The 262,992-nt window shown below is 32.8% G+C and overlaps 5 protein-coding genes and 2 pseudogenes across 5 annotated transcripts; 4 read left to right on the top strand and 3 right to left on the bottom strand.

Moving 5' to 3' along the window:
- Positions 1-57,856: 57,856 nt before the first annotated feature.
- Rilpl (Rab interacting lysosomal protein like) lies at positions 57,857-72,583 on the top strand. Its single transcript, XM_088239856.1, has 7 exons — positions 57,857-58,251; positions 60,622-60,894; positions 64,186-64,260; positions 65,239-65,337; positions 65,933-66,021; positions 71,526-71,693; positions 72,214-72,583. The coding sequence occupies exons 1-7, from the start codon at positions 57,946-57,948 to the stop codon at positions 72,317-72,319; spliced, it is 1,116 nt and encodes a 371-aa protein (XP_088095982.1). The 5' UTR covers positions 57,857-57,945; the 3' UTR covers positions 72,320-72,583.
- Positions 72,584-114,917: 42,334 nt separating this feature from the next.
- Positions 114,918-115,713, bottom strand: LOC148272579 (peptidyl-prolyl cis-trans isomerase pseudogene; annotated as a pseudogene).
- A 1,723-nt stretch (positions 115,714-117,436) lies between these two features.
- LOC148272577 (uncharacterized) lies at positions 117,437-236,321 on the top strand. The gene is made up of 4 exons (XM_088239859.1): positions 117,437-117,764; positions 179,794-180,179; positions 184,169-184,974; positions 234,940-236,321. Exons 2-4 carry the CDS (start codon positions 179,854-179,856, stop codon positions 236,310-236,312), a joined length of 2,505 nt encoding a protein of 834 aa, XP_088095985.1. The 5' UTR covers positions 117,437-117,764; positions 179,794-179,853; the 3' UTR covers positions 236,313-236,321.
- Positions 135,196-136,011, bottom strand: LOC148272578 (peptidyl-prolyl cis-trans isomerase pseudogene; annotated as a pseudogene).
- Positions 236,322-240,286: 3,965 nt separating the features above from the next.
- Positions 240,287-247,305, top strand: LOC148272576 (mitochondrial import inner membrane translocase subunit Tim22). Its single transcript, XM_088239858.1, has 3 exons — positions 240,287-240,719; positions 242,607-242,870; positions 246,743-247,305. The coding sequence occupies exons 1-3, from the start codon at positions 240,485-240,487 to the stop codon at positions 246,823-246,825; spliced, it is 582 nt and encodes a 193-aa protein (XP_088095984.1). The 5' UTR covers positions 240,287-240,484; the 3' UTR covers positions 246,826-247,305.
- Positions 247,306-249,613: 2,308 nt separating this feature from the next.
- On the bottom strand, positions 249,614-261,473 carry LOC148272575 (uncharacterized). The gene is made up of 5 exons (XM_088239855.1): positions 261,454-261,473; positions 259,684-260,499; positions 255,841-256,212; positions 254,321-254,499; positions 249,614-252,710 (listed from the first exon to the last, which is right to left on the bottom strand). Exons 1-5 carry the CDS (start codon positions 261,471-261,473, stop codon positions 252,559-252,561), a joined length of 1,539 nt encoding a protein of 512 aa, XP_088095981.1. The 3' UTR covers positions 249,614-252,558.
- Positions 261,474-261,728: 255 nt separating this feature from the next.
- Positions 261,729-262,436, top strand: LOC148272574 (SOSS complex subunit B homolog). The gene is given in 2 exon segments (XM_088239857.1): positions 261,729-262,008; positions 262,011-262,436. Coding segments are annotated over 2 exon segments (603 nt in total). The 3' UTR covers positions 262,334-262,436.
- The last annotated feature ends 556 nt before the right edge of the window (positions 262,437-262,992 follow it).

Raw genomic sequence — 262,992 nt, 5'->3', positions numbered from 1 at the left:
TCCTTGTTACAGCTTGCATACCACATATCGCGCACCGCGTCTGAGGACATAAGTCTCCGTGGCGGAGTCCACATACACGGAAAAGTTACTCGTTTCTAAATAAGAGAAGCTGCCCTAAGAAGCTCTGCATAATCTGTGCCTCGATTATGAACGCTATCTTCATCTGTATATATCGAGACGGTATACTTAACTTCTGTACTATCTGTATCTTACCTCGGTATGTTCTACCTACTTGTCATATCGACATCGTATGATCGAAACAATCCAATAGAAGTACCGCAAACAATTAGTCCGCGTTCCTTACGTAATTAACATTTAAAATAGTTCTCACTTTTATTTTAAATAGGCTTCTGTAATAAAAAGGCGTAGATAAACGTATCGAGGGGTTCTAGACCCGTCGGTATAAACCGATGTACTTACATCAAAACTTGATGGTGGGAGTATCGGTACTATACATTTGTAGTCGGTCAGGAGACTTTTATCTTCAACAATGACGTCATACTGAAGCTATGTCATTTTAGAGCGCAGATATGTGAATCTTGACGTACGCTTCCCCTTGATTCATATCGATGTATCTACCCAAAACTTGAAGGTGCGGGGTCGGTAGTATATCTTTATAATCGCAAGAGGGAATTTATCTTCAACTATACCGTTAAGGTGAAGGGATGGCGTCTTTATCTTCCCATCATAATCGAGGCCCTGATCTGTTATCCGACAGGACCTACAACAGGGCCACTGTCATTCCCCTTATTACAGATCGATGTACCAAAACAAAACAAAGGTGGGGGGTCGGTAGTGTATGTTCGAAATCACCCGGGAGAAGGTATGACGTCCTTGACTTATTAGTGTAATCGCGGCCCTGGTTTAACTATTACCGTGTGAAAATAGTGGTGAAAAAAACTAAAATATTATTACGTTACTTTTTAAGGCAATTGGCCCTTAAAATCAAAGTTGCTCATGGCTCAAAGTTGCATCATTTAACATAGATAAATGAAGTAACGTCAATATTACGATAAATATTATTAAATTAAGAGGAGAATGTAATTTGAGATGAAGGGAGTATTAAATAATTTTATGCTCTTCTTGAAGTTAGTATATTATATATGGAATAATGCTTTCTCTGAGTTTAGGCCGTTTCCTGTTACCCCCGAGATGCCTTTATTAAAGTTATATGAAATTCTTCTGAAATTTAATAAGCGCAAACTCTTCGTCGCATTCTGGGTACAAAAAAAATTGAAGATTCACGTCCAGTAAACAAGAGAACTCAAATATATTGCTTACTTACCAAATTTAAAATTAAAAATATGCTGTCGTGGTTTTTCATTCTTTTTTTATATATTTTCAAATTTATTAATTCAAAATTACACTCGTGTGAATATTAATGAACTATAGTCTTTGAAATAAAGCTTGATTAGAATGACAGTTGACATAACTTTGTAGTAACGTCTAAGGGATGATTTATATTGACACACAAAAAATCATTCGTATCTGGCATGTTAATTTTTTTTTTTATACAATGCTTGACATATAAATCAACATAAATATATAAAACTAGCTTTAAAACTAAAATAAACCTAATTATTAACATATTACAATAGAGATGAAGAACATTTTAAAGAAGGTTATATAGAAGTATAGGCATCTACAGGGCATAAGACCTATCATTGGCTGGTTAAACTGGCCACTATAAACACTGTGCACCATTCACCATTCTGCCCATATTTGAACATCTATTATCTTTCAACTGTTAATGTTTGTGAAGTTAAAGGGCTGAAACTTTTATTTATGCGGGTGAGATTCGTCTAATTGAATTATTTCACCTACATACTAGGCAACGCATTAAAATTTATTTTTTTTAATTTCTATACTTCTTCATGGACCAGGTGGATTTATCAACAATATTTTGAGTTTGTCCAAATTTTTGTAGACAAGGATTGGATACCCCAAACGATTTTATATTCATCATCATCATCATTCCCTATCCGCACCTAATGGTGCATAAGGCACTGCATTGGTAAACCAATCGCAGCGTATCTTGATCACTTTTTTTTGTTACATGAAGGTAAGATGATCAGTCTTACGCTTCAGGTGCCAGTCCACCAGCTATGAAACATTCTAGTGTGAAAACGCACTTTTAAATGAATATTTCAAATTAACCATGTCGAGAATTAAACTAGTATGGAAATATACAAACATAAAACAGCAATTATTTTTAGTATATAATGAAACTTTGTAAATATTTAAGTTAGTTTGTTTGAAAATGTCCTAACAAGACGAAACGCGTCACAATATACCCTTTGTATCTTTATGTATATAATTTATCTGTACGTGTGATGTCACCGAACTCGGCCGCACGTAAACGGCTAAACCGATTTACGTGCGGTTTTCAGAGAAATATAGATCTTTGCGCTGTGCGTGTTCGTAGATATTAAAATCTTCAATCTAATTTGTAAAAGAGAAGTAAGGAGCATAAATATGTTATTCATAGATCTACCAGGGTTGCATTCGAGGAGAATGCATTTACAAAAAAAATGGAAAGATGTTGTTATTTTGTCTATAAAAAAGTTTGTTTTTGAATGTTTACAAACAGCATTTGTTTTTTGTGGATCTCAATCAGATTGTTTCCTTAAATTCGTTAAAATTTCTACCCATTTATTGATTTTTACTGGATTTTTGGTAACAATAAAATAATATAAAATTCGATACATTTTTAAAAATCCTTTTCCTAGATAAGTACATCCCTCTGTTGGTGAGAAGACCGGAGTTTGACGTTTGCAAAAAGAATGCCATATTTAAAAAAATATTTATTTTATGTTTTGGAATTCAACCATAAACAAGTACCTACTTAAATTCAATATTAACAATTTTTAGTTTTGGAATTTAATCATAAACAAGTACCTAGGTACCTACGTGATAATAAAAAATCTTTTTCCAAGATAATAGCAGGCAAGCCAACGCGCAACGTTTGGACAGGACAACGTCTGACGGGTCCGCTAGTATTTTATGAAAAATAAAGTAGAATTATAATCCAATAAACTTGTTTTATTTTGGATACATTACCAAATTTGATATTTTATTTCTTTAATTTCCTAGTGTTTGTACTGTATGAAATGTGTTAACTGAATCAATAAATATATTTGAAATATAACCAGACGTGGTATAAATATAAATTAACATCCCAAGTATCAAAACACATAATTTTATATTTATAGAGTTGTGACATAAAGTGTCAAAAATAGTTTTAAACCGCTTTAATTTAAAAAAAACTTATATTTAAAAAAAATAATGATGTTGTATTATTCTTTTAATTATTATCATCTAGTGATTATAAACTTTACTGTGTTATATTTATATTTAGAACATTAGATTCTCTCATGGTTATTGTTATATTTTATTTATAGATATTGTGTTTCTTTTTTACTTTTTGTTTTTTGTATTATATCTTCACTAAATTTTTTAGTTTTAATTATCCTATTATTTCATACTATGTACTACATGTTGATTGTGCACTGCTGTGATTATATCTGTAAATTATATTTTTTTGTAAAAGGTTCTTTGAACCGTTGATGTATAAATAAATGAATAAATAAAATTACACGCGTCGTTGTTCTATGATTATGACGATTTTTAAAGTGTCGTTCTTCTTTTCTGCCTACCCCTACAGAAAACGACGTGATAGTTTATTGGTCTATATATAAATAGATTTTTTTTAAAGCGGATAATTCTTAAGTGAGCAAAAAATACAATTTATATACCTATCATTAAAAATATAAGAAAAACGTATCACGTGAAAACATGACATCATTATTTCGGTACAATATTATTATAATGTCATCCCCTTTAGATCACTGTCATATTACTGTCAGAGTTTATTTGGACATTATGAAAAATACATAAGATAAAAAAGCTTTTCATTTATTTAAGATCTTCCTAAGCCAAAGTGCTGGGAAGGGAGGTTAAATGGAGGCAGAAATATAATAATATCTGGGTGTGTTTATTTTATCTCAGGGGTTGAAAGACTTTCATGGCTCGATACTCTTTTGAATTTCAGAAATATATGCATACGTTTATTTGATTAAAATGAACTCGCATAGATAATTTATTTTAATATTTGATTTATTTATTCATTTTTTTTCCACATAATGAAAAATGATTTTTAAAAAAATGTGACCTCACTGGGGTTACCCCTTGCTGAGGACACCTATAATACAATATAATATACTTTTTTTTTTACAAGTGTGAATATACAAAGCTTAACAAAACGTTTAGACAGTTTTATACACTACGTATTTAAGTTAATATTTAATTTATTTTACCCATATAATTTTAATATATTTTATTATTAGAAAACAAAATGGTTTTATAAACACACGACAAATTAATTTTAATTTATCGCAACAAAAAGGGAAAACATATTTGAGATTAATATATGGAAGTCTTGCCAATAATTGGGCATATAACGGGTCATTGGTTGGCTTATGTGGCCGCTTAAACACTGTAAGATTTACCAATCTGCCTATGTTTGAACATCTGCATATTCTCAGCTTTTCTATCTGTTGAATTTTGTGCCAGTATTTTGTGCCGTTCTTTCCCATCAATGGGAAGTAGTGTTGCTAACCCCCGGCGTTGAAATTGTCAAACGTAGTAAGTGCCTATTAACAATACTTTCACCGTGACTTGATTAAATTTAAATATAATGATACTAATAATCTAATCGAAAGTTATTAAATTTATAAAATGACTATATTGGACATAGGCTATTGTGTTCCTAGTAATTACAGTTTTTGCTAACGTTCGTGTTTGCAATATGGTCATTAGAATGTGTGACAGTATCCGACAAAGGTTCTCCATTTTATTTACCAAACTCACAGTAAAGAGGGGATCGAAAATAAAAGAGTTCAATTCAATTGAAATCACGATACATGAAATTGAAAATTCAAATCGTTATACTGCGATTCTTCCAAATTTTCAACAGCCAACTCAAAGCGCTTTTGGCAAAACCAACACGTCGCCGTATTTCACCTTCACACTCTGATGAGATAACCTAAATAAATGAAATTGTTGACTCTTTCTAAGTTATTTATTTATTTTAAAGAAACAAACAGTCGACAATGATGTAGTAACATAAAAAAAAACAGTTTAAAGACATACCAACAAAGTTTTTAAATAAGAATCATACAATATTTGAGTTTGTCCAAATGTTCGTAGACAAAAAACTAGATTTCACCCCCAAAGGAGCCATTTGTCTACGAACATTTGGACAAACTCAAATATTGTAATGAAAGCAACTGGTCCAAGAAGAAGTTTAAAAATTGAAAAATTGTTTTTAGGCGTTGCCTAGTATGTAAAAAAATTCAGTCCGAGGAATCTCTTCACAACAAACAAGGTTTCAGCTCTTTAACTTCACTTAAATCAACAAATGGAAGAACTGAAGAAATATGGATGTTCAAACACAGGCAAAATGGTGAATGTTACTCAGTGTGTAAAGTGGCCACTTAAACCAGCCAACGACAGGTCATAAGCCCTGTAAATGCCTAGACTTCCATATTTCCTTATTTAAGGTATTCTCCATCCCTGTTGTAATTTGTAAATTTAATAAGAATCATACATATTATTCAATTGTGTTACAACAGAAGGATATGTTTATGTGTATTTGTATGAGAGTAAGTATAGATGTGTGTTTATGAGTGTTTGTGTAGGACTAAGTGTTCAGGTTTGTGTAAGTGTGAGCATCATTAAATAGTAAGTGGGATCGTATCGCAGCCAGAAATAAGGAGTCCTTATTTATTTTTAAATAAATAAATTAAAGGGCATGTATAATATATCAATAGATAAAAAAGCATTATAGTTAGAGCAAGAACGATAGAGGAGCATAGTTAGTGCTACAGACTAGCAGATGGAACAAATACTAATTTCTTGTGACGCGAAAGGGGACATTGAGATCAATTTTGGAGAGTAGGTTAACGGAGTCTACTTTATTATTTAATAATTTATGTAAATAGCGTAATTTAGATACAGTGCGTCTATTTTCAAGGGTAAAAAATCCATTTTGTTCGGCAGATTGGCTGTAAGTACAAAGCGTTCTATTGTTTTTATAATCTAGGTATTTTAAAAAATTTCGTTGAACATTTTCAATCCTTTCTATGTTTGTTACGTATTGTGGGCTCCACACAACGGACGCAAACTCCAAATTACTGCGTACAAAAGTGTTGTATAAAGTTTTCAATGTATTTGGTTTTTTAAAACGATACTTTTTTTATACAACAAGGATACTAGTGCTACTAAATAAGATCGATTAATGATTATTAGTTCAGTTTTGCTCATATTCACTGAGAGTCCCAGGCTTGAAATAGCAGCATCTATTCGGTTAATTAGTTTTTTCAATTCAATTTCTGACGATGCAACAAGTGTGGTGTCATCGGCATATCTCCGGTTGGATAACTTCCTTCCTCCAATTATACATAACTTAACATAAAAATAATGTTTGTCTGTTTTACTCTTCGAATAGAACTACAGGTTAAGAACCACTGAACTGGTTATACCGATGATATTGTGAAATAAATAAGAAATATGAAGAACCTTTAAATACAAAAATTATCAACCCGAAAAATCTGTGTGGGAAACATCAAAGGGATTTACTTTAAGTGTTAGGTAAACCTTTACATTTACATTAAAATGTTAGCAAAGATATAAATCTGTACAGTGGGTGGCCAAAACTTTATTTTTATTTTTTTATTATTTTTGCACAATAACAGGCCAGGACGCCCAATTACAGTTGTGAATTACATCACAGAACACCCAGGCTTAAGACAAATCACATTTATTTTTTTGTGTTCTCACCGGGAATCGAACCCGAAACCTTCCGTATGTGAGTCAAGCGTCTTGACCACTTCTCCACTACGGGGGACCTCTTTTGAAATTTTCGGAGGCGGTCTACTAACACTGAAAGTAGTAATTTTAAGCCAAAAATAAGTTTAAATTGATAATAAACAAAGATACCGATAGTTTATTTCGATGTATTTTGGCCAGAAGAATCATATGTAAGTAGATACTGGCTAATTTTGATTTTGTGAGGTTGCTACGCCTGACGGGACATTTTTGGTTTGGCTACACTGTTTAGCCCGCGCGCTCTTCTCTTCGCTTTTTCAACTGGTCGTGTTCGCACGCTTTTTGAATTGATAAAAATATTGTCCGCCATTTGCCGTGTAAGTTGTTAAACCTTCGCCTTAACTCACACAACCAACGCCGCAAATTTATCATCAATACCACCATCGTTCATCATCAGACGAAATTGTGTACCTCCAGTGTTTCTGATCACCGATTTCCATGACAGCGTGAGCTGATCGCCGACAAGGAAGAGGACTCAACACCAGGTTAGTCAGTGTTATTACATGTAGATTTTCTCTGGTCTCAGTACATTTTCAACAGGTTGTTGGCTGCACCCACTAGCTCATACTGTCAGTTTGGAGAATTAACTTATTATTCCGCTATCATAAATATTTTTTTTAAATGCAAAGGTGAATCTATTAACACGATTCGCCAATACCAATATTAATACCGTTTGTCCTCATAATGGTATTGTCGTATCAAGTAATTGTGAAAAAATTGGTGTAGTTAATGAATATATGTATGTGGGCATTATTATTGATATTATTTTTTTTATGGGATAAACATATTACAAAATTGTGTAAAATATTGAGAGCAGTTATAGGCAGCAAGTTAAGAATAAAATATTTTGAACCAATAAAAACATTAAGACTTATTTATCAATCATTAGCGGAATCAATTACTAGGTACGGTATTACCAGTTGGGGCCTTTCTTGTAAAACCAACATTAAAAAAAGTCAATCTTTACAAAACTTGGCTCTTAAATTAATTAACAGATCAGCTAGAATTGATAAGGAAGAGGAACCCGAACTTTTTAAAAAGCAAGGGTGCCTGTCCGTTAATGCTATTCTATGGCTTAAATTTGTTTCTAGATATCGATTTGATAGTAACTACCAGAAAAGGTATTTACATACACATAATACAAGGTTAGCACAACGTGAAAGCTTGTCAGTACCGAGGTATGTTAACAAGTATGGCTAAAAAACACTTCATTATACAATGACTAAAATTTTCAATAAGGTTCCTAAGCTGATCTTAAAAGAAAATGTTGACAAAACTTTTAAGAAAAAAATAATTGAATGGCCAATATGTAACAAAGCTTTATATTGATTATTATTTTATCTTAACAGTCATCTATTTAAATTTTTGTAAATAAATTTTGTGTAGTAATACGTATGCATTTAGTTCTCAATAATGTTTATATTACTTTTAAAATTTATAAAATTTCTTTAACGTTTTTCTTTGTAAAAGAAAAATAAGAAACCTGCTGACAAGCTGGTTTCGCAGTTAAGTGGGTTTCATTATTTTTCCTTTTATATTTTCTGTTCATGTTAACCTTCTTTAATACAAAAAAAAATACCAATTCAATATTAAGTTATTTTAATAACGGCAATTAAAAATGATTTCACACAAACATAAAACTAGTGTGTAAATAAAATAAGATGTTCTTTTAATTTAGTTTTACTACCGCAAGCGATATGCATATTATTAGCGTTATAATTCGTAGATTTTAACTATTTATGTAGCATAGAGGGCGCGCTGAAAAGATTTAAATTGCATATTTTCAGCAAGCACATTATGATGATTTGGTTCATAGCTGTTCGTAAACATGCTGCCAAATGGTCACCTGTCAAACTTGAGCAATGCTTTTCTCATGGGAAATAGACAAAACTATAACGAAGTAATTTAAAAGGGTGAAATGGATACATTTTTATAAATTGACAACAAAAATATTTTTCATTGTATCTTCTGAAACCGAACAAATTGATTCTTGTATCGACGCATCAGACAGGCGGGCGACTAGGATGGAATACGCTGTCGACCGCGATCGACGTTTTGGCCAACAATGGTCTATACTCCATACCCTATAATATTAGGGCTTATATGAAGAACTCGTCAACAAAATATTTTTGTCATTCCATAAACAACATAAAAAAATAAATATTTTAAAAACCGCTGAACTTCCTCATTGAATATCAGATGGAAAATGCATTTATCGAATGCATTATTTAAAAACGAATCTGTGTCAGCGAGATAACTCAATTATGTATTTCGAAACAAACTCATGTGTTAAAATATAATTAAATTGGCAAAAGCGTTTCGCAAACGACGTTAAATAATGCATCCGGCCTTTAGTTTCAAAAAGATGATAAGAGATTTATCGATGTTTGTCGATGCCAACACAAACTTTTCGAAATTAGTAAAACTGCCATCGCTAGTTGTAAAATTTATTTATTTGATTTAAATGACTTTTTGACAATTTATTATCGATGGAGTATTGATATTTCGTGACCGTCTGAGCCCTCTCTAGGGGGTAGATACCCCGTTTTCTTCTTCCTCTTCAGCCTTGTTATCTCCACTGCTGGATAAAGCCCTCTTCAAACGTCTCCATTCCTTTATATAACCTGCTTTTATTATTCATGTTTTACCGGCTATCGAGGCAATGTCATCGACCCATCTTTCCTGTGGTCTTCCAATACTTGTTTTGTTTGCCCATGGTCTCCATTTTATTATTCTGGGTGTCCACCTGCCGCCATTTTGCCACGCCGCGTGTCCTGCCAACAGCCATTTTAATTTTGCTGCGCGGTCCATGATATCTACGACTCCGGTTCGGCGCCGCATGTCTTCTTTTCTTATTCTGTCTCTTAGACATACACCGAACATCTGTCTTTATTTATTTGTATTAACACTTTATGTACATATAACGGCGGGCACATTGCCATAAGGCAATTTCTTTCTACCTACCCGAACCGTTCAGTTTGAGAAAAAGTACATGCACAATAAGGACGTATTCTAAGGAATTATACTAAATCTTATAGTTTTACACAAAATTAAAAACAAGAATTAACTAAAAAATATATAGATTAACAATATACTATGAAGACAGGTGAGGAGATGGGAAGGAAAGAAGAAGGAGAAAGAAATAACTCAAATATTTAGACAGTGACATTTAAATCTTAATTAAATGTAAATAAAGAAGGGGCGTCTCTAAAATTAGTAGGTAGATTATTCCATAGTCTTCAGCTACTAATTCGAAAAAGTAGGCAAGAAAATTAAAGTGATGAAAGGGTATTAAAAGGGTTCTCTCGTTACTAGAACGAAGAGATAGTCCATGTTGTGATAGAGGTTGGAAGAGTTCTCTCAGATAAACAGGCGAAGTGGGATTATTTAAAATTATTGTGAAGAAGTAATAGAATGTGAATGTTTCTTCTATGCCTGATATTGAGCCAGTGTAGTTGCGTGCGATATTTGGTTATTTGGTCGCATTAGCAAGGAGTGGAAGAAGTAAGCCCTGGACTAATGTTTGGCTCAGGACTAATTGGCAAGAAATTCTGCAATCTTTTGTTTTTCAATACCTCATTACGAGCATTTTAGTTTCTGGCTACTTTTCTGTGTCGCAGACAAGGTTTCTAGTAGTGAGACGGTATACTTAACTTCTGTACTATCTGTATTTTACCTCGGTATGTTCTACCTACTTGTCATATCGACATCATATGATCGAAACAAGCCAATGGAATGACCGCAAACAATTAGTCGGCGTTCCTTACGTCATTAACATTTCAAATAGTTCTCAATTATATTTTAAATAGGCTTCTGTAATAAAAAGTGTTCTCCTCAAAGCGATTATAATTTCCAATAAAACCCAATTCAAGCAAAAAATGCTCGCTTGAACATGAATTATGTATGATCTTCGGAAATCACCTAGATGGTACGCTTAACGATCGTCTATGTATCTATCGATTGACTACAAAGCCGTTTCTTTTAACGTCTCGATACATACACTTGGAAAAATAGTAAAACAGATGGAAAAAATACTCTTATACTCTTATTTGTCAATGGGACAGAATCTAGCAACATTATTTTCACATCTAGACGTTCGTTTTATGAAAGTGACAGTTAATTCGGAATTAAATTCGATTTCAAAATTTACTTATTTCTCTCTCATATTTTTGATAGGCTTTTAAGAAAAAAAGTGCCAACGTCAAAACGATAATTAAAAAAAAAAAAAAAAAATAATAATTAATGGAAAAATTGCTCGGTGGAACAAAATTTTTGACACTTATAAGGCGTAGATAAACGTATCGAGGGGTTCTAGACCCGTCGGTATAAACCGATGTATTTACATCAGAACTTGATAGTGGGAGTATCCGTAGTGTACCTTTTTAGTCGGTCGGGAGTCTTTTATCTTCAACTATGACGTCATACTGAAGCTATGTTATTTTAGAGCGTAGATATGTGTACCGCGACGTACGTTTCCCCTTGATTCATATCGATGTATCTACCCAAAACTTATATCTTTGTAATCACTAGAGGAAATTTATCTTCAACTATACCGTCAAGGTGAAGGTATTTTATTTATTTTATTTTTATTTTCTTTTATTTGGTAAATCAACAGTTCTACATACATATTTATAGTATGACGCATTATTATTTTTTCATGTATACGTAAATACAAACCGCAATAATACTCACGACTCTAAAAATTGATGTGGTCTCAATTGGATCAGATTAATTGATTTTATTAGTGAGAAGCAGTGTTGTCATAGTAACCGCTACAGGGTGGTACGTAACTACTTCCATCCCCTAAATAATTATTTAACGAGATCATCCCGGAACACACGCCTGGTTGATTACATTACACCCCTGCATGTCTTCACCAAAAAGATTTTTTTACGAAAAATTTAGAGAAATTTAAAAGGGTTGTTTTTAATATGATGCGAAATAATTATAAGGGATCTGTATTTGCAAAACTCTCGTCTTATAGAGATTGATCAACAATATTTCATCAAGTTTATTATATAAAGACAAGTGATACTTTAATCCGCAAATTTGAAATATCAAGTTACCGGTTTCATCGCTTTTCGACATCTTCGAGAATGGTTTATTAAGAAATTCAATGTATTTATACAAAACAGACGTAAGGATAGAAAATTTAAAATTATTATTATTATATTAAATAGAATTATTTTTGTGTTAAGGATTATTAACAAAGTTATGAATTCGGTCACTGGATATTCCAAATTTGTCTATTCTTTAATATTGATACTTTTATCACTCGTCTTTTAATTTCTATAATAAATTACAATGATCTTCCATCAATAATTTTTACGTACAAACTTAAATATTTTTAGATTGTCTACATCTTTGTAAACAAGGGCCTCGATTATGATGGGAAGATAAATACGTCATACCTTCACCTTGACGGTAAAGTTGAAGGTAAATTATCTCTTTCGATTACAAAGATATACTACCGACCCGCCCCCTTCAAGTTTTGGATAGGTAAATCGATATGAAACAAGGGGAAGCGTACGTCACGGTACACATATATACGCTCTTAAATGACATCATCGGTTTATACCGACGGGTCTAAAACCCCTCGATACGTTTATCTACGCATTAAAAGTGACGAAAATGTTGTTCCACCGAGCAATTTTTTTTCAAAATGTTTAATTGTTTTGTGGTTGGTAGTTTTTTTCTTAAAAGCTTAGTAAAAATATGAAAGAGAAATAAGTAAATAAATGTTAAAGTCGAATTAAATTCCGACATAAGTGTCAGTTTAATAAAACAAACACCTAGATGCAAAAATAATGTCGCCAGGTTCTGTCCTATTAACATATAAGAGTATCTAGGCGTTAGAAAGTTACCATTGTAAAAAATCAATTTAGTTATTATCTGTTTTACTATCGGGTATGTAGTAGATACTCTTAATGTTGATCTTTGTGAGGATAAAAGAGCTGAAACGATTTTTGATGCTAGTGAGATTTATCAGACTGAATTAATTTTACGCTTTTTAAAGATAGATGTTAATTTTTTAATGTAGCCCAGTTGCATTTTAAAAAATGCAGCTACGACTTTTAGATCGATACTTATTATTTACTTGTGTTTCCACGGCATATTTGAATCGAGGAGTGTTTTTTTAAAAGTAAGAACGAAATCAATACCGTCAATCTGGCATACATTAAAATATTGCATTAAAAGCACTCCCTTCACATAGCCAAAACTCGTAAAAGACCGAGGTCTTTCTATCGGTTTTTCTCATACTTTTTTTTAAAGTAATTAAATTTCGATGTCAAACATAAACCGCAAAGTCTTCCCTGTTACGAGTACGAAGGAAAATTAATAATGAAATGGTTGGAAATAATTATTAAAACACTCACGCTTTGAATACATTATTTTTAATTTCTCTCTTATTTTAGTTCGCGGTAATAAAACGTGATCTAAATCAGATCAAATTTTATTCATATTTATTTGATGCACAAAATACACAATTTCATCATAGCACGATTATAATTTTTTATGTTCCGACTTGTTGGAAAATTCTGTGTTAAGTCGGGACTCTTCTATATATAAATAAAAAACATTTATATACATATTAAACAATATGCAAGATAATAAAAAATATATTTTTAAAAAATAAAAAAATATTCATGTCGAGAAAATGAATGCTGAAAAGTTATTTAATAATACATGGCAATATGTTAATTATAACTTATAGTCATTTTATAAATTTATATTGAAAATTTAAATCTCAAGCCTGTCATTGGTCGAATAAAATGGCTGATGGATATTGCTATGTTTGCTTCCAAACACTATTTTCAAACCATCAGAAGTATGATTCTAAACTACATTTGCAACTCTTTTTGATGATTTTTATTTTTTTTATAAAGTTGATAAAGTACAGAATGAAATCATAATTAAAAAAATATATTTTTGTGGAGGTTGCTATCTTTGCTTCCAATGCCCACAATTATACGTTTATTTTTATAAATACCACGATTTAATTAAATTTAATTCTACTCTTTTACTGTGAATTCAGCAAATTATTTGGAGGGCTGAAGAAGGATTATTTTTAACTGTATTTATTCAAGATATTGCTTCGAATATTAAAGACATGTAATAATATTTCCCGTTTTCATTAAAATGAGCCGCTTTAAAAAATACAAGAAAATATTTTTTTAATGGTATTTTTTCGTAATCCAAATCAATTAAATAAAAAATCCAAACCCATACGCCCATAGTAAATTACTTTTTGAAAATCGTTACAAATTTTGCGGTCAGAAATTGCGCGATACTCTCAATTTTAACATGATTAACATGCGACTTAGTTTTAAAAATATGCCAATTATTTATATAATATTTTCAATTCGTTGGACATATTGGAAAAAAACGTATTTCAGAACACGTCCATGGCCCCCGGACTGGTACGTTAAGCATACTTATTTAAACATGTAGAAGTGTTGATGGATGCAGAATACGAGGAAGATCGAGAAAGATATGGCATGACCAAATCCAACAAACTCTTGAAGATGGACATGTCAAAAGTCGGAATAATCGGCGTAAATGGAGACATACTGTTTTATAATTCCTTTTCCACAATTTATAAAAATAAACGTATAGTTTATCCTTTTTACATGGCAAAATAAATTAAAAATCATAAACACGCCGCTCATATTACATGCGTGCGTCTCTCATCACTGTCAATAACCGACTGAATTTGTTTCATACAACACCGCCTACAGAAAAGCGTCTCTGTCTTCCTTGTTATGAGTCATATCCTCGTGCTCGTGCAAGATTAAATATTTTTTGTATTAAACCCAGCGTAGTTATACAAATTTTACTTTCCAAAATGCGGTATGAAAATGTCCATTTGAAGATTTCAAAAAGTTCAAATTCATCATTTTAAAAAAATAGCGAAATATATTAAGTACAAGCGGACCCGACAGACGTTGTCCTGCTTGAACGTTAGCTTGCCTGCTTTTAGCTGGTTGAACAAAAATTTTTTTCGTAATTAATTACACACGTTATTTATTTTGGACTTTTTGAAGCTATTTATATATTCGTAATAAGGGTTTGTTTTTCCGTTTTATCTCCACGTGTGATTGGCTAAGAGGCCTCATCGTGCTCAAATCAAAATCGTGCAAAAATCACTACTCTAGTGTCACAATCTATGGAGAAAATACGTAAATGCGTGTTGATGAAGAAAAGTCAGACAGCGTTTTACCCTGAGCCTTCTAAAATTATGACAGTCAAATCATGCCCAACGCGTATTTAGTCATTCTTTAATCGCCAGCCGTGTTTTGATGTAAGCTTGACATTTAATTCGAAACCAAAATAAATTACGGAAATGACAAAATACATCGTTGCAACTTTACATATTTCATTACATTTGACATATCAAAAGTCGATAATTTAATATATATTAAGTCTCATATCTTATGTAAACTACTGTGACATCACAGCCACGAGAGAGTTAAATACCCAAGGGAAGAAAAAAATGATCTGATTTAGATCACGTTTCATCATCGTGAACTAAACTAAAAGAGATAAATTAAAAGTAATGTATTCAAAACGTGAGTGTTTTCATAATTATTATCCACCATTTTTTATTAATTTTCCTTCGTTCTCGTAACAGGGAAGACTTTGTGGTTAGCATAAACAATTCGACACATAAAAACACACGACACGTTAAAATTAGGGACTAAGCTATTTATTTTATTATTTTGTTTTTTTTAGGACTTTTATCTGAGAGCAGCCCTCAAATATAAATCCTGCACACGGAAATATAGTAGAGACTAATCTTCACCTGCGTACTAGGCAACGCCTGAAAATTTGATTTGTTCAATTTCTATACTTCTTCGTGGACCAGGTGTATTTATCAACAATATTTTGAGTTTGTCAAAATTTTTGTAGACAAGATCTGGATTAAACTCCCCGGGGAGCTGTTAATATTAACATATTACAACAGAGATGAAGAACATTTAAGATAAGGTAATATAGAAGTCTAGGCATCTACAGGGCTTATGACCTGTCATTGGCTGGTTTCCCCAAGGATATTAATCCAGACCTTGTCTACAAAAATTAGGATAAACTCAAAATATTGTTGGGTATTATCAATTGATAAATACATACATATAAATGCGGATTTAATTTATCTCATCATATTTCGTCATTAAGAAGGGTTAATCAGGACCTACACCGACGATATATTGGATATTTTGATATTTATGTGAATATCATGATAACCCTGTCAAAAACACTCGTCCAGAGTCCTGGTTCTATTTCCAGAACTGTATTGTTTATCCGCCAGGACACAATATATCCAATACAATATGAATTGCGGTTTGGGTGGGTGAGAATAATTTGCCTTAAGGCAATATGCCCGCCCTTTTATGTATATAAATTATAAATGTACCTATGCAAAGTATTAAATAAATAAATAACTTCGTTGTATTTTTACTTAAAGTGTGTTCATTATTACAAGAATTTCCAAATAAACAAACCGGCCGCATGATACTCGACGGAGAATGACCTATTGCACATAAAATATAATCTTAATCTGAACGGAACGGTAAAATTATAGTGGACTGACGTTTATTAGATTCGTTAGTACCTATTTGAATTTGATAATAATAAATTTATTTATTTTTAATTAAAACTCCATAGTTAATGACTTTGTCCAAATTTTTGTACCCAGAGACTGGATTTAACTCCTTGGGGAGCTGTTAATATAACATATTTTTTTTTATTTTTTTTAATATATATTTGGACCCCTGTATTTAGTAGCCTTACGTGTCATGTACAAGGCTTAGGTACTCGGAAAAAATCATTTTTGTTTGTCTTGGAAATGGGATGTTCGATCACTGATTTTGGTTTATTACCTTTATGAGTCCAATCACCATTGTTGCAAAGTTCAAGAACAATGGCGCGTGATAACTACTTTTAACTACAGTGTGGATATCTGTTAAGGATATTCCATCTTTCCTGCATTCTCCTTCAAGATAATGGCGTTGCAAACTAAAAATGGCCACTGAAATAACAGATGTTCGATACTCTGTGAAGAAATATCATCGCATGGACAATAGTCATCATTCCTTATTTGAACCCACATAGATAACTTCTCATGGCTCCGTAATATTAACACATAACAACACAGGTTAATACATTATTTTAAAAAAAAGAAACATTAGCGTTCTTATAATTTTTAAAAAATTTTTGATTTTTTTATTAATGAATTTCATAAAAGGTACATGTTTTTTAAAAAATTATATGCATATCTACTTTTACACATCTCACATCTTGTAAATGTTATCACTGTAACTCTTCAAAAAAGAGACTAACTCTTGTGCTTGGAGAGTGACTTACACTGATGTAGTTGTTTATTGTTTATTATAAGAGTTTATATAATTTTAAATACGAGTACATGGGAAAAAAAATTAAAACATAGGATATATAAAGATAAAACATTCAAAATTTACCCAAATATTTAAATTTTGGTGACCATTTTCAACGAATTGTAAATAACTCACTATTAGAAAATGGATACCAAGTTGAGGTAGAGTGGGGTTCAAGCCTCGGACCTCCGATCCGTGAGTCCGCAACACTAGCCACGGGACCACAACCCAATTCAAATAATAAAATAAAACTAACAAAAGAGATTTTAATGATAATTTTATCAAAATCATTGTTTAAATTTAGCGACTACTCTCAGGTAAAAATCCTGCAAAAGAAAATCGACCGGAGATTAGTCGATCTCATGGTGTACTGGTTATCGCGTTTCCCAACCATTAGATAAATAAATAATTGAAAAACAATAAATATCGATCCACCGTGTCATATTTTATCATGCCGTGGTGTGAAATAGGCCAATCATGCGATATCACGCAGTGGGCTCATGGTTTGCACGTGCACAGTGGCCCAGTCTCCGTGAATGAACGTCAGACAGATTTACTGTAAATGTGAAAAAACTTTGATATATAATAATAGTGACACCTCATTAAGGCTATGAAGTATATTAGAAACCCCAGTGTAGGTAGTTATTGTAAAATATCCCATAGAAAATATCATGTTTCTTGTTATTTTCCTGGCAAAGCCTTCACAAAATTACAGTTCGTCGATCCCTGAAGGTTTCATGTTCGAATCCCGGAAATGAGCGATATTTTTCAGATTTATCATCAACAGGCGCCGCCGCCGTGGCGCAGTTGGTTACATGGCGAACTGTAAAATTGGCGTCGCATTATGACTTCCGCCAGTTGCAAAGAAAAAACCTCCGAGAAAGCTTTTTTTCCCAATGAGGAAGTTTAGTGCTAGGGGAAATCAGATATTAAAAGTGTTTTCGTACACGCGGTAAAAATTGTAACATTTAATTATTCGGCGAAGATTCTCGAAAATGCATGAAAACATAATAGAAATGGTTTTAATAAAAACCTACTGTGGGGACCAGAGGTGAGAGACGAGGATGTTGTTATTTTCGATGGCCGCAGTGCCCAATGGACCTATATAAAGGCGCGTAACACGTCACTCACCCTTCTTTGTCTTCACCGGTATTCAAATTCACTTAAAAGTATTTTTGTTTCATCTCTGTATTTTGATTATCATCGTTAGATTGTAAGTAACATAAATTATTTTATTTATTTATTCCTCGAAGATAAATCCATTTAATCATACGTTTTTACATGAACTAACAAAGAGCTACTATCTATAAGCAATTACACAGAAATCTTTAATCCGAGTAATTAAAAAAAAAACATTTCGTTTTCCAAGTGACTTGGTCTTCAAAGAATTCAAAGTACTGAATATTATTCAACAGTATATATTGAGAACGGTAGTGGTTACACACATAAATAGAGACATTTACCCAAGCGTCAACCACAACCATAATACAAGATACTCTAATAGGGATCTGATACTAAGTGAAGGGGTCAACACTGTTCTGGCATCGAGACAACACTATTACGTAGGCAAAAAGGTCCATAGCCTTTTGCCAGAATCGTGGAAAGACGGGAGTGTTGTCAAGTTGCGGAAGGTGTTGACCTCGCTCTTATATAACATTGGTCGTAGGGAGTCAGAAAAGTTGATGCATGCCACGGATTGGAGATTCTTACTGGATGTCGAATAATTTAAAAAAATATATTTATAGATGGCAACCAAGAAGTTTCGCATAAAAAAATTGTCTATGTTTTTATGAATGTATGTATGTGTATGCGCATGGGTGTATGTATGTCTGTGTGTATATATGTGTATATATATATATATATATATATATATATATATATATATCTGCCAAATAAAATATAAACTTATTCGTATACGCATTTTGATACATATACATACAACCGGTCGTCTTTAAGTTTTTTGTCTCCCACAAGAAAAAAAAAAAAAAAAAAAACGATAGAGACTCGTCAATGGTAAATATCTACAGTGGTGAAAATATCGCTGCTCTGTTGCGAAAAACCAGGGATGAAATACGGGAATACGTCGGTACGAAGAAAAGTAAGACCTCGTTTCCTCTTAACATTAACCAAAAAATGAAGGAATCGAAGATATATGAATGTTTCAACTGACAAAATTGTGAATGTAACACAGTGTGTAAAGTGGCCAGTTTAACCAGCCAATGACAGGACATTAACCATGTAAATGCCCAGATTTCCATATTTCCTTCTCTAAGATGTTTTACATATCTGATGTAATATTTTAACCTTAATAACTCCCCAAGGAACAAAATACAGTATTTTGTCTGCAAACATTTACAAAAACTCAAAATACTGCTTATTTAACCATATGGTCCAAGAAGAAGTATAAAAATTGAAAAATTGTTTTCAGGTGCTGACTAGAAGGTGAAATAAATCAATCGAATCTCACCTACATCAATAAAGGCTTCATTCGGTTATTTTCTTCACAAAAATAAACAAAGAAAAAAATCGACGAAATATGAATGCTTACAGGCAAAATGGTGAATGTTAACATGGTGTGTAAAGTGGCCACATAAGCCCTGTAAGTGCCTAGACTTATACATTTGCTTTCGGAAATTTTCGTCATCTCTGTTGTAATATACTAAAGTTTTTTTATTTTAGGAAATAATAATTTAAAGAATAATATTCTTATAATTAATATTAGTAAATACTTAATGTTTGACCACAAAGTTAATGCTTTGAACATAAAAAACGTTCTTGTAAATAGGAAAATTATATTTTAAAGAAATATTTTATTTATTTATGCTTTACTAAGTTATTCATAACATCTTAAGAACTAATATAAACTTTTAATAACATTGCAATTTTTCGTCGATCTTGAGATTCCCGTATTTGATATTTGTATAATGTCGCTATCTTTTTCTATTTATAATCGGCTTGGAGGGTGAATTAAGCTTTAGGAGGCCGGGTAATAAATATGCATAGGTCGTAGTGACGTCAACAGTCTGTTAAACATAACCTCAGTCTCTATAATGTTCAAATAAAGTTTATCGACGCCGACGTGAAAAAAAGAAGTGAATAAATTAATTGCTTTTAATATTTCCCAACGTTCCCAGACATCACTAAGTTTGAACCCTTTTAGATTTTTTATTTTAATTAACAGATTTGATATTATTTTTAATTGCCACTCATTCATACACCTACATGTTTTTAAAACAAATGAAATGTCTAAAAAATATTAAATTCAAGTTGATCCCGGCAAAGCTTTGCTATTGTCCATTGTCAAAATTCATCATTGTCAAAATTGTAACAATAACATTACGTTCGACTGTTTCTCGTTGAGGGATATAACTAGAGTAAACATGAGCGTTCGGAATATGTTTCCTCAACCTGCGGCCAATTAGCATATGTTTGATAGAACGGGCTTAAGTCTGTTGCGTGCAGTCTCCGGCTACTTGTCTCCTTGCAATTACTAAAATGCCTATATGTACGCTAAGATGCTGCACAAATCGATCAGAAAAAGACAGAAAAAGCGAAGGTATAACCTTTCACCGGTAAGTAATGTTTTTATCTTAATCAATACTTGTTTAAAATAGCTCTTTTAATGTTAAAAAACATTTTATTAATACGTTACCAGTGATAATTATACGTACAGCAAAATTATAAGCTATCTCCTGTCTCCACCCTGCTCAGTTGGTCGGGCGTATAGTGAAACGACAAGCAAAGTTGACGCGTATGTGGAAGGGAGCGACATACGGAATAGAACTTACAGTAGACCGATGTAAATAGTCCGTGCTTTTTACAGTACTACTTGTTTTGCTTGTCAAAGTCGACGTGATATGACGTGATGATACTTGCTCCCTCCGCTGGTCATTCCTTTCTTTTAAGGGCGACTTTTAAGCTCAGATTTGTATGGAGTGTAATCTCAATGGGTTTTCTTTTCATTTTGACCATATCAAAATGATATCTTTGAAAATGATTAAATGAAATGGCTTTATACGTAGAACAACCAAATCATTTAAAAATCCAGCATCCCTTTATCTGTTTATATAATTTGTTGGTTTGAAGCATCTTAGAATATTTGGAAGTGTAATCTGGTCACGTTGTGATATTCTTCTTCTTCACGTGTCATGTCGGGTCCCCCGACGTTGACGATAACTTGGAAGAAACTGAGCAGTGCGAAACAGCTCTTTCACAGTTCTAATTTTGGTCCATGCGCGGATGTTTCGAAGCCAGGGAAGCTGTTTTCTTCCGACGCCTCTTCGTGACAAGCTGAAGTTTGGCATATTTATCACCTCTCAACGCCTGGCCAAAATATGAAATCTTACGTAGCATGACAGGGGTGAATAGTTCTCTTTTAGTATTGGTTCTACGTAATACTTCATTGTTGGTTATCATATCGGCCCAAAATATTCTTAACATTGTACGGAGGATCCACATTTCAAATGCTTCAAGCCGTTTTTTAATATTAACTTTTATAGTCCACGCCTCTTCACCGTACAGTAAGACAGACCACATATAACATTTGACCATTCGTTGTCTCAGCTTAAGGTTTATATTATCGTCACAAAGAAGACTTTTCATTTTGTTAAATCCTGTTCGGGCTGCTTCTATTCTGCATTTCATCTCAATGTCGGGGTCTAGATGTTCAGTGATGATACTGCCTGAGTACCTGAACTGTTTCCTTCTCTCAATATTGACACCTTGAAGTTGGAGATTTACATTGAGATGACTCTCTCGGCTAAAAACCACATGTTTAGTTTTGCTTCCATTAATATATTACTCATAATAAATCTTAAATTTATTTCAACAGAGGGAAAACATTGTTGAGAAGAGAATATGGAAGTCTAGGCATTTACAGGGCTTATGACCAGTCATTTTTTTATTTTTTATTTTATTTTATTTAAGTATTTCACAGTTTTAAAATGTACAGAGTTTCTTTGTTTCAGGTCCCGACTAGCTAGGAAATTCCTGTGTTTAGAAAGGACCTTATTTTTAAATGTGCTTTTTTTTATCTATTATTTCATTAAATAATGCTTAATAAATTAAAAGAATAATAATAACACATGACAAAATCAATATAAATATAAATTAGAAAACATGCAAGTAATAATTATAAAAATTGAATCATAAAAATAAATTAGAAAATATGGCATTAATAGTAAAGAAATGAGACATAATTATTATAAAATAGAAAACCTACCGATAATAATAAAAATTGAAGCATAAGTACACATTATAAAATATAACATAAGTAATAAAGAAATTAAACAAAAATATAAATTGGAAAACATACCGATAATAATAAAAATTGAAGCATAAATATAAATTTGAAAATATATCGTTAGTAATTAAAAATTGAAGAACAAAAATAAATTACAGAATATACCACCTATAATTAAAAAATTAAAGAAACGTGTAAATACTAGTATTATTAATAAAAATAAAATATATGTAAATAAATAAACATAAAAAGTTAAAATAAAATAACATTGGCTGGTTTAATTGTTGAATTAACTACCTGGTAAAAGAAAAAGTATAAAAATGGGAAAATTGATTTCAGGCGTTGCCTAGTAGGTGATTTGGTTCAGCCGGACGAATCTCACCCGCATAATAAATGTTTCAGCTCCTTTACTTCACAAAAGTTAACAGATGGAAGAGTTGAGGAAATATGGATGTTTAAACATGGGCAGAATGGTGAATGTTACACAGTGTGTAAAGTGGCCACTTAAACCAGCCAATGACAGGTCATAAGCCCTGTAAATGCCTAGACGTCCATATTCCCTTCTCAACAATGTTTTTGCTCTGTTGAAATAAATTTAAATATGAATAACTCCCTAGGGAGGAAATCCAGTCAGTCTGCAAGCATTTGGACATACTCAATCATTGTTGCATAATAAATCTGTCGAGTCAGTGCGAAGTCTTGCCTTGCTGGTTGGACGTAAGGAGGCAAATTGCCGACTTAATTTGCCCGTACAATATAATTCATTACAATCTTGATTCATCGTTTTGCACAGAAAACGTAAGATAAAATGTTCCCACTTATCCCAATACGTTATCCCTTCCAGTGTTTAATAACAATATTGCGTACTGCTACTCCTTATCTCGAATCATGATGTTGTTAATCGTGCGGAACAGGATATTGACATTGACGTATTTAGTGATGATCCACACAAATATAAAAATTACTACTACTACTACCATCCCGCCATTTCCCCGTAGGGTCAGGGAGAGAGAATGGACCGCCAGTCACGTCTATCCTGGCATACATTTCTAGCTTCTTCCACATTCATACATCTTGTCATACATGCCCTTTGGTTCTGCAGTTTTTCTTGTGTGTTTTGTATGAAAACTGTTTTCTCGTGTCACGAGAGTGGTTCAGAATACCACCCTAGGGTACGTATTCTGACGGAAAGTTAAAATTTATCTTCCATTTTATCTACAAAGTAAAATTATGTTTTCTGTATGAAAAATATAATATGTTTACATTTTTATTGCTACCGACAAAGATACTTTAAATTTTCACACAAATATACACACTTTCGTACATAAATATCGATATTAGTTTAGTCCGTCTCAGTATATACCGATGAAGATAGCCGTTCATAATCGCGGCCCAGACTTAAGATTTTGGTTTATCTGTGCCTCGATTATGAACGCTATCTACATATGTAAATATTGAGAAAAAAAGTGCCAACCTCAAAACGATAAAAAATTTTAATAAATCATTATTAGAAGAAAAATTGCTCGCCGGATCAAAATTTTTGACACTTTTAATGCGTAGATAAACGTATCGAAGGGTTCTAGACTCGTCGGTATAAAATGATGTAGTTACATCAAAACTTGATGGTGGGGGGTTTGGTCAGACTATAAAAAATTGCTAGTGGCAATAAGTCCGCCGTTTAACTGTGTATACCATTGTTTTATTTAAGAAGGAATATTTATTTATTTTTGTATTTATCACATTTTTTACTAAATTTAAAAATATTTTTATTTAAGAAGGTTTTATTCAGAATACATGCATAAGGTACATTTTTGGCCTTAGGAAACATGACAACATTTCTGATTATCGTAGGCAACTGAAATGGCTCAAAATTAGACAGTGGACAGAGTATCACTTCCTCTCACTTCTGTTCAATGTACTTCATAGTCCTAACGCTCCTATATACCTGCGTGAAAAATTTCAACGCTTATCAGTTCATGGTTTACCTCTTCGTTCTAATTATCAAGACACTTTCTTAATACCCATCCACAATTCCTCTTTTTTCTCTAACTCATATAATGTCAACGCGGCTCAACTGTAGAATCATCTCCCATCCACCATCAAAGATGTTACTACATTATCTCTGTTCAAATCACGTCTGAAGAAACATCTCCTTTCTCTTCCTTAATCTCTCCTCCTTTCCTCTTTCCTCTTTTTTCCAATTGACAAATAGTTTTGATTTAAGGTAATTTATTACCAAATATGTTTATTTCTATTTTTAAATATCTTTAGCTTTTTAATCTTTTTTTTTCTATTGAATATGTTCTGTAACTTAAATTATAAAAATAAAACTTTTATTTTATTGGTTGGTTGAAAGAAATTGCCATTTGGCAATAAGCCCGCCAATGTACAAATAACATTATGTACAAAAAGTCAAATAAATAAATCAAGATGAAAAGAAAATGTAAAAGGAAAAATAATGAAACCCACCGCGAAACCGGCTTGTCAGCAATTAGAAGTTTTGAATAATTTGCGTAAGAGTTTTTTATAGTTTAAGAAATCAGACATATTACAAAAGTAATCACAGAACTACAATAAGTTGTGTATTTTTCCCGTTTAATGTTATAAAGCTGTAGAATACTCTAGTTTTATCTAGTACATAAATGAGTAAAGCGGTCTTATCACCACGTAAACGATAATAACATTGAAATTACATATTATAATATCTTCATTCCCCTATTCGCTTTGTCCGTAGGTAGTACTTCTAGCATATTGTCACAAAATAAACAAGCCTTTTAAGCAACAGGTCCTAGCGAGCGCAACAGTGTGCAATGTGTGCATATTCAGAATTCTAATAAAAACAAAATGGTGACTTACTTTGCTCGCAGTGACAGCTGCCTGTCATTCGGGCACACGTATTTGTTGGGAGATCCGTTGTATCCCATCATTATTTAAGAGTTTGCGAAGTATTTTCGCGAGCGAACTGCGGGCGTCGTATCCCGACGAGCGACCGACCGAAACTGGTTACTTGTGGCATGAAGTCTATTTTCCTACAGTATAGAGCGTGGCTACAGTTTCCGCCTCCCCACTCAATTTCCCTGACGTGACGCTGCGGATCTTTGATCGATATCCTCTCGCCTGTTCACAAATTTTCTCACATAAATAAACAGAGGGAGATGTCAATGTATCGTGTTTTGTGCTCGCGTTTCAGACAGAAAAGGACGCCTATTCTTTGACATTATCGAAGTTTTCTCGCGTTTTTATATTCCGTCACCAAAAAAGGACTCCATTTTATTTGTCAACATTTTCTTGTTGATAACAATGAATATTAGGTATTTATCTTACTTTAAGATTTTAAATGAGAAATCCCTGCAAAAAACTGTGTTTGCAGTTAGCAGGAATGAAAAAGTTCAGCACTACGGGAAATTGGACATAAAAAATGTTTCTTTTACACGCGGTCATAGAATTAAGAATAGTCAAGAAACCGCATCAAACAGAAGGCGACTAAACTGCTCCTTTTGGAGGAGTTTTTTGTTTTGACCATAACTTTCTTTGTAGACGTCGCTCAGTACGCAACTCCCGATTTGAATTCTACTATGCCGTGTTGTGTCGTTTTAAGGTGTCGAAATAATGCTGGGATCAAAAAGAAACAGGATGGGATCACATTTAATGTGTACGTAGCAAATGCATGTGTAAGTACTAAATGCATTACTCAAAAAAATAATCTTTTCCATCTTCTCTTCAAGACCGTCGAAATAAATCCGACCTTATAGCCCTATTTAAATTTCTCAACCCTCACTTTGATGCGCCTGAACTACTGAGCTCAATAAAATTCAATATCCCAACTAGAAACCTCAGACAAAACTTACTCTTTCATACCGATAACCATAGAACTAACTATGGTTTTTATTCCCCTATGCCCAGAATTCTTAGGTCTGCCAACAAACATACCAGTCTTGATTTCTTTGATAACAAGTTGTCTTCTTTCAAACGATCACTGAATCAAATTCACTTATAAACACCTCTCTCCCGCTTCCACTCCCACAAAGTCTACTATTGAGTCTTTCTACTTTTTTAATAATAATTTTCCATGTATGAGTCCATAAAAATTCCCATTAGGCGTATATATAAATAAATGTGTTATATGTCAGATTGTCAAAGAAAACAAAATGGATATTTTTTTAGTGTTGTCAAGGTAGTATTTTTTTTACCCTATTTTGCTCATCTAATGAGAAAACTAACGAAAATTGGACCTCTCGGATTAAACAACGCTGTGGTGGACATTTGACCGACATTATCTTTAAAACATCAAATATTATTGAATATGACATAAAAATATCAATTTTATGTCAAATAAAGTTTTATTTTTTAAATTCAAAATTTATTAATTAAATTACTTTTATTAAATGACCCTTTACTTATCTTCTCTGTTGTGTCAATCAATGTTTCCGCGTGAACTATACAGTTTTAGAGAAATTAATAAATTGATTTTTTTAAAATATAATTAATTATCTTACTTTTGTGTTATGATTATATTTTTCGCGATCTAGCAACATTACGCGGTGACTTCACGCATGCGCACCGCGAAAGTGAGACAAAGTGGGGGTTTTTGGACACAGTCCGATGTATTTAAATATAATTCTACATTCCTTCTGGACTATTCTTAAATCTAAGCACTCGGTAAAAATTAGAATATTAAATTGTAATTCAAATTTTCTTAAAAATGAATAAAAAATTATATAAACGAACTACTCTGAACGATGTCCCTAGTTCATATAAATCACCAATGATAAAAGGGTCTTGAAAGATCATCGGTTGGCGGTAAGTCAACGGACCAATCGGCAAAACTGACTGAGAAGAAGCGGAAGAGAACTTGAGACGTCACACGCGGAGTAATATAAGAAAAAATATTTGGAGATTCTCAAATTTTTTGTAGACAAGGACTGGATTCAACTCCCTTGGGAGCTGTTAATATTAACATATTACAACAGAGATGAATATCATTTTAGAGAAAGTAATATAGAAGTCTAGGCATCCACAGGACTTATGACCTGTTGTTGGCTGGTTTAAGTGGCCACTTTACATACTGTGTAACATTTACCATTCCACCCATATTTGAACATCTATATTCCTTCAATTCTTTCATCTGTTGATGTTTGTGAAGTTAAAGAGATAAAACCTTTATTTATACGGGTGAGATTCATCTAATTGAAATTTTTCACCTACATACTAGGCAGCGCCAGAATTTTTTTCAATTTTAATACTTCTTCGTAAGCCCTGTAGATGCCTAGACTTCTATATTACCTTCTCTAAAATGTTCTTCATCTCTGTTGTAATATGTTAATTATATAAGAAAAACAAACTTAAAAAAAATCGTAGCGCTGATAATACTATACATAAACATTAAAATAAAAAAATAACAAATAATATAACTCTGAACTTCCTCATAAAAAAAAGTGAAGGTGTACATCTTTCCAATCAAAAGAAAAATAAATAAATACATAACCCACCACCCCCTACCATTCCCCGTCCACACCTAATGGGGCATGAGACACTGCATTAGTACACCAATCGCATCGTATCTTGTTATTTTTTTGTTTACATGAAGGTAAAATGATCAGTCGTACGCTTCAGGTGCCAATATTGAAATTGACATTTTGCAGTTTAAACAACCTTTGAACTCAACTCACTGACATTTTGTATTTTACTTACCTATGTACACTTTAATGTTATCTTTTGTTTACTTATTTTTTTGCCTAAAACTGTTATAATTTTTTTAAGTAATTAATTATGTGACTATGTACTTTTAAGTGACATTTTATCTTCAATTTATGTATATCTATAAAGCATAATGTAAATCTAAAATATTTTTTTCAATCTGTTTATTAGATTCATATTTATTAGACCAGCATATTAACTTTTGTAATGAATCACTTAATTTTGTAAATTTGTAACCGTCATGTAAAAACTTCCTGGGCGTGTTATGAATAAATAAATAATAATTATTTACGTCCACGCTGCCAGGAATCAAACCGAGGACCTAGAGAATAACAGGTGAACGCGCCAATCACTTTAAAACGAGGCGGAATAATATCAACTCAATTTCCTTATTCAGGATTTCTACCTGGGAACAGCCATCGAGCAAGAAACACTCGTCCAGGATTCTGGTTATAAAGATACACATATATAAAGAGGCGGCCTCCGCGGGGTAGTGGTCAAGACGCTTGACTAACGCCCGGAAGGTTCCGGGTTCGATTCCCAGCGTGAACACAAAAAAAAGTGTTTTTTCTGTTCAAGTCTGGGTGTTCTGTATTGTAATTTACTACTAGAGCTCAATCACAAATAACAATCGACGTGCTTAAAAACATGCTAAACATTTGAGCGACCACAATGAACAATAATGAACAATGAACATGCTTAAGTAATCGCCGTCATAAGTCAACGCGTGTGTCGGTTTGTTTCAGCGTTTACTATCAAAATAATAAAATCTATTGCATTTGAAAATAGTAAGCAGTATCTAAAACAAAAAAATTAAAATTAAATTGAAATTACTATGGCGACTTCTTTTTTTGACATTTGTCTTGCCAACCGCAGGCTAGATGCAATGAATAGCATGATAAATAATAAATAAATATAAAAATAAAAATAGCAGTTTTTGAATATTTTCCATATTTACACCAGTAGAATTCAAATATGTGATTGCGCAGCAGGATTATACGTCGCGAAATGTAAATATTTTGACATTTAATATAAGGTGTTTACGGATGTTCCATTGTGATCGCGAATACGATAAAAAAACCATGGTTAGACATTGTTATCACGTCGCTTATTAGCACGTCGATAGTTATTTGTGATTGAGCTACTGGCCTGTTGTGGTGCAAAAAAAGGTATTGGAAGTATTGTTAGTATAAAATAGGGTCAAAGCACCAGTAAATGACCATTGGTTAATAAAACACAATATAATAAGAATTACTACATGTGTCCAGTTAAAAAACTTTTAACACTAGAAGCTATGACAAAAGCAGTAGGCGAACACATCTTTTGGTAAAAAAAACAAATCTATCATAACTGTGAGTTGTCGAAAGGTAATAGTGCGTCTTCCCGTTATTGTTCTGAGATTGATAGTGTTTTTATAAGGAAAGGTGTGGTAAGTGTTTGGTAATTTGATGCTATTTCTTATGCAATTCTTTGAATATATCCATATTCTAATGTGTTAGGATGTTTTATAATGTTATGATGTAACTAAATCTTAGTATTATTTTTACTGGCTTAGAAGTGGTCATTCACTGGTGATTCTGCTATTTTTTTAGAGTAATATTAATTATAATTGTAATACTCGTATTTCAATAAAAAAGTAAAAGTACTTAGAAAAATTAATATGTTTTTTATTGTTTTCTTTTATTTTGTACGCTTAAATAATGAAATTTATACCTTTAACGTGGATTTCACTACAAGCTGAACCTTAAACGGTCGTTCATTGGTGCTTTGACCCTACAACACCGTATAAAATGTATCTTAGTTATTCAAAGAATAGCACTCTCTACAGGTAGTTTCGACCGGTACTTTAGACTGTACTAATGCAATCTGAGAGCATGTAAATACAGATACATTTGCGTCACGGTTTGGTTTATTCTGGAAATCGGGATAACGTCACCCTAACTTGTAAAACTCGTAAATCCACAAATGGTAAAAAACGATATTTTGGTATCTTCTCTTCGGACTTCAAATCCATCCATTCTTATCCATACTTCCATACTTACATTATAAATGCGTGTTTGTTTGTGTTTCCTGCACGTCCCAACGGAGCAACCAATTGACATAAGTGTTTGCATAGGGATAGCAAGATAGGTGAGAAGTAAAATAGGATACTTTTCATCCCAAATAAAAAAAAGCACAATTGAAAAAAATATACATCAACAATAAGCAACAAGCAACAAAAGGGGAGACTACACTTACGGAGAAATTGAGTCAATGTTAAAAATATCAAGTCTACAAAAACGTAGAAATAACATTGACTCTATATTTATGTTTAATTTACTGAATGGCTTAATTGATGTACCATCGTTACTGGAACAAGTGGCATTCAATGTTACAATCCGCCGGTTGCGAAATAATAATGCGCTGATCCTTGATCAGCACAGCACAAACTATAGCTTGCATGCACCATTGTCTCGTATTGTAAACTCGAGACAAGATCTGGACTTTATTGGTGATAGTCTTTATAGATTTATAAAATCACTAAGATAGACCGGATCTTGTCTTGAGGTGGTAATTTTAATTTTTTTTTGTCCTAGCTTTAATTTTATTTAGTTGTATTTTATTTTATTAGTGCCTGTATTTGTTATAAGAAATTGTATTTACCATCATTAGAATGGACTGCATAAGTCCGTCAAATAAATAAATAAATTAACATTATTTGGAAATGAGTGGGTCAAAAACAATAGATTTGAAATTAATTCTTTAAATTTTTATAATTTACTTGCTTTATCCATGGTAAATTTGATTTACTTTGTGTTTTGGTTTTGCAGTAGGAAAATTTATTGTAAAATATAATCCATCAAATAATTATTGTTGTATGTGAATATTTTAAACTCTTAATACTTAAATAGAAATAAGTTCTCATTAATTATCTTTATCTTTAGAACAGTATACTAATGTCAAATAAATTTCCATTTTATATTTTCGTTGTAAAATATGTATCATCAAGGTAAGGTTTTTTTATATTCAACGAATTTTTTCAAAGATGGCGAATGGTAATTAAGCCTTTAAAATTTTTATTATTTAATTTGATTTTTACATTTATTTAAATTGTTATAAACTTCTACTTAATGTGTTATATAATTTTTAGGTTTAATTTTTGTTTCCAAATCTTAGAAATTAATGTTTTTTTAAAATAATTCAACCAAATATGACAATGTTTGATTATGTCCAAATGCTTGCAGACTGGCTGGATTTCCTCCTTAGGGAGTTGTTCATATTTAAATTTATTTCAACAGAGAGGGAAAAATTTTTGAGAAGGGAATATGGAAGTCTAGGCATTTACAGGGCTTATGATCTGTCATTGGCTGGTTTAAGTGGCCACTTTACACACTGTGTAACATTCACCATTCTGCCCATGTTTAAACATCCTCAACTCTTCCATCTGTTAACTTTTGTGAATTAAAGGAGCTGAAACATTTATTATGCGGGTTAGATTCATCCGGCTGAACCAAATCACCTACTAGGCAACGCTTGAAAACAATTTTTCAATTTTTATACTTCTTCTTTTATCAGGTAGTAATTCAACAATGTTTGATTATGTCCATATTCCATATTCCCTTCTCAAAAATTTTTCCCTCTCTGTTGAAATAAATTTAAATACAACCAAATATGTTTTATATTATAAGTTTTGTAAAAGGCAATTTTGCAGTATATGTTAATACAAAAGAAAAACATATAATTATGGCGATTTTTGTATAATTTTCAATTTTTGTTATTTTAATTTTAAGATCAATTATGTTCTATGTATTTTAAAGTTGTTTAAGGTTGATCTGATTTTACTGCCTTGTTTTCTGTAATATTGTTTTGCTCCCGTTTAACATATGTATGTATATATTGTATGTTTCTGATTAAAACTACCAAGAATGGTAAAAGCCTTATTTAATTTAATTAAAAAAGGATTTTGGATTTGTCAACAGAATAACGATCTAACATTATCATAGAATAGTAGATTGTCATTTTTTTTTCATAGTGATAGTTGGAGGACCGGCAATCGATACAAGCCACGTTCTATCTCGAAAAATTGTAGGATTCTATCAGAAAAACTATCATGAAAATACGACAAAACTAATTAATTACCTAACAAATTTATAAATACATAATACCCCGCCAGCAAAGCCGCGGGTAAAAGCTAGTAATCTTTAATTATTCATTTATTCTTTCATAATTTTTGCATATTTTTTTGCATTTTAATGTCTTCAAATAATGTTTCCTCGCTGGGGTGTTCCGTGTCGAGGTAAACATTTTACGTGATTCAAAAACATGCCTTAAATTCACATTAAACACAATCTCATTAAGACTACAAATACTACTTCCTACGAATCGCATTCGACTTTACAGATAGCTTGTGAAACAATTAAGTTTTATTACTAATTCGTACGGTTAGTATTGTAGTATTTTTTCAAACTGTATTAATTTATTTGGTAAGTAACTCATAGACATACATCGAGCATCTGTCTTTCCATGGATCGTTGCGTGCATTTTAGTATCTGGCTACTTTTCTGTGTAATACATCTTCTGTTATAATGTAAATCTTTACTAACCATAATATACAATGTCAAATATACAAAAATAACAACAAAGGTATGCATAGTTAAATGGCGGACTTATTGCCACTAGCAATTTCTCACAGTCTAACCAAAACTAAATAAAAAATATTATAATAAAAATTGATTTAAAAAAATTAAATAAATATTTTTTTAAAAATAAAAATAAATAAAAAAGTTTAGAAAACATATACAGTGAACACATTTTACAAGATTATGGTGTCTATTTTTTACATTATTTATATTCAATATATTATAATTTATTCTATTGCATCTTGCGAATATTCATTTTTAGTATAAAAACATTTATTTATTATAAATAATTTTAATACTCCAGAAGGAGCAATTTTTTAAATGTATTTTTTGACTTGTTTAAGTGGTCACTTTACACGCGTTTTAAAATTTACCATTCTGCCTATGTTTTAACATTCGTATGTCCTCATATCTTCAATCCTTCATTGATGTGGCTGAAATTTATATGGCTGAATTATTTCACCTACTAGGCAACGCCTGAAAACAGTTTTCTAATTTTTATACTCCTTCTTAAAACAGTTTAATCAAAAATGTTTTGAGTAAGTCCTAATGTTTGTAGACAGGCTGGATTTCTTCCCTAGAAAGTTATTTAGATAAAAAAAATCGCAACAGAGATGGTAAAAACTAACTCCTCATAAGCCCTGTAAATGTCTAGACTTCCATAATCCCTTCTCAAAAATGTTTTCCGTATCTGTTGCAACAAATTATATTTCAATAACTGCCTTGGAGGAAATCAAACCTGTCTGCAAACATTAAGACATGATTAAATCATTGTTAAATTTATTTAAAGTACAGAGCGCGCTATTGTCAGAAAGATGAGGCGTTGTTTGATAAAAAAAGTTTCCATTTTATAAAAATACAATGAACACGGCACCCATTTAGCAAGAAAAGGTAATTCACCAATATAAAAACAAACTTGTCTTTCAATCGTTGCCTTAAAAAAGCAACTCACTTTTAGAAAAGTTCGAATTAATTAAGCAAAAAGCCAAGTAAAATATTTTTTTATCAGGCGTGCAACCTCCACAAAGAAAAAATACATCTGTACATTGAACATAAAACTTTTGTTCCTAATCTTTTATTAGATCCCAACCGTTAAGAAATATGTATGGTAAATCTACGATTAATCTAGATCTTTTCTGTGTTCGAAATTCAAAATATTGAGAAAATTGGATATACAAAACGTTTTCAGGTTCGCGGTAAAAATTAAGGCATATGTACGGTGAAGTATCTCGAAAATGTATTAAACAATAATTAAAGAACCGACGTTACAGATTTTTGTAAATCAACCAATCAATTGAACATAGAACCTACCCAAAACTTGTTGGTGGGGGGTCAGTAGTGTATCTTTCGAAAAGCTAGAGAGAATTTATCTTCAAAGCAATTGTAAGAAAACTAACTGCGATCTTACATGTTCAGTACTTGATACAACATATAAAATTAAATATCTTGGTGTTTACATGGACCAAAACATAAAATGGAAAGACCATATTAGTGAACTAGTTTAACGAATTAGAAAATGTATGTACATATTTTTTAGATTAATTAATATTTAAAATATAAATTAATCTAAAAAATATTTTAAAAATCAATAATTTAAAAATAGTTTATTATTCAATTGTACAATCTTTGTTACAATATGGTATTGCAGGATGGGGTGGTGCGTATGCCAATTTATTAAACCCTCTTAATATAGTACAAAGATTAATTATTAAAGTAATTTGAAAGAAACCCTTAACATCATCATCATAAACCATCCTGATAATTACCTAAGACAGCGTCAGCATATATTGTTTCATACTCCGATATACAGGACCAATCTGCCGATGGTTAATGCTTGTTGGAAGGGCTACCGCTATGCTGAACAACATCGCTCTGGATATTGATCTGTTCCATGTATCCAAAGGGGTTTTCCGGAGCAGGATTCTCCTACTACTTTGACACGAGTCTCTTTCATGTATTTTTTTTATTTTTTATAATATGTTCGCATTGAATGTATGTTTGTAATGTAAATGTTATATTTAAATAAATGAAATGAATTGAACTGAACTGAAATTTAAAAAAAATTCAGGCGTTACCTAGTATGTAGGTGAAATAATTCAATTAAATGAATCTCACCTGCATAAATAAAAGTTTGGTTCTGTTTGAAACAATCTATGCTGACGCTGTCTTATGTTATTATCAGGAACATACAAACCAATGCTCATCATAATCTCAGGATTATCGACAATACCGCGCAACAATCGATAAAAATGTGTAGTCAAATACACAATCCAGAGCCGAGGATAATACCCGCACTCTCTCATGTGGAGATATCTCAGAAACTTCTTTTGGATTTTCTCTATCAGTAGTACTTGTGATAGAGGGAATCCAAAAGAAGAATTTCTATACTTCTACATGGACCAGGTGGATTTATCAACAATAATTTGTGCTTGTTAAATTTTTTGTAGACAAGGACTGGATTCAACTCCCTGTGGAGCTTTTGACATAAACGTATTACAACAGAGACATCAACGGATGAAAGAACTGAAGGAATATAGATGTTCGAATATGGGCAGAATCGTGAATGTTACACAGTGTGTAGAGTGGCCACTTAAAGCAACCAATGACAGGTCATAAGCACAGTAAATGCCTAGACTTCTACATTACCTTCTCTAAAATGATCTTCATCTCTGCTGTAATATGTTAATAGTTCACAATGATTTTTACATCTCGCGTGCTGCAATAAAGGATACCGGCCCAATTTTATTTTGTTTTGTATATGTCTATGTAACCGTTGCTAGTAATATTTTTTTGTTTCAGAAATAAATAATAAAAAGCTGTTTGTAAAATTCGAGAAATAAATTAATACCCAGTATGAAAGACAGTGTTCAGCGAAAAGCTTCTGCTAATCTTTTACTCGGGAACTTATAAACAATAAAAACCTTTCAGGTAGTCTTATATCCTTTGAAATACATTTTGAAAGGATACTGCGACGACATGATATTAAAAAGATGTAATAAATTAATCATATACCGAAATAATCTATAAAGGTACTGAATAAAAGCTTTTTAAATTAAGGTATTAGAAAAATCAAGGCAATGCCAATGGTGGAATGTTATACGCGGTTTCTCTGGGCCAGACCGCAAAACTTCAGAGGAAAGCTTTAAAGAAAATCCTAATTAAAAATTTCCAAAAAGTAATTAAAAAAATAAAAAATGTTGTCTCAAAATAGGAAAAATCTTTAATTTTTCGGACTAGCAGTCCCTCCACAAACCCCTACACCTGTCCTACCCAGCCGCTTCTCTAGACCGCGTCTGGTGCGTATCGCTTCGGTGGTCAAATACGTTTTCATGGCATTTTTTTTTTGTTGGGGAGGGGCAAGGGTTTGCGGAAGGGATGCTTGTCCAAAAAAATAAGGATATACTCCATTTTGAAATCATTATTTAAAAAAAAAAAAAAAAAAATTCTTTTTGCAAAAATTTCTTTCGGATTTTTTTTAAAGCTTACTATGAGGAATGTTCCTCTAAAGTTTTGCGGTCTGGCCCTGAAAAACCGTGTATGTAAACAGGTTGCGAATATTGAAGTTAGGGCTTTAGACCTTATGTTCCATCATCGGTTGGATTTGATCAAGCTAACGGCAGAGACATTGATGAATCTCTCGCAAACGCCTTTTCGATGTTGGACGAAAATGACAACTGCACATCGGACTGATTATGCCTGACTAAAATCGTTTAAAAAATAAAATTTCAGCTATTTTACCTTACAAAAAGTCAACAGATGGAAGAGTTGATTAAATGTTAATGTTTAATCATAGGCAGAATGGTGAATGTTACACACTGTGTGAAGTGGCCACTTAAACCAGCCAATGACAGGTCATAAGCCCTGAAAATGCCTAGACTTCCATATTTCCTTCTCAAAAATATTTTTCCTCTCCGTTGCTACAAATTTAAAAAATGACTGGTCTTGTGCCATAATCCAGCGAGAATATAAGAAAATACGTTTGTATCAAGAAAGATCAATCGTTTCCTCTTAAATATTGTATAAAGATAAACCCATCATCATTATTTCTCTATTCGCACCCTGGATTCTGAACCCTTGATCTCCTAATCTGGACTCTGCGACAGTACCCGCGGGACCGCAATGCGTCTCTAATAGTTTTGTTAGTAATATTTTTGATTTACAATAAATAAAATATGATGCTTAAATTCACTCGGAATGAAATGAAATTTGGTTAATTTCGTGACCCCGATTAACAATTGCGGATTATTTCAGTTTATAATTCTGCTGGAGAATAATTGATTTAAATATAAATTTACGTCTTACATTGTAATTAATTCCACAGTGAGAATATTCACAAACAAAACGGTATTTTAATTGGAGGGAAAGATAATCGTAGAGAATTTTGAATTTAATTAATGTACTCACAACCAACGTTTATAATAATTGCTTCACAGTTAATATTTTATGTGTATACTTAACGATTTATTTATTTACTAACGTTTGCGCTCAACGATTTGACAAATTACGTTTAATGCCCGTTTTCTGTGTTCGGGCTGATTAAGAACACGGCTCTGTTTGTGAAATAGAGCCAAAACCCTGGACAAGTGTTTTCGGCTACCGCCGATTGTTACATGCTTAGAAGGTCGGGCCTTCGGGCCATACTCAATCGGCCCCACGGGTCTCAATTTATCGGCCCTTCGTGCCTCATTTGACAGACCACTTACAGTTTTTTTCTTTGTCGTTTTTGTAAATATTGCACATTAAAATAATCTAAGATATCTATAAAAAGCTGGTTAAATGGATTTAATGGATTTAGCGAACCAACACGAAAATCTTCAATTATTTTTTCTTACATTGGATGCTTAGAATTGTGAATAGTCCATAAGGAGCGTAGAATCATATTTGAATACACCGGACTGTGTTCAAAAACCCCCCACTTTGCCCCACTTTCGCCGCGCGCATGCGCGAAGTCTCCGCGTAATGTTGCCAGATCATGAAAAATATTATCATAACACAAATATAAGATAATTTGTAAAAAAAAAGCAATCCGTCTATTTCTCTAAACTTTTATTGTACACGCAGAAACATCGATTGAAAAAACAGAGTATATACGAAGTAAAGAGTCATAAATTGATTGAATTAACATTGAACTTTAAAAATATATTTTTTTTTTCTCCATATAACGGATATTTTTATGTCATGTTAAATCATATTTGATGTTTTAAAGATAATGTCGGTCAAATGTCCACCACGGCGTTGTTTAATCCGAGAGGTCCTATTTTAATTAGTTCTCTCATTAGATGAGCAAAGTAATGTAGAAAATTTGACTACCCTGGCTACACTAACAAAATGTCAATTTCGTTTTCTTTGACAATCTGACAGATGAAAAAACAATCCAATTTTCAAATTATGAATTTGTTACTTACACATACATTTGCTACTTAAACGTGAAATGTGATCGCATCTTGTTTTTTTATCCCAAGCAGTATTTCTACACTTTAAAACGACACAGCACGGCATAGTTGAATTTAAATCGGGAGTTGCGTATTGAGAGTCGTCTACAAAGAAATTAAACGGCTAAAAATATGTACGATGCGAATGTTGATGGATGTTAAAAAGAGGAAGACCGAGAAAGACATGGCATGACCAAATCTAAAGAATACTTGAAGATGGACATGTCAAAAGTCGGAATAATCGGCGCGCTTGCATGAGAAGATGTATGAATGTAGAGGAAGATATGCAAATGTATGCAAAGATAGAGAGAGATGTGGCGTTCTTTCCTCTCTGCCCACCCTTACGGGGAAACGGAGTAATGGTTTGTTTGTTTATAACTAAATTGTTTTTTTTTTTTTAATACTTAGAAACTCATAAACATCGCGCTTAACACTTTGAGTACCGGCCGAATACACATAGAATTTACTCTGTGCCCGGCCCATTTTTGTGAAATTTCATGCTTTGTGAAGAGTTTCTTAAAAGTGTCATAATTATAAAAAAATACTGGGTTAAATCAATTAAAACTTCTCATATTTATTTGAAACAATTTAATAAGTCATTTTTGTATGATAGTTTTGCCAACATTGGCCTTTATGGAGAGCCACATTGCAATGTTCGCACATAAACAGGGTCTCAATTCTTTTATTGTGCTTTGTATCCCGGAGCCGTGTAAACACGTGATTATAATAACCATGCATTTTGTCCCGGTATCGTGTTTTTACGTGGTTTACCAGCAGCGAAAACGTACTAATAAAAGTCACTAGATGTCAATAAAATGCACTTTTTTAGACAGCTGGTAAACCACGTGAAAGCACGGGACCGGGCATAACGCGTGGTTATACTGGGTGTTCTTTAAACCCTGTCATATACGAAACCACGATGATCAGTATGAGCAAGAAGACATATTGGCACATTAAAAAAATATTTTTAAAACTAATAAAATTTAAAAAAATAAAATATCAAAAAAAGCAAATGGTTGCTTACTTCTGCAGGGGAGAAGCGAGGAGAGGGAGGAGGGAATCTGATAATGCGCCGCGCTTTCCTCACTTCTCCCCTGCAAAAGTAAGCAACCATTTGTTTTTTTTTATTTTTTATTTTTTAAAATTTTATTCGTTCTAAAAAATTTTTTTATGTGCCAATATGTCTTCTTGCTCATACTGATCATCGTGGTTTAGGATGTGACAGGGTTTAAAGAACACCCTGTATAATCACGTGTTTACACGGCTCCGGGATACAAAGTGTTGAAAACGTGAGGATATTCTAAAGAAAATGGCAGGTATCCTTTATGTTTAGTTCAGTATGCCTACAGTAAACAGAAAATTCGTATTGTTGTTGAATTTCTAAGTATTCAATAATATTTTATTTTATTATGTAAGAATTTCTCCCCCTTTAAAAATCTCTCAACCAAACGCTTGCTCGTAAACAACCGTTAATATAATGTATTTATTTATTTATTTTATTTTATTTTATTCAGAAAACATACAGTCATACAAAATAAGTATTAAAAACAACAATTTTTTAACATAAAAAGACCAATTAAGTTTTCATAAATAAAAAAAATATAAACAAATGTGACAAAAAAATAAAAAGTACTAACTGCGTTTCAAAGGAGCTACGAGTTTTCAAAAGGTCCTTGAGGCATTTTCGTAGAATTCACGCACATTTTAAAAATCAAAGCATTGAATTTTGTTATATAAATTTGTAAATTGGAATTGCGATCGAAAAAGTCTGAGATATTACGTATTGGATGTAAATACATGTTGTGCATGGTTTTAGTTTAGAAAATCTTTAAATTTGTTGCAACAGAGAGGGAAAACATTTTTGAGAAGGGAATACGGTGGTCTTTTCATGTACAGGCCTATGACCTGTCATTGGCTGGTTAAGTGGCCACTTTACACACTGTAGCATTCACCTGTTGACTTTTGTGAAGTAAAAGAGCTGAAAACTTTATCATGTGGGCGAGATTCATCCGGCTGAAATGAAATGAAAATGAATAAATCAATTATAACGTTGTTATGTGTTTTAATAGACTTGCAGTTTCCGGGTAGCCATTTTTTTCAACGTTTATTCTATTCTGACAACTGAGAGATACACATTTAAATGTCAGCGCAACTCACCGACGACAACTCGTGACGTCACGGGCGGAGTAATTTGAAAATAAAAGAACTACAAATCATAACAATGATAATACGATAAATATATATATTTTTTAATTTTGACACAGTTTGATAGTCTATCAACAAACATTAAGCAATAAAAAGCCGAATTTCCTCGAAACTCATATGGATAAAAGAATGTACTGTCCATGTGGCTCCACTTTGGAATGACCTCCCCCACAAACTAAAATATTTCTTAAGAAACTTAATTATGAAGAAAAATTTCCAACCTTAATTTCAACATTTATTCATTTCTTATATTTAATAACTAAAAAAGTATGAAATGAATTTAAAGCTCTTCGTACTACATGTATATAGATAAACAGGTATTGATATATATTTTTCATGAAGTTGTGAAAATTCCGTGGCGAGATTTTTTAAAGATTATTACAAATTTAAATTGAGACATTTTAAAATTCAAGTCAGTTTTTTCAAATGATGACTACGCTTTTAAATTTTTAATGGGGAAGTTCAGTGTTTTTTTTTAAATAACTACAACAAACTAAATCAAACATATATTTTTAAAATTTGTATTAATCGTATTATCAGCGTTACGATTTCTTAAAGTTTCGTATTTCTGAAATTACTCTGCGTGTGACGTTTCAAGATCTCTTCCGCTTCTTCTCGGTCAGTTCTGCCGATTGGTCCGTCGACTACTAATAATAAATTGACCGGAAGTTTTTCGCAACTCTCTTATCATTGGTTGTGTTCGGACCAATTCTTAACCAAATTCATATCTACCTACCCGTCCTCCCCATTTCCCAGCGCAATCCATGTAATAGTAATTCTACTTGCGAGTGCCGGAAAAAACATTATATCATCAGTACTAAAGCTAGGGTTTCCTAGGACAGCGGTGCCCGTATTTTAACGGCCGTAGTGAACGGTGATGCGGTGGACAGCCGTCGTAACGATGACTAGAGTGTGGTTTCCTAGGAAAACGGTGTTATCAACACCATTTAACACCGTTTCCCTAGGAAACCACTCTCTAGACGACGTTACGACGGCTTCCCACCGCATCACCGTTCACTACGGCCGTTAAGATACGGGCACCGCTGTCCCACCGAAACTCTATCTTTATCTAACATCAAACGAGTGAAGTGCTCAACTAATCTTTCTTCAAGCGAGCTGTGCCTGCGTCCTTTAGACCGCCAGCTCCATATAAGCTGTGCCAGCTCCTCACGATTGCCAGCTTCACCAGTCAGGTTCCAGAACACGTCACCCCTCATCATCAACAGGTGAGTAGAGTTGCGCAACCTTCCTTCCCCAACAATACAGTCCACTCTAAATTTTCCCCTTAGGAGGGATGAGGTATTTTAAACACCAACAGGTTGATTCATATGATATATTTCACATATTTAAAATAGTTAAAATTACAGTTAAATACATATCTGTATCTTAGAGGATAAAACACGTCCACTTTTCACAAAAGTCTGATATCCAATTTCCTGTAGGGCTGAACTTCATCTCTGCTGTTTAAAAAAAATTACTGCGCATACTGGCGTACAATTTTGGCTACGATGTATCAGGTGCGATTAACGATAAAGTTGAATTAAAACATTGATTTTAACCTGCAAAATTAATATGACATACATGAATACAAAAATGTTTTATTGCACGCGGTAAAAATCAAAGCATTTAATTGTTCGGCAAAGTTTCTTGAAAATGTATGCGAAAAATCGTAAAAATGGTTTCAATAAAAATTAACTTCTTTGAATGACGTCACAAGTTCTTGTGAATCAACGAATGATAAAGTGTTGTGATAGATTTCCGGTTTATGGGAAGCCAATCCACCAATCAGCATTCTCACCGTAAAGAACTTGTTACGTTTCAGGTGGAGTAGTTTCAAAACCTTAAAAATTTAAAGCGCTGATAATTCGATACATAAAAAAATATATATATTTTAAATTGGATTTATTTGATAGTCTTTTAACAAAAAAAATAAAGCTACTGTACATCCAAATTCTGTTAATATTTTTTTACGTTATTTTCATGGTTATAAATTATACATATTTTACATTTTATGTTTTCAAACAAATAAAAAAAAAATATAAGATTATTTTTTAATGCATTATTCTACGATTATAATGAATGTATCGTTTAATACTTTCAAACTGCATTATTCGGTATGGAAAAAAAGGATTTCCCTTCATGGCACCAAAATTATCGAGGAGCAGTAATTAATTGTAATGTAAAAAAAAACTGATAAAAACAATAAACTTCAATTGATTTACCGTGCCATGTTTCGATTGAATGTGGCAGCATTGAAAATTTGATTATATTTACGTTTTCTCATCAAAAATCCGCCAGGTTTGGTTAGGCGAGTACTGTATCTGTGTGTTTCGCTTAGGGAATTCGATTAAATATTTCTTTTAAATGTAAATTTTAACAAATGAATTACGGAAAATTTCCAATCACAAATTCAAACTGCGTACCGTAAGATGGGGGCTATTTGTACAATTTTTAGATTATCTAAAAAAAAATATGTCATAAAAAAATATGCCGATAAAATAAAACTAAGAGAATGATATCGTCTTGAGTCTTGCCTATTGGGCGCTTTTTGGAATTAGGTTTTTGTTAGACAGTTTTTTTTATTTGAAATTTATTTATTAACCCTTATGGATTATTAAATTCATTTTACAAAAAAAAATAAAAATATTCATACTCGGTTGTTGATTATAATATTTTTTACCCCTTTTATTTATTTATTTAAATTTATTTAAATTTTTATTCCAGTAAAATGGCTATAAAGTGCAGAGCCAATTCTACCATATAAACATATAAACATGAACATAAATATAAATATAAACAAAAATATAACAATAAACATAAATATAACAATAAACAAAAATATAACAATAAACATAAAATAAAATTTTATATGTTGTTGTTAATAGTGCTGCACACTTATGGTGGTCTTAATATATCGCGCCATCGCTTGAACAACGGTGATTGGATCCACTCTGCAGTGGCTTGGAGAATTTCGTTATTAGACTTTTTTAGGCGTTCCCATAGGCTCCAGGCTCTTTGGCGAAGCAGGGCAGCGAAGGTGTTTATTCGTCCAGCTGTAAACATTTCAGAGGCACTGCAGTACCTAGGCAATCCGAATAATTGTCGGTATGAGTTGTTATACGTGATCCTTAATTTATTCCACGCTCCTTGCGTATAGTTGTTCCAAAGTTCCGCTGTATACATGGACGTCAAATACGAAGTAAATATGATTTTCTTCACTTCGTTACTGCATTGAAAGAAGCGTCTCGTTAGCATAGAGGCATTCCTTTTGAAAAGTTTGTCTGAGTTCTTTCTTTAGTTCTCCGGTAGTTTATTGTATGATTTCAGTCCCTGATTTATTAGTCTTGATTGTCCTTGTCTTGTTTTAAAATATTGTATGTGATATTGTTCTGATATTCTTGTAATGTCCATATTTATTACAATTAATTTCAAGTTTTAGATTTTTGTCTACAATGATATCACTGGCTAACTTATGAATAATTTAAAGCTTCTAGTTGAAAAAAATCATTTACATTGATTTGTTTAGTTTTTTTAGTTGGTGTTAGATAAGTGAGATCATATAATAGCTTCAATCTTTTATTTTGCTGTCGTTGTGGTATGTTTATGTCATTTTGGTTTCCTGTTCCCCATAGTTGTTGCATATAACATATTTTAGATTTGATGTAGGCTTCATACATAAGATTTTTTTCCGTTTTTGGAACAAAGTTTTTAATTTTTTTTTTAAGACTCGATAATGTTGTTATTTTGCTAATTAAATTATTGATTTAAGTTGTCCACGTCAATTGTCTGTCTATTGTTGGTCCTAAACATTTAACATGTTTAATTTCAATTAATCGTTCTTCGTTTATGTAAGCATCTATTTGATGTATTTTTTTTCTAGATTCAAAATTTATAATATTACATTTTTTTCGTTAAGTGTAAGTAAGTTTGTATTTGTCCATTTAGTCAACATAGTGATAGGTCATCGTTTATGTCTTTGTTAGTAAATGCGTCAGTTTAATTTTTGTAAAATAGTCCTATGTCGTCGGGATACATAAATTAACGCTTATCAGTTCATGGTGTACCTCTTCGTTCTCATTCTCAAGGCACTCTCTTAATACCCATACACAATTCCTCTTTCTTCTCTAACTCATATAGTGTCCATGCGGCTCGACTGTGGAATCATCTCCCATCCACCATCAAAGATGTTACTACATTATCTCTGTTTAAATCACGTCTGAAGAAACATCTCCTTTCTCTTCCTTAATCTCTCCTCCTTTCCTTTTTCCTCTTTCCTCTTTCCTCTTTTTTCCTTTTTCCCATTGAGTAATAGTTTCGATTTAAGGTAATTTATAAACAAATACGTTTATTTCAATTTATAAACAAATACTTTAAATTTTTAATCTTTTTTTCTATTGAATATGTTCTGTAACTTGAATTATAAAAATAAAACTTTTATTTTATTGGTTGGTTGGAAGAAATTGCCATTTGGCAATAAGCCCGCCAATGTACAAATAACATTATGTACAAAAAGTTAAATAAATAAATAAATAAAATTATGAATGTCAATTCAGTCATTTCAATCTTCCTAAAAATAAACACCGTGCTAAAACAAAAACGTTTTTAAACCATTCCCGATATTGGAGGGCCACGACAGACCAGCTGAAGGCCCTTCCGAAAAAAACATTCCAGAAATGCTTCCAATCATGGAATCATCGTTTGGATAAGTGCATCGCTAGCCAAGGAAAATACATTGAATGAGATTTATTTATATTGTTGATTGTTTAATATACTTCTTAATACCTTAAATCACAAACGTTAATTAGATGTTATAAAACAAATTTCCAAATATAATGAATATAATAAAGTTTTTTTTTTTTAAATAAATTGTTAGATATAATATACTTATATTCAGCACGTAATAATGGTAGAGTTGATATATCTTGGCGAAAAAAAATGTATACTGGCCTTGTAACTAAAAAAAAACTCAACTAATACCTTCACATATTCAACCGCCGTGTTTTTTTTTTGTATTTATTTTATTTAAGAAGGTACACATAAATAAATAAATATATAAAAGGAAACATAATGAAACCCACTAATCCGCGAAACCGGCTGGTCAGTAGGCTTCTTATTTTTCCTTTACAAAGAAAAACGTTTGAGAAATTTTATAATTTTAAAAAGTAATATAAACATTATTTAGAACTAAAAGTATACGTATTTGTACACAAAATTAATGTACAAAAAAATAAGTAGATGATTGTTAACATAAAATAATAATCAATATAAAGGCTTGTGACATATGAGCCATTTAATATTTTTTTCCTTAAAAGTTTTGTTAACATTTTATTTTAAGATCTGCCAAGGAATTGTATTAAAAAGTTTAGTAATTGTATTATGAAGTGTTATTTGGCCATACTCGTTAAAATACCTCGTATTATAAAAATAATAATTTAGGAAAAAAAAAATAAAATCAAAAGCAGACATTTTTAATTTAAGTTGCATATACCAGATCCAATGTGGAAATTTTAACCATATGTACATAGGCCAACCTGCGTGAAATTTTAGTTATATAATGAAAGAATATCGTCAAGCCCTTACATCAAATACCTTCTCAGAATTCGCCAATCACATAATGTAATCGAACAATTTTTTTGATTCATATGAAATCAAACTCCTTCATTCTATAACAAGTAAAGGCCAAATAATGAATAACTTAGGAAATCTAGAAATATAAAAAACAATAAAAACGCAAGAAACATTAGTTAAAACAAAAAAAAAAAATTTTATAAAAAAGTTTAAAATCCCTCACATTATTTACAACATTTCCATTATTTAAACCTCCCCTCCTTTAAAAGCTCCTCCCACTTCTAGAAACATCTAGATTTTTAATTTCTTTATGTTTAGTTTTAAATAACACCTGTAGATGGAAGAAACTGTTCCTTCCGAAACTAGTAGTGCTTTGAAAAAAACTCAAGTGGTCTAAAAACAAAGCGTTTTATTGATTATGTATTTGAGATTTATTCCAATTTGATGTAAGCTTATCACTTTGTTTGTCGTAAAATGATTCGCCGTATTTTTTTATCAGCCTGTCGAAACAAAAATATTTTCCCTTCCGGACATTTGAGTATATCCTTTGGCCTTTGATAATACCGTACCATTTTATATTCAAATTTACTGAAACAATCACAAAACATAATTATTTTATTTGAAATACTACCAATCAATATTCAAACAAAACAAAATTACGCATGGTTGGAACATGTTCCAAATAACCTCAAAGATTGTTTCCAATCACCCCACTGGAGATTACACGACTTTTAAACGTAAACTCAAATGTTGTCGTCATTTGACAAACTTATCGATTACAACATAATATATAACATAATAAAAAATAAGATTTGTAATGATTTGATAAATATTTCGGGCATATTTATTTATTTATTTAACTTTTTGTACATAATATTATTTGTACATTGGCGGGCTTATTGCCAAATCGCAATTTCTTCCAACCAACCAAAAAAATAATAGTTTTATTTTTATAATTCAAGTAAAAGAACATATTCAATAGAAAATAAAGATTAAAAAGCCAAAGATATATAAAAATGTAAATAAACGTATTTGTTTATAAATTACCTTAAATCAAAACTATTTACTCAATGAGAAAAAGGAAAAAAGAGGAAAGAGGAAAGAGGAAAGGAGGAGAGATTAAGGAAGAGAAAGGAGATGTTTCTTCAGACGTGATTTAATGAATAACAGAGATAATGTATTAACATCTTTGATGGTGGATGAGAGATGATTCCACAGTCGAGCCGCATGGACACTATGAGTTGAAGAGAGTGCCTTGATAATTAGAACAAAGAGGTAAACCATGAACTGATAAGCGTTGAAATGTTTCACGCAGGTATATAGGAGCGTTAGGACCATGAAGTACATTGAACAGAAGTGAGAGGGAGTGATAGTCTCTCCGCTGTCTAATTTTGAGCCATTTCAGTTGCCTACGATAATCAGAAATGGGGTCATATTTCCTAAGACCAAAAATGTACCTTATGCATGTATTCTGAAGTCGTTCAAGTTTATCGAGTTGCTCACAGCTTAAATCAGTCATGGAAACATTAGCGTAATCTAGAATGGGTGCATTTAGTATACCAGAAAGTTAAACGGTCAATATCAGAGAATTGAAATAGTCCAGAAACATAACATAAATGAGTAGATTTAAATTTTAGCTAGTAGGTAATCTGTAGACGTTGCTTAGTACGCAACTGCCGATTTAAATTCAAGTGTGTGGGATTAAAAGGCAATAGGTTAGGATCAGATTGCATGTGTAAATAGTGAATTGACAAATAATATTATTTAAGAATTCGATTATTTTACCTGTCGGATTGTTAAATAAAACAGGGTAGACGTTTTGTTAGTATTACCAGGGTAGTCGATTTTTTAACCCGGCTTTCTATTTTAAACGGTATTAATTTACTGAATTACCAAATTATTATTTGATGTTTTTAATTCGCCTAATAAAAGTGCCTATTTTTTTTGATACTTAGTCTAGTAAGTAAAACATTTTTCATGGTAAAACATAACGTAACATTTCACAAAATTATCTACTATTTGTTTTATGATAAAATATTGTTCGCGGTCTGGTAACATTACACGGCCACTTCGCGCATACGCGCAAGCGGGATGTCAGACTTTTGTATACAGTGCGATGTATGCAAACAAGATTATACGTGCCTTCTCGTATATTATAATTCTATGGTGAAGATATTGTCAGGAATTTTAGAGATTTTTAAAAAAACGAAGAAAAAAAATAGATGGCGGTTTGACAGTGACGACCAATGACAAAACGTTAGAGGTGATGGAAAAATAGCTTTAATCATTGGCATATTAATGCACATAGACATGCCCTGAGCCCTCGAAAATGATAACACGTAACTCATGCCCAAATGCTCAATCATGCCCAACGCGTATTTATAGTCCTTAAAATTTAACATGATTAGAATGACAGTTGTCAGAAAAAGTGACGACATAACTTTGTAGTAACGTCAAAGGAGTTATTTATATTGCCACACGAAAAATCATTTGTATCTGGCGTGTTAATATATTTTTTTATTACAATGCTTGAAACATAAATCAACATTAATAAATAAAATCAGCTTAAAAACAAAAAAAAAACAACACTAACAACAACAAACCATCACGCCGTTTTCCCGTAGGGGTAGGCAGAGAGGATAGAACGCCATAACACTCTATCTTGGCATACAGACCTCGCTCCCTCTACATTCATACATCTTCTCATGCACGCACGCCGATTATTCCTACTTTTGACATGTCCAACTTCAAGTATTTGATGGACTTGATCGTGCCATGTCTTTCTCGGTCTTCCTCGTTTTCTGCATCCATCAACATTTGCATCGTAGATCCTTTTAGCCGTTCTTTCGCTGTCAAACGAACGCAGCACCCCTTTCTTGATTCTGTCAATAATGCATGTCTCAGCCTTACACACTTCACGGATCTCGACATTTGTGTACCTATCATACATCGTTTTACCACACATTCGCCTGAGGGATCGTATTTAGACAGCATTCAACCTACTTTCATAATTAAAAACCTAATTATTATTGACGTTCTCACAAGGTTACATCATTTTGCAAAAACGTTAGAGATGGGACAAATTGATCAATGTTAGTTGATCCAATAAAAAAAATATTCGTTTAATGTTGTTCATGAAAAAAGTATAAATGTCTCATTTTTTGGTGAACAATTGTGTTAAACACACTATAATGGGCTTGTTTTTTCGTTTTTTATATCAATTTTAGGAAACAGAGTTTCATGATCGCATGAAATAACTGATAAAATCGATTTGATCAGTGATCAGTAATTCGGTCAAAGAGGATTTCCCATCATTAATGAAATTAGCTTGACAGCTGTCATTCTAATCAAGCTATATTTTAAGTACTATAGTTATTCTTCGACCACCAGCCAGGCTTGACGTTTAGAATCGAAGCCAGAATGCCTACTTTTGTCGTAAAAACCTTTCGGAAAAACATAGTAAAAAGGATTGCATAACTTATCATCTGTAAATATTTGTTCATGAGTGATTAAGAAAGCTTTAAACAATTCATATTCATATATGACTTTTATTTTTTATAGATGTCAAACTGTGCCTAGCGACGCAATTGCGAAGCTTCCTTAGTTACAGGGGTGCACTAATAGGAATACGTTTTAAAAGTATAATAAACCAGGGTTAATATTATTTTTACATTCCCCAAAATCTAGTGAAAGGAAATAAATGGGTCAAAATTATAAGGAATTTGAGGAAAGAACCTGATTGGGTTAATTGTTAACGTTGAAATACAAACTTTTTATGTTCCAAAAATGAGTATCGTGTAATTTTTGGTAGCATATGCAAGATAGTTGAATGCAGCCCTGGCGTAAATAAACAAACTTGGGTTAATCTGAGTGACACTACTTTTAAAATTATTTTTCACTATGGGGCGTGTCAATGTATTATGCGTCAATGGCTTTAATAAATTATAAGTTCTGGTGATGAGAAATAAAATATTTTTTCATTCCAAATAGCCCCGCGATTCCAAATGGTCCCATCTTCAGTACTCTAATAGTGACGAGTATTAACTTAAATTGATTTCATAATCGATAAAAGTGTGTTTTTGAACGAGTTTCTTTCGGTTTTCAAGTCTCAAGATCTCACGATTCACAATAGGTAGACAGCAGTCTGTCACAATTTCGTTTCGTAATTTTGTTCGTTTTTTTTTTATTTGTTTATTTTTCCATACATATATGGATATATATATTCATATATTTATGTAAAAGCTCTGTTACTATACGTACATAAACATTATTCTCTACCTTCCATAACTTCTTTCACAAATACAAGAGTTACTAGATACTCCACCCTGAAGCTGCAAAAAAAATGAATACAACCTTCGGTCAAAGAGGATTGGCCTACTACTCGGTTAAAGTGTCTAACTTCCATTATCTACTTCCATTATCCATAAGGACAATTAGTAAGTACTCACAGTATAAAATTGCTATTAATAAATGGATGGTTGAGGTGGGTTGCACACGGATCGATGAGTGGATCAAGCCAAATAGGTAAAATGTGTGTACTCTTTGTGAAATTTCGTCTATTGGTCTATATAATTTGGTTAAGTTTTTTAATAATTATTTTAGTTTATATTGTTTATTGTGTTAATGATAATTAGGTTAATTAGATTAATTCCTTTTTAAAAATCATTACTATTATGTTAACTTTGTTAAATAGCTAATCTTAGACATATTTCACATTTTGTAAAATGTTTCCCTCGGCACGGGACACCCTACCCCAGTAAGGAAACATTATTCTGTATAAAAAAAGAATACAAACAATGTAAAAGTATAAATAAATAAATATGTTTGTCATATATCCACCCTACTCAATATCGTATTTTGCCTCGTTCCCTCTCATACGATTAGTCACTGAATAATGCCACAGTTTTCTAAAATAAAATATCATCAAGTAACATTTTGAGTTTTTCCAATTTTTTGTAGACAAGAACTGGATTCGATCCTCTTGGGAGCCATCAATACCGATATATTACAACAGATATGAATAACATTTTATAGAAGGGAATATATAAGCCTAAGCATTTACTATCATTGGCTGGTTTAAGGGGGCACTTTACTTTTTTTTGCACCATAACATGTCAGAAAGCCTAATTACAGAATTTATTTTATTTTGTTTTGACACTTTATATACATATACAATATATATACATACTATAAGGGCGGGCATATTGCCTTAAGGCAATTTCTTCCTACCTACCCAAACCGTTCAGTTGGAGAAAATTACAAGTACATGGACATATTGAATCTTAGAGTTTTATACAAAAATTAAAAAATAAAATACATTAAAAATTAACACTATACTATGAAGAGAGGAGAGGGGATGGGAAGGAAAGAAGAAGGATAAAGGGACAACTTAAATATTTTGATAGTGACATTTCAATCTCGAGTTAAATGTAAATACCTAAAGAAAAGGCGTTTCTAACATTAGTGAGTAGATTATTCCTTAATCGAGCAGCTACTACTGTGAAATTGTGTAGTACCTATCCACCATTCTGCCTTTATTTGCAGATCCTTATTTCATCAATTCTTCCATGAGTTGATTTTTCGTACACAAAATATTGGGTATAATTTTTCCGCCCTAGACACAGAATCATTGCAGATAATATCATTTTTGCTTTAGAGTGATAATATCTAGGCCAATGGCCAATAGAGTCGCCCATATGGACAAATACCGTTCTATGATATCAACCACGAAGTTAGCTACAGTTTACAGCGATACAACGGGCCGTAGATACTCAGGTCGAAAATTGCAAGCGCAAACCGAATCCACCCGCTACACGTTTGCTATTAAACTAAAAACCAAACTAAAATTTGGAACGCTTTGTTTTATGCAATAGAGCTGAAAGACTTTTCTTACGAATTATTACTCGTAGATTTTTGCACATTCTTAGGAACGAAACATCTGACCGACAGAATATCGGGGATTCAACCGGAAGAAGTGATTGATTAGTATACCGAAACACCTGTCCTCTCAAGCCACTAGGTAAGCACCGGAACCAGGCATTGAACCTGTTGCCTTGCGGGTACGTAATCAAATAATGGATTCTATGGGGGCAATGGAACCGCAGAATGCAAACGAACTCACGACCTTCGTAACAGTAATCCTTGGGGCAGTCGTTTAAATGATAAGATTAAACTACATTTTCCGGCGGAACTATTTATTTGTTTATGTTACAATATGTTTTTTCACTTGTTGTTATTATTATTTTTCTTCTAATGCTTCGCCGGATCCCCCGACGCACGGTGGACTAAATTCAGAAAAAACACGAATTACTTATTTTTTGATCAAGTATAAAAAGCAAAAAAAAAATCGGTCATTTGTAAATATTTAATATTGCGTAATAAGTAGTTTTAGGCTTAAATTACTAATCTACTCTTACTTAAGAATTGACAAAAAAAAATAGTACGTTTTTAAAATACGCAAATTTCCTGGAATTCATGAAAGTCATATTATTTTTAATTTACATATTATAATTTACGTCTATGAACACAAAAACATGAGCAACAAGTAGGATAGTTCATGTTTTAAAAGAAAAATGGAAGAAAATTTAAGTGTTAAAAGCATCTTTGTTGTCACCAGAGTCTAAAGCTCGGGTTTCCTAGGACAGCGGTGCCCGTATTTTAACGGCCGTGGTGAACATTAATGCGGTTGACAGCCGTCGTAACGGTGACTAGAGAGTGGTTTCCTATAAAAATGGTGTTGATAACACCGTTAAAAAATAAAACCACTCTCTAGTCACCACTACGACGGCTGTCCACCGCATCACCGTTCACTACGGCCGTTAAGATACGGGCACCGCTGTCCAAGGAAACCCTGACAGAATTCTTAGTAGACTTAAAACATCAGCAGGTAATAAAGAACTTTTTTTTAGGAAGTGGTTAAATAGAGGAAATTACTGGGTCTGACTAACAAATTGTTTAATATATCTTGATTGGTGCTTGTTCTGGAAACTTTTTGGCTATGGCGTTCTCAGTAGTATTTTGTTTATTTGTGTCTCGATTCTTGCACATTAATTGTAGTGCTTTCACACTTAAAGATTGCGCAGGCAGGGTATAGTCTAAGCTTATAACCGAGTTGCACAGTTGCACCCGCGCTGTGCCAGCGGGTGCCCTGCAAGACATCAGACCTACATCTTCATTTAATTGTCGTATTAGAAAAAAATGCATCACTTTATCCTGGAAATGAAATATCCTGGGGGCCCTGGGCCTCGATTACAATGGGAAGTTATCATTTATCTTCAATTTTATCTACAAAGTAAAATTAAGTTTTCTGTATGAAAATCATAAGATGCATACAATTTTTTCTTCCGTTTCAACAAACCGTCACACCGTTTCCCCCTAGGGGTAGGCAGAGAGGATATAACGCTATATCACTCTGTCTCTACATACAGACCTCACTTCCTCTACATTCATACATCTTCTCATGCACGCACGCCGATTATCCCTACTCTTGACATATCCATCTTCAAGTATTAGATGGATTTGATCGTGCCATGTCTTTCTCGGTCTTCCTCGTTGTCTGCATCCATCAGCATTCGCATCGTAGATCCTTTTAGCCGTTCTTTCGCTGTTCATTAGCTCTACATGTCCAAACCAACGCAGCACCCCTTTCTTGATTCTGTCGATATTGCAAGTCTCAGCCGTACACAGTTCACGGATCTCGACATTTGTGCACCTATTATACATCGTTTTACCACACATTCGCCTGAGGGATCGCATTTCGACAGCATTTAACCTACTTTCATCATTATTTTTACAATTCCATACTTCGCTCGCATACATTTTCTTCTAAACATGTTCAATTACAGCTTGCTGACGAAGATACTTTAAATGTTCATGCTAATATACCCATTTTCGTACACAATGAGGAAGTTCAGTGGTTTTTTCATTTTTTTTATTTGTTAATAGACTATTAAACTAAGTCAATTTAAAAAAATATAAAAAAAAATATATCGTATTATCAGCGCTACGACTTTTAAAGTTTTGAATTTCTGAAATAACTCCGCGTGTAACGTCAGAGGTTAATTTCCGCTTATTCTCATTCAGTTCTTCCCATTGGTCCAGAAGCGACAATCAGACCGGAAATCTTCCATAGCTCTTAGATCATAGGCTGATTCACATGAACCAGTAACGTCATTCAAAGTAGTGCGTTTTTATCAAAATATTTTTTATTATTTTTTTCCGTACATTTTCAAGAAACTTTGCCGTACAATTTAATGCTCTAATTTTTACCCCACGCAAGAAATCAATTTTTGTATCCAATTTCCCGTAGGACTGAAGTTCCCTGCTATCAGTTTTTCTTTATAGACAGTCAAAAATAACTCTGTTAACTTCCCATTGTAATCGGGGCCCTGGAATATTGAGGCTTTGTATAACTTTTTCAATATCAAATATAAAAGATAGTCAACGTCGCATTTTTCGCACACCCGACATTGTTCTACGATCAAAATATGCGTAATTTGAATAACATAAAAACGAGACAATTAAGAAGTTTGGTGTTTTTTTTTATCATTTCATTTCTTATAAGCCCATCAAACCAAAAGATATTAAAAAGAAAATTCCATGTATCGTATTATCACCGCTATGATTTATTAAAGTTTTGTGATTTTGAAATTAATCCGCTTGTGACGTCTCAAATTGGACGTATATATGCAGAAAACTGTCAAATTACAGTTTTGAGATATTTGAGGAAATATAAGATCACCCTAATATAAAATTACAGATAACTACTTGATTTGAAAAATTATTGCAAATGATGGAAATGATGGAAATAGTATTTTTCTTGCCAATGGTGTTTCATTTGTTTAAAATGAACATATCATTTATAATCTATATGCCTATTTATGAAGCTGGATTTTTAAATGCAAAAAAAGTTCAAACTACATTTTGTAAAATTTGGTTACTGGGTTTGTACAGAGAAAAATTCGAAAATTTACTCAAAAACCCTCTAAAATAATAAATGGTATAAATCAATATTGTATAACTCTATAGTAAATTAACTAGTTGGTCGTAGTGGTAGTCATCTTAAAACAGGTTGTACCCAGTTAGGCAGACTAGACCAAATCTATTACCTAAGTATGTATGTAGAAATTGTATTTTTTTGTAAATTAACCACGATTTTCACTATTTTTATTATTATATTGGATTTATTATGAATAATTAGTTAATAGACACGTCAATATATCCATGAAATATGCATTTTTTTATTTGTCTGCCTATGCAGACATACAAATGTATTTGTAATTTATTATCTTATTTCATCATCATTCAATTTACATACCTAATTGGGCATAGGGCACTGCATTGGTACACCTATCGTAGCGTATCCAGGGATAATTTATAATTATGAGCAAATCTTGATCACTTTTGTTACATGAAGGTAAGATGATCAGTTTTATGTAATTATATGAAGTAGACGGAATACTTGCATTTGCACTATTCCTGATGCTAAAGTTTCTTTTACATAAATTATATGAAAACATTTTTCAACTACATTAAGACCAAATATCATTGGACTCTTTGTGCAAAACGTGAAATTTTAGTATAGCATTATGGACCTTTTTTTTAATTGAATTACTACGTAAGTGTTTGTCTAACCGGGTGGATCTTTTTTGTTTAAATATAAATGAGATATTTTCCATCGATTTTTATAACAAATTTTAAAAAGATCTAAAGTCAGTTGGATCTTTTCTGCATATATACGTCCAATTATCTACGGTGAGTTCTGCTGATTTATGTTTTTTTTCTAATTTCTTCTCGTTTTTTGAAAATACACTATTGTACCAAAGCATTAACCGTTTTCGCACCTTAGCAAAAATCCACCCCGCCCGATAAAATAACATAAGACTTTAATCGTAACATAGTTTTAATTCATTTGTTGATTGGCAGGTAAACGCACGAACCAGTACCTACAGCATGAGGCCGACTTATCTTCACTTGATTTCCTTTAACAAAATGTTCATCCGCGTGTAGAAACTAAAAAAATAAAACGAAAAAGAAAATAAAGAATACGTATCCACCCACGTGGATCGATTCAATATAATATGTGAAATGGGCCTTACTACACGGAGATAGACTTTTAAAGGCCATTTACATATGGAAAATACAATATTGTTCTGTCCCAGGACTCGACCATTGTCCACGTGTAAAAAGCAATTAGTAGGACAGAAAATTGTACTGAGACATTGCCACGGTGATAGGCAGGCAGGATATCTACAAACAATTACTACCCTCACCACCGCGTGCGCCTGCATTGTCTTCGTGTGTACGCGTACGGACAGAACTGGACAGGGGGGAGGGTTAGTGCCATAAAAGCTCCAGACGTCACTGAGATCTGTGAAGATCTTTTGTGACGGGTCTCCTTGAATAGTTTTCGCCCTCCAAGCCCAGGTTTTTAAAAAGCCTGGTTACTGTGTGGAAAGCGAGTGTTCTAATTTTGCTAAATCTCCCCCTCCAAGCCCAGATCCGCAAAGTATCGGGCTATTAGGTAAGGGGCGAACTCTATAACATCCTCAGGACAGGACCTTATGACGATTGCAATTTGCTACATGTGTACGTGTACGTGTCGTTTTTTTCTGCATTTGCTTTACCTCGCATTTTTTTCTGCCGTAAATAGAGGCAGATTTTTTTTATTGTTATTATTTAGTTCATCTTTTAACAATTCTAATACATCTTGGTATATAAAAAAACATACTTTTTGTGAACTCGCTCTTAATAAACGCCGTCGTGTATTCATTTTCGCAACGCTCACGTGTGAACTGCGGCCAAATCTTAATATTGTCCTAACGTTCTGTCCTGCGCAGTCGAGGCTGTTCACGGAGCTGAAACAAGACATAAATAGAGTTTTATATATTGTATTGTCCATTGTCCAAATGTAAATTTTACTTTTAATACTACTTACAAATGTATCTTATTACACGTACAAATATGCAGACATAAATTATATATGTAAAGAGAGCAATTTGCTGATAAATGTTGACAATTTGAATGTGATGGTTTTTGGATGAAACGATGGGATGACTTAATGTAAAATCGCTGGGAACGGGTTGTCCTGAAACAGCTAGAAGAATTGGTGCACCCATCTGCGTACTATCCCTAATAAAAATGGTATTACGGAAAAATGAATAGTAAAAAAAAAGCGGTCGCAGAGAAATAATGAGATAAATGAGAATTTGAACATCGTTTTTCTAATACTCTTTTGCAGATGCCTCTTCAATATTAGGCGAAAAAGATAACAGAACGTCAGACTGATTTGGACTGACGTTTCATTTTACCGTTTTCCGCAACTCAAAACTGAACCTATTTGTTTTTTTTGAGGGAGAGTATCAGAAAAAATAAAATGTCATCTTTTCTGTACTTCAAAATTATTTATTATATTAGGAAAATTAGTTTCTGTTATGTACAATGCCTTAGTAAAGTAAAAAAATTAATAAATAAAGCATGTACATAAACAAGTATATTTTTTTTGTTGGTACGTGTGACAAAATATTTTTTTATATGTACAGATATAATAATTATGTCAAAGCAGGAGCGACTCTATTACAATATACTATAAGCATTATTTAATTTCATTGAATTCATATTTTCAGGTTAACATGAATATTAAAATAATTTTTCTACATTATTATATAGAAATGTAGGTAGTATTGCGAGAATCTAAACAAAATAATTGTTAAAAAGCTATACTTTTAACCCCGTATTTGTGTTGACAATATTTATATGTAGATACCGTAATTGATTACAAAAATAACATTATAAATTCAATAGCCACAAACATTCTCCAGAAAAAAAACAGTTATGGCGCCTGAGTGACATCTGCTACGGTCTGTCGAGATAAAATCGTAAATAGAAAATAAGAAATCGAATATATGCCACTTCATAGGCGATTCGCATCGAAAATGTCGGATGCGGAGAATGGCGATGATGTGACGGTGGTGGATGTCTATGACATCGCTTCGGACATCGGGAAAGAATGTGAAATTATCATTGACAAGTATGGGGCGGAGGCAATCACTTCTCTTCTCCCCAAAGTAATCAATGCCTTGGAATTACTGGAAAATTTGGCCACACGAAATGAGAGGGAAAACTCTACCCTGCAAGATTTACATGATAAAATTTCGCAATTGGAAAATGACAAGCTGGAAAAGGCCGAGTATAGACAGCGTTTTGAAAAGGTACGTACTCCCGGCATACTTACATATTTTTATATCTCTTCAGTTTTAAAAATACTTTGGTGACATTTAAACTATGCCTTTACCTCGTTTCAAAGGTCAGCCGTTAGAAACTTATATTAGCGTTTCATTCTGTGTAGATTCAATCCTTGATATTACTAATCAATAATATAATATTTGCTTTTTGAACTTTCTTGTTTCTCATGCGCGTAGCAAAACCTGTTTTGAATACCGAAATGTTGACCAATGTTTTGGTATAATGGAACAGACAATTACCTTAAATCTTATATAAGTAATACACAACTTGTTGTGTTAGAAGTTTAATCATTTGTAAACTTAATACTTTTAATCAAATTTCTTTTTCAGTAACTTTTTAAATCGGCGTTTTATTTCCACTATCAAATAATGTTTCTTTCCGCAACGTTTTATGTATTTAGTTTAGCTAATAATTTATTCATGTAGAGATGTAGAGTTCCTCATCTCGGCGGAAAGCTTGTTGAACAATCTTGGTAAAATATATTCTGTTGTTCCGCCTTCATAGAAGCATAGATAGAACAAAAACGTTGCAATTTTTTTGTTTGATTTTGGTTGAATAACAGACACGTAACGGACGGTTTCATCGCTGCGCTTGCAATTTTCGACCCGAGTACCTACGGCCCATTGTTTTGCTGCAAACTGTAGCTGACTTCGTGATTGATAATCCTAGAATGGTTTTTGTCCGTATCAACGGCTCTGTAAGCAGTAGAGCGTTATTACTCTGAGGTTACATTAGACAACCTCTAATCCAAAGTATAACTATTTAGAAATGCAGTTCTATAGAATGTTTGATATCATTTTAGTATTCATTTTATTTCATTTATTCTATATTTGGGTAATTCATTATAATATTATAAAATATCAAAGTTAGAGCTGAGAATATTATATCAATGAATCAAATTGTTCTGAGTATTTAAAAACTTGTATGGTTTGAAATTTGAACATGTTTCCTTTGACAATCAATGTTCAAAGTCTCTTATTCGAATCTACTTGTGACATCATCGGCAAATTTTAGTTTTTAAAACGCTTAATCCTTTGTGCAATGTATGGTATCTCACATATTTTTTATAAAATACAAAGTCAATTTATTACATTCTCAGGGCCCGTAATACAACGGGAAGTTAATGTTTATCTTCAATTTTATCTATAAAGTTTTCTGTTTGAAAAATAAAATATGTGTACAATTTTTTTTAAACATTTTATTTATTACAAGTTACTGATGGAAATTCATTGAAATATACACATTTTTGTACACAAATATCGATTTTACTTAATATTGTCTCAAGATGGACCAATGAAGATAGCGTTCATAATCGCGGCCCAGGAGTTACTACAGCTCAATGAGGGACTCAAAACATACTATCATTTTTTAAACAAGTGTCCAATAGTGATAAATAATGTTCGAATAAGTATAGATGTAAATATTGTATTAGAATCGTATGTTAATCTTAGAACTAATGAAAATCAAACAAACATAACTATTCATTGATACCAAGACTGCATAGGTTAGGTAAAACTTATAGAACGGCTGTAGACATTCTGTCCAATACTTTATTATCTTATAAGTCCACAATATCAAGTTTATTTGTAGCTGCTCGTTAAACTATTATTTACAATTCAATTCCATAAATGAAAAGATTACTTGTTTTTTTTTTTTACCCTATATTCTTTTTGCTATAATATCCAACTATATGTGTACAGAAATACAAAGGAAATTGAAATAACTAAATTAAGCAATCTGGCGCTCCCTGAAAACGACAGCAGTCGGCTAATCTTTTTGCTACCGGACAGCCACTTAGAGTTTATGTATTTATTTATTAACGGACATTGTCCATTTATATAATTGATAGGGTTTAAATATTACAATAAAAGAGTAGTTAAAACATTTTTAAAGATGAAAAGAAGCATTTACAAACATAAGCGACATCGAGACAAGATCTGGATTATTTATTTAGTGCTCGTTTAAATCCTTGTAAACTCAAACCAAAAAAGTCCAGATCTTGTCTTGAGTTAACAATGCGACAAAGACGAGTCATTGGAAGATTAAGGCCATAGTCTGTTCTATGCTGATCGATGAACAGTATTTCATTGTTTCTCAACCTACGAGTCGGAACCTTGAATTTTACTTGTCCCTGTAATGATGGAACATCGATTACCATTTATTATGCCGAACATATTATATATTAGTTATACATTTTTGTAGAGAGTTACAATATAACATAAATTAATAGGTTAAATAATTGAAATGATAACAATAATAATAAAAAATTTACACAAATCGAGTACTAAAAAAAATATTTAAAATAACCAATATGTAAAATATGGATTAATTTACAGGAATTAGAGATTATTGAAGAGCAATGGCGCTCAGAGACGGCGGAGCTGGTCTCTGCAGTGACGAGGCTCCAGGACGAGAACCGTCGTCTCCACAGGGAGAAGGATGGAGGGCCGGCAGCGGCAGCCAAAGTTCCAACGACAGCCTCCTCGTCAGAGAGCAACATGGGAGATGACAATCTCTGGAAGCGGATGGGAGACATGCAGGAGCAACATAGAAACACACTGAGAGAAAAGGACTCTGTTTTGCAAGAAAAACAGAAGATTATCGAAGGGGTAAGAAATATATTGAAAATTAACATTAATGACATATCATCTACGCAACCGTAATAAGTTTTTTAATTTTATCAATTATATTTGTTTCAGTTTTTATAATTATTAGTATATGTATTTATGTTACAATTTTTTGTTATTTTTGGTATATTTTTTCATTTATATTTATGCTTCATTTTTTATTGGCATGTTTTCTAATTTGTATTTATTTTTCATTTTTTGATATTATTATTATTGATTTGAATTGTTTAAGCATAATTCAATGAAAACACATGTAACAAAGAAGGTTCTGCCCAAACACGGGAAATTCCTAGCTAGTCGGGACCTAAGACAAAGAACCTCTGTAAATTACGGATCTGAAATTAATATATATGTCATAAGCCACAAATTCCAAAAGATATGAAAAAAAAAATGGTTCAACTTCATAAATAATTATATATTTAATGTCGATTTAAAAAACATTAAAATGCCCCATAATCTCAGTTAGCGAATTAAAATAGAATGTATAATAATATTTTATTTTAGATATACATCAAATGTTGGCATCGTGGTGTAATGGTCAGCGCGTTTGCCTACCATGCCAGAGGTCTCGGGTTCGATTCCCGACATGGTTGATATGAAATATTCATTTATTCGTGTTTTTACACTAAAAATATTAATAGTCCCTGGACTGATACCTGAAGTGTCAGACTGATCATCTTACCTTTATGTAACAAAAATTATTAGGATACGCTGCGATTGGTCTGCCAATCCAGTGCCCTATGCACGATTAGGTTCGGAAAGGGAATGATGATGATACATCAAATCATTTTGTGGCTTATGACATTCCGCCTCATTAACCCATACTGCTCCTATGTTGAGTTTGGCTCGTATTTTCTACACCGACTTTTACGTCGATCTTAACTCGCGATTATACGATGCGATTTTTAAAATTGTTTTAAATTATATGTTTTTTTTATTAAAATACTAAATATGTCGTATTCCGAATACTCAAATTTGTAAAACCGGACTGAATTTGTCATATTCTGACTTTATATGCAATTTTTAAAAAATACGTCACGTGAACTCACTGTCCAGAAATTTATTTCCACGCAAATGTTCCTTCAGTTTTGGGAATAGCCGGTAAGTACTGGAAGCTAGATCAGGTCAATATGGGGGTTGTTCAACCAATTCAAACCCAGCTTCGTGAATAGCAGCCATCGACACTACCGTGTTGTGTGCTGGAGCATGATTGGTGGTGTGTAGATGAGTGGTTGGCAAGGGTCAGACAAACGTTCTACTAGTATGCCATAGAAATGATGGAACATCGTTGGATGAAATGCATATCAGTCTAGGGGGACTATGTTGAAAAATATTTTTCTTAATTACTTCGAAATAGATCAGGGGTGGGGCATATCAATTCTCCGTCATAGTTTTTGGATTTTGGTTCAACATAAAAATTAGATCCATCATGTAAAAATTAAAGTGCACTTCAAACTTTATTTGACTGATCAATCTTATTGTTTACCATGTAAAAGCAAAAATCAAAGTTGTTTTAAATCAGAAGAAAGTTTGATTATTTTGTTTATCTTTGCAAACATCAATCAATCTTTGAATTGAACCATCCATTATCTGTACCTTTCTTGTCGTAGTAAAAAAAAATATTACATTCAATTTTACTTAATTTTTTTTTATACTCTAATATTTTACCATGTATAAGACCATAATACGGCATATTGATGTCAAGATATCTTAATTTTCTGTGTCCGTGCGGATAAAGAATACAGTATGAGTGTGAAATAGAACCAGAACCCTGGACGACTGGTATCGACTCGATAGTTACTCTAAGGTAAAAATCCTGAAAAAAAAAATCGAGAGATTAGTTGGTCTTGTTTTGTAGTGGTTGGCGTATTCGCTTACCCGTCTTCAGATCCTGGGTTGGATTCCTGGCAGGGTGAATGTAAAATATCGATTTTTAAAATGATTGGTTCTGCACAATGTAATTCAATATTCCTGGACTGGCGTCTAAATCAAATCTTTCGATGTAACAAAAATGATCTAAATGCACTGCACCGGCACTCCAAAACATACAAAAATATTGATTATTCGTTTTTAAATAGTTATGTCACATCATAAAAGATAAATGTGCTGATTAAGATTGAAAATTAAGATTCTTAAAATAATATTTAATTAAACACCAATGACATAGCAATCTTTTGTTTGACGCGGAAGATAAGTGCTGCGGTAATTTGGATATTAAAAGTGTCTTCTGCGGTAAAAATGAGTAAATTTAATTGTACGTACAGCGAATTTTCTTAAAATGTATGAAAAAATTAATATTTTTATTTAAGAAGGTAAACATGAACAGATAATATAAAAGAAAAAATAATAAAACCCACTAAACCGCGAAACCGGCTTGTCAGCAGGTTTCTTATAAATCCTTTACAAAGAGAAACATTAGAGAAATTGTATAAATTTAAAAAGTAATATAAACATTATTATGAACTAAAAGCATACGTATTTCTTACACAAAATTTATTTACAAAAATTTAAATAGATGAATGTTAACATAAAATAATAATCAATATAAAGCCTTGTTACATATTAGTCGTTTATTTTATTTTTTCTTAAAAGTTTTGTCAACATTTTCTTTCAAGATCTGCTGGGTTAAGATGGTTGTAATAAAAATGAACAACTTTGAAAAGTCACAGGTCAGGTGATCCTATCAATTAAAGCATTGCTATGTGTTGTGATAGATTTCCAGTTTGGTGGTCATGTTTTTCAACGTTTGATGTGTTTTGCCAGGTACAGGGTTCTCCTTTTAAATGTCAGAAAAACTCACATCTTTGAACTCGTGACGTCGCAGGCGGTGAAATTTCAAAATTACTAAACCTTATGAAATCATAGCGATGATGATACGAAACATATTTTTTTTTTTTTTTTTTCCACTTTAGTTTGATAGTCATTTCAAAGAGATGTTATGTCAGTATGCTCTTATTTAAACATCAATGAACACTGTTGGCAAAAGTTGCTAGTTTATCTGAACGAATATTGTTTGATTTTTTAAACATTTTTTCTTGTAAATAATATGTATGTTTAATTTAATAAGGAACCTTTGTATTTAAAAGGAAATTATGAAATGACAATTTAACGAGTATTTTAGTAAAGACTCAGGCATTACTTTTGATACAAAGCTAACTTTCACATCACCATGAAACCATCTTCAATAAGGTGTTTTACTATTCTTCCCGATAAAATTGACACAGTGTTATGATGTAAGTGACAATATACTTAAATATTTCGTTTTATTTTTAGCTCACATCTCAAGTCAAGAGGTTGGCAGCAACGAGTCGAGAAGTAAGACGCAAACAAAAGTATCTACTTCAGCAGGTTAGTAAAATATTTAATCAAGCTTTTGCATAATCTCTTTCACTCTGCTTTTGACCCTGTATCACTGTTCACCCAGGGTTGGGCCTCCTTTTACGAAAGCGCCATGATCTTCCGTCCCGGGTCTTCATAACGGGAACATCTTGTGCTGCCAAATCCCCAATATTAGAACACCATGTTGCTGGGGGTTTGCCTTTATGTCTATTCTGCAGGCAACTTAGGAAGAGACTTTTGACGTTTGCACTATAGGATGGGTGCGCGTGAGTTGATCTGAGGTTAAATGAGAAAAATGGATTACAATTTAAGTTATTTATTAAGTAGTTACACACGAGTTACATCCTATTATTTTGTACCGAAGGAATTTACAATAGCGGACACTGGCGAAGAGCTGGTGAAATGCCAAGATGAAATGTAATGAGTTCTTCTGATGCACGGCGTTAATTATTTTGTCCGAGCTGATGTTGCAGCGGACTACGCGTTGCGGGCCAAAGCGGAGTTCGGACCTGTCAACCTCACGGCTGTTGGTGTTGCCCTCCACAGTACACATGCCGTACTTTATTGTTGAGTCGCCGCAATAGTAACCTACCACCAGAAAACTTCACCATTGATCGACAATATCAACGTTATATTGAATATTGAGTTATATTCTGCATGTTCATTTTAAGGAGTTCACAATACGATTAATTAAAATGAATCGTCCATAATTTTCACGTTGAATTATTACGTATTAAGCTATTTAGTCATGGAAATCCGTTTCTATTTATCCCATTTGACGGAAAATTATTCAAAATCGATATCAAAAATCGAAAGAAATAAAACTTTCTTGAGTGCTCGTCTTACATAGTCCTCATATCTACGCACGATGTGACCATACCAACTCGTCCTGCTATCTTTCCGCTTTTTAGTTATCATTCCTGCTATGCTACCCGGCTTATTATTTATTAATGTCCCCACTAACCAAACTTACATTGATATTTATAGATGCGTGTTGTGTGTAATCAACGAGCCGAGTTAGAGGCATCGGCGCAGGCCAGACAGAGAGAACTGGTTTCCTTGCGACAAGCTTTGACCACAGATAAAGTAAGATCCGCGAATATAAGCACATTACTTTTTTAATATGTAAATATTTCATTGTAAATTTTTTATTTGTTCTTTAGATAACATACAGTTGTTTAACAAAAATAACAATAAATAGAACAATTTTGTGTGCGAAAGGAATAACAGAATGAGTAAAAAAATGCAGATTTTCAGGAGAGCCAAAACAAAATTGAAGAATTTTGGTTTTTTATGAAATATCCCACAAATCGTAAACGGCTTTAATGAAATTTTGCACCAGTAGGTTTGAGAATGTATATTAATTTTTTATGTAACCTAAAATAGTGTAACTTAGTAATTTATTACTTTTTTCTGACTTATGCCATTGTAACCGCTCTCCGCTCCCTCTGTGTGGGTGTAATGTTGGGTTTTTGAGTTGCGGCACTGTTATTCACAGGGTGCGCTCTAGAGATTTCTAGACATTAGTGTATCCAAAACTCAATTTTTTGTTGATTAAGCAACCTTTTGATGTGATGGCATAATTTAATTTATTTAATTCTCAGTGACGTCTCATTTAGTTTAATTTCTGCTTGGAGTTCATTAGGTATACAGAATTGTTGAATATGCCTTTGATTTGCAGAGCGGGGGAGGAGCCTCTCAGCTGGCGGAGCTCCTGAAGGAGAGAGACCAGCTGAGGGAGCAGTTGGAGGCATTCCAGAAGAGTGTCAGGTACCCCAAACTGCATGGTAATGTCTGCACTCTTCCTCATCTCATCGCACTGTCCTTTTCTCTGTGTATGAAATTGTGTTGTTAGAGTCCACGTTGAACGAGAATGTTAGTATTGGTAACAATTCGAGGGCTTTTTGTCAAAGATATCATCTCCAAAAAATGTATTACATATTTGATTAATGCACTTTTTAAAAACGTGTAAAATATTTGCTCTAGTTCATAATTTCTCAAAATAGGGGTCGCGATCAGGTATGGAGGGTATCACAATTAAAATGTGAGTTTATTCAATAATGAGTTTGCATTTGTCAAAGTAGCTGAGTTAGTAACAGGAATATTTTTCAGAAGTTAACACTGATTTCTTGAAAATATGAGTTCTTAATAAAAATGTTGTTGCAACAACTGTCAAATTCAAGTACAGTAAAACCCCTTTTTACGTCTTTCAAGGGAGCAACTAAAAAAAGTGTAAAACTAAGGAAAACTTTTAAGTGAGGAAATGAAAAACGTATGGAAAAAATGAAATTTCATTAAAATATAATTATTGTACAAGACTATACTAAATATACTGCAGAAAAATGGTAAGAACTGTCATGATTGGGGATTATTCATATTTACCAAGATATAATAAAAAATATTTTGTATTTATTCAAATAATACGGCAATGTGTTATTTTTATTGAATTAAAAAAAATACATGCATGAATAATTTTATCTAGGTACTTAACTTTAAAAACACGAAAATAAAATTTTGAATTTGCATAAAATGCATACAACGATTTTTTCCCTATATATTGGGAAATTTTATTTATAATGTATCACTTTTTTTAGTATGGCACCACAAAATTTCAACTGTCATTTACATCGTGGACTGTTTCACACTTTTATGACAACTGTTTAAACTATATCCTTTTCACGTTATGTGTGTATAATATTTATATTGCCAATTTTTTTTTACTTTCTGCATCGTAATTTATTGATGTAAATCAACTGCATGTCTCTATTTCGTAAAATGTCAAAATTAGACACATAAACAAAATGGTCAATTTCACTGCACCTACTTTGAATTTAGTTTGAGACAATAATCTATACATTTTTTTATTTACCTCGATTTTATACTCCATTCACGCGGCGGCGCGCGGCTCGTCTTTTGACAGATCGAATGAGTTATGAAAAAAATTTCGACGTAAAACCAACGGGTTATGAAAAACGTAAAAAACATTTATTGGGGGGAAAATTGAATGAGAATGTATAGGAAAAAATTGGACCTAAATATTTCGGTGTAAAAAGCGGGAAAACATAAAATTGTGGAACGTAAAAACGTTTTACTGTATTTAAATACTAACGCGCTAGCGGAACGAGTGCTAACTACAGATTGACGCACTGGCGCGGATGTCCCGGCTCACAAGTGAGTGCGAATGTGCTCGGTAAGGGTTTCACAATCTGTTTGCTCGTTATGCGAATTAGTAGTTAAGAATGGTGCTCGTTACGAGTGGTTCCACTGTATCATCGTTGAACCAAAAAAAAATTTAAATCAGGTTGTGTGTCTCCTACAAAATGAACTATTTTGTAGATAATATTGTTTGACTTTAAGCCCACTAATTGAAGACATGAGTGGATAAAGTTGTTACATGACAAAAACAAACAGCAATGATATCTGGGTTTTCTGGGTACTTTAAGTTTTGAATACCAGTGCAGTTTGGTAATGTATCCAAAATAAAACAAGTTTATTGGATTATAATTCTACTTTATTTTTTATAAAATATACAAAGGGTATATTGTGACGCGTTTCGTCTTGTTAGGACATTTTCAAACAAACCCGAACAATAGAGTATATTGTGTATACTGGGTATATTGTGACGCTTTTCGTCTTGTTGGGACCTTTTTAAACAAACTAAGTTAAATATTACAAAGTTTCCTTATATACTAAAAATAATTGCTATTTTATGTTTGTGGATTTCTATACAAGCCAAAATAAGTAGAGTAATTAAATTAAAGTAATTAAATTAAAAATTAATTAACCTGTGTAAAACACCAATGTAGAGTTTCAACAATAATTTTCAAAACAAACCCGTATAAATGAAATCAATATTTTTATAATTATTATATTAATTTTAAAGTCATACTTACAAATGTTTTTAAATAATGGAAGGTTTTTCCCCTAATTGAATTTTAATTACTCTACTTATTTTGGCTTGTAAAGAAATCCACAAACATAAAATTGCAATTATTTTTAGTATATTAGGAAACTTTGTAAATATTTAAGTTAGTTTGTTATTATTTATTATTATTATTGACAGAATCAAGAAAGGGGTGCTGCGTTGGTTTGGACATGTAGAGCGAATGGACAACGAAAGAACGGCTAAAAGGATCTACGATGCAAATGTTGATGGATGCAGAAAACGAGGAAGACCGAGAAAGACATGGCACGATCAAGTCCATCAAATACTTGAAGATGGACATGTCAAAAGTAGGAATAATCGGCGTGCGTGCATGAGAAGATGTATGAATGTAGAGGAAGCGAGGTCTGTATGCCAAGATAGAGTGTTATGGCGTTCTATCCTCTCTGCCTACCCCTACGGGGAAACGGCGTGATGGTTTGTTGTTGTTGTTGTTGTTTGAAAATGTCCTAACAAGATGAAACGCGTCACAATATACCCTTTGTATATTTTATAAAAAATAAAGTAGAATTATAATCCAATAAACTAGTTTTATTTTGGATACATTACCAAATTAAATATGGAATTCTACCAATTGTCTGCATACACAATAAATAAACCAGTGCAGTTATTAGTAAAATAACACCTTCATTTGCTCTTGAAATCGTTGTTCTGCTACTTTTTGAAGGTGTCGTTGGCTTTATGTGGAAGGGTTGTTCGTAAAATCTTCATTTATGTAAAAAAGTTAATTAAAAAAAATTGTGACAACACCTTCATCCAATCATGTCTTCAATTCTGTATTGTATTTACATGTGTGACAATATGTTTATTACACGCCTTCATTACAATTTCTTGTTTCTGTTCACTGCTTATTCTGTTTCTTTGCAAAATATAAAAGTCATATGCCTCGAATGAAATAATATTAATTAATTTATTTTGAAGTTTTTATACAAGTATAGATTTCTCGGTTCTAATGAATATCTGTGTAGTGGTAAAATTATTAAAGCTATTTATCAATTTGCATTTGCTCCATTTTACTAACTCATTCATATAAGGTCTTATTTTATTTACTATTTTAATTATAACACTTAATTATTTTATTTTTGTTCGCTCTTGTTCAATGTTTTTTTATGTGCAATTGACAATTGTTCATCTTTAAAGCTTGGAAAATACACAAAATGTATATTATTTAGTAAATTTATGTTTTTTTTTATATAATGCTTATACACCGGAATCTCTTTTTACACAGTGGATACATTCCGCAGAGTACCATGTAAAAAACATGTACAAAAAAAATAGTTGACATTTGTTTGAAAATGCCCTAACAAGGCGAAACAATTGTCACGAAGTTTTTGTTTTTATATTGTTATATTTGTAAAAATAAAATAAAGTGTTCAGTAGACTCAAATCAGTGTTTGATTTCTAATATTATATGTTTAAATATGGAGTTCTACAAAATAAACACCAAATCAATGATTTACTTTTTATATTAATTTTTAAAGTTCTCGTATACTTTTTATTTCAAACTTTTGTTTTATTTAAACTTTTTTTTTTTTTTTAAATAATATGTTATATAATTTTTAGGCTTGATTATTGTTCCTTAGTTTTGAGTGCAAATATGTAGTTTAAAAAAAATCAAACCTTATATGTTTATATTATAAATTTGTAAAAGGCAATTATGCCGTGTATGTTAATAAAAAAAAAAAAAAAAAAAAAAAAAAATAGTTGTCCCTACGGTTTTCAAAATAATAAAATTGTTTAATATTTATTGTACATTAACTATATTAAAAAATATAACATGACAACAAAATGCTTTAACAAAATCACAACAAAGATTATTCACTATCGTATTATGGTGTATGCCTAGTAAATAATAGAGTGATCTAGGGAATGCCAAAAACAAAAACGTAATAACAAAGTGCTTCAGGCCCAGATTGCGAAACTTCAAAAGAACATTCCTTATGGCAAATTTTTAAAATTATTTTTTTATGAAAAAAAATTATTATAAATTGAAAATGGAGTAAATCCTTTATGTCTTAGACTAGTATCCCTTCCACAAACCCCTATCCCTCCCCTACCCAACCGCTTCTCTAGTCTGCGTCCGATGCGTATCATTTTGTTTGTCAAATACGTTTTTAATCTCAAATTAAAAAAAAAGACCAAAAATGTGATTTTCCAAAAATATCATTAGGATGATATGTACCTCGTAAAAAATGTTCCTCTGAAGTTTCGCGGTATGGCCCTGAAAAATATAAAATATGTCCTTTAAAATATAAAGCTTTGTTAAATTAACGCTCCAAAATTTTTTTTCAATTAAATTTTTCTGCTGTGGTTTTTTAAACCATGTAAAAAGAGGTATGGGTTTATTTATATTATTTATGTTCTTTGTTGATATTGCTTGATCAAGCTTTATTAATTTTAAGGTTAATAAATTAAATTTATTATATAAATAAAAGACGAGTGATACTTTAATCCACAAATTCGGAATATCCAGTGACCGCTTTCGCGACATCTTCGAAACTGGTCGCGAACTCGCAAGACTGTCACGAAGACTCGCGAGACTGTAGCGAAAGTGATGAAACCGGTCACTGGATATTCTAAATTTGTGGATTAAAGTATCACTCGTCTTTTATTAATATAATAAATTACAATGAACTTCCATCAAGAATTTTCACTTACAAACTTAAATATTTTTTAATATAAAATATCAAACAAACTTCTTGGTTTAGTTTAACTACTGTATCGATTGACCAACAAGCGCTTTTGCCTTAATAGGCATCTTTAAGATATTTACACCAGATATTTTGTTTGCTGTGTCAATTTCATTGTTAAATAAAGAAATTCAGTGGTTTTGAAAAAAATAAAATATTACATTATCAAGCTAAAACAAAAAATATATATTAAAAAATTAAGTATTATATTATCAGCCCTACAATTTTTTGTGACGTCACAAGTTTTCTTCTGTGAATTCTGCTGATTAATGGGTTAGCTTCCTATAAACTGTAAATCTATCACAACACTATAATTGGTTGAATTGGAAGAACTAGTGATGTCGTTTAAAGCGTTCATTTTAATGAATTTTTTTGTACATTTTCAAGAAACTTCACTGTGCAATTAAATGTTCTAATTTTTACCGCATGTAAGAAAACAGTTTTTATATCCAATTTCCCATAGCACTGAACTTTCTCATTCATTATTTTTTTATGTTATTAAAACAGCATGTTAATTTGGGAACAACCTTCTCAAAATTTTCCTAGCATTTTTTTTTTCTTTGGTATATCTCAGGCACAAGCTTTGAAGGTTTCCAAAGACTCTTTTCCTCGTCCTGATTTGTAACGGTTTGATCCTCCAGAACTGAGGGCGAAGGTGAGGTGTCTCCGGAGCATACGGCCTGCAGTAACTCGGAGTCTACTTCTGTCACCACTCATGAGGAGGAGCTGGAGCCAGCGGTGCAGGGCCCCCTGCCCTGCGAGCCTGACGATGCTCCGTGGAAGAGACAACCCTCGGGCATCCGGAAGTTGTAAGTCCGATTAACACAACTCACTATGTAGATAAGACTTTACACATTGTAGTAGTCATAGAAATTGCACCACCCAATATTTTTAGGATTTTCAGAAATTGCTTCAAGTGTAAATTTTTTCAGTCCTGTCTAATAAGATTAAATAATATTTGCTTGCCTTTCCTCTTGTTAAGAGTTTTGATTTAAAATGATTAAATATTTGATAAATCGTATATTTTATTTAATAAAAAACAGAAAAAGACAGTTTTGAAAATAATAATAAGCCAATAAATATTGTCATAAAATACCAGACGGCTACCTGTGAAACTAGCATCACAGGTTCGATTCTCTTCAGTTGCAAGAAAGATTTTTTTCTTAATTCGTCTGGGTGTTGTGTATTTTTCATATCTTCCTTCCACATCCGCTCTTTGCCACCTTCTGACAAGCATCTAAAATGGAGGCTTAGTGGGTTATTCTTTAAAAAAAGTGATTGTCAATTTAGTAATGTGATACAACTTTATAAATTGTTATTATTTTCCAGTTTTCGGAAGTTATTTTCTGAATATGATGTCGCTGTTGGGTCGTTTCCCGGACGATCCTTGTCTTCCCTCACCACCAAGATGGCCGGCATCACCGCAGACAAGTGAGGACGATTCCGCCACCGACAACCTTAGACTCTATTCTTCTTCTTCTTCAGTATTATCAGAGGAGGAGTGCTCTTGCGACAGGGACTATGATATTAAATTTAAGAGGCCAAAACTAGACATTCCCACACTCTGTCAGGAACAGAGCGTTAAAACAGGTACTTTAGAAAATAGCGGTGTAGAAAATGTATTTTTTTCCAACACGGAACCTCCCGATGACGACACATCCTGGGAGTACATGGATGAAATATCCGACAGCGAAACAAACGAAATAATTTCAAATCATTCCTTCTCGCAATCTTTTGACTCTGATCTAGAATCTGAATTCTTTTCACTGGAAAATGCAGTGAGCGATCAAACAGAAGACAATCGCACAATCCACGTAAAAATTGTTTTGAATGACAGTAGAATATTTAAAAGCCCCAGCTTACTGAGTTTGCCAACGTCTCGGCAGTATTTTCGTTTGAATTCAGCGTCTTCGGCTGTTACCTCAAACCGAAGTGTTTCCCTACTTCCGGACTATGGCGCGGTTTGCCGATTTTGCTTGAAGAGGAAGCCGAATTGCGATGCTATTGACCCGGGTTCGGCGCTCGACTTGGCCACGGAGATGGAAGGCATCTCCGTCAAAGCAAGTCCGAGTGGTTTGGGAGAACTTTCAAGCAGAGACGTAATTGTAAAAAGTGCCATCTTGGTTAAAAGCCACAGTCAAACGGAATTCCTAGTCTGCGTAGCCGCCGCTATAGAATGTTTGATCGCCCTGTGGCTAAGACATGTTGACCATGTCACATAATGTGCAATTATTCTTTTTTACCTGTAGTTTCTGTTCGCTTAATCTCTTTTAGTGATATTTTTTATATTTGTGTGTTATTTATTAAGTATATTAACAAAATATATTATTGTGTATGTTGTTATTTAGATAACTGTATGAATCTAGATATACATGCTTTTGAAATAATTAATTTAAGCATTAAATGCTATTTATCTGTGCCACAGAGGTTGGGTATCAGTTATGAACATCACAATACATAATATATATTTTCTTGCTATTTGCTTTGTAAGACTTTTGATTAGGGCGTATTTACGAGGGTTGATTATGCTCACTACTGACTTATTTAAAATGAAATGAGAAATAGTTTTTGTACCTTATTGATGTTCCGTTTCTACAGCTTCCTGGCAGAACATTTGTCCGACCCTTCCCAACAATCCATCTACACAGCACATGACCTCATTGTCGTCCAAAATTTTCTTCCCTGCAAATGCTCCTTGAGTTTTGGGAATAACCAGTAGTCACTGGAGTGGGGGTCTGGATGAGGTAAATATAGGGGGTGTTCTACCAATTCAATCCCAGCTTTGGTAAACAGGCCTTATGTGCTGGAGCACGGTCCTGGTGAAACTGCACTGAACAGCATTTTGCCGTGGTCAGCGGTCTGTTATAACTAAACAGTTGTAGATTTCAACTTGTCGCTCGGTACTTTATTACATTAGGCTACATAATGCATACACATTAGAGGTAACTGTTTTTAAAAATAGCAGTTTAGAGCAGCGTAGCCCGTTACAAGTAACAGTTTAATTTATCTTTGTGAATCGGATCCAGCAGTTGCTGGTACTAGATTCTTTGCAACTGGCAACTGTTACTCTTTTTAAATAACCGAAACTTCCATCTCTAATACACATCATTTCAAATGGTCAACTGGAAGCAGGTCAGGGATGGAGCATATCGGTCAACCCTCGTATTTCATCATCTGAATTTGTATACATACATTCCATGTTGACTCCGTAGTTGGAGAATACAGTGCCCACAAATAGTCTCCAGACTTTTTTGTCTGCTGCCAACTCTTTACCATCGTCCTGTGTCAGGTCTGGATCCCATAATTCAGATATTAAAAAAATGACAGCCGTGGACGTCCAGGACTTGAGGTCTTGATGCCTTGATGCCTGATTTTAAAACAATAAAAATATTAACTGAATCATAAATGAAATAAGAAAATATTTAAATATTTTTTCTCCTTACCTCACATGTACAGTTTTAATTATTATATAACATTATCTTGGTAGTGAACAAAACTGAGCGATAACATCATAATTTTTAGAAAAATATGTACATCTTCAGTTTGGTTAAGTAAACCTTTAGGAATTTATTGATTAACAAAAGATTCGGTATTATTCACTTGTGTTTTTCTTTATTTATTACCAAGATGATGTCAAGTCTTTTTTAAGTTAATAACTTCTTCTTATTACTGGCCATTCTATTGCCATATGCAACGAGTTAAATGTATGTCGTTTTATATGGCCAGCTCTTAAAATATTGCATAATGTATGAATTATGATCAAAATCAATAAAAGAATCTTACATGTTAAGTTCTTTGTCAATACTGTGATAGTTAACGAACCACTTTTAACAATAAAATTATCAAGCATAAAAGTTTTTGAAAAATTAATAATAATGTACCTACTACATAAATCATATAATTTTTTCTATATTATTGTGTATATTTTGTCCTTTATTTAACAATAAATAGTATTATAAATATCAGGTGTTTCTCTTTGAATGCATTATATTGGATCAAGTCATTACAGTTCACTGATGTATTATTGATACACACATTTTTCCATTTCTAACTGCATTAAATAATGTGTTGCCCTCAATAATAAATAATAAGAGATCTGTGTGATCTGTGCAGGTGGGATTTGTTCCAACGTATCGGCTACCTTTACAGGAGCCATCTTCAGGGTAAATTGTGCATTAGTAGTTTGTACCATGTCACAGTCGGCGGTTGATACATTCGATGTCATTTATTTAACCATGTTGAGTTTAATTTAAGCCCGTCGTCTCGTTTTAGGTTATTTGTAGGTTTGTGTATTTCAAATGCCTCTTTTATTATTCGCGCACTGTAGTTTCTGGGTTTATGCAGAATTTTTCGTTCAAAGGTTAAAATTTACCTGTTTTGATTAAGTATATATCGGATGCAGGGCGTACAGAACGGAAATGAATTTACTAACACAAAATAACATGTTAACTTGGGCACCCTGAAAAATCCATAGTGTGTGTCCTGTGTTCCGCTATATTATTCTGAAGATGGCTCTTGCAACAGTAGCTAGAACGCTTCGACAAATTCAACCTATACGGAATCACCTAAAAAAGACGATACATTACGTTGGTGAAAATCTACGCACATATTTAAGAAATGAGCAAGATGACTAAGAAAGGGACGAGTAATAATTATTTCATAATGCTAAAGAAAACTGGTAAATAACTTCAATAGATTTTCCGGGGCACATTTAAAATAAATGTTAGCACCATTAAAAAAAAATATTATTGATTTACATTTTCTTGTAAAAAATCTGCCAGGTTTGGTTAGGTATGGACAATTTCTCTGCGTTTGGCTTGGAGAATCCAATTCTTCCAAATGTAAATTTTAACAAATTACTTACGGCGATTTTTTTATCACAAATTCAAATTGCATTCTTACTATTTTTGTTGTAACGATTTTTAATCCAAATGTTTTTACTATCAATAAAAGCATATTAGGTTTTTTTCTCGCCGTTTTAAAGTTTTTTTAAACCAAAATATCATCAAGCCCATTGAAAAAAAAATTAGCAAATCTCTATTTACATGTAATCATTTGCGTGAGATTTAGATATGCATATTTCTGTGTAACTTGTTACCAGAGCTACAAAGTTATTCGTGCACACTGATACAGAACACAGAAATACCCAACCACCTTTTTGATTGAAAAAATATATAATTGGCATTTTTATTGTTTATGATCTCCAACTCGCCCATTGAATTATAATGCATTCAAACAAACATACCTTTTATTTACTTTCCGTACTTATTATTTTATTTATATATTGTATGTAAATATCGTGTACCTACTTCCACAATTTGATGGAAAATTATTGTAAGTTTTGTGAGTGATTAAGCAAAGACACGGGCTGTATCAAAAGCAATTTATATGTATCGGGTCAGTTGCACCACAAATAAGATTTTTAAAATGTTTCAAGTCGTTATTGTGTTTTAAAATTTACATAACACGATCAGCTTTTCTGAAGAAGGTAACCAAAATTTTGTATTATGTTCCAATGTGCGATAATTCTATCTCCCCTTTCTTTGTAGTTAAATTTAAAGAGTAAGTTAGACATCAAGGTTTGTTTAGTTATTTATACTAATCGCACTGAAGACACGTAACTGCAACTCTGTTCCCAGAATGCGGATGAACGCCTGCGCTTCTACTACGTACTTACGTAGTACATATTTGTAGTGGTAAGGTTTTATGTCACCTATTTGATCAATTTAGTTGAAAACGCAACAATATATTATTGAATCATTTTTTGGTGCAACTGGCTCTGGGGTCACAAAAACATAAATTTGAAACTAATTCAATTTACTTCATTCAGTGAAGTTTATCTTCAATTAACTTCAATTGCCTATTTTACTATTTATTTTGAAATCATATTTAAATATGACTATTTTAACATACATGTATCGTCTACGTAAGTTCAACACCGCGTATGTGTCAAAAAAATCTAAATGTTTTTTTGACGTTTTCAAGTAAATAGGATAAGCTGTATTGATAGGTATATTTGAATTACAAAATGCTTGCATTGGGTTGTATTCAGTACCGCGAATGATTTCTCAAAGCAATACCACATATGAGGGCATTGGAAGCAAAGAACCTTAAAAAAAATTATTTTGTTTGGTTATGATGTCATTCTGTAGTTTATCAACTTTATTTTTATAAAAATCATGAGTTGAGTTGCAAATTTAGTTGAAAATCATACTTCTGATGGTTTGAAAATAGTGTTTGGAAGCAAACAGCAATATCCGTCAGCCATTTCATTCGACCAATGACAGTCTTGAGATTTAAATTTTCAAAATGGCCGTGCCATACAAATATTGAGAAAGTTTTTTGAATTTGTGTTTCTATTAAAGCTAATTTATTAACATCTTAAAGTTTAAGTTCAGTGAAAATAATGTTTCTAACATAAAGCCTCTCTTATTATTAGTGTAGCAGTTTTTGTTATTTTTCTCGAAAACACCAAAACGGGAGTTTGCCATGACAAATGGTTCACCCACAGTATTGAATTTACATAGACGATATTTTATATTTATTGAATGTTATTTTATATTGTTATTACAAATATAATTTGTATGTGTAACATGCATATGGACTCCTCCTACGTTATAAATATTTTTTCTGCATTACAATTTACTAGAATTAAATTTCTCCAACACATAATACACTATTCTCGCTCGGGCCAAAGTTTCACTGCATTTTTTGTACAAACTTAGAGCCAAAGCTCGTGCAAAACAAAATACACAAAGTGATAATAAATTATTGACCCACGCATGAGTTGACAAAATAAAAGTATTGTCTGCTAGAGACAATCCCGCTAGATCTTTTGACTCTAATATTGAATAAAATGTACATGTATTGTTGCTATGAACCCAGTTTATTTGTATTACTTATTTTCACTATCAATTATTTATTTTTATTCTACAGTTCACAGCACTTCTTAGAAATCAACTTTGATGTTAATATTAGACGTAGGACGAGTCAATATATATTTAAACTTTGTTCAATTCCCCTATATTAAAACATAACATTCCCTTAATATTGGACCACTTTACGACCCATTCTAAAATAATCTTTAAAAATACATTATTATTATATATATATATATATATTATATATTACATATATATTACATTTTCGATACATGTTGAAATTTAAAAAAAATAAAATAATTATTGATTATTTATGTAAATTAGTAATTTAAATCTTTGACAACTAAGCAAAACTTTTACAAAACTCCATACAACGTACAATAAAGGTGTTGCTCTTTAATTTTGCAAAAAAAAAAACATGCAAGTTTAAATTTTAAGTTTGGAAAGGCCTGTCCCCAATTTGGTAACACGCTTTGACGGCAAATGCGCTTTGTTTACGCAACCAAGCATCTATGATAACTAACTTCTCGCTCTATAGAATCATAACGTTGATGGTCCAAGCTGCCTCCCCTCTACTTTTTCCGCGGTGATGTTCCCAAATCATCCCGTTTCATTAGCTCATTCCGTATAAAACCTATTAATGCCTAGAGCTTCCATATTCTCATTTCTAAAAACAGGAATACAAAAAATATGTACGCTATATAATTGAAGCATTTTTTAAAAATAGACAAAAATACATTTAGTGTTGAATCTAGTTTTTGTCTTTGTTTTCGAGTATTTTACTTCTCATAATTTAACACCCAATAAAAAATACAATAACTGTCGTTAATTAAAAAGTAAGAATATCAAATATAGCTAGTGAAATTAGAGGATAGAGTTAGAGAAATTAGAGAAACAGTAAATGAGACTTCTGCAACAATACTGTATATCGATTTTGTACGGATCTAAGTTTTTAATGCCATTGTAGAATTTCGTTAGTTATTGTTAGGGGAGCTTCTACACCAGTTGGAGATGACAGTATTTAATACATGGTGAATAAACAGGACAGCAAGAACTGAATTCAACTGGATGATGTGACTAGGTGAACACTGAACTGTGTTACCACGCCCTGTGATCTCTATAGGTTCTTTTGTTCTGAACATCTATATCGACCCTGTATCTTCGAGTTTTGATAGTCGGAGATAGCTATCTACGCTTTGGAAACGATAAAAATAATGTTCAAGCGAGCACTTTTTGCCTTTATTGCGATTTATTAACATTTGAAAATGGCTACTTTTTGTCACAGAAGTAAGTTTGTATTTAAAATACCAAATAGAAAAACGTCATTTTTTATTTGACATTAAACGCAGAGTAAAATTTGACAGTTAAGACAGCACAATCTAGTGGTTAAGATTTGAAAATTCAAGATAGTTACAGGGCATGTCAAGCTAAGATCGCCAGAACATCAACACCGACAAAAAGTTTATTTTACGGTAGAATGTTTTGTCATCTTAATCATGAAGGTATACTTGCGAACCAGATTTTGTTTAGAATAGATTTTTTTTAAAAATTGATGTGTCAGATCATTTGACATTTGAGATGACAATGTGCGCACGTGCTGTAAGGTGCAATGGCAACACATATATTATATTTCTGCTGTAAAAAATAAATATTATCATTTTTTTTTTCATCGATAGCCAATTTTCCCGAAATCATGTATTGCCATGTCGGTAGAGCCGGCTTTGAATACTTTGGTAGATAGATAGTAGAAAAGTTAAGTTTGCCGTCTCGATATGTACCGTGTGATAGTGTTTGTTATCGCCCCCCAGGAATCAAACATGGTTGGCAAACACGTCAACCACGTGGATCTATCTCCCATCGATTAGTTTTTGCCTGCGTGGAAAACACTACCAGTATATCTGTATTTTTCATTTACCCAGTCATGGAGAGATTGTCTTAAAACTTTTCAAGGCTTCTTTTTTGTTTAAGAAAATAAAATAAAAATTGTCAAAATTGATGTACCGTGTTATTGCAGGGGATTTCTCGTATAATATGTTGAATTGTAATATTTTATGTATAATAACCATTTGAAAATTGTTGACTGTAAAATAGACTTAAGAAATTTTGTAGAATTTCTACTGTTTCATATCCTTGTTCTAATGTAAACATTTAAAATCAATGTCTCTTCTATAATTTGAATTTATAAATCGACTCTGTTCAGAACAACGGCTTAAAACCATAATTGCGTTGATCTTTTCATATTCTAGCAAGTAGTATTTAAACTGCAAGCATCTATTGGTGCAATCCTTTTGCTAGAATGTGTTTAAGACCCACATAATTGGTTAAAAACGGTCAAGAAATAATTCTCGCCATTTATTTTTTTAAAATTTTGACACTCCTGAAATATTAAAAGTAAGTTTGTTAGTGCCAACTTTGTTCTGTTTATTTCCAGTGGCAGGAGCCTAAAATCTTAACACTTCGTTCTTCCAATAAGGTCACGTTACATGATAGGAATACTTTGAGAATCCTACATGACCTACCTCGGATTTCAAGCCGCGACATGCAGTCCAGGGCGCACCCTGGACGAGTTAGAACAAGTAACATTTGCTTTACGGCGGTGTTAAAAGCATTGGGCAGTATTCTAGTGGGTTCGAACCAGAAAATTTGCTATATGGGGCTCGATTATCGAAGGGTTCATTGGGCATTAAAAGGGCAAGTTTGAACTGGAGACAATTGTTGTACCGAGTTTATTTTTCAGACAGTTCATAGGGAACTGGACAGGTTCAAACAAGTAACAGTTGCTTTACAACGATGGATTTTAAAAGGTACATTAAGTACTGCGAACTGGTTTGAACAAGAAACAGCTGCTTTATGGTGCTCGACTATCCATTCACCATAACACTAGTCCCTTACAAAACCCTAATTAAGGACCGTATTTTTAAAACTCAACAGTCATTTGAAACGTGATTTTTCAAGAAAGGGGTTTTTGTGATTCACATAAAATCAGTTGAAATAATTAGACCTTACAACTAAGCCTGAAGGTAATTTAATTTATAATTTATGTATTTCATTTATAAATACACAATAAAATATTGTGTTTTAAATACACAATAAAATATTGTGTTTTAAATAAACAATAAGACTTTGATATTTTTAATCCGGTTTTTAGCATGTTTTGGTGGGTTTTTTTCAAGTAATCGATGCGTCTCAATACTGGCATTAAATTTAAAAAAAAACCCAGATCGTCATGTGAGGTGAGTATCGTATTTTGAAAATACAATCCTCATTTTTTTTATTTGTTAACATATATATCGTATTATCAGCGCTATGATTTTTTAAAGTTTTGTATTTCTGAAATTACTCCACATGTGACATCTGAGGTTCTCTTCCGCTTATTCTCGGTCATTTCTGCCAATTGTTCCATTGACGGTCACTAAACTGGATATCTTTCATAGCTGTCTTATCATCGGTTGATTCATATGAACTAGTGACGTCGTTCAAAGTAGTTTGTTTTTATTCAAATATTGAAGAAACCTTGCCGTACAATTTAATGCTCTAATTTTTACCCTGCGCATGAAAACATTTTTGTATCCAATTTTCCGTAGGGCTGAAGTTCCTCATTGTCCTAATATGAACATTAGATACAATCTTGTGCAAAGACCCTGATTGTCCTAACAACCTCTTCAGACCTTAGAGCAGGTGAACCGGGCTCTAGAGCGCAGTCAGCGCGTGGTCCTCTTGAATTAGTCTACTATTTAGTTTGTGAGTTTTCACCTCCCTTCGATGGGACAACAATAACACACAGACAAGAGTTCAGTTTAGACTGTGTTATTAGTGTGAGTGAGTGTTACTCGTTGCCTTCTCCGGTGGATTTTTCTGTTGGGGTTACCTACATTGCCCAGGGTTCGCGACGTGGAGGCAGACAAGTTGGACTAGCCAGTAGTGTAGCGGGTGGAATGCAACTGGGCGTTCGCAGCATTTAAAAGAATCACACCCTCCAGCAAGATGTGACTCATGCGACCCTACTGACAGTTTGCACCCCCCTTAAACAGCCGGTACTTGACAACATTCTTAAATGTCTTTGTTGATAAGGCCTGAATTTCAAAAGGTAATTTATTTTAAAATAGTACGCAATTTGAGGCAAACAAATTACTTATTTTTTGCAGTCTAGTAGTGGGCACAGCTAGCTTATCTTTATTTCTCGTGTTGAACCTATAGAAATCTCTTTTACTTTTAAAATCATTAATATTTTTGTCTGTAGATCAAGTTTTCATAAATATATTGGCATGTGACTCAATATATTGATTTCTTTGAACTCTTTAAGTGATTTTCTGGGATTCATATTATAAATTGCTCAAACAGCTCTCTTCTGCAGCACAAAAACAGAACCAATGTCTGCAGCATTTCCCCACAGCAGTATACCATGAGACAATGCTGTGGAAGTAACTGAGATAGACCAACCTAGCTGTTTTCACATCAGTAAGATGTCGAATCTTTTTAACAGCGTAGGCTGCAGAACTAAGTCTGTTCGAACAAAAATGCTGATTTTGAAGTTACTAGTTGTACTAATTACCCTGGCCTCATGGTGTAATGGTCAGCGCATTTGCCTACCATGCAAGAGGTCTCGGGTTCAATTCCGACATGGATGCCATGAAATATTAATTTGAAAAGGTGTTTTTACACTAGAATATTTCATAGTCCCCTGACTGGCTCCTGAAATGTAAGATTGGTCATCTTACCTTCATGTAACAAAAATGATCAAAATACGCTGCGATTTGTGTACCAATGCAGTGCCCGGTGCACCATTAGGTGCGGAAAGGGAATGCTGAGTAATTACTCCACAATATTATGCATATATTGTTTTGCTTACTCGCAAAACTGCAAGTTTATTTTTATTTAATCTATCTATGTTACTAAATTGTATCGAAATACCACATATCGCATTGATCAGCAAATAATATTTAATACAAATTCACAAATATTTTTTGATTGTGTACACAATTGCACATTCAGTATTCTTCAAAAGTGCATTTGTTTTTAAAAAGGTGGATTCCAAATTGTTTGTATTATTCTAAAGACAATTATTATAATAATCTAAGCAGTGTATTGAATAAAATTGTTCATTTTTTTATGAATAAAACATATGATTATTATTTTGTGTTTTTACTTGATTCTGGTTTTGCATTTTCATCATATTGGTTTGGACAGCAAAAAGATTTGCATACAAATGTTGATGGATGACTGAGAAAGACATGGCATGGCAAATCCAACAAATACTTGATGGACATGTCTAAAGTAAAGCAAATAAAATAACAGTATTTATGCATGAGAAGATATTTATTTTATTAGTGTACCAGGCACAACTTCTCAAAGCCCTCCACTCAAGTAGCGAATGCCGAATCAGAATCAACGAGTTATCACATGTTGATTTGAGGTCACCACCGGAGTTTGTCAGGGTTGCGTCCTAGGACCGTTCCTTTTTATAATTCTCATGAACTTCATCCTAAGGAAGTCAATTCCACTAGATTGAAGAATATCCATCTTCGCCTTACGAAAACCGCGACCTAGAGTATGCTGATGATGCGGTTATAATTGACGATTCAGTCACAGGTCTTCAGGCCACTGTAGATAGCCCAAATAGGTACTCCGCATGCATGGGTTTAAAAATCAATATTGCAAAAACCCATGTACTGTGTACACTTCATGTCTCAATGCCCAAAATCCCCTGACTGTCAAACCAAGTCATCGAAAGGGTCAAGAGTTTCAAATACCTGGGAGTATATGTTACAGAAAATGGAAGCTTTCAAAAAGAACTGGGAGTGCGGCTAGGGATAGCAGGCCCCTCATTCAGCAGTATGAAGGCTGTTTGGAGATCGGATATTTACTCAGTGAAAACCAAATGCCGCCTATATAACGCCTGCATAACACCTTTTCTGCTCTATGGATGCGAATCGTGGCACTTCTCTAGGGCCTCAAACAGCAAAATACTGAGCTTCGAGAATAGGTGTTTCAAAAGAATCTTGGGTGTGCCACGCTTGCCTACTTTACAAGGCATCAGGTTCTCGACGTCTTGGACCTCCACTGCTGATTGTTCGTCGGCAGTTCATGTCAGAACCACGGGATGAGAACCTGACTAGGGAGGATGCACAGGAACTGGCAGCCGACAGAGGTGCGTGGAGGATCTTTGTGGACACAATATGCTCTAACTAGGGAGCGGACATGAAATGATTATGATGTACCTGGCACAAATGCCTTTTATGAACATAAACAAAATATACACCTACATCAAACATAACAATGTTTTATTACAAAACAACAAAGATCGTATTACACAGTTTTGGAAATAAATATTGAATAAATAAATTAATATGATAAATAATTAATTAATAAATTGTAATGCTGGAGCAGCTGGCAACACCAACCCATTGTCTTCACGAGCCCCGGGCTCTAGTGCAGGGGTTTCGTACTCAAACGTGAAATAAAATACATTGAAATATTATTAAACAAACGAGTTTTGATGGTGTACTTATATTAAGAATACCAGTAGCTCAATCATAAATTACTATCGACGTGATAGCAATTTCTCGCCATGGTTGTTTATCGTATTCGCGATCACAATGGAACATCTGTGAACACCTAATCTTAAATGTCAAAATATTTACGTTTCGCGACGCAAAATCCCGCTGCGCAATCACCTATTTGAATGTCACCGGTGTAAATATGAAAAATATTCCAAAACTGCAATTTTTATTTAAATATATATTATTCATCGTGCTATTTATTGCATTTAGCTGGCTGTTGGCAAGCCAAATGTCAAGAAAAGCAGTCGCCATAGTAATTGTAATTTCATTTTCACCTTTTTGTATCAGATATTTTTTTTTTCTTAGTCTTTATTTAACAAAATACACACATTATTACAATATTAATACACTACAAAGGAAACGAAGTATTAAAACATAATATGTCCCGATTAACTATTCATTAATAGTTTGTATCGGGTCACTCATTACTATTTTGCAAATGCAATATATTGTATTATTTTTTATAGTAAACGCCGATTTTTCGCCAATGAACTGTATTTATTTACGAGGAAAACAAAAAATAAACCGACACGAGGGTTGACTTAAAGATTACACTTGCGTTGACTCGATAACTTAAGCGTGTTCATTATTGTTCATTGTGATAGCTCAAATGCTTAGCATGTTTTTAAGCACGTCGATAGTTATTTGTGATTGAGCCCCGATTACAATAGGAAGTAAACAGGGTTATCTTCGACCGTCTGTAAAAAAAAAACAATATTTGTGTACGAAAATAAGTATATTTGCATGAACATTTAAAATATCTTTGTCGGTAACCTATAATTGAACATGTTTAGAAGAAAAAATTGTATGCATATTCTGCTTTTCATAGAGGAAACTTAATTTTACTTTGTAGATCAAATTGAAGGTAAATGTTAACTTCCCATTGTAATCGGGGCCCAGGGTACGTATTCTGATGGGAAGTCAAAATTTATCTACAAAGTAAAGTGATGTTCTGTATGAAAAATAAAATATGTTTACAATATTCTTCAAAGAATTCAGAGTACTGAATATTATTCAACAGTATATATTGAGAACGGTAGTGGTTACACACATAAAGAGAGACATTTACCCAAGCGTCAACCACAACCATAATACAAGATACTCTAATAGGGATCTGATACTAAGTGAAGGGGTCAACACTGTTCTGGCATCGAGACAACACTATAACGTAGGCAAAAAGGTCCATAACCTTTTGCCAGAATCGTGGAAAGACGGGAGTGTTGTCAAGTTACGGAAGGTGTTGACCTCGCTCTTTCATGACATTGGTCGTAGGGAGTCAGAAAAGTTGATGCATGCCACGGATTGGAGAACCTTACTGGATGTCAAAAATAAAATATAAAAAATAAAGAATAATTTAAAAAATATATATTTATAGATGACAACCATGAAGTTTCGCATAAATAAATTGTCTATGTTTTTATGAATGTATGTATGTGTATGCGCATGGGTGTATGTACGTGTGTGTGTATGTACATGTGTATATTTATACATACATGTGTGTATATATATATGTCTGTATGTATATGAATCAAAATGTGTATCCGAATAAGTTTTTATTTTGTTTGTCTGTGCTCTATATTAATTTGTTAAGTATTATAATATATTAAAATGTAATTGCCTAGCTTGGAACGGGGTATGTACCCTTGTTAGCTGGGCAAAGTGAATATGGAATTGTATTTTGATAAAGAGTGTGAATAAATAAATAAAATAAAAATATTTCTTTCTAAACATGTTCAATTGATTACCGACGAAGATACTTTGAATTTTCATACAAATATACACACTTTCGAACATAAATATTGGTTGCGAATTATGTGGGTATGCATTTGTCAATTATTGTTACACTTCAATATCCTTTACCCACAACAACTGTTCACTTCCCACCTCCAGAATCCCTTGATAACCCGCCACAGCAAGACCTCGTGTTGTATATTTTTTCGCCAAACGTGTGCCCCATCACCATTTGTTTCCACCAACCACCAGTGTTCATCTCCAGATCGGGGGCCTATCCTAGCGTTGGTGCCGCTCGCAATTGACCAGTCAGACCGCAATTCCATCAAGAACGAACCAGGTTAGTGGCTTCCATTCCTGATCCACTTCATTTGTTGGAGTTGTGACTGATTGACATTGCATACCGCATATCAAAGATATTCACCAATATATTAAAATTTAAAAAATACAGTCCACTATATCGTAGAAGCCCTGGGGCTTCGCCCCCGCTATTTCTCGCCCCGCACCCGCGTGGGAATTCGTTTTCCCGCCAAATATCGATATTATTTTATATCATCTCAGTATATACCGATGAAGATAGACGTTCATAATCGCGGCACTGCACACATAATTTACTTCGCTTTGCTTTCTTGAATAGTGAAATAAATCGTTTACAACTTTAACGAGGAAGTTCAGCCCTACGAGAAATTGGATATAAAAATTGATTTCTTATGCGCGGTAAAAATTATAGCATTAAATTATACGGCAAAGTTTCTTGAAAATGAACGAAAAAAATATTTTGATAAAGGAATTACTTTGAGCGACGTCACTGGTTCATATTATTCAACAGCAGATCATCACTGTTAACAATAAAAACCTCGAAATGGTAGATGAATATTTATATCTTAGACATAAGATAAAACTGGGGAAAGAAAATCAAACGGCGGAACTGCCAAGACGAATAGAAATGAGTTGGGCAGCTTTTGGAAAACTTAGGCACATACTTGAAAATAAAGAGATTACGATTTGTCTGAAAAGGAAAACTTACGAATCACATATGCATTACAGACCAAGACCCTCTCACAAAAAAATGTAGAAAAGCTCAAATGCACACAGCGATCCATGGAAAGATCCATGCTTGGTATAAGCCCAAGAGACAAAATAAGAAATGAAGAAATTAGGAACAGAACCAGAATAACGGATATTATGAATCGCGGAGCAGGACTGAAGTGGCAATGAGCAGCACACGTTGCGAGACAAGACCCCACAAGATGGACCCCTAAAATTTTAAGATGGAGACCTTGGGAGAATAAGCGAGGCGTCGGAAGACCTCAAAATAGATGGTCCGACGACATAACTGCCGTAGGGGGTAAAAATTGGCTGCAAGTAGCAACCGACCGAGAAAAATGGAAGAGGCCTATATCCAGCAGTGGAGGACAGTAGGCTGAAGAAGAAACAGCAGCTTGTAGGGTAGCACAATTTTCCGAGACATTGTCACTGAGATAGACGGGCAGGCTTTCTCCGCGGGACAATGATAACCCCCTTGATTGATTAATTGAACGCGCGCGGACAGGGCCTTAGGACAATAGCAAGTTGCTCGATGCGTTCGTGTCGCCCCACGCATTTTTATTATTCCGTTCGTCTTTTAACAATTCCAATACGTCTTGGTGTAAAATAATTAACACTTTTTGTGAAATCGATCGTAATAAAAGCCGTCGTGTATTCATCAGCGCTCACTTGTGAACTGCGGGCTAAATTTTGTATTGTCCCATCGACCTTTCCTGCGCGGTCAAGGCTACTGACGGAAATGCGACGAGACAGTATTGTCGTGTTGTATTGTCCTCGTGTAAACGGTGCTTTAGGGAGTTTGCAGTCACGAGTAATGCAAATATGAAATAAAATGAAGGTCCTGAGGAGGGATAGCGTCAGCTTTCTTAAGATCTGGCGCTACCCGCCCCCCAGAATGCCAGCAAGGCCTCGAGACCCACAGGTTGAAAAACACTGCGCTAGACTGTTAATGTTAAGGCGTCGGAATGCGAATGGCGAAATTCTCATCCTAGAAGATGACTTGACAGTTTTGAAACACGCCCATTATCGAATGTGAAGGCTGCTCTATGACACGGAACTTAAAGTAACATTGTTACTCGTTTTCCACTTCAAACTAAATCTTTAATATATATATTTAATTTATTGCAACAGAGCGACTTAAACAATGACAGGTCATAAGCCCTGTAAATGCCTAGACTTCCATGCTCCCTTCTCAATAATGTTTTTCCTCTCTGTTGCAATAAATTTAAATATGAATAACTCCCTAGGGAGGAAATCCAGCCAGTCTGCAAGCATTTGGACATACTCAAAACTTTCCCTCCTGGCCGATTTGCTCTAAAAATGAGTAATGCTAAAAACGGCCGTGTCGAGCGCATGTGTTGCGAGTCATATGTCAAAAGTATCATCTCGAAGAAAAATAATCCTTTAGAAATAATGTTTGAAATACTGTTTTCCAAATCGGGAATCTTCAAAGAATTTGTGTAATCTGCAAGTTTACTCTAGAAGAAAAATCTCGCCACTGGGTTTAAGGTGTTCAAAATAGAGTACACTTATTTGTACGAAGAAATAAGTTGGAATAATCGGTAAGTTCCTTGGCTCATCACTGGCGCTGGGCGCGCTTTATCATATTTTTATTTATATTTGCAGAAAAATACAAACATTGGTAATGATTTTAATTAATATTAATAAGAAATAGTAATTACTTGTTTATTTTTCTGTACATCAAGTTACCGCAAAACATTATTATGGATAGTCAAATATAATGGTAAGCTGGAAGTGAAATATTTGGGATATTTGACTGTTCATTGTCCTGGATGAACATTTTAAGTTTTCCAAAACTAAGGTTTAGTTTAACAGTCTAATAACAAATAAAAAAGAAAAAAAACCACTGAGCTTCCTCATTCAAATACAGTTTTTTCTAATTTTTCCAAAATATCCTCCCTTTTCACAATCTGTTTGTTACGTTTTCAATTTGAGGCTTAAAGGTTTGTCTATTATCGGTAGTTATTTGTGATGGTCCCGTTCATCTATCTATGATACAATAGCTGAAGGCTGTATCTAGCCATACCTAAAAGCCTTCTGGTCTCAAATAATGAAATGCAACCTTCATAATTGTATGTTCTCATACATGCTGTACCTCGTCGTGTGTTCCTATGTAGGTTCTGTACTTTGCCTCCGTAGAGCGTATTGACGGATAATACTATAAGCGAGTTATTGTTTCACGAAAAGTACAGCGTATCTCACACGCTCGCGGAGAATGATATTTTACTGGGAGAAATCGCCAACATTTTAGTTCAAGAAATTTATTTATTTATAATATATACGGTCTAAGCCAATTTCAACAGTTACACGAAGAAACATAAATGCAAGAAACTGAACAAAAAGAACATAAAACTATTTAGCAAAGACAAACAAGGGCAAAACAATAATAGTATACAATATATTCATAAAAACGAAAGACCTAAGACTTCGAGCTAAACCACGCCAATCCAACTTCATCCCACACTGTTTAGTCGCGAAGAGATCTACGAAAAGCTGGAAGATCTATCCCAAAGAATTCCAAGTCGTGTGATGAATTGACTAATCTACACATTCTGGATATTGGGGCATAAAAACCAAAGTTGCTCTTAGAAGATTTAATAAATAGCAGATTTTGTTTTCTGGTGACACGGTTGGGAACATGAAAAGAAATTGATTGCAACAGAGATGGGACATCACTTAAAGCACTAAGTATTTTGAAAATGCATATAAGGGCTAATGCTAATACACGGGCTACCCAAAAGAAACCGAACTAATGTGATGGACGGTGTTTTTGTGGTACCGGGTACATTCGCACACATTATATTCCTTCTTGAGAAATCAGGAAGTTCAATGCAACGGGAAATTGAAAATGTTTTCTTAGCCGCTGTAAAAATTAGAGCATGCGCGGCGAAGTTTCTCTAAAATGTTGAAAAAAAGGATCAAAAATGGTTATAAAATGGACTACAGTAGAACTCCAATTATCCGAATCAATTGGGACCGGACCTCATTTGGATAGTCGAAAATCCAAATAATTTGTTTTTTTCCGAAAAAAGGGTCTATTTTAATAAATTACTGTATGTATGTTGAAAATTAAAATGAACGAAGCTTCTAATTGATTAAATGAAAAGGCAACACTTTTACATGTTAAGCGTAGTTACAAGTGCCGTACATTAGTACAGTACGCACGTACCGTACTGTGAATAAAAGTCATTGTTGCTGAACATCTCGGTAAAAATAAGCTTTGTGACTGTCATCATCCGTTTTCGGGCAGCCAAGTCGTTATTTTGTGAATCGCAAATTTCTCTGAAATTCTGAAAGAAAATTGGATAATCAGCGATTCGGATAGTCGGAGTTCGGATAATTGGAGTTCTACTTTAGTTTAAAATGTCAAAGATTCACGAGATACGTTTTAATAATAACCAACCAATCATAGCGTTGTGGTAGATTTCCGGTTTCCGGGTAGCCATGTTTCTCGACGTTTAGCGTTTTTCGACGTGTAAAGGGTTCTACTTTTAAATGTTTGGAAAACTCACCAACTTGAATTTTATACAGGCGTGTATAATATGGTAAAAATAAAAAAACAAAAGAATTATCTTATTGGTCCAAATAATCGATTATACGCAGCTTACCGTTATATTTGACTTTCGATAATAATATTTTAAAGAAACTATGTTTATGGGAAAAAAAAAATTGTTATCAAAAGTCGCCACCACTTTTTATATCTTTCTACCAAAAAAATATCTCTAATTTGCGCCCAGCGGCCAGCCCGTTCTCAGTGAACGATGAAACTAGCTGATTACCCCAGCTTATTCCTCCATACAACAAAAGTACACTTTATTTTTAATCTGGGATCATTCTTTAAAAAAAATATTTAAAAAAAAAAACGTTCCTCAGTTTTTAGTATACAGTCTAAAAAAGAATTTGACCCGCAAAAATGTGTTTGCGTGAAAAAAATACAATGGGCCGGATATCCGGCTTAGGGATTCGCCGAATCGCCAATGTGCCAGTATCCGGCCAAACCACTATCCGTTTCATCACCAGTTTGAATTTAATTTCCTTCTTTGCAGTCTCAATCCTGGGGATTGGTTTGCAGCAAAGTCCTGCATCTCGTCCTCTTATTGGTCTCTATTTTCTCCAGCCCTCTTCAGCTCGACATATAAGGCGCATTTTAAATCTTCGCACACTTGCTCCAAATATTCTCGTCGGGGGCGCCCTCTTTAATTTGTCCCCTCAGAATTCCTTCTATGATGTCGTGCAGGAGACCCTCATGGCGTATAATGTGGCCGATCCATCGGGCTCGTCTCTCTGAGATGGTTTTGATTAGGTGCCTACCTTCTTCGATTCTGTCGAGAACCTCGTCATTAGTGATGTGGTCTCTCCAGCAAATTCCTAATATTTTTCTGTAGCACCATATCTCGAAGGCCTCTAGTCTTTTTTTTATATCTTTCTGTAAGACATGTCTCACAACCGTACATCAATATGCTCCATACACATGTCTTAGAAAGTTGCTTGCGGAGTTTTAGATTGATATTATTCGACTCTCTCTTAGAATTTTTGTTAAACGCAAGCCTTGCTTGGTGAAATTTTAAATTTTGTTTATTAAAAGAAAACAACAGCCATTACAACAAAAAAAATATTTACAAATAAACCAAAATTATAGGCCAATTATAGTTTTCTATACAATGTCAAAAAAAGAAGAAAAAAGGCGTATCTTTAAATTGCCACTCCGCATCATTCCACACGTAAAAAATAAATAAAATATTACAACAATAATGGACAAGTAAAAAAATTAAAGATTTTTTTTTGTTTACTCGGATTTAAAAATCCTTTCGCCGGCGGATTTATACAAAGTAAAATGGAGCTATCAGTCTTCCCTTCTTTCTTCTTTCAAACAAGAGAAAATAATTACAATATTAAAGTGTACATAAAAATAAAATATTATGTAGGTACAGTTAGATTAAAGTATAATTCTTATTATTAATTAAGGTTCTAGCATTTTCTTTAAATTAGTTTAAAGTGAGAAAATGTACACCGATTTCAGCAAAAAAACGTGTTATAATTATTTTAAATTCTAGTAAAAGATGCATTTTTATTATTATTCCTGCTTGAAATACCAACATGAAATAATTGTTGCAGCCGAGTTGTACGTTGAGGGATACGAATTTTAATTTTCTTAAGCAGTTGAGGGCAATCTAAGTTGTTATTGCATATTTTGTAAAAGAAGACGGTATCATTGATGATTCTTCTAGATTGTAAAGTATCGATTTTGTAATGTACTGCAGCTTCTTCATAGTTATTGAAATGTAAATAATGACGATAGTTTAGGTGATAATTTTTTTTTGAATTCTTTCAATTCTTGAAATATATTTGGAATATTGAGAAGACCTTTAATTAATTAATTTGTAAATTATTTACTTCTCTGTTGAAGATAGAAGAGTGAAGTGAATTATGCGTGTAGGTGTTCTTAATTATGTGTGTTAGGTTCGCCACTAAAAAATGTTTGCCAAATATTAAAAATATATTTTATTTTACGTTTGAGTGCGAGACCCCTGCTTTAGAGCCCCGGGCTTGTGGAAACAATGGGTAAGTGTTACCAACTGCTCCAGCATCACAATGCATCATACTGGTTCTAACTAACTACATAGTTCCGCATCACTGGAACTCCCAAGTCAAGTAACCAGCTAACAATTCTATTATTTATTGTTTACTTACCACAGAACATGCTATAAAAACTGTATTGATTTCAAAACGGAAAAGCTTTATTATTTATTTATTCATTTAAAATTAATTAACGGTTTACATATTTACGAACTTATTATAAGTCTTTTTAGGCTGTACCCGTGTTAAACCATCTAATAAATTAAAAGAGATAATTACATGCATGGTTTGGACATGTAGAACGAATGGACAGCGAAAGAACGGCTAAGAATATTTACGATGCGAATGTTAATGGATGCAGAAAACCAGGAAGACGGAGAAAGACATGGCATGATCAAATCTAACAAATACTTGAAGATAGACATGTCAAAAGTAGGAATAAGCGGCGCGCGTGCATGATAAGAATTTATGAATGAAGAGGAAGCGAGATCTGTATGCAAAGATAGAGTGATGTGGCGTTCTATCCTCTCTGCCTACCCTTAGGTTAGTGGTAATTACATGCTATTAAAAAAAATTTTTTTTTTTGGTTTATCACATCTTTTACTATGTTTTTTTAGGGTTTTTCTTTTTACTATGTTTGAAATACATTTTTTACAATGTTTTTTAACTGGTTTTTAATATGTTTCATATAATTTTTAAAAAAAAATATTATTTTAATATAATGTATATTTATATATTTTTCTAATTTTTAATTTTTTTATTACAGGACTCATTGGGCTAATTTATATGGCTTGTCGGTAAAAATCCTTTATATTAAAACATATGATCACACTACATAATTGTAAAATAATTACTACTTACTTAAATATAAGGAGCGAAAAAAAGTATATTCTTATGTAATAAAGAAAATAATAAATTTAAAAACTTTAAATACATTAAAAATATATACATTTATTATTATGTAAAATATAACTAAATGTGAAATAAGTGTGAACGGAGATATTCTGAATCAGGTAGAAGAATTTGTGTATCTGGGAAGTACGTTTACTAGGGATGGAAAGACTTAGAAAGATATTGAAAGGAGGGTGAGTGCCGGGAACAGGGTGAACGGTGCACTGAAATCTACCTTGGCAAACAAACGTTTGTCGCAGGAGGCAAAACTAGCAGTTCAAAATCGAGTTCTTGTGCCAACCCTAATGTATGGGAGCGAAGTATGGAATTGGAAAAATGATGATGAAAGTAGGTTGAATGCTGTCGAAATACGACCCCTCAGGCGAATGTGTGGTAAAACGATGTATGATAGGTGCACTAATATCGAGATCCGTGAAGTGTGTAAGGCTGAGACATGCATTATCGACAGAATCAAGAAAGGGGTGCTGCGTTGGTTTGGACATGTAGAGCGAATGGACAGCGAAAGAATGGCTAAAAGGGTCTACGATGCGAATGTTGATGGATGCAGAAAACGAGAAAGACCGAGAACGACATGGCACGATCAAGTCCATCAAATACTTGAAGATGGACTTGTCAAAAGTACGAATAATCGGCGTGCGTGCATGAGAAGATGTATGAATGTAGAGGAAGCGAGGTATGTACGCCAAGATAGAGTGAAATGGCGTTCTATCCTCTCTGCCTACCCCTACGGAGAAACGGCGTGATGGTTTGTTTGTTTGTCAATTTCTCCGGGAGTTGAACCCGGATCTTTGGTACATAAAGCAAGCGTCTTAGTCATTACACCGCAAAATATTCACTTCTACCTTGTGTCATTAACATTATTTAGTAGTTACGATATGTTTTTTGGAGCGAGTTTGTTCATATTTTATTTCTGAAATGGTTCTTGAAAATGATTGATATGAGAAGTAAAATAATGGCCAAACTTTAATGTCTGAGAACTGTATTGCGTTTTAATTACGTTTTATAAGGAAGTAGGTTTAAATGCTTAATTTAATTCATAATTATGTTATAAATGTCTTCAGTGCACGAATTATTTTGCCATGAATAACGAGGTGCTTAGAATATTTCAGCATCAGATTTGCGGTCAAATATTTCAATTAATGTAAGTAAATATTTTTCCTGTACTAGCGGACCCGACAGACGTTGTCCTGCCCAAAGGTTGACAAAAGACTTTTCATTGATAAGTAAATTTCAAAACTTCAAATATTTAATTTAAGTAGGTACCTAGGTACTTGTTTATGGTTGAATTCCAAAACATAAAATAAATATTTTTAAAAATGTGGCATTCTTTTCGCAAACGTCAAACTCCGGTCTTCCCACCAACAAAGGGGTGTACTTAAGTAGGAATACGATATTTAAAAATTTAGGAATTTAATATTATTTTAGTGTTTTCAAAAATCCAGTCAAAAGAAATAAATGGGTAGAAATTATAAGGAATTTAAGGAAAGAATCTGATTGAGATCCACAAAAAATTAATGCTGTTTGTATTAAAAAACAAACTTTTTTTATACACAAAAAAAACAACATCTTTCCATTTTTTTGTAAATGCATTCTCCTCGAATGTAACCCTGGTAGATCGTTGAATAAAACATTTATGCTCCTAACTTCTTTTTTCCATATAAGATTGAAGGTTTTAATATCTACGAACATGCACAGCGCAAAGATCTATATTTCTCCGAAAACCGCACGTAAATCGGTTAAGCTGTTTAGAAGGAGTTCGGTGACATCACACGTACAGAGGAATTATATATATTAAGATAACCGCTTACCATGGATTTGGTAAAAAAAAACAACGTGTTATCATGAAAATGCGAAAGGAATTTGAAAAAAAATATTCACTAAAACATCGCCAAGAGCCGAAGAAAACTTGTGAAAAATAACATTTATGCTAACACATCAACGGCCTTCGTGCTTTAGTGGTTAAGACGCTTGAATCCTGCACGGAAAGTTCTGGGTTCGATTCTAGATGAGAACGCAAAAAAATTAATGTGATAGTTCTTTGCATATAATTCACCGCTGTAATTGGTACAAAAAAATTCAGGAATAAAAATAAACCGGATTAAGTTAATTGTCCCCTCGCGGAGTAGTGGTCAACGCGTTTGCCTATCATGCAAGAGATGCCGGGTTCGATTCCCGACATGGTTGACATGAAATATTTATTTTAATATGTGTTTTTATACTAGAATATTTAAAGATAAATGTTCTTATCACTAGGAATTGCCACTGCCACTATGAGTGCATCGTCTGCGTAGAGTGTGATGTTAACGACCTTATTTCCCTTAGTACTAGATTTATCACTTCCTCCATTCTTTGAAGCGTTTTAAGTAAAGTTCTTTGTTTTAATATTATTGCGATATATTTAGTCATAAACGTGTTAAATTATCTTTGTTTCTTTTTTGTTCATAATATGCGCTTTTTTAAAAAAACCTTAATAATATTTAAGTCCCGAATAGAGTTGCAGAACCTCCTGGGAATGTATTTCATGTGTATTATACTTTGTATAATATGATTTATAAATAAAAAATAAAACACATTATTTCTATAAAAATAAACTATTTTGAACGAAGCCACTAGTTCTTCGAAATCAACCAATGAGTGTTGTAATATTTTTATTGATTTATTTATACATTTTATGAAATATACAATTTAACGTTCACTTTGCCCAGCTAACAAGGGTACACACCCCGTTCCAAGCTAGGCAATTACATTTGAATACATGAAAATATTTTTGTCATGATTAATTTGTCTGTCTTTATATAAATATAGGTTAAGTATTCAAAAGGTTATAAATTAATTTGTGTAAAATTTCTAAATATTTTTCTTTATTTACTTTTTTTTTCTCATGTATCTCTATAATAATGTATGAACTTATATGTATGTATATGTATGCGTGTATGTTTTCATATGTAATTTTTTTAATTTTTTTTGTATTATTGTATCTTTTAGCTTTTCTTATGTTATCTTTAATTTTAACTAAATTTACATATTCATGTTTCACTGCTGCACTTAAATGTAATTTCTAAAATATGTAAAAGCCCATAGGGCGTGTAAATAAATAAATAAATAAATAATAGTTTCCAATTTAATATAAAGCACAGACTAATATAATATAAACTTACTCGTATACACATTTCGATACATATACACATATATACACATATACATACACACACATGTAGGTACATACACCCATGCGTATACACATACATACATTCATAAAACATAGACAATTTATTTATAATGCGAAACTGATTGATTGCCATTTGTTTATGTATTTTTTAAAAATATTATTTATTTTCATATTTTCTTTTCGACATCCAGTAAGCATCTCCAATCCGCGGCATGCATCGACCTTTCTGACTCCCTACGACCAATGTCATGAAAGAGCGAGGTCAACACCTTCCGCAACTTGACAACATTTCTTGACAACGATTCTGGCGAAAAGTTATAGACCTTCTTGCCAACGCGAGAGTGTTGTCTCGGTGCCAGAACAGTGTTGACCCCTTCACTTAGTATCGGGTCTCTATTGGAGTATCTTGTATTATGGTGTATATGTATATACATATACGGCCAATCAGGAAAACTCACCGTAGAGAACTTGAGACGTCGCATGCGGAGTAATTTCAAAATCATAAAACTTTTTAAAAAGATTTTGGCTTAGTTCGTTTCCCCCTCCTAACCCAAATCTGTAAAGTGTAGGGCTATTATGTAGAAGGCGAGCTCTTTAACATCCTCTGGGGTGGTATTCCAAACGCTCTCGCTACCGTATTATCTCGTGCATTTACATACAAAATACACGAGGAAAATTGTTTTCTTGTGCCACGAGAGCGGTTCAGAATAGCATCCCAGGTTTAACCAGAAGTCCCCTGAGGACGAGGCTCCTTTTATGATGTAAAGAGTCAAAAAAAATAAAAAAAATTAAGGTACATAAATTTTTAACTTAGAATCAGTCATAAATGTTTAAATTACGATTTTTTACTAAAAACATTAAATTTGTTAAAACTAAACGATAGAAGAAAAATTATAGACCTTTTAAATTTATTCAAAATTGTAAATTCAATATGGGATTGCCCTGAACTATTATCTCTCATCAACTTCAGGGTGCCTGGAAGAATGACTAGACAGGTGCCACCGTTGTGTAGCAACAATTCACGGACAGTGTATACTTGTAATGCCGTATTAAATAGACTTTATGAACTCGGCAATAGTTATTCTCACGTATCTGATATATTTAGTGTAGGGTATTGTCCCTATAGAACAAACCTTTCAAACTTTTTCTAAGATGGTGAATGGTAATTATATTTATTTATTCATGTATTTCATAATATATAAAATATATATATATATACAGTTTTTTGTTCACTTTGCCTAGCTGTGTGAAACAGTACTTATGATTTTCTTGTTGTTTTACTGTAGAATGTTTTATTATTTAAACTTTCTACTGAATATGCTGCATATTTTTTAGGTTAATTTTTTAATCATAAATCTTGTATAATTTTTTGGTTTAATTTGTTTTTATAAATCTTGGGTATAAGGAAATACATGTTTTTTTAAAAAAAAATGTTATGCCAAATATGTTAATATTATAAATGTTTCTTAAAGGCAGATTTGCCGTTTATGTTAATAAAATAAAATAAATAAATAAAATAAAGCAGCACACTCACATAGAATGCGTATAGGTGTTTCCTCATCTGCACTGCAGAACCTACATCTAGAAGTTTTGGAAAGGTTCATTCTAGCAAGGTGTTTGTTCAATCTGTAGTGCCCTGTAAGGGCTCCAGTGACAACCCTCCGTCCAATCAGGACTCACCGAAGAGAACTTGAGACGCCCCAGGAGAAGTAATTTCAAAATCACAAAACATCAAAAAAAGGCTGATAATACGATACATAAAAATATCTTTTTTTGATTTGGCTTTCGTTGAGTCAATTAAAGAATAAACCGCTAAATGTCCTCATTTCTCTATGCAAACATTTATTTGGACTACCTAAATGTGATTTACCGAGATGAAGTGATTGAAATAATTATCGAACTCGGTTTTATCTCTCATAACAATAGTTTATTTAAACCAGGTGTGTAAACAAGCCGGAATAAATAAAAACTGTGGATAAATACGCAATTTCTTGAATACACATTTTATTGCATATAAATCAATAGATGTTTTGTTTTGAGAGAAAAAATACATGGTCACACTAGGCGAGGACCGGCATTGTCGACAAAATCAAGAGAGGAGTTCTGTGTTTTTGGACATCTGGAGCAAATGGACAGCAAAAGTGCGGCTTTGAATAATTACGATGCAAATTTTGATAGATATAAAAAAAAGGAAGAACGAGAAAGACATATTTAATGTAAATTTTAATTCAATTCATTTATTTAAATATAACATATACATAACAAACATAATTGTCTTCAAAGTGCTCATTGGATTGCCCAATACTGGATAGGACAGACAACGTCAAATACTTAGGAGTTATTATTGATATAAATTTAAAGTGGAAACAGCAGATTGAAAATATTACTAATAAACTTAAGAGACTAACGTATATATTCAAAACAATTCGAAATATCATTAATGTTCAGGAACTTTTAAAGATTTATTTTGCATTGTGCCAATCAATTTTGGAGTACGGTATAATCGGTTGGGGTGGTGCGAGTGACACAGTTTTAAATAGTGTATTTGTTGCACAAAAGTCCATAATTAAAATAATACTCAGAGTCCTGATACAGACATCTACTGAAGAAATATTCCATAAATCACAACTCATGACACCAAAACAATTATATGCTAAAAGACATAACCCCCACAATACATCACATACAAATAATATAATCACTAGATCCTCAACACATAGACAACTTAAACAAATACAAACTAATACCACTTTCGGACAAAGGGATTTTGAGTATTATTCAATTAAAATCTATAACCTACTTCCACTATCTATTAAAATAATAAGTAACGAGAAAATGTTTAAAAAGGCTATAAAAAAATGGATAGTAGAGCTAGGTAGAAGTAAAATGGATTGTCTCATTCGCCCATACCAATATTGAATCAACTGCTCCACAAGTGTATAGCTTATGTTAGGTTTTTGTTATTTTCATTGTGTGTTTTGTATTATAAATAATATAGATGTACATAAATACCTTGTTTTTAAAACTGTCTGAATATTTGTTAATTATCTCTGTTTTTTAAGTTAGTCTTCTTTGTTTATTCTCAAATGTAATTTCAAAAAAGTATATTGTTAAGTGTCCTCGGCACTGGAGGTGAGGTCACATTATTTTTATTATTAATTATAATTTTTAAGCGAAAAATATGAATAAATAAATTCAATATGTATGTATTATAAAAACGAAAAAAATACAGAAAGAGACTCATGTCAAAGTAGTAGGAGAATCCTGCTCCGGAAAACCCCTTCGGATACATGGAACAGATCAATATCCAGAGCGATGTTGTTCAGCAAAGCGGTAGCCCTTCCAACAGGCATTACCATCAGCAGGTTGGTCTTATATTTCGGAATATGAAACAATCTATGCTGACGCTGTCTTAGGCAATTATCGGGAACATACAAACCAATGCATACAAACCAATGCAATCGATAAAAATGTGTAGTCAAATACACATTCCTTCTAGTCTCTAAACTGTTGTCGCCGAGCATACCCTGAAGAAACTCGGTCGGGTAGAGCCAAGGATAATACCCGCACTCTCCCATGTAGAGATATCTCAGAAACTTCCTTTGGACTTTTCTATCATAAGAGAGTACTTCAGTTCATGTGGCCCCCAAATCGTCGAGCCACTCTCGAGTCTACTTCGCACCAAGGAGTTGTAAAGAGTTCTCAGTCCGCGGGTATTTTCAAAAACCCGGGCAGTATTCAATGCATTATCACTGATTGTCTCTATGTGTTCATGTAATGCCAGGGTGCTCACAAATCTAACGCCCAGATCCTTAACATTTGATGTTCGTATCAGATTCTGGTCATTCATTTTGTAGCGAAAAAATAGATTAATGTGCGTAGATAGGGTATATTGAAAGCGTCGTATTATCAGCGTTAAATTTTTTTAAAGTTTTGTGTTTCTGAAATAACTCCGCGTATGACGTCAGAGGTTCTCTTCAGCTTATTCTTGATCAGTTCTGCCATTGGTCTATTTACGGCAAGCAAATCGGAAATCATCCATAACTCTCTAATCTTTGGTTGATTCACATGAACCAGTGACGTCGTTCAAAGTAAATCGTTTTTATTAAAATATATTTTAATTTTTTTGGTACATATTCTTTTATGTAAATTTTTTGCTCTAATTTTTTGCTCGCAAGAAAACATTTATTGTACCCAATTCCCCGTAGGGCGAAGTTCTTCATTTATTGATATTTAAATTGCATAAATTATATATTATACTTTGGTCTATTAAACATTTTGAATTTTTGTTTCCTCATTATTGATGTTCACCAAGATCGAGCCGCGTTTAGAAGCGATTATGCACAGCTTTCCATTATATTTGACTATCCATAATAATGTTTTACGGTAACTTTATTTACAGAAAAACAAACAAATAAATAATAAAGTTTAAAGTTCATTAATTCAATCACTCTTATTAAATGACCCTTTACTTATCTACTCTGTTGTGTCAATCGATATTTCCGGGTGCACTATAAAATTTTAGACAAATTAATAGATTGCTTTTTTTACCTTACATTTGTGTTATAATTATATAAAAAACTAAAAATAAAATAAAATATTAAAACTCATTAAATTTTTTTGATAATGATCCTTAAGATAAAAATAAATTCATTTAATTTACTTTCACATAACTTTGAATTATCTATCCTTACCTCTGTTTTGTATAAATACATTGAACCCCTTAATAAAGATACCAGTCTCGAAGATGTAACGAAAGCGATGAAACCAGTCACTGGATATTCCAAATTTGTGGATTAAAGTATCACTCGTCTTTTATTTATATAATAAATTATAATAATATGTTTTCCTATCGTGCAACATTACGCGACGGCATCACGAATGCGCGCGGCGAAAGTGAGGCATAATGGGGGAATTATTGGACCCAGTCCGCTGTATTCAAATATGATTCTACGCTCCTTCTGGACTATTCTTAATTGGATGGATGCAATATTTTTTTTATTTTTTTATTTTTTATTTATTAATAAAACATATAAGACATGAATATCATGATATTATATTCCCAGGAGTTGTACGAGAAAACTCATTTGGGACGGTACATAGAAAAAATAGTACATATCTTGTAACAATACATAGTATACATTTAAACAATAAAAATTTCAACAAATTTTAACAATCTATGAACTTAATATTAAAAAAGGAAAGAAAACATTTGAACAATCTGTGAACTTAATATTAAAGAAGAAAATAAAAACATTCAAACAATCTGTGAACTTAATATTAAAAAAGAAAAGAAAAAACATTTAAACATTCTGTGAAATTAATATTAAAAAAGAAAATAAAAACATTTAAACATTCTGTGAACTTAATATTAAAAAAAGAAAAGAAAAACATTTAAACCTAAAACACAATATACAGACTATTCACAGAAACTGAGCTAAAAACTATCACTTTCAAAAAGATTCAAGAAATAGGTCTTCATTTCTGGTCTTTGAGATTTACCACTCGACATTTCATTTTTAAGGTCATCAAGCAGTTTATTAAATTGTATACGACCAATGTATTCCAGAGACCTTTTGCCGAACTTCGTGGAACAAAATTTAGAAATGTGAAGATTTTTTGCATGTCGTGTATTATAGTTGTGAATTTCATGATTAAATGTATTAATGTGCTTTGTAATTTGATGGAGTTATTCCGTAAATTAGTAAACGCATACACGAAACTTCGTCGAGTTCGATCTTGAGTGATCACCGGACGTTAGTCAGTCTTTACGAACTTTAGACGATCGACGCTGAGATGAAGAGGTGAGTTTAGGTTTATGGGTTACTTAACTGGCTTCCACGGAAACTGCGCTCCACTAACTTGCAGTTGTGAGAGTGCAGAAAGTACCATAATATATGTAAGTCATAATTGCACTCATTTCTTGCCGATTTCAGATTAATGCATCAGTGAAGTTGATCCCCACTACAAATAGGATATAAAAATGAATTCTTACGCGCGGTAAAAATTTGGTAGTCTGATGGCGGAAGGGAAAATGTGTATTTTTTCTGTTTTTTAGTTTTCAAAAGTTTTAATCAATATTTCAGTAAATACACATAGAAAAAAAAAAAACACCATAATTTAGAATGATAATTTATTATTGAATAGCAATACTAAAATATTTTAGTTTGGGGATTGAAGTCTTGAAATTGAGTCGTATTTCAGCTCTCCTGAACATTTTTGAAAATTACAGATGGTCCTTCTGCCATCTGACTACCGAATTATTGCACGGCGAAGTTTATTATAAATGTAAAAAAATAAATAAAAATTATTGTACTAAATGTTATTAAATGTTTGTATAAAACCACTTCCCGACTTTTCTACCGGTGTCTACCGGTTTCGAGGCGTGCCCGTCTCTTCGCCAGGACACCAATTAAACCAACACGCAAATGCCACTATACTCAAATTTAAATTTATTTAAACAGAGAGGGAAAACGTTTTTGAGAAGGGAACATGGAAGTCTAGGCATTTACAGGGCTTATGACCTGTCATTGGCTGGTTTAAGTGGCCACTTTACACGCCGTGTAACATTCACCATTCTGCCCATGTTTGAACATCCACATTTCCTCAACTCTCCCATCCGTTGACTTTTGTGAAGTAAAACAGCTGAAACCTTTATCATGCGGGTGAGATTCATCCGGCTGAACCAAATCACCTACTAGGCAACGCCTGAAAACAATTTTCCAATTATTATACTTCTTCTTTTACCAGGTAGTAATTCAACAATTTTTGAGTATGTCCAAATGCTTGCAGACTGGCTGGATTTTCTCCCTAGGGAGTTGTTCATATTTACATTTATTTCAACAGTTCACAAAAGTCAACAGATGGAAGAGTTAGGGAAATGTGGATGTTCAAACATGGGCAGAATGGTGAATTTTACACAGTGTTTAAAGTGGCCACTTAATCCAGCCAATGACAGGTCATAAGCCCTGTAAATGCCTAGACTTCCATATTATCTTCTCAAAAACGTTTTCTCTCTCTGTCGAAATAAATTTAAATATGAACAACTCCCTAGGGAGAAAATCCAGCCAGTCGGCAAGCATTTGGACTTACTCAAAATTGTTGAGCCACTATACTCCTTTACCATAGTTGCATATAAACATGCATTTTAATAAGCACATGCTCACCCCCTGCCTCCATCCCCTCTACCTATTTTCAACTTTTTCTCAAACAACATATGATATTTTAATAATTTAATCAGTGCATGTTTGTCCTAATCAGGGCATGTGATGTGCTTATTAAAATGCATGTCGTGTTGGTTTTATATTTTTGTGCAACAACTATGGTGAAGGTGTATAGTGGGCTTTGCATGTTGGTTTAATTGGTGTCCTGACGAAGAGACGGGTACGTCTAGAAACCGATAGACATAGAAAAGTCGGTAAGTGGATATTTACAAATATTTAATAACATTTAGTAAAATTAACAAATTACAACAGGGATGGAGAATACCTTAAATAAGGGAATATGGAAGTCTAGGCATTTACAGGGCTTATGACCTTTCATTGGCTGGTTTAAGTGGCCATTTTACACACTGTGTAAAATTCACCATTTGCCCATGTTCGAACATTCATATTTCTTCAATTCTTCCATTTGTTGATTTTAGTGAAGTTAAAGAGCAGAAACCTTTATTGTTGTTGTTGTTGTTGTTGAAGAGATTCATCTGACTGAATTATTTCACCTACTAGGCAACGCCTGAAAACAATTTTTCAATATTTAAACTTCTTCTTGGACCCGTTGGTTTCATTACAATATTTGAGTTTGTCTATTTAGTAAAATATTTGACCACAAAGTTAATGCTTTAAATATCAATAATAAAAATAATTTTGATGAAAATGAACTACTTTGAACGACGTTGGTAGTTTTTCCGAATCAACCGGTAATAAGAGAGTTGTGATAGATTTCCGGCTTACGGAAAGCCAATTCCTCAGTCAGCAGAACTCACCGAAAATAACTTGTGACGTCGCACGGAGTAATTTCAAAATTACAAAACATTAAATAATCATAGCGCTGATTATAAATACCATGCATAAAAATATTTTAATAAAAATTATGGCTTAGTTTGAGTCTATTAAAAAATATTTTAAAAACCAAGCAACTTCCTCATTGTAATAATAAACTAAGATAATAATGATCTTCTTCTTCATCTTGCGGTGCCTTGTCAGGTCCCCCCGACGTTGGCGATCTCTACAGCGACATCATCTCGGTAATGCGTTACTCTCATTTTTTTTATTTATTAGGCATATCAACAGTAATACATGTAAAAAAATATAATAAATAAAATATACAGAGAATAAAACCAATGGCAGATATCCACAGAAATACCTTAAATACTCGTACAATACACGCTAGTGTGTTTGTGTTAGTGTAAGTGTGTGAGAGGGTGGGTGAGGGGGTATTATTATGGAATGAGGGTGGAAATGTGTGTAAATATTATTGCACAAGTGTCAAAATACAAAAATATATAAAATTTTAAGAATTAGAGATAAAATAAGATTGAATTCTAGAAACTAAGTACAAGAAAAAAAAACAAAGTTTGTTTTAAAACGCGCTTTTTAAATGTTAATTTGTGACAGTCAAACGGATCAATGACGGAAAAGTTTAAATTATATTCACGAGCTAAACGTATAAGATGTTACTACATTATCTCTGTTTAAATCACGTCTGAAGAGACATCTCCTTTCTCTTCCTTAATCTCTCCTCCTTTCCTTTTTCCTCTTTTTTCCTTTTTCCCATTGAGTTATAGTTTTGATTTAAGGTAATTTATAAACAAATACGTTTATTTCTATTTTTATATATCTTTAGCTTTTTAATCTTTATTTTCTATTGAATATGTTCTGTAACTTAAATAAAAAAATAAAACTTTTATTTTATTGTTTGGTTGGAAGAAACTGCCATTTGACAATATGCCCGCCAATGTACAAATAACATTAAAAAGTTTAATAAATAAATAAGTGGAGAGTTCTGGGCATAGTTATTGGATGTACTCGCCATAGAGATTCCTGGGAAAAGATGACCAGAGTGGTTTTCTCGTTGTCTGTAATAATGATCTATGTAGTATTTTTTTATAATGATTTTCAAATGTCTATAATTCAATATCAGAATACAAGCAGAATGTTATTCAGTTAAGTCAACTGACCAATCAGCAGAACTCATCGAGACGGGGAAGAGAACTTGAGACGTCACACGTTGGGTAATTTTTAAAAATACAAAACTTTAAAAAATCATAGCGCTGATAAAACAATACATATATTTTTTCAAAAGAGTCAAATGAAAAATAAAATAAACTACTCTTATAATAAATAAAAACAAAGCAATATTTCATAGCCACCTTGCTAGAAGTCAAACTTAGGAACTCGAGCGTGACAGGCGAACGCGTCTACCACCACACTCCGAGGCGTACCTTCTTAAATTGAGAAACAACGTTCTTTTATGAAATCACATAGGTACTACTAAATACAATTTGTAATAAGTAAACAAAATTAAAGAAACGAAATAATGAAGTCTTTCTCAGCCGTTCACTAATAAAATTTGATTAACTCATTAGATCAAATGGCTTCGAAGAATACATATGTATAATTATAACGTATGGCGTTTTGCAATTTTATAAAGTAGCAAAAACTATGATGAACTTTTTTTGAACAAACCACAGCGAAATTTGATAAAATAATTCGCCGTAAAATCACATTCACATTTCTAATTAAATTAAAAAAGACCACAAAAATAATTCAATTAAAATAAACATGACTTTCAAAATATAACTAAAGCAATATTATTTGGTAGATTAATATAAAAAAAAAAAAATAGGGACGAGGTAATACTTTAATCCACTTAGTTTTCTTTTCATTTTTTTTTAATTTATTTATTTGCACTGCAACAGGCCGGAAGCACGCGTTAATTACAAAAGGATCTAGCCTGTACACCATTAAGGCCGTTTTTATATTGTGTGCTTCAATCTATTTGTGAAAGGTTTTACTACTACTACCATCACGCCATTTCTCCGTAGGAGTAGGCAGAGATAATGGACCGCCACACGTATATCCTGGCATACATTCCTAGCTTCTTCCACATTCATACATCTTGTCATACATGCCTTTCGGTTCTGTTTATCTGATCATGCCACGTCTTCCTTGGTCGTCCTCGTCTCACGTTACCGTTCATTTTCGCCATATATACTTGTTTTACCATTCCTTCGTCGTCCATTCGTTCTACGTGACCAAACCATCTCAGAGACCCTTTCTTAATCTTATCAATTATACTTGACCCAGATTTACACTCTCGCCTGATTTCATCTAAAACTCCGTTGTGCACTGCTAGTTTAGCTTCGATTGACATATTCTTATTAGCAATTACTGTCCTTAGTGCTCCGTTCATTTTGTTGCCGCATTCACTCTCCTTTCAACATCTTTTTCTACTCTTCCATCTCTTGAAAACATACTTCTCAGATACACAAATTCTTCTACTTGTTCGAGACATTCGTTGTTTACATTTATTGTGCAGTCAGTAACCTCACTATCCCTTTCAAATACCATCACTTTTGACTTACTTTCGTTCATCGCCAATTCACTCTCCAGGCATACATTTTAGAGACTATCTGTTGCAAATCATCCTTGCTACTTGCTAACAGAACTGCATCATCAGCATACAACAAGCAGCTTACTGAAATATTATCCATGAAATTAAAAGGTTTTAAATAATATTATATTTAGAAAACAAAAAACAGCACAGCAATTTTATAAATATGTTTGTTTTTGGTTTATTAAGTTAGCTCTTTACGTCTTAAGAATTTAAATTCTTTTCATCACGTTTCATTTTATATTAAAATTTAACTAGAACGTATTAATTCCAAGGCCTTATATTTCGTCAGGAATCACTGTACAGTTTTAAACACCTATACAACTAATTTTGAGACAATTTTTCTCCTCATTTGTAAACTTTTTTTATCTGTAGTTTCGTATATTATATGGCATTGTTGGTAAGACATTATTATCTGTAATTTAATTTTTTTTTCGGAAAACGTATAGTACAATTTTATTGACATAATTTTAGAGTATTCAAAATTAACTGAAATCTAACGGATCAGTAAAGTCTCCATAATTTGATTACATGCTTAGGTTATCGATTAAATATATTTATTTATTATGTCAAGTTATTTGAGGAATTTGACATCTTAGATATAAGGCAATTATATATATTTTTAGAATAATTGTGTTTGTGATAGCAAATTATTCTACCAAATCCCAAAAAGAACACTCCCACACTACCAGAAGTCAAACTAGAGGATGGGTCATGGGGTCTACCACAAACTCTGAATTCGGGCAAAGAAATTTCAGGTTTCTGGGCCCCAAAATATTCAACATGTTACCCAAACATTGCAAAACTTTTTCGTTGATAAATTACCTGGTCCATGAAGAAGTATAGAAATTGAAAAAAATAATATTTTCAGGCGTTGCCTAGTATGTACGTGTAATAATTTAATTTGATGAATCTCACCCGCATAAATAAAGGTTTCAGCTCTTTAACTTCACAAACATCAACAGATGAAAGAATTGAAGGAATATAGATGTTCAAATATAGGCAGAATGGTGAATGATACACAGTGTGTAAAGTGGCCACTTAAACCAGCCATTGACAGGTCATAAGCCCTGTAGATGCCTGGACTTCTATATTACCTTCTCTTAAATGTTCTTCATCTCTGTTGTAATATGTTAGTATAAACAGCTCCCCAGGGAGTTGAATCCAGTCCTGGTCTACAAAAATTTGGACAAACTCAAAATATTGTTAGTATTGTTATTGTTTATTTTGCATAAACATGTCTGCCTTAAAACAGGTTGTACCTAGTTAGGAAGACTGGACACGATCCAGATAAATTTATTACCTTAGTGTGTATGCAGTTAAATGAAAATGAAATGCAAAGAAATTTTTATTTTTGTTAATGAACCACAATTACAAAAATAATGCGGAAATAACTGAAAAAAATAAACACAAAAAAACAGTGCAAAAAGTAAAATAGAAAATATAAATTAAAACATGCCCAAGTTTTTACAAGAAAAACATAATATTTAAAGCAACTCAAAAATAACAGCTGAAAAGCTAAATTTTGAGTAGTAAAAAAACATTAGTATATATATATTATATATTAAAAAAGGAAAGAAGAAATTACTATTAGTAATTTAAAAATAAGAATTATGATTATAACAGACATAATAAAAAAATGCTGAAATGCGCAAAAAAATAACGTATTCTATAAAATTAAAAATATAACAGTCAAAAAGCAATAATAAGGAAATAAAAGTTTGTTTTTGAAAACAACAATATAAAAAAGAATAACAAATTCAGCAATAAAATTTTATTTTAAAAAGTAACACTGTCAGAAGCTCCTTCAAAATATATTAAAACTAATTTTAAAAAAAAAAGTTCAAAGCAATCTTTGTTTATTAAAAAAATAATATAAGGCAATATTAGAAGAAGTCAAAAGAATTTAAATAAATAAATAAAAATTGTAGTAAAAGAGATTATAATTTTAAAAAAAACAATGTCAGAAAATAAAATGCGACTTAAAAAATGGTAAATACTATAAATAAGATGCAAATATGAAGAAATTGATGTTCGGACCAACGTTCAACCTAATATCTACCTACCCGTCCTTCCCATTTCCTAGCGTACTCCATGTAACAATAATTCTACATGTGAGTGCCAGAAAAGACATTATGTTATCAGTACACAAATAACTTTCTACGAGTGAAGTGCGTTTTGCTTCAACAAAATCTTTCATCAAGCGAGATGTACCAGCGTCCATTTAGACCACCAGCTCCATACAAGCTGTGCCAGCGTCTCACGACCGCCAGCTTCACCAGGGTTCGAGCACTCGTCACGCCTCATCATCAGCAGGTTAGTGGAGTTGCGCAACCTGCCTTTCCTCCTCCTAGGAAGAGGTTTTCTTCACACTTCGTCCACTCCTCAACAATTAGTATGTCGAAATAGAATTTTTATCCTCTATTACAAGGCAAATAGCATTAATTTTTTTTATAACATAGATAATTTTTTTCTAATATTCTAACTTCACACCACAGTCAAAACACCTACAGTATTAAGAAAAGTTCAAAATTAAAAAAAAAAATTGTTGTACAGAAAAGAAATATAGAACTTCTTATAAATACGAACTTATTTTTTACTCAAAATCATACAATGGAGTTTGGTATTATCTGGAAAATTACATTACTGTTGATTTATAAAAAAATAAATATGATTTTTTATTTATTAAAATTTTTGTGTTATTTTACAATATACATAAGAGGTAAAAGAGAGTATTTAAAAATAAAGGATAATTACATCGCAATGATAATATATAAATATAAATCTTAACTAATAATTATTGAACAAGAAGTTTAGGCATAAACAGATGTTATGCCCCTCATTGGCTGGTTTAAGTGGCCACTTTACACACTGTGTAACATTCACCATTATGCCCATGTTTAAAAATTCACATTTCCTCAACTCTTCCATCTGTTGACTTTTGTGAAGTAAAAGAGGTGAAACCTTTATTATGTCGGTGAGATTCATTCGGCTGAACCGATTCACCTACTAGGCCAGAAAATAATTTTTATATTTCTCATACCAGTTAGGTAAATAAACAATGTTTTGAGCATGACCAAATTTTTGTAGACCGGCTGGATTTTCTCACTAAATAATATTTCCCTTTCTAAAACATGTTTTCCCTCTCTGTTGCAACAAATTAAAATCTAAATAACTCCCTGGGGAGGAAATATAGCATTTCTAAAAACATTCGGAAATGCTTCAAACATTGTTAATGTTTTACTCACTGGGAAAATCCATGCCTAGGAAGACATTTTACAATCTTGTTGAATTATTTTTTTTTTAACAAATCATAATTTCGAACAAATTTTTTACATAAATACAGGGTGTTCTTTAAACCCTGTCACATCCGAAACCACAATGATCAGTATGGACAAGAAGACATATTAGCATATATTAAAAAAAATATATTTAGAAGCAAACATTTTTTAAAAATAAAATATTTATTTATCTGCAGGGGAGAAGTGAGGGGAGCGAGGTGGAGTTTAAGACTCCCCCCTCCTCGTTTCTCCCTTGCATAAGTAAGCAACCATTTGCTTATTTGATATTTTATTTTTATAATTTTATTCGTTCTAAAAAAAAAATAATGTGCCGATATGTCTTCTTGTTCATACTGATCATCGTGGTTTCGGATGTGTCAGGGTTTGACAGAACCCTGTATACCAGTACAATTAGCTCGCTTTAGTACGTAAATACGCGTTAAAAATGCGTTTTCGACGCGCGCTTTTGCGTTCAGAATACCACCCCAGGGGGTGAAATCCACTGAATTAAAATGTTGACATATGCAATATATTGGTGATTAATCCACTTAGTTTAATAGACCAATAACCGATTTCACTTAAGCAAGTTCATTTTATTTATAATTATTATGTTAACTTTTAGCTGTGTATTACGTTTAATTATTATTAATATTATCATTATCATCATTCCTAATGGTGCATAGGGCACTGTCTTGGTATACAAATCGCAGCGTATCTTGATAATGTTTGTTACATAAAGTAACGTTTTAGGTGGCAGTCTAGAGACTATGGAATATTCAAGCGTAAAAACACCCTTTTAAATAATTATTTCATGTCTACCATGTCGCGAATCTAACCCGAGACCTCTTGCATGGTAGGTAAATATTCTGACCACTACGCCACGAGGCCGACAAGATTTGTGTGTTGGGTAATTATATGTATATATGTGTATATGTGTGTATGTATGTATATATGTATTTGTGTGTATATGTATATGTGCGTATGTATATGTATCAAAATGTAAATACGAGTAAGTTTATATTTTATTAGTCTGTGCTTTCTATTAACTTGTAAACTATTATCATGTATTAAAATATAATTGCCTAGCTTGAAACGGGGTATGTACCCTTGAAGCTGGGCATAGTTATCATAAAATTGCATTCATGATAAAATGTATTAATTAAAAAATAACAGGTCATAAGCCCTGTAAATGTGTTTAAACAATTATTGAAAATATTTTGCCTCTCGGTTGCCATAAATGTCAGAACCGTACGCATAAAAAAAAGTTTTGTTTGAATCGTTATTACTTTGTGTACCGGCGCAGTGGCCTATGCACAAAAATGTGAGAACGAAAGATGGTGGTGATTTTTACCTGTTCTTTTTAATACATCTCAGATATCTTATTTTGGTGTGCGGCTGAAGTGGTGTTGGTGACGGCAAGACAGTAACATTACACGCGAGTAGTTACCTGATGGTGTGCGTAAATGTGAATTGATTGTTCCCTGGTATGGGTGCTCCACAGGTGTATCGTCCGTGTGTTGGTGGCCGCTCGTGACAGGTAACTCTGGCTGTGTGCGCGCGTGTGTGAGTGTGTGCGGAGCCGGTAGGAGTGCCCGGGCTGATGTTATGCTGGAACAAAAGATGCTCAAATAGTTTTCTGCCGGAACCTTACGCTGCTTTCACTGTCTGAATTGCACGTAGCGTAAACGTTATGTTCCTTCTAACTATGGTGTGAGGATCTGGCAGGATAGCCAGCTGTGGCCTTGTGAAGGAACTTCTCCGTTTTTGCTATTGAAGAAGTAACCACAGAAAAATTATTCAAGAGAAGCCGGACTATTGAAATACATCAACAAACCTTCCGTTCCATCTAGACAGTGTTTCGCATTTTTTGTCCTTTGGTTTACTTCAACAATTTTATTATTGTTGTCTTTACTAGTTTTACCTTGTATAATATTACCTAACGTCTTGACTTAAAAAAAGAGTTGATTGTTAAATACCGCAGCAAACTAAGAACATTTAATAATAGTAATAATCTTGATTAGGCATTTTAAGAAAAATAATCACATTTACATGTCAAAAATAATATTAATACAATGTGTAAATTAAAATAATATTTTTACATATAATCCAAAACATCAAAGTACAATATGCTTTGTATATTTCACCATGTTAGTTTTTTGTTGCATCTATCTATGTAGGTAAACCCGTACCCGTAACATAGATGCAAGTTGTATCTGTATGGTGTGGTATCGGTAGGGTATCGCACCCGCAGGCAGCACTGCAAGAAGCGACAGCAAAGCAATCCACGGCCATTCGCTCAAATATTTTTATATTCACCCGAACGACAGCGGATCACCCCGCTATCACCGTTCACCATTCATATGTAGTTTATTACATCCAGATTCGAAAAAAAAATCACAGTTTATAGGGAAATTTCACTTTTTTCAAAACATTTTTGGAGTAAAAAAGGTCATTGAAGTACTGTCCAGTAAAATAAAAAAATATTAGTAGCATAAACATACTTTTAAATTTGTAATTTTGAATTCCCGCAAAAACAGCCATTCCATTGGCCACGCCCCTAATACGTCACGATTCATGATTGTTTGTTCCTTCATATCTGTGTCTAACTCACAATTAAAAAATGGGAATCAAGTTTGGGTAGAGTGAGGTTCGAAGCTCGGACCTCTGATTCGCGAGTCAGCAATACTAGCCACGGGACCACAACCCGATTCAACCACAATCCAATAAGAGGTTTTTGATTTATTATATAAATAAATGACAAGTGATTCTTTAATCCACAAATTTGGAATATCCAGTCACCGGTTTCATCGTTTTCGTGACATTTTCGTGACACCGGTCACTGGATATTCCAAATTTGTGGATTAAAGTATCACTCATCTTTAATTTCTATAATAAATTGAAATGAACTTCTATCAAGAATTTTCACTTACAAACATAAATGTTTTAGAGATTTTTGAGATTTCAATCACTGTATTATTTAGATATTAACCTAACAATCGGGTCCTAAAATAAAACCTCTGTTTTTTTTTGTTTTTTTATTTGAAAATTTATTTATAAACCCTTACGGATTATTACATTCATTTGACATAAAATAATATATACATTTTTCATTTATACTCTGTTGTTCAAAATAATATTTTTTACATCTTTTGAAAAGTTTGTCTGGGTCTTTTGTTTAGTTTTGTCTGGTAGTTTATTGTATAATTTCAGTCCCTGGTTCATTAGTCTTGATTGTCCTTGTCTTGTTTTAGAAAGTTGTATATGGTATTTGTCTGATATTCTCGTATTATGTCCATGTTGACTACAATTTTTTACTAGTTTTAGTTCTTCGTCTACAGTTACATTAGTGGCTAATTTATGGATAAATTTTAATGATTCTAGTTGAAAGAGTTCAGTTATATTTAACTGCTTAGTTTGTTTAAAAAGTTCTCTAGTTGCAGTTAAATGAATAAATGAATATGAATATGAATAAATGTGTGTATATGAAATATGAATAAATGTGTGTATAAATCAAGACTCCGCGTTTTTATTGAATCTACGCCCTCTCCGCCTTCGATGTCGCCGCCTGCCCCTTTGAAGAATATCGCCGCAGACTCAGCCTGAAGAAAGTTATCTCACCCGAGATAGCCGGTCAAATAGCAGCTGCAGAATCACCCCTATCTACAGTTCAACTGTATGCTCGGCGAGGTGTCGTGTATAATACATTTTTGGTAAATTGTACTGTAGTGTTCTTTTCCCGTATTTATTGTTGAATTTAGGGAGAGCTAGTCCATCATCACTAGAGAACCGAGTTTTATATACATGCTCTAATTTATTTCTATATTCAGATAGAGGCGCATGCTGAGAAACCAGCTTGGACCATAATAAAGCTCTAACGGATAAAATATTTATAGATTTATACAATAATGATATTGGAATATCATGTCGCTGACAGTACAATTTCTGTTGGAATGATGCGAAGTGATCTCATATTTTACTCTTAAAAAAAGGAAGTTGATAAACAATAAACGAATTTTTACTTCCCATAAATATTTACATAAAATGAAATATTTTAAATTGTTATATATTCGTCAACATTCATACGATGGCGTATAATTAAATAAGACACTTACAAGCATGTAAAAGAAGGCATTAAAATTCATGTATTCTTTGCATCTTTTTTTCACATAAATATTTCACGTGATGTTCGATTGATTTTTTTTAAACTGTCGAGGGAGTTGCGGAATTAAAAAAAAGATGAGCATTTTGAAAGGAAGTAAAACGATTATTTATTATACGTCAATACATGGATACAGTATAATTTATATAACAAAAAGTACATTTTACAATAAAAAGAAATGCTAATAATACGCTCTGTAAGAAAAAAAACATGGAAAAGTTTATTTCACTTTGATTTTAAGTTTAAAAATTACAACTGTCCTGACTCTGCCACCTGTATTTCTTTAGTCGTTGTACCAGGCGTAGTTCCAAAAGACTCAATCTTCTTCAAGACGTCCATGCCTTCGACAACTTCTCCGAAAACAACGTGCTTATTGTCCAACCAGTTCGTAGTTGTAGTCGTGATGAAGAACTGCGATCCGTTGCTGTTGGGTCCAGCGTTCGCCATGGCGACCGTACCCGGTCCAGTATGTCCGAGAGTGAAATTTTCATCTTCGAATCTATCCCCGTAGATGGACCTTCCTCCTGTGCCGTCGTAGTGAGTGAAGTCTCCTCCTTGGCACATAAAGTTGGGTATCACTCGATGGAAAGGTGATCCTTTGTACCCGAAGCCCTTTTCTCCCGTGCAAAGGGCTCGGAAATTCTCCGCAGTTCTTGGCACTACGTCAGCTCGCAACTCCATCACGATTCTTCCAATCGCTTCACCATCAGCTGTCATGTCGAAAAATACCCGCGGCAAGGTCTTGTTGGCACATCGTCGAATTAAATTTAATCCAAACATAATATTATACCTATCAAAAGTTGGCTGGCAGCAATAACGGCTCCAAGCTCTTAAATAATAAAAAAACAGACCGTGAATGAATTTGTTTTGATTGCGTTGTCATTTTTCATAAAATTGAAATAGAATAGATCCAAGGCACCTACTTAAACACACAGTTTAGTAAAGTTCTTACTTGTGCTTCTTAATATCACATACTACGAATACCGATAAAAATATATGAAATGGATTTAGAATAATTGTAATTTAAAAATCAATACGGATATTGTAGAAATATGTTTTCATGCATAAATGTAAAAAAGATATTTAATAAAAATACGTTGCTAGAAAAATGCGTCATGTTTGGCCTTGGCTGTTGTGACGTCAGGTTTCGTGATATTGTTCTAAACAAATTTCAATGACCAGGAACAAATAAACATGCATCGTGGCGTATTAGAGGCGTGGCCAATAGAATGACTGTTTTTGCGGGAATTCAAAATTACAAATTTAAAAGTATGTTTATGCTACTAATAATTGGCAAATATTTTTTATTTTACTGGACGGTACTTCAATGACCTTTATTACTCTAAAAATGTTTTTTTTTAATCCCTATTAACTGTGTTTTTTTTTTTCGAATCTGGATGTTATAAACTACATATGTATGGTGAACGGTGATAGCGGGGTGGTCCGCTGTCGTTCGAGTGAATATAAAAATATTTGAGCGAGTGGCCGTGGATCGCCTTGCTGTCGCTTCTTGCAGTGCTGATTGCGGGTGCGATACCCTACCGATACCACACCATACAAATACAACTTGCATCTATGTTACGGGTACGGGTTTACCTACATAGATAGATGCAACAAAAAGCTAACATGGTGAAATATACAAAGTATATTGTACTCTGATATTTGGGATTATAAATAAAAATATTTTTTTAGTTTACATATTGTATTTATATTATTTTTGACATGTAAATGTGATTATTATTATTATTAAATGTTCTTAGTTTGCTGCGGTATTTAACAATCAACTATATTTATAAGTCGAGACGTGAGGTAATATCATACAAGGTAAAAATAGTAAAGACAACTATGTTAAAATTGATGAAGTAAACAAACGGACACAAAATGTCAAACACTGTCTAGATGGAACGGAAGGTTTGTTGATGTATTTCAATAGTCCGGCTTCTCTTGAATACTTTTTATGTGGTTACTTCTTCAATAGCAAAAACGGAGAAGTTCCTTCACAAGGCCACAGCTGACTATCCTGCCAGATCCTCACACCATAGTTAAAAGAAACATAAAGTTTTCAGTTAATATAAGCCTTGTGCATAATAAGCAAGGCAAAAAATAAGCAACTCCTGTTTTAAAAAAAACATATTTATATAATAAAGTTCGTGTTTACAGCTAGGTATATTTTTGAATGACTGTCATAAAGCACGAAACAATTATTTGTTTGTCGATCCAAAAAACCCAACATTATTTCTTATGTAACACCATTTATTCTCAACTGTGTGTTTACTTTTTTTAGAAATTAAATGAATGGCTATGTGCGTTCTTATGATTTTCTAAAATATTTAAATTTTATTAACATTTTTAACAGGTTACAAATTACTCACTATTAAAAGATGCAAATCAAGTTGGGGTAGAGTGGAGTTCGAACCTCGGGCCTCTGATCCGCGAGTCCGCAACGCTAGCCACTGGACGACACAGCCAGAATAATCAACATACTTCTCGCGCCCCGCAGTTTCAGATTCTCAGGCCAGAAGTAATTCTTAATACTATCGAGGCCATCGCTTCATGGGGCTTGAGACTTGTCCTGCAGCACCGACCTGAAATGAGCAGCTATTAGTGCGGCGTTCTCCGTCCGCCATTGCGCACGTCTTTTGTCTTGAGACGCAGTCGAGCGTCGGCCATTTCGCTGGAATTCCAAATAATTCAAACGGACCGTTTCCCATTGGTCGAAGAGTACAACAATTACATTTTGACAGGAGCGCAGCGTTCGGTAACGCTCGTTCTGTGATCGGTTCTGACATTTTCGTGACCTTTTCGTTAGCCGAAATTGTTTGGTCGGCGTAACAGTGACTCGTTTCAATTACGGTTAAATAATTTGGTGTTTCTTGACGTTTTTGTGATAAAGTTGGCGATTGCGAAACCATTTGGAATAACTTTGTCACGGTGAGTTTTGTTTGAGTCCTTTAACTTTTGTTTTGTTTATGTCTTCAAGGACTAAAACTTGTTTTTGCTCTAAGGACGTATTTATATATGTATTCGCTGTGTATCCACGTAGAGATTAGCAAATATTTGCTCAAATCAAGAGAGTCTTTTCCCCCACGTCTCGTTTTCAAGTATAATTAATTTGATTGACTTAGTTTAACTACATTTTTTAATCGTCATAATCATCAAATCCTTCTCCACACTTGATGGTGCATAGGGCGCTGCATTAGTAAACTAAATGCAGAAGATCTCGAGCATATGTAAAAGAAAGGTACGGTGATCTGTGTCCAGGCAGATGGAGAATACAGATCAGTCCCCGAATCGTATTTTCGACTCGATGTCTGCTCTTACGTAAAAATCCTGAATAAGAAAACTAAGAGGAGATAAATCCGCTTCATTGTGTAGTGGTTGTTGCATTCGCCTACCATTATTGAGGTCTTGGATTCGATTCTTAGCAGAATGGACGTAAAATATTGATTTTCAACCCTGTTAAAACTAAGGTGTTTAGGACTTTACCTCACCTTACCCCCATGTAACAGATTACCAATGCAGTGTCCTATACACCGCTCAATGAAAGGGGAATGATGATGATATTGGTCAGTCTTACGCTTCAGGTGCCAGTCCAGAGACTATGAAATATTCAAGTGTAATTTTTTTTTTACCATTTTTTTTTAATAAAAACCGAGTTACTATAACATTATTATAATATCTAATTTGGTAACAAGAATGATAAGAAAAATTAAATGACAATTAAAATACGGTCAATCCAACAAGCAAGCAAATTTTAGCTCTGGAATATTATAATGTAGGTATATAATATTTGTTATATTCTTTATAATTTTAAAAAATAACCAAAACATTAACATAATTATTTTGGAAAAGAAGACAAGATTTGACTGCCACAAAATTATCCGTCCACAGTTTGTTGGAGTAATACTACCAAAAAGTTTTACAAATTATTAGGAATGGTATTACAACATTAAAAAACTCAATCTTTACAAAACTCAGCTCTTAAATTAATTAACAAATCAGCTAGAATTGATAAGGAAGAGGTACCCGAACTCTTTAAGAAGCAAGGGTGCCTGTCCGTAAAGGCTATTCTATGGCTCAAATTTGTTACTAGATATCGATTCGATAGTAACTACCGAAAAGGCATATATATACATACACATAATACAAGGCTAGCACAACGTGAAGGCTTGTCAGTACCGAGGTTTGTAAACAAGTATGGCCAAAGAACATTTCATTGTACAATTACTAAAATTTTTAATAAGATTCTTAAGCAGATCTTAAAAGAAAATGTTGACAAAACTTTTTTAGAAAAATTATTAAAATTACTAACATGTAACAAGGCTTTCTATTGATTATTATTTTATGTTAACAGTCATCTATTTATTTTTTTATTGATAAATTTAGTTTTAAAAATACGTATGCTCTTAGTACTTAGTAATGTTTATATTACTTTTTTAGTTTATATAATTGCTCTAACGTTTTTCTTTGTAAAGGAAAAATAAGAAACCTGCTGACAAGCCGGTTTCGCGGTTTAGTGGGCTTCATTATTTTTCCTTATGTATTTTCTGTTCGTGTTAACCTTCTTAAATAAAAATAAATACGAAAAAAAAATGTTTTCGTTTTTTGACAGTAAGTAAAATACAAAAATCACGTTATTGTAACTCGGTTTTTAATATACTAAATTGTCAAATTTTGTTATTTTTATAAGATTCTGTTTCTGTGTTGGTTTACCGATATTATTTTGCAGTGTATCCTCGTGTAAAAAATATGATATTACATTTTTGAGCTTTGGAATTTAAAAACCAGTGGTTGCATTTTACTAAAGTAAAAACGCGGATGAAACAACGCACTCATCGTAGAACGATAGTAAAACCGAAATTGTTGGTAAATCAAACTATAGTAAAACTCAATCATAGTTTTTCGGCTATCATAGAGATCAAAAACCCGCATGTCAAAATCACTTCGATGGGTCACTCCCTTGCGACGTAAAAAAAAACCACGAACAAATTTACAAACACACTTTCGCATTGATATTACACTTAGACTTATTTTTAGAAAGCCGGGTAAAAACAAAATGTCCGCCTTGTTTTATTTAACAATCTTACAGACGGTAAAATAATTTAATTCTTAATAATACCATACGTGAATTCACTACATATACATAATATGTTGTTCCACCCTATTTCCTTTTAATTCCAGTAGTATTTTGACACTTAAAAACGACACAACTCGGCGTAATTGAATTTAAATAGGCAGTTGCGTACTTAACTACGTCTACAGAGTAACTAATGGCCAAAACGTAAAATTATTAATTTATTAGTAGTTTTGTCGGCTTCATTTTGATGTGCATCGGCGGTTTCTAGACTATTGTAATTCTATGCAAAAACTCTTAAAACACTAATGCCCGTATGCAGAGACAAAACTTAAGGTGAGGAAAGTACATTCTAATCTCAAATGCAAAGAATAACCCGAAGGTGAAGACAATAGAACGTACTTTCCTCACCTTAAGGTTTGTCTCTGCATATGGGTATAAGTTTTATCTGCTGCCTTCGGACGAACGGCATACAAATATGTTTTTTTTTAAAAAAAAATCAAAACGAGCTGGATATAAAAAAATATACTTTTTTTTATTTATTTAATCAATTCATTTTTGGGGTGCGGAAAACGGGGCTACGATACCTCGATTTTGCCAGCAAGCATAATCATCCTAACGCGACGTGCCGTTGAAATTTTGGCACAGTATTCGAGGATGCATCTGCAAGAAAATGTCAGAAAAACTATACAATTAAATACGTATTCATCATTCCGCTTAGCTGTCGCATATCCTCATAATGTATTGCATGTATTTAAGATGGCCATTGGCCCCCGTGAGCACTCTTTCGCCTTATTAGAATGTACAATAAACTAATATTTACATAACCATTTGAAGCCGAAATGTAATCACAATTTTAAAAAATTGGGTCATACATTTTTTACGGTCCAATCCTGTTATGGTAAACGTAATTTATATATTAATACTTCAAACTTTAAACGTGTTTTAATTTTATTAGCACGCAAAGAAACGTTAAAAATATTTCCGATACATTAACGGTATTTTATTTGTAACTATTTTTGTCGACATTATAACACATTCATGAAGTGAACGATGTACCGCTAAATAAATAAATTTTAACTCGTATGTCTGCAGGAGTACCACAAGGTTCAATTTTTGGTCCCACATTATCTTTATATATATATATATATATATATAATTCCTCTGTACGTGTGATATCACCGTACTCCTCCTCAACGGCTTAACCGATTTGTTGCACAAAAACTTAAAACCATCACGACATGCTTTTGTATGTTGGTTTGATAAGTGTCCTAGAAAAGAGGCGGGTACGTCTCGAAACCGGTAGACAAAGAAAAGTCGGTAAGGGGCTATATACAAATATTTAATAACATTTAGTAAAACCGTATTAGTTTTTTTCTGTTTTTTAAACAGCTTTATCATTTACATTACCGTCAGTCAGTTTTATACACCATTTGACGTTAAATCATCAATGTGGCCTTTGCATGAAGCAAAATGTCTGCGCATTTAGAAAATTAAAATCCTTAATTAAACACTCTTTAGGGGGTAGGGGAGATTTAGAATACCACTCCAGGAATACTTGGGACCTCAGTGTCCCGATTTTAATGGAAAGTTAACAGAGTTATTTTTGACTGTCCAGAATGAAAAACCGATATTTGTGTACGAAAATGAGTATATTTGCATGAAAATTTAAAGTATCTTCGTCGGTAATATATAATCTTAAACATGTTTAGAAGAAAAAATGTATGCATATTCTGCTTTTCATACAGAAAACTTAACTTTACTTTGTAGATAAAATTGAAGATAAATTTATTTATTTTTATATAAGCCCAGTGGGTAATTTTAAAGACATATTTTTACATAGAAAATTATTATAAAGGAAAGTAGAAAGACACAATTTTATATAGTAAACTTAGTGGAAGTGGAAGCGGGAGAAAGGTGTTTATAATTGAATTAGATTCAGTGATCGTTTGAAAGAAGACAACTTTATTTATTTATTGTGGATAACTTATATAGCGCCATTTTCGTAATAAAATACCTCAAGGGCGCTTTACATGGTGATTCTATTGTTAAGTTAATTTAATTGAAGCTTTAAATTTGTAATTTAATTAAAATAATTTATTTTGTTGTCACGTGCTACGGATTTATTCAAATGATTTAGAGAACAAGTGGGTTTTAAGTTTTTTCCGAAACATCACTTCACTTTCACAGCCTCGCACCTCTGCTGGGAGAGCATTCCATGCCATAGGGCCTGCGACCGCAAATGCGCGCTCACCAAATTTAGTGCGCTGTTTGCGTAGAGGTATAATAACTTTTCCTCTCGCCGTAGACGTAGCTGATCTAAGCGTGAGACGCCTGTCAGCTAGTTCATCTGGAATGCATAGTTCCCTTAGATATTCCGGAGCCGAGTTGTGCAGTGACTTATACATAAGCCAACAGAGTTTGTATTCGACCCTCTGTGGAAAACGTAGCCAGTGTAGTTCCCGAAGTAGTGGAGTGATATGACTGAACTTAGAGATTCCGAAAATAAGTCTCGCTGCGGCATTCAATACAGATTGTAGGCGAGTCATTTTGTTCATTGGTAGACCTGCATAGATACCATTACAATAATCGACTCTAGACACTACAAACGCATTTATTAATTGACGGGCGGCATCAACCGGCAAATTTTTGCGTATGCATTTAATTTGTCTCAGCTGGTAGAAGCATGAACTTATCGTTCTACTAATTTGAGCGTCAAGAGATAGGTCAGAATTGAGTAAAACTCCCAGTAGTTTAACGGTGGGTAAAACGGCACTCCCTACATTGGGTAGAGCCGTATCCTGGATCAAATTCTGTCGTCTGGCTGAAGCCACCCACAGTTGTTCAGTTTTTGATGGGTTTAATGTTAGTCTGTTTTCAGCCATCCAGTTTCCTATTTTCTTGATGCATCCATCAATTAAATTGACAAGCACACTTCTCTCGCCTGGTTTGCAATAAAAATAAATCTGCGTATCATCTGCATAGCAGTGCGACCACAATCCACATTCTTTGATAATGTTCTCTATATCTTTAGTGTAAAGGAGATAGAGAAGTGGTCCGAGTACTGACCCTTGAGGCACTCCTGTAGACACCCGAAAGTTGATTGAGCTTTTACCCTGGAACACGACTGCATATTCTCTTTTATTAAGATATGAACTGAACCACAAATGTGCCTGATCACGGATACCATAAGTTTTCTCCAGACGTTCAAGCAAAATATTATGGTCTACAGTATCAAATGCAGCACTCATGTCCAGAAGAGCCATCAACACCAGATTACCAGAGTCCACCGACGTTATAATGTCAGACAGTACTCTTATCACTCCCGTCTCCGTGGAATGAAAACGTCGGTATGCCGATTGCCTTACCGAAAATAAAGAATTCCGCTCGATATAGTTAACGAGCCTGTGAGAAACTATTTTTTCTAGTATTTTTGATACGATGGGAAGATTTGAAATAGGGCGAAAACTGGAAAGATCTTCCACATCTAGTTGGGATTTTTTTAAAAGTGGAGTTACATTTGCTTTTTTTATGGCTCTCGGAACAATGCTGCGCTCCATGGATGTATTAAATAAATCTGTTAAAAATGGAGCTAATACGTTAATGCATTTTTTCAAAAGCCATGTTGGCATCGGATCTAATATACATTGTTTGTTGGGTAATGCCGCAACAATTTTTTTAACCTCATTTATAGACGTTGGTTCAAATTATGCCCTGTGGTTATCGGTATGAAAGAGTAAGTTTTGTCTGAGGTTTCTAGTTGGGATATTTAATTTTATTGAGCATATCAAAGAGTGAGTTGAGAATTTTAAATAGGACTAGAATGTCGGATTTATTTCGACGGAAGACCGTCGAAATAAATCCGACATTCATCCGACTTCAAGAGAAGAATAGATATATTTAAGCTAGTTTCTAACTTATTGTACGTATACTGGTCTCTGGATAAGCCCAATCTCCAGGCTATCTTTTTTTTAAATCGACGTTGAAATGTTAACTTCCCATTGTAATCGGGGCCCTGGTTAAGAACCACCGCGGTGATTTCTATCTCACTGCATTTATTTACTCTATTACGTAGGAACGGGATGCATCTACATAGGCATCTAGTTATTTTCTTAAATATTACATCATCTTCATACATGACTAAATAACTAAGCATAAAACGTCTCATCTGGGGGCTTCCTGGTTAAGACAAGTTTTACCATAGAACCAAACGGGTCAGGCTATTACGTACTTCTTGCGATTACGTTATTTATATCTACATTAAATTAATTATCCAACCAGCTATTGAGAAATAATCGTTTTGTCATTAGCCGACTTCTCCACTTAGTCAAAAATAACGATTACCCCCAAAAATTAAATCCGAGATGAATTTAATTTGATTTCATTTTTTTTCTATTTTACTCTCACTAGACAAGCCTGTATTGAAATTAAAGTAATATTTACATTTGAAAATTAACTTCTAACATACGGTCACTGTGTGGTAACCTGATGTTACTTTTATTTTATTTATTTATTTATTTATTTTTTTATTTATTTTGTTTATTAAGAAAAACAACAGCAATACAAAAAAATATACACAACATTATAAAAAAAAACATAGAATAAAGCCAAATCAGTTTTCCACATAAATACAATTATAAAAATCCAGTTCAGTTAAATATAATTCATAGAAGTGCATGTGTGCGAGTTTTTTTTTGTGTGTGAGGATGCGTGTGTAAAAAAGTGGAGTGTGGTTTTGGTAGGTATGTGAAAATGTGTGTGATTGTATATGGGTGTGAGGGTAGGTTTAAGAACAGGGTAAGTGTGTATTTGATATGAGTGAATAGAAACAATTTAAAATTATAATGTAAAAATATATATATATTTTTTTATAACGAAACATAATTTTTTTCAAATAATAGTTTAGTAGTTAAGCTAACCTCAGGTAACCTGATATAATAACTTGTATATATTTTTTTTCTTTATCAATAAAACATTTACATGAACAAGATATTATACTTAAGTTTGTTACAACAGAGAGGGAAAACATTTTTGAGAAGAGACCATGGAAGTCTAGGCATTTACGGGGCTTTTGACCTGTCGTTGGCTGGTTTAAGTGGCCACATTACGCACTGTGTAACAATTACCATTCGGCCTATGTTTGAATATCCACATTTCCTCAACTCTTCCATCTGTTGACGTATGTGAAATAAAAGAGCTGAAACCTTTATAATGTGGGTGAGATTCATCCGGCTGAACCAATTCACCACTAGGCAACGCCTGAAAACAATTTTCCAATTTTTATACTTCTTTTACCAGTTAGTCAATTCGACATTGTTTTGAGTATGTCCAAATGCTTGATGAAAGAAAACCCACAGCTTTCTTATCATTGGTTGACTCATATATTTTTATTATAGTTTTCTCATTTTTCGTTGTCTAATATTAGCACATGTTTTTAATTTTTTGACTCCTCTTCTTCATTGAATTTTTAAATAAAATGTATACTCACACACAGGCCATGATTTTGTGGGTTTTTAAAAAATGTAATAGCATAGAATTAAGAATAGTCCAGGAGGAACGTAGAATCATATTTGAATACATCGGACTGTGTCCGAAAATCCCCCCACTTTACCCCATTTTCGCCGCGCGCATTTATGAAGTAGCCGCGTAATATTGCCAGATGGGAAAACATATAATCATAACACAAATGTGAGGTAAAAAAAAGTAAAATTTTATTGTGCACCCGGAAACATTGATTGACACTACAGAGTAGATAAGTAAAGGGTCATTTAATTAAAGTAATTGAATTAATAAACTTTGAACCTAAGATATAAAACAAATTTTATTTGACATAAAACGAATATTTTTATATAATGTCTGAAGATAATTTCGGTCGAACGTCCACTAATGTGTTGTTTTATCCGAGATCCAATTTTTCATGAGTTCTCTCATTAGATGAGCAAAGTACGGTAAAAAAATTTACCACCCTGGCAACACTAACGAAATGTCTATTTTGTTTTCTTTGACAATCTGACAGACGGAAAAATAATTCAATTTTTAAGTAATGCATTTGTTACTTACATATGCATTTGCTAATTACACATGAATTTTTTTCCCATCCTGTTTCTTAAAGGTCGTAGCAGTATTTCTACACTTTAAAACGACACAACATGGCATAGTTGAATTCAAATCGGGAGTTGCGTACTGAGCGACGTCTACAAAGAAACTAATGGGTCAAAACGTAAAACTACTATTTTAAGAGTAGTTTAGTCGCCTTCTGTTTGATGCGCGTATGCGGTTTCTGGCTATTCTTAATTCAATGTGTAATAGTATATTTGTAATGCAAATTTTGTAACTTGCGTATACGTTTTGTAAAATGCAAAGAAAAAGTTTAATAAAAATTATAATATGAACTTGTGACGTCGTTCAAAGAATGCTCAAATTTTCACCGCGCGCAAGTAAACATTTTTTGTATCCAATTTCCTGTAGGGTCGAAGTTCTTCATTCATAGTTTGAAAAAAACCGATTTGTTATGATTAAATCAAAACATTATGTAATAAAATAAAAAAACATTTATATACAAGTCATGGTTAAAATAGCTTAGTCTTCAAAGGTGTAAAAAATTATAATAATCTTCCTTATGAACTAAAATCTGTTAAAAATAATATATCAATAAATAAATTTAAAGTTAATCTAAAGAAATTTATTGAACTCGTGTAAAAACAACATTAAATTTTAATTAGTATAAATGTATTATTGTTTCATGTTTTTTCTTTTTATATTATATGTTTTTATTTTTCATTTTCATGTAATCGTATTTGAAATTATATAAACTCTTATAAATAAACAACTACAACAGTGTAAGTCACTCTCCAAGCACAATAGTTAGTCTCTTTTTTTGGAAAGTTACAGTGATAACATTTACTAAATGTGTAAAGGTAGATATGTTTAGAATTTTACAAAAACATGCACTTTTATGAAATTTATGAATAAAAAAATAATATAAAAAAATCGATTTATTTGTCGAAGTAAAATACATAGTTGATTTTTTTAAGACATTAGAAACTAGAACTTGTAATAAAAGTAAACAATGGCATGAAATGTCATGGGACATTTCCCCTTTCCTCTCTTTGTATTATTTGTTACTTGCCAACACGTACGCTTTTATTTTTTTGCTACTCATTCACAGAACTAGTTCGGTTCTTAGCTTTCTAACGTTATCTTCTATTTTCTTTCTGCAACCAATAATTATTTGAAAAAAAAAACGTGTTTTTTATAAAAAGTCGAAGTGGTAACTGAACAAAAACATTATTCTTTCTCTGAATTTTTTTTTTTTAATCTACCATTATATTTATAGCCTGTAAAAAGTAAACACACTTTCGTAAACAATAAATCGTGGTTATACAAGTAAAAGTGACCATTTGCAAAAATGACGAAATTGAGATTATTGACTTTTTGACATCGTATTAGCATAACGCTTGACTGGTAAAAATGCCAAGTCGATCCGACACTCCAAAAAAAAAAATAATTTGTAAAATATGTGACCATTTGATAAAAGGTCACAGATTTTTGACAAGTAAAACTGACCAACACATTTATTAGTAAATTTAAGATTAAAAAAATTGACCAAGTAACAGTTAGTCTATTTTACTTGTAGGTGATGTCACCAGTAAAGAGTTAATTAGAGTTAGTAGTTAGTAAGTTATTATACGTTTTGTATTTGACAGATACGGTTTTTTTTAATAAAAGTTCATTAATAAAATTTATTCTTTAGATTATTACGTAACACTTCTTAATTATTTGTTTATTTTGTATTCCTGTGTCTATTTAACCTTCATAAATATGAAAAAATGTATTATTGAAATAAAAAATTTCAAAAACATAATTTACAGTTATAAAATAAAATACTACCCCCCTCAATGAACGAAACAAAAATGATTATCTGCATAATTTCATGTCAAATTTTAGGGTTAAAATGACTTAGTTTTTTAATTTTTTTTTTATATAAATGTAATAATGTTTTTTGAAATACGTTTATACTTCACATTACAGTTAAAAGTACCGTACATATAACTTAAAATTACCAACCACCTACTTGAAAAATCTGATCTTTGAGAAGCAATTGAACTCTAGAAAAACACTAATATGGCTCCCCTGAACATTATTGATTTTGTCGCTTGATCAATTTCTTCTGTATGCCCACGATATGAGGGTACTATTTGCAAACCCGGCAAAATCAATTTTTCTTTATTTTTGCAAATCACAAAAAACTGATACAATATTTTTTTATTAAAATCAGTAAATATTTTATACGTTAGCAGTAATGACATAAGCACGATTATGTCAAAAAACAGTAGTGAATTTAAAAAATTAATTTTATATATTCCAACTTTACAATACTCAAGTATTTAAGAGGTTGCCATGTTTGCAACAAACCCGCTAATTTAGAAGTCAATTTCTTACAAATAAAGCCGTATTTTTAACTGACAATGTTATAATTATTGTAAAAAATGGATTTTAAATAAGTTTCAATTTATATCTAACTTTTTTTAGATTTTCGATTTTGCCGGGTTTGCAAGTGGTACGCTTATATATAAACTAGAAACTGAACATATTACAATTAGAAAAGTCAAAAAAAGACAATAAATTACCAGTAGGTATAGTGTACACCATATTTTTCACGTTTATTCAAACGATTTTAAGACGTTTCCATGACACTATTAGACATTTTGGTTTCGAATTAAATATCAAGCTCACGTCGAAACCCGGCTGGCGGTTAAAAAACTACTAAATATGCATCGCGCATGATTGAGCGTTTGAACATGAGTTGAGTGTTATAGTTTTAGAGTTCTCAGGGTGCTTCAGTGTGTATAAATAGGTTAATTCTTTTATTAAAGAACACCGAACCTATTTCTATAGTTACATAAAAGTAAAGTTAAACTTTAATTTGACAAATTTAACTTTAATTCCATAAATTTTCGATTCCGTTCATTTAATCTATTTACGAGTATCTACTCAGATCTAGGAGTAGAAAAGCTATGGCGGGTTCAGCTCGTATATTATAAAGGAAAGTACGTTTATTATGCTGACTGATTATGATAACAATAAACGATTTATAAAATTATTCGCGATTTTCCCGATTCCAAAAGTTTCAAAAGCAAAGAGATCAACGCGTGGTCAGAAATTAAACTTACAAACATATTTACGGAGTGTATGTATGTGCAACTTGTTCGTAATATACTATGTAATCACTCCCTCAATTATATGTAGCATGCGCGGGCCCTCCATATATTGGATGTACCCAATGCTTCCCTAATAATTTAACCTCTTAACAATTAGTTTCTATTTTTTATTTAATAAAATCAGCTATAAGTTAACTAATCCTTTAAATAACTACAAAAAATATTTTATTCTTGGTTTGTTGTTTTAATCGAAGCCATCGAAGGTTCGATGCTCATTAATAACGTCCAAAAACAAGAATTTATAACAGGGAAGTTATTAAAGAAAAAAACTTATTTTATTAATATTTGATGCATTAACTTTTTGGTCAAACATTTTATTGAATGTTTTTAAATATTTGTATGTAAACACTTGCCGACTTTTTTATGTCTACCGGTTTTTAGACGTACCCGTCTCTTCGTCAAGACACCAATTAAACCATAATGCAAAACTCACCATACACCTTCTCATGCCTTTCACACACATTTGTATGTAGGTTTAATTGGTGTCATGACGAAGAGACGGGTACGTCTCGAAACCGGTAGACATAGAAAAGTCGGTGAGTGGTTATATATAAATATTTTATAACTATTCTCATTCTGATATAGAGTCAATGCAAAATATTTCTAGTCTACAAAAACGTAAAACTAATATTTACTCAATATATATGGTCGGCATACTAAATAGTATAATCGAAGTGCCATCATTACTGGAATCAAGTAAAATTCCTTATTCAGAATCGCAGGTTGAGAAACAATGAAGTACTATTCATCGATCAGCATAGAACAAACTATGGCCTTAATTCTTCAACGATCCGTCTTTGTCGTATTGTTAACTCAAGAAAAGATGTGGACTTTTTTGGTTTAAGTTTACAACGGTTTAAACGAGCACTAAATAAATAGTCCAGATCTTGTCTCGATGTCTCTCATGTTTGTCAATGCTTCTTTTCTTCTTTTAAAATGTTTAAATGAATTGTATAAATGGACAATGTCCGTTAATAAATAAATAAATAATAACATTTAGAAAAATTAATATAATACAGACAATTAAAATGGACAAAACACATAGACGGACTCACTAAAGTAATGGCATCACTACATAGCCTCTTCTACAAAATTAAAGATTTTATATCAAGAAAGGAAAAAAATATGATGTACGAAGCCTATGTCAAAAGTAAATTGAGTTACATGATCGCCTTCTGGGGAACTGGTAACAAGACAGACATAACAAGAATACAAAGACAACAAAATAAAATTCTTAAACTAACATACAACCTACCCTACCTGACCTCTACGACTGAACTGTACAAAAAAACACACCAGTTTGACATAAACTACTTGACTAAAATTGAGACCTTAAAAATTGTGCACAAAATAACACTGGGAAACATACAAGACGACGACATAATATTAGTCAAAAATGCTGACATACATAAATATAACACCAGACAACAAAAACACTATCTTATTGAAAAAGCAAAGACAAACACAGGACAGTCAAAAATACTACATAATGGACTTAAACACTACAACGACCTACCTTACTACTTGAAAACTTTTAATGGAGACAAATTTAAAATCAATCTGAAAAAGCACATGATGACTGAACTAACTAGACTAGACGAGACATAAAATGACTAGACAATATTAAATTTCTAATGTAACCCTAACGGGTTTTTTAAAATTGTAAATAAATAAAAAAAAAAAAAGTTTTTAAGAAGAAATACAAGCATTTTCAATCACAAAAAAATTGTGGTAATATTCTTTAATTGTGCCTTCAATAATTGTTTAACAAAATTTCAGTATTTAAAATGTTTTCGTTCAAATCATTTTTTTGGAATTATGTGTTTTTTAAAAGAACAGTATGGTTGTAAATATTTCATTTCTGCAGTATGTTTTAAGCAAAATTTTAGTAATTCATATCGGCCAGTCACTGGCTAGAACACCGGCACCTGATGCGTAAGACTAATCCTTGCCTTTTATTTAACAAAAATGTCGAGATGTCCTGCAATTGGAATACAAATGCAGAGCCCTATGCATCATAATAAACTAGGTACAACATTTCCTGAAATATATTTTTTTTCTGATTTCCGACTACTTTCTTGTTTATTTTTCTGACCCAATAATACGAGCCTTACAGCCTCAAGAATTATAATGTTTAGTCAAACATTATAATTCTTGAGGCTGTTTCATTCTTAATGCCAAGGTTAAAGTTACTACTTTTATCTTTACTCATATTGATCGAAGTATTTTATTATGAATTAACATTTATCATATTATGTATGTATAATTATTATCATATATTAGTCTACCTCACGCGATTTTATGTCAAAAAAAAAGGAAAATGTAGATATACAATTTAATTTTAAAATAAACTCGTTTAATTAACTTGCGAAAACCCAAGTACCGTGTAACCCAAGTTCTACCTTGTTGCCCAAAATCCCTTAACTCTGTCAAACAAAGTCATCGAAGGTGTCGAGATTTTAATACCTAGTATTATATTATGTTACGGAAAATGGCACCTTTCAAAAAAACTGGGAGTGCGGCTAGGTATAGCAGGCGCCACATTCAGCAGTATGAAGGCTGTGTAGAGATCGGATATTTGCTCAGTGAAAACCAAATGCCACCTATATAACGCTTTCGTAACACCTCTTTGGATGTGAATCGTGGCACCTCACTAGGGCCCAAAACAGCAAAATACCAAGTTTTGAGAATAGGTGTCTCGGAAGAGTCTTGGATGTGCGGTGGTTTGACTTTGTGAGGAATGAGGTGATAAGAGAACGGACACAGCAATCTCCGGTGACCGCTGTTCTCAAGCGGAGGCGATGCGGTTGGCTTGGCCATGTACTGCGGATGCCTCCTGAGAGTTTTAACCGCGCTTGCCTACTTTACAAGGCATCAGGTTCTCGGCGTCCTGTACGTCCACCGCTGACAATTCGTCGGCAGTTTATGTCAAAACTTCGTGGATACCATATGCTCCAATTTGCCACCATATGCTCCAGTTATCTTTTTCGCACAATATCGGGGAGGCATTTGCAAGAGGGTGACAGAAAAATAATATTCAAATACATATTTGTAGGGTTCATAGTCCATAGTCGATGACACACACACGTGTTAAATTAGTTCACCTGAAGTAGAGTATTGACCGACGCGACGATGCAATGTCATCATTTTCTATCGAATCCAATACGTACGTATAATGCAACTCTTACAGTATTACACGTTAAACCAGGATCATTGTTCTGTAGTACATTCACATCGTCCCTACCATGAAGAAATGAACCACAAAGGAACGTAGTGTATAAAGAGACCACAGGACGCAGCCAAGTCAGTCATTCAGACCAGCTCGACGACGTCATTCAGTTCCAGCATGTAGTTCAATTGCAGTTACTTCAACTCCTAATCGCAGCAACTCTCGTGCAACATAATTCATTATTTATTCGCCATGTAATGAATAAACATCAAACAGCAACCTCGTGTCTTCTCTGTCAATCTCTAACTGGGGTAGGAACTCCGACATTTCAACAACCTAATCCTACATATTCGTCAAATTTCTCTGACCCGCATATCCTCAAAAGCAAAAATGACAAGTCATACTATATTTTTCATTTAAATTTGAGAAATAATAGTGGCGCAATAACCGCCGTATTGGGCGAACGATACCAATAAACGCCGTCTTTCCGCACTGAAGCGGAATAATCTGAATAATCAGTCTGAATGCACAAGAAGATGCTTGAATATGAAAGATGCAAGTTTGTATGAATAAAAAAGTACCCAGTAAGTACCGACGGCATAATTTGGTATTCGATTATACATCGCATAATTTGATTAATAAGATTTACTTTTCTTATAGTACCTACTTGCAAATTCGAATATTTTTTGTTTTGTTTAGAAATTTGACATAATTTAATAATGTTTTCTTGGTATACTGCCTTCGTAAGCAAAATGCCAGTTATTTGCAAAATTCATATTTTGAGATATGACACTTTTTAGTTTTTTGTCAACACTATGAAAATTAAAAAATAACTGCAAATAATTATAAGCAAAAACACAATATATTAATTCTTATAAAACATAAAACCTGTATGTTTCATATCCGCACTGAGTTTTTGCTTATGGATCTCTAGATACTGTGTTATTCAATACAAATTTATTTTGTTTATTAATTAACTCCTTGGTGATTTTCCAAATGCTTTAGTTTACCGTTAACCATATTGATGTGCCATATATATTTCTTTTTTTCATATTTTTTATGTTTCTAATCCTATATTTGTGGTGATATACTCACGTGTCTGTGTCATATAATTGCTCGTCCCATCTCAACACAGGACCATATTGTCTCAAATAATGTACAATAAACTTATGAATGAAAATATATAAATAAAATAAATTTATTCATACAAACTCGTATTAGGTACACATAATAATAATCACGTATCCCAAAATCTATGAGATCAATGGACCTGTGTTGAATTGGGATACAACACAATGGAAAATGGAAGCATATACATGATTAAATAATAGCAAAAATAAAAAAATTAATATAATAACATTAACCTATGAAGTAAATGGGGTCTAGAATTCCAACCGTTCATGCGCTCAGTAGCTGCAAGACTTGTAATCTAACTTCTATTTTTGTAAATAAGTTTTTTTTTCGTTTTATAATATTACTTAAACTCTAAACTTCTTAAAAAAAAAAAAAAAGTAAATAGGAGCTAGATTTTTTGATGTCCATGCGCTCTATAACTGCAGACCGTGCTGTAATCTAGCTCCTATATATCATAATTGAAGACGAGGAACTAGAATCCCAACCGTCCATGCGCTCTGTAGCTGCAAGACGTGCTGGGATTTTTATTTATTGTACAGCGCCCTTTAAGGTAATTTTGCACAAAAACGGCGCTAGATAAATTATCCAAATATATATATGACCATATGTACATATATTTCAATTAACATCTGGACAACACGTTTAATAGTACATAAATCTATGCAATATCTCGCAGCAGTCTCCTGCAATGGTCTCTTCCCTTAGACAAAATCCGGACTTGTACACACAAAATGGCGTTCGTTTTGGAAAACTTAATATGTTCATCCAGGACATTGAGCACTCTTGGGGCCACAAAAGAGAAATTCCCCTGAGAAAACGTCGTACGTGTTTTTGATTGACATATTAATACATAGACACGCCTTATAGAGTAAAATATTTTAAAAAGTAGTGACACGAAAACGTACATAGTTGCCGAGTTTGTTTATTAATAACGGCGGCCTCCGTGGTGTAGTGGTCAAGACGCTTGACTCACGCACGGGAGGTTCCGGGTTCGATTCCCGGTGAGAACACAAAAATTAAAATGTGATTTTTCTCAAGCCTGGGTGCTCTGTGATGTAATTCACCACTGTAATTAGGCCTCCTGGCCTGTTGTGGTGCAAAAAAAAAAAGTAATACCGGGGCTGCATTTAGCGATCATGCAGATGCTACCAAAAGTTTTAGGATGATCATTTTTGGCACATTAAGAAGTTTGTATTTTAATGTTAACAATCAAAATCAGTTTTTGGTGTATCCCAATCAGATTTTTTCCTCAAATTCCTTAAAATTTCGACACATGTATTTCTTTTCACTGGATTTTGAGGAATCCAAAAATAATATAAACTCATATTTGTTATATATTACAAAGTGCTGTTTTGCTTCCAACGGCAGCATTATTATGATTATTATAGATAACTTAAATAGCGCCATTTTTGCAATAAAATAACTTTAGGGCGATTTACAAAGTAATTATATGAAGAAATAAATTTAATTTCAACTTTTTGAATTAGTAATTTAATCAAAATAACTTACTTTGTCAGCATAGCGATCTAATACTTTAAGAAAGTTAGATATTGTTAATAAGTGGAACAGTAAGGTCTTTTTAACTGAAATAGGATACAGGGTTTTTATAATGCTAGTTGCTTTTTGAACTGACTGTCAACTAATAGTCTAATAAGAAAAGAGTAACTTTACTAAATGTTTGACTACAAAGTTAATGTTTTAAATATTAATGAAAGAGTAATTTTAGTTTAATAAATATTTATTTCATTTGCAAAAGCAAAATAAAAAACAATACATTTTTATAAAACGGCGTAGGTACAAATAATCCGAAGATTCTAAAAACTTAATACGAGTAAGTATAGTTTTTTACTTTATTAAAATCACTTGTGATTTGAGAATGTCTTTTTGATATATTTGCCGAAAAATAAAATAATAATTAAGAGAAATTGCATATGTAATTTTATATTTAAAAAAGGCGTAAGGTGCGATTAAACTACTGTAGATCAGATCTCGCCAGAGTCTGCTATACTGATTTCTTTAGTCGTATTCCCAGGCTGGGTGCCGAAGGAATCAATCTTCTTCAGCACGTCCATGCCTTCGACAACTTCTCCGAAGACGACGTGCTTATTGTCCAGCCAGTTCGTCTTCGTGGTGGTGATGAAGAACTGCGACCCGTTGCTGTTGGGCCCGGCGCTGGACATGGCGAGCATGCCCGCCGCGGTGTGGCCGAGCTGGAAGTTCTCATCGTCGAATTTGTCTCCGTAGATTGATTTTCCTCCTGTCCCATTGTTGTGGGTAAAATCTCCCCCTTGGACAATGAAGTTGGGGAAAACTCGGTAGAACGAGGACCCCTTATACCCGAAGCCCTTTTCCCCGGTGCACAGCGCCCGGAAGTTCTCGGATGTCTTCGGAACTACGTCTGATCTCAGTTCCATGACCAGCCTCCCGATCGGCTGTCCGTCTGCTGTCATGTCAAAATACACCCGCGGTAACCCCGATTTCTTGGCACATCGTCGTATAAAATTTAAACTGAACATTTGATTTGATAAAAATTGCCTGCTACAAACGCGGCCAGCTGTCGTAATTAACAAAACCCGAATAATTTTGTTTCAAGAGTGTTCTGTCATTATTTGAAATCGAAATGGAACGCATAAATTAAATTTGAAAATATATTTATCATAATTCAGTTCCTACACAATATAATAAATCGTTGGCCGCGTGGTATGGTGGTCAGCGCGTTTGCCTACAATGAAAGAGGTCTCGAGTTGGATTCCCGACATGATTGACATGAAATATTTTTTTTTTTAAAGTTGTTTTTACACTTGAATATTTGAACGTTGTTGAGCAGAAAACAATTTTGTAAAAATGAGAAATTTGTGTTATCGAGTGCAGTAAGGTCAATTCTTTGCTATAAACAGCCAGACCGTTTTTATGCAAAATAACTGTAATCGCCTTCTGAAAATAGTGTCGATCGGCATTTCTCAATTTGCAGAAAACACCCACAGCATTAGAAAAAACTTACAGTACTTTAAAAATCGTTAAAACTGGCGAAATACATAAAAAGGTTCTTATTTGTGATATAAAAAAAGCTAATGTATTCATTGTTTATTATTTGTCAAAGTCAAAAACATTCCAATTGTTGTGTAGATTTGATTATTCACTATTTCACAAATGTGTTATTATTTCAGTTTAACTTTTCTATGACTAGCTGCTTTCTGCATAACTAGGTTTATTTCATAGTTCCTGGACTGGCACCTGAAGCCTAAGACTGATCGTCTTACCTTCATGTAAAAATGTTCAATAAACGCTGCGATTGGTGTACCAATGCAGTGTCCTTTGCACCATTAGGAGAAGAGATCGGAATGAGGCAAGATACACGATATTTTAGGGCTAGACCGCAGAACATCAGCAGAACATTCTCGTAGTATATTTAAATAAAAAATTTGCTATTTTTTTTTTGATAATTATTATATTTTGAAAATGGAGAAACTCATTTCCGCGTGTCCGCGTCCTGTGCGGATCGTTTCGTTGATCAAATACGTTTTTTTATTTTACTAATACAAAATTAATTTTTCCATAAAATTCATCAGGATTTTTTTTTTAATCCATCTTAATGAGTAATCCTTTGAAATTTCGCCGTATGACTATAAAACCGTGTTTTCAATAAAACATTAAAATTTGACATTGAAAAATGTTATGATAGTTTTTTTATGCAAGATAAAAAACATTTGAAAAACGAACTAAAATACTTCCTTAATTATTCTGATTGAAAATTTTTTGTATTGAAATATTTAAACATTTATTTAGTAAATAACACAACTTAAAGCACCTTAGAAATAGATTTAATTTATGGAATACCAAGGTTTTTTACCACTTTTGGCCATCCACAATAAGTTTTTCTGGAGTATTATGCCGTGTGTAGTTCGTATTATTTACCGATGTTTCGGACCGCATTAGAGCGTCCGTCATCAGGGTTAATGTTATTTGTGAAATAGACGTGTAACCTCAAGAACTTAATAAGGATTTGTAACGTGTCGTAGTGATTGCTGCCTAAAGTCTATTGTATCCCACCATCGCCCAGCACGTTTTTTTTTATCCATCAGGCTTTATGAATTAAAAACCCAATGGACGCACACATAAATTTATAATGTTTTAATTTTAAAACACTGCATTTTTTGTATGTTTTGTTATTTACTTAAAGACATATTGTTGATACCTATCTTTGTTGAAATAGCTAGGTATCAAAAATGTAACCGTTTAAAGAATATATTTTTTGTAAACAAATGGTCACGATTATCTATTTAGTTTCGTTTATGTGCTATAGTACCGTAGGTGGTAATTTTTATTCGTTACATAAGGCGTTATGTAATCAAAACTACGCAACTTTATCAATTACTATCGATATTCGAAGGAAAAGCAGGCAATCGCAAATAATTATGCTGATTGCCCATTGAGTATAGAGTATAACACGTTACAACAGTAAATAGCGTGGAAAAAATAACATGTTACAGTTAACATACGAGTACATACACACTGTTATATATTAGATGTGATTTTTTTACAACAGCCACATTATTACATAAGTTCACTTTTTTATTAATTAAATGTGTTATTTAACAAGCGCAATTTGTACAATGGTTAAGCGAAAACGTTCATTTTTAAATTGTATTAAACACCGCACTAAAACACGCAAACTCTTGTGCTATAACTTTTCGTCGCTTCAGTTCGTTTTTGTCCAACAGACCAAAACACAAATCTGCAAAAATAGAGCTTTGAAATTTTTTCTACGAAATAGGCATAAATAATGACCAAAACTTAAGTCGAAATTTGTTAAAAAACCCCTTGAACAATTTTAAAAATATATTTTTATCATTTTCAAACAACTGTATTTTATTTTATGTAACTCAATTATAACTTATGACATAATACGATGGGGAGGCACTAATAAATCAATTTCAAAACCTATCGAATCTGCTCAAAAATCAATAATTAAAATAATTTTAAAAAGCCCTTCAGGTACCCCAGCATCAAGTTATTTGAGGCAATTATATATTTTTAGAATTGTAATGTTTGTTAAAGCAAATTATTCTACCAAATCTCAAAAGGAACACTCCCACACTACCAGAAGTCAAACTAGAGGATGGGTCATGGGGTCTACCACAAACTTTGGATTCGGGCAAAGAAATTTCAGGTTTCTGGGCCCCAAAATATTCCATATGTCACCTGAAACATTGCAATACCATGACCCGGATTCAATTTAATCAATTTGTGAAAAATTGTTTACTGGGTTAAGGTCGAGAAAAATCGGAAAATTTACTCAAAAACATTCTTAAATAATAAATGGTATAAATTAATATTGTAAAACTGTATAGTAAATTAATATTGTATACCTGTATAGTAAATTGACTAGTAGGTAGTAATGTTATTGTTTATTTTTGCATAAAAATGTCTGCCTTAAAACAGGTTGTACCTAGTTAGGCAGACTAGACATGATCCAGAGAAATCTATTACCTAAGTGTTTATGTAGTAGATAAAGTTATTGTTATATTTGTTAAAAAAACTATTATTATTTAAATTTTATAAATTAAGGCTTTCTCAGTTTTTAGGTACACTTGCCTTAATTTCGTTAAAAATGGTATGTTGGACAAAAACGAACTAGAGCCATTTTTTGTCTGCCTCTTGGTGTAATAATCAGTGCGTTTGCTTACCATCCCGACATGGGTGTTTTAATACTAGAATATTTTGTAGTTCCTGGACTGGTACCTGAAGCGTAAGACTGATCATCTTACCTTCATGCAACATAAAAAAGATCATGATACGCTGCACTTGGTGAACTAATGCAGTGTCCTATGCATCATTAGGTGCGGAAAGGAAGTGATGATGATAATGATGTATAAATAGCTTTTACACGCGGCTTTGTTTGTATGGTATTAGGGAGAAATAAGTTAATAAATTAGTTTATAAGAATTTTCACCATGGAACGGTATATTTTTCATTTTTCCTGGATAATAGTGTGTATCGATTGCCGGTTCTCCAACTGTCGCTATGCAATATAACAACTATCTGGTAGTCTATGGCGGCGTAGCATCGTCATTTTCTTTTATTATTTTTTTATTTTTTCACTAAGAATTTTCCCGAAAACCGTGTATAATAGTTTTTAGTTTATTGAAGAGATTATTATGTTTTTTTTATTACTTTGAAAACAAAACTATTTTGACCTACGGGCCTACACTCCCTCGTAGATGCCTTTTCAATGTTGTGCGAAAAAGATAACTACACGTCGGACTGATTATGCCTTACTTACGAGTTATCTACTCGTTCGCGCATCGTTATCCGAGTCATTCTAATTCATATTTCGTTGGTGCAGAAATTGTAATTCACACAAACGGTTCATTAAATAAAATTTGTAATTCCTAGAGGCATTACGTTGTGACTGAAGTGTTGAGTTTGTTGAGTATAATGATCTAACACGGGGTCGCCAAACTACGGCCCGCGGACCGAAACCGGCACGCGAACACGTTGAATCCGCGTTACAACAGAAATAGAAAACATTGAGTATGGAATATAGAAATCTAGGCGTTTACAAGGCTTATAAGATGCCTTCAGTGGCCTCCGTGGTGAAGTATTTAAGACGCTCAGCTCACGCACCCGGGTTCGATTCCCGGCGAAAACACAAAAAATAATGTGATTTTTCTCAAACCTGGGTGTTTTGAGCTGTAATTTAGCGCAGTATTTGGAGCCTGGTCTGTTGTGGTGTAAAAAATAAGTTTTATTGCCTGGATTAAGTGGCCGCTTGCACACTGTGTAACACTCACCATTTTGCCTATGTTTTAACATTTATATTTCTTCAATCTATTGATTTTTGTAAAGTTAAAGAACTGAAACCTTTATTTTTTTGAAGAGATTCATCTGATTGAATTATTTCACATACTAGGCAAAGTCTGAAAAACTTTTTTTAAAATTCTTTTGGCACCAGTGAAATAACACGGATATTTAAATTAAGGCAAATTGTGAATGTTACGCAGTGTGAAAAGCGGCCACTTAAACCTGTCAATGACAGATCATAAGCCGTGTAAATAGATCGCCTTATAAAATGAAATGAGTAAGTAATTAGTCAGCAATCGATACAGGTAAGAATCGGCAATCGATACAAACTACTTTCATCTCGAAATAAATATATCGTTCCATCGGGAAAATTCTTAATGATAATTAACTAATTTCGAAAATAATTAATTTATTATGCACTAATATCATCTTAGATCCCCAACACAAAGACGACTTTAACAAATACAAATTAATTCTACTTTCGGGCAAAGGGATTTAGAATATCAATTAAAATCTTTAACCTACTTCCACTGTCCATTAAAACACTTACTTAGTAACGAGAAAACGTTCAAAAAGGCTATAAAAAAATAATAGTGGAGCTGGGATATAAGTAAAATGGATTGTGTCATTCACCCGAACCAATATTTAATCACCTTCTTGACAAACGTATAGTTTATGTTATGTTTTCGTTCTTTTATTTTGCGTTTTATAATGTAAGTAACATAGGTTTACAGAAATGAAATAAAAACATAAATACGTAGTGTTAAAATTTGTTATTTTTTGCTGTATATTCAGTCTTCTTTGTATATTCTCACATGTCAAAAAATATGAATGAAATATAAAGCAACAATGTTTTGAGTATGTCCAAATGCTTGCAGACTGGCTGGATTTTCTCCCTAGGGAGTTGTTCAGATTGAAATTTATTGCAACATCGAGGAAAAAAAAATTGAGAAGGGAATATGGTAGTCTAGGCATTTACAGGGCTTATGACCTGTCATTGGCTGGTTTAAGTGGCCACTTTACACACTGTGTAACATTCACCATTCTGCCTATGTTTGAACACCCACATTTCCTCAACTCTTCCATCTGTTGAGTTTTGTGAAATAAAAGAGCTGAAACCTTTATCACGCGGGTGAGATTCATCCGGCTGAACCAATTCTCCTACTAGGCAACGCCTGAAAACAATTTTGAAATTTTTCATACTTCTTCTTTTACCTGGTAGTTAATTCAACAATGTTTTAAGTATGTCCAAATGCTTGCATACTGGCAAAGTGGCCACTTAAACCAGCCAATGACAGGTCATAAGCCCTGTAAATAAATGCCTAGATTTAGAATTTTTAATTTATTACCAAAAGAACTTAAATTTAACTCACATTGCAACAAGAGCAAAATAAGAGAGTGGCTACTCGATCAAGAGTTTATATATGAATAGTAGCTTAGGTGTAAATATTTTATTTTTTCATATATTTTCTTGTATTTAAAAAATAAATTTATGTATTATTATTTGTATAAACATGTTTATTCTGATCTTTCCGGCTGTTAATTTTTATATGTTTTTCATTGTTTTTATAAATGTAAATAATATTATTAAGTCAGTATAAATATAATCTTCACCAACAAGCTACAAAAAGTGGCTTGGTGGGATTTTAGTTTTAGTAAAAATATAACACGTGAATTTTTTTTTTTAAATTGTAAAAATGTATAATTATGCTATTAAATCAAATAAAAACTCCCATATTCCCTTCTCAAAAATGTTTTCTCTCTCTGTTGCAATAAAAATAAAATATAAAGCGTTTAATAAATTAATAAACTTCCTTTGGAGCAAGTAGTTTGAATACCTCTGATGTAACACAATGTGTAATTTAGTTGGAATGGAGTGAATTTTTAACAACTTGGCGTGGCTCACGACTCAGTTGAAGTTGGCAAATCAAACGTGTGGTGTGTAGTATACTTTTAGGTCTTTCATATTCTAAATTATCGTCGAAATTGAATCATGTATGTATGCTAACGTTGAAACTGAACCATGGCATCACGCAAGATATCAATCGACCGCAAGTGCTTAAAATACGGTAAAATACCAACCATGGCGTAATAACCGGGAATAAAAGAACACTCGATGTATGTACGTAGATCTTGGGATTGTTTTAGACTCAAAACTACTTTTAAAATCGCAAATCAATAAAATTAACTCCGAAGCATTGAGCATGTTAGGTTTCATAATTCGAATGAGTAAACACTTTGATAATCCAAAGGCCCTAATTTCATTATATTATTCGCTTGTCAGAAGCCATCTGGAATCCGCATCTCAGATATGGAATCCCCAGTATGCCATATACATATATAACCAGAATAGAAAATATTCAAAACAAATTTATAAAGTACCTTAAATACAAAAACGGTATTTTTAATGAATCAACTCTCACTGCCTCTACCTTCCATGGAATCACTTCTCTACAATACCGTAGACTGTGTGCGGACCAACTAATGCTTTACAAAATTATGACAGGAATAGTTGACTGTACAGAACTACTTAGTTTAATACCAATACATGTGCCAGCCAGGATTTGTAGACGGTACCACCTGTTTCATGTACCAATAAGTAAAACATGGTATGTTAAAAATGCTTTTTTTCGTAGAACTTTTTCAGTGTACAATACAAAATTTAAAGATATAGATAACACAAACATCACTCTGTCAGATTAAAAAAAATACACTAAAAGTGCATTATGTAACTTAGTAGACATTATAATAATAAATATGTACATCTCCCTTCCCCTCCTTATCCTCTCTTCAAACATTATTGTCCTAATCCCGCCCAATTTACAATAACTTACTGTCATTAAAAAAAATATTTTAAAAATCTTTGATTATTGAAAAATATTTACGAGTACATGAAAATAACAATAATAAAACTCAGAAAAAAGTCCTAAAAGGCGACATTTAAAACTGGGTCTAATTTGAGCCAACACCGCTAAGCGCGTATTTTTTAGACCAGCGGGCTTTAAAAATTAATAAGAAACGCGGTCTGACCTTTCTTCATACAACCGTATTCCCGTATTTTCTTCCTGAATTTGGGCAGTTATTTTTTAACACAATTTTTGTCGACCTCGTGGTGCAGTGGTCAACGCATTTGCCTACCATGCAAGAAGTCTCGGGTTCGATTCCCGACATGGTTCAAATGAAATATTTATTTTAAAATGTGTTTTTACACTAGGATATTTCATTGTCCCTCGACTTGCACCTGAAACGTAAGACTGATCATCTCACCTTCATGTTACAAAAATGATCAAGATACCTTGCTTGTAGCGAGTACAACAGGCTACCGGAGTCCTATAGAACGTCAATAAATAACTGTATTCATTTAAAAAATTACTACTTGAGGAGGTACGTGGAGGGTGAAATTTAGTTTTAAGTTATTTTTTCCCTTAAATATTTCTTTCTTGCAATATGTAAATATAACAATTTTATTTTTAATTTTTATTATGGATTGTTTAAAGGATGGCAAGCGGATGTATGATTTGTATCATATATTTGCTTGCTATCTTATTTCAGTTTTTATGTACATATTATTACTTGTTACTTTATTACTATTTGTTGCTATATTATTGTTGTTAACATACCTATGTGTAAATATTTTTCTGTCCCAAAATGAGTTTGTTGTAACTCCTGGGAGTACAAAAAAAAAATTTGTATGATTTAATAAATAAAAAAATAAAAAAAATACGCTGCGATTAGTATACCTATGCAGTGCCCTATGCGCCATTAGGTGCGGAAAGGAAATTATTAAATAATTTATATTTTTAACACATTAAAGATATTTATCATTTGCGTGTCTTTATAATTTTGCTTATTTGATAGAGTTTTTCAACCGAATATTTTAGAGTGAAAGAATTTAATAAATTCCTTGACACTTCTTGTGATATTTTAAAACCGTCACGAGTTAGTGACGTCACGTCACGTTAGTGTAATAATAATAATTGAGAGTCTGTTATAAGAATGAAAAGACAGATATCATTTAATATCGGTAAATGCGAATCGTGCGGATTATGGTGAATTATATTTTCTGCTTGAATGACTTTTCAACAATAAGAGAGAAAATATTTAATGTCGCAAACGGGATAAACTGTTGGTCATTGCTATCAATATTGTTATATATTTCAAAAGAGATGGAAAACTCTTATTAGAAAAATATAGAACTTGAGATGCTCCAATTCGACGTCTTCCATTTTTTAGTTTTTTTTAAATTGCAAAATTATTTTTTGTACTCCTAGGATTTACAACAAACTCATTTTGGGACAGAATAATATTTACACAAAGGTATGATTTTTACATTTTTTTTTCTTGCACCACAACAGGCCAGGAGGCCTAATTACAGTGGTGAATTACATCACAGAGCACCCAGGCTTGAGAATTGATAATGATAATAATACAGTAACAAGTAATAATATGTACATAAAACTGAAATACGATGGCAAGCAAATAAATACAAAGAAATTTAAACAATCCATAATAAAAATAAAAATGAAATATTTACATATTGTTAGATAGAAATATCCGAGGAAAAAGAAGAACTTAAAACTAAATTTCACCTTCCACGTACCTCCTCAAGTAGTAATTTTTTTAATGAATACAGTCATTTTTTGGCGTTTTATAGGACTCCCTTAGCCTGTTGTACTCACTACAAGCAAGGTACAGCAGCGGAGACCTTCGACCATACCTTGTCGTTCGTGATATTAAAATTTTTTTTTAAATATTCGAGCCATTATTGAGAGCTTGCTCATTGCGTACCGCACACCGCATCTGAGATATTGTGTCTCCTTGGCGGTGTCCACACATTAGGAGAAATTGTTCGTCGCCGAACAAGAAAAGCTGTTCTAAAGCTCTATGTAACCCAATCGTTATTTTAAAATAATTGTTTACTTCGAATCCATAAAAACAACATACATAGTGGTGTTTCTACGTCACTAAACGTAAATACGCCACCTATAGCCCTTAACATATAGCTTGATTAAAATGACAGCTGCCAAACTAATATGACTAGTGATGGAAAGTACTGATCACTGACCATGTACCGATCAAATCTATTTTATCATGCAAACATGGATGTCTGTTTTTGTAAATTGATATAAACGCAAAAACAAGCCTATTATAGTGTGTGTTAAGACAAATATTCTCCAAAAATAAGATATTTTATACTTTTTTTCATGTACAACATTGAATGAATTTTTTTTCCGATCGATTTGCATTGATCGATTTCTCCCATCTCTAACATTTTTGCAAAATGATGGAACCTTGTAAGAAACGTCATTAAAAATTAGATTTCTTTTGTTTTTTTTATTATTTTAGAGCTGATTTTGTATAATTGTGATGATTTATATGTTAAGCATTGTATTAAAAAAAAAATTTACACGCCAGATACGAATAATTTTTCGTTTGTCAACATAAATCACTCCTTAGACGTTACTACAAAGTTTTTATTTATTTAATCCAATATAAAATTCAAACACATAGTTAACAAAAATGTTTATACAATAGGTAGGTACATTCAATATATATTTATATATTTTTTATGGATATAGCCACTCCACTGGCCCACAGGCACGTTCCGGAGTGTCAGTGAATTATTTATTTATACATAATTGTACATAATTTCACATCAAATGTGTAAAAATTCAAAAGAAATAAAAAAAAAAAAAAATTAAAACATATCTACATCAATGAAACGAAAAAGGATTTTCGGGAAACTATAATTACATTCTTATGAATGAAACATATTCCTCAGCTTCCTGTCTAGTCTTTTTAGCAATCCATTTGTGTACTCTAGCTTTGAAAATATTGTTTTTCATTTTGTTATGTCGTCACTTTTGCTGACAACTGTCATTCTAATCAAGATATATTTTAAGGACTATAGAACAATTGGTGACATCTTAATTCCAAAATTAAAAACGTTAACAGCACAACATCATTGAACTTCCAGAGTAATGAAATGTACGGATCTGGGCTTGGAGGGGAAGATTTAGCAAAAAAGAAATCTCCTTTCCAACCAATAGCCAGGCGAGAACTATTCACAAGGATCCGTTACAATAGATCTTCACGGGTCGCAGTGACGTCAGGAGTTTGTTTTGCAATCACCCCCACCTTTAATAATAATAGTATAATTGATTTAGAAAAATCTTAAATAAAAACAAAATCGGTTCAGTTTTGGGGTAGGGAATTCGAGATCTCGAATTTCTCGATTTTAGTTAGGCATAATAAATCTGACGAGACGTGCAGTTGTCCTTTTCGCACAGTAACCGCTCTTCTGAAGCTAATCCTCTTTAAACTTGATTTATGGATGAGAGGGTGGAAAGTAAAGTTGTAGCTGTACAATGTTTTCTCCCTTTTATGAACTTATTATTTAATATTTATATTTTTCCTTTTTTAGAATGTAATTATTTTACCTCTCTCCTCCTGAATTCATAATAAATTAGTGTGAAATCTGTTTTTTTTATTGTTCTTTTGTACCTTGTATTTATATAAACTGTTTGATTTCTTTAATAAATAAATAAACTGAAATCTTTTTTGACGTGTTGTGGTCCCGTGGCTAGTGTCTCGGACTCACAGACCAAAGGTCCGTGGTTCGAATCCCACTCTACCCCAACTTGATTCCATTTTCTAATAGTGAGTTATTTACAACTCGTTCAGAATGGCCCTCAAAATTAAATATTTGGGTAAATTATAAGAACGCAAATATTTCTTTTTAAAAAAAATAAAAAATGATATAAAACAGTTAATTTAAAAACCCTTAAAAATCTAAGACTTTTTTTACCGATATTTATTGGCAAACTAAAAATACTTCGGTATCAAAATAAAGCTTTATTTTTTCAAATTTCTCTTATTTTATACGATTTTTATTATTGTGATTAATTATTTATAATATAATTATCCTGTATGTAAAAATCGTATTTTAACATTGTTGATCAGAAGCATTGAATACTTTTATAAATTCAGGTCGAATTTATTGGGATTTCTATTTTGCATCATAAAAACAATGAAAAGTTTACAGAAGGCAACGTTCGAGTCCATTCCTCATTATAATGTTGGCATTTTATAACAATTACAATACTCGGCATTAGCACGCAACCCAACTGTTACACTCGACATCTGGTTCTCACAAGCAATATTATTATTTCCTTCACTCTAAGTGAACAAACAATTTTTCGTCATTCCTACTGTCCGCGTCCTATTTTCTAAAAAATGTAATGAAATTAGTACATTTTTAATGTTGCATTGTATAAAAAAATAATCAGAAATTTGTATACAAAACCGATAAGGGAAAATATTAGCCTAAGTACTTAGGGCTTATGACATGTCATAAGCTGGATTGAGTTACCAATCTGCACACGTTTGACCTTTCATACTTCCTCAATTATTACAACCGCTGATGTTTGTTTTGTGAAGTAAAATAATCGGGTTGTGGTCCCGTTGCGCACTCACGAATCTGAGGTCCGAGGTTCGAACTCCACTCTATCCAAACATGATTTTTAAGTTGTTAGTTATTTACAAGTCGTTGAAAATGGCCACAAAATTCAAATATTTGGATGAATCGTAAGAACGTAGATGTTTATTTTTCTTTAAAAAAATAAAAAAAATTGAATAGGATTCACTTAGCGCCAGTTTTGTGAAAATCACCACAAGGGTGGCTGTACAGTTAATATATATCCCAACACGTCTTGCAAAAAATATTGTTGAAGTCTTTATTATTTTTTGAAAAACGACAAAATAAATCGAGTTGAATAATTTGAAGAAATATTCAATTCAATGAAAAGTAAAGTTTTCGATTCGATTGCTGCTCTCAGGTAAAACTCCTGAAAAAGGAAATCGAATTGAGAAAAGTCCTCCCCGGAGTACAGTGGTTGGCGTCTTCGCCTACCATTCTTGAGATTTTGGAATTGCTGTAAATATGAAATATTTGTTTATAAGGTAGTTTTACACAGAAGTATTTATTAATCTAATCTTCTTCAACTTATCTGATGTTATTAAATTTATAAAATTACTCTAATGGACATTGGCTATTGTGTTACAAGGAAATACAGTTTTTGCTACCATTTGTGTTTGCAATGTGGCCATGAGGATAAATGACAGTAGCCGACAAATGCTCGGAATCTAATTTGCAGAACTCCAGTGAAAGGGACAGTGAAACTAGCAGAGTTAAATTAAATTTGACTCGCGATACATGATTTATTTGTAAAAATGTTTTTTTTTTATAATAATTACTAAGATTTTAACAAAAACCAAAGATTTTTTCATAGAAATTCTACATCCTAACTCACAGAAATTCTACATCCTAACTCATAGAAATTCAACATCTTAACTCAAAGAAATTCCATACCCTAACTCATAGAAATTCTACATCCTAACTCATCGAAATTCTTCATCCTAACTCATAGAAATTCTACATCCTAACTCATAGAAATTCTTCATCCTAACTCATATACTGAAAATCAATATTATAGAAGTAGTGGAACTATTCATTAAAAGAATCCAAACTTTCTGAATTTTCACAAGAACGATATATTTACATTTGATAATTTGCCATAGGAATGTATATAAACGTTGATTTGTGTTAGGATATAACATTTAAAGTTTATTTTTGCAAGAAACAATTATTAACTGTTTTTTTGTTTTTTTATTCTTTATTTGAATAACCAACAGCTATATTTACCTTAAATATAAAACAAAACTAATTACAAATAAGCCAATTACAGGTTTTCTCAAGTAGCATCACAGTAAGTAAAAAAATATTTTCGAATATAAAATAAACAGTAATCTAATGTAAATTAAAAAGAAAAGAAAAAACACTACAAATTATTTCAAAAGCAAACGCCGCACGTCATTATGATTATTCGCAAATAAATCAATGTTTAATGATTTTGAAAATACATTAATATTATTAAAAGTTCGCTATAAATATGAATTTTGCCTATAATTAGATGAAACAAGAGGAATATGAAGAAGAAGGTTATTCCTTAGTACTTTGGAAGAAACATTAATAGAGAGTTTGCATAGTAGTTCAGGACAGTCAATTGAACCAGAGGCAATTTTTAATAGATAAATTATATCAGCTATTTCACGACGTTTTTGCAGAGGTAATAAGTGATGCTTTTTACATATTTGAATATGTTGATCGGGTTTAAACTCAAGTTTCAACCGGAAACACGTGTGCTTAACGAATTTCTTTTGAATATTTTCAATGCGTGATATCTGCACATTGTACATGGGATTCCATATTTGTGATACATATTCCAGGTTGCTTCGCACCAATGTACAGTAAAGGATTTTGAGTGTCTTTGCCATGGTGAACGACATAGAGCCACGCATAATTAAGCAAAGCGCACGCGATGACTTTTTTATGATGCTGTCAACATGGGCGTCGAAAAGTAATTTACTATCATGGATATACCTAGATCCTTTACACATAATAAGCGTTAGAGGTTTTGACCCTTGAGCACATAGTTTTATATGCCTTTGTACAGGTATGTTATTTGTGCAATGTTTTCATATTATTACCCAATCAAATGATAATCCAATTGAATTTGATTCGCTACAACTACGCACATATATATTTTGATAAACAAAAATATAAATCGCTAGATCTCATATGGAAAAATGTATTTTTTAATCGACATTTCGCTTTGTGAAAACGGTCCTAAATAGGGAAATATCACATACTACAATACCGATAAAAAATATGAAATGTATTTAGCAAAATTAATTTTATTTTCAAAATGAATATGGAAATTGTGGAGAAATATTTTTATACATACCTATTTTAAAAAATAAATGGTTAAATGAGATGTCCCTACAAAAACGCAATATGTTCGGCCATGATATTTTTCATTTATTGAAAAAAAATGTTGACTATTAAGTCACCTATTAAAGTATAAAATTACATATGGTTTGTACATAAATAATTAATAATAAAGTTTCTACCTCTCTAATAGAGTAAAAACTCGTGTTTAGAAAGGGAGCTGGTTTTACATTTATTTTAATTTTTAAATATGTGCAGAAAAATTATATTTTATTTTTAGTCTCGAAAACAGATTCCTTAAAATTAGATTTTATATTCTAAAAGACACAATTTTTCACTGTTTGAAGATCAGGATACAGTGGGTCTCATGTGTTTTTTCAATTAAGATTTATATATTATTTTAAATTTTAAATTATAAAAAAAAATTTAGTTGGATGATTTATATATCGCCATTTTTGTGAAAATCACCTGAAGGGCGCTGAAGTTATATTGCATCTGTGTAAAGTCAAATTATTTGTAAATCTAGGGTTTTGAGAATTTCGTTAATTAGTCCCCAGCCTATGATTGCGGAATATGACGTCAAGGTTCGTGATGATGTTCTATTTAAATTTAAACGGCACAAAAAAGTTCAAAATTTACACGAATTGTGATGTATTAGGGGCGAGGCCTCAAATGGACCGTTTTCGTGGAAACTCAAAAACATTTTTTATGCTACTAGAAAGTAGTAGAAAAAAATATTTTACTCGGCAATATTTCATAGACCCTTATCAATTTGAAATGGTAAAAAAAACCTGATATTTCCTTGTATTACGTTTAGAAATCTAAGTAGCTTAAGGTATAAACGTTGTGGACTCTAATCTTGTAGTAATGGATTTTTAAAAACGTTCAATGAAATCCCATCTCGCGGTTTCATTAATCAAAATGAATCATAGTGATCAAAACTTTTTAATTAAGACAATATATCTACATCCAATGTGTGTATAATCATTTCTTAATCGAATAATCGTGTTATAAATCTCAGGCTTTATAGACCAGTGCGCGTGAAAACGGTTAATTATACGCCTAGAAATATGCATGCTAATTTAATTACATTATCTACACCTATTTAAAACGCTTTATTAGCAGATATTTCAACAGAGATGATGAAGCTTTATGCTAGAAATATGTGAAATTTTCATCTATTCAATTCTGAACTATTCTAAACGCCAGTTTTTTCAAAATGCTTTTTACAGAATATGATTCACGGTGAAATTTCCTTCGTTTTTGCATTATCTTAAAAGTTAAATATGCAATACTGTTTAAGGCTGTAGCTTGGTAAAACGAACGCAAAATTAGGAAATCATACGATTTTGCCATTGTAAAACGAATGTTTTTTTTTAATCGCGCAATAATAAAATAATAAAAAAACATAAATTAGATAAAGACAATATTTTTAAAGGTATTTCTGTTAAAAAATATGCTAAAAAGTTTTATGTTACTAAAATATAATTAATTCATTAAAGGTATCATTTTTGCACAGCGTCCTTAAAGTGATTTCCACAAAAAATGGCGCAATATGAATTATAATAGTATTCAATAGATTAAAAGATTTTCAATTGTGGTGGAGGACGTTTTTTGAAAAGAATCTCACCTTCATCAATAAATAGTAATGCTTTTTTACTTGACAAACTCCTGTCATATACATTAATAAGTGCAGATAGTTGTTTATTAATCATTTATTGATTTTAGATCAAGGATTTTAAGAACAAGTTTAAGTGGCCACAAAACTAAACGAAGACAGTTCATATGGCCTGTGATTGCCTAGATTTCCATATCTCTTCTCTAAAGTATCCACCATCTCTGTTGTGGTGTTTTTTAAAAATTATTTATTATTTTTTTATTTTGATGGCCATTTGCAACGAGTTCAAAATAAGTCACTATTTAAAAAATGGGAATCAAGTGTGGTAGAATGGGGTTCGAACCTTTGATCCGTGAGCCTGCGATACGAACCACGGACTACGACGTTGTTTTTTTTAAAGTATAAAATAAATAAATATTTTAAATGATATCTTATTGCTGTATTATTCAGGGATGCTTTTCTGAATTAGTGGGATAGATTTTTTTAAACTTTATGTGACATTGGGATTTGTATTTTTTGCATGCAACTACACTTAGCTTCATATGTGGCCACACTGATAATTAAACGTCAAATCACGTAAAATATACAGTTTTATAACTGCCATTTCATGGTTCGACAAAACGGAAAAAACTAATACGGCTAGGTCAGTTCAACCTAACTAAATGTTTTGAGTAATGCTTTGTCGGCCTCGTGGTGTAATGGTGAGCGCGTTTGCCTACCATGCAAGAGGTCTCGAGTTCGATTTCCGATATGGTTGATCCGAAATATATATTTAAAAGGGTGTTTTCACACTAGAATATATCATAGTCCCTGGACTGATACCTGAAGCGTAAGGCTGATCCTAGACCCGTGTACAATGTAACACAAATGATTCAATTCAATTCAATTCAAATAAAAAATAAATAACAAACATTCATTCAATACGTACATATTATAAAAACAAAAATACGCTGCGATTGGTGTACTAATGCAGTGACCTATGCACCATTAGGTGCAGAAAAGGAATGATGATGAAGATAAGTTACGTATTTTACATAATCATTTTGGCCGTATATGAAGCAAAGTGTAGTCGCATGCTAAAATTAAAAATCGCCACGTTATATATAGAATCTTCCCCGCGAAAAGATTTAGAAAAGCGCCCAGGGGTGCTATTCTGAACCGCTCTCGCAGCCGTAAAAAACACTTTATCTTTTTATTTACATACAAAATACACGAGATAAATAGGTTTTCTACGGTCGCGAGAGCGTTTGGAATACTAGTCCAGGTATTTTAATGGACGAAATATTTCTAATAGTAAATTATCAATTCAACTATTTTTCTTTTTAGTGATCGGTTTTATGAAAAAATGCAAGTTCGACGCATTGGTATATATATGTTCACTAGATGCAGTACTAAGCACCCGTCTTGTGTTCCATTCAACCTAAGTTCCGGAATCTAACTTCAAGTTAGTAAAGGTGAAGCCATACAGCTTTGAATTCACAGAAAACTGGCATAGACAGTTAGTCTTTTTAACTCTACCGCGCGTCTTGCACGGCAATCTTCACGCGACAACGCTAATTTTTCGGAACATCATTTCAAAATATCGTTCTATGACGCATCTTCTCTATTTAATGCTACCTCAGTGGTTCGAAGTACGAAACGACTTCACGACAGATAATTAAATAAAAACTCATAACACGTACGAAGCTGACACAACCGTGGCACAAAAACAAGACGGAAAGTCATGTTTTTGTGATCTTGTAATTCCGTTCCGTTACAAAAAGCGTCAGGTAGGTACTGCTCAATTTGCCATGTGAAATAGTGTACATGACCATAGAAAAACAATAACTGAAAGCTTGGGATAGTAAACAATTATTGCTTTTAATGATCGCATTAGTGTGCTAACTGCAATAGCTTTACAAAATAACTGCTATTGCTAAAATCTAAACACAGAAAAAAATATGTGATTTATTTTGAGTGGCCGCCTATATAACGCCTGCGTAACACCTATTCTCCTCTACAGATGCGAACCGTGGCACCTCACTATTGCCCAAAACAGCAAAATTCTGAGTTTTGAGAAAGGCGTCTCAGAAAAATCTTGGGTGTGCGGTGGTTTGACTTTGTGTAGAATGAAGTAACAAGAGAACGGACGCAGAAAACTCCAGTGACAACTGTCATCAAGCGGAGGCGATACGGTTGGCTTGGCCGTGTGCTGCGGATGCCCCCCGAGAGCCTTAACCACGCTTGCCTACTTTACAAGGCATCAGGTTCTCGACGTCCTGGACGTCTACTGCTGGCTGTTTGTTGAGCTGGCAGCCGGCAATGATGCTTAGAGGATCTTTGTGAATACCATATGCTGCAACTAGGGATCGGACATGGAATGATGATGTCGATTTTAAGTTGTTTTTACATAAGATCTTTGTGAAATATGTTATTAATTGTATTTTGTAATATTATAAAAGTATAAATAATCTGAAAAAAAAAAAAATTCTGAATAATATATAAATATTTTTTTTCCCAACAGAGAGGGAAAGTATTTGAGAGAAGGGAATATAGATGTCTAAGTATTTACAAGGATTATGAACTGTCGTTGTCTGGTTTTTTTTATTTAAAAAAAAACAAAAATATTTTTTTGTTTTTTTACAATAAACATGATAATAAAACAGAGTATTAAAAAAATAAAGCATAATTACATTTTAATAGTAAAATAGCGTTTAAGCGCCCACCTTACACACTGTGTAAGATTCACCATTATGCGTATGTCTAAACATCCACATTTCCTCAACTCTTCCATCTGTTGACTTTTTTCAAGTAAAAGAGCTGAAATCTTTATCACGTGGGTGACATTCATCCGGCTGAACCATTTCACCTACATACTTGGCAACGCCTGAATACAAAATATAACTTTTATTTAACATTTATTTTAATAAAACCATAAGGTTCAACAGGAAAAACGCCTAATTTTGGGCGTTTCGGCCGTACTTTGTAAGCTGGGAAAAGTTTTTAATAAAAAATTTAATTATGATAAAAATTTTGTGAATAAATTTATTTTTAAATCTTTACCCGTACTCCCATAAAAAAAATATTAATAAAACCATCAAACAGAATTTGGTAATGCTATTCATCTTTCATTATAATTTCTCAATGCTATTGCTAATTATTCGAGCACAAGTACAAGCCTGAGGGAAAAACTGTTCTTTATTTAAAATTGGTAAGAATGTTCCTAACGGTCGCCCACGTTCGATTAATTAGCATTCATTTGTTCTACTTCCGAACGCCATTTAAGAATTTGACTCGTCATTATTGACAGCTCAACCAAATAAAACAGAAATTATTGCGAACGATTAAAAAGCGTAATTAAATTCGCAATCAGGTCTCATTTCCATTAAATGATGGGTGTGCTATATTGAAGTTGATTATTTATTAATGTATTGTTGTTTTGATTTGAAATTTTATATTTTGTTGTTCACTTATCAACAAATCATAGAATTAAGAATAGTCCAGAAACCGCATACGAGCATCAAACAAAAGGCGACTAAACTACTCATAAACGAGTAAGTTTACGTTTTGACCCATTAGTTTCTTTGTAGACGTCGCTCAGTACGCAACTCCTGATTTGAATTTAACTATGCCGTGTTGTGTCCTTTTAAAGTGTAGAAATACTGCTAAGATCTTAAAGAAACAGGATGGGATCACATTTTATTGTAATTAGCAAATGAATGTGTAATTAGAAAATACCTTTTTTTAAGTTTTCATAGTCATAAATAAGTTTTTCCATTTGTCAGATTGTCGAAGAAAAGAAAATTGACATTTCGTTAGTGTTGCCAGGGTAGTATTTTTTTTACACTACTTTGCTCATCTAATGACAGAACTGATGAAAATTGGGCCTCAAATTAAACAACTCTGTGGTGGACATTTGACTGACATTATCTTTAAAACATTAAATATTATTTAACAAGATATAAAAATATCCGTTTTATGTAAAATAAAATTAGTTTTATATGTTAGGTTCAAAGTTCATTGATTCAATTACTCTTATAAAATAACCCTTTCCTTATCTACTATGTTGTGTCAATAAATATTTCCGCAAATTAACAGATTGCTGATTGATTGAATTTCGCCTGTGTTAGTATGGAAAATATTCCAAAACTGCTATTTTCATTTATTTATTTATTATTGATTAGTGGTTGGCAAGCTGAAAGTCAAGAAAAACAGTCGTCATAAAAATTGTAATTTAATTTTCACCTTTTTGCATTAGATACTATTTACTATTTTACAAATGCAATACATTTTATTATTTTTTATAGTAATCGCCGATGAACTGTATTTATTTAGGAGGAAAACAAAAAACAAACCGACGCGAGCGTTGACTTAGAGATTACACACACGTTGACTTATGACTGCGATAACTTAAGCATTTTCATTGTTGTTCATTGCGATCGCTCAAATGCTTAGCATGTTTTCAAGCACGTCGATAGTTATTTATGATTGAGCTACTGGGGTTCTATCCCAAACCACTCTCGCGCACGAGAAAACAAATTTTTTCGTGTATTTTGTTTGTAAATACACGAGATAATACGGCCGCGAGAGCGTTTGGAATACCAGCTCTCTGAGTCATTTATTAAACTATCATCCTAATTATTTAGTAACAGTTTACCAATATTGTTTGACATTATTTCAGACTTCTTTATTTTGTCGCCATATTTTGTCGCCATATTTTGTCGCCATATTTTGTCGCCATATTATGTCGCCATGCAAAATAGATTAAACTCTAACGTGGCATAAACTATCTCTTATATATAAATGTCAGCAGCCTGAAATAAACTTTATATTACTTAGTAATAAAATATGTATGTTACTTTCAACTGTCAGAGAAAGGTATGATTCAAATGATCCATTGTGTTTTTCAGCAACATATTTTTAGTGTCACTAGTGACCAAAAATCAACGTCTGCCATTATTTGTACTGCTGGTAAACCTCTTACAACGCGGAGAATAGGTTCCTATAAAATGCCGTGTTATGATGAACCGTGCTATAATATGAGACTCAGAGTGGAGAAGTGTAGGAGAGGGATTTTCATAATATAGCCGACTAATTCAAAATTTGAATACGTTAATAACATGAACATAATTGAACGTAGTTATGCAGAAACCAGCTAGCCATAGAAAAGTGAAACTGAGACAGTAGCACCTCTGTGAAAAGAGTGAATTATAAAATCTACACAACAGTTAGAATGTTTTTGACTGTGACAAATGACAAACAATGAAAACATTTTTTTTAGATATTATAAACAATAATCTAATTATGTATTTGACCAGTTTAATTGATTTTAAAAGTACCGTAAGATTTTTCTAGTCCTGTGGGTGTTTTCAGCAAATTGAGAAATGTTTATCGACACTAAATTATGTGATTATTACAGTTTTTTGTATGAAAGCAATCTAGCTGTTTTTAGCAGAACATAGAATAGACTTTAATGCACCCGACAACACCAATATATATTTTTTTCAAAATTGTGGACTGGCTGCTATCTGCATAACTTCTTTCAATTAAAGGAACATCAATTTATTACACACTGACAAACATAGAATTATAGAATAACAGAAGGAGCGTATAATCATATTTGAATACATCGGACTGTGTCCAATAATTCCCCTACTTAGACACACTTTCGCCGCGCGCATGCTTGCGCAGCGTAATATTGCCAGATCGCGAAGTATATAACCATAATACAAATGTAAGATAAAAAAAAAACAATATGTAAATTTCTCTAAAATTTTATTGTGCGCGCGGAAATATTGAATGACACAACAGAGTAGATAAGGAAAGGGTCATTTTATAAGAGTTGAATTAATGAACTTTGAACCTAAAATATAAAACAAATTTTATTTGACATAAAACGGATATTTTTATATAATGTCTGAAGATAATTTCGGTCGAACGTCCACTAATGTGTTGTTTTATCCGAGATCCAATTTTCATGAGTTCTCTCATTAGATGAGCAAAGTAGGGTAAAAAAATTACTACCCTGGCAACACTAATGACATGTTCATTTTGTTTCTTCGACAATCTGAAAGATGGAAAAATAATTCAATTTTTAAGTAATGCATTTGTTATATACACATTCATTTGATAATTACACATGAAATATGATTGCATCCTGTTTCTTTAAGATCCTAGCAGTACTTAAAAGAACACAACACGGCATGGTTAAATTCGAATCAGGAGTTGCGTACTGAGCGACGTCTATAAAGAAACTAATGGGTCAAAACGTAAACCTACTCATTTATGAGTAGTTCAGTCGCCTTCTGTTTGACGTGCGTATGCGGTTTCTGGACTATTCTTAATACTATGCTGACAAATAATGTTTTATTTTACAGTGTTTCAAAAAGTTTTTTTTGAAGTCACAAAATTTTGTAGTTTGCTGACAGAAGATCATTCATTCACTTCAAATTACCTTTTCATTTTTCTGTATGGTTCAAATAGTTGTTTGTTTCAATGTAGAGGTTTTGCAATACATGAAACTTTTTCTTCTGGAAGCCGTGTTGTTCGAAAGTTTGCGCAAAATTATAATAGTGTTGACCGAAACCGCATCGTTGGAGACCGTGTTATTGGAGGGTTACCTGTACTTTGCAGCGAAATTGTTTAACAACACCATTATTTTTACAGTATAATAGTCTCATGCTGTTACTATAGACCGGTCTTTCCATTAATTTTCGAAGTTTTCAACAGGTAAGCTAATATCTGGTTCCCATTGGGCAAGAAACCATTTGTTCCGCTTTCTGTGTTTTCAGTTATTTCAATGTGGTAGATTTTATATAACACATTGTTTAACTGTTTGAAACACAACTTTCAAATGTGACTGATGTAGATTGAAAATTCGATTATGACACGTTGTATACACGCGAAGCTAAGAGACAAGGTTACCTTGAGTGATCATAGTATGCATGCCGAGTTGGTAGGGTTGCCAATTCAACCAACCAAAAATCCTCGAGGTAAAATAAAAAAAAAACAATATTTTATTTCTGCCCTTCACGTGCAGGGAGAAAATATTTATTTATTAATTCATACAAATACATACATGCTACAAAAAATACAATAATAGCGTATCCCAAACTCTATGAGGCCAATGGCCCTGTGGAAGCACGTACATAATTAAATATAGGAAAAATAAAAATCAAATGTTTTTTACATAATCATACATATATTTCAAAGGGTATCTGGACAACACGCTTAATAGTATATAAATCTTTGCAATCTCTCGCAGCAGAATCCTGCAATGGTCTCTTTTCTTAGAAAAAATCCAGACTTGTACACTTCTTCTGAAAATGACTTTTGTTTAGGAGAGCTTACAATGTTCATCCAAGACATTGAACACTCTTGTGACCACAAGATAAATTCATCTGAGCAAACGTACATGTTTTTGGAATTAAATCATTCAAATAACAGGAAAGCCTCGTACGAGCATTCTGCTGGGATCTTGTAACCGCATGACCAGAAATGTGTCATTGACTCTTTTAAAAAATAGTCAAATGTCCAGTACCTTCATGAATTGGAACAATGTCTTAGATGGGAAAGTGGAGGAACAACGCAGCATCACTCTTAGTATTAATGTTTGTACGTTTATTAAAGGGTTCATAATAAACGCAGTGCAGCCTCCCCAGCCCATTATATCATAGGCCCTAAAATGCATTGAAAATATACGTACTAAGTTATTAGAGATTTAAAAAATAAATTATTTCTAACGAACAATTGAGCTGATATATATCAAACGCCAGTATGTCCACAACAATCCACCACAATGTCTATGTGGACTGGCTACTGGCTTCTGAATTGAAACAGAGTTTTTTGACAATGTTTCCATTGTAATAATGAGAACATGGTTTAATTTTAATTGTAGCGAAATTATCATATTTTGATCATCATACTTTTAGAACAAATGTCGAAAAAACTTTGGGTGGACATACTGGCGTTTGATATTTATCAAGTCAATTTACAAATACTCAAAAAGCGTGAAAAATATATCAATTAAATGCAAAAAGAAACATACTAAAAAATATCAACACTTAAAACGATAAATATTTTTAAAATATGAAAAATATTGGACATGTGACCGTATTACCCGTTAAAAAAAATGCACAGAAAAAAAAAACATTTTGATAAGGAATCAGAACAGTTTTAAATAGCATGTAATAAAAAATCTTTAAACAACTAAGTATCAGTTATGCCACACATGAAACGTGAGTTATTTAAGAAAAACGTAATTTATTTTTTATTTTTATTTTGAATCTTACATAACATGTATATTCTTATGTGTGCTGAAATAATAACAAAGTTCACATATTTAATTTATAAGTTATTTAACACACATTTCTTTACCTTCTGTTTAAATTTTGTTTTTTTTTTCTTTGAAAATGTTTATTCCCATTCCATAATTTTTAAAATGAAAATCAAAGTGGCAACTACAATTTATTAAAATTGTGTTTTTGTACAATGCGTGTAGAATAAGAAAGTCTATTTAAAAAAAGTTTATTTACTGCGCCAAAAACGCGCTAAGCTGCGGCGTTTGCGATTGGGATTAATTAGTAACTGAAATTTAAAAAAAATATATAAATCCGAAATTCATTTTAATTCATAATTAATTCAACGATTTTTTAAAAATGCCTACCACCCTCTTGTTTCGCTCGCCATAGCTTTACGAATGTTTCCGACAAATAGTAATCAGCGATAGATTCTGAGAGATTTAAGCTGCATTCCCCGAGCCGGGATTTTTTTTTTTAACCTATTAGGGGAAGAATCCTGAAATTTCGGGAGCGTTGGCAACCCTAATTACTGGCATAACCTTAGAGTATAGATGTATATACTCTAAGGGCATAACCATGCCGAATACCAAATTTTATAGTCTTGAATTGAACTAACTGGACTGGTTCCGAGACTTAGCCATATTAAATTTCAGCTTTGAACCGATAGACCGATTTTTAATTTATTTTATTTTTATTTATTTTGAAACAACAAACAAACAAAGTACCATGGCCATAGCCAGAGACGATAGAATGCCACTTAACCTGCGCGTTTCTGTGATGTAACCGGCATTGTACATTAAATGAATATCTCGACAACTACTTTGAATATTCCTATTTTTTTTTTAAATCTTCAAGTATACCTAAACACAAGAAAAAAATCACATGTTGTGGGTATATTTGATATTTTTTAATGAAATGTTTTGTCATGCAAAATATCGAGTACTCTGAGACAAATTTGAGAGGTAGATATATAATCTATTTAGATCTAATAAGATAAAAATAGACGGTGATTATCAGGCGATCATTTCCGAACCTCAAGTTACCACACAGTGCCTCGAGGGAGTTTGTTCACACAGTGTTAAAGGTTAAATCTGTCTGCATACAGACTTCGCTTCGTCTACATTCTGACTTTTGACATGTCTATTGACTGTTTTTAAGTATTTGTTGGATTTAGCCATTCCATGTTTCTCTAAGTCCGTCCATCAATCAATATTCGCGAGGTAAATCTTTTTGCCGTTCGCTTGCTGTTCATTCGCTCTTCATCGTAAAACCAAAGTAGCATTTCTTTCATTACTTTGTCATAAATAATGCAGAAAACAACACAGTTAATCATTCAATTAAAAGTTAATAAAAAAATAAATAATTGTAATTGCTGAATACGGCTTTTGCAGATAATATGGACCTATTTTATTGTACATATCGGCAGTTTAGAAGCCATCTGCTTATTATTAGTTAAAAAAAAAAAAAAGATTTATTTTATATACGATTATGTACATAACAAAATACAAAAAATATATTGACTGAATCTCAGGTTCAATACCACAACTTGTTTTTAATTTTCTTAGACGATGTTTTATGATGTATGTATGTATTTAGTAATAAAAAATATTAAGTGATTTACACAAAAACGGTGCTACGTAAATCATCCCAAAAAACGGAATTTCGAAAAAAATAATAATTTAAAAACAGGCATAAAACAACGTTTTTATAGACGTACATATTTACTATACGTATACTGTGAGGCTGTTTTATTGATTTTCCAAATACAACAGAGATGAAAAACATTTTGGAAAATGAAATATAGAAGTCTAGGCGTTTTAAGGGCATAAATAATATTTTATTGACTAGTTTAAGCGACCACTTTGCGTGTGCAACATTCACCATTCTGCCTTTGTTTGAATATCTTTATTTTTTCAATTCTTTCTTGTTGATTTTCGACAAGTTAAGAGACTAAAATCTTCTTGAAGCTGGTGAAATTTTTTGGACTGAATTATTTCACCCATTCAAAGCCTAAATATACCAATGCTTTTTTTTATATACATTCTTAGGCCAGTTGGTAAAAGTCATTGTTTCGCTTTGTTTAAAATAGCCCAAGTCGAATTCTTTTGTCCAAGGCAAAACGTGTCTAATCAGTGTTCAATAATAATTATTAACTACTTACCCCGATTTTACGTTTGTAGGTCGTTGACAGCTGTGTCAGAATGAACAGGCACTTTGACAGCTGTTCCTCTAATCAGATCAAAAGGCGTCAGAATCGGCGGTTACTAGTTTAAGGGGGAAATTCAAACATAAAAATAATTCTATCGATATGCGGATATAACATTTTTGAGGACGGCCATGTGCAGAGATTTTCAAAAACTTTTCAGCAAACTTTGTTGGTCAAACATTTTGCTTGTTTTTTTTATATCTACACATGTACCTACAATCAGTTACTGATAACTTCCTGGAGTGTGCATTATCATCATCAATTTCATGTCCGCTCCCTAGTCAAAGCATGTGGTGTTCACAAACAGCCTCCGGGCTTCTCTGTCAGTTGCCAGCTCCTGTGCATCCTCCCGAGCCAGGTTAGCGTGCCGTAATTGACACAAGGATTGCCGACTAACAGTCTGGAGTAGACGTCCAGAACGTCGAGAACCTGGTGCCTTGCAATGTGGCTCGGCGAACAGTATCGCCTCCGCTTGATGACAGTTGTTTGCTGCGTCCGTTCTCTTATTTCTTCATTCTTCACAAGATTAAACCATCGCACACCCAAAAGTCATCATAGACACGTATTCTTAAAACTCAGTACTGTGCTAATTTGGGCCCCGATTCGTATGTGTAGAGGATAATTATTACGTATTCAGTTTTTACTAAATAAATATTCGATTATCAGACGGCTTTCATACTTTTAAAATCAAAACCATTTTAAAAAAATATTTCAACTGGGAGGTAAAACATATTTAAGAAAGGAATATGGAAGTATAGGCATTTACAGGGATTGTGCCCTGTAAATGGCCTTTTTACACGCTGTGTGACATTTACCAAGTGAATCTCATCCACATTTCCTCAAATCTTTCATTTATTGACTTTTGTAAAGTAAAATAGCTAAAACCTTACAGATGTAGATGAGATTCACTTTACTGGATGTTTTCACCTATTAGACAATGCCTGAATATATATATTTTTTAAATTGTTTTTTTTAAACCAGTTAGTTAAATAATACAAAAAAAAAATAGTATGCTTAAATTTTTGCAAACAAGGCTCCCTACAGTTAAGGGATGACAATTTAATACTTATTTGTATAAACCCCTTTGATTTTTAATTATATGTCGACCGGTTTCGAGGTAACCACCTCATCATAAAAAATTAAAGTGATTTTTTACCAATAAGCTTTTATACTGTTGAATGCAGTGCTTGCCATTTCCAGCCGCACTCTCAACTCTGCTAAAATGCAGATGCGAGTAAATATTTTTTTCGTATTGAATTGTGCCCAGGTAGAAGGGTAGCCCTGGTTTTGTTTTTTTGAAGAGTAATTCAACAAAAAGTTTTAGGCAAAGCTCTGATATGTAAGTCAATTTTATTGTTTTTTTTAACGAAACTATGCTTATTTCACGAAAATAATTATTGTTAATGGTACCTGGGCCCGTATTCTAATAGAAAGTGAAATTTTATATTAAATTTTATATTAAATTTTATGAATTAAATTTTATGAATTAAGTAAAATTAAATTTTCTGTATGAAAAATAGAACACGTTTACAATTTTTTTTCTCTAAACATGTTTAATTACAGGATACCGACGAAGTTGCTGTGAATTTCAATACAAATATACCCATTTTCGTACATAGATACCGTCGGTCTCAAAATGTACCGATGAAAATAGCGTTCATAATCGCGGTCCAGGTGGCTATTATATTTACAATTTTACCATTAAATAACCCTTTTTTAAAATTTGTATGGTAAATGCCCTTCATCGTCATTTGATGCCCCGTGGTGTAATGGTCAGAACGTTTGCGTACCATGCAGGAGGTCTCGGGTTAGATTCCCGGCATGGTTGACACGAAACATTGATTTAAAAGGTTGTTTTTACCCAAAAATATTTCATAGTCCCTGGATAGGCACCTGAAGCGTAAGTCTGATAATTTAACTCTTATGTAAGAAAAACTATCAAGATGCGCTGCGATTGGTTTGCCAATTGAGTGGACCATACGGTCCCGAAAGGGAAAATAATGATGGGCACTTCTACGTGGCACCCTTCAATTATTAACTCTTGTGTGGCTGTGATGTCACACTAGTCGACATAGGACACAAGACTTGATATATCTCTCTTATTTTTTTAAATGATGAAATCGTATTTTTTGTAATCTTCAAATGGACATTTTCACATCCGATTTGAAAAGTAAAATTTGAATAACTATGCTGGATATCAATACAAAAAATATTTATCCCTGCTACGCGAAGAATGAATGTCCGCTGATTCAGCAACACATCTATACAAATACCTTATACAAGATAGAAATGATAAGAAGGAATATAGAGACGCTGTTCTGCGGCCGGTGTTGTCTAAAACAGATTCAGTCTTCAGTCGGTTGATGACAGTGATGGGGGACGCACGCGCTTAACATGAACGGCGTATTTGTGATTTTAAATTTATGTCGGTATAACAGGGCCAAATTATATGTTTATTTTCATAAATTTTGAAAAAATAATTATTAAACAGTGTGTCACCATGTTTTTTTTTTTTTTAATTTCTGAACTTAAGAATATTCCGTATTTTACTAGTGGTAACACGATGTTACATCACCGCGCGCAAAGGGATTATTTACCACAGTCTTTTAAGAGTAAAATAAAATTTATTCCTTGTTTGGTATCGATTATGTTTTTTGCGCACCCAGGACGGAAATAAAGTAATTAAACTACCGTATAAAACGATATTATTCATGTGGTTTAAGACATTTCATTGATCCAATTATGTGGTGATTATTTATCGTTACAATATAAAATTGATAACAATTTAGAGTGAAATCAGTCGACTCGATCCTTTCATTTTTATTATTTTTTAATTAAAATAAATCAGTCCATAATATTAATAATCAGGTTCGGAACCGAATTTTTCTTGAGCGAAAGGATTCGAGTTGGAAACTCCTTATAGCTAAGATCTCGTACAAAGTAAAAAAAAAGCACGATTTAGTCATTTAAAACTAAAATATATTAATAAACACAATATTTATTTAATGTATTTCTGTGCAAAATATCCTTAAAAATTTTATGTAAATAAAATAAAATTACTTTTTGACCGGCAGATTATACCTCTTAAAATAAAATGAATTGAACAAAAGAAATGCGGTTTTTGAACAGAAATACAAGCATTTTAAATTACGCATATTTTATGGTATTTTTCTTTTATTATACTTGAAACTATCCCTTCAATATTATATTATTTTTAATATTAAAAAAATAAATCAATTGAAAACATTATATACATAATTTAATATAATATTTGGCAGTTCACAATGAAGTCCTGGTCCCAACCCTGATGTATGGGAGCAAAGTATGGACTTGGAAAAACAGGGATGAAAGAAGGCTGAATGCTGTCGAAATGCGATCTCTCAGGGGAATGTGTGTTAAACTATGTTCGATAGATGCACAAATGTTGAGATCCGTACATTATGTAAGGCTGAGATAAGCACTATCGACAAAATCAAGAAAGGAGCTCTGCGTTGGTTTGGACATGTAGAACGAATGGACAGCGAAAGAACGGCTGAAAACATTTACGATGCGAATGTTGATGGATGCCATACTCAGTGAAAACCAAATGCCGCCTATAACACCCATTCTCCTCTACGGGTGCGAATCGTGGCACCTCACTAGGGCGGTGGTTTGACTGTGAAGAATGAGGTAATAAGAGGACGGACGAAGCAAACTCCGGCGACAACTGTCGCCAAGAGGATGCGAAACGGTTGGCTAGGCCATATACTGCGGATGCCTCCTTAGATCCTTAACCATGCTTGCCTACTTTACAAGGCATCAGGTTCTCGACGACCTGGATGTACATTGTTGACAGTTTGCCGGCAGTTTATGTCAGAACTTCGGGACGAGAACCAGCCGACAGAGATGCATGACGCCTCTTTGTGGATACCATTTGCTCCAACTAGGGAGTGGACATGGAATAATGATGATGATGAGTATAGACAGAAGGGTGCACGTTACACAGTGTGTAAATTGGCCACACAAACCATCCAATGACACGTCATAAGCCCGAACGTGCTTAGACCTATATATTTCCTTCTTTTAAACGTTTTCCAGCTCTGTTGTGATATGTTAATATAAGTAGCTCCCGAGGGGGTTGAATCTAGTTCATGTCAACGGGACTACAAAACCGGGTTGTGGTCCCTTGGTAGTATTGTGGACTCACAGGCCAAAGGTCTGAGGTTCAAATCCCACTCTGCCACAACTCGATTTCCATTTTTCCAGCACAAGTTATTTAGGACTTTTAGGGAATGGTCTGAAAATTTAAATATTTGAGTAAATAATAAGAACTCAAGTGTTTATCTTGTTAAAAAAATATATTTAAAAAATGTCTACAAAAATTTGAGCAAACTCAAATTTAAAAAACAATGTTTAATGCAATTTTTATAAATATTATATTGAGGATTCTAGGACACTTGGTATACGAAAAAAAGTTTTCTGGCGAATCTCGAGTTGCGATACCTCAATAAAAGAAATTTCAACTTACGATTATAATGCCCCCGCAATCTGTAATGTAATGATGGTTATTGAGGCCAGTGACGTTTCGTGGGAGACACGCAATGTTATTGCCATCAAATTTGGTTAATTTCAGCTGACAGTGGGAGAATAGGTCAGAAAGTCGAGGTCAAGCGATGCTGGAACAATTCTTCTGACAGTTCGTTTTTGGTTACATATTTATAAGGGGCGATGGACAGATTTATCTCCATAACAATCTACAAACTGCTCATTTATTAAAGTTCTGTTATAAAGACCACTTTTTATGTCACTGCAGCATTTATTTGTTCAGAGTCTTCACATCGTATATTAAAAATTCTTTTTTTCGTAGGATTTTTTCAAAATACAATACAAACAATTTTGTGTACAATACAAAAATTTTAAGATATAGATTACACAAACATTACTCTGTCAGATTTAAAATTTACACTAAAAATGCATTATGTAACTTAGTAGACATTTTAATAAAAAAAAGTACATCTCTCTTCCCCTCCTTATCCTCTCTTCAAGCATTCTTGTCCTTATCCCGCCAAATTTACAATAACTTACGGTTCTTAAAAAAATATAAAAAATTCTTTGATTATTGAAAAATATTTACGAGTACATGAAAATATATTTTTAAATGTATACACTTATATGTATTTATTTAATATCTTATATATTTTCTTTACTAACTTTGTATACTTTGTGGAAATCTGTTATTAGTTCTGAGTTTATACACTATCTGTTTGTTTACTATAAATATGTTTGTAGAACTGTTGATTTCCCAAACAAAATGAAATAAGATAAGATAGAAGAGTGTTCAACCTCTTGGATGAACATATCATGTTCTCCAAAACAATGTCTGCCACTGTAGAAGATTGCTTCTGAAATAAATTTAAAATATCGATAGTGTTTTCATTATTTTTTATATTCGAATATCATCTTTGAATAAACTTAATAGTGATGCTTAATAATTTGTGAAAATATATTTTAACTATTGCCAATCGAAGCATAACATTATTTATTATTCTGTTTATTAAATTACATATTCTACCGAATAGATGTGTTACTATTATTACTTGATTTAATTATTTTGTGTTTATTTTTACAATCAATTAATTACCGAATTGAATTATAAAATTACTATTAATTATTGATACCATATTGCCATGCATTATAAGATAACCTTACTGCATTCCATTTATTAACATGTATAGTTTTTTAGTATCCATATTTTTTTATTATTATTTAGTTTAATATGTTTATAAATGTTTTTAGTTATTTATTGAAGAGTCTCGACTTAACACGGAATTTTTTAACAAGTCGGGTCATAAACACATATAATTGTGCTAAGATAAAATCGTTTTTGTGCATTTAATAAATAAATAATAAAAAAATAAGAATCTCTAATGATCTGCTTAAAAATTTAAAAGATTATCCAGAGACCAATATACGCATAATGAGTTATAAACTATTTAATTTAAATTATTTATTGACAATTTTTGATGGAATTCCATTGTAATGATGTAATAACTTATATTTACATATAAGTTATTAATTTTAAAAATACTTGGTACACTTCCACTTATTTATTTTGACCAATTAGCGCTTTCACAAATATATCTTCTCTTTAAGACCGTCGAAATAAATCCGACCTTCTAGTTCTATTTAAAATTCTCAACTCACTCTTTGATGCACCTGAACTACTGAGCTCGATAAAATTAAATATCCCAACTAGAAACCTCAGACAAAACTTACTCTTTCATACCGATAACCATAGAACTAACTATGGTTTTCATTCCCCTAAGCCCAGAATTCTTAAGTCTGCCAACAAACATACCAGTCTTGATTTCTTTGATAACAAGTTGTCTTCTTTCAAAAGATAACTGAATCAAATTTAATTATAAACACCTGACTCCCGCTTCCACTCACACAAAGTCTACTAAATACCATTGTGTCATTCTACTTTCCTTTATAATAATTTTCTATGTATAAATATATATAAATAAATAAAAAATAAATATTCAAAACATTGTTGAATTAACTAGCTGGTAAAATAAGACGTTAGTCGGCCTCGTGGTGTAATGGTCAGCGCATTTGCCTACCATGCAAGAGGTCTCGAATTCGATTTCCGACATGGTTGATATAAAATATTATTTAAAAGGGTGTTTTTACACTAGAATATGTCATGGTCCCTAGATTTGCACCTTAAGCGTAAAACCGGTCACCTTACCTTCATGTAAAAAAAAATCAAGATACGCTGCGATTGGTGCACCAATGCAGTGCCCGATGGACCATTAGGTGCGAAAAGGGAATAATAATGAAAAGAAGGAGTAAAATCATTTTTATGAATTTTTTATACATTTTCAAAATAGCCGTAAAGTAAATGATCTAATTTTTACTGCGTCTATAAAAACATTTTTTGTAGAAAATTTCCCGTGGCACTGAACTTCTTCATTTGGTATTCATTTAAAATGTCGTTGATTTTTCGTAGTTGCTGTTATTTTACATTTCGTTCAGAATTTAGTGGACGTCGACACGCCATTTCATAATATTATACCCGTTTTTATCAAATACTAGATAGACATGCTTTGGCCTGTCTTAAGATCATTGCCCGCTATTAACCTGTTCAGACGTTCATTTCGGAGGATATAAAAAATATTTTGCATTGTCTACGTACAAAAGGAATTACATTTATTACTAATCTTTTCATGTTCCCAACCATGTCACCAAAAGTCTAAGTCTGCTATTTATAAAATCGTATAAGAGCAACTTTTGTTTTTATAATAATAATAATAATAATTTTATTTATTTAGTTCTATGATTAACATAGTCTAATATATATTTACAACACAATATTTTCATCTATACTTATTCAAACATTATTTATCACTATTATACACTATTATACACTTAATATCCCAATTTATAATATTCACTGTTTCATATGTACATTTTCATTAATAATATTCACTATTTACACTATATTTTTCACAAATGTACTTTTTACATTTAATTTTAAATATGTTAACATTTATTTCATTTTTTATGCTTTCTGGCATTTCCTCAAATAATTGTATTACCTTGTACATAAGGCAGTTCTGGGACATTGCTTTTGATTTCTTTTCCAGTCTTATATTTTTGGATCCTCTTGTTGCATAGTTTCTATGAAAGAACTCATTATTTTTTAGTTTATTTTGAAAATATCTCGGAACTACTCTTTTAATAATTTTGTTTATTTCATTGGCAACATTGAATTTGATTCTTTGATCAATTGTCATGATATCTAGAAGTTGAATCATTTTCTTAACTTTTGTTCGTCTCCTACATCTTAATATTATCCTCATCGCTTTGTTTTGTATTATTTGGAGTCTCTTATGCCCAGAATGTGTAGATTAGTCAATTCATCATACGACTTGGAATTCTTTAGGATAGATCTTCCGGCTTATCGTTGATCTCTTCGCGACTAAAACAGTGTGGGATGAAGTTGGATTGGCATGGTTTAGCTCGAAGTCTTCTGTCTTTCGTTTTTATAAATATCCTCTTTTTCCAAGTCGGTCCCTCAAAGTTGAGGATCGTGATCACCGTGAACACTTCTGATTAGTCTGTTCCACTCCAGTCTGTCCTCAGTTCGACGAACTGACTCATCAAATTTTAGCCCCGTAGCCACCTTTATTTGGTCAGTCCATCTATGTGGGATTCTACCCGGCTTCTCCTACCTGCAATTCGGCCAGACATTATTGCCTTTTCTAGATCGTCTGGCTCACGTCTAGCAATATGTCCAAAGAAAGACAGTATTCTTCTCAAACGCACCACTGATAGACGAGTTGTAATATGGAGCTCTTCCAGTATCGATGCATTCGTCCTTCTGGCTGTCCTAGGCACTCGCAGCATCCTTCTCCAACACCACATCTTGAATGCATCGATCCTCTTCCTCTCGTAGGCACGCATTGTCCACGTTTCAGCCCCATATATAAAAACCCCTAATAATTAATATATTTTTTTAGCCCCATTTATGAATATACTGTATATCAATATTGTATTGCCCTTGTTTGTCTTTGCTTCATAGTTTTATGTTCCTTTTTGTTCAGTTTCTTGTATTTATGTTTTTTCATGTAATTGTAATAATAAATAAATTAAACTTAACTCAGGCAGGGGAAAACTTGTCGAAATCGGGCGCTCCTCAAACACTAGATTCGGAGATCGTGCTTTTGCCGTTGTCGGCCCCTCTGCTTGGAACCAATTGCCTTAAAACTTACGAATCGTCGACAGTCCCAGTCAGTTCAGGTCCCAACTAAAATCTCACTTCTTTAGTTTATCATACCCTCAATTTTAAATCAGAAAATATAATATGTAACATGTAACTTTGGCTTAGTTAGAATGTGAGTCTAATCATACAACTGTAATGTGCCCTTGAGGTAATTTTTCACAAAAATGGCGCTAAATAAATCAGCCAAATTTTATTATTATGACATTTGAAAATTTCGTATTACTTTCATTTTTAACAATTGCTGGCTCTCAAACTGATTGACAAAATTCATGAGAACTGAGTTCTTACAAATTAGTAGTGACCGACCGAAGTTTCGGTTTGGGTCGAAAATTGGCCGATACTTCGGCTCAGCCAAATCGTGTCAGATTGCGTTTTGCTGTACTCGGATGTAACTTATGACTCGTGACTCTAAGTTCTCGTAAAATCTAAGATCTCTAATTTAAAAAAAAAAATCCTTTATAGTTAATAATTTAATGTTCCTATAGCGTAAATTGAAAAACTGTTTAATATGCGTTAAATTTATAACATTACATGAACTATTAAATTAACGTCTTTTATTTCATTGTGTATTAATTTCAATGAACTCCTAAGGTTTAACATTAAAAACGCCTGATCTTATGACCTATTATCAGCTGATTTAAGTAGCCACACTGTGTAACATTCACCATTTTGCCTATGAACCAGCCAATGACAGGTCATAAACCTTGTAAATGCCTAGACTTCCATATTCCATTCTCTGAAGTGTTCTCCATCCTTGTAGTAATTTGTAATTCATAATGACTTCCTAGGGGGTGAAATCAAGTCTTTTGTCAACAAACATTTGGACAAACTCAATATATTGTAATTGTTTCATTTTTCCTGTTATTATTATCATTAATATTTAAGTTTATTTTTGTGCACACAGTGCTACATTGGTATAATTACAGTGTTATTACAAAAAACATAAACCTAACACAATACCAATTACGTACACAACACAATATATAATACAATTTCTGACAGGACAACAAAATGTTACAAGAATATCTGTACCTCAGAGGCAGACCGATGCAAATCTAGAATTTGGTGAAATTACGTTTCGATTTTTGTATCCAGTTTATGATCATGTCCGTTGATTTTGAAGATATGTTTATAATGAAAGAACCAGTCTATTAAAATACTGAAAATACAAATGAATGCTTTACATCATTCTAAATTACTTAGAGAAAGAAGATTCTTCAGCCTTGTCTTGAACGTTTGATGTTTGGATTTGTATGCGTCTTCGTCTGAGGTACAGATGTGTTTAACGCATGACTCCATTTGTCTGAAATGTGGAAATTATAGTATTTTTTATTTGTTTTTGGTCAGACTGTAAGAAATTGCTACTGGCAATACGTCCGCCATTCAACCGTGTATACCTTTGTTTTATTTAAGAATTTTTAATTTTGTATATTTACCACATTGTATATATTAAGAATACTCCTAATCAAGACCTATGTATGGAGTATCTTGATGTATGGCTGCGAGACATGGTGCCTATCCGAAAGAGATAAACGGAGACTAGAGGCTTTTGAGATGTGGTCCTATAGAAGACTACTAGGAATTTCCTGGAGAGACCACATTACAAATGAGGAGGTTCTCCAAAGAATCGAAGGTGGAAGGCACCTGCTCAGGACCTTGTCCGAAAGGCGAGAGAGATGGATCGGCCATGTAATACGTCAAGAAGGCCTCCCGCGTGTGATAATGGAGGGGATGACCGAGGGGACAAAATCTAGGGGACGCCCTCGCCGAGAGTACCTGGAGGACCTATTAGAGGACGTGCGCTGCTCATCATATGTTGACTTTAAAAGAGCCGCACAAGACAGGGAGGAATGGAGGAGAAGAATGAAAGTAATTGCTGCCAGCCAATCCCAGGATTGAGACCAGAGAAGAAGAATTATGGTTAAGAAGGATTTTTTATTACCTTAATATATTTGAATGACCACCTGGGCGAATGGGTTAATCGCCTTACCACTATCACCGCTATGCGTCTTTGGGCACTTTTTCAATACGATAACTGCTTTTTAATCTCAACTAAAACAGGACCGCACTCGAGGGCGCTGGCGTATTATAAATGTACACGTTACTCCTGTACTAGCTACATTTAAGATATAGCAAATATTGTGTTGCCCTCAACAATTTAATAAAAAGAAGAAAAGTATAATAAAAGTTTAAAAGTATAATGCTTCAAATACATAAAATAAAATATATATTAAAACGTAAGTACGCGACCTAGAACAGGTGGTAATATCTTAATTCCTAAATTAAAAACAACTACTGCACAACAATCGGGTCGTGTTCCTGTGGCTAGTGTCTCGGACTCACGGACCAAAGGTCCGTGGTTCGAATCCCACTCTACCCCAACTTGATTCCATTTCCTAATAGTGAGTTATTTACAACTCGTTGAAAATGGCCCTCAAAATGAAATATTTGGGTAAATCATAAGAACGCAAATATTTCTTTTAAAAAAAAAAATTAAAAAATCATTATAATTACATAGGAATATTTTTCTTTAATGAAATGAACAAAGATAATAAAAAGTACAGTCAGGAATACAATATATTTAAGAAAGAAGTAAAAAATTACATCTATAATTCTTCTTTATGTAACACTGATTGAAAACATCGTTTATATCTTTTTTGTAATTTATCTTTGTTATCCTAAAAATATTATTAATGAAAATAAAATAAACTATTGTAAGACGTCACTCCCCATTATGTACGCAAGAATTGTTTCTTTCTTTTACGTGATGGGAAACGTTAATGTAAATATATGTATTTGATTAATGTAAAAAATTGTATTTAGTTGTAATATTGTATTTTAATTTGTTATTAATAAATAAATAATAAAATAAAAAATAATAATAGCAATCACGAAACACATACGATTGACAGGTGCCGTGGCGCAGTTGGTTAGACGGCTTACTGTGAAACAGACGTCGCGGGTTTGATTTCCGCCATTTGCAAAAAGAAAAAAAAAAAAGATTTTTTCTCGATTGGTCTGGGTGTTGTATATTTCGTTACATCTTTTCATATCCTCTCTTTCCTACCTGCTGACTGGCCTCTAAATACAGGCTTAGCGGATTATTCCTTTAATTTTTTTAATATTAAAAATGCATTTTTTCTGGACGCGAATATTGTACATAGAACATAAAGATAAATAAATATTATTTATTTATTATAGAAATAAAAGAACAGTGATACTTTAATCCAAAAATTTGGAATATCCAGTGACCGGTTTCATCGCTTCCGCGACATCTTCGAGACTGGTATCTTTATTAAGGAGTTCAGTGTATTTATACAAAACAGAGGTAAGGAAAGAGAATTCAAAATTATATTAAAGTAAATTAAATAAAATTATTTTTATCTTACTGAAAGAAAAAAGTTAAGTAAAGAAACCGGTCACTGGATATTCCAAATTTGTGGATTAAAGTATCACTCGTCTTTTATTTATATAATAAATTACAATCAACTTCCATCGAGAATTTTCACTTACAAACTCAAATGTTTTAAATATAATTTTAAAAAAATTTAAACTTTTCCAAATTTACTAAAAGCGAATAGGGAATTTAAAAATTCAGTTTTATTTTTTAAAAAAACGTTTTTTAATAGACTCTCAAACTAAGCAAAAAAAATGTGTACCGTATTATCATCGCTACGATTTTTTTAGTTTTGTAAATATTTCATTACTCCGCGCATGACGTCACCAGTTCGCTTCGGTGAGTTGTCCTGATTGGATGGTTGGCTTCCCGGAAGCCGGAAATCTGTCGCAACACTCTGTCATTGGTTGATTGAGAAGAAATTGTGATGTCATTAAAAGTAGTTCATTTTAATTAAAACGCATTTTTATGCCTTTTTTATACATTTTAGAGAAACTTCGCCGTTCATTTAAATGCTGTAATTTTTACTGCGTGGCTACGCGTGAATATTTACTGCCATTTGCCGAACATTGTAAAACCATGACCCGGATTCAATTTTTTAAAAATTGGTTACTGGGTTTATGTCGAAAAAATTCGAAAAATTTACTCAAAATACATTCTTAAATAATAAATGGTATAAATTAATTGTGTACAACTGTATAGTAAATACTAGACTTAAAACTAGTAGATAGTAATGTTATTAACATATTACAACAGAGATGAAGAACATTTAAGAGAAGGTAATATAGAAGTCTAGGCATCTACAGGGCTTATGACCTGTCAATGGCTGGTTTAAGTGGCCACTTTTCACACTGTGTAACATTCACCATTCTGCCTATATTTGAACATCTATATTCCTTCAATTCTTCCATCTGTTGATGTTTGTGAATTTAAAAGCTAAAACCTTTATTTAACCTCTATTTTTTGTTGATAAACATAAAAAGCGACGGCCGGCAGGCGTTATAAAATTCACGACAACGATAAGCACCAATTGAACGAAAAATATTTTCATTCGTGTTTTTTTAAAGAAACCTCTGATAAATCTGGTCCGATAATTTTCATTTATGTCTCGTATTTAAGCGAATTTTTTTTTAAGGATTAGACTGAACGAAATCACGTATAAAATGTATTTGTCGCGAAATTGATAATTTTCGTATTCATAGGGTCTGATAATCCCATCTCCGGTGGGTATGAGTTAACTTGTCATTCGTTATCTTATTCGACCTAATGTTTACAGTCTAGATTACGCAATGAGTTAAAAAAACCTTTGAAAATTATGCTGACTAAAACTGTTAAATAAAAACGGCTGATGGATCAACATCACGGTTCGTGTGAAGTAAGTGATTTTTTCCGTGTAAATCGGTGAAGAAAGATGATACCTGATCAAATCAACACTTATCTGATAGTAATAAATAATTAATAACGTGTGAACAATTTCCACTTGTTTATTCGTGTTGGTCGGAATTCAGTTGATAGGAACTCGTCCTAATTCCGCGTATCGGCATTGGCATTAGTGGCGCGTTCTCACGACTCAACGACGACTGCACAAACTCAACTTTCACGATCGCAGTCGTTTCAACACCAGCCCACCAGAGTTGAATGAGGAAGGAACTGATTTACCTATAGTGAGCAAATTTACTACGTTACTTAAGCTTTTTTGTCGAGTGTTATGCAATTAAATCAACAAACAACTTCAGTGTTCATTAGCTCAATCGTGACGAAGACTTTTTTTTAAATTTCGTGCTCAAATTTTACAGAAAGCTTGTTATTGAAGTACAAGTAGTGAACAGTTAACAAAATCTTACTAAACAGTACTGTCGATGTGTTCCTTCAACAATGGCCAGCACTCGAGAAGAAAGCGGTGTTATCACTCCAGGGCTGGTATTCTAAATGGTATAGCGCGCGTAGAGAACGCAATTTTATTTGGGAGTTGCGTTTACTGTTTACCTTGTTTATCATCTGGTTTTATCTGTCGTATTTGGACGTACGATATGCTAACACGATTACTCTTCTTCCTCCTTTGCCGCGATTATGAACGCTTTCTTCTTCTGTACATATCAAGACGGAACACTTCTGTACTCTACCTACCTCGGTATATTCTACTGACCTGTCATCTCGACGTCATATGATCGAATCCAATCGATGAATGACCCCAAAAGTTTAGTCCGCGTTCCTCACTTCGTTAAAATTTAAAAAAGTTCTCATTTATATTTTTAATAGGCTTCTATGACAAAAAGTGGCCGCTTCAAAGAAATTAAAAACTCCAATGAATCCTGATTCCAACAAAAAATGCTTGCTTGAACATGATTTTCATATGATTTTTGACAATTACCAAGACGGTATGCTTAATATTCATGTGTATTTATCTACCGAGTTATTACAAAGGCGTCTCTTTTGACATAAGAAGATAGTAAAGCATATGTAAAAAATATAATAACTCAATTATTTTTTTATTGTAGAAACATTTTTAAAACTAGATGCTTTTATATATTAATAGGGGGGAATCTAGCCACGTCATCTCTGCATCTAGTCGTTTGTTTTTAAACCGACAGTTATGTCAGAATTTTAAATTTACTTATTTATCTCTCATATTGTAAAAAGGCTTTTATGAAAAAAACTGGTCACCTCAGAACGATAAAAAAATGAATACATTGTAATTAAAGCAAAAACTGGTCACCTCAGAACGATAAAAAATTGAATACATTGTAATTAAAGCAAAAACTGCTCGGCGGAGAATTTTTTTTCTCTCTTTTTTAAGTAGATAGGTGTACCGTGGGGTATCGTACCCGTCGGTACATACCGATCTACCTACACCTCAAAACATGAAGGTGGGGGGTCGGTAGTGTATCTTCGTAATCGCTCGGGGGAATTCATCTTCAACAATGACGTCATAATAAAGATTTGTAACTTTAGTGCGTAGACATGTGTATTGTAACGTAAGCTTCCCCTTAATACATATCGATATACCTACCCAAAACTTGAAGGTAGGGGGTCGGTAGTGTATCCTCGTAATCACTGGGGAGAATTTATCTTCAACATTACCATCATGGTGAAGGTATGACGTCTTCAGCTTCCCATCATAATCGCGGCCCTGGTTATATGTCCCATTTACTTGGGGTCAACCCTCCCGGTCCTTAGTCTAAATGTCGGACTGGTAGATTTATTGTTTGGTTTGTTTTTATACGGCTTGTTGCCATCTGACGCCAAGACAGTCATCCTTCTTCTTTACTGGGACTAAGGATACCACTGCTGACTATTGATTCTCCTTTGCCATTCTCAACACAGCGTTCTTCCTGAAGCCGCTGTCTCCCAACAGCCCAAAGCTCAAAGTTTGTCCGGGTGGCTTGAGAGAAGACATGTGCCCTACCACCCATTCCGCCGTACTGATACACTTCATCTCAACCATCACAGCTGTTGAGGTCTTCATCCGTTCAAGGGATCGCGTTATACCTCGCAATGCTGGGTCCCATCTAAAGTTAGCCACCTAAACGCTTCTGTGTACTGAAATAAAAGGTGCCTACCCCCGCGATGTGGACACGCTGAATGAGACTTACTCCCGTTACAACTGAGAACGTGACTCGGTCTACCAGGGCTGGTATTCACATACAAAATACACGGAAAAACTGTTTTCTCGTGCCGCGAGAGTGGTTCAGAATAGCACTCTTGGAGCCGAATAAATGGTCACGTTAAGGTTCCACAGGCCGTTCATATGTCCACAAATCATCGCTGAAAATTGGTTTACCAAAATACAAATAAAAATATTTTTTTTTTCTAAAGCAAAACTTGCTGACCCTGAAAATTTCTTTTTTTAAATTGTTTCTTAAAAAAACACTCAAAATAGTTTTTTTTCGCACAGTATTCGGGAAGGCTTACGCGAGAGACTGACAGAAATACTATATTCAAATAGAACAGTATTTTGAGTATGTCCAAACGCTTGCAGACCGACTGGATCTCCCCCCAGGGAACCAGCCAATGACATACTCAAAACATTGTTGAATTAACTTCCTGTAAAAAAAGAAGTGAAAAATTGGAAAATTGTTTTTAGGCGTTGCCTGCGTTTAGCCGGATGAATCTCACCCATATGATAAAGGTTTCAGCTCTTTTACTTCACAAATCGTCAGATGGGAGAGTTGGGGAAATGTGGATGTTCAAACATAGGCAGAATGATGAATGTTACACAGTGTGTAAAGTAGCTACTTAAACCAGCCAATGACAGGTATTATACCAGGTGTTTTCCCTCGCTGTTGCAACAAATTAATATATTCAAATACCTATTCATCGAACCGCTCGCCGCATATCCTAATAACTTTTGACAGGGTAAATTTTTATATCGACGCACGCGCCCAATTCACCTGCTTTTTTCGTAATTTCAAATTAAGAAGACCGCATTCCAGGGTTCCCGCCTTCCGCTTAGCTGGGGGCGGTCAGCGGGTGGTAGCTGGTGAACTGTGTCACTAGGTCGCGGGACAAGTGCTCCAAGTTCGAATCTTGTAGAATGCGCGTACCCATATATTATCGCTATGATTCAAAAATATTACAATAAATAATAGTTAAAAACATTTTTAAAAAAAGGAAAAGAAGCATTGAAAAACATACGGGACATCGAGACAAGATCTGGACTATTTATTTAGTGCTAAAAAAAGTCCAGATCTTGTCTTGAGTTAACAATACGACAAAAACGGGTCATTGGAGAATTAGGGCTATAGTTTGCTCTATGCTGATCGATGATCAGTTCTTCATTGTTTCTCAACCTACGAGTCAGAGTATGAAATTTTACTAAGGTATCCCATTAATGATAGAACATCGATTATACCATTTAGTATGCCGAACATATGTATGTACATAATCAATATTAGTTTTACGTTTTTGTAGACTAGAAATATTGAGCATTGACTCTATATCAGCATGAGAATAATTACCTCTCTAGTCCAAGCATCCACGCTACTTTTTGAAGCCAGCGATGTTGGACTGATTCAATGTGATTGACATAGAATGGAGACCAGACCACGGAGGCATATTCTAGAAGAGGGCGAACAGTTGAACAATAAAGAGTTTTGATTGTACGGACATTAGTAAAATCAGAGGATATTCTGTTAATGAAGCCAAGTAATTTCAGTGATTTATTTACTGTGTTATCTATATGCTCGTTGTATGTCAGTTTATAGTCCAAAACAACTCTTAAATCTCTGATAGACTTAATTGCATCAATTTTGGAGTTTTCTATTAGATACTCGAAGAAAATCTGTTGTTCTGTTCTATAAAATTATATTATTTTGCTTTTTATATTTTGATCTAATCTAATGAATTGTTTATAATTTAACTCAGTACTCTTAACATATTTGTTATTTATGTCATAACAAAAATCGTATTTGGTCTGGTCAAGATTTTTTATCTGGCACTGAAAACCACTTCCTTGTACATATTTCCGATGCCCTCAATTTTTAATTTATCATATTTTTCAGGTCGCTCCACCCACTTCATCAGCGATGCCTTAAGAACGGACCCAGTTACCAGTTTCCACGATGGCTTTAAGAGTCGGCAAGAAAGACGTGAAGAAGTCGTCTTATTACGTGTGGTTTCTGGGTGCTCAGGAGGCGAGAAGTGCCACCGGATCCAGACAGGCTCTGGCAGCGTTGGCCAGGCTCGAAGCGAGGGCCGCTTCGACCGCCAACCCGGCTTCTCCGCCCACCAAAGTCACCCTGCAGGTGTCCGGAAGGGGGTTGAAGATAGTGCAGAATGTCGCCGGAAGAACTGTGAAGCATCTGCTGCCCGCTGATAGCGTGACCGAAGCGAGATCGAAAGGAGACGCGGTCGTGTGTATATTGCTACTCTACAATCCAGCCACCAGGTAAAGTCCATAAATATTAACAAAATATTAAAGTTAGTATATGACCTTCCCTATCTAACAGCAACCAAAGAACTTTTTAAACAAACTAAACAATTAAATGTAACTGAACTCTTTTAACTAGAACCCTTAAAATTTATTCATAAATAATTGTAGACGAAGAATTAAAACTTGAAATAAACTGTAGTAAACATGAACACAATACGAGAATATCAGAAAAATATCATAAACAACTTTTTAAAACAAGAAAAGGAGAACCGAGACTAATAAACCATGGACTGAAATTATACAATAAACTACCAAACAAAACTAATCAAAAGACTCAGACAACCTTTACAAAAGATGTTAAAAATATTATTATTAACAGTAGAATGTGAATTTTAAAAGTAAAAAATATTTTGTTAAATGTTTGTAACCCGTAAGGGTTTATCAATGAAATTTAAATAAAAACTAAAAAAATAAATAATAAATTTTATTTTTATTGTTGTGCCGCAACCGGAGAGTGAGAAAGTTTTTTATAAGTTTTTATAACCTATTTAACTAAGGAAAATTTTTTTTTTCAAATTTTATATATCGTGTTAAGTAGCGCTTTGATTTTTTAAAGTTTTGTGTTTCTGAAAAACCCATACGTCGCTGCTCTATAGTCCTTAAAATATAGCTTGATTAGAATGACAGCTGTCAAACTAATTTTATTAGTGATGGGAAATTACTGATCACTGATTAAATCGATTTTATCAGTTATTTCATGCAATCCTGAAACTCTGTTTCCGAAAATTGATATGAAAAACGAAAAAACAAGTCGATTATGGTGTGTTTAACATAATTGTTCACCAAAAATGAGACATTTTTACTTTTTACATGAACAATATCAAACGAATATTTTTTTTATTCGATCAATTTGTCTCACCTCTTAACGTTTTTGCAAAATGATGTAACCTTGTAAGAACGTCGCTAATAATTAGGTTTATTTTAGTTTTAAAGCAGATTTTATATATTAATGTTGATTTATGTTTCAAGCAGTGTTATAAAAAAATAAATTAACACGCCAGATACAAATGATTTTTCGTGTATCAATATAAATAAATCCTTTGACGTTACTACAAAGTTGTGTCGTCACTTTGTCTGACAACTGTCATTCTAATCATGTTACATTTTAAGGACTATAATTCATGTATGTTCAATAGACCATTTAAAAAATAAAGTTATGAATGCCAATATGTTCATTATCTTATTACGCGTTCCTGTGGCTAAATAAAAATTATTTTATTAGTTATTAAATAGTATTTTCAGCATTTTTTGAGTGCCAATCTCCACTCACTGATTTGACTTTAAAAACAAATAAAATGTCTTTTGTACAATTTGCAAAATAGTCTATTGAACATTCAAGAACGAGGGCAGCGACGTGTTGCGTCAGAGGTTCTCTTCCGCTTATTCTCTGTCAGTTTTGCCGATGGTCCGTTTGCGGTAAGCAACACGAATATTCACAGCTCTCTTATTATTGGTTGATTCATATGAACCGTTGACGTCGTTCAAAGTAGTTAGTTTTTATAAAAATATTTATTTTTACTAGCAGGCGACAGACGGCTGTCCCCGACTGTTCCATGCTAAATTCGGCCCTTCGGGCCTCAGTTGATCGGCCTCGGGCATCGGTTGTTTAGGATCTTGAGCACCTTGAAATATCCCTCATTTAGGCCATACATTTTTTGTTGTTCAGAGCAATCTGAATGTGATAAAGAAGAATTTGTCCCTCAGAATGATGCTACCAAAACGACACAAAATTTACAAATATAATATTACCAATATCTACACAAAAAGTTCTGTTAGTAAGCTATTTTATTTATTTACTTCTACTTTTACATTGTGTGTATTCTTTTTTTTTATACAAAATAATGTTTCCTCACTGGGGTGTCCCGTGCCGAGGGAAACATTTTGCAAAATGTGAAACATGCTTAAGATTAGCTATTTAACAAAGTTAACATATTAAAAGCTTGCCCACCACATACCGCACACCGCATCTGAGGACATAAGTCTCCTTGGCGGTGCCCACATACACGGATAATTTGCTCGTTGTCAAACGAGAAAAGCTGCCCGAAGGAGCTCTCTAAAATCTGGTAGCCTTAGCATCTTTATGCTGAAAGAAAGTAATCCAGAAGTCCATAATATGTACTTCGTTGGATTGAGAAGAGAGGGAAGTGAATTCTTCACTGACTGGGATTAAATTGATTGGACATGATCAATTCGCCGCAATGATTACAAAACTTTTTAAAAGCCTTGAAATTCTTTTTAGAAGCCACCAGATCTGTATATCCGACAGGACCTATAACAGGACCACGGATAATAGCGAGAATCTAAGCATTATATTAACAACAAAAAAACGTAATTAATATAATTAACCTAATTATCATTAACATAATAAACAATAAAAAACTAAAATAATCATAAAAAACATAACCAACTTATATAGACCAATAGAACAAATTTCATAAATAGTTCACACATTCTATTTGGCTTGATCCACTCATCGATCCGTGCGCAACCCACCTCTACTATCCATTTCTGAATAGCAATTTTATATTGTGAGAACTTACTAATTGTCCTTATGGATAATGGAGGTAGATTGTACACTCTAACGGAGTAGATGGCCAATGCTCTTTGACCGAAGGTTGTATTTATTTTTTGCAGCATCAGGGTGGGGTATCTAGTATCAAGTAACGGCGAAGAATCTGTGATTTTCAATATGCTAGTTAATTCGGCCCATCGAGTCTCATATACTCAGCCCTGCGGGCCCTAATGAATTTGTTCCATAGGCCTTGGCTAATTAGGATTTCGGATGCGCTGTATATGCTACTCATAATACAAAAAAATATGTATTTTTTAATCACTTTGTAAAGTGCCCTTACGGGATTACATTACAAAAATGGCGCTGTATACGTTATTCATAATAATAATATTGATAAAAGACATGTTGAGCCTTACTCATAGACTAAGTATAAAATTATGCCTAGGCATAGTGGTAGAATAAGGATGACATATAAACAATTCTCAAACCTCGCATAAAGGTATACTCGGTATATATTACATAGTTACTTATTTCTCGCTCATACCTGTGTCCAACGTGATAACCTATCATTATTTCACACAACAAAATAAATTTAAAAAGAAAACGATTGTTTTTGTTGTATTAAAATTAAAGAGACTGAGCGACATTCATTCAACGAACGGCTTAGCCACTTAGTTAAATGCCGGCATTTAATAAACAGCCTAACCGCTCAGTTTAGTGGCTGATTGAACTATTTTATACACTCAAAAGAACAGATAGATCTGCCTAGAATCCTTGCCAAATTCTGTGAACCTTTTGACTTAGTTTTACGTACCTACCTACTTATGGGATAAATTACATAATGAGGAACTTCAGCCCTACGGCAAGTTGGATAGAAAAATGTTTTCTTGCGCGCGGTAAAAATTTTGTTATTAAATTGTACTGCAAAGTTTCTTGAAAATGTACGAAAAAATAATCAAAAATATTTTAATAAAAATGTACTACTTTGAACGACGTTACTGGTTCGTATGAACCAACATCATATGAGAGCCGTGAAGAATATCTGGTTTGCTACCCGTAAACGAACCAATCAAAAGAACTGACAGAGAAAAACCTCTGACGTCACACGCGGAGTTATTTTTACCAATACAAAGCTTTAAAAAAATCAACGCTGATAATACGATATATAAAAAAAAATATTTTAACAAATGCACTGAAGTTCCTCATTAGGTACGTAACTTAAAATTATAGTTCATTCATGCTCATGTATTGATTTGTCTTGTTTTGATTTTAGTTTTGCTTAACTGCATTTTCTTAAATCCGCTGTTGTGGTCAAATAAATTAACTAATTAATTAATTTCTTGTTTATCCGACATTTAAGTTTCAAATAAATTCCCGTGGTATATGATACCTATTGATTTTGCTCTGAAGTTTATTTTTTTTATTTTTTCAGGTGTCCTCTACATGCTCACGCATATAGGTGTGATTCCGAACAAACTGCTCAAGCGTTGTGCACCCAACTTCGTGCCATCGCTGGCCTCGGGCCCGAGGAAGATGACGAACCGGATATTCCAGACGAAAATATTCCTTCAGACATAGATTCGAGAAACGACATTGAACTTCCAAGGTACAGCGAAAGGCACAGCTCAAGCGAAAACAGAAGCGGATCATATGAAAAGAAAATAGAAAGCAGAATAATCCCTAGAGAAGCCAGAGTTGATAATAGAAATATGAAACATGATTCTAGACCTCAAAAAACAGATCACAGAGATTCAAAAATCGATCCGAGAGAAAGCAGAATCGATTCCAGAGATGCAAGAATAGACGGTAGAGACACCAGAATTGAAAGAGATCCCAGAATCGAAAGAGATCCCAGAATTGAAAGAGATCCCAGAATCGAAAGAGATCCCAGAATTGAAAGAGATCCGAGAATCGATAACAGAGATCACATAATTGATCCTAGAGATATCAGGCATGGATCTCACGACAATAGAGTACCTCCAGCAGAAATGAGGCTTGATCCAGAGCAGGAAATAGTAGCGGAGAAGTTAGCAGCAGAATTGAGGACCAGATTAGCCGGAAGAGAACCGTTGCTTCTCCCACCGAGGGATTACGATACAAATAGACGAATTCCGACCGCAGTTCCTCAAGTCGGGGTTAAGAGAAATACTCGTGCTGGTGTTGTAGGGTCTTCGGCAGGGTCCAGTGGAATCGGAAGTGATTTGGCTCCATCACCAGAGAGACCTCACACGTCAAGCGGTAAGTTTCACCAAATTGAATTGCACGAAGTACTAATCATTAACGCGGTATTCAAAACATTTTAATGCCGGCTAACGGTGCTCTTTAATATTTGATACGCTTCATTTTGAGAATAATATTATAAAGATTATAATCCCGTTAGGGTTATTCTTCATTGCTTTATCTGAGACATCTTATTACCGCTGTTTCTAAAACAAAGTATCATTTCATTAAAACGATGTTTGACCCGAGAGTTGGGTGACCTCTTGTAACATCTACGGAAAATTTTAATGGCTAAATTATTTCTAAAAATCGCGTGGAATCAAGTAAAGTTTAACTCCCTAAACTAGCCAAAACCGAAACAAAAACTTCGGTCGATCACTATTTATTTACTTATTTATACGCTCTACGGGCTTTTACATTTATTAGTAATGCATTTAAGTGTAGCAAAGTAACATAAGTATTAGGGGCGTGCGGTGGGATTTTTGATTAGGGAAGCAATTAATATATAAGTAATTGGTACATTATAATATACACTGCCCTTAAGAAATTAAAGACAAACTCAATAATTTATACATATGATTAGAAATAAAAACAATAATTTTACATATCTAGTAATAAATTGTACTGGCAAATCAACCAACTTCAGTATATATACTATAATAAAATATATACACTCAATATACTATATATACTATAATAACTAATGAGTTGATATAATGATATTTCTAATGAGTTTAAGTATTGTATGTGTATAATTTTTAACTGCCCCATCTTTGTGAGTTTGATTTTTGTCTTTTGCTTTTCAGAAATCATGTTTTGGTTTTTTCGTAATTTCATTTTGGTATCATAAAAAATATTTTAATTTGAAACATGGCTGTCTCGCTCACACAAACTGGCCATATTACGGTTCATTTCTTTTGCAGCATCTGTATAGGAACATATTCCTACGAAGTTCAACTACACAACTACGCCATTAACTTATGAAAATGTGCTCGAGTGCATAGGTCAGTTTATCAATACAACTTAAATACTGGACGAAAATTGAGACGGTAAAAATTGTACACGAAATTGCTCTGGAAAACAGACCTGCCAGACGATGAGGTAACATAAACCAAAACTGCTGATTTACGAAGATATAATCTCAGACAACACTACCTTATTAACAAGCGTAAATACGTTATATCTTTGACCTTCGCAAATGCGACCACATATCGAATATCGCAATCGACCGAATATCGCACGCAATTACACTGGCTCAATATCAGGCGTAGAAGAAACATTTACATTCTTCATTCTCTTCACAATATTTTAAATAATCCCACTTCGCCTGTTTATCTGAGAGAGCTCATCCAACCTCTTTCACAACACGGACCCTTTTAATATCCTGTCATCGCTCTAATTTTCTTGCCTCCTCTTACTCCTCCTTCACAGTAGTAGCTGCTTGACTATGGAATAATCTAACCACTAATGTTAGAGACGCCCCTTCTTTATTTACATTTAAGCCAAGATTGAAATGTCATTATCTAAATATTTAAGTTGTTCCTTAATTCCTCTTCTTTTCTTCACATCCCCTCTCCTCTCTTTATATTATTTAGTTAATCTTTGTTTTTAATTGTGTATAAAATCGTAAGATTCAATATGTCCATGTACTTGTAATTTTCTCAAACTGAACGGCTTGGGTAGGTAGGAAGAAATTTCCTTAAGGCAATATGCCCGCCCTTATATGTATATAAAGTGTTAAATAAATAATAAAAACGTAGGACCGTTGAAAATACTCTATTGTTCAATGGACTACAATAGCTTACCTTCACCATCATCATTTTTTCCCGCAACTAATGGTGCATAGGACACTGCATTGATACACCGATTGCAGCGTATCGTGATCATTTTTGTCCCATGAAGGTAAGATAATTAGTCTTACGCTTCAGGTACCTGTCCAGGGACTATGAAATATTCTAGTGTGAAAACTACCCTTTAAATTAATAAATATTGACTTCATCTCTGTTGTAATATGTTAATGTTAACAGCTCCCCAGGGAGTTGAATCCAGTCCTTGTCTACAGAAATTTAGACAAACTCAAAATATTGTTGATAAATCCACCTGGTCCATGAAGCAGTATCGAAATTGAAAAAATAAGATTTTCAGGCGTTGCCTAGTATGAAGGTGAAATAATTCAATTAGATGAATCTCACCCGCATAAATATAGGTTTCAGCTCTTAAGCTTCATAAACATCAACAGATGAAAGAATTGAAGGAATTTAGATGTTCAAATATTGCCAGAATGTTGAATGTTACACGGTGTGTAAAATGGCAACTTAAACCAGCCAATGACAGGTCATAAGCCCTGTAGATGCCTAGACATCTATATTACCTTCTCCAAAATGTTCTTCATCTCTGTTGTAATATTTTAATATTAAAAGCTCCCCAGGGAGTTGAATCCAGTCCTTGTTTACAGAGATTTGGACAAACTCAAAATATGGTAAATAAGTATTTCATATCAACCATGTCGGGAATCGATTCCGAGACCTCTAGAATGGAAGGTCTTGTGTTTGGAAAAACGGAAGTTTTCATTCGTTTCTTATAGTTCTGATAATTCAGTGACTAAGTTGCTCCATCTTGTCAGATGACGCCCACGCGACCTGGTCTCTTTGACATTTCCCAGGAGTAAAGTTTCCTGTAAACTATCAGAGCTCCCCTGGAAATATTTCCAAATATGTCCAAAGAACTGCAAGATTCTTTTCTCGCATATAGATGTAAATTCATGTCAGTCCAGTTCTGGTTCAATACATTCTTTTTAATTTTGCTCTATAAAATGCGTCTATGCATTAATATGTCAATGCAGTTTTTTTTTGTATTTATTTTTATTTAAGAAGGTAAACATGAATGGAAAATAAAAAATAAAAAATAATGAAACCCACTACACCGCGAAACCGGCTGGTCAACAGGTTTCTTATTTTTATTTTACTATGAAAAATGTTAAAATAATATAAAAAGTAATTTAAACATTATTAAGAACTAAAAACATAGGTATTTTTTACACAAAATTTATTTTTAAAAATTTAAACAGATAACTGTTAACATAAAATAACCGTTGAATTATTTTTTTCCTAAAAGTTTTGTCAACATTTTCTTTTAAAATCTGCTTAGGAATCTTATTGAAAATTTTAGGAATTTTATAATGAAGTGTTCTTTGGCCATACTTGTTTACAAACCTCGGTACTGATGAAATCAGGAGAGAGTGTAAATCTGAGACAAGTATAATTGATAAGATTAAGAAAGGGTCTCTGAGATGGTTTGGTCACGTAGAACGAATGGACGATGAGAGAATGGTCAAACAAGTATATATGGCAAAAATGAACGGCAACGTTAGACGAGGACGACCAAGGAAGACGTGGCATGATCAGATAAACCAAAATCTTAAGTCTGGTCATGTCAAAAGCAGACAGAACCGAAGGGCATGTATGACAAGATGTATGAATGTGGAAGAGGCTAGGAGTGTATGCCAGGATAGACGTGTGTGGCGGTCCATTCTCTCTGCCTACCCCTACGGGGAAATGGCGTGATGGTAGTAGTAGTAGTAGTAGTAGTAGGTACTGATAAGCCTTCACGTTGTTCTAGCCTTGTATTGTGTATATGTATAAACATCTGGTAGTTACAATCAAATCGATGTCTAGTAACAAAAATTTAGCCATATAAAAGCATTAACGGACAGGCACCTTTGCTTTTTAAAAAGTTTAGGTACCTCTTCCTTATCAATTCTAGCTGATTTGTTGATTAATTTATAACCGAGTTATGTAAAAATTGGATTTGGTTAATGTTGGTTTTACAAGAAAGGCCCCGACCGGTTATACCATACCTAATAATTGATTCCGCTTATGATTGATAAATAAGTCTTAATGTGTTTATTGGAACAAAATATTTTATTTTAAACATGCTGCCTATAACTGTCCTCAATCTGTTACATATTTTAGATATATGTTTATCCCACTAAAAAAAAAACAATAGCAATGCTTAAATACACATACTCATTAACTACCCCAATTTTTTCAGTTACATAATATGACAATACCATTTATTTATTTTATAAATTTAGTGAATAAAAAAGTTTTTTTTTTTTTAATATAAAAATAAATATTTGCGTTCTTATGGTTTACCCAAATATTTAATTTTGAGGGCCATTTTCAACGAGTTGTAAAAACTCACTATAACAAAACGGAATCGAGTTGTGGCAGAGTAAGGTTTGAACCACGGACCTTTAGTCTGTGAGTCCGAGACACTAGCCACAGGACCACAACCCGATTCTTTACGTATACATATTTAGTCACAGTTAATCTATATAAAGCTAGTGAATAGAAAATGAAAACGGAGTGTTCTCTGTTTAGAATAGTTTCCATCTAACATGGCTCAGCCTGTTCTAAGATGGAGATTTTTTATCTTTTAAAGCATAAGTAGTTCTTTACTGATATAACCAAAGAAACTAAAAAAACTAAAACTACTTAATTATAAATGCCTAGCTAATCAAATATAAGAAATTGAAAATCGTTATGAAGGCAGTCGAAACTATGAGCTACTTTATTCATTTGATTTAGTGCTGGTACATGAGGGGATCTGATATGCATAATTTTAGTATTTTTTCATTTATTATTTGACCCATATAATGCGACCATTTAAGCAAAAAAGTTAAGTTGAAACTTAAAAATCAAACAGACGTATTAACAAACAATGACATAAACGAAGACTTTACTATGTTGACTAAATGGACAACCACAAACTTACTTAAACTTAATGAAAAAAAATGCAATATTATCCATTTTGAATCTAGAAAAAAGTGTCACAAAGTAGATGCTTACATAAATAATCAAAGACAAACTGAAATTGAACATGTTAAATACTTAAGACTTAAAATAGACAGACAATTGACATGGACAATTCATATCAACAATTTAATTAGCAAAGTGGTGACTTTATCGAGTCTTTTTTTTTTAAATCAAAAACTGTGTTCCAATAAAGGAAAAAAATTGAATGTATGAAGCCTATGTATGTAAAAACTAAAATATGTTATATGCAACTTCTATGGGGAACAGGAAATCAAAATGACATAAACTGACTACAAAGACAGCAAAATAAAATATTAAAGTTATTATATGACATTCCCTATCTAACAGCAACCAAAGAACTTTAAACTAGAATCCTTAAAATTTATTCATAAATTAGCCACTGATGTAATTGTAGACGTACAATTAAAACTTGAAAAAACTGTAGTAAACATGAAATCAATACGAGAATATCAGAAAAATATAATATAAAACCTTTTAAAACGAAAAAAGGACGATCGAGACTAATAAACCATGGACTGAAATTATACAATAAACTACCAGACAAAACTAAACAAATGACTCAGACAACCTTTACAAAAAATGCTAAAAATATTATTATTTACAGTAGAATGTGAATTTTAAAAGTAAAAATATTTTGTTTCATGTGTGTAAACCCGTAAGGGTTTATCAATTAAATTTAAATGGTAAACCCGTAAGGGTTTATCAATTAAATTTAAATGAAATAAAAATAAAAAAGAATATTTTTTTGTGGAACTAGTCCTAATAGTAGTTGATAAACTGTTCCCTGCATGATGATGCCTAGTACATAATATACATATACATTATTATAATTGTATCGACAATACACACACACCGTTGTGCGGTAGTCTGTGTTGGTAAGGCATTCCTCCCAAATCAGATATAGCGTAGACGCAAATTAAAAGAAATTGTTACTTCGGAAGAGTATGTAATTAGATTCTAATGCATGCGAGTGTATTGTTTATCCCGGTATCTATGGCGGCTTGTGGAGTTAGCTCGCATCATGAGTACGCTTTGCTTGTAAACCTGACTGCAAAGGTCCTCATTTACATGATCTTTGCTTGCGTTGAGTAGAGATGCAAGGCGGTAAAATTACCGCGGTATTTTGCGGGAATTTTACCAGATTTTGGTAAAATAGGGTATTTTTCGGTATTTTTCGGTAAGAAACGAATTTGTCGTACTAATTTCTATTTTTCAAAGATATTACTAATACGAGTAGCTTTGTTTTAGGACACTTTACACGACTGCAAAAACCAGCTTTAGATCCATCGGGTGGTTGTCGAGATTTATTAGAAGTATGAGTCATTCAGGGTCATTCGGTATGTACTTTTTTCACTTTTTTTTTATAAAAAAGTTTTTTATGTTTTGAAAGTTAACAGCATCGTCGGACATAGGGACCTTAGTAAAACCTTAAGTTGAAACCCTGAACGACCACCGCTCATGCCACAATTTTTTAAAAATGGTGCTTAAAATCCGTTTTTTGTGTATAATTACGTCCCTGAAAGTTTTATTGAAAAAAAATATACAAAAGTCTGAGAAAGTAAAATTGACTTAAAAATCCTAATTTTTTCGTGGGATCAATAATTTCTAAGATACACGTTTGAACATCAAATACATTTGATCAAAATAGCGGAAAAGCGCTATTTGCACTAACTTTTTACTAATTATTAAATTACGGTATTTTACCGCGACTTTTGGTAAAATTACGTAATTTTACATCCATAGTGTTGAGTGAAGAAGTTCAGCTTTACAAGTGCCGCGATTCTAAAACGCTATCTTTATCGGTCCACACTAGTGGATTTTTATAAGCTGGTGCGTGCGCTAAACTTACACATACTGGTGGTTTAACTTAAGCTAGCGCGTTCAGAAAACTCATACTAACGCATTTAAAGTCCACAGGATGTTGATTAAAAAAAATGTTGCATTAAATTTTAACCAAATGTGCTATCTTTTTTTAAAATTCGGTGTTGGATAAGAGAGTTGTGTATATATAAAAAAAAAAGATAAGAAAATGAAAAATTAAAAAATTGTTTTCAGGCGTTACCTAGTATGTGAAATAATTTAGTCAGATGAATCTCTTCACAACAATAAAGGTCTAAGCTCTTTAACTTCACTAAAATCAACAAATGGAAGAGTTGAGGAAATGTGGATGTTTAAACATAGGCAAAATGGTGAATGTTACACAGTGTGTAAAGTGGCGACTTAAACCAGCCAATGACAGGTCATAAGCCCTGTAAATGCCTTGACTTCCATATTCCCTTATTTAAGGTATTCTCCATCCCTGTTGTAATTTGTTAATATCAATTCACTAAAATACTTTGTTTTATTATTTTATGTTTTTTAAATCATTTTTTGAAATGTTGCATTTTTACTAATTATAATCCTTGCAAGCACGAGGGACGATTTAAATTTGAAAAAGTGTATTTTTTAAATAGTAAATTACTCTAGAACTAGAAAGCGAAATTGTGTTGATTGTTTTAAGTATCTAAATAACAAGATTTATTGTTTATCAATAAGTGTGTAGACATATTTTCTCCGATATAATTTGTACTTTGCATTTTAATTACACTCTCTTAATTATTATTATGATGAACACAAAATATAAAATAAAAACTATGCTTGTTTAAAAATAAATAATCTAAAATATATGACATTTTCTTAAGTACTTGTTTTTTTTCGCTCTGATCCAAAAGATATTTTTAAAAACATTAAATATAAAAATATATAACACCGACATTTTTAAAATCAGTATTCTGTACATTAAAAATGTTTTTGTGTAAGTTTTGTGAAAGCGAAAGAAAATGAAATAAAAAAAATATTTATAATAGTTTTTTAAGGGGTTTTTCCATTGGGACACCAATCGCAGTGTATCTTAATAATTTTTGTTACTTGAAAGTAAGATGATCAGTCTTACGTTTCAGGTACCAGTCCAGGTATAATGAATTATTCTATATTCTAGTGTAAAAACGCATCGGTAAATAAATGTGTTTTTTTTTCTTTTTATATAAAAGAAATATTTGCGTTCTTATGATTTACCCAAATATTTCATTTTGAAGGCCATTTTCAATGAGTTGTAAATAACTCATTTTGAGAAAATGGGAATCAAGTTGGGTAGAGTGGGATTCCAACCACTGACCTTTGAACCGTGATTCCGAGATACTAGCCAAGGTACCACAACCCGATTCAAATTTTTCATGTCAGCTATGTCGGGAAACGAACCCGAGACTTTGCATGGTAGGCATAACCTTTTACCAGGTAGGGCTTCTTACATTTCTCAATGTGTCTATAAATAAAATATTATTATATTGTATTATATGCGGATGATGTCGTGCTTCTTGCTAGCAGCAAAGAAGACCTTCAATTCTTAGTAACAAAAGTCTACGAGGTATGCAAGAAACGCGATTTGCTTATGAATGTTGATAAATCGAAAGTGATGGTTTTTAAAAGGGATGAAAATAAAACTAAATGTGAGATCAGCGTGAACGGAGATATTCTGAATCAGGTAGAAGAATTTGTGTACCTGGGAAGTATGTTTACTAGGGACGGAAAGGCCGATAAAGATATTGAAAGGAGGGTGAGTGCCGGGAACAGGGTGAACGGTGCACTAAAATCTACTTTGGCAAACAAATGTTTATCGCAGGAGGCTAAACTAGCAGTTCACAACGGAGTTCTAGTTCCAACTCTAATGTATGGGAGCGAAGTATGGAATTGGAAAAATAATGATGAAAGTAGGTTGAATGCTGTCGAAATGCGATCCCTCAGGCGAATGTGTGGTAAAACGATGTATGATAGGTGCACAAATGTCGAGATCCGTGAAGTGTGTAAGGCTGAGACATGCATTATTGACAGAATCAAGAAAGGGGTGCTGCGTTGGTTTGGACATGTAGAGCGAATGGACAGCGAAAGAACGACTAAAAGGATCTACGATGCAAATGTTGATGGATGCAGAAAACGAGGAAGACCGAGAAAGACATGGCACGATCAAGTCCATCAAATACTTGAAGATGGACATGTCAAAAGTAGTAATAATCGGCGTGCGTGCATAAGAAGATGTATGAATGTAGAGAAAGCGAGGTCTGTATGCCAAGATAGAGTGTTATGGCGTTCTATCCTCCCTGCCTACCCCTACGGGGAAACGGCGTGATGGTTTGTTGTTGTTATTGTTGTTGTATTGTATATAAATTTAATATCATGATCCTACAAGTCTTCATTAATTCTGTATATGAAAAAAATTGAAATAAATAATCTAATGAAATAATTACAATCATGTTTTGAAGGCCAAATAACAAGATGTGCAATAAAAACGAAATAATTGACATCAGGTTCGGCTATCGACGGCGACGTAATCACCCACAATATCTTTAAGTGGATTCTTCAGCAACAAGTAAAAGTTTGTCCCGTGAGATCACCATTGCAAAAACCGCCAACGACCTTTACTCTGATGCTATCTGAAGACTTATATTAAATGCCAAGGATATATCTCGGAGTTGAAGTGCTAATTGAGACCAGATGGAGAGAAAAAGTGCATTTTTTGACAGAGACGCAGACGGTAAACTAACGAGAAAAAAATACTTAAGAACAAGAGGAAGATTCTTTGTGTTTTGATTTCTTTATTATAACCCGCCCGTTCCTGTCATGTAACCGGGGTGGCGCGGCGTTGCAAATAGGGTATTATCACTTGTTAGGAATATCGGATTTAACCTACTCTACGAATAAAAGTTTTTTTAAGATTCTCCTAGTGTTAATATAATGAATATTTTCATTCATTATTTTCATTTCGAAAATAAGGTCTTTCGAAAACGATCGTTTTGTAAGTTGGTAATAAATTTTCTCACAGAAGTCCACGAGTAATGGACTTATTTTAATGTTGGTAATGCCACAGGCCACGGATAGAAATATAAGGAGAGTTGTCTATACATATCATCTTAAGACCCCTCCTTACCCACTCCACACTCCAGTTCCAGGCACTGACAGATGAAAGTGAAAACGGATTACGTCTTATATCTCGAATTTCTTTTATTATTTTTTGGTTTTCAATCTTTTCTAGATATTAATTTATTATGATAATGATAAATTGACTTATCAATTTATCATGAAAATTATAAATCACAAATCGTAGCGTTTGATAAGTGACAGGACCCCGTAAATATAAACAAACCACACAGAAAAAGGAAGCTATCTACAATACTCTATAAAATCCATAGACATTGATGAAAAAAAATCCAATGACCTCACAAAACATTCGAAAACGTCATACTGGATGACGTCACGAATCGTTTGTTTTTGGCACCATTTAAATTACTAGAATTTAATCCTTTATATCTCGCTTATTTCTTAACAGATTTTAATAAATATAGTACCAATCGGCTTGTGATTTTTAGATTAATTTATTAGCTAATAAAAAAATCCATGATATATGCTCATTGCACTTAATTAATCAATATCTCGGCACCTACTATAAATATTACCACGAAATTGTTTTTCCTTTTTAAGTATACCTTAACAAAGACCTTTTTAAATATAAGATAATGTATTTTCTAAATGTTTTCCCTCTCTGTTGTAACAAATCTGCATCTGAATGTATTTTCTATTATAAGACAGTAAATTTCATTCTTTTGAATACGCGACCTCTTTACGAGTTAAAAATAACCTTTTGCTTTGCTTGTGACTGCGACCCCCCAAGCAAAACTTTGCGACCCCCGGGTTGAAAAACGCTGGTTTAAATTAAGCTGTTTTAATCTGTGCCTATAAGAATCACACAAAATGTATTTTATGTCATGAACTAAGTGATACTATCTCCATTAAATTAATGTTCATTATTTGTACATCGTGGTTACAAGTCGCACAATGTTGTTAACCCTTTCGTGACATTGATAAGATAAAATACGACTCGATTTTTTTTTACCAAAACATAAATAATGATTAAAATAACATGGTTATTCCTAGTTTTTCATTTTACGCACTCATCGATGCATAGGACACTTAATTTCGAAACTATGTTACTGAAAGGTTTGGTAGTCTTACGCTTTAGGTGCCGTCGCAGCGTAGGTACAGTAAAATATTGTTATGAACCATCCAATGACATACTGATCAAGCAAATAATAATTGTACAAAAAGCTTTAATAAAAATTATCTTAAGAGTCCCAGTCACCACTAGCTCCCTCGGTATACTTGAAAATCTTAATGTAAAATCTATAAAACAACTTTTTGTAAAAGCTTTGTTACCTTACGCACTTTATTATTCTCTACCTTCCGTTACAAATACAAGAGTTACTAGATACTCCACCCTGATGCTGCAAAAAAATAAATACAACCTTCAGTCAATGAGGATTGGCCCACTACTCGGTTAAAGTGAACAATCTACTTCCATTATCCATAAGGACAATAAGTAAGTAATATTTAATTTTAATAAATATACTAGAACCACAGATTTATATAGAATAACAAAAATGCTCACTCTAGAGGAATTAATCTACACAGAAAAAAAAAATATGTTTAAGATGAAAAAGAATAAAATAAAGACAAATATTAAATTTAATTTTAACTACAACATATGTAAAATAAATACAAGAGCATCAAATAATTTAACCTGCGAACATCCTAGGACCAACAGAAAAAGAAACAGTTTTTTGTATACAGCAATAAATTTTTACAATTCACTTTCTAATGACCTAAAAAATATACCAAACATATACGTACTTAAAAAACACCTAAATAAAACAGTTCTACAGCCCGTGTGACGAGTGATATGTGATGTTATTTTATCGACTTTTTATTTAAACTATTGCGTTATTATTTATAATATCCCTTCATACCAGCACGTTTGCTGATTGGGAGTATTTCGTACAAATATAATATGTAATGGGCCCAAAAATATTCAATATGTTACCCAAAGATTGCAAAACTATGACCCGGATTCAATTGAACAAATTCGTAAAAAAATGGTTACTGGATTTAGGTCGAGAAAAATCGGAAAATTTACTAAAAATAAATTCCTAATAAATGAATATTGTATAACTGTATAGTACATTCAAGTAGGTAGTAATGTTATTTTTATTTATATCCCTACAGAGATGAGGTAGAATTTTTTTCAAATTCAGGATTATGGATATTCGTGCGTTTACAGGGCTTATGACCTGTCATTGGCTGGGTTAAGTGGCCACTTTAAGTACTACAACATTCCCCATTCCGCTTATTAGCGAATATCCGAATATAATGAAGAGTCTTAACTACATAAAATAAAGTAATCTGCTTAATTAAAATACTTAACTTCAATATCAATACATAGATGGCCCTCCAACTCGCTTGTGGATGGTTTCTCAAATTCATAACATAAATACAAAAATCAAAAATGTTACCGGTGTGGATATTCGCTAATAAGCGGAATGGGGAATGTTGTAGTACTTAAAGTGGCCACTTCACCCAGCCAATGACAGGTCATAAGCCCTGTAAACGCTCGAATATCCATAATCCTGAATTTGAAAAAAATTCTACCTCATCTCTGTAGGGATATAAATAAAAATATATACCTACTCCCCCTTGGGAGAAAATCCAGATTTGTACAAGTACACGTACCAAAAATAATGTTGAGTAATGTTATTGTTTATTTTTGCATAAAAATGTCTGCCTTAAAACAGGTTGTACCTAGTTAGGCAGACTAGACATGATCCAGAGAAATCTATTACCCAAGTGTTTATGTAGTAGATAAAGTTATTGTTATTTCTGTTAATAAACTTTGATTATTATTATTAATGTTATGTAATATGTAAAGTTTAAAAACCTTGTATTTTGTCATGAATAGATAAATCTTAGACCTGTAAATGTGTCAACTTTTATATTCCTTCTTCAAAAATATTTTTTCTCTCTGTTGTAATTATTATTATTATTATTAATAAAACATATAATACTAAAATTACATATTATACTCCCAGGAGTTATTAGAAACTCATTTGGGACCGTAAATAAGAAAAAACATTTTTTTGACAATACATAACATCATACAAATTAATACATCCGAAATAAAAGAAAACATTATTGTATAAGAAACATAAAACACCGTCTTATGTAAACTACATTAATAATTATCAATATCAAAAAGATTTAAGAAATATTTTTTAATTGCGAGACTTCTGGATTTTTTATTGAGTTTTTCGTGTCTTAGCTCATCAGGCAGTTTATTATATTCGGAATGGCCAATATTTTCCAAGGACCTACTGCCAAACTTTGTTGAGCGAAACTTAGACACATGAAGATTCCTTGAATAACGCGTATTGTAATTATTAATATTATGACCGAATGTGTGTTTTAAATTTGAATTAGCAGATAAATTTCAACAATTTTTCTTATTTAATTTAGCTGCGCATTGTAGGGTTAACAAATGAACACAGTATTGCCGAGTTGGGTTGTGTGAAGTAGGGCGCCCGCTTTCCGCTATCACCCCGGCACAGGCAGGTAGGAGAGCCGGTTACCTTTATCTTCCATTCAGGTGTACGACTGCACTAACAGATAATATAACTCATTACTTTCTCGCTAAGGTGGAATGCATGAAAAGCAGGCTTTACCCTACTCGCCGAAAGTATTCTACTGCCATAGAATTTTTTAACATCTGATCGGCCGTGAAAATCGAACAATTTTTTATAATTTTACTTTCTTAAAAATGTATACCATCTTACATCTCTCTTTGTATTATCTTTAAGCATATTTAATTCTAAAGAGTTAAATGTATCTTTATTAAAGAGTTAAATGTATTTATACAAAACAGAGATAAGGATAGATAATTCAAAGTTATATGTAAGTAAATTAAATAAAGTTATTTTCATCTTAAGGATCATTATCAAAAAAATTTCTTTGGGTTAACTAATGAGTTGATATAATGCTATTTTAATGAGTTTAAGTATTTTATTTTATTTTTAGTTTCCCATCCTTCGTGAGAGTGGTTTTGTAAATAATGATTTCTAAAAAACAAAGGGTAAAAAGTCATTAGTAAAATTATATTACAATGGGTAAAGTAATGGAGAATGCACATGTGTTATCTGTTCATTAAGTAATTCTACGTCGGGTTTATTTTTTAATCTATTCATTTCGAGAATTTCTAATTTGTCAAGTTTATGGCCTTTAGGTGCAATATGAATTATTTTTACATTATTTTTTAATTCAAAGGAATGTTTATTTTCTATTAAATGATTGGCAAAATTTGAATTATCTTTATTATTAGACCATGATTGTATGTAACAGATAACACACGTGCATTCTCCATTACTTTACCCATTGTAATATAATTTTACTAATGACTTTTTACCCTTTGTTTTTCAGAAATCATTATTTACAAAACCACACTCAATAAGGATGGGACACTAAAAATAAAATAAAATACTTAAACTCATTAAAATAGCATTATATCAACTCATTAGTTAACCCAAAGAATTTTTTTGATAATGATCCTTAAGATGAAAATAACTTTATTTAATTTACTTACATATAACTTTGAATTATCTATCCTTACCTCTGTTTTGTGTAAATACATTTAACTCTTTAATAATAATACCAGTCTCGAAGATGTCGCGAAAGCGATGTAACCTGTCACTCGATATTCCAAATTTGTGGATTAAAGTATCACTCGTGTTTTATTTATATAATAAAAAAATAAAACTTTGTTATGTGTGCCTCATGCATTTCGGTAGTAAATTGTGAGGTGAAATGCCCTATGATTTACATAGAATTTTGAACAACGATTTATGTTACCATTTTATGTTTTCAGTTTCTGAATATAATGAATATAATGGTTAGGAAAAATGTAATTATCGAACAGCCATGGCGACATCACACATCCCTGTTTGACTCCTTTATGAATGTCAAACCACGATGTGTATGATCCATTTATCCTAACACATGCTGTGCTGTCTTTATACAGATAAGCAATAGCCCATGTCAGGTCATACTCCGATAACACCTTTAATACTGATGGATGATAAGCTTTCATTTAGAGATCACATAAATACAATAGTAGATAAGGCGTACAGACTTCTAGGGTTTATCTTACGAATCTCCAAGCCATTCTCATCACCAAATACATTCAAACTTCTTTACTATACTTATGTGCGAAGTCAACTCGAATTCGCTTCATTCGGATGGTCCCCTCAATATAATGTATATATTAATCAAATTGAAAACATTCAAAAGAAATTTATAAGGAGCCTGGAATATCGTTTTGGCAACATTGAAAATGATTACGGCGCGTCTTTGATCAATTTTAATATAGAATCACTACAAAAAAGGCGCTTTACATATGATTTAATTTTTCTTTTCAAAATTCTCAATAATATAGTTGATTCGCCGTATCTTTTACAAAATATTGGTTTCCGTTGTCCTCTTCGCTATACTAAATTAAATTCCCTTTTTTATGTACCAACTTGTAAAAACAATTATACCTCGAATTCATTCATTAGACGTACCTGTAGAAATTATAACGGACTCAGTATTGATGTAGACATTTTTAACTGCACGTTGCATTTGTACAGAAAATTTCTTCATGGGGTCGATTATTTGGGATAGTTGCTGAATGTGCATCTTGAGTGGTTTATGCTATGTATATGTGCCGCATGTAATGTATATGTTTGTGTATATTTTATATGTGCGTTCATGTGCGTGCGTGGATGGCTCGGAGTGTACATTCGGTATTTTTATTTATTTTAATTTATTACTTCCATGGAAAACGCAAATGTCAACAATTATTCTTTTCTCACTTAAAATTCTTATTTATTTTTTATTTCTTTGTCACATTTAATGTTTATATCTTTTTAATTTATAAAAACTTAATTGGTCTTTTTATGTTTAAAAATTGTTGTTTTTAATATTTATTTTGTATGAATGTATGTTTTCTGAATAAAATAAAATAAAATAAAAAAAAAAAATTCTCTGTCAACTCCATCAAACGCTTTTTGCAGATCGACAAATGCGCAAAAAAGTTTCTGGTTTTTAACAAGATTTTTTTCTGTCATGTATATAAAATAGTATTTTCTATGAGAAATCGAACACAGAACCTCAAGCATGGTATGCCAATGTGACGAACACCGCACCACAAGACAGACTTGTCACAACCCGATTTCTTTTTACATATTTTTTACCGTGTGAGAGTAGCCATGTAGTCGAAATTACTCGTCTAAGGTTATGGTGCTATTTCACATTCAGAACCTTATCTCCATCCGTTTGGACACAGAAAATATGAAGTTAATTATTAATTGGATCTTGCGGTTATTTCTAGTTTCTGGTTGTTTGTTGGTCACTGAGTATTACCTTTTATTTTTAAATTGAAAACGATTTCTACCAAACAATCATCAAGCCAACTGAGCTTAAGACATAATGGAATAATTGGCCAAAGAGTCGTGTGAACTAAAACGCAGATTTCGAGAGTTTAAAGACTTTTCTATGGAGTAATTTCCTGGGAAAATCTTATTCCCCGATTATTTGTTACTCCCTATATTTCAGTACTACACAGCGACGAAGTGCGTTCTACTAACGGACATTTACATAGGAATATATTATGTAAATAGCAATGGCGTAATAATTAAATACAGTGTACACTAGGGTGATGCTTAAAAATGAAAGTTAAAAAATTCAACGGTTCACCCTCCCATTTTGATCTCTCATATGTAAAATGGAGTTAACTAAAATTTTGTTGGATTTCATTAAGTTTTAGGGGTCGCTACCAGGCTTTAAATTTAATAAAAAATGATAAAATTCAATTTAATTTTCTGTGGTAATTTTTTATTTTACAAAAAATTATTATCCCACTAAACACTTTCACATTTCACAGGCCATGAAGTTGTTGACCGACTTCCAGTTTTAGTTTCTGGTAAAAGGGTGGATCAGCTTCTCTGCATTCCGAAACTTGAGTCTGCTGAAGGTGAAAAAATTGCATCAGCAGTTTATGAATCCCTCCTTTCATGGGGTTTACTCAATAAAGTAATGAGTATGAGTTTTGACACAACCGCATCTAATACCGGGTCTCGAAAAGGGGCTTGTATTCTACTTGAGCAGAAAATGGATAAGGAAATGCTCTGGCTAGCATGTAGGCATCACATTATGGAAATTATGCTGAAATCAGTTGTTCAAAACGAAATTGGGCCTTCGTCTGGACCAGATAATTCATTATTCAAAAGATTTCAGAAAAACTGGCAATTAATTAATAAAAAAGAGTATGCGACGTTAGAAACTGATGAAGAATCTATTGAAAAGCTCCAAGATGTGAAAGATGAAATAATCAATTTTGCTAAGAAACAATTGACAGAATATCAGCCCAGAGATGTTACAAGGAACTCTTGCAACTAAGCATTGTATTTTTGGGAGGAGAACTAAAAAATGGCGTGTCATTCAAAAATCCTGCAGGTCTGCACCGAGCACGTTGGATGGCAAAGTCTATCTACTCTCTGAAAATGTTCTTGTTTCGAGAACAATTCAGACTAACAAAACAAGAGGAAAAAGGTTTGCGAGAAATCTGTATTTTTACAGTCTTAATCTATATAAAGTATTGGTTCCAAGCTCCATCCGCTTGTTCAGCCCCAAGAAACGACTTAGAACTCCTCAAAGATTTAAAGAGGTATGAGGATGTAAACCCTGTCATAGCTAGAAAAGCAATAAATAAAGTATGTGGCCATTTATGGTATGTCTCAGAGGAACTTATCGCCTTATCATTTTTTGACGACAAAGTGAGAAATGAAACTAAGAAGAAAATGGTGGAAGCTCTAAAGAAAGAAGGAGCTGATTTTTGCCTGAAAAGAATTAATGTAGACATTGATAACATTGGTAATAAAAATCTAGAAGATTTTGTCACTAGTAACACCAAACGATTATTTTCTATTACCGGATTAAGCTCCGATTTCCTCAAGAAAAAAGTTGAAGACTGGATCAAAGACAAGGAATATATTCAAAGTAAGGAGATAGTATCCAAATTTAAGGTAGTCAATGATACAGCAGAGAGAGGGGTGTCCTTAATCCAAGAGTACAACAAAATACTGACCCTAGATGAAGACCAGAAGCAGTATATTTTGCTTCTTGTGAAGTCCTTCAGACAAAAGTTCCCGAACTACAAAAAAGCAACTTTGCTGTCTGCATAATGAGTTTTTTACGTGTTAATTGTGCATCAAAATCTTTTTAAGGACTCTAAACAACTAATATAAGCTTATATTAATTCTGTAATAAGTTTTTTTTTAAATTGTGACAGTTAAAGACATTTTATAAAAATCTGTGTTTTTTGTCTAATTTTCCTCTTGTTTGTTCACATCCCGAAAGTAAATTGTAACACATATATGATACAAAATTAGCTTTAAGTAACATATATGGACCTTATAACCTCATTTTAGCTTTTATTATGTAAAAAAAAATAAAAAATATAATAAATACAATTTTTTTTAAATAATCACTTTTTGGGAAAATTTTAGATTTTTTAATCTTCGGTAGCGACCTTTAAATTTTTCTCAAAAAATCTCAAAAAATTAATTTAAGTTTCTCTTATTAGGTAGAACAAAACGGGAGGGTGAATCAAGAGAAAAGAAACAAAAAAAATTTTTGGGTCTTTTAAGCATCACCCTAGTGTACACGTTTGTATCCGGAGAAGTGCAGAATACAGTTCTGAGTGTGTAATAGAACCAGAACCGTAGACGAGTGTTTTCCACTCGATATTTTCAGAATTCTCGTCTTTTAGAGAATGTGCATCTTGCCCAAACTCTGGTTTTCTCATTATTCCTATATGGAGTAGAAACATGGACATTGAGAGAGTCAGAGAGAAAAATTATTGATGCCTTTGAAATGCGGTGTTGGAGAAGACAAACATTTGGACATACTCAAAACATTGTTGAATAACTTTAAATGACGTCACTAGTTCTTCTAAATTAACCAATTATAGAATGTTATGATGGTGTAGATTTCCAGTTTCTGGGAAGTCAACCAACCAATCAGGACAACTCACCGAAGAGAACTAGTGAGTAATTAAAAAAATCGTAGCAATGATACTATGATACAAATAAAACAAATTTGGCTCTGTTTCACAGTTTTTCAACAAACAAAAAAAAACCCTGAACTTTTTCAATCATGTTTGCAATATGGTCATGATGAAGAATGGCAAAATCCAACGTCCTTCACATAATTTTCTAAACTCTTAGTGAAACTGGCGGGGCAATGAAAGCTTAAGAGTTATAAAATTAAAATCACGGTTTTTTTTTAAAGGAATAACCCGCTAATCCTCTATTTTGAGGCTTTTCAGCAGGCGGAATAGAGGGGATATGGAAGGAGGTAGCAAAAATACACCACAACGCCCAGACCAATTGAGAAAAAAATATTTCTTGGATTTTTTTCTTGCAACTGGCGGGAATCGAACCCCTGACGTCAGTTTCACAGTTGGCCATTTAACCAACTGCGCCACGGCGCTTGTGAAATTGAAAATCATTCTTCTTCTTCTTCAGCCTTATTCTCTCCACTGCTGGATAAAGACCTCTTCCAAACGTCTCCATTCCTTCCTATCACCCGCTATTATCATCCACGTTTTACCGGCAATAGAGGAAATGTCATCGACCCATCTTTTCTGTAGCCTTCCAACACTTCTTTTGTTTGCCTATGGTCTCCACTTTATTATTTTGGGTGTCCACCTGCCATCATTTTGCCTCGCCAAGTGTCCTGCCTACTGCTATTTCAATTTCGCTGCACGATCCATGATATCCACGACTCCGGTTCGGCGCCTTATTTCTTCATTTCTTACTCTGTCTCTTAGACATACCCCGAGCATCTGTCTTTCCATGGATCGTTGCGTGCATTTTAATTTCTGGCTACTTTTTGTGTTACAGACATGGTTTCTAGTCCGTATGTTGGTAATATGCACGATTCACGGACTTGTATTTTTAAGCATATAGGGACTTCTTTATTTTCAAAAATATATTTTAGTTTGCCGAAAGCGGCTCAACTTAGCCCTATTCTTCTTGGTAACTCCGCTGTCTGGTTATCTTTACCAAGTTTGACTTTGTGTCCTAGATATATGTATTCACCAACCACTTCGATTTTATTATTGTTAATGAAAATGACTCGTCCTGTTGGACTAATAATCTTTGTTTTATGAACATTCATTTCCAAATCAATCCTTTTTGAAGCCTCAAGTAAAGATATGGTGAAATGATTATGGAACCACAATCATTTCGCCATATCTTTACTTATGACCACTATATCACCTGCGAATCTGAGGTGACTCAAGTACAAACCAATTTTTTTCCCAATTTAGGGTTTTAAATACATGAAATGTGTTGTTTTTTTTTTGGCAAAAAACATGATTTTTGTAATATGAGCCAAACCGATAAAAAAATTCGCGGTCTTATTTATTTATTCACACTCTTTATCAAAATACAATTCCATGTTCACTTTGCCCAGCTAACAAGGGTACATACCCCGTTCCAAGCTAGGCAATTACATTTTAATATATTATAATAGTTAACAAATTAATATAGAGCACAGACAAACAAAATATAAACTTATTCGGATACACATTTTGATTCATATACATACAGACATACACAAATATACACACATATATATAAATATATACAAATACACATTTACATACACACACACGTACATACACCCATGCGCATACACATACATACATTCATAAAAACATAGACAATTTATTTATGCGAAACTTTATGGTCGTCATCTATACATATATATTTTTAAAATTATTCCTTATTTTTTATATTTTATTTTTGACATCGGGAATGTTTCCGCTGGGAATAGTTTATATAGCGTATACAGTATCTTATTATTACTATTGTTTTATTAATGCAATTGAGGCTTTCATTTTGCATTTTCGCTACCCATCCCTTTGTTTTAAACACCATTATTCAAAACAAATTATTCAAATGACGTCTCATAATGCAGCAATGTCTCAAATGCCAGGCGCTGGAAATGCATCCACGCCTGTAATTTCCTTGCCGGGCGAATGTGATTCTTATAGTGCTGGCGATTGGGTGGCCTATTCGCGTGGCAAGTGGCTAGGCATTTCGAAAAATATTGCATAACGCTAGTTTCTGTATAAATATGAACGCTATTGAATATTTTGTGAGTTGTATCATTCGCATTGTGAGCCGTGACATTTGGAAATAATAGTGCTGAGATTAAAAGTACAGAGTTAAAAAAAATAATACACACATACTCGTATATACACGGTTTTTCAGGGCCAGACCATTCAGACCAGAGGAACATTCCTCGTAGTAAGCTTTAAAAAAATCCTACTACTTTTTTTCCAAAAAGTCGTTTTAAAAAAAAAAAAAATGTATCTCAAAATGTAATAAATCCTTAATTTCTCGGACAACCAGTCCCTCCACAAACCCCTACCCCTCTCCTACCCTGTCGCTTCTCTTGTCCGCGTCTGGTGCGTATCGCTTCGTTGGTTAAATACGTTTTTATCGCAATTTTTTTTGTCGAGGAGGGGTAGGAGTTTGCAGAAGGGATGCTAGTCTGAGAAAATAAATATTTACTGCATTTTGAGATAATATATATATTTTTTAAACTTACCATGAGGAATTTTTTTTGAAGTTTCTCGATCTTCCCTGAAAAACCGTGTATTACAAAAAAAAGCGTATCCCAAACTCTTAGAGGCCAAGAGCCTTGTATTGAGTTGTGATACAACAAAATGGAAAATGAAAGCATGTACATTATAAATTAATAGCAAAATTAAAAATTATTACATAAACATATATTTGCAATGAGTATCAGTGAAAACCTTAATATTAACTTCTCCAGGTCTAAGGGGGGTTCAAATTTCAGTTTATTTTCTATTTTTTAGTACTTATAAAAGTCACTGCCCATTTATTAATTTTTATGTACTAGGTAAAGAATAAATATATTTATAAGGTTACAAAAATATTTCATTTATCTTCATATTGTTAATACTGTATTTTTTTAACAATTTTTTCCCCTTCAGAATAACAGTTGATTTAAAACAACGGTAAATTAGTTTTTTTAAATTTAATCATTTCCACATTTCATTTTTCGACATGTATAAATTTTTATTATTTATATTTTCTATTATTATTTTGTATATTGTTTTGATTATTTTGCATATTGTTTTGATTACTTGTTTTAATATGTAAACAAATATTTTTGATTTATTTATCGATGAGTCCCGACTTAACGCGGAATTTTCTAACAAGTCGGGAAATAAAAAACAAATAATTGTGTCCATGTAAAATTGTGTATTTTGTGCATTAAATAAAATAAAATAAAAAAATAAAATACTACATGCCATAATCTAATGTTTTAGTATAGTTTTTTAAAATAACAAATAATTATATTCTGGTGAAAAGGGACTTTTAGTTCATTTTTAATGATAGTTAATTGCGTGTGGTCAATCAATATTAATTATTTAAAACATGCACTTATATTGATTGATAAATTCAAATCACAGTTAATCTATACTTGAAATCACAATTTTCCGATACTATCTAAACCAATAGAATGTTGTAATCAATCTATTGTTGCATGGTTTATACATGAATTATTCATAATATTTCAAATGCAACAATTCGCAGTAAATCACAGTCTTGCCGAGAGTTGTTATTAACTCAGATTTGCAATTTTCATTTGGTAGTGACAAAATAATTCCAACACCCACATTACCGCCATAATCCTTGTTTCTTGAGTTATAATTATGCAATAAAACCACATTTTACACGAGAGATAGGTTTCACGCAGTACCGTGTAAAAAAATTCAAGCAGTAAGGGTCGCCAGAACTTTACTCCGCGTTAAATGATAAATAATAATTAAAGTATTTTTCTTTCGTCTTTTAAATAGAGTTCTGCGATAAAAAGCAGCAACTTTAAAACAGTTTTTTTTATTTAAAAAATCCAATTAAAGCGACGATTTTTTTTATTAAAAAAAATCCAATTAAAGTAAAAATCGCTGGTTTAAAAATGATTTTTATACGACATTTAACAGTTCCAATGACGGTATAGTTGACTTTTGTACTATCTTTATCTACCTACGTATTACAAAGCCAGCCTGATCGACATAATGATACGTACTCTCAGGAAGAAAAAAAATGTGAAAATTGTATTTTACAGGTTTTACACTGAGGTATAATTAAATAAGATGATGCTTCTAAAACGATTTTTCGAAATTATGTTCCGAAAACATTTTTATTTATTTTATTAAATCAAAGTGGTATTATTTTGTATTTGTTAGAGTGTTCTTAGAGTTGTCTTTGTGTTGAGGATCTAGTGATTATATTATTTGTTTGTGATGTATTGTAGGGGTTATGTCTTTCATTTGAGTAAGAGTAGTTTTTGAATCTGTAAGTATTGTTTTAGCGTATAATTGTTTTAGTGTCATAAGTTGTGATTTGTGGAATACATTTTAGCCATTTAATTATTTTTTTCTTAAAAGTTTTGTTATCATTTAGATGACGTGTAAGTAAAGTTAACTGTCTATGCGAGATTACTGCAAATGTAAAGCTGTATATCGCCCTTTTTTACGATGCTTCGCGTTAACTGACTGCTAGGTATGGTTTTTTTTTCTATATCTGGGCTTTCTACCAAAACATGAAAACAAGTTACATGGATTTGCAAATTATAATGTACATAATTACAACACAAACAAAAAGGAATAACGGCATGAACACAAACAATAGACAACAAAAATAGATGGACAAGAATAATATAATAAAATAATTGTAACAATGAACATATTATAACAACACTAACGTCGTTGGTTTGACAGAAGAAGGAGTCAATGGACAATTTTAAAATCGTAATAGACAATTTAATGAAATTTCATCATTCGATGACAATAGGTTGTATGACGTCATATTCTCCCACCGTAATAATTGTTTATAGCCTTTTCAAAGCTGAATTCATTTCAAATTTACTTAATTTATTAAATTAACACAAATCAAAGCGATTCAACATTAAAACTAAAACATACGGAGATCATTTCAGAGACTAGAATACGAAAGTATACTGGGCTTATGACATGACCTGAAAAAGGGAAATATAACATACAACGAACATCGATAAAAATATATGAAATGGATTTAGAATAATTAATTGTATTTTCGAAATCAATATGGGTATTGTGGAGAAATGTTTTCATACATAAATGTAAAAAAGAAATTTAATAAAAATGCATTGATAGAAAAACACGACGTGTTTGGCCCTGGTTGTTGTGATGTCAAGATTCGTGATAATGTTCGAAACAAAGTTCAATGGCCAGGAACATGTAAAATGAATCGTGACGTATCAAGGGCGTGGCCAATTAAATGATCGTTTTTGCGGAAATTCAAAATTACAAATTTAAAAATATTTTTTATGCCACTAATAACAAGCTATTTTTTTTTGCTGGACTGTAATTCATAGACCTTTATTACTTTTCTTTTTTTTTTGAAAAAACATGATTTTCGCCTATTGGCTGGTTTAAAGGGCCATTATACTCACAATATTCCCCATTCTGCCTATATTTGAACATCTATATTCCTTCGATTGTTCCAACTGCTGATTTTTGTAAAGTTCGAGAGCTGTGAAACCTTTATTGATGCGGGAGATTTATCTACGGAAATTATTTCACCTACATACTGGCTAACGCCTAAAAATATCTTTTTAGTTTTATACTTCCCTTTGGACAAAAATCAAGCGGAAGATTAACGAAATATGGATGTCAAAACATAGGCAGCATGGTAGATGTTACACAGTGTGTGGAGTAGCCCTTTAAATCAGTCAATGACAGGCCATGAGCCTAGTAAATGCCTAAACTTTCATATTCCCTTTTTAATTATTTGTTTTTATTATAAATGATTTTACTATTTATTTAAAGATGTATGTGTATGCATGTGTGCGCATATATTATTATTAATACGAATATGAAATAATGTAAATAAATGCCTCGACACGGGTTATGCTCAGTGAGGTGTTCATATAGAAAAGAAAAAATATAAAGTTTTATCCGTTATAAATAAATACATAAATATTGTAACATTTAAAAACTGCCCCGGGGATTAAATCCAGTACTTGTCTACAAAAATTTTGACAAACTCAAAATGTTGTTAATAAATAGATTATTATTTAACAATAGTATTTTGAATTTGTCCAAATGTTCGTAAACAGTGATTGAATTTAACCCACTGAAAGTTTATGTAAAAGTACATATTTTCTGGCGTTGCGTTGGTTGCATAGTAGGAAGATGAAATATTTTACTTAGACGAATCTCACCCGCGCCAATAAAGATTTCAGCTCTTTAACAAGAAAAAAATCAACAGGTGCAAGAATTAAATAAATATGGATGTTTTTTTCATTTATTTATCACTTTATATACATATACAATTTATATTCATAAAAGGGCAAGCATATTGCCTTAAGGCAATTTCTTCCTACCTACCCAAACTGTTCAGTTTGAAAAAGTTACAAGTAAATGAGCATTTTGAATCTTACAATTTGATAAAAAAAGTAAAAATAAAGATCAACAAAATAAAAGTATATATCAACAATATTTTGAGTTTGTCCAAATTTTTGTAGACAAGGACTGGATTCAACTCCCTGGGGAGCTGTTTATATTAACATATTACAACAGAGATGAAGAACATTTAAGAACATTGTACATATGAAGAACATTGTTGATAAATTACCTTGTCCATGAAGAAGTATAGAAATTGAAATAATAATATTTTCAGGCGTTGCCTAGTATGTAGGTGAAATAATGCAATTAGTTGAATTTCACCTGCATAAATAAAGGTTTCAGCTATTTAACTTCACAAATATCAACAGATGAATGAATTGAAGGAATATAGATGTTCAAATATAGGCAGAATGGTGAATGTTACACAGTGTGTAAAGTGGTCACTTAGACCAGCCATTGACAGGTCATAAGCCCTGTAGATGCCTGGACTTCTATATTACCTTCTCTTTAATGTTCTTCATCTCTGTTTTAATATGTTAATAAAAATATATATATAAAAATAACACTTTACAATGAATATTTAAAAAAAATAACACTACACTATTAAGAATGGAGAGGGGATGGAAAGGAAAGAAGAGGGATAAAGGAACAATTTGCAAGGGGCGTCTCTAACATTAGTAGGTAGATTATTCCACAATCGAGCAGCTACTACTGTGAAAGAGGAGGCAAGAAAATTAAAGCTATGAAAGGGTATTAAAAGGGTTCTCTCGTTACTAGAACGAAAAGATAGTCCGTGTTGTGATAAAGGTTGGTATAGCTCTCCCAGATCAACAGGCGAAGTGGGATTATTTAAAATATTGTGAAGAAGTGATAGAATGTGAATGTTTCTTCTATGCCTGATACTGAGCCAGTGTAGTTGCGTGCGATATTCGGTTATGTGGTCGAATTTGCGAAGATCGAAGATATAACGTCTACAAACATTCTGCAATCGTTCTAACTTATCGAGTAATTCAGAGTTAGAATTTGGATAATATACATCCGCATAGTCAAGGAGTGGAAGAAGTAAGGACTAATGTTTGCTTAACATTGATTGGATATTCAAACGATGAATGTTACGGTGTCTAAAGTGGCCACTTAAACCAGCCATAGACAAATGCCTATATGGTCAAAGCACCAATGAATGATTATTTAAGGTTCAGCTTGTAGTGAAATCCACATTAAATGTCTAAATTTCATTATTTCTGCGTACAAAATAAAAGAAATGAATAAAAAACACATTTATTGTTCTAAGTACTTTTATTTTTTTTATTGAAATACGAGAATTACAATTATAATTAATATTAACAAATTACAACAGGGATGGATTAAATACCTTAAATAAGGGAATATGGAAGTCAAGGCATTTACAGGGCTTATGACCTGTCATTGGCTGGTTTAAGTGGCCACTTTACACACTGTGTAACATTCACCATTTTGCCTATGTTTGAACATCCATATTTCTTCAATTCTTCCATCTGTTGATTTTAGTGAAGTTAAAGAGCTGAAACCTTTATTGTTGTGAAGAGATTCATGTGACTGAATTATTTCACATACTAGGCAACGCCTGAAAACAATTTTTCAATTTAATATTACTCTAAAAAAATAGCAGAATCACCAGTGAATAACCACTACTACCCCAGTAAAAATAATATTCAGATTTAGTTACATCATAACATTATAAAACACCCTAACACATTAGAATATGGATATATTCAAAGAATTGCATAAGAAATAGCATCAAGTAAAACACTTACCACACCTTTCCTTATAAAAACACTATCAATCTCAGAACAATAACGGGAAGACGCACTATTACCTTTTGACAACTCACAGTTCAAAACTGATAGATTTGTTTCTTACCAAAAGATGTGTCCGCCTACTGCTTTTGTCATAGTTTCTAGTGTTAAAGTTTTTTGACTAGACACATGTAGCAATTCTTATTATTAACATATTACAACAGAGATGAAGAACATTTAACATAAGGTAATATAGAAGTCTAGGCATCTACAGGGCTTATGACCTGTCATTGGCTGGTTTAAGTGGCCACTTTACACACTGTGTAACATTCACCATTCTGCCTATATTTGAACATCTATATTCCTTCAATTCTTTCATCTGTTGTTGTTTGTGAAGTTAAAGAGCTGAAACCTTTATTTATGCGGGTGAGATTCATCTAATTAAATTATTTCTCATACATACTAGGCAACGCCTGAAAATATTATTTTTTCAATTTCTATACTTCTTCATGGACCAGGTAATTTATCAACAATATTTTGAGTTTGTCCAAATTTTTGTAGACAAGGACTGGATTCAACTCCCTGGGGAGCTGTTTATATTAACATATTACAACAGAGATGAAGAACATTTAAGATAAGGTAATTTAGAAGTCTAGGCATCTACAGGGCTTATGACCTGTCAATGGCTGGTTTAAGTGGCCACTTTACACACTGTGTAACATTCACCGTTCTGCCCATGTTTGAACATCCACATTTCCTTAACTCTTCCGTCTGTTGACTTTTGTGAACTGTTGAAATAAATGTAAATATGAACAACTCCCTAGGGAGAAAATCCAGCCAGTCTGCAAGCATTTGGACATACTCAAACATTGTTGAATTACTACCTGGTAAAAGAAGAAGTATAAGTGGCACTTAAACCAGCCATTGACAGGTCATAAGCCCTGTAGATGCCTAGACTTCTATATTACCTTATCTTAAATGTTGTTCATGTCTGTTGTAATATGTTAATATAAACAGCTCCCCAGGGAGTTGAATCCAGTCCTTGTCTACGAAAATTTGGACAAACTCAAAATATTGTTAATTCTTATTATATTGTGTTTTATTAACCAGTGGTCATTTGGGGGGTGGTCATTTACTGGTGCTTTGACCCTACTTTCATGTCCCTTACTTTAAAATTTTCACCATCTCTGTTATAATATGTTAGAATTTATATTTGTTTCTTGAAACTATTATCATTTCCAGTATTAAAGGCAGTTTACTTTAAATGGCCGTCTTTTTAAAGTTGTTGCTTTTCATATTGAGATCGGTTTGTTTTTACGGTCACAAGGGCAGGGCGCCTCTCCTACGAATTCTGTTGTTGTAGATATCGAAACCGGTCGTGTCTTGTTAGTTCCTTTCATAAAAACAGCGTGAATGGAATTCCAATGGACTTGTGGAACCCTTCGATACAGACTAAAGATATCGTCAGGCGTGCAAGGACAATGCCTCGAATAAAATCCAAATCGAAATTTGAAGCCGAAGTTATTTATTATTACTTTTCTGTTTATTTATATATATATTTATTTTTTTTTTATTGGAAAGACAACAGACATTTATTAATTTATAATATACAGTTATATTATAAATACATATCATAAAGTCTAATTAGAGGCTTCCATATTGTAAATGTTGTCACATAAAAAATATGATACACAACTTTTAAGATTACTAAAAATGTAAATTTTATTTATTTATCTTTTACATATTAATTACAGCAATTTACAACGAATTATTTGTACAACAAATTAATTGAGTAGTAAAAGTATACATACATAATTAAATTTATTTCAACAGAAAGAGAAAATATATTTTTGAGAAGGGAATATGGAAGTCTAGACATTTACAGGGCTTATGACCTGTCATTGGCTGGCGTAAGTGGCTACTTTACACACTGTGTAACATTCTCCATTCTGCCCATGTTTGAACATCCGCATTTCCTCAACTCTTCCATCTGTTGACTTTTGTGAAGTAAAAGAGCTGAAACCTTTATCACGTGGGTGAGATTCATCCGGCTGAACAAAATCACCTACTAGGCAACGCCTAAAAACAATTTTCCAATTTTTATACTTCTTCTTTTACCAGGTAGTAATTTAACAATGTTTGAGTATGTCCAAATGCTTGCAGACTGGCTAGATTTTCTCCCTAGGGAGTTATTCATATTTAATTTTATTTTAACAGAGGGGGAAAACACTTTTGAGAAGGGAATATGGAAGTCTAGGCATTTACAGGGTTTATGACCTGTCATTGGCTGGTTTAACCACAGAACAGCGTCTCTATCTTCCTTGTTATGAGTTCTATCCTCGTGCTCTCTCTCTTCTGTGGATGTGTTACTGAATTAGCGGACTTTCATTCTTCGGGTAACAAGAATAAATATTTTTCACAAGGATAAGTATCAACATCCAGCATAGTTATGTACATTTTACTTTCCAAATTCGGTGTGAAAATGTCTATTTGAAGATTTAAAAAAAAAACGAGTTCATCCATTAAAAAAATAAGAGAAAATCTTTTATTTTTTCAGATGGCAGAAGGGACCTTTTGTATTTTTGTCTATGTTTTAGTTTTCAAAAGTTTGAATGAATATTTCAGTAAATGCACGCAGAAATTTAGATTTTTTTTTTGAATCAGCGTCTTTTAGAATGGTAAGTTTCTATTGAAAAGCAACACTAAAATATTTTAGTTTGTGGATTTAAGTCTTGAAATTGAGACGTATTTCAGCTCTCCTGAACATTTTTTTAAATTGCAGATGGCCCCTTCTGCCATCTGACTATCGAGATATATCAAGTCTTGTGTCCTATGTCGACTAGTGTGACATCACAGCCACACAGGAGTTAAAAATCAACATGCTGATGCATGCCACACAAACGAACCATTATTATTTTTTTAATGTTTAATTTTGTGGGAGCAATAGTTTCTTTTAAAGCAGAAGACATAAAACCGCAACTCCATTCCCAAAGTATGGATAAACGCTGCGTTTGTAATACGAAGTACCTGCATATTCATTGTTCTGACTATTAAAATCTCACCCCGTATATTTTTTGACTATCAAAACACCCAAAAACATTAAAGATATGTCAAAAATATACGTGACACTACAATCAACAGATCTACCAGCAAACTAGGCAATAAAAAACTAGTTTCTCAGCTTCGGAATGTAGATAAGATGGATTAATTCTGCTATTGTGGGCAGGCACTGAAGAATCGATCAGTCGTTATTAATCTGTTACCTACATTTACATAATGGTTTTTTTAAATATTTATATTCAGTTGGTATATTTATTTGTTTATTTATTTTGTTCATTAACGCCCAAAAGGAATTTACAAAAAACAAAAATGAAATACATGCTAACATACTAAATAATAAACACAGAATATACAGAAAAAATATTTTGAAATTAGTTAGAAAGGATATAATAAAAAGTTTTACAAAGTAAAAAAAAACAATAATAACAAAGGTATGCAAGAAAAAACAGTAAGCATAAAAACAAAAAATGCAAAGATATAAGCTTATGAAATAAATTCTGTAAAGCAAACAATAAATAAAGTGTTACGGTAAGCCAAGAAAGACAAATTTAAGTTAAATTAATAAACTAGCAAGCATATATTATCACGTAAAAATAAGAAATAAAAATATGTATATATGAAATGCGTATTTGCCAATACTACAATGCAATTTGATATAATAGTAAAAATATAAAAAAACTAGTATAAAGTAATAAAAATAAACAAGTAAGTATTTTTTAAATTTATGGAATTGAATTGTCAATAATAGTTTGACGAGCAGCTACAAATAAACTTGATAATGTGAGCTTATAAGATAGTAAAGAGTTGGACAGAATGTCTGCAGCCGATCCATAAGTGTTACCTAACCTATGCAATCTCGGTATCAATGATTGTTTTGTTGGTTGGAAGAAGTACTGGAGCAATGAAACAATAAAGTACTCCTAGTGTTGACTTGTGAAATGTACTTGCAATAAAAAAAGACAATTAAAATTTTACTAAATGCCAAGACTTCTTTATTTCCTTCTCGAAAATGTTTTTTTTTTTTTTTATTTATTTATTTTATTTATCAAAAACATACAAAAATAAAATAGAAATTATCAAGTCCTACTGAACTGCATAAAATGCAGTTCGTCAGCAGGTGCTTAAAGTTAAGCTCTTATATAAATATACATAATCTTATCTCTTAAATTCTGGAACGTATAAAAACTCTTATTACTATGGAAAAAAAAGAAAATATGTATTCCCGTGTGCATCGAAAATATATTACAAGTAGAAAAATAAAAATTTGTCCAAATAAAAAAGAAAAACACTTTTTTTTAAACATAATAAAGCACGTTCTAAAAGCCAGATTTTCAGCATACGTCTTTCTGTAGAGCCTTATAAGTTTTTTTGTTTTTTTTATATTTAATGAGAGAATATTATACATTTTTTGTATATTGTACTCTAGTATTCTCTTCCCATATTTCTAATTGAATTAAGGAAGAGTTAGTCCATCTACACTAGTGAACCGAGTATTATATACCCATCTATCATCATCATCATCCTTCTAGGTGTTTTTCACACTAGAATATTTCATAGTCCCTGGACTGGTACCTGAAGCGTAAGACTGATCATCGTACCTTCATGTAACAGAAATTATCAAGATACACTGCAATTGGTGTATCAATGCAGTGCTCTGTACACCATTAGGTGCGGAAAGGGAATGATGATGATGAAATATTTAAATACAAACTTTTTTTAGACGCGAAAAAATGACATCCTCCAATTTTTTTAGTATATACAATCTCGTCGAATGCAGTCTTGGTGAATGATGAATAAAACATTTGCGCTCCCAATTTTTTATCTACATATTAAGTTGAAGATTTTAAGTGATATAAAAATACCAGTGTAAAGCCCATCATTTAGGAAAAAGCCGCTTTTTTACGAACATTACCTTGTATGTATATAGATAGATAAGGTATGTACAAAATTTACAAACAATTTTCAAAAATAAAAGTATACAAGAATAATGACTATTAATAATAATCATGGTTTATTGACAAAAATTACATTTTTTTTATCTCCTACATACATACTTAGGTAATAGATTTTTCTGAATTATGTCAAGTCTGCCTAACTAGGTACAACCTGTTTTAAGGCAGATATTTTTATACAAAAATAAACAATAACATGACTACCTACAAGTTAATTTATTTTAGAGTCATGCAATATTTAAATATACCATTTATTATTTTTAAATGTTTTTGAGCAAGTTTTCTGATTTTTCTCTACCTTAATCCAGTAATTATTTGTGTACAAATTTATTTATTTGAATTCAAGTCATGGTTTTGTAATGTCCGGGTAACATATTGAATATTTTGGGGCCCAGAAACCTGAAATTTCTTTGCCCGAATTCAGAGTTTGTGGTAGACCCCATGACCCATCCTCTAGTTTGACTTCTGGTAGTGTGGGAGTGTTCCTTTTGGGATTGGTAGAATAATAATGTATAATATTTCATTTATTTATTTATTTATTGTGGATAACTTATATAGCGCCATTTTCGTAATAAAATACCTCAAGGGCGCTTTACATGGTGATTCTACTGTTAAGTTAATTTAATTGAAGCTTTAAATTTGTAATTTGATTAAAATAATTTATTTTGTTGTCACGTGCTACGGATTTATTCAAATGATTTAGAGAACAAGTGGGTTTTAAGTTTTTTCCGAAACATCACTTCACTTTCACAGCCTCGCACCTCTGCTGGGAGAGCATTCCATGCCATAGGGCCTGCGACAATAGCCACAATAACTTAAATCAACAGATGGAAGAATAAGAGAAATATGGATGTTCAAACATGGGCAAAAAGGTGAATGTTACATAATGTGTAAAATGACCACTTAAATCAGCCAATGACAGTCATAAGCCTTGTTAATGTCTAGACTTTCATATTTCTTTCTCCAAAATGTTACCGATTTCAGATGTAATTTGTTGATGAATCTGGTTTGAGTAATTGGTTTGGTCAAACGGGAATGATCACTGTGATAGATTGTGGAATAACTGGTGAACGACCAATATATATGTATAAATGTAAAGTGTAATATAAATGTAATAGGTAGTAAAATTTATATCAATGATAATATGTAGCATGATATGTTTAAACTTAATATGTGTGTATAAATTAAATTATTTATATGTACGTGTGATGTATCTAAGAAAAAGCACTTTCACACTTCTGGTCGAACTATAAGAAGAGATCTTAGCAAAATTTTTGTACGAGGTTTTTCCAGAGCACTAATTACGTCATACCCAAAACTCTTACACTTTTCACTCAGAGACATCTCTCCTTTATTGCACCGAGGGTGTTCAATATTTTGGAAGAACGTATTAGGCTCTCAAGGACAAAAACTATTTTCAGTAGAGGAGTTAAGATTTGATTTTCCTTAGATTTGAGTGGGAAACTCCTTGATGATTTTCCGAATGTTTGAGTTTACTGTTTACCATATTGATGTGCCATGTATTTGTTTTTTCATTGTTATTATTACTGTTCTGTTTTTGATCCTATATAATACTTGTGATGATATACTCTCGTGTCTGTGTCAACTAATTGCTTGTCCCAAATCAACAAAGGAATGTTAGTCCCATGGAGTTGGGACTTATGTCTCAAATCATGTGTAATAAGCTGCCTTTAAGTAAATAAATAAATATAGGTAAGTGTATGTGTGTGTTTATGAATGCATTGCAAGTATTCCAACTCAACATGGATATTCTAGCGAGTCGGGGGAAGTTCTCCGGCATGGGTCGTTCCTGATTGTGTCACTATAAACTGTATCTTTGTCCCCAATAAATGTATGTAGGTACAATGTTGTTGAATACATTTTTTTGCTACCAACAAGTACAATTTGATTTATGAGAACTCCATGTTTTTTGTCCATGAAGAGATATGCTCGAGTGCAAGTGACATTACTCAATGTGTTTCAACAATGTCGACGGATTTGAAATGAATATACAATTGCAAATCATCGGCATATAAATGGTACGAACAGGGGAGGTTTTTTGTTATTGGATTAATAAAAAGGGAAAATAAAAGTGGAGAAAGTACCTCCCTTGTGGCACACCGGTCGTAAGATCAATCCAATCTGAAAAGACATCTGCCATTTTAACGCATTGACGACATAAACAAGCCAATGACACTCATAAGCCCTGTAATTCTATATTCCCTTCTCTACAATGTTCTTCATCTCCGTTGCAATACGTTAATTTTGTTATTTGGTCTAATGATGATAAAATCAATCATTGAGTTATTTAAAGCGTGCCCTTGATATAAGAACCGGTAGACAGACAATGCATAGCCGCAAATCAGTTTTTGCTACCTAGAAAGTAATTGATTATAAGTCACGCAGTTCAATGTTATAAATTCAATAATGATTTATTAACATCATCCGAGCTAACAATTATTCACTTAGATCACAGAATGTACGTTTTATCATATGTGCATTGTGCAATAGAATGATCGATGTTCATGAATGTTGGTATTTAATATTGAAATGTTACCAAATAAACGCCTTCTAATTTTAATGAAATACATTTATATGTATATTCCATTATAATTTTTATTTATTTATTAACCCTTACGGATTATTACATAAGTTTTACAAAAATAAAATATAATTTTTTATTCATCTTCTGTTGTTGATAATAATATTTTTTTTGCCTTTTGAAAAGTTTGTCTGAGTCTTTTGTTTGGTTTTGTCTGGTAGTTTATTGTATAATTTCAGTTCCTGATTTATTAATCTCGATTGTCCATGTCTATGTCCGTGGTTTGGAATGTTGTATGCGATATTGTTCTGATATTCTTGTATTATATCCATGTTTATTTCAAGCTTTGGTTCTTTGTCTACAATGATATCACTGGCTAACTAATGAATAAATTTTAAAGATTCTAGTTGAAAAAGTTAATTAACATTTAATTGTTAAGAATTTTTTTGTTGGTGTTAAATAAGGGAGGTCATATACTAGCTTTATATATTATTTTACTGTCTTTGTAGTCTGTTTATGTCATTTTGTTTCCTGTTCCCCAAAGTTGTAGCTTATAACATATTTTAGATTTGACGTAGGCTTCATATTTAAGATTTTTTTCCGTTTTTGGAACAAAGTTTTTAATTTTTCCCATTTTCTTATAGTATATTTAAAACTCGTTAAAAACGCAGCTAAAAATAAAATATTTGGGTAAATCATAAGAACGTAAATATATTATTTAAAACAAAAATGTAAAATGGCTATCCGGTTGCAACATATAAATCCGTATACCCATGAGGGTAGTGTAATCTACATGGAGGTAACCACGATTTCGTTAAATTCGTTTAAAAAAAAAAAAACAGCACTGTACCAAACTGATCTGATTAACATTTCACGTCAGCCTTGTCGGAACCCAGGAGTTCCACTTAAGGAGACTTCCACAATATTTCAGTTTTCAAAATTCCCAAGAGGAGCCATTGAGTACAAAACGCTCGTCGAGAATTCTGGTTGTACATCACACAGAACTGTATTCTGAATTCCGTCCCGAAGAATAAAAATAAGACATAATTACACATTTAAAATGAACGTGTGGGAATGCGTCATTATAATATATTACTTTGTATTTTGCTGTTTTTGGGTTGAAGGTAGGGTAGCCGCCGGGCAAGGCCGGATACCCCCGAGGTCCGCTTTGCCCTCCATCGAGAAATTTTCTCTTGTGTTTAATATTCGCATTGATAATTTCGCGTGAAGCCGGTGCGTTGCTTCGGTGTACGGTGGTAGAGTACAGATTATGAATGGCCCATTTTACACCGCCGCGCCGCGTCATTACTACTAGACGCGGTCGTACAAATCAACAGGGCTCGGTAAAATTGCGTAGAGTGATTTTGTTTTTGAGGAAATAAATCTGCTAAAAACGCTCGCGATTTTTGCGCAGTGTACGGTGAAGAAGTGAAGCCATAATTTTTTGAATTTCTTGTAATCGTTTTTTGCTATGTTCTCTTGTTCTCTTCATTTGAAGACACAAGGAAGATCGCTCTTTTGTCTACGCCAACAGCCTTCAAACAAATACATGGCTTTAGTTTCAAAAGTTCTTGATTATAAATTGAGGATCATTTGTTAAAAATTGAGTGGGAAACTCCTCAATTTGCCCCACATTTTTAGATTTTTTGATTTGGGCTTTTTTAAATTTAAAGCCAGTATTAAGACGCATCGATTACCTAAAAAAATTCACCAAAACACTTTAAAAAACCGGCTTAAAAAATACCCAAGTCTTATCGTTTATTAACCTTTCCCTTACTGTCGTAAAAACACCCGCGAGTTACGGTGCTGTGTAGTCACTACACATTAAAAAAATAAGAGATTTAAAAAGGCAAAAATTGAGTATTTATAGGGAATGGATTTAATTAACCATCATTCGATTTTCAATTCAAAGATGATAAAATTTCAAATCTAACTGCTGAAAACATGAAAAAACCATTGGGTATCGCTAACGACTCGGGCAAAACGTGCACCCGCGCCAACTTCCCGAGATCTACTAAGTACTGGACTACGTGACTCACTGCAACGGGCGTAAATTCTTTACTCTTTTCTTCATACACAACAATGCAAAACATTGGGATACTGTGAGTATAATTGATCCCCGATTTCCGATCAAATGCTTTTTTGTGCCTAATGAGTATTTATTATTTAATAACAAATTATTTCAGTTAATACGTAAATGTGTAATGGAGGAATACTGAAAATCTAAACCCAATATTTATTATGTTTATAAAGATATTTTAGTTATTAGACGCAATTTGTACTAGCTACAGATCACCGGGGAGTGAGGGTTAAAAACACGAGATTTTATCCTTAATTTCAAAAATGTATATTTGGTGTAAATGAAATACAAAATAATATTATAAACTATATAAAATTTATAAATTAGATTACCTTCAGACTTAGTTGCAAGGTGTAATTTTTTAAACAAAGATTGTTCACGCGATTTGAAGCGAATTACAAAAAAAACTTGAAAAAAAATTACCTTCCAAGCGAACGTCGAGTTTTGAAAAAGCTGTCCTCAGTTGAACGCAATAATGCAGAAAGCAGCCAGCCATCGAAAAGTGAAACTGAGATAATAGCACCTCTGAGAAAAGAGTGAATAATCAAATCTACACAACAGCTGGAATGTTTTTGACTTTGATAATCAATGAATACATTAGTTTTTTTTATATTACAAACAATAATCTTATTATGTATTTTACCAGTTTAAACGATTTTTAATCTATTATTATTATGGATAACGTATATAGCGCCATTTTAGTATTGTTGCGTAAGTAATCTACATCATGTATGATTTACTTACTATCACCGGCACAATTCTTCAAAATATTAATACAAAATATGGAGATGAGGATTATACTCAAAAGAAATATATATTCTAATGTAGAAAGAATGCACTAAGAAATTGGCTTGCTCACAGTAAAGCAACAAATTAAATATAATGTAGCATTTTTTATACATTAAATAATTAAGGGGATGAATAAAATAAAAACAATAATAAAATTTAACCAATAATGTCATACATATAAAACAAGGGGTAAAAAAAAGATAAGATTACCAATGAAGAGAAAAACAGAATCTCAAAACTCAGTATACAAGGGATTGAAGCTGTACAATGAGTTACCTGAAGAAATGAAGGAAATATAAAAAATTGAAATATTTTTAATTAATTTGAAAAAATATGTTATTGAGAAATTCTGATAAAAAAATTGTAATATTATTAAAAGTTTATATTAGTTCTTAAGATGCTATGAACTAAGGTAATAAAGCATAAATAAATCAAATCAATAAATTATAAATACCAGTGATCGGGATAATCTTCCAACATACGACTAGACAGGTGCCACCGTTTTGTAGCAACAATTCACGGACAGTGTATACTTGTAATGCCGTATTAAACAGACTTCATGAACTCGGCAATAGTTATTCCCACGTATCTGATATATTTAGTGTAGGGTATTGTTCCTATAGAACAAACCTTTTGAACTTTTTTAAAGATGGTGAATGGTAATTATATTTATTTATTCATGCATTTCATAATATGTATATATAGAGTTTTTTGTTCACTTTGCCTAGCTGTGTGAAACAGTACTTATGATTTTCTTGTTGTTTTACTGTATAATGTTTTATTATCTTAACTGTCTACTGAATATGCTGTATAATTTTTGGTTTATTTTTTTTTTATAAATCTTGGGTAGAAGAAAATTCATGTTTAAAAAAAATAAAAATATTAAGCCAAATATGTTAATATTATAAATGTTTGTAAAAGGCAGATTTGCCGTTTATGTTTATAAAATAAAATAAAATAAATGAATTTCTTATTTGGAGTAAAAACATTATTATAATTTTTATCAACGATAGCAATAGCGTGTGCGCTATTTCAGTTTCATTAGCTGCAAAATAGCGTTTATAATGAGTTGCGTGTAACAATATAATATAATATGTGGTGCCTGCAGACTATAGCCCACTGTCTACCCAAGTAGCGCCACTTCTGAAGGAATGCAGAAGGTGCGAGATGACACCGATCTGCGCTATAAGTGGGTCGACTACGTCATACAATGTGCTTCTTGCAAAAACAGTGTCAAATATTAAGCCCACGAGTATAATGGCGCAAGTGAATAAAGATGCCTATTGCGATGTTTTATCAATTTAAATGATATTTAAGTCCAACAGCGATGCTTAATTTTTATTTATTTTATTTTTATTTTGAAACTTGAAACATATTATTCTTATGTGTGCTCTAAAAATAACAATGTACATATATTTATATTTAAATTTGTTGCAACGGTGAGGCAAAACATTTTTGAGAAGGGATATGGTAGTCTAGGCATTTACAGGGCTTATGACATGTCATTGGCTGGTTTAAGTGGCCACTTTACACATTGTGTAACATTCACCATTCTGCCCATGTTTAAACATCCACATTTCCTCAACTCTTCCATCTGTTGACGTTTTAAGAAAATGTTTTTGTATATTTGGATACGTTTATTTATGTAAATTGTTTGTTAACATATTTTTTTGAATAAAAAAAAACACATGCATTGAGGGGATCTTGAGGGGTGGGGACGACGTGTTGGCCTCTGTCCATACGTCCTCCTCCCCCCTCCTTAATCTGCATAGAGTTTGTATTCCTTAGGAATATTTATAATAACTTTCCTCTTTGCGCAGCTGACAGAGAGTCCCTCAGGACTCTATAACAGCTGCGGGTGGATGGTGGGCTTAAGAGTCTCCCCTCAATGTTGACTTTTATGAAGTAAAGGGGCTGAAACCTTTATCATGCGGGTGAGATTCATCCGGCTGAACCAAATCACCTACTGGGCAGAGATCCCTCTCTGTTGCAATAAATTTAAATATAAACAACTCCCTAGGGAGAAAATTCAGCCAGTCTGCAAGCATTTCGACATATTCGAAACATTGTTGAATTAACTAGCTGGTAAAAGAAGAAATATAAAAATTGGAAACTGTTTTCAGGCGTTGCCTAGTAGGTGAATTAGTTCAGCCGGATGAATCTCACCCTCATGATGAAGGTTTAAGCTCGTTGACTTCACATACGTCAACAGATAAAAGAGTTGAGGAAATGTGGATATTCAAACATGGGCAGAATGGTGAATGTTACACAGTGTGTAAAGTGGCCACTTGAATCAGCCAATGACAGGTCATAAGCCCTGTAAATGCCTAGACTTCCATATTCCCTTATTTAAGGTATTCTCCATCCCTGTTGTAATTTGTTAGTATTAATTATAATTGTAATACTCGTATTTCAATAAAAAAATAAAAGTACTTAGAACAATAAATGTGTTTTTTATTGTTTTCATTTATTTTGTACGCTGAAATAATGAAATTTAGACATTTAATGTGGATTTCACTACAAGTTGAACCTTAAATAATCATTCATTGGTGCTTTGACCATATAGGCATTTGTCTATGGCTGGTTTAAGTGGCCACTTTAGACACCGTAACATTCATCATTTGAATATCCAATTAATGTTAAGCAAACATTAGTCCTTACTTCTTCCACTCCTTGACCATGCGGATGTATGTTATTATTATTATTTTATTTTTTCTCTCTATTGCAATAAATTGAAAAATTCAACCATTTCCGATATTTCTTAAGCCAATATAGCTCTGAGTTTATAATGAGTTAACCTATTCATGCTGATTTTACAGAAAATTTCTAATTTTATTGGGTGCGAAACTATCTTCCGGAATGTTGTTTAGCTTTCCCTGCAAACAACAATGTCAATATCGTTAATTGAACATATTCTTAGCAAGTAATATAATATGGAAACTTTACCGGGCCTTTAGAATTAACTTTAATTTTGCGTAATATAAAATGATGACAATTATGCAGTACGTTTCCTAAATAAAAATTAAAAAAAAAAAAAAAAAGAAAACATAATATAAGTGTATTTTCACTACACAACATAATAAAAAACACACCAAAATATATATTTTTTTAATTACCCAATGACTGCAACTAATGTGAAAATGCCCGTTGTGTGTAAATAACATTGAGGGCCTTTCTTATGAACCTAGTATAAAGTTACGCCTCGACATATTTTTAGAATAAGGATGGAAATATCATCATTATAGGTAAAAATCACACACTACAAAAAACGATAAAAACGTATGAAATGAATTTAGAATAATTAATTGTATTTTTAAAATCAATATGGATTGTGGAAAAATGTTTTCATACTTTTTTTTTAATACGTCACTAGAAAAACGCGACCTATTTGGCCTTGGTTGTTGTGACGTCAAGATTCTTGATTATGTTATTAAACAGCCAGTGAAACTTGAAAAGTGTGCATATAAATATATTTATTCTTCATTTATTATTAAACTATGTACTTACTTCTAAATTTAAAAAAAAAAGTAATGTAACCCGCAGACAAGCTTTGGCTTTGCGGGAACAAAAATACAATTATGTTACTGATTTGTTAAAATGAATAAAACTTTTAAAAAAATAAAAAATTTGAATGGTCCAGAACAAACAAACATGAATCGTGACGTATTAGGGGCCTGGCCAATGGAATGGTAGTTTTTGCGAGAATTCAAAATTACAAAGTGAAAAAAAAATGTACTAATAAGTAATAAAAAAAATATTTTTTACTGAACAGTATTTCATAGACCTTTATTACTTTAAAAATGTAAAAAAATTGTGATATTCCACCACTATGCGTTGGCATAACTTTATACTGAGTTTATGAAAATGACACTGAAAGTTTTTAATGGTTTTGATAAAAATATCCATACCCTTCCTTGGTTAAGTATTATTTTTTGTTTTATTTTACCAACAAAATAATTATGAATTCAATCTGCAGTGAATTCACATTTTATCACAACCTTTTCCTAGGCCCCGATTACAATCAATGGGATGTTAACAGAGTTATCTTCGACTGTCGATAAAGAAAAACCGATATTTGTGTACGAAAATGAGTATATTTGCATGAACATTTAAAGTATCTTCGTCGGTAACCTATAATTAAACATGTTTAGAAAAAAAAAAATGTATGCATATTCTGCTTTTCATACAGAAAACCTAATTTAACTTTGTAAATAAAATGAACATAAATGTTAACTTCCCATTGTAATCGGGGCCCAGGTTCTCGAAGAAATCATTAAGGTGATTGGAAAAATGTGTGCTGTACCTACTGGCGGTCGCCAATTCAATAAATATGGCGGCGATCTTTACTAAATAAAAGATTCTTGATAATAGTGGACTGTATACAATTTATATTAAAGCACAGTGCGCTCCGTGACGACCGAGAAAAAACGAAATAGAGAGAAATTATAACCCTTGTGCTATCTTTATATGCTATGCTATTAGTACCCACTAGAGCAACAATACGCTGGTGTGGCACGCACTAAAATCAGTAAGAATTTAAATGAAGAACTATAAAAAAAAAACTTAACAGTGATTCTAAATAAAAATATGACACTAATTGATGGCGTTTTTATAATTTTTTATTGAAAAATGCAATTTTTACGTTTATTTTCAATGGAAATTTTACAAAACTTAGTTGCGGAAACTTTACACTATATTGATAGTAACAAATACCTTAACAATATAATTTAGGCCCTTTTTACTAAATAGTGTACAAAACAAAAAGTAGCTTATCTTGTTTTTTTTGTTTTGTACACCATTTCGTAAAAAGGAATGCATAAAATCTTGCTGCACTAGTGTTTTCTGATTTTCTCAGGTTTAAATTTGCGTTCAACAGCATCACAATGGCACTTTCGCCTAAGTAGGCATCTTCAGGAATAGTGGCTAGTCACTCGTTGGCCAAATAAAACTCAACCGTGGAATTTTATTAATCATTTCATCAAAACCATAGACAATGGAGTTTTATCAAGAAATGTCGACAAAACGAAAAACTATATTGAAAGTTTTTATCTTGTCCGAGCGTTGATATTTTCTAGTAAAAGACCGTTCCGTAATAAATCTGTGGCTTGGATCTAAAAGGGCGGATGTCAGATTTCATATTTTTCTTGCGAACATTTTGTAGGCGGTCAACGTTAATTGAAAAAGTATATGTATTGAACTATTTTATATGCACGTAGGTAATACGGACGTATTTTTCTGTGCATATAGGCAGTTAAGCAGCTATTTGTTAACTTCTACCTTATATTCGAAGTCTGCATTACGCGTGATAGGTTAAACAACCCGTAAAGCAATGCAGACTACAACTGTAATAAACAAATATGTGGTAATGTCTTTTAATAACATTTGTCATCAGAAAAGTTCGAGAGTTCATTATAGCGCAAAAAATCGCTGGGAAAGTGCTCTCCTGCAATATAGCGATTTACGAAATAGGAAAAAAAATTGTAGACGTGGACTGGATTCAACCCCCCGGGGAGTTATAAAGGTTGATATATTAGAACAGAGATGAAGCACTTACTTATCTTCTCTGTCGTTCTTCAGTTCTGAGGGTCGTGATCATTAGTACTCTCTCCAGCCATTCCATTGATAAAGCGTCTCCACCCTTCACGTCTCTGCGCCGTCTCCACAGCTCCATATAGGGTCGCCCGTGACGTTGTTTTCACCTGGTTGATCCATCGAGCTGCAGTTCTGCCTCCGCTTCTTCGTCCTGGTACACTGCCCGTGATTATTATTTTCTCCAGATTTTCTGGGTCGCGTCTAGCTATGTGTTCGAAGAACCGCAGAATACGTTTGCAGCAAATGGCCGATTGGCGAACTTTTACGTTGAGTTCCTCCAGTATGGAGACATTTGTTCTTCTGGCTGTTCATGGTATTCTCAGCATTCGACGCCAACACCACATCTTGAAGGCATCTATTCTCTTCTGCTCGCGTGTTTTAATTGTCCACGTTTCTGCGCCCCGCCACACTATGCTCCTTGCGCTGCTCATGCTCATGCTCCTCGCGCTGCCGCCCTCTCGCCCGATGTCGCCCTCTCCGCCCACACAATGCTCTACTCGCGCGATTAATCGCGACGCTCCGCACTTGTCATTTGTCTTTCTATACAATGGACGATGAAACTGTGGCAGCGTGCGCGCAATGCATTTTTAGTATGGCTAATTATATCAATGTCATACAAAGAAATATACATCATTCAAAATTGACGTGTGCGTCTTGTGTGAGTGCTCGATGCGTACTGCGACCGCGTGATTATGTGGCCAGCTACTCGCGCTCATATTGCCGGTCCTTTGGCTCGCGCTCAAAAACCGACAAAATAGGGAGCGGTGGGCACGACGAGGAGCATGACGTGCGGCATGACAAGTAATGTTGCACACTGCGTCTCTGCTTCCTTTCCTTGCTACTTCCCATGCCACTCGTCGAGTGTGTGGCAGGCCCATTATAAGAATATTAGGAACACAAGCGTACGCAAAATGAACATTTTAGTTTCCTTATTTACTAACCTTAATAAAAATTTAAGAACATGCCTTTAGGTACAGCATAATATATTTAGTACTAAACTAGAAAATATAAAACATTAAGATGCTATCACCTATTGGGAAAAAACCTACGAGTACCTATATGTTAAAGGTAACATTAAGATTCCACGTCAATCTCGGACGATTATTAGCAATAAATAAATCATTATTATTAGTCTACCATCGAAACATGAACTAGCATTTTTTTAATTGGCAGAAGATTCTGATCACTGCACTTATCTTGAACGCGAATCAAACTCAAAGAACTAAATAATAATAGATACTATTATTTATAATGGCTTAAATTTATACTTTCTCTTTAATTGTAAAGAATAACCCCCCCGCATTGTTCATTTAAAAACACAGATGCAAGATGACGTACATACACTTAAACTAAATATCGCAAAAACAATATATGAATATTGACAGAAAAAAAAACAAACACAAGGATACAATATTAGTGTCTGAAATTGTTGCAACAGAGAGTGAAAACATCTTCGAGAAGGGAATATGGAAGTCTAGGCATTTACAGGGCTTATAACATGTCATTGGCTGGTTTACTAAATATTGATAATACTATAAATTATACTCTCGCACTAAAAGCACACACGTAAAGAATAATTTAACCCAACAATGTTTGAGTATGTCCAAATGCGTGCAGGCTGGCTGGATTTCCTCCCTAGAGAATTATTCATATTAAATTTTTTTGCAACGGAGAGGGAAAACATAATTGAAAATGGAATATGGAAGTCTAGGCATTTCCATTTCCTCAACTCTTCCATCCGTTGACTTTTGTGAAGTAAAAGAGCTGAAACGTTTATCATGTGGGTGAGATTCATCCGGCTGAACCAATGCACCTACTGGGCAACGCCTGAAAACAATTTTCCATTTTTTATACTTCTTCTTTTACTATCTAAATAAATAACTTGTGAGGAAATCTAGCCAGTCTTCAAACATTTGGACATACTGGAAACATTGTTACAATATTTTTATTCATAATGAACTTTACTAGACGAAAAAATACATTTTTAAACATATTTCCAATACGTAACAAAATTATTTAATTAATGGGAAGATTAAGAAATATGATAAATTAATCACTAGTATTCTTATATATTGGGTGTTACCAAAGATTAAAAAAAAAAAATATTAAATACGTCATTCGAAAGAAAATTTTATACTCTACAAGATGATGTGTTTGCTTTTACGTTACAAATATCATTTTATTTGATTGCAAGCATTCAAAATAAAATGTCAAGTAGACGAAAGTGAGTATTTTTGACACCTCCGTTTGCGTTCAATCGAGGGAATAAAGCTGCTAAAGATGCTCGCGATATTTGCGCATTGTATGATAAAATTGCTATGAATTATTGACTAACTTTCTCTTTTTTTTGTGCTCTCCTGTTTATTATCTTTTATTATTACACACCAACCACTACATAATCTACATATCTAATGCTGCCTGGCTTTCGAATCCCAGTTTTACTCACTGCACCCTCGATCCTAAGGATGATCCACTTAGCAAGTCTCTATGTAATTTTATGTCATTTAATAACTTCTACCAGTTCAATTCGCATGCCAATACTCGTGGCCGTATTCTAGATCTAGTTATCTCCAACTTTGACTGCGTAGTCACCGAATGTGTATCCCCATTAACACTGGAAGACGCCCATCATAAGACTCTTGTAATTTTGCTCAATTTACAATTCAAAATTCTTCCCGATAATCAACGATTTGTTCGTTTATTTCATAAGGCAAACTACGATGATGTTTGTGCCCATTTAGATGATATTAATTGGTTCGATACTTTGTCTAATCTGAACATGGAAGACGCAACCCAGCAATTTTACGTTGTTCTAAATGGAGTTATAAACAATTTTGTTCCCAAGCGTCTCACAAATAATAATTGCCGATATCCTCCATGGTACACTCGACCGCTAATTAAGTTAATTTCAGAAAAAAAAAATTTTCACAAAAAATGGAAAAAGTACTCTCAAGCGTCTGATTATCATACTTTTTCTTTGCTGAGGGAAAGACAAAAACGCATGAATAAGGAATGTTACCTACATTTTATCACGACTGCTGAATATAACATTAACCGAGAACCTAAACTTTTCTGGTCTTTTGTCAAGTCCAAGCGAGCTGGGTGTGATGTGCCTCTTCAAATGTCCTACAAAGATAATTTGGTAATTGGCGGTCAGAATATTTGTAATGCTTTTGCGGAATATTTCCATTCTGAATTTTCGGAAACTAATGCATCTAGTTGTAGTGTTCCTGCCGAAGAAAATAGTTTAATTGATCTTAATGCTATAGAAATAAATGAGTCATTGGTAACAAAATATCTCAAAAAACTTAAAGTCAGCAAAGGTGCTGGCTTTAATGGCATACACCCTTTTTTTATTTCTAAATGTATTAAACAGCTTGCGCGTCCTCTTACTTATCTTTTTCAATTATCAATAAAGGAAGGCACGTTTCCTGAAATATGGAAAAAGGCAAATATTACACCTGTGCATAAAAAGGGAAATAAGAGTCTTGTAGTAAATTATCGACTCATTTCTCTTCTTCCCATTTTTAGTAAAATCCTTGAAAATATAGTAACCGATCAGCTCTTCGATGTTATAAAACCACATATTAATCCCAATCAACATGGATTCTATAAGAAACGGTCAGTTGAATCAAATTTTTGTGAATTTACCGATATTGTTTTGAATGCAATGGATGCAGGTTTTCAGGTAGACGTTTTATATACGGATTATTCAAAGGCTTTCGATAAAATAAGTCATTCGGTCTTACTTCGCAAGCTTTGGAACATTGGTATACGAGGGAATCTGTATCGTTGGATATGTTCCTACATTAGTAACCGCAGTCAATCGGTCTCACTCAAGGGATTTAATTCATCATTTAAACCAATCCCATCAGGTGTCCCTCAAGGTTCGCATCTTGGACCCTTATTTTTTATTATTTATATCAATGATATAAGTTTATGCATTCAAAACTCAAATTTTTTGCTATACGCTGATGACAATAAAGTATTTAAAATTGTGTCTTCAATAAATGATTGTGAAGTTCTTCAAGCTGACTTAGATAGAATCTGTTGCTATTGCAAGGACAATCAGTTATTATTGAATTCTGATAAATGTCTTGTCATGTCATTTACTCGAAAGAAAAAAAGTATACTATTTGACTACAAACTATCTGGGAAAATTGTCAATCGTTCAATGAAAGCAAGAGATTTGGGTGTACTGATGGATGATAAGCTTTTATTTAGAGATCACATAAATACAATAGTAGATAAGGCGTACAGACTTCTAGGGTTTATCTTACGAATCTCCAAGCCATTCTCATCACCAAATACATTAAAACTTCTTTACTATACTTATGTGCGAAGTCAACTCGAATTCGCTTCATTAGTATGGTCCCCTCAATATAATGTATATATTAATCAAATTGAAAACATTCAAAAGAAATTTATAAGGAGCCTGGAATATCGTTTTGGTAACATTGAAAATGATTACGGCGCATCTTTGATCAATTTTAATATAGAATCACTACAAAAAAGGCGCCTTAGATATGATTTGATTTTTCTTTTCAAAATTCTCAATAACATAGTTGATTCGCCGTATCTTTTACAAAATATTGGTTTCCGTTGTCCTCTTCGCTATACTAGATTAAATTCCCTTTTTTATGTACCAACTTGTAAAAACAATTATACCTCGAATTCATTCATTAGACGTACCTGTAGAAATTATAACGGACTCAGTACTGATGTAGACATTTTTAACTGCACGTTGCATTTGTACAGAAAATTTCTTCATGGGGTCGATTATTTGGGATAGTTGCTGAATGTACATCTTGAGTGGTTTATGCTATGTATATGTGCCGCATGTAATGTATATGTTTGTGTATGTTTTATATGTGCGTTCATGTGTGTGCGTGGATGGCTCGGAGTGTGCATTCGGTATTTTTATTTATTTTAATTTATTACCTCCATGGAAAACGCAAATGTCAACAATTATCCTTTTTTCACTTAAAATTCTTATTTATTTTTTGTCACATTTAATGTTTATATCTTTTTAATTTATGAAAACTTAATTGGTCTTTTTATGTTAAAAAATTGTTGTTTTTAGTACTTATTTTGTATGACTGTATGTTTTCTAAATAAAATAAAAAAAAATAAAAAAATAACGAGGCGGACATCTCCACTCGATTGCCTTATTCGGGATTTTTATCTGAGAGCCATCGAGTCAAGATCGCTCATCCGGGGTCATGGTTCTATTTCACAAACAGAAGCGTATTCTTCATCCGCTTGGACACAGAGAATCACACATACGGTGTTCAAATTATTATTATCGGATATTAACCTTTAGGAATTCGTTCGAAAGCAGTTAAATTTATTAACAGTAAAAGTTGTATCTAATGCACTGGCAAATTCTGTGTTGACTTACAGTATGATTGGTTGGGGAGCTTGCACAAAAACCGCCCTTGAACCTGTAGCAATTGCACAGAAATCTTTAATCCGAGTAATTTTTAAAAAAAACATTTCGTTATCCAAGTGACTTGCTCTTCAAAGAATTCAGAGTACTGAATATTATTCAACAGTATATATTGAGAACGGTAGTGGTTACACATATAAATAGAGACATTTACCCAAGCGTCAACCACAACCATAATACAAGATACTCTAATAGGGATCTGATACTAAGTGAAGGGGTCAACACTGTTCTGGCATCGAGACAACACTATTACGTAGGCAAAAAGGTCTATAACCTAAGTGTTGTCAAGTTGCGGAAGGTGTTGATGTGTGACTTGTGTGTATGTACATGTGTATATATGTGTGTATATATGTGTATGTGTGAATGTATATGTATCAAAATGTGTATGCGAGTAAGTTTATATTTTATTAGTCTGTGCTCTCTATTAATTTGTTAAATATAATCATTTTTTAGAATGTAATTGCCTAGCTTGGAACGGGGTATGTACCCTTGTTAGCTGAGCAAAGTGAACGTAAAATTGTATTTTTGATAAAAGGTGTAAATAAATAAATAAATAATGATCGTTAACGACTGAAAGTAAAATCAGTGGTTACAAAAACTTAGGATAGGAAATTAAAAGTATCAATTTTCAATTTTAGTTTTAAGCGAATATAGCTCATTAAAACAAATCATGAGTGATGAATGTCGTGCGGACAAATACTTAAAATAGGATTTAGAATTATTTTGCCTTATGTAATGTTTAATTACGTCTCCACTATTTTTATATTTTCTGAGTTGAAATTAGAGAACTAATGACATTACATTGTGAAGACGATAGGTGATGAAAGAAGCTAATTATATAACAAAAGTAACGTACTGATTTTGAATAAGGTGTGGCCAATTATATTCGTATCGTCGCTTCCGCGTTCATACATATATTATTTTGTTTCAAACACCAAATGTCACGACTTCTTATCTTCGTATTATATAAATAATGCTTATAAACACTGGAGGATTTCGACGTGTTCCGCTTTTCTAACACCTGTGTCAAGGGAAATCGTATTTATTTGCTAAAATTAAAAAATATTAACACTTAACTAGTTTCTTCACCAATGGCTAACGGGAAAACCCGCGGAGTATATTCTAAACTAACAACGACATCGCTATTATAACATAAATCTCTGTACAAATATATTTTACTAATACGAACAGTATGTCAGCTATTCAAGCAGTATGTCAACTATTCTTGTACAAGATCTGCAAGCTTGATTAATTGTTTTTCGGTGTTACGTCTTCTTGTTTAAGACCGTCAACCTGTTTAGGTTGAGAATTCCTCTGTAGCTTGCTTCGATGTTTTTGTTTTTAACTTTCTCCGTTGCGTTTGATGCAGCCTCACCCAATTTGAATGTCTGACATCGTGTCCTAGCTAACAGCGGTGTTTGTTTCAACCCGCAATGTTTTAATTAAATTTTCTCTCTTTGTTTCAGAGGAAGACTGGGGGGACAGCACGGCCTACCTTCTTCACGAAGGATACGATGTTTCGCTTTCGCCGCCGCGACGTCCTCGCTCTCCGTCTCCTACGAAACCTCTTCTTCGAGCAGCCGGGTCTGTCTCTCCGAAAGACAGGTTCCACGTCGCGAAGGAAAAGTTTATGAATCTCGAAAGAGAAAAAATAACCGAAGAAATGGATAAGCGCGCGCAAATACGACGCAACCTAAATAACGTTCTGTCCCGCGGACCTCTGCTGCCTTCGGACATCAAGAACGATAGGCGATCCAAATGGGACGATGATGAAGACGAACTCCTAGATAGGCGCGCAGAAATGCCGAGAGCGGTGGCGAGGACAGACCACCGAGACATGTGGAGAAACTCGAGAGATGAACGAGATCTGAGCAGGGGAAGAGAAATCAAAGAAGTCCGAGACTTCAGAGACTCCCGTCATTTCAGAGAAGAAAGGGGTAGTCGCGATTTGAGAGATCCGTTGGATATGAGGGATCTAAGGGACCAGAGACCTATAAGAGATGAACGAGAATACAGAGATCCCAGGGATGCGAGGGACACTAGAGATTATAGAGATTATAAAGAACACAAGGACGTAAGAGATGTCAGAGACCCGCGATATGAAAGAGACGTCCCAGATCCAAAAAATGTCAAAGACATGAGGGATGTTCGTGACTACAAAGACAACCCCAGGGATGTCAAAGAATACAAACCTGTCAGGGATCCGAGAGACAATAGGGACTATAAAGAAAAGAGAGATCCACGGGAGTACAAAGAGCCGCGAGATTTCAAATACCCTAAAGAATATCGTGACCCGAGGCATGCGGAAGAACCGAGGCAAACGAGAGACTCCAGGGAACGAACACCCCAACTCGAAAAAAGATTCTACGAGTACAAAGGAGAACGTAATGATAAATATTTTGACAATCGCTATAATAAGCACGACTCGAGAAGTGACGACGAAGGAGTCGAAAGCGAGAAACAATTTGAAGAAATAAGATATGTCCAGCACATAGAACCACCGAGGAGGCGCGATCCTGAACCCAGAAGCAGCAAAACCGAACAAGTCGACAGGATCCCTAAAAAAGAGCCGATCCGAGATGGCAGAATAGAGCTGCTAGAAGAAAGGCAGCGTCAGATTGAATCGGGAAGAATGGGAAGAGTGCCAGCTCCAGACGACAGGTATAACCGAAGTCAAGATGTTCCTGGAAGAATGCCTGTAGAATCCAGAGAATGGGATGCTATCAGGAGACCATACGCAGAAGCAGATCGTCCTAGAAGAGACCCGAGAGCGAGGCATAGTTATGCTGAGCCAGTAGCTCGCACGCGCGTCGGAATGGCGACTGTGGCACCATTTTGAAAAGAAAAATTCAGTTGTTGAAATCACTGCCTTATGCTATCACAAATAACCTTTAAACTGTTATACTTAATGTATAATTATCTCTAAAAAACATTATGGTATTTTATAACAACGTGTAATAATTGAATAGCTAAGAATTATAATTACTCAACTGTGCTAAATTTAGCACAAACGAGTTGATATATTGTTGTAAGTATAGTTATATAGTATAGTTTCCTAACATTTGTTTGCAGTCTTATGAACTCTGTGTCAAATAGTAAGCCTTCGAATAATAACCTGTATTTTATATGTTATTAAAATTAAGTGGAACTACAACAACGAATAACGTCATTCATTGGCTTTCATTTTCGATGTTTTTAGTTCAAATATTTCTAATGCGCGGCATCCGATGTGTCACTTTGAAAAATGCAAAGTGCACACTTTCTTTTGCCGCGTGAATTTGCCTACCAACCTAACGGATTTTTCAACTTTGACATAAAGCCTCAGATTCTCAAACATTTTTGTTATGTAAAAAAAAAGTAGCTGCTTGCTTCATAATCTTTGTTTTCAAAATATCTACATAATCATTTGCAAATTAATTACGAAAATGCATAGATATATATGTTAGAGTGGAAAAAACGGGCACGAAAAAATAATTTTGTAGGTTAGTAGTATTGGAATTATTTCACTCGTGCCGAAGTACCTAGCCATCCATCATTAATAATTTTAACTTACCTACCTACTTCTGGCCTCCATTTGATCTGGGTTATAACAAATTATAAATTTGCCATCGCGAATATCTAATGAGTCGATTTTCGTGACGACTCGCCCGCTTATATCGATCAAGTTTAATACTATTTATAAAATCCACATACGTGCCTGGGAATAATAAACAGTAAAAACACATGTCTCTGAAGATTACAAATTAGCGTCAATTATGTTTTAATGGCGCAAATTCTTAATCAAATTAATGAAGACAAATTCTCGGTGTTCTAAAAACATTTACATTAAAATTCAAATATTGTAGCCAGGTGTAAAGACAACTAAAATCCATCCTCAAATTTTTAAGCGTAAAAAAGTAAGAACAATTAAAATATTATCTACTTTCGGTGTAATTTTATAATAGCTTTATTTTTTCAGAGTAAGATCGCCATTTTGTTGACATTTCGTGTGAAAAGAAAACTATAATTGATAATGGCTGCCATTAGTGTCGTTTTTTATTGAATTTATGATTCAATGAAAAATGTATTTATAGTAATGACATTTAGGTATGATGAACTAACATTTTCTCATGTACGATTTGTATTTTTCGGTGATACGGATATTTTTTATCTTTACTCATATTGTACATACATTTTTTTCATGATGCCATATTTACTGATAGTAATAATAGTGCATTATTGTAAAATATATAGATGCTTTTAATTGAAATAAAACTAGTTACTCAACTTTTAATTTAAAAGATAGTTAAAAACTTTTTTACTAAAAAATGTAGTGTTTTTTTTCTGGGTAGGTATGGAGTTAAATGAAGAGTTTTTTTTTTTGTCATAATTGAGTAACTTATTTTTTTTTATTCGTATTTATTTTGAGTCCGTTTATTAGAACATTCATATTTCTACCTATTATTGTATTTTGCTGAAACCATGCTGACTTTATTTAAGTATTTTATGTAGCTATAATTAAATATTGACAGCAAAAATATCTATTTATCAATTTAATAGATACTTGGGGCCGACGTTGGATCAATATTATGTTATAATACTTACCCAATAATCTCCGAAGCGGAGATTATTTATATAATTGTTCGATTAGCGACAATTTCCATATTTATAATATTTAATTACCAGAACTTATAATTGTATTTGAAACTGCGAAGAATATTTTTATAAATTTAATGAAAAATAAAAAAGTTTTAAAAAGTTTACTCTTTTACGTAAAAAACAACCCATTTCCTAAGATCAAAGATATTTTAATTTCAATCAATATATTTATCAAGCATATTTTACGTTCATTACAAATATTGTGAAACAATAATGTATTTAACATTAAAATTTGCAAAATACATGCCTGGGCTGGTATTCTGAACGGAATTGCGTGCGAAGAGATTGCTCTGTTAGCGTGTATTTAGTACGAAAATACGAGCTGAAAATGCGTTTTCTAAGCGCGCTTTTGCGTTACGAATACCACCCCAGGGCAAAATAAATGTAATAAGAAGCCATTCAATCTGAACTTTCTTTCAGTAACAGAAAAAGATGTAGATATTCGAAGAGATACAGTTGAGTAAAGACTTTGCTCTTCTTACTACCATCAACAACTTTGAGGCTCGAATCTAAACTACTGGACAATACCTAAAAAGATGTTTGGACAGTATTAGCAATACCACCTAGACTCAAGGTCCGGGCAATAAAAAGATGCTGGATCATGGAAACTAACAAATGTCTTAGATGAAGTAGTAAAATAAAATTATACATAAATATTTGGAAAAACAGATACATTTTGTTTTTAATATTGGAATTTTGAAAAAGAGTTGAATGAAATTCATGTACTAAAAAAGGGAAAAAAAGAGAGAAAAAAATTATATCAAAGTAATATGATTGTACAATGTTGAAATTGTTTTTTTTTCAAAATGAATAATACAATTGAATATTTTTAAATATATTCAGTGTACATTCCTGAATTTATTTGTTTTATTTTACTTGGGAAACAACGAGTATTATTTACTTACAAATAAACTTCATGTTTATGGACTGGTGATGTTTCTTATTTCTAAAAAATCAAAAAAATTACATTGCAGTACCTACAGAACAATAAGTGACAGCTGGAAAGTACAAAATACGAACGACACACTGCATAATATTCCAGAAAAGCTTATTGTGCGAATACAGAGTTATGTATTTCCCACTATACATTTTATAATAATTTAAAAACAAAGTTAAATATTTTGAGAGAAAAAACTACAATTAAAGCAAATAACGTTATAGTTTAAATGGAAAAGTGACCAACAAATTATTTATGTTGATTATAAAATCATATAAGATAATATTTCTGGTAAGTTAGTGCTCTAGTAAGTATGAAAATAATGTTACAGTTTGCCAAACATTATAATAAACATATTTTTTCACAATTGTTTATAGTTTAGTTTTATCCTTTCATTTTCACCAATACTAGAAGTAATTTTTAAAATAATGTCTATTAGTAACTTAACGGACTTCAACACTTTATTTTTTATGAAAAACAGTAGGTACCTATTACTATTCGAATATTTAAAAAATATAAAAAATAATAAGATTATACTATAGATTAAGTTTCTCTGCTGATATTTCTTGGTGGAACTGCATTTATTTTAATTACAACAATAAAAAAATGTTTTTATTTTACTCCACTTATATTTGTATTTTTTACCAGTGGTCGGTTTTTGATGATCGGTCATATAGAAATCTAGGATTTGTGATTAGGAAATTATTGTATAATTAAAATTATAATACTTTTAAGGAAATAAAATACGTGACGTATCTAGGACTCATCGCCGTTAGACAAATGGACAAAATACATAGACGGACTCACCAAAGTAATGACATTATTGAATGGCCTCTTCAACTAAATTTATGACCACATATCAAAAAAAGAAAAAAAATATTCTGTACTAAGCTAATGTCAAAAGCAACCTGAGCTACCTAATCGCCTTCTAGGGAGCTGGTAACAAAACAGGAATAACTAGGATACATAAACAAAATATATAAAAAATCGTAAGACCTACTTGGCCCTTACAACTGATCTGTTTGAAAAAACACTCTAGTATTATAATTAAAAGTTGAATGATGATTAAAAGTATGAACAGATAAAAATATGAATGCATAAATTAGTTTAACATATTTGTATTTGATTTTGAAAAAAAAACGATCAAACCAAATGTTTAAAAAAGTACTTATCTGTTTTTTTTTTTATTAACGTTACGTTGGCACACTATGAATCCCAACAAGATATCTGTAGTCTCTGATTCCAACCATAGATTTTGCTTCGATCAGATGTCAACAATAATTATTATTGTCAAAATATTTTAGGTTATGAGATTATATTATGTTACATGAATAAACGCAAGTTGCATATTCTGAAATTAGTTTTAATTCGTGAACTGTGAATAAAATATGTGTTGTATTTCTCATTAATTGATAAGAAATAAAGTAATTAAAACCATGTCTGAAAACACAAATGACAGTGTTCCTATTTCTAAAGAAGTGAGGGCTTTCATCGAGAAGAATGATTGGGACTCTTTAGGGAAGTATTTGGTAGGGAATAATACGAGGTACCGAGAAAACATTATTATTCCCAGAAGCTTCGGTCCAGTTAAAATAAAAGCCAATGAAGAGAAAATGATTGAATCTGCAGTGGAGAGTTGCGCATTCAAATCATTGATGAGCTGTGTCATAGGTAAAAAATACTTTTAATAATAATCAACCGTAATCGCATGCTTCAGTCATGGTTCCAGTTGATTCTAGAGCCCTGAAATGATTACAAAAACTAGTTAAAAATTGTTATTTTTATCACGGTCAGTTTCTCACAGATCAATTCTACTTTTTTTTAAAAGCGATTTACTGATTCTGTTACTTCAATAGACTGACCCCGCGCAAAAACCCTGCAATAACGACAAACAATAGTATTAAGTACCTATTTATTTTAACTCTCCCTTTCCGGTGATGTGTAGCTTCTACACATTGCATCTAATAACTTTAATATCTCTATTAATATAATAAATGATGGGTTGAGATTTTCGATATTCCTTCGTTATACATTTACGTATTGGTAATAATATTTTTTTAATCAAATAGTTAATGCTAATTATGAACATAAAAAGCGTTTTGTCAAAAATCAGAGATATCACCAATACAATAGACAGTTTACCAATGTGTCGCGTGTTGCGTTCGTAGTAAAAGAGTAACCCTGATATATAATTGTCTCGCACACTCTTTACGTCTCACTCTCGATAATACGGGTATATTTGGGAGCGTGAGAGACAATTTTTAAGCGTCCCACGCGCGAACAGCAAAGTTTCTTGTTCTTCTCCCAGATGCCCGTTAGCTGCGTTAGTAGCTTCCCGGCTTTCATTGGAAGCGGTTGTTTTGCGCGCACTGAGAGCATGAATTAATGTTTTTTTTCATATTCTTAGCAATTAGATTAAAAATATCATCCCTTTTGACTTCAACTTTAAATAATTGAAGCAATTGCCGATGAATATTACACTTTTACCATTTAAATCTGTCGTTTTTTGCATGTGTAGTGACTACACAGCACCGTAACGCGCGGAAGTTTTTAGGACAGTAAGGGAAAGGTTAAACTAAATTCCTCGGCTACCGTTGATCCCAGATATGCTGCATTTAATGCTTCTTGCATTTATCTTGCAATTGTGATCACTTAACCCAGCTGATGACAGATCATCTCTATAAATGCCTAGACTGCCATATTCTCAACAGCTTCTCGCTATTGCTGGGAAGATTTTGCGTGATTGTGTAAGGATCACCACAATCCGAGAGGTCTGTGAGGTTCAAGATCTGGTTAATTGTGGGCGACAGCGTCGACAATACTGGTACCAACATGTACAGAGAATGAATTTCACAAGATACATATCTCAGCATGGAATACCAGATGGACAGCGTCTACCACGGGGAGTTCAGCATCACAAGAATCCTGTAATAACAGACTCTTGAGTCTCCAAAAGTCGAAGAAGAAAAAATTTTAAACCCAAAAATGTTATTTGTTTTACACACAAGACATCATTAAAAAATAGTATTTTGCTCTTTCATTTTATTTAAAAAAATATAATTTGCTTTATTTATAAAGTTCTTTGTTGTTTACTTTTTATAACGAACACTTGACTAATTTACTACTCTACTAATGTACGTTTTTATTTTATTTGAATCAATATCATAAACTACTCAATTATTTCAAACTTAAAATTCGTAAATAGGGTTTAAAATTCCAACCGTCTATGTGCTCTGTAGCTGCAGAATGTGTTGTAATCCAGCTCTTATTTGTAAACGATTTAGAAAAAATAATCAGAAACACCAAAATTCAATTTTTAAATAATGTAAATCTTCATACCGTCCATGCGCTCTGTAGCTGCAAGACATGATGTAATCTAGCAGGAGCTGTTAGGAATCTGTTATCTGTCATTAAATTATAATTGGAAACGGGGAACTTGAATCCTAACCGTCAATGCGCTATGTAGCTTCAAGAGGCCCTTGAGGTGATTTTCACAAAAATGGCGCTATATTTACAATAATAATAATTTGTTTTTAAAATTCTTCTCTCTTTTTCAAGGGTATGGCTTGGGAGCTGCCATAGGTTTGTTTACATCTTCGGTAAACCCAAATGTGGCCAGCATAGGACCGGAGAAGCAGCAAACAGCTCGGGAGATCTTCCGAGAGATGAAAGGAACGACACTGGGCTATGCAAAGAACTTTGCCATGATTGGCGCTGTGTTCGCTCTTGTAGAGTGTAATATTGAGTCTGCTCGGGGGAAGTCGGATTGGAAGAATGGAACTTACGCTGGCGGAGTTACTGGGGGACTTATTGGACTTCGAGGTATGATTGACTATCTTTAAACTGTATACTTATTTATTTTTTACCACATTTGCTCCTCAATGCAGCATGTGGATTATTAGCCTTTCTCTTACTGTTCTAAAAACATCCGCGCGTTACGGTGCTGTGTTGTCACTACACATGCAAAAAATGAGAGATTTTAAATCTTAAAAGTGTAATACTGCTTAAATTATTTCTAGTTGAAGTCAAAAGTGATAATATTTTAAATCTAATTCCTAAGAATATGAAAAAAAATATTAATTCATGCTCTCAGTGCGCAAAAGAACCGCTTCCAATGAAAGCCAGGAAGCTACTAACGCAGCTAACGGGCATCTGGGAGAAGTACAAGAAACTTTGCTGTTCGCGCGTGGGACGCTTAAAAATTGTCTCTCACGCTCCCAAATATACCCGTATTATCGAGAGTGAGACGTAAAGAGTGTGCGAGACAATTATATATTAGGATTTCTCTTTTACTACGAACGCAACATGCGACACATTGGTAAACTTCTTATTGTATTGGTGATATCTCCGATTTTTGATAAATCATTTTTTATGTTCCCAATATGCATTAATTATTTAATCAAAAAAACATTTTTACCGATACGTAAATGTATAACGAAGGAATACGGAAAATCTCAACCCATCATTTATTATATTTATGGAGATATTAAAGTTATGTGCAATGTGTACTAGCTACACATCACCGGGAAGGGAGAGTTAAAACCCTTTAGAGCAGTGTTTCCCAGCCTTCTTTATGCCATGGCATAAAGAAGGCTGTAGTATATGCCCCACCGTAGTATTTTCAAAAGTCAGATGCCCCACCGGCATCTTTTTTAAGTAAACAGCAGGTAAATTTTCAAATCATATTGTAATATGTTTGTTAACATATAAACCCCTGAAACTGAAATGATTACAAAACACAAATTGAAAATGTAATTAAGTAGAATAAAATAAAAATGAAAACAATAATAAAACACGAGTGACAATTGAATTTGAGTTATTCATGATTAAATTCAGTCCCCTCTATACCTCTATAAGTTATATCCAATCATATTTAGATTTATTTCAACAGAGAGGGAAAAAGTTTTCGAGAAGAAATTTGGAAGTCTAGGCATTTACAGGGCTTATGACCTGTCATTGGCTGGTTTAAGTGGCCACTTTACACACTGTGTAACATTCACCATTCTGCCCATGTTTGAACATCCACATTTCCTCAACTCTTCCATCTGTTGACTTTTGTGAAGTGAAAGAGCTGAAACCTTTATCACGTGGGTGAGATTCATCCGGCTGAACCAAATCACCTACTAGGCAACGTCTGGAAACAATTTTCCAATTTTTATACGCCCTGTAAATGCCTAGACTTCCAAATTTCTTCTCGAAAACTTTTTCCCTCTCTGTTGAAATAAATCTAAATATGAACAACTCCCTAGGGAGGAAATCCAGCCAGTCTGCAAGCATTTGGACATAATCAAACATTGTTGAATTACTACCTGGTAAAAGAAGAAGTATAAAATTGGAAAATTGTTTCCAGACGTTGCCTAGTAGGTGATTTGGTTCAGCCGGATGAATCTCACCCACGTGATAAAGGTTTCAGCTCTTTCACTTCACAAAAGTCAACAGATGGAAGAGTTGAGGAAATGTGGATGTTCAAACATGGGCAGAATGGTGAATGTTACACAGTGTGTAAAGTGGCCACTTAAACCAGCCAATGACAGGCCATAAGCCCTGTAAATGCCTAGACTTCCAAATTTCTTCTCGAAAACTTTTTCCCTCTCTGTTGAAATAAATCTAAATATGAACAACTCCCTAGGGAGGAAATCCAGCCAGTCTGCAAGCATTTGGACATAATCAAACATTGTTGAATTACTACCTGGTAAAAGAAGAAGTATAAAAATTGGAAAATTGTTTCCAGACGTTGCCTAGTAGGTGATTTGGTTCAGCCGGATGAATCTCACCCACGTGATAAAGGTTTCAGCTCTTTCACTTCACAAAAGTCAACAGATGGAAGAGTTGAGGAAATGTGGATGTTCAAACATGGGCAGAATGGTGAATGTTACACAGTGTGTAAAGTGGCCACTTAAACCAGCCAATGACAGGTCATAAGCCCTGTAAATGCCTAGACTTCCAAATTTCTTCTCGAAAACTTTTTCCCTCTCTGTTGAAATAAATCTAAATATGAACAACTCCCTAGGGAGGAAATCCAGCCAGTCTGCAAGCATTTGGACATAATCAAACATTGTTGAATTACTACCTGGTAAAAGAAGAAGTATAAAAATTGGAAAATTGTTTCCAGACGTTGCCTAGTAGGTGATTTGGTTCAGCCGGATGAATCTCACCCACGTGATAAAGGTTTCAGCTCTTTCACTTCACAAAAGTCAACAGATGGAAGAGTTGAGGAAATGTGGATGTTCAAACATGGGCAGAATGGTGAATGTTACACAGTGTGTAAAGTGGCCACTTAAACCAGCCAATGACAGGTCATAAGCCCTGTAAATGCCTAGACTTCCAAATTTCTTCTCGAAAACTTTTTCCCTCTCTGTTGAAATAAATCTAAATATGAACAACTCCCTAGGGAGGAAATCCAGCCAGTCTGCAAGCATTTGGACATAATCAAACATTGTTGTATATCCAATCAGTTTAGTTTTTTAATGAGTAAATCGCTTATGACGCCAAAACCACATTCCACCAAATAAGATGAGGGAAAGGGTAGTAATAATTTTCTGGCATGCAAAGTAATATTAGGACATTTTGTGTTAGTTTCTTCGCAAATCCTTGCCATTATTCCTACATCCTGCACAGTTTCTGTGTTTTCTGATAATTATTGAAATTGTAACGGGTTTCATTCTATTTTAAGTCCAATTTGGCGTATATTTCAATTTTGTCCATCTCAGGCATTTTTTTGTATGACCGATGAGTATTCCCCCTTATATGTGGAATGCCGACTTATCTCATCTCTGAAGTGTGGGGCCCCACCTCTGAGGCGTTATGCCCCCACCGGTGGGGCGTACGCCCCTGCTTTAGAGTCTATCACTCACACCTCCTCCCATGTCAATCCCGAAAATGTAATCTTTTGTTTTTATGTCCATTTGCTAAAAAAAAAGATAATTTTTGCAGTGTTGCCCTCAAGTGCTGTGTATTAGTAATTAAATATCCCTTATCTTCCCCTTTTAAATGGAATTAGCTTAAGTCTTCAACTTTATCAACTATAAGACCGGTAGTTTGAGCAAATAATTTGTGAAACTTACTAAAGTTATGCATGTTTATCATATTGTTAAGTATAACTTAGTCACCAGTGTTTTGCCATGCTGGGCAAGAATATGCAATAGTATTACCAAACACAGGAATGAGAAAAAGAAGGTGTATGCAATCCAATATTGTATTGTCCACATGTGATGACAGAATACATGCAACAACTCAAGTGAAATGAAGTGAAGAAAAATAACTAAAAAGTACAATCGCGCGTGATTTATATCCAGTCAAAACGTTATGGCAGCTGGAATAAACTAAGAAATATACTGTTCAATGTGGTGTATGATTGTTCAGCCAAAATGCAATATGGCTAATCGTCGATTGCCTGTTACAATACGGAGCCATTTTGTAATTTGGCGAAAATGACAATTTAGATGTGACATATATATATAAATATGTATATGCCCTTGGATTGTGTCTGCTTTTGACATGACGATCTTTGGGATTTTCGCTGATCATGCCACGTCTTTTTTGGTTGTCCTTGTCCTACGTAACCATTAATTCTCGCCATATACATCTGTTTTACGATTTTATAAACACTAATTTTAATGTAATTAATTACAGGTACATAGATAATTAAAATTGCAAATATATTACCATATGAATAATTATTGTCTTTCTTGCAGCCGGTTTGCGCGCTGGAATTGTAGGTGCTGCCGGGTTTGCTGCTTTCTCTACTGTTATAGATTATTATATGCATAGTCGCTAAATTTGTTAAATCCACTTTAATTTATAAATCAATTGCTATGAGTGAATGTTAAAGATTATTGAAATTGTTGCATTGCTTGACGGGTATTGTTGATTGAAATTTGAAATGTAAAAACAATGATTTGGAAATTAATTACATATGTATCTAATATCAACCATTTACCATTTAATGTTCAAACCATAAAATAATTTATGTTTCATGACCTGTTTCAGGTATTTAATACCCATAAAAAACTACGCATAAACTACGTAGTTAACTACGCATAAAAAAATAGAAATTTAAGTTTATTTAATTTATTAAGTAACTAAAGGTTTAATAATATTAATTCTATCATAAATAGACAATTTTATTATATTTAGGCCTCACAATGTTACTAAGAAATATAAAAACCACTACATTTCAAATTTCTTTTGCCAACATCTTTTGTAAATATATTATAAGAGATGTAATAGTTTTTTGGATTAAAAATGTTTTATAAAACTGGCGATTTCTTTATTTGCTGTTTGTTCTGTGTTTTTCACTTTGCTATTGATACTTTTAAAAATTAATGTTCACTAATGTGTTTATAGTTATAGTAGGGCCAATTTAATAGGTCACATTTGACATTTGTCGGTTTTAGCTTCATAGTGAGGTAACCTGCTTAAAAACACCAATTAAAGTGAATGAATCGATTCGGACTTCAAACATAATATATGTCAATTGAATTCAGTTGCTATGAACAAGTACTTACAGGTACTGTAATTTTATTTTTTCGTTGAATTTAAGTCGAATCCCTGTCCCATTATTATTTTCTATCTTAAATTTAAGGAACAAAATAAGATATGTACATAATTTAACAAAACTATCAACATTCGATTTTTCTGGGTAACATCCCTAGTGTTTAAAAAGAAAAAGGGTTCACTGATGCAACATTGTAACGACGTTTAGAACAGAAAAAGTTTATTATGTTTAGAATGGTTTATTAGTGAAAGTAAATCATAAAATTACCCTCTTTTGTCATTATTACAATAAATATATAATCGTAACTGAAAAAAGTTAAGCAATTGTGCAGTTCTAAATTCGAAAAAATAAATAATATTTTACTACCGCCCTTACAAGGTTATGTTGTTGAATTTTGATGAAGTGTCAAATGTGACCTATTAAATTGGCCCTACTATAGTATACTTAATAGTTCACTTAGAATCCAAGATAAATTATGTCTTGTCATACGTATGAACCTACTATAAATCATTTATTGAAAAAAAAATACACTCACATAATATTTAGTACTACCTATAGTTTAACTTTTTGTGACAGCTGGAATTTTTAATAGCTTTTTTTATTTATTTAGCATGTTTTATAGACAGATACAATTTTTACAAAAGTAATATAGATTTAGGCAAAAAGTACAAAAACAAAATTAAATTAAATACTGCACAAAAAAAGAACCAACCTCTTGTACTTGGTTGGGGTACATTGTACATTTAAGTAAAAAAACTAATGAGTAACTTTACAATTTTTCTGAGAATTCAAAAAACTAATTTTTTGCACCATTATAGGCCAGAAGGCCCAATTATTGTGGTAAATAACAGCACAGAACACATAGGCTTGAGAAAAACGCCTAAAAAATAATAAATTAAAAATGTAATACAGTATGTATATTATGTGTATGAATATATTATATATGTATGTTATTACCAGAGGCGGTTCCTTAGTATGTGCATAAGCGCAGTGCACTGCCAAGTAAAAATTTGTGTAAATAAATTAGTAATTTTATTGATAGTAAAAATATTTTATAAATAGGTAGAAAGAAACAGGGATTCGTTGCAATATTATACACGTAAACACCATAATATTCAATACTAGCGCCAAAAGATCTAGCGAAATCGACTCTAGCGGACGATTTTCTCATCTTGTCTACGCATGCGCAATTGTCCCAGTGCATATTCTGTTTTGCACAATGCTTTACCCTGAATTTTTAAGAAATATATCATATCTCCTAAAATCGTCATTTGAGCGAGACAGACAATGCTTCATACCGATGAATTGTGCATTAGAGGGAGAAGATAATATACATATTCCGGGCATTGCCAATGCATGCGCAGATTTGAAGTTCGTTTGTAATGTCACTTTCAACATGCGTAATGACATGATATTAGTACGAATTAAATTAACTAAACGTGCATATTATGTTCGGCGCATTTAGCGTTTCTGGTTCCGATGCGCAGGCTGTCATACTATTGCTCGTTTATCACGTCAGACCTATCATATTTTTATAATAATTTTGAACTTAATAATATACAAGTTGCCAAAATGTAAAAAAAATGCACTCCCAATACTTTCGGTCAGGAGCCGCCAGTGGTTATTATGCAATACAAGTGCCCCGAGTTTACACAGATTTTCTAAAATTTACAGGCACGGGTCATTCCTGGTTATGTCACTTTAAGCTGTGTCTCTTTATACCTTAATAAATGTAAATAAAAAGAACAAATAATAATAAAACCATTTTTTTTTAGTAATTTATTAAAATATTGCAGCTTTCATTATTGCACAGAGTTTTAAAAATTGCACTTTTATACTAGGTTGTATTTTAAACATAACTTAAACATTAAAAAATATATAAAACAATATTTTCAGTGAAGTGAATTCATAAAAGTAGCACTTTAATAATTCAGAGTGCACACCAAAATAGTCATTAAGTACTTAACAAGAATTATTGCACAGCATCTTAAAAAATATTTAAATGCTTTATTTCTAAAATTAATTTTAGGCTAGAATTTGATAAGTTTAAATAATGCCAAATGAATTATTTTTGTACTGTGGAATTGAAAAAAAAAAGACTTCGGGAATGTGGGGCAGGCATTTTTAGAAGGCCTAATTTTTAAAACAAAAGCAAACAAACCATCGCGCCTTTTCTAAGAGAGGATAGAACGCTATTGCGTTGGTATTCCACTCTGTATTTGCATGCATACCTTGCTTCCTATACATTCATACGTCTTCTCATGCACACATGCTGATTATTCCGACTTTTGGCATGTCCAACGTTTTCTGCATCCACTCCCATCTTGATTTTGTCGATAATGCTAGTCTCAGCCTTACATAATAAGGATCTCGACATTTGTGCGCCTATCATACATAGTTTTAGCACACATTCGCAGATGTCAATATGTAAATTAAATGACACACCGTGTTCTTTCTTACAGTGAAATAAAACATAAATTACAATCAGTGTTGCATGTTTTATCAACGTTTTAAAATGGTAAATCAATTTGCCAGACCTTTAATTTATTGCATATTGCCTTGCTCCTGTTTGCAAACTTTTGCTTAGCGATTGATCTGTATCAATCGCTAAGCAAAAGTTTGCACCATGAAAATACAACAAAAAGAAATGCTTAATTACCTAAAAGATGTCTGGTTCCGAATCCCATTCAGATTTCTGACCAATCTCTCATTCTTTTTCTGTGTAATATGACTATTACTTGTTTGCGGATGCTTCGATTTTATTTCTTGGAAATTTAACGTTAAAACTAATGCTTTAAATATACGTAATGTTAAAAATACACGTAATAAAATTATCAAGAGTCAAATAAACTCATCTAAATTAAAAATATTGCACTCAATGAGATTATTCTAAGCTCAATCAATTATAAATGCTTTATTTTCTAGTATTGCAAAATGTCATATTTCATCATTGAAGATTACCTTCTAATGATACATTTCAATCTCAACTTATTTCATTTATTAAAAATAACATGTAAATGCAGATTTTTAGGTCGTATACCTCGAAACAAATAAAATTATCAATTTAGATGTGACAATATAAAAATTAACTAAAAACTAGTTTTAAAAATATGCATAATTTTTTTACATTTTATTAATGTGAAACCCACCTTATAAATATTATTTAAATACATTTAATATTTAAATTCCCAAAAAAACTCAACTTTCGATTGCAAATTGTAATGTTATTGTTTATTCTTCAGAGTAATAATTATCTAGAGAAGCCCTTAAGCTCTATTGCATAAAATAAAAGCGTTCCAAATTTTTGGTTTGGCTAAAGCTAAAGCTTGTTTTAAGTTTTACAACAAACGTATAATAGACTGTTTCGGTTTGCGCTCGCAATTCTTGTGTACCTACGGCCCGTTTTATTGCTGTAATCTGTTCCTAAGTTCGCGGTCAATAATCACAGAATGGTTTTTCTCCATGCGGGCGACTCTATTAAGTTATTACTCAAAGGTTTGTCCCAATACATACTGACAATTATTCACACGAATTATTAATAACGAATCTATTCTATTTTTCTTGAATAATAAAAAAGCCTGTCATAAAAGTGAAAATTTCTCAATTGTCTGCAAAAGAGGTCATGAAAAAGTATTCTTATATAGCTATTTATACAATATTTACTGAAATATTCAATCGAAGTTAAATATTGTGATACGGTGAAAATACGTATATTGAGTAGAAATAATTTTACTGCAAAAGGTGAACACAAAGCGATAAATTGTTAAGAATGAATTGTAATATCTTTCAAATATTTAATTTCTTAACACAAAACCAATACTAATAATATGAGGTAATTTATTTATTGTTGTCATCAAAAACATCTTTAGTTTAAAACAAATATTCTTGAAATGGCATTTCTGCATTCTCATGTTTTCAGTAGCATAAATAAAATGCTATTGATGCTATTTTAAAGGCATTATTTTATCAATTTGATGGTTTTATTTATACTTCACACTATTAAAAAAAAAAAATACCATGTTAAACCTTGTCCACTGCAGTATGTAATATTTCTTAATTTATAATGAATCAACTTAACCCTTTAATACTTCTGTATTAGTACAGCTTTCACCACATTTATTTTAAAAGATGATCCCAAAATAATTACTTGGATTCAGTAATTAGAGCCTCTTCTGCAAAGGTATGAGTTATCAATTTTCATTTCTAGACAATGTTTTAAATTAATCAAAGAAAACATTATTAAATCTCTTAATGGAGATCAAACGATTCAAAATCTCTAGCTTAAAAACTAATATGAATTAGCAAATATTAATTAATGGAAACTTAAATTTGCCTATAATTAATTACATAATGGAAAAAGATAGTGAACTGTGTTAACAGAGGTTACCACTATCAAAAGACAAAAAGCCACTTATTCTGTGAAGAAAAATATACCCTTCTATAACTCGTAGTAGAAGGAAAGATTGAGGGTAGACGGGGTGAAATAAAATCATGGCTCAGGAATCTTCCGCCGGTGGTTTGCAATACCAGTTGCAGCAATGCTCATCAGAATGGCCCAGGATCGAGAAGAGTTTTAAGTGATGCAGCAGCGGGAAAAGAATGATTAATTAAGGACCATATTTTGAAAATATTGAGTCTTTACAAGACTTTATGTGTGAGTAAAAAAATACCAAATAAAATTGTGTTATAAATATCTAAAGTGCACCATTTTAAAAAGAAATATATGGAGATTACCAGAGGAAACTCGCTTTCAAATTAAATAGCATAATGCATCACAAAATTCCTGTTTTTTTGCCTTTGTTATTACAAGTTAATTTGATTTTATGAGCTTAAGTATTGTCATTAATTAGTTTCATTTCCGTGATGCTCTTTATTTGCATGTCTCTAAAATAAACCCATGAATAAACTATTTTTTTTAGTATTTAAAGCAAAATAAACGGCACATAGTAAAATTATTCATCGCATGTCTTATTTTCGTATACCGCCGGGCTAGTTCGACTCATATAATGTAAGTTAAGGAAGATAGCCTAGAGAATCAGCTAAAGCGGCCGATGGACCCCTGTAAAGTCCTCTCCTTGCACTCAGTAATCTTCCATCAGAAAATAAGGCCCCAACTTCGGCTTCTTTTTGGGATATCAACGCTTCTTTTGAGCGATGCATCATCACTGAAATTAAAACAAGAAAAATGTTTAGTTACTTAGTACAGTACAGTCAGCCATGTAGGGATGGAACCTGAAATCTTTTGCTTAAAATGAAACACAAATATTGATAAAAAAAGAACAAAATTAAAGCAAAAGACGAGAATAAATGAGAGATGATCTTGGCCAACAATAACTGAAAAACCCTACTGTTGAAAACATTTAACAAGTCTCTAAAGATATCAATGTTTTTCGTAGTGTCTACATATTTTATTTTATTTATTTTTTATTTTATTTTTTCATAAAAACAAAACACATTTTGGAATTTATACAATGGTTACAATATGTTGGTATAAATATATACATTAAATGTGTCTAAATTACATTAAGAGTATAAATTTTATTATAAGATAATAATATTAACTCTAAGTACTAGTTTTAGTCACAAAAAATTAAGTGTATTCGTTTTATTATTGATGTACATGTTAGTGAGGGTGAGTCAGTGGCGAATGGTGATTTTTTTTAAAGGTAAGCTATAAAATAAAAACATATTTTTGTACCTACATAGAAGGTACATAATATAATGTAAGTAATATTTACTATAAATTAATATTTTTCTGTGGTTCTGTGTGATACAACAACTCTCATCCATGAAATCAACTCAAACGATGTAACTTTGTGACATATTATATTAGATAGATATATTATCCATTACTTTTAATATATAATTCATTAAAAAATACCACTATAAATTCAGTCGATATTAGGTATTCAATTAAAATGTCAACTGGCCGAATCGTTCTAGTAATTAATTGTGCTAAAAACGGCCGCGTGGAGCGCTAGGGCGTCCTGCAATATGACGCATGAAAGTAATTTTGGTCTTATGTCAAAAGTACTATTTCAAAGAAAAATAGCCCTTAAGAAACAATGTTTGAAATACTGTTTTCCAAATCAAGAATCTTCAAACAATTTGTGTTATCTGCAAGTATAATCTAGGTAAAAAAAACCGCACTGGGATTAAGACATTCAAAATATAGTATACTTATTTGGATGAAAAAATAAGCTAGAAAAATCGGCTAGTTTCTTGGCTCACCGCAGGCGCTGGGCGCGCTTTACCAAAATTTATATTTATATTAGGATAAAATACAAACAGTGGAAATAATTTAAAATAAATGGAAATTATTTATTTGTTTTTCTGTAAATAAAGTTACAATAAAACATTATTATGGTTAGTCAAATATAATGGTAAGCTGCGCATAATCGCTTCTATACACGGTTCGCCCCTGGGGTGAGTGTATATATTTAGGGTGTGTGAGTATTGTATGTATGTGAGAGTGTAGTGAATATAAGTGGACTATATGTATGTATGTGTAAAGTGTTATACTATACATAAACGTTAGATAGAGAATTGTAATATCCTGAATTTGAGAAGAAATGAATTATAAATATATCCAAATTAGTATCAATTATGTATATCTGCAATGAAGAAGTTTAGTGCTACGGGATATTGGATCAATTCTTTTTTCTTACATGCGGTAAAAATTAGAGCATTGATTGTATCGTGAAGTTTCTCAAAAATGTATGAAAAAACCATTAAAATTAATTGGAATAATTCTACTATTGAAAGCATTTCTTACTTGGAAGCTGCATGGATCCGCCTCTGCTGCTGTAGAGACCCATGCCCCTGTTGGACATAAAGAGGTCGTAATCCAAGTGGAGATTGTCAGAGCTGTAACTCTTCCTTCCTCCCCTGGTTAGGCCGGTACTCGGGCGTCCCACCTCAGTTGAGCAACTCATTCTCTCAAATGTGTCGAACCTGCAACGTGAAACCGCGATGTTATTCGTACACGAGCATCAATAAGACAGTAACGCTATGGGTTCCTGAGAGAACGGTACTGTCATCGAGCAGCCGCCATATTGCGGTGGATAGTGTCATTAAAACACTGGCTGTATCAGTGTTTTCCAACTTTTTTTTATACCCGGCGGGGAGGGTTGCTTGGGCCCGCGGCCCTTAGTAAGGCTTAAGGCAAGACCGACAGGTTGAGAAGACTGGTCTAAAATTTGAAATTTGCACGAAACTTTAAAACGCTTAAAAGTATAATTTTTAAACACCTCACTCTCCTCCAAACGATAGTTTTCGACATTCGATGACTCCTCTTCTTCCAAATACCCATCTATCTATTTTTAGCATTGCCACCCTCAGTGGGTCTCAGATTCCTCCAAGAAATGACCGATAGCAAGAAATACAAATGGATCTGACTTTCTGAATATACATCGTATCATGAAAAAGCTAATATATTACAACAAAGATGAAAAATTTGCAGGGCTTAGCTGGTTTAACTGGCCACTTTACACACTGTGTAACATTCACCATTCTACAATAACATCCATATCATCGCCATTCAGGCAAGTCACTAATCTAACTAACATAATTTTGAGAAATTGCAATTTGAAAGTTTGGAGACCAAGAAACAACCTGATTTTTGTGTTTTTTAGGTTTTATGTATACAGCATAATCATTTATGTCTTTTTAATAAATTCCATTGGTAACTTCTCCCTTCTGGTACATAAAAAAATATCTAGGTTTTAAATGAGGCAAGATGGCTAAAATTTGGTTAAGTGACTTTTGCTTGTTTATAATCTGTACAATGCAAGCTATAAAGGAAGGAGATATTTTAAATAATTATTTTAATATTGTGGTTAAATTTTTTTTTTATTTAAGGATATATTTTTTACTTTTTTTTACATGTTTTAATTTATAATTATATAAAGTCACATAGTAAAAAACAAATAATTTGGATTGGTGCAACTTTTTTCTGGATAAGTTGCCGTGGTGACGTTTCCTCTTAAGGACATAATTTTACGATTCGAATGGCATATTCAACTCAAAACTCATGTTTAGGGTTAAAGACTTTTTCCTGAACAGCGAGGACATTTCTTCAATTCACCCAATTGTCAAGATCAATCTTTGTGAAATTATCTTAATAACTCCCCAGATGGTTGAATTCAGTCTATGTTTACAAAAATTAGGACAAACTTAAAAAAATGTTTATTGAAAAGTTATTTAATACTCTGCCTTGAAATGTTAAATAATTTTTAGTATTATAAAGCCTAGTATTAAAAATTTAATTAAAGAAATATGTATGAAAATTCTCACCGTGAGCTTCTCTTTGTCAAAAACTCCAGCCCTGTAGAAGTGTGATTAAGGACAGATCTCGCCTTGGGTCTGAGCGGCTCGTAGTAAAGGGAATCCAGCGTAGCGGGCCCCGGGGCTGATCTCCGCCGAGGAGATCGCTGCGAGCGCACTGGGGGGCACCTCCCCGATTTGCAGGAGCCGGCGTGGTGGAGGGGCGCAGCGCGGGGGGGCTGAGGCTGCCTGCCGCCCCCTCGAGGGACCGTGGTGCTGCGGACTCCGGGGGTCGTTCGACAATAGCACTTGTCGCTGTCGGCGCAGCTCTCCGTGTCACACCCGCAGCAGCTGTAGCACTGGCTGGACTCTCCTGCCGTGCAGTCACAGCATTTTTCACCCCTGGGTGAATCAAAATGTAAAGGAAATTTAGTGATCACCGAAACAAGGTTGTTAAAATGCAGTTTTCTTAAACTTAATAAAAATACAAAGTTTCAATTATACATTCAATCAAGTTGTGGACTCGCAGATCAAAGGTTCAATCTTTTTTTTAAAAAATGTTATAACTATTTAATTTTATTTTTACATCTGAGCATGTTTTTCATTCTTTAATTCAATTCTTAATTTTTAATTACTCTTACAAATTTTCTTAATTTTTAATATTATTTCCATTTGTAAATACTCACTACAAACTACAAACTTTAAAATATCTTTTTTTCACTTAAATTTTAATTTTTAAACAACTTTCATTTATGTTTTTCTTTTTCCTTCTCTTTTTTATACTTTCATAATTATGGTTAATTAACCTTTCATATAATTGCTTTCTTATATGGAAACTTCACTGGTCCATTAGAATTAAGTCTAATTGTGTAAAATATTGAACTTCATAACTGTACTGTATGTTTCCTCAATAAAATAAAATAAAAAAAATAAAAAGGTGAGAGGTTCGCACTCCGCTCTATCACGACTTAATTCCTATTTTGCTAGTAGTGAGTTAGAACTCGTTGAAAATGGCTTCCAAAATTAAAATGTTTGGGTAAATAGTCATAAGAACGCAAATGTTTATTTTAATAAAAAAAAAAAACTTTATAATTAATTATTTATTTTACTTACTATTTTATTTAATTACTTTATTATTAAACTTAGAAGTATAGGAATCCTTAATATGGAATTGGAACTGTTTCAAAGTTACATGAAAAACAGAAAGCAAATAGTAAAGGTTAATAATAAATCTAGCGACAAAACCGAAATTTCATTTGGCGTCCCTCAAGGAAGCATACTTGGACCAATTTTGTTTCTTATCTATACAAATTATCTTTGCAATTTATCTATAAAAGGTTCTTTAATTAGCTTCGCTGATGATACTGTGCTACTATCTCAAGGAAGCTCATGAGATATTGTATTTGAAAAGGCTGAAAATGACTTAAACTTAGTCAAAAAATTGTAAGACTCAAATTATCTTACACATTAACATAATAATATATTTTTATGTTAACCTTGTAAAATAACTAATTTAAGGCATGTTTTACTTTTTGAAAAATGTTTCCCTCGGCACAGGACACCCCAGTGAGGGAACATTATTGTGTATAAAAAAAAGAATACAAACATTTAAAAGTATTAATAAATCAATTTAAAAAGTTAACTAACACATATTTGTGAATTATGACACACGCTATGTACGTTGTCATAATTATTCACAAATTAGTTGGCCAAATATAAATGCCTGTTTGATCATAGTGGAAAAAATCCAAAGGTTAGCAAGGTAAGTACAGCAAACCAAAAGTTTAAGTGGGGATTTGAAAATCTATACTTCTAATAACAATACTGAAATTCCTCATCAATAGAAATGAAGCACTTCTTTGATTTATCTTCAAGAAGCAAGATAAAACTTTATTCAATCAAAATTGAATAAAAAAGACTTTCCTTTTTATTTGATTACAGATCGCTTTCGGAGCTACACAAACTCCCTCGTCAAGGTATAATTTAGAAATTAATATAATCGTTAGATCATGTTCAATGTACTTCATAGTCTTAACGCTCCTATATACCTGCGTGAAAAATTTCAACGCTTATCAGTTCATGATTTACCTCTTCGTTCTAATTCTCAAGGCACTCTCTTAATACCCATTCACAATTCCTCTTTCTTCTCTAACTCATATAGTGGTCCATGCGGCTCGACTGTGGAATCATCTCCCATCCACCATCAAAGATGTTACTACATTATCTCTGTTTAAATCACGTCTGAAGAAACATCTCCTTTCTCTTCCTAATCTCTCCTCCTTTCCTTTTTCCTCTTTCCTCTTTTTTCCTTTTTTCCCATTGAGTAATAGTTTTGATTTAAGGTAATTTACAAACAAATACGTTTATTTCTATTTTTATATATTTTTAACTTTTTAATCTTTTTTTTCTATTGAATATGTTCTGTAACATGAATTATAAAAATAAAACTTTTATTTTATTGGTTGGTTGGAAGAAATTGCCATTTGGCAATAAGCTCGCCAATGTACAAATAACATCATGTACAAAAAGTTAAATAAATAAATAAAAAAATAATAATTATATTTCAAAGATTTATCACTTGAAATTTTCAAATAGGATTAAATTTATTTCTGAATTTATTCTAATTATACCTTGATAAGCGAACTTATGTAGATCTGAAACCAGTCAGTAATTGAATAAATAATTAGCTGTTAAAAATAAAAATAAAATACTTTAATAGTTTTACAATTAATAACTGCAGTGCTTTAAATATAAATGTTATATAACTTTATTATGGATGACAAGAGTTCGAATAAACAGAGTTCTAATGTAACTATGCTATTTTTTCGTTTTTAAAATGTGATATTATTTCAAATATAAATGTTATAAAACTTTATTACTTCAAATATATCTGGTTCACAATTTAATTAAATACACAGCAATAGCTTCTAAGATTTACAGTAAATTTTCATAGGTAATTTGGTTAATTAATTGTATTAATACAGTGGTGTAATGGTCAGCACGTTTGCCTACCATGAAAGAGGTCTCGGTTCGATTCCCGACATGGTTGATTTGAAATATTTATTTAAAAGGGTGTTCTCACAAAATAATATTTCATAGTCCCTGGACCGGTACCTGAAGCGTGAGACTGATCATCTCACCTTCATGTAACAAAAAAATGATCAAGAAACGCTGCGATTGGTTTACCAATGCAGTACCCTATGCACCATTAGGTGCAGAAAGGGAATGATGATGATGATGATGCTGATGATTAATACGGTAAATTGTAAAATGAATCCAACAAAATTTTGTAAGAACAATGCAATTTTTTTTTGTAAATTGTACGGTTGTACGGTAAATAGCCTCGACCCCGCACGATTAGACAGTGGGACCAAACAATAATTTGGTAGAATCGCAAAACGCTGTAAACATGGAGACACAACGACGTGCACTGCGATAGGGGTAAGCCATTGTCCCGAGGAGATAATCTGCCTGTCTATTTTCAAGACAGTGTCTTGAAACATTATCCTGTCCCCCAAATTTCTGTTCACACTTGGGCAATACTGCCCTGCCAAGTCAAAAAGTCAACTGTAAAAAATTCTTTTTGTGTTTTTTTTGCTTTTGTAAAAGATATTCGATAGTCCTACATATTTACTTAGCCAACAAGTCATTGCTTCTCAAATATGAGATATTCTCTGGTAAAAAAAAAAACAACAGAAATCAGACAGGCAAAGCATAAAACCGTAACCTCCTGTAAAATGTGTAATTCAAACTACTTTTTGGCTTAGCAGGGCAGAATAGGTCCGAAGCTGGGACAAGGCAGTGTTCTCCTTTCCTGAACTACGCGCAACGATTTATACCTGTTTGAATTTATAAAAAAGGGTAAGGTCATACCTGTCGCAGGCTTCTAAGGGAACTGTTGGAGGGGGTGGCCGGGGTCTTGATTTCGCAGCGCAATAACAGCGGTCGGCACAGCTTTCTGATTCACATTCAGAACAGGACACGTACCCGCTAGAGCTGTTTCTGTTCTGACAGCCAACTCTTCTGCTCAGAGTCAGAAAATCCGAATCTTCAGAAGTGCTGACGCGGTCGACGTTTCGTCCTTTTCCATGGCGTTTAGATGTCTTTCCGATGAGGTGGGCGGTCTCTGAGCGCTTGGAGTTTCTCCTTTTAACACTTTGTCTTTTCGGCGTGTGGTTTGGAGTACCTTCTTTAGGATGGAATTGTCTCAAATCGTAGCTAGACGTTGAAACTGAACTTTCGGAAGTGATAATTAGTTTCTTTTTGTGCGTGAGTTTAGTCATTTCAAAAGTATTCGCTTTCGGAATTGCCTTCTCTCCGAGACTCATAATTTTATTTTTTAACAAGTCTTTTCCGAACGGTTTTCTAAACACTAATTTCAATCCTCTCGCACCGATCAGCATCTTTTTTCTCTTATTTTGGACGGTGCTGTTTCTCCTCAACAATTTCTTCTTCTGGCGGCGCATTATTGCCTTGCTGTGCTGGAAAAGCTCATCTTTTGTAAGAGTAACGGCTAGTTTAAGGAGGAATTCTTTGTATATAGGTTTTAAGTCGTTGAAAGACATTCCTTCAGCGTCTATTATAGCTCCAAGGATGTCGTCCATACTGTGTAGATCTTCTTGAACTCTGAATTCATTGAACAGCTCGCTAAATCCCAAAGGGGAACCGCCTCCCTTTTTACCATTATTTCTGAAAAAAAAAAAACAATAGGAATTAAAATTGCATCGCTATAATTATTTCTATATTCATTGTTTATTTCAGAAGAAAACATACAGCTTCACAATAACATTAATAACACACCACATAAAAAACTAATTTGTAGCCAATAACTATCCTCAAATTGATAGTACCAAGAAAATGATAAAATTGAAACAAATTAAGAACAATACTAAATGAGGCTTCAGCATTATAGATATACTCTGCCACAATCACAACAAAATCATCTTCCAATAAAGAACTTGCAAATAGTATAATAATATTATCATATTCTTCTTCTTGCGGTGCCTTGTCAGGTCCCTATTACTACACTGACTAGTCCAACTCTTTAGTGTCCAAGTCACGAACCCTGGGCAATGGGATCACACTCATAACGGTGTGATCACAGCAGATAATGAAAGGCGAGTATTCAAAGAACCGAGCGAGAACCAAAACCAACCAGTCATGGGAAGAAAACCCCGACAGAAAAATCCACTATCATATTAAAATACACTAAAACTTTAAATTACCGGATTAATAAGTGCCAGATTTTATTGCTTTTAAAATAATACAGGGAATAAGAATCACATAAAAATCTTTCTTAAACATGTCCAGCAAGGTTAATCGCACAATTAAATGTAAATAAAAAACACCTCCTTTTTGAATTATTTCCTGATAACGATTTGTATATTTGACAATCTAGATGATTAGAGTTCTAATAAATGGAGTCCTAATATTTTTTTTTTTAATGTGAGATTATTATTAAATACAAATGAAAAAAAAAAAAAATTACACACAATTATTACACACCCATCCACAATTCAAATGAATAAGAATACTCATTAGATAATATTATTATAGTAGGAAAATTTTAAGTTTAATTATTACCAATTCAAATTTTGAAAGCGAAAACAAGTCAAAAGTAACATTGGTCGCATTGTAACCAACCGTACGGCGCCGAGACGCATGCGCAAACTACAGTAAAACTAATATCTATGGAAAAACGCTCACGTTTCGCTTCTATGTAATCTGTGCTTTTGTCCATTTCTGTCATTTCAATTTGCAATTCGCCTGCGTTGTTTGCAATTCGCTGTCAACAGACTTCGTGCGAGATTTCTCTTTTTTTTTTATTGTGAAATGATTCTTACAAATCAGAATTAAAACGTTGTTATATTTAAACAAAATATACAGTGCATACTTTTGATTGAACTAAAACAACAAAAATGAGCGTGGTGGAGTATATTTTAATCAAAGATTTACGACCGGGGTTAAAGAACTTGAACGTCATTTTCATTGTTTTGGAAGTGGGCCCCCCGACTATCACTAAAGAAAACAGAGAAGTGCGGACGTTTAAAGTTGCGGATCAAACGGCGTGTGTCAACGTGTCTGTTTGGGACGAACCCGGACAGCTTTTAGTTCCAGGGGATATCGTGCGACTCACTAAAGGATACGCTTCCGTGTGGCGGCAATGCCTGACGCTGTACTCGGGGAAAAACGGGGACATTCAAAGATCGGTGAATTCTGCATGTTGTTTAACGAACAGGTGAACATGAGTGAGCCGAATCCCGCGCTTTCAAATTCGTGCCTGATCCAGAACAGCGTCCCTCTCGGGAATAACACGAATAACGGAACAAATAACGGCTCCAATCCTAACATGAACAGGCAGATGATCAGTGGGTTGCCGCACTCTCAAATGATGCTCAACCAGCAAAAGAACAACATCGGAGGGGACCGGTACCAGGGAGAACAGAACAAACCTCCCAGTAAGATGAATCAACGTGTCGGACGCGGTAGCCACAGAGGAACGAATAGAGACGACCGTAGATAACTGTACTCAAATTCTGGGACTGGTTTTACATTCCCGAGTTTAGAAAATAGATCAAATGACAAAGAATGAACATATTGAGTTTTTCTACTGACATTTCTTGGTGGAACTGCATTTTGATTTTAAAGGTAATAATAAAAATACTGTATTTATTCTACAGGCAACTTAAGAAGAGACTTTTGACGTTTGCACGCCCATGAAGTTCTGTAAATATTGACAAGTGTAGGAATCAAATGCCTTATTTTATTGTTGAGTTACCGCAATAGTGACGTATCACCAGAAAACTTCACTATCGATCGACAATATCGACTTTATAAATCAAATTATATCTATATATAATTATAATGAAATCTGCACAGTACCTATGTGTATTATATTTTATTTTATTTTATTTGGGAAACAAACAGTTCAACATACATATTTATCAACAATATTTTGAGTTTGTTGAATATTGTTGATAAATTACCTGGTCCATGAAGAAGTATAGAAATTGAAAATATAATATTTTCAGGCGTTGCCTAGTATGTAGGTGAAATAATTCAATTAGATGAATCTCACCCGCCTAAATAAAGGTTTCAGTTCTTTAACTTCACAAACATCAACAGATGACAGAATTGAAGGAATATAGATGTTCAAATATAGGCAGAATGGTGAATGTTACA

This window comes from Micrasema longulum, unplaced genomic scaffold (genome assembly GCF_059751315.1).
Source record: "Micrasema longulum isolate JH-2025_06_02 unplaced genomic scaffold, ASM5975131v1 h1tg002284l, whole genome shotgun sequence".
Classification (NCBI taxonomy): Eukaryota; Metazoa; Arthropoda; class Insecta; order Trichoptera; family Brachycentridae; genus Micrasema; species Micrasema longulum.
The sequence above is the reverse complement of the archived record's forward strand: the minus strand, read 5'-3'. Positions and strand labels throughout refer to the sequence as shown.

Excerpts from the sequence above, each read along its gene's own strand:
- Rilpl (XM_088239856.1), top strand. The coding sequence starts at position 57,946 with ATGCCACTTCATAGGCGATTCGCATCGAAAATGTCGGATGCGGAGAAT. Across the intron at positions 64,261-65,238 it reads AAAAGTATCTACTTCAGCAG|ATGCGTGTTGTGTGTAATCA; the intron begins GTTAGTAAAATA and ends TGATATTTATAG. Across the intron at positions 71,694-72,213 it reads CCCTCGGGCATCCGGAAGTT|TTTTCGGAAGTTATTTTCTG; the intron begins GTAAGTCCGATT and ends ATTATTTTCCAG.
- LOC148272577 (XM_088239859.1), top strand. The coding sequence starts at position 179,854 with ATGGCTTTAAGAGTCGGCAAGAAAGACGTGAAGAAGTCGTCTTATTAC. Across the intron at positions 180,180-184,168 it reads CTCTACAATCCAGCCACCAG|GTGTCCTCTACATGCTCACG; the intron begins GTAAAGTCCATA and ends TTATTTTTTCAG. Across the intron at positions 184,975-234,939 it reads GAGACCTCACACGTCAAGCG|AGGAAGACTGGGGGGACAGC; the intron begins GTAAGTTTCACC and ends TCTTTGTTTCAG.
- LOC148272576 (XM_088239858.1), top strand. The coding sequence starts at position 240,485 with ATGTCTGAAAACACAAATGACAGTGTTCCTATTTCTAAAGAAGTGAGG. Across the intron at positions 240,720-242,606 it reads ATTGATGAGCTGTGTCATAG|GGTATGGCTTGGGAGCTGCC; the intron begins GTAAAAAATACT and ends CTCTTTTTCAAG. Across the intron at positions 242,871-246,742 it reads GGGACTTATTGGACTTCGAG|CCGGTTTGCGCGCTGGAATT; the intron begins GTATGATTGACT and ends TCTTTCTTGCAG.
- LOC148272575 (XM_088239855.1), bottom strand. The coding sequence starts at position 261,473 with ATGCGTCTCGGCGCCGTACG. Across the intron at positions 256,213-259,683 it reads CCCTTAGAAGCCTGCGACAG|GGGTGAAAAATGCTGTGACT; the intron begins GTATGACCTTAC and ends TGATTCACCCAG. Across the intron at positions 254,500-255,840 it reads TTGACAAAGAGAAGCTCACG|GTTCGACACATTTGAGAGAA; the intron begins GTGAGAATTTTC and ends TTCACGTTGCAG.